Below are 288,358 nucleotides of genomic sequence, written 5' to 3' on the forward strand. Positions count from 1 at the left end.
TTTCCTCCGGGTGCTCCGGTTTCCTCCCACAATCCAAAAATGTGCAGGTCAGGTGAATTGGCTATGCTAAATTGCCTGTAGTGTTAGGTAAGGGGTAGATGTAGGGGTATGGGTGGGTTGCGCTTCGGCGGGGCGGTGTGGACTTGTTGGGCCGAAGGGCCTGTTTCCACACTGTAAGTAATCTAATCTAATCTAATCTAATCTAATAAATTAATTCATGGTAATTCCTTCTTTGCTTTAGGCCATTTCGGCTTATGAAAGGAACACTCTACTTTCAAATAGTGGGGGAAAGCTGTATCAATACAATACAGCACAATCACAGGCCCTTCTTATTTAGTTTAGGCACCACCTCCAAGCATGTGCTAATTCTTAATCCTTACTTAGATCTGCTATTTATTGCCCATGTGTGGTTTCTGTTGCTCTGTTCACCTCCCGTTCATGCGTCTATCAAGATACATCTTAAACGTTGTTAAGGTGCCTGCTTCCACTACCTGCACTGGCAGTGCGTTCCAGAAACCCACCATCCCTCTGTGTAAATTCCCCACCCCCACCACTTCTCCCCCAAACAGTCCCCCTCTCACCTTGAACCTCTTTTAGTTGACTTTTCCACTTTGGAGGGAAAAAAAACACCTCTGACTATCACAGAATCCCTCCAGCGTGGAAGCAGACCATTCAGCCCAACAAGTCAACACTGGCCCTCTAAAGATTAACACGTGGAGCCCCGTTTTCTTACCCCCATTATCGACATTTACTCCTGACTAATGCACCGAACGTTCACATCCCTGAACATTGGGGCAATTTCCACACAGACGATCCAACTTAACCTGCCTTTCCCTGGACGCTATGGGTAATTTAGCTTCGCTAATCCTAACCTATACAAGTTTGGATTGTAGGAGGAAGCCGGAGCACCCGGAGGAAGCCCACACAGACACGGGAGGTGGGGTGCAGGGACAATCTGCCAACTCCACACAGATAGTTGCCTGACACTAAAATCGAACGCAGGTGTGCAGAATAAACAGCTGTAATGTAGCTCTTACACTGAAGGAAGCGTGCTGTGTACCTTCTTGACCACCATGCCTACCTGCATTACCACTTCCATGGATCTATATGCCCAGATCCCTCTGTATGCCAGTACTCCTATGTGTTCTGCCATTTATCGTACAATTCTTATATTTCCTTCGTCTCTATCGAGCTTCACCTTAACTGCCTTTCTCTCTTCATCTCTTTTTTCCCCCTCCTCACCCCTCCACACATCAGCATATCATAAGACCATAGGAGCAGAAATTAGGCCATTCAGCCCATTGAGTCTGCTTTGCCATTCAATCACGGCTGATACGTTTCTCAACCCCATTCTCCTCGTAACCCTTGAACCCTTTGATACTTAAGAACCGATTTATCTCAGTCTTAAATATACTCAGTAACTCGGCCTCTGCAGCCTTCTGTGGCGGTGAATTCCATAGATTCACCACACTCTGGCTTAAGAAGTTTCTCTTGCCTCTGTTCTAAAGGGCCTTCCCTTGACACGAAGGCTGAGCCCTCAGGTTCTAGTCTCTCCTCCGAATGAAAACATCTTCCCAACATCCATGCCGTTCATTATTCTGTAGGTTTCCATTAGATCACCTCTCATCCTTCTGAACTCCATGAAGTATAAACCTAGAGTCCTCTAATGTTCTTCATATGTTGAAGTCTTCATTCCTGGACCATTCTTGTGAACCACGTCTGAACATGTTCCAGGGCCAGTACATCCTACCTGAGATATGGGGCCCAAATCGACATACAGTACTCCAATTTTGGCCTGACCGGAGCCTCTCAGAGCCTCAGAAGTACATCCCTGCTTTTATATTCAAGTCTGATCAAAATATTTACCTTCCTCACCACTGACTCAACCTGCAAGTTTACCTTGAGAGAATCCTGGAGTAGAACTCCATAGTCTCTTTGCACATCAGATTTCTGAATTTTCTCCCCATAATCCTTCTGTTCCAGAGTAGCAGCAGAGATTTCCAGACACCTCGATTGTTTTCAGGGATACCAAAGGATCTTGGGAATTGCCAGTATCTCAGGCGAAGGCAGATGGGAATGTGTCCTTTAAACTGCAGAACTTTCCAAATTCCCTGAGTCAGCAGGAACTCTTTCTGGACCAAGAAACAAAACGGCCACTGAGAAACTGCTACATCAGAAGACCTCAGAGGCAGAAATTAGGCCATTCAGCCCATTGAATGGTGGAGTAGATTCAATCATTCTAAAGTATCAAGGGTTACGGGGAGAATTGGGTTGAGAAACATATCAGCCATGATTGAATAGTGGAGCAGACTCAATGGGCTGAATGGCCTAATTTCTGCTAGTTAACCATCCCTGGGAAGAAGGACGCAAAACAACAAGCTGTTTCCTGGGACAGATGAGCTAAGTGTTTAATAAGCTCATGACAAAAGGACAATTAAGTTTGTCTGTGGAAGGAAGGCCCTGACGTAAAGGGGTATTTTTGCAGGAAAGGCTGTACCAAGAAAACCACTAAACCTCGAGGATAAGAAGGTAAGCGACAGACCGGAGATCTCCAGAAATGTGGGGAGGTGGTGTTAGAATCTAAAGAAGCATCACATCACAGATTTGAAAGCGAGGAATCTCCACCAGAATTCAACCTCAGAATGATGTGGCAGTAGTACTTGGAAGAAGAATGCTGCATTGAATCCCTGGACACTTCCAGAGACAGATACTTTTGGTGGAAACTCAGTTAAATTCTGCCATCAATTGGGTGATAGCCAAAGTGTGAGGTTGAACTTGGTTACTTGAGGAGTTTTATTTTTGGTTGCTACATACAATAAAGTGTAAATCATTGTTTCAGCAGTTAATTGTGTGCAGTTTCTGAGTTAAGAGCCAAATTAAGGCGATTCACCCACAACCACAGAGAGAGGCTGGGATTCATGTTGACTCCATTGCATTCAGCAGTACATCACGTCAATACTCTTATAAAGCGAAGGCTGACAGCACCACCTTTCTCAAACAGAAACACCCAGAGGACCGTGTCACCTAATAATCTGTAAAATTAGCATTAAAAGTGGTGTAAACGTCTCTAGTGATAAGAATAAATCCCCAACAGTTTAAAATCAACAATCAGCTATTTATTTGTCCAACTCTCACGTTGAACAAAACTATTAACAAACTGGATACAGGCCAGGAGCAGATGGGTGGCACTAGTTTAGTTCGGGATCATGGACTGGTTGGTCTGATTCCAGGCTGCATGACTCCATAGCACGGAATGAATGGGGATCATCCCAAAGATGATAAAGGTTTCAAGCACCACCTTCGGCAAATGTGTGGACTCCCTCCAGATAACTGAGGGCAGTGGGGTACTGTGAGGGTCAGTAGATCAGTCAGCCAGCCAGTTCTTTCCAGGAGACTTGTCTCTCAAGAAAGGAAGTGGTTTCCTGTCCCATCAGCCAGATTATCCAGTTTGGATTAGGTCCTATATTTCCAACAAAATATGTAGACAGGGCAGTGTCTATAACAAATATGTTATTAAACTTGGAAGAGTGCTGAAGACATACACAAGGATGTTACCAGGATTCAAGGGTCTGTGTAAAAGGGAGAGGTTGGACAAGCTAAGATATTTTTATTTAGAGCATTAGAGACTGAGAGAGGCCCTGAGAGAAGTGAAGAGATCGTGAGAGGGTGAATGCACTCAGACTTTTACTCCAGGGTTGGGGAAGTGAGGGCTAGAGGGCATCAGTTTAAGGTTAGAGGAAAAAGAATAAAAGGGAATGTGAGGGGCAATGTTTCTTTTTACGCAGAGGGTGGTACACATATGGAATGAAATGCCAGCGGAAGTGGTTGAGGTGGGTCGATTAACAACATTTAAAACGACATTTGGACAAATACGTGGATAGGAAAGGTATGGAAGGAAATGGGCCAAGTGCAGGGAAATGGGCTTAGTGTTGATGGACAGTTTGTTCGGCGTGGACCATGTTGGGCCGAAGGGCCTGTCTCCTGCTGTGGGACTCTATGATTCGCATCTCTTTGTCGGTCCAACAGTTTTGAGTTTCCAAATGAACATCTCACTAAATCAGGCCGAATAAAATCCAATCTAATTCGTCAACTCTGATGCAGAGGTGCTGGTGTTGAATTGGGGTGGACAAGGTCAGAAGTCACACGGCGCCAGATGAAGTGATGAAGGAGCAGCACTCGTGAAAAAGCAATGCTCCTAAAGCTTGTGATTTCAAATAAACTTGTTGCACTGTAACATGGTGTCATGTGACTTCTTCAACTCTGGGTTTGTCTCAAACTTGATGGGATACTTTGTCCAACTCGGCATATTTTATCAATATTGCTTGGAGGAATTTTTTTGAAAGAATAGATTCCCTACAGTATGGAAACAGGACCTTTGGTCCAACAAGTTCACACTGGCCCTCCGCAGAGTAACCCAGCCAGACCCATTCCCCTATCCCTATTCCTCTACATTTACCCCTGTAATGCACCACACCTACACATCCCTGAAGACTATGGGACAATTTAGATGGGCCAATCCATCCTAACCTGCACACCTTTAGACTATGGGAAGGAAACCAGAGCACTCAGAGGAAACCCATACAGACGTGCTGGGGCGGGGTGGGGGCATCGTGAAAGCTACACACAGACTGTCACCCCGAGTGTGGAATTGAACCCAGGTCAGCATTGTGAGGCAGTGGTACTAACCACGGAGTCACCATGCCACCCCTGAGCCATGTAGGTGGGCTTGTTGGGGGGGGGGCGGAAGAGAGGGTGGTGCGAGTCCAGCACAAAACAAAAAAAAGCTCACTGCACCCACTGTCAGATTGGGCAGGAGGTACAGCCTTGGGGGTGACCCACAGCAGTGTCACTGGTGGAATCTGATTGTTGGATGCACTGGTGCCCCTGCTGGTGCCTCCGCAAGTTGCAGAACAACGTGAACCTCCGCCCACAGTCAGGGCAGGCAAACGGCTTCTCCCCGGTGTGAACCCATTGGTGGGCCAGCAGGTTGGAGGAGCGGGTGAACCCCTTCCCACACTCGGGGCAGCTGAATAGCCTTTCCCTGGTGTGGACCCGCCGGTGGGACAACAGGTCAGAGGAATTGCTGAAGGCCTTACAACACTCAGAGCAGGCAAAAGGCCTCTCCCCCGTGTGGACCCGCTGGTGTCTCAGTAGGGTGGAGGTACTGCTGAAGACCTTCCCACACTCTGGGCAGCTGAAGGGCCTCTCCCCCGTATGGACCCGCTGATGGGAGAGCAGGTGGGACGATTTCCTGAAGGCCTTCCCACACTCTGGGCAGCTGAAGGGGCTCTCCCCAGTGTGGATTCGCCGGTGGGTCAGCAGGGAGGAGGAATAGCTGAAGGCCTTCCCGCACTCTGGGCAGCTGAAGGGCCTCTCCCCCGTGTGGACTCGCCAGTGCGTCAGCAGGTTGGAGGAGTCGCTGAAGGCTTTCCCGCACTCATGGCAACTGAAGAGCCTCTCCCCTGCGTGACATCGCTGGTGGGTCTGGAGGTTGTCCACCCAAGTGAACCCTTTCCCGCATACGGAGCAGTAAAACGTCCTCTCACCAGTGTGTATATGCTGGTGGGCTAGCAGGACACAGGAGCAAGTAAAGCCCTTTGCCCGCTCGGGGCAGGAGAATGGCCTCTTCCCAGTGTGATTGCACTGATGAGCCGCCAGGACACATGGGACACGGAAGCCCTTCCCAGAGTCGCCACACTTCCATGGTTTCTCAACAGGTTGTGTTTCCTCGGGTTTCTCCATGGCCGAAGCTTCAGCTGCACACACACGTGTACAACCCCGCCATGAATTCTTCTTTCCAGGCAGTAGAGTTGTTTCAGGCTCCACACTCAGTGCGCTGCAACAGTAGGGTCTTTCAACCAGTGCCCCCGTACTCAAACAGGAACCAAAAAGAAAGCTTTGCTCCTTCTCACAGAATCATAGTTGAAAATTGTTGCGGTCCTGATGGACTGAGTAACTGTCAGACACTGACGTGAAAGTGAGGACTGGAGACGCTGGAGAGTCAGTCAAAAACTGCGTCGCTGGAAAAGCGCAGCACGGCAAGCAGCATCAGAAAAGCAGGAGAATCAACATTTTGGACATAAGCCCTTTATCTGGTGACTTTGAAACTTCTGTCTTCAGATAGTCTGTAAGAAAAGATTACAAAAGTCATCACTGCCAGTCCGGTTAAGAATGAGATATCAAGGCATTGACACTGACACCAGAGAGAAACTGTACATCTAGATGTGGCACATGTTAATGGCAAGCCAGAGTGATAGAGATATTAGGCACAGAAACAGACCCTTCGGTCTAATTCATCCGTGCCAACTAGATAACCTAACCTAATCTCGGCCGATTTGCCAGCATTTGGCCCATATCGTCTCAACCCTTCCTAATCGTATACCCATCCAGATGCCTTTTAATGTCATAATTGTACCAGCACCCACCACTTCCTCTGACAGCTCTTTCCTTAAACACGCCACTTTCTGCATGAAAGACTTATCCCTTAGGTTCCTTTGATAAGTTGTTTTGCTTGAACTTCTTACACTGCAATACGCCAACTTCTGTGAACAACCAAACTTTATTAAGTACAGTACAAGCTGTGGAGAAACTCTTAACACTCTTCGCAATGCTGGTACACAACAGTACCAAAAAAAAACAAATCCCTTAAACAAAGTAAAACTGAAACAGAGGCTTACAGTTGAAGTTAGAAGGGCAGAAGGAGACAATGTTAGCAGCCTTTCTCCACATAGACCACTGCTTAACTCACCCAAACGAGACTTCAGCTTTCAGGACTGACCACTCCCCTTTCATTGTACAGGTCACTTCTAAAACATAAAAGCTTTGGCCTCAAGTCTCATCTGTTCACATATAACCAAAAATGCCTCCCAATACCGTTTTTCATCTCTGTACTAAACCAGTCGCTTCAGAGCCCGGGTCTTTTTACCACCCCTCTGAAAAAAAACCAAGGACACAGCATCCTTGAGAAGAAGGACCAGCTTTTAGTAAAACGACCAGCTTTGTGACAGAGGGATATAGGCCAAACACTGGCAGGTGGGATTAGATTAATTTGAGAACATAGCATGGAGTAGTTGGACTGAAGGGACTGTTTCTGTGCTGTTTGACTCAGTAACTGTTCTGCAATGGTCTGAAAACCATTTTCTTGCCTTCCCCCATAAACATCCAATTCTTTGTTGTTCCAAAATCAGATGAACTCAGCCTTGAATATATTCAATGATCCCATAACTGCAGGAAGACATCCCCACTTCTGGACTCAATTCCTCTTGCTTATATAACACCTGCTTTGCTCATTACTTGCTGCACCTGTGACAACTGGCATTGACTGGTGTGGAAGGACGCTGAGGCCCCTTTATACACATTCCTGATGAAGGGCTCGTACCTGTAACGCGGACTCTCCGGCTCCTCGGATGCTGCCTCATCTGCTGTGCTTTTCGAGCACCACACTTTTTGACTCTGATCTCCAACATTTGCAGTCCTTTCTCCACATCCCAATATATCACCATTTAAACAATGCATCTCCTTTCTTCTGTTTACCCCCCAACAGGGAATGCTATCACTTCACATCGTGGTACTGCATTTTCCATGAGTTTGCCAATTGAGACACAGACCTGGCCCAACTTTTCCAGGACCTGTCCCCTCCATAAATTGAGATTGTGAGAGAGAGAGACAGAGACAATAGAGATGCCTCTGATTACACGCTCCTTCCGGTCCTCCAGGGCTTCCTATTGGTCCAACAAATGAAGATCACGCGCAGTTTTCACCGACAACCAGGAGCACGCACAGGTTTTGCTGACACCGGCGAACATGCGCAGTGTGTGTTGTCACCGAGGAGCATGCGCAAGACGCTCTGTGAAGTTGCTGGTGTGACTGACAGGTTTTGTGCCCAAATGACAATCGGAGACAAGAAAGGCTGGAGCCACATCGTATATTTATCCTGCGGCTCCACATTTTATTCCTTTTGCATTTTATTTGACTATTCATCTTTTCCTCAGGGTAGGGGACTCCCAAACTGGAGGGCATAGGTTGAAGGTGAGAGGGGAAGGATTTAAAAGGGACCTAAGGAGTAGAAAAAAAGTGTGAAAGTTAATTCCCCTCAAGAAGTGCCCTGTCCAAACCTGCACATCTTTGGATTGTGGGAAGAAACCGGAGCACCCAAAGGAATCCCACGCAGAGAAGGTGCAAACTCCACTCAGACAGTTGCCAGAGACTGGGATCAAACCCGGGTCCCTAGCGCTATAAGGCAGCAGTGCCAGCCACTGAGCCTGTTCAGAAAAAGCAGCAAATTATTTATATTAGGGTGAGAGGGGAAAGGATTAAAAGGGACCTAAAGGGCAACTATTTCACGCAGCGGGTGGTGCGTGGATTGAATGAGCTCCCAAAGGAAGTGGTGGAGGCTGGTACAATTACAATTTTCAAAAGGCATCTGGATGGGTATATGAACAGGAAGGTTTGGAGGGATATTGGCCAAGAGCTGGCAAATGGGCCTAGATTAATTTAGGATATCCGACTGGCACGGAACAAACAGTTTGTTTCCATGCTCCACTACTCTATGACTCTATTTCTACATAGTCAGAAATGTTATGACATGGACTGCACCCCCCCACTAATTTGAACACATAAAAGATTTACCCCATGTGGGAATGTGAAAATTCAAGAGGTAAGGAACTGTTTCTAAAAGTCACTATTTAATGTTTTATTTAATGATCTAGCACACTAACTTGCAAGTGTTTAAATCTGCTGGGATTTTTAATACCCCCAAATCTATTCAAATCTGTCTAAACCAGTTCAAATCTCAGATGAAAGCCCCCAAATTTTACAACACTGGGTGCAACCTCCCCCACCTAATTTAAACCAGTAACATAGAGAAGGCTTAACCCATGCAGTAATCTGTGAAAATTCAAGAACCAAGAAACTATTCCCAAAGGTCAGTATTTAAAGTAAAAATTAACAACTTTATTTATTAAAGCCTAACGGAGAATAATTAATTAACAACTATTTACAACTCCTTTCTCTAACCTATCTTCTAACTTCCCCTGTATGATACCAGTCCAATAAAAACCCCTGATTAAGATTTACCGAAAGATTCAAACTTCACAACCAGCCAGCTGTTAAATCTTCTCTTTGTATCTTCCTCTGTAGATTTGCTCTCCAGGTCGGTGTCGATGTTTTTTCTCTGCAGACTCCTTCTCTGGACAGGTAACTCTCAGAGTTCTCACTAGCAGCCTACATTTGTTGGTCTTTTGGCAGTTCTCCTGTCACTGTTCAACTGTATTTTTTGATTTTGTACTCCAAAGCATCAAATCATTTCACTGGTGTTAATATTAGATTAGATTAAATTCCCTACAGTGTGGCACAAGGCCCTTCGGCCCAACCAGTCCACACCGACCCTCCGAAGAGTAACCCACCCAGACCCATTTCCCTCTGACGAATGCACCGAACACTACGTGTAATATAGCATAGCCACTTCACCTGACCTGTACATCTTTGGACTGTGGGAGGAAATTGGAGCACCCGAAGGAAACCCATGCAGACACGGGGAGAATGTGCAAACTCCACACAGGCAGTCACCCAAGGCTGGAATCGACCCTGGTGGTGTGAGGCAACAGTGCTAACCAATATTCTCAAAATGCTAAATTCAAACTTGATTGGAATTCAGTATTTTAGGGCAAGATCTAAATCGATTGGCCAAAATTGAGTATGTTTTTGTCTCCAGGCAACCCAGCTACCTAGCTGTTCCACCAAATGTTAAATTATTACCTTGTTCAGAACGCTTGGTGCTATGTCGGGTGGTTCTGCTCACTTTTCAACTCTCTTGAAGGTAGAATACATCTCTACACCTTTAACAGAACCAATTTGTCAAGACTAGGAATCGGCCATTCGCCCCTAACAGGCGAAAGTAAGTACTGCAGATGCTGTTTCTGAATATGTTATTTTAGCTATTCTCAATTTGAAAGATCAGCCATTTCTCGTGCACCCCTATCTCCCAGGCAGTGTCATCACCAACCATTCTCTCTCTCTCTTCTCAGAAGAGCTTTATACAGCGATCAAAGAGAGCTCGAGGCATGAGAAAGTTTAATGGGAGTTGGAAGAGATACAGAATGGACAGGGTGACAGAGTGTGGGGCCATTGAGAGACTGGGGGGAACAGACGGTGGTGGGGGCGGAAAGGAAAGACTCGGGGGTCAAAGGGTGGAGGAAGACAATGAGGGCGAGAGAGAGAAAATGGGGGGCAGAGAGTTGTGGGGCGAGAGAGAATGGATGGGGGCAGTGGGTGGGGAGAGAGACAGCACAATTCCCACCTTCCCCAGGACTGGGGCAGTGTGCCATGAATTGGAACCTACTCCTCCCAGAGCAGACATTTTTCAATCCACATATGGCTAAAGCAGAAGACATATATAATCCCTGCAGGCCATTTCACCTATCAAATTCACACCGACCTTCCACACAGCATCCCACCCAGACTCATCAACTTACTCTACAGCCCTGCAGTTCCCCATGGCTAACCCACTCTAACCTGCACATCCTTGGACACTTTAGCACAGCCGATCCATCTGAAACTGCAGATCCTTTGACTGTGGGAGGAAACCGGAGCACCCAGAGGTAACCCACGCAGACAGAAGAGGGAGAACATACCAAAGTTCACACAGTCACGAGAAGGTGGAATCAAATCGCTTCTAACAATTCTCCCACACCTGCAAAACCCTGAGCACTATGGGTAATTTAGCAGGGCCAATCCACCCTAACCTGGGCAAAGAAAAAAATCACATGACGCCAGTCCACCAGGTTTATTTGGAAGCACTAGCTTTCGGAGCACTGCTCCTTCATCAGGTGGTTGTGGAGTATAAGATCATAAGACACTGAGTTTTCAGCAAAACATTAGAGTCATGCCACTGAAATGATACATTGAAGAAACCTGGAGTATAAAGTCTTTCATCTTTTAGAATGAGTTGCTGGTGTCATTAATATGTAAGTCCCAGAACTTCTTATAAGACACCTACTCGAGATAACTTAAGGCTTTATAAGAAAAGATGACAACTCAGCTCAGACAATGCATGAAAGGAGTGAGGCCAGAGTCTGTCTGTATCCCAGTTTTTGAGTAGGACTGGTTCTATTTCCAAAGTGGAATTTATAAAATATTTCATGTCTTGTCTGCCTGCAGATTGTGCATTTTTTGAGCAAAATGGAATGTATCTGCAAATACAAATTCACCTCATAGACGTGTGTGTGTGTGTGTGTGTGTGTGTGTGCGTGCGTGCGCGCGCGCACATGAGAAAAAGAGTCTAGTTCCATACTGTATATCTCTATGCCTATTGCATAACAGATGCTTTATTTCTGTTGATGTAAATATTGTTATAAATCATAGCTGGGTACTAATACTTAGATCTAAGGGAGAGACAATTCTTCAATTCGGGCTCTATAAGAATCCTGGCAGACCCCTATTTCTAGTTTACTTGCCAATGAACAGACACAAGCACCTATTTAATTCTAACTTTTCATCTTTTTTGTTATATTTTCTGGTATGATACTCTGTGTCTGGATGGTTGACAGGCTGGGAGACTGTGGGTTGGACTTTGATTGACTGAATGATTTATTGTTCGGGAAGGTGTCAAAGGAGGTTAAAGTTTCAGCAGAAATGAAGCAGAGCTGAGAACGGACAACAACTGTGTGGGAACAGGGAGATCAATAGAGGACAAAAAAACCAGGACCTGAAATCTGAGCTGACACCAGACTACCCTGTGATCAGTGCTTTGATTAGCAGGGTCAACCCTCTACCTTTACCTAGCTTCCCATTCGACTTGAATGCCACATCTCCCCTCAATATTTAGTGTCCAATCCTTGTCATCCTGAAGCCATGTCTCTGTAAGGAGTCCCAGATCAAAATCATTCTCTTCAATGTGTGCAGTCAATTCATTCACTTTTGTTATGTTGCAGCACTGTTACGACACGGGGTAACCCCCTCTGCTAAATTAAACCATCAACACAGAAATGATTCACCCCATGCAGTAATATGTAAAAGTTTGAGAGGCAAAGAACTATCCCAGAGGTAAATATTTAAAGTAAAAATTAACAACTTTACTCTTTATGTCCAACACAGAGTATTAAAACTCACAAAAATGCCTGGTTTTAGAGTTCAAAACATCGGATCATTTTATTGGTGCTAACATTATCAAAATACTTAATTCAAACTTAATTGGACGTTGGTATTTTGGGGCAAAATTTAAACTGATTGGCCGAATTTGAATTTGTTTGTGCCTTATGGCAACCATTTATTGAGATCGTGGTGATCTATCCATCATCTCAGCTCTTCTTACTTGCATTATCCTGAACCCTTGATTCCCTAAGGGGTGGGGGGCGGGAGGGGTGTATGAGCAGGATGCTCTTCGGAGGGGTCAGAATGGACTTGATGGGCTGAATAGCCTGCTTCCACACTGTAGGGCTTCTATGATCTACCGCAGTTGTGTTTGCCTCAGATCACAGCTCCCAGAATCTCCTACCTTCTGCAAATCGAAAGACAAATCACACCCTGCCCTCTCGTATGTATGTTATCTAAATGCTTAATCGTTTCTAGTGAACACAGCCCACACCTCCCTCTGCTGCCAGAAACCTTTACAATGCTGATGAAACAATACCATTCCTGCAGTACTGAAAACCCCAAGGCTTCTAACGATACCAGTTACACACAGCTCCTTCTGATGGACAGCATTGGAAATACAATGTTGGAGGCTGGCCGAAATGAGCAGTTTAAAACAAAAATCCATCTCACCCTTCACTGGGCACCCCAGTCAGCACACTGTCCTTACTGCTGGGAAGCCTTAAAGCACTTCACCCCCACAGTGCAATGAATTCCCACTTTCCACCAAACTCCTAGACGTATTTAGGTACTCAGTTGCTGTCTCACCAATGAAATATTTCATTGTCACTTCTTCTGCTTCCAGTAAAGGCAAAACATCTTTGAAAGCTGCTCTGAAAGTCCAATCTTCACAACACTTCTGCTTTCATGCAAGATGATTAATGTCATACAGCACAGAAACACAGCCTTCGGTCCAACTCATCCATGCCGACCAGATATCCTAAACTCATCTAATCCCATTTGCCAGCATTTGGCCTGTATCTCTCTAAATCCTTCTTATTCACATACCCATCCTGATGCCTTTTAAATGTTGTAATTGTAGTAGCCTCCACCACTTCCTCTGGCAGCTCATTCCAAACATGCACTATCCTCTGTGTGAAAAAGTTGCCCCTCAGGTCCGTTTTAAATCTTTCTCCTTTCACGTGAAACCTATGCACTCTAGGTTTGGAGTCGCCTATCATGGGGAAAAGATTTTGGCTATAAAACCTATCTATACCCCTTATCAAGTTCTGTAAGGTCACCCATCAGCCTCCAATGCTCCAGGGAAATTGTCCCTGGTGTATTCAGCATCTTCCTGTCGCTCAAACCCTCCAACTCTGCCTACATCTTTGTTAATCTTTTCTGAACCCTTTTAAGTTTCACAACGTTCTTCCAGAGGAGGGCAACTGGAATTGCACAGTTTTCCAAAAGTGGCCTAACATGACCTCCCAACCCCTGTACTCAATGCTCTGACCAATAAAGGAAAGCGTATCAAATGCCTTCTTCACAATCCTGTCTCCCTGCGATTCCACTTTCAAGGAATTATGAACCTGCAAGGACATTTTGTTTAGCATCACTTCCCGTTAACTATTTAAGTCGTGCCCTGATTTGCCTTACAAAATGTAACACCTCACATTTATCTAAACTAAACTAATTTTGCCACTCCTTGGCCCATCAACCCATCCAATCAATTCTAATTTATATTGAACTTCGTTTCCTCTCTCATCTCCTAAAAGCTGAGAATCTCCATCCCACACACACTTCCTCCATTCTGACTTTGCTGAACCTCATTCCTGCTGTAACATGTCCTGAAGGGTGTGGTTCATGCTGATTAACAGGCCCACACTCGGGGGAGGTGGAGATCTAATTCAAACAGATAGAACTCCGAATGGCCTGGACAGAGTGCACATGGGGAAGATGTTCCTATTGGTAGAAGAGTCTAGGACCTGAGGGCACAGCATCAGAGTAAAAGGAATATCTTTTAGAACAAAGATAAGATGAAACATTTTCAGCCGGTGAGTGGTGAATATGTGGAATTCATTGCTACGGAAGGCTGTGGAGGCCAGGTCACTGAGTAGATTTAAGATGGAGATAAATAGGTTCTTAAGTATCAAGGGGATCGAGGGTTACAGGGAGAAAGTGGGAGAATGGGATTGAGAAACTTATCAGCCAGAACTTAATAGTGCAGCAGCCCTGATGGGTTGAGAGGCCTAATTTCTGCTCCTGTGTTTCATGGTCTCTTGCTGTCCTGGACTAGGAGTGGGCAAATTGGGAGCAGGAATAGGCCATTGAGCCTGTCGAGCTGGCACCAGCATTGAACAGATCATAAGTAGATCTGAGTATACCGACGTAAAAGGTAAAAACAAGGACTGCAGATGCTGGAAACCAGAGTCTAGATTAGAGTGGTGCTGGAAAAGCACAGCAGGTCAGGGTGGATGCAGATACAGTTAGAACATTTAAAATACATTTGGATTAGTACATGAATGATGAAGTTTAATTTAAATAAGTGTGAAGTGCTGGATTTTGGAAAAGCAAATCAAAGCAGGACGTATACACTTTATGGTAAGGTCCTGGGGAGTGTTGCAGAACAAAGAGACCTTGGAGTGCAGGTTCATAGTTCCTTGAAGGTAGAGTCCCAGGTAGATAGGATAGTGAAGGCACCATTTGGTATGCTTTTCTTTATCGGTTGCAGTACTGAGTAAAGGAGTTGGGAGGTAGGTGATGTTGCAGCTTTACAGGACATTGGTGAGGCCACATTTGGAATATTGCGTGCAACTCTGGTCTCCTGCGCATCAGAAGGATGGTGTGAAACTTGAAAGGGTTCAGAAAAGATTTACCAGCATGTTGCCAGATTTGAAAAAAATTAGCTCTTGGGGGAGGCTGAATAGGGTGGGGCTGTTTTCCCTGGAGCGTCGGAGGCGGAGGGATGACCTTAGAGGTTTATAAAATCATGAGGCATGGATAGGGTAAATAGACAAAGTCTTCTCCCTGGGGTGGGGAGTGCAGAACTAAGGGTTTTGGGCAAACGGGGAAAGACATAAAAGAGCTCTAAGGGGACTCTTTTCACACAGAGTCGTGCATATATGAAATGACCAGCCAGAGGAAGTGGTTGAGACTGGTATAATTACAGAATTTAAAAGGCATTTGGATTGGTCTATAATAGAAGGGGTTCGAGGGATATGGGCCCAGGCCTGGCAAATAGACTAGATTAGGATAACTGGTAGGCATGGACAAATTGGACTGAAGGGTCTGTTTCTGTGCTGTACATCTTTATGACTCCAACATAAAAGGTTCAGAGGGATATAGGTTAAACACAGGCAGGTGGGTCCAGTTTAGTTTGAGAACATAGTCAGCATGGACTAATTGGACTGAAGGGTCTGTTTCTATAACTGATCTGTATTGGTCTTGCCTTCCCCCATAACCATCACATCTTTGTTGTTCAAAAATCAGATGAACTCAACCTTGGATATCTTCAATTAGGCCCAAACTGCAGGAAGGCGTCCCCACTTCTGAACTCAATTCCTTTTGCTAATATTCCACTTGCCTTACTCACTACTTGCTTCACCTGTCTGACAACTTGCACTGACTGGATTAGAAGGACGCAGAGGCCCCTTTGTTCATCCACACATCATTGCTGATGAAAGGCTCGAGCCTGAAATGTCAATTCTCCTGTATTTGACATTGAAAAAAGACCTGGACTAACTTTCCCAGAGTCTGTCCCCTCCCTAGATTCACTCCGTTTCCCTTCAGCTCCTGCACGTCAACAGCTCAAACCCAGAATGGAAAAGGGGTTGAGAAAAGAGTGTGTTGTACTCACAGATGTTGGACAGAGGAAGGAAGTTGCAGTCTGGGGTGAAGCTCAATCCTCTTTCAGAGAGAGAGGAACAGCAGCAGCAACTTCAGAAATTCGTGGTCCTACTTCCGCATCCAGACGATGGGTTTGCAGTGATTGGCAGGAGGACCAGTCTCCATCCGGTCCTCCAGAGCTTCACATTGGTCCATCAAAGCAAGGTCATAGAGTGTTTCCGCTTGTTGTGTGAGCAAGCGTAATGTTTTGCTGACACCGTGGAACATGCGCAGTATGTTGCTGACACCGACTAGCATGCGCAGTATGGAGATGTTGGCATTGATGACATTTTCAAAGTTAAAAATCACACAATGCCACGTTATCGCCCGACAGGTTTATTTGGAATCACTAGTTTTCAAAGCGCTGCTCCTTCGTCGGTTGGTTGTGGAGCAGAATCATAACACACAGACTTTATAGCAACAGGATTGCAGTGTCATGGAATGGAATATTAAACAACTTTAGCTGACCTCTACCATCTTTTAGAACGACCATGTTAGTTTTGATTCCTTCAATCCCAGAACTTTTCAAAAGTTCCGTTCTCAACATAGCTTTTAACAATAGGTGTCATCTCAATCAGATAATGCATTGAAGGTGTTAAGTCAAAGTCTGTCTGTGTCCCAATGTTAGGTCAAACAGATTCTATTTCTATCGTGGTATTACAGAATCTTACGTGTTTGAGTTTTTGAGCAAAATAAAATGCGATTCTGCAAGTACAAATTCAACCCACAAACTTTTATGTGTGTGAGTGTGTGCAGGAGAAACCGAGTGATCGTGTGTGTGTGACAGAATGTAATGGGGTATAAGTCTGTGAGAGGGTGTGTATGTGTGTGTGAGTGAGTGAGTGAGTGAGAGAGAGAGAGAGAGTGTGAGTGTGTAATGGGGTATAAGTCTGTGAGAGGGTGTGTGTGAGAGAAAGAGCCTTTGAGAGAGGGCATGTGTATAAGAGAGAGTCTGTGTGAGTGTGTTGGTTTGGAGGAGCATGTATTTGTGTGAATGCATGAGTGTGTGAGAGTGTGTGTGAGAGAGAGAGTGTGTGTGTGAGTGAGTGTGTGTGAGTGAGTGTGAATGTATATTATAGTGGGGTCACTTGTCGTGTGACAGTAACACAAGGTCCTGGTTGAGGCCATCTCCATGTGTATTGAACTTGGCTATCAGCCTCTGCCCAGCCACTTTCCATTGTTGCCTATCCTGAAATCTACCTTGAAGGATGGTCACCCAAAGGTTCAAGGCTGAATGTCCCGGACCACTGTAGTGTTCCCCGACTGGGAGAGAACACTCCTGGCTGGAGATTGTTGTGCAGTGTCCATTCATCTGTTGCTGTAGCCTCTGCTCGGTCTCGCCAATATACCAAGACTCAGGGCATCATTGCCTGCAGCGTATGAGATAAACAATGTTGGCTGAGTCACATGAGTACCTGCTGCACTCATGGTGGGTGGTGTCCCCACGTTTAATGGTGGTAATCGTGTCAACACTCTGATACGTCTTTCATCATCTGTCGTAACAGAGTTGTATCGTCTTGTCCTGAAGGCCAGGCAGTTTTCTGAGAACAATTATCTGTTTAAAGTTTGGCGGTTGTTTGAAGGCGAGAGGTGGAGGCGTGGGGAAGGTCTTGGTGAGGTGCTCATCCTCATCAATAATGTGTTGCAGGCTGTGAAGAACATGGCGTAGTGTTTCGGCTCCTGAGAAGTACTGGACAACAAATGGTACCATTTTGGTTGCAGCTCGTGTCTGTCTCCTAAAGGAAGTCATTCCAATTTCTTGCTGTGACACATTGGAAGTGGCAGTTGATGAGTTGAACATTGTATCCCGTTATAATGGGATCATGCTTGTGTACTTCCAAGTGTCTGCCATGTTCCTCCTCACCTGAACAGATCCTACGTATGCGAAGGGCTTGTCCAGAGGGGGTGGCTGTTTTAATATGTTTCACTAGAGAAGTGTAGCACTGTCAGGTTATCCGTGGGTTTGCGGTACAGAGAAGTGCTGAGATACCCATCCTTGATAGAGCTGCATGTGTTCAAAAATGAGACAGATACTAAAGAGTGTGGCGAGTGTGATGGTGGGATGAAACTTGTTAATATCACAGTATCGTTGTTTCAGTGACTCCTCACCATGGGTCCAGAGGAAGAAATGTCATCAATATATCTGGTGTATAGTGTTGCTTGGAGGTCCTGTGCAGAAAAGAAGCCTTGTTCGAACCCCTGCGTGAAAATGTTGGCATACAGGGGTGAAAATTTGGTCCCCATGGCTGTTCTATGTGTCTGGATGAAGAACTGGTTGCCAAAGGTGAAAATGTTGTGGTTGAAAATGAAGCGGATGAGTTGTAGGACAGTGCTCAGAGATTGGCAGTTGTTGGTATTGAGTACTGAGGCTGTTACCGTGATGCCATCGTCATGAGGAATGCTGGTGTAGAGTACTGACACATCCATGTATTCAACTAGTCCGTGGATGCTGAGCTTCTGGAAGGATTGGATCAGAAGTCTTGATGAATGCTGTCAGTTCACGGTTGTGCTCTTTGGTCAGATCAGCTGGCAGTTGCCTGTCGTGTTCCTGGTCAGTTGTTTGTACACTTCCTTGCAGAAGTCCATTTATTCCGGATTACTCAAAAACTGCATAAATTCATGTGAGATTCTAAGCTCCCACTTTAGAAATAGAATCAGTCTGACCTAACATTGGGACACAGACAGACTTTAATGTCTCACCTTCAGTACATTATCTGAGCTGAGATGACACCTATTGTTAAAAGCTATCTTGAGAATGTAAGTTTTAAAAAGTTCTGGGATTTACAAATGAAGGAACCGAAACTAACATGGTCATCCAAGATGCAAGCTCACCTGCACTCTTTAGCACAGCTGATCCACCCTAAAGTGCAGATCTTTGGACTGTGGGAGGAAGCCAGAACACCCAGAGGTAACCAACACAGACACAAGGGGGAGAAAATGCCAAACTTCACACAGACAGTCACCCAAGGGTGGAGTCAAACCCAGGCTCCCGGCGTTATTAAGCAGCATTGCTAACCACTGAGCCACCATCCCACCCAGTGCTTTGAGGTTCTGCTTTATCTTTGCAGCTTTTAACTTCTCATGCAGCCTCAGCAGAGGCTGTGTCCCGCTGACATTGTTGGACCACACCCATTGCACCTCCCTTTCCCACTTCTCCAGCCTAGAGCACAGCGGTTCTTGAATCCTGGCATCAGATTCTGATGCCATCTGTGCTTCTGCTGCCAACTGCAGAGAACGGAGGCAATCCCCGTCACTATTCTGTCCCTTATCTCCCCCTCCCTAACGTTGTTCTTACTCCCACCACCCTACAGTTAGCTCCTCTCCCCTGCAGCCTTCTCTCAGATCCCCTTTACCTGCCTGACCCTGGGCTCACACCCTCCTGACCCTGTCCACTGATCCCATCAGAAGGCTCTGTCCGGAGGGAAAGACCATCTCCCGGAATAAAAAGCATCTGATTAACTTTCCGCCTTGCCCTCCCAGCGTGTCAGCAACCTGGCTTCCAGCTCCACCTCTCTGAGCCGAAGGTCCTCCAAGTTGTGTTTGCCCTCGATCACATCATCCAGAGCCTTCCACCTTTTGCAAATTGAAAGACAAGTCTCACCCTGCCCTCTCCCGTGTCTATTGTGTAACTGCTTAATCATTTCTAATGGCTGAGCAGAGGCTGATAGCAAAGTTTGGAACCCATGAGGATGGCCTCCACCAGGACCTTGGGTTCATGTTTCATTACAGGTGACCCCACTACACTGTACACATTCTGTCTCTCTGTCTCTCACACACAGCCATACATTCTCACATACTCACGCAGGCACTCTCTCAGATATACGCGCTCTCTCAGATGCACACACACGTACCCACTCACACTCTCATCCACACACACATCCTCTCAAAGACTTATATTCCTGCACACTCTCACTTTCCCAAGCATGCACACACGCAAACACACACTCTCTCAGCCAGACCCACGTGTATGCACACACACACTCACTCTCATGCATGCACACATAGATAAGACCATGGGGTGAATTTGCATTTGCAGAATTATATTTGTAGATACATTCTATTTTGCTCAAAAAGTGCACAATCTGCAGGCAACCACTCCATGTAATATTTTATAAATTCCTACTTTGGGAACAGAACCAGTATGACTCAAGACAGACTCGAACCTCACATCTTTCATGCATTGTCTGGGCTGAGATGGCACCTCTTTGTAAAACCTGAAGTTATCTCGAGACTGTGACTTAAAAGAAGTTTTGGGATTTACATACTAATGAACTGAAACCTGCAACCCATTCTAAAGATGAAACACTTATAAGCAGTCGAGATTTGTTCAATATATCATTTTGCTTCAAATTCTGTGTCTAATTATCCTGCTATACAGCTACCTGACGAAGGAGCAACACTCCTAAAGCTAGTGCTTCCAAATAAACCTGTTGGACTATAACTGGATTTTTTACTTTGTTTCCAGTGAAGACAGCTCACCCCTTCCACTGCTGCCAGTAAACTTTACAATGCTGAGGAAACAATGAACCATCAGTCCTGAAAAATGTACGATTCTAATACTACGAGCTACACATTGACTGCTCCTTCTGATATAAGACATTGGAAACCTCGCGCGGAGATTGAAAGAAATTAGCAGCTTTAAAAAAAACCTGTTGGATCTCATAGCCTTCAATGTCTGAGTCCGATGGGAAGTTCAGGTAACTTTTTTGGGAACTAACTTCGTTGCAGCTTCAGATCATCCCAGCAAAAAGGTGCACAAAAAGTAGCTTTTTTTTTCAACACACACACACACACACACTCCCCTGCATCCCACTTTCTTCACTATTGGTCAGCTGAGTTGTCCCTTTGTAATTCGATCCTTGGTGCAGCCTTAGCCTGGAGGAAGTATTGCTTCACTCAGCAATTGCAACCCATAGCCTGTATGCAAGTAAGATTCGCCCCGCGCATTTGCAGAGGGGCAGTCAAGAATCAACCACACTGTTGTGGTCTGGAGTCACATATAGGCCAGACCAGGGAAAGGATGCAGCTGGGACGACTGAGTGAATCCTTTCCCACAACGGCAGTTTCCTCCCCTAAAGCATGAGTGAATCAGATTGGGGAGTTTGTTCCCCGAAAATGGTTTCATAATGAGATTCTGGACTCCAGATTTCTGACTGAACTCCAAATCTGCCATCAGCTTTGGTGAGATTCAAACCCGGGAGTCCAATGCAGTCGATAATGGCACTCGGCCGAAGCTCCTTCAATCCCCCTGCGATGGTCGGTGAACTCACTGATGTCTCTGCAGGTGGGAGGAGCAGGTGAAGCCCTTCCCGCACAGAGAGCAAGTGAACCGTCTCTTTGATCCTCCAAGCTGAGTAAGTGGTGTGAAGTACTGTCCTTTTCACAGTCACCGCACTGAATCTCCCTCATTCGGGTGTATCAGTATTCTTCCTGCCACACCAGTGTCCAAGCAGACAAAAGCAAATATTTCTTCTCGACTGGAATGGCTGCTGATATTCAAGTCCCACTGAATCAAGTGGCTCTGTCAGAAGTTGATGTATCTTTTGGTTTCAGATTTCTTTCCCCATGTCTTCCTGCAAAAGAAATCACGAAATAAGTCACGGTCAGTACAGTCAAATGAATATAACATCGGTGACAATTCCTTAGATTGCCAGATACCTGCTGATTATATATTATCCATGACACAGAAACCTGAAAACCCTCATTCAGCAAGGTAGCGTTAGGTATATAAAGAGGAAAACTTCATTTAGGTGACAATGACCTGAACAACCTTCCTACAAAGGTGCTGGAAATGGAGCTGAATCAAGGATATAAAAATGAAATGTCAAGGCTGCTTTAGGAAAGAAAGCCAGTAAAGTTGCCGAAAGACTTCCTGCTGACCTGTTAAATAAAAATGAATGCAAGAAATACAGGATGTAATTCCATTACTATATTAGAAGGTAAAAAATCATAGCCATGCAGCATGTACAACAGCGAATATCAGATATACACCATATGAAGCAATCATAAAATCCCTGCAGTGCAGAAAGAGGCCATTTGGCCCATCGAGCCTACTTCACCATTCTTTAAAGTCATGGCTGATCTATCCATCATCTCAGCTCTCTTACCTGCATTATCCTGACTACCCTAAATTCACCTACCATCCAAAATCCCATCGAACTGTGTCTTGAATATGCCTGCTTCTATTGCTTCCTTGGGCAAAGAATTCCATAGATTCACCACTCTCCAGGAAACGTAGTCCCTCCTCCTCTGCCTTAAACCTACCCCTAATCTTGTTACCTATTCTAACCCACCAGCAGAAAGGACGAGATAGGGTGAGTCTGGGTGGCATGCTGTTCGATGGGTCAGTGTGGACTTGATGGGTTGAATGGCCTCCTTCCACACTGTAGGGCTTCTATGATTTACTGCAGTTGTGTTTGCCCAGAACCACAGATCCCACAACCTCCCAACTTCTGCAAATTGAAAGACAAGTCCAACTCTGCCCTCTCACATGCGTGTTATCTAACTGCTTCATCGCTTCCAGTGAATAGAACCCATACCTCCCGCTGCTGCCAGTGACCTTTACAATGCTGATACAACAATGCAATACCTGCAGTACAGAAAATCGTAAGACTTCTGATGATACCAGTTACTGATTCACCGCTCCTTCGAACAGCATTGGAAGTACATTGTTGGGGGCTGAAAGAAATGAGCAGTTTAAAACAAAAACCCACCTAACCCTTCACTAGGCTTCCCGCTCAGGACACTTTACTTGAAACAATTCAACCCCACATGGCAACAAATTCCCACATTCCATCAAAATCCTGGATGTCCTCACTTACTCAGTTGCTGTCTCTCAAATGAAAGATTTCATTGTAGCTTCTGCTCCCAGTAAGGACAAAATATCTTTGAAAGCTGCTCTGAAATTCCAGTCTTCACAACAATACTTCTGCTTTCCTTCAGTCCAAATTGTCTGTGCTGGCCAGATATCCCAAATTATCATAGTCCCATTTGTCAGCACTTAGCCTATATCCCTCTCAATTCACCCTGTTACCAGATGCCATTTAAAATGCTGTAATTATACCAGACTCCCCCACTTCCTCTGGCAGCTCATTCCATGCTTGTATCACTCTCTGTGTGAGAACGTTGTCCATAAGATTCCTTTGAAATCTGTCCCCTCTCACCTCAAATCTATGCCCTCTAGTTTTGGACTTCCCTACTATGTGGAAATGTTTTTGGCTATTCACCCTATCCATGCTCCTTATGAACTTCTATAAAGTCACCCCTCAGCCTCCAATGCTCCAGGGAAAACAACACCAGCCTATTCAGCCTCTCTCTATAGCTCAAAACCTGCAACTCCTGCAATAGCCTTGTAAATCTTTGCCAAACCCTTTCAAAGGTTCACAACACTTTTCCTGTTGCAGGGTAACCAGAACTGAACACAGTATTCCAAAAGTGGTCTAATCAATGTCCAGTACAGGGGCAACATGACCTCCCAACATCTGTATTGAAATGCACTGACCTATAAAGGCAAGCACATCAAACACCTCCTTCGCAATCCTGTCTCCTTGCGACTCCACTTTCAAGAAACTATGAACCAGCACTCCAAGGTATCTTTGGTCAACAACACTCCCCATTAACTTTGCAGATCCTGCCCTGATCTGCCTTTCCAAAATCAACATTTCAAAATGGGGTTGAGAAACGTATCAGTTGTGATTGAATGGTGGAGTAGATCTGATGGGCTGAATGGCCTAATTTCTGCACCTATGTCATATGATTTGCTGTCCTGGACACAGATGTGAGAATTGGGAGCAGGAATAGGTCATTTGTTCTTTCCAGTCAGCACCAGCATTCAACAGTTCATAACTGGATATAAATATACCGGCATCTAGGTGGACAGGGTGGGATTTTTCTCACAGTAGCATCGGAGGTAGCGAGATGACCTTAGAGAGGATTCAAAAATCTTCAGGGGTATCGATGAGGTGAACAGCAGGTATTCTTTCCCTGGGATGGATGTTTCAAGGTTAGGGAGCAAACTTTGAAGATGAGAGGAGAAATATTTTAAAAAGACGTGAGGGGCACCTTTTTATTTTAAGACAGAGAATGGTTCTCATGTCGTATCAATGTCCAGAGGAGGTGGTGGATGCAGGTACAGTTACAGTGTTTAAAAGACATTTGGATAAGTACATAGAGTCATAGAGATGTACAGCATGGAAACAGACCCTTCGATCCAACCCACCCATGCTGACCAGATATCCCAACCCAATCTAGTCCCACCTGCCAGCACCCGGCCCATATCCCTCCAAACCCTTCCTATTCATATACCCATCCAAATGTCTCTTAAATGTTGCAATTGTAATAGGAAAGGTTCAGACAGTCTGGGCCAAACACTGGCAGGTGGGACTAGTTTAGTTTCAGAACACAGTCAGCATGGACTAGTTGGACTTAATGGTCTGTTTCTGTGCTGTATGACTGTAACTGTTCTACACTGGTCTTAAAACCATTTTCTTACCTTACCCCAAAACCCATCCACTTCTTTGTTCTTCAAAGTCAAATGAACCCAGCCTTGAATACATTCAATGACAGACCTAACTGCAGGAAGACATCCCCACTTCTGAACTCAACTTCCCTTTCTAATATACCACTTGTCTTGCTGATTGCTTGCTGCTCCTGTCTGACAACTGGCAGTGACTGGTGTAGAAGGACCTGAGGTCCCTTTGTCCATCCACACATCATTCTTGATGAAGGGCTCGTGCCCAAAACATTGACTCTCCTCCTCAGTTGCTGCCGAACCTGCTGTGCTTTTCCAGCGCCACAATTTTCAACTCTGACCTCCATCATCTCACTTTCACCACATCTCAACATATCACCATTTAAACAATGCGCCTCCTCTCTGTGTTTTTTAAAAACTCATCAAAGGCGATAGATTGTGTCACTGCATTTACCATGTGTTTGCAAATTGAGACACAGACCTGGATCAACTTTTCCAGAGTCTGTCCCTTCCCTCGATTCACTCTTTCCTTTCAGAAGTTGCAAGTTAACAATTGAACCCCAAAATGAAACAAAACATGGAAAAAATGGTGAGAAACAGACTGTTGTACTCACAAAAGAGGAAGGAAGTTACAGTCTGGGGTGAAGTTCACCGAGAAAGGAGCAGCAGCAGCTTCAGAGCTCACGGTCCAACCTCCACATTTCGACAATGGCCGGCTCTGATTGGCAGGAGGACCAGTCTCCTTCCGGTCCTCCAAGGTTCTTCATTGGTCCATGGAAAGGAGCTGACGCGCAGTTTCTGCGGGAACCAAGGAATATGTGCAGTGCTTTGTTGACACTGGCGGCCATGCACATTGATTGCTGACACTGCGGAGCATGCTCAGTGTGCAGGGATTTGTTACAAATTTTAAAGTGAAAAAATCACAAAACACCTGGTTATGGTCCAACAGACTTATTTGGAAGCACTAGCTTTCAGAGCGATGCTCCTTCATCAGGTGGTTGTGGAGCAGGATCGTAAGACACAGAATTTATAGCAAAAGATCAGTGTCATGCAACTGAAATGATATATTGAACAAACCAAGATTGCTGTTAAGTCATTCATCTTTTAGAATGGGTTGCAGGTTTCAGTTCATTAATGTGCAAATCCTAGATCGTAAGACACAGAATTTATGATCTTATCCTCCACAACCACCTGATGAAGGGGCATCGCGACGAAAGCTAGTGCTTCCAAACAAGCCGATTGGACTGTATCCTGGTGTTGTGTGATTTTTAACTTCGTACACCCCAGTCCAACATGGGCACCTCCAGATCATGACAAATTTCAAGTGTCCAAATGAGAATACGAGAGAAAAATACCAAAGCAATTTTTTGACGAAATGTTTTTTTCCCTGTGCCTTGACATGTTATTCCTTTTGCATTTTGTCTGGCTGCTCAACGTTTCTGTCTTTTCCCCAGGGTAGAGGTATTCCAAAACTACAGGGTATAGGTTTAGGGTGAGGGGAAAAGATTTTAAAAGATTTAAAAGACTAGGAATATAACATTCACCCCCTACAGGGCGAAAGTGAGGACTGCAGATGCTGGAGATTAGGGTCGAGAGTGTGGTGCTGGAAAAGCACAGCAGGTCAGGCAGCATCAGAGGAGCAGGAGAATCGACGTTTCGGGCAAAACCCTTCATCAGGAAATAGCCATGGGGAACTGCAGGGCTGTAGCATAATCGAGTGAGTCTGAGTGGGATGCTGTTGGGAAGGTCGGTGTGAATGGCCTGCAGGGATGATATGCCTTCGCCATGCTTATATTGAGTAATGGTTGCCCCAAATCTGCTGTGGAAAGAGTGGGTTCCAGTTCGTGGGACACTGACACCAGTCCTGGGGAAGGTGGGATTTGTGCTGTCTCTCGCTTCCCATTCTGCCCCTTGTCCATTTTCTCCCTTCCCACTGCCCCCGCACTTTCTCCCCTTTTCACACCGGACCCCAATTCTCTCCCCAACCCTCTGAACCCCAGTCATTCTCTACTCCCCAACCTCTGTCCCCTCTCCATTTCTCTCCCTTCTCCACCAGCACCATTGCCCCCGCCCGTCCTTTCTCGTGCCTCAGCCCTCTTTGATCTCGTGGCCGAGCAGAGGCTGATAGTCAAGTTTAGAACACATGAGGATGGCCTCAGCCGAGACCCTGGGTTCACGTCACACGACAGGAGACCCAGCTACACAATACACTCTCACACACACAAACCCATTCTCTTACATACTCACACGCTCGTACAGACCCTCTCTGATCGACATGCTGTCTCTCAGACACACAGTAATACATCCCCACACTCACACTTACGCATACACCATCTCACATGCTTATACTCCATCACACACACACTGTACCCAGCATGCACACGCACACACACGCTCTCTCTCATGCATGCACTCACATATAGAAGTCTTTGGGGTGAATCTGCGTTTGCAGGATTATATATTTGGAAATAGAACCAGTCTCACTCAAGATTAGGATACAGATAGACCCTACCCTCACAGCTTTCATGCATTGTCTGACCTGAGGTGTCACCTCCGTTTATAGAACCTTACGTTACCTGGAGAATGTGACTTTTAAAAAGTTCTGGGATTTACAGATTAATGAACCGAAACGTACAACCCGTTTTAAAAGATGAAAGACTCAACAGTAATCTAGGTTTCTTCAATATATCATTTATGTTACATGACACTATAATCTTTTATTATATATTCGGTGTCTTATGATCGTCCGCCACAGAAACTACAGGTCCAAGGAGATCTGTCCCAACTTTCCAATCTACCTTCAGAACTGACACTCCTCAGGCACGGCACCATTCCCGTCAACCTGTTCATACCCTGAGACCAACGAGCCACATGCCATGGGCACAGCCAGCTCCAGAGCAGCTGAGACTTGCTCAGTACGAAATACATTGTACATTGCTCCCAGAATTTCAAGCAGCAACGAGTTTCAAGAACATCTGCTTCTCAGTCTGTTTCCTACTCCCAGGACACTGCTGTTTGTCCCGTCCCCAGGGACCGGGCTCTCTCCACTAGCGGATCATTGAACCATTTTGTTTCTCCTTCCAAGCTGTGCTGGTGGAAGGCAGAGCCCATTCGCTCTTCTGCTCTCTCTCCCTATCACTTGGGGGAGGAGACGTCATTGACACGAATCCATCAAATGGCAACTTTAAACTTGTTCCAAAGGTCTGTTCTCGGAGAAATGACAAGGTGATGTGGTATCGGGACAGACAGAAATGGACACCGGAGACTCTTCCCTCAGGTAAATTGATATGAGTGCCTTCTTGTGCAGCCTGTTTGGTTTTCAGAATTTGCCTTGACACAGCAATCTTGCAGAAAGTATTTTATTACAAGGGTGTCTGGTTCTTTACTGCAGGAAATGGACAAAAACAGCAAGTCATGTGTTTCTACTTCACCAGTTCATTCCCATCTGAGGGAAGAGGTTTCACACTTGAGATCAGAACACAGCGACAGAAGAGGACAAGACAACTCAGTGCTCTACAAGGGTGCCAGTGCAACTGTGTAAATCTGACCCTAACCACTCTCTGCACGAAAACGTTCTTCATAATGTCATTTTTACTTCCTTTCCTCAAGACTCTGCCTAATTGGGAACGATCCTTTCAGGCGTGGTACCATTTTCATGGTAATATTTTCTCTGTCTAGATCCCTCATGCCTTGGAAAACGTCAACTGGGCCAGATTTGAAACTTCTGTTCTCCAAGGGGAACTGTCCCAACTTTCCAATCTGCATTCATTATTGACATTCCTCATACACGGCACAATTCACGACAACCTGTTCAGCGCTGTCTCCAATCACTTCAATTCCCCGCTTCCTGAAATTTCACTCGCAGATTTGAGCAATAACGCAGCTGGAGAATTCATTCAGACTCGGATTGTGTGGGCGAACAATCTGCAAAACATGTTCTAACTTTGAACAAATGTTTCCCTTCGCAGTGTTCGCTGCAATGGTAGCTCAGCCCCATCCCCTACTTCTGGCAATCCGATCTCGTTTAACAAAGATGCTTTTGTGGAACAGTGATCTAGCACTTTTGCGGTTCAGCTGTCTCCCTCTTTCTGAATCCTTTGGGTGAGAGGTGTCAGTTTCACTAAAAAAGGCCCTGACCTTGCGGTTGCCTACCACTTTAACAGGTCCCCCTATTCCCTGGCCAACATCTCCGTCTCAGGCTTGCAGCAGTGTTCTAGCTCCAGATGAAAGAACAACACCTCATTTTCCACGTGGAGACCTTACAGCCCTCCGGTCCCAGAGATAGGCAGTGGGACGGCATAAACACGGAGCATCATTCTCGCGGAGACAGAAGCCATTCAGCCCATCGAGCCCACGGCGACTGTCTTGTCACTTGTCTCTCTCTCTCTCTCTGAGATTATTCACAATCGGTGGTATCCGTCCTAATAGTGGGGGACGATGTCTGAGTCGTGATGCGGTTTCTGACATGCTTGTCATTGACGTCTGAACCAGGGTGGCGAATTACTGCAGGGAATGGCCGAAACCGCAAGGCATGGGTTTCAACTTTACCAGCCCATGAGCATCGTAGAGAACCGGTTTTGCGATTCAGTTCAGAGGAAACCGACCAAGAACAGAATATCACCGAGACCTCTAAAATCAAGTCGCTTGAATGGATCGATATGAACATTGGCAAGTAGATGCAAAGGCAGTTTGCCGAAGAAAGCAGATCAAGGTGACAGTAAACGATAGCAGAGGATGGTTTCGATCCATTGACCTCTGGGTTATGGGCCCAGCACGCTCCCGCTGCGCCACTCTGCTGCCGCTTGGGGAGCGGGTTGCACAGAACACTTCAGGTTTTTGTCTGGCACGCGGCAGGCACCTTCGAGCCTGATGTCAAAGACCTCCACTGCTGTCGTGTGATATGCTGTTTCGCAGACGGATGGAGGCTGTGTCAATTTAAACTTTTTTCTAAATTCCCACATTCTGTCGGTCGAACTGTGATTTCACACTGAATCACAACATGTGTCACAGCGCAGACGGAGGCTATGCGGCCCACCTTCGCTCTGCTGGTTCTACACTTAAGTAAACGTGTGACTCTCGTCGTTTCATTCTCTCGCCTTCTCAGCGGAAATCTGCACATCTGAACGTGACCACCGAATTCCCTTTTGGGTCCATTGAATCTTCCTCTTTGTCAATGTCAGACAGGGACTTACTGACCCTCACCACTCCCTGTACGAAAACGTTCTTCCTAATGTCACTTTTACTTCTTTTCCTCGTGACTTTAAAATTCTGCTGAATCGTTATGGATCCTTTAAGGCGTGGGAGCATTTTCACAACATTATTTCCTGTTTCTAGGTCCCTCATGACTTGGAAAAGTTCGGTTCTCCGAGGAGAGCTGTCCCAATTTTCCAATCTACCTTGATTGCTGACATTCCTCAAACACCGCACCACTCACGTCAACCTGTTGAGCACTATGGTAAAAACAATGACTGCAGATGCTGGAAACCAGATTGTGGATTAGTGGTGCTGGAAGAGCACAGCAGTTCAGGCAGCATCCAAGTAGCTTGTTGAACACGATCTCCAACCATTTCATTTCTCTGTTTTCTGCCTCATTCGTACTCCAGGCAGCCCACGCTCGTTTCACGAAGGTGCTTTTTGAGAAAGTTAATCAGGCAATTTTGCACAAGTCAAGTTAAAAAACAGGGGCTCGTCCGGGATTTGAACCCGGGACCTCTCGCAAATCAGCGCAGTAACAGACCCTAAGCGAGAATCATACGCCTAGACCAACGAGCCAGAAAGCACGCACGCAGGTAATGCCCCAGACCTCTTGAGCGACCTGAGACATGCTCAGTATGAAATACATTTGAGATTGCTCTCAGAATTGCAAGCGGCAAAGACTCTCCCGAACAGCTGCTTCTCATCCAGTCTCCCTGCTGCTATTTCATTCCACCGCATTCGCTGCTCACAGTGTCGTTTCCCCAACGTAGCATGAAGGATAAACTGGGTGACTGCTTCGCAGAACATCCCGCTTCTGCCCGCAGAAACTAAAGGCCCTGACCTTGCGGTTGCCTGCCACTTTAACACATCACCCTGTTCCCTGGCCAGCATCCCTGTCTCAGGCTTGCAGCAGTGTTCTAGCTCCAGATGAAAGAACAACATCTCATTTTCCACTTGGAGACCTTACAGCCCTCCGGTCTTCAATATCGAGTTCTATAACTATCGGGACTAGAACCAGTGGTCACAACCTTAGAGTAGATTAGATTAGATTCCCGACAGGGAGAATGTGCAATCAGGTCCACACCCCCCCTACGACCCACCCTCCCATTCTGGCACTTTCCCCTGCCACCGCAGGAACTGTAAAACCTGTGCCCACACCTCCTCCCTCACCTCTATCCAAGGCCCAAAGGAGCCTTCCACATCCATCAAAGTTTCACCTGCACATCCACCAATATCATTTATTGTATCCGTTGCTCCCGATGTGGTCTCCTCTACATTGGGGAGACTGGGCGCCTCCTAGCAGAGCGCTTTAGGGAACATCTCCGAGACACCCGCACCAATCAACCAAACCGCCCCGTGGCCCAACATTTCAACTCCCCCTCCCACTCTGCCGAGGACATGGAGGTCTGGGGCCTCCTTCACCGCCGCTCCCTCACCACCCGACGCCTGAAGGAAGAACGCCTCATCTTCCACCTCGGAACACTTCAACCCCAGGGCATCAATGTGGACTTCAACAGCTTCCTCATTTCCCCTTCCCCCACCTCATCCTAGTTTCAAACTTCCAGCTCAGTTACTGTTTCCTTGACTTGTCCGACCTGCCTATCTTCTTTTCCACCTATCCACTCCACCCTCTCCTCCTTGACCTATCACCTTCATCTCCTCCCCCACTCACCCATTGTACTCTATGCGACTCTCTCCCCAGCCCCACCCTCCTCTAGCTTATCTCTCCATGCTTCAGGCTCACTGCCTTTATTCCTGATGAAGGGCTTTTGCCCGAAACGTTGATTTCGCTGCTCGTTGGATGCTGCCTGAACTGCTGTGCTCTTCCAGCACCACTAATCCAGTATTTGATTTTCAGCATCTGCAGTCATTGTTTTTACCTAGTAAAAACCCTAGGCCTGCATGCTCTAAATAAATTGGACATTGTACCTGCACTGAATAAAAGAATAAAGGATATTAAACTGCTTACTGCAGCTGGGTCATGAAATTTCTTTAGTATTTGCCAGCGTGAGTTTCATTTATTCCTGCAATTTCTGCGAGTTGAGGAAACTGTTTGATGCTCTGTATCTGTGCAGGTCCCGAGAGGTGGTTGGTAAGGACTGATTAATATCATAATTTTTCATGGAGACAAGATGGCATGGGATGGTATTGTTCTGAATACATAACTGCGTTCAAAGTTAGCTTTTGATGTAGAAATAACTGCTTGTAACAAGAGCTGTTAAGGGTTGAAGGTGTGAAAAAGCAGGAATGACTTGAAAGGTGTTTTAATTTAGTCTATTTTATAAATAGACTACAAAACCGCGGTTTTATGAATGAATGAAGCCGCATTATAGGAAGGAGTTATGAATGAATCAAACGGGAATGCAGTATTATTAGATATAGGGCACTTGTGAACAGGTTAGAAAAGACTTATGAATGAGTAAATAGAAAGCGTTGTGAGTGGGTTAGTAAAGAGACCACTTTATAATACAACATTGGACAGCCTTGCAGGTGTAAGCTGCAGTGAAGGGATCTGTGGCGTGAGGTCTGGCTCTGAGACTCAGAAGGGAAAGGGGGAGAGGAGGAGAGCGCTAGTTATAGGAGACTCTCTAGTTAGAGGGACGGACAGGCGGTTCTGTGGACATGGGCGAGACTCTCGGATGTTTTGTTGCCTCCCGGGTGCCAGGGTCCGAGACGTCTTGGACCGTGTCTTCAGAATCCTTAAGGGGGAGGGTGTGCAGCCAGAAGTCGTGGTACACAATGGCACCAACGACATGGGAAGGAAGAGGGGTGGGGAGGTCATTCAAGAGCTCAGTGAGTTAGGCTGGAAGCTAAAAGCTAGGACAGACAGAGTCGTCATCTCTGGGTTGTTGCCGGTGCCACGTGACAGTGAGGCAAGAAATAGGGAGAGAGTGCAGTTGAACACGTGGCTGCAAGGATGGTGTAGGAGGGAGGGCTTCAGGTATTTGGACAATTGGACTGCATTTTGGGGAAGGTGGGACCTGTACAAACAGGATGGGTTACACCTGAACCAGAAGGGCATCACTATCCTGGGAGGTAGGTTTGCTAGCACTCTTCGGGGGGATTTAAACTAATTTGGCAGGGGGATGGGATCAGACTTGTAGTCCAGCAAGTAAGCTAGCTGTGTGTCAGGATGTCCAAGACTGTAGGGAGGCTGTGGAGAAGGTAGCACTGACAGGGAATACTTGCGGACACAGAGATGGGCTCAAGTGCGTATACTTCAACGCAAGGAATATCAGAAATAAGGTGGGTGAACTTAAGGCGTGGATCGGTACCTGGGACTACGATGTTGTGGCCATCACGGAAACGTGGATAGAAGAGAGACAGGAATGGCTGTTGGAGGTTCCTGGTTACAGATGTTTCAGTAAGATTAGGGGGGGTGGCGTTGCTAATTAGAAATGGTATAACCGCTGCAGAAAGGCAGTTTGAGGGGGATCTGCCTTTGGAGGTAGTATGGGCTGAAGTCAGAAATAGGAAAGGTGCAGTCACCTTGTTGGGTGTTTACTATAGGCCCCCCAATAGCAGCAGAGATGTGGAGAAACAGATTGGGAAGCAGATTTTGGAAAGGTGCAGAAGCCACAGGGTTGTAGTCATGGGCGACTTCAACTTCCCAAATATTGATTGGAAACTCTTTAGATCAAGTAGATTGGATGGGGCGGTGTTTGTGCAGTGTGTCCAGGAAGCTTTTCTAACTCAGTATGTAGATGGTCCAACCAGAGGGGAGGCCATATTGGATTTGGTACTCGGTAATGAACCGGGACAAGTGGTGGGCTTGTTAGTGGGTGAACATTTTGGTGATGGTGACCACAATTCTGTGACTTTCACCTTGGTTATGGAGAGAGATAGGTACGCACAACAAGGTAGATTTTACAATTGGGGGAAGGGAAATTACGATCCTGTAAGACAGGTTTTGAGGAGCATAAGTTGGGAGCATAGGCTGTCAGGGAAGGATGTGGTGGAAATGTGGAACTTTTTCAAGGAGCAGATACGACGTGTCCTTGATATGTATGTACCTATCAGGCAGGAAAGAAATGGTCGTGTGAGGGAGCCTTGGTTGACGAGAGAGGTTGAATGTCTAGTAAAGAGGAAGAAGGAGGCTTACATAAGGTTGAGGAAACAAGGTTCAGACAGAGCAGTGGAGGGATACAGGATAGCCAGAAGGGACCTGAAGAAAGGGATTAGGAGAGCTAAGAGAGGGCGTGAAAAATCCTTGGCGGATAGGATCAAGGATAACCCCAAGGCATTTTATGCGTATGTGAGAAACCTGAGAATGACGAGAACGAGGGTAGGTCCGATCAAGGACAGTAGTGGGAGATTGTGTATTGAGTCGGAAGAGATAGGAGAGGTCTTGAACAAGTACTTCTCTTCAGTATTTACGAACGAGAGGGACTGTATTGTTGAAGAGGAGAGTGTGAAACGGACTGGTAAGCTAGAAGAGATACTTGTTAGGAAGGAAGATGTGTTGGACATTTTGAACAACTTGAGGATAGACAAGTCCCCCGGGCATGACGGGATATATCCTAGGATTATGTGGGAAGCAAGAGAGGAAATTGCAGTACCGTTGGCAATGATCTTCTCGTCTTCACTGTCAACGGGGGTAGTACCAGGGGACTGGAGAGTAGCGAATGTTGTGCCCCTGTTCAAAAAAGGGAATAGGGATAACACCGGGAATTACAGGCCAGTTAGTTTTACTTCTGTGGTAGGCAAAGTAATGGAAAGGGTACTGAGGGATAGGATTTATGAGTATCTGGAAAGACACTGCTTGATTAGGGACAGCCAGCACAGATTTGTGAAGGGTAGGTCTTGCCTTACAAGTCTTATTAAATTCTTCGAGGAAGTGACCAAGCATGTGGATGAGGGGAGATCAGTGGATGTAGTGTACATGGATTTTAGTAAGGCATTTGATAAGGTTCCCCATGGTAGGCTTATGCGGAAAGTCAGGAGGCATGAGATAGAGGGAAATTTGGCCAACTGGATAGAAAACTGGCTAACCGGTCGAAGTCAGAGAGTGGTGGTAGATGGTAAATATTCAGCCTGGAGCCCAGTTACAAGTGGAGTTCCGCAGGGATCAGTTCTGGGTCCTCTGCTGTTTGTAATTTTTATTAATGACTTGGATGAGGGAGTCGAAGGGTGGGTCAGTAAATTTGCAGATGATACGAAGATTGGTGGAGTTGTGGACAGTGAAGAGGGCATTTGTCGTTTGCAAAGGGACTTAGATATGATGCAGAGCTGGGCTGAGGAGTGGCAGATGGAGTTCAACCCTGCCAAGTGTGAGGTTGTCCATTTTGGAAGAACAAGTAAGAATGCGGAATACAGGGTTAATGGTAGGGTTCTTAGTCAGTTGGAGGAACAGAGGGATCTTGGGGTCTATGTAAATAGATCTTTGAAAGTTGCCACTCAGGTGGATAGAGTTTGTAAGAAGGCCTATGGTGTATTATCGTTCATTAGCAGAGGGATTGAATTCAAGAGTTGTGAAGTGATGTTGCAGCTGTACAGGACTTTGGTTAGGCCACATTTGGAGTACTGTGTGCAGTTCTGGTCGCCTCACTTTAGGAAAGATGTGGAAGCTTTGGAGAGGGTGCAGAGAAGATTTACCAGGATGTTGCCTGGAATGGAGAATAGGTCGTACGAGGATAGGTTGAGAGTTCTCGGCCTTTTCTCGTTGGAACAGTGAAGGATGAGGGGTGACTTGATAGAGGTTTATAAGATGATCAGGGGAATAGATAGAGTAGACAGTCAGAAACTTTTTCCCCGGGTACAAGAGAGTGTTACAAGGGGACATAAATTTAAGGTGAAGGGTGGAAGGTATAGGGGAGATGTCAGGGGTGGCTTCTTTACCCAGAGAGTGGTGGGGGCATGGAATGCGCTGCCCGTGGGAGTGGTAGAGTCAGAATCATTGGCGACCTTTAAGCGGCAATTGGATAGGTACATGGATGGGTGCTTAATCTAGGATAGAAGTTCGGCACAACATCGTGGGACGAAGGGCCTGTTCTGTGCTGTATTGTTCTATGTTCTATGTTCTAACATCTCACACCATGTTATCGTCCTCACAGCCTCATGGAAAGGGAGAAAGCGAAGCCAATCTTTACACAGAGTAAACTTCTTCACAGAGGTAAACATGACGCGTTTACACCTCCCAACCCTACTGCATGTTCCAAATCAGTAAGTGTGTCTTAAATAGGTGTTCAATTCACCAAGGAATGTATGTCCTCTTGAATATTAATAGAAGTCACACCCACAAAGCTTCCAAACGTTCTCTACTCGGTGTGACTGGATTGGTGTCTGAACAGATGGGATGACTGACTGAATCCCTTCCCGCACTCGGGGCAGGTGAACAGTCTCTTCCCCAGTGTGGACAGGCTGGTGTCTCCGCCGGGAAGACCAATCAATGAATCCCTTCCCGCACACGGAGCAGGTGAACGGCCTCTTCCTGGTGTGGACCTGCTCCGTCACATGAAAGAAAACTAGATTTGCAATTTAAGGCCAAACATGCTATTCTGCTAAGTTATTCCAATTAATTGGTAATTTTTTTTGTTTAAAAATGTGAAAACTTAGTGTACAGTTCTTCCAGTTAATCACTGGTATTCAAATTTCTCTTCAGAATCAATCATAACAAAACTGGGTGTCACTGTGGGATTTTAAATCTGTAGGGTGTGCTTGGTAAAGTTTGAATGAACAATATTTCAAAGTGAATTTTATCGTGTTCAGTACCAAGACTTTCTGGAGAGGAAAGATTTGCCCACAAAATAAGTGTTGGTTCTGTTGAAAATGAGTCTGGGGACTCAATAACAGGATAAAGAGACGACAGATGAATTGAAAAGAGCTTGAATGTCTTTACTAGAGAGGATACAAGAAACACCCTGGTACTAGTTGTAAATCAGGAATTGAAAGGGAGGGAGGAACTGAAGAAAATTACAATTACCAGGGAAGTAGAACTGAGTAAACTGTTGGAACTACGGGTTGACAAGTCCCAGGTATCCGAAGGATTTCATCCGACACTCAAAGAAAAACTAGCTAGTGAAATAGTTAATGCATTGGTTTTAATTTTCCAAACCACATTAGTTTCAGGGAAGGTTTCTTTAGATTGGAAAACTCCTTTCTTCAATAAGGGAGACCGAGAACAGGAAACTGTGTCATAGGGAAAATGTTCAAAGCTATTATTAAAGATTTTATGACAGGGCACTCGTATAAGTTCAAGGTTATCAGGCAGCGTGAATATGTTTTTGTCAATGGGAAATAATGTTGTAATAATGTTTTGAAGAACGGCCTCTCCCCACTGCGACTGAGCTGATGAATCTAAAGTACCGACAGGGAATGGAATCCCTAGTCTCCACTTTTCCACAACTTCTCCGCAGTTCTGGTGTCCTTTTGTCTCTCGGTTTCCGATTAACAATTGAAACTGTGATCACACTCAGGAAGTACATACAGTTACCTCCTGCTGCGAATAGTGTAAGGGCTCTTCAGTCTGTGTAACTGGTTACAGCTCCTTCCCACAGTCAACTCACAAGGACACTCTCTCTCAACAAGGGGAAAAGACATACAAACGTTGAGCAACGAGACAAAATGAAAAAGCAATAACATGTCGAACCACAGGGCAAAAAATTGTGGCTCTATCCTTTTTATTTTCTTTCGGCATTTGGACTCTTAAAATTTGCCAGTAACACCATCCACGTAGAGCATACTGCGCATGTTTGCCGGTGTCAGCAAAGCTGTGCGCATGCCCACCAGTGTCAGCAAAATACTGGGCATGCTCATCGCTGTCCGCAAAAAAAGGCGCGCGACCTTTTCTTGATTGACCAATAGAGATACCTGGAGGACCGGAAGGAGTCTGGTCCTCCTGCCAATCAGAGCCACCCCATTGTCTGAATGTGGACGTTGATCCATGAGCTTTTGAAGCTTCTACTCCTGTTCCTCTCTCTGAGTAAAGATTGAGCTTCATCCAGACGGCAAATTCCTTCCTCTGTCCAAGATCTGTGAGTACAGCACTCTCTTTTCCATTTGTTTTTCATTCTGGGATTCAATTATTGACTTGCAGCAATTGATAGGAAAGGGAATGAATCCGGGAGGGGACAGACTCTGGAAACGTTGGTGCAGGTCTGTGTTTCAATTAGCAAAATGGACTGGCAGGAGACTTGAAGAACACACCAGCCAGGCAGCATCAGGAGGTGGAGAAATCGACATTTCGGGTGTAACCCTTCTTCAGGACTGGGGGCAGGTGTAGGGGGAGATGCAGACAAAGGGAGTGCTGGGGGCAGGGTGGTGAAGTGGGGATATGTGAAGACAGGCTGAGGGTATGACTTAGTTGGTGGCATGGACCAGTGGAAATGAGCGGTCCAGGCTAAGAAGAGAGTCGGGAATGGGAAGGGAGGTTATTTGAAAGTGGAGATATCAATGTTGAGTCCTCCGAGCTGTAAACTGCGCAGGTGGAGGATGAGGTGTTGTTCCTCCAATTTGCGGTTTGGTTCGTTGTGACAATGGAAGAGGCCAAAGATGGTCATGTCAGAAAGAGAGTGGGAGGGGGAATTAAAATGGGTGGTGACTGGGAGGTCTGTTCGGCCTCTGCCGATCTAGCTGCCACACTCAGCGAATCCAAAATTGTTTGAAGATGTAACTCTGAAGATGGGCAAGGGAGATCCAGTGGATGTAGTGTACTTGGACTTTCAGAAAGCCTTTGATAAAGTCCCACATAGGAGGTTAGTGAGCAAAATTAGGGCACATGGTATTGGGGGCAAAGTACTGACTTGGATTGAAAATTGGTTGGCTGATAGGAAACAAAGAGTAGTGATAAACAGCTCCCTTTCGGAATGGCAGGCGGTGACCAGTGGGGTACCGCAGGGATTAGTGCTGGGACCGCAGCTTTTTACAATATATATTAATGATATAGAAGATAGCATTAATAGTAACATTAGCAAATTTGCTGATGATACAAAGCTTGTTGGCAGGGTGAAATGTGATGAGGACGCTAGGAGATTACAGGGTGACCTGGACAGGTTAGGTGAGTGGACAGATGTATGGCAGATGCAGGTTAATGTGGATAAATGTATGGTTATCCCCTTTGGTGGCAAGAACAGGAAGGCAGATTACTACCTAAATGGAGTGCAGTTAGGTAAAGGGGCAGTACAAAGAGATCTGGGTGTTCTTGTACACCAGTCAATGAAGGCAAGCATGCAGGTACAGCAGGTAGTGAAGAAAGCTAATAGCATGCTGGCCTTCATAACAGGAGGGGTTGAGTATTGAAGCAAAAAGGTTCTTCTGCAGCTGTACAGGGCCCTGGTGAGACCGCACGTGGAATATTGTGTGCAGTTCTGGTCTCCAAATTTGAGGAAAGACATTCTGGCTATTGAGGGAGTGCAGCGTAGGTTCACGAGGTCAATTCCTTGAATGGCGGGACTATCTTATGTTGAAAGATTGGAGCGATTGGGCTTGTGTACCCTTGAGTTTAGAAGACTGAGAGGGGATCTGATTGAGGCATATAAGATTAATAAAGGATTGGACACTCTGGAGGAAGGAAACATGTTTCCACTGATGGGTGAGTCCCAAAACAGAGGACACAGCTTAAAAATAAGGGGTAGGCCATTTAGGACAGAGAGGAGGAGAAACTTCTTCACCCAGAGAGTGGTGGGTGTGTGGAATGCTCTGCCCCAGAAGGCAGTGGAGGCCCAGTCTCTGGATTTGTTTAAGAAAGAGTTGGATAGCGCTCTCAAGGATAGTGGAATCAAGGGTTATGGAGATAAGGCAGGAACAGGATACTGATTGAGGATGATCAGCCATGATCATAATGAATGGCGGTGCAGGCTCGAAGGGCAGAACCTATTGTCTATTGTCTATTATCATTATCCAAGTTTACACTTGGTCTCCCCAATGGACTGAAGACCACAATTTGCAAACACGTGGCAAATGCAGTAGCACCATGTGAAGATTTAGCCTTTGTTGTGAAAAAAAAGCAGAAAGGAGGTGTATTACTTAAATGATGATGTATTGGGATGTGGAGAAAGTGAGAATTGCAGATACTGGAGATCAGATTCAAAAAGTGTGGTACTGGAAAGCATAGTAGCTTAGGCAGCATCCAAGGAGCAGAAGAGTCAACATTTTGGGCACGGGTTCTTCTTCAGGAATGATGTGTGGATGTATAGAGGGACCTCAGCGTCCTTTCTACACCAGTCAATGCCAGTTGTCAGACAGGTGCAGCAAGCAATCAGCAAAACAAGTGGTATATTAGCAAGAGGAATTGAGTTCAGAGGTGGGGATGCCTTCCTGCAGTTAGGGGGTGGTTGAATATTTTCAAGGCTGAGTTCATCTGGGTTTTGAACAGCAAAGAAGTAGATGGTTACGGGGGAAGGCAAGAAAATGATTTTAAGACCAGGAAAGAACATTTATAGTATCAGACAGCACAGACCCTTCAGTCCAACTAATCCATGCTGACTATATTCACAAACTAAACTAGCCCCACCTACCTGTGTGTGGCCCATATCCCTCTGAACCTTTCCTATTCATGTACTTATCCAAATGTCTTTTAAATGTTGTTACTGGACCTGCATCCATCACCTTCCCCTGGATATTCATTCCACACATCAACTATTCTCTGTGTAAAAAATAAAGGTGTCCCTCATACCTTTTTAAAATCTTTCTCCCCTCTAATTCAAATTTGCTGCATAATCTTGTTACCCCCCTCTAGGGAAAGGATACCCGGTGGTCACCTCATCGATGTCCCTCATGATTTTATACACCTCTGTAAGGTCACCTCTCAACCTCCTGTGCTCCAGTGAAAAAAGTCCCAGCCTATCCACTGAGGTGTTGGTAGATTAATATCCCATTATGATCTGTTCAATGCTGGTGCAAGCTCAAAAGACCAATGACCTTCTCCTGTTCCCACTCTCACTGAGTCCAGGACAGCAAGAGATAGGACATAGGAGCAGAAATTAGGCCATTCATCCCATTGACTGTCATCGAGTCATAGAGATGTACAGCATGGAAACAGACCCTTCAGTCCAACTCTTCCATGCCGAACAGATATCCTCACCCAATCTAGTCCCACCTGCCAGCACCCGGCCCATATCCCTCCAAACCCTTCCTGTTTATATACCCATCTAAATGCCTCTTAAATGTTGCAATTGTACCAGCCTTTACCACTTCCTCTGGCAGCTCATTCCATACACGTACCACCCTCTGGGTGAAAAAGTTGCCCCTTAGGTCTCTTTTATATCTTTCCCCTCTCATCCTAAATCTGTGCCCTCTAGTTCTGGACTCCCCGACCCCAGGGAAAAGACTTTGTCTATTTAGCCTATCCATGCCCCTCATAATTTTGTAAACCTCTATAAGGTCACCCCTCAGCCTCCGACACTTCAGGGAAAGTAGCCCCAGCCTGTTCAGCCTCTCCCTATAGCTCTAATCCTCCAACCCTGGCAACATCCTTTGGAATCTTTTCTGAACCCTTTCAAGTTTCACAACATCCTTCCAATAGGAAGGAGACCAGAACTGCACGCAATACTCCAACAGTGGCCTAACCAATGTCCTGTACAGCTGCAATATGACCTCCCAACTCCTGTACTCAATACTCTGGCCAATAAAGGAAAGCATACCAAACACCTTCTTCACTATCCTATCTACCTGCGACTCTACTGTCAAGGAGCTATGAACCTGCACTCCAAGGTCTCTTAGTTCAGCAACACTCCCTAGCACCTTACCATTCAGTGTATAAGTCCTGCTAAGATTTGCTTTTCCAAAATGCAGTACCTTGCATTTATCTGAATTAAACTCCATCTGCCACTTCTCAGCCCATTGGCCCATCCGGTCACGATCCTGTTGTAATCTGAGGTAACCTTCTTCGCTGTCCACTACACCTCCTCCAATTTTGGTGTCAACTGCAAACTTACTAACTGTACCTCTTATGCTCGCATCCAAATCATTTATGTAAATGACAAAAAGTAGAGGACCCAGCACCGATCCTTGTGGCACTCCACTGGTCACAGGCCTCCAGTCTGAAAAACAACCCTCCACCACCACCCTCTGTCTTCTACCTTTGAGCCAGTTTTGTATCCAAATGGCTAGTTCCCTCTGTATTTCATGAGATCTAACCTTGTGAATCAGTCTCCCATGGGGAACCTTGTCGAACGCCTTACTGAAGTCCATATTAGTCACATCTACTGCTCTGCCCTCATCAATTCTCTTTGTTACTTCTTCAAAAAACTCAATCAAGTTTGTGAGACATGATTTCCCACGCACAAAGCCATGTTGACTATCCCAAATCAGTCCTTTCCTTTCCAAATACATGTACATCCTGTCCCTCATGATTCCCTCCAACAACTTGCCCACCACCGAGGTCAGGCTCACAGCTCTATAGTTCCCTGGCTTGTCCTTACCTCCCTTCTTAAACAGTGGCACCATATTACCCACCCTCCAGTCTTCTGGCACCTCACCTGTGACTATCAGTGATTCAAATATCTCAGCAAGGGGCCCAGCAATCACTTCTCTCGCTTCCCACAGAGTTCTAGGGTACACTTGATCAGGTCCTGGGAATTTATCCACCTCTATGCGTTTCAAGACATCCAGCACTTCCTCCTCTGTAATCTGGACATATTTTGCAAGGGTGTCATCATCTATTTCCCTACACTGTATATCTTCCATATCCTTTTCCACAGTAAATACTGATGCAAAATACTTATTTAGCATCTCCCCCATTTTCTGCAGCTCCTCACAAAGGCGGTCTTGCTAATCTTTGAGGGGCCCTATTATTTCCCTAGTTACCCTTTTGTCCTTAATATATTTGTGAAAACCCTTGGGATTCTCCATAATTCTATTTGCCAAAACTATTTCATGTCCCTTTTTTGCCCTCTTGATTTCCCTCTTAATGTATACTCCTACTGCCTTTATACTCCTCTAAGGATTCACTGAATCTATCCTGTCTATACCTTACATATGCTTCCTTCTTTTTCTTAACCATACCCTCAATTTCTTTAACCCTCAATTTCTTCATTCCTGAAGAAGGGCTCATGCCTGAAACGTCGATTCTCCTGCTCTTTGGATGCTGCCTGACCTGCTGCGCTTTTCCAGCAACACATTTTCACCTCAATTTCTGTAGTCATCCAGCATTCCCTATTCCTACCAGCCTTTCCTTTCACCCAAACAGGAATATACTTTCTCTGGATTCTTGTTATCTCATTTCTGAAGGCTTCCCATTTTCCAGCCGTCCCTTTACCTGTGAACATCTGCCCCAATTAGCTTTTGAAAGTTCTTGTCTAATACCGTCAAAATTGGCCTTTCTCCAATTTAGATCTGGTCTATCCTTTCCAATCACTATTTTAAAACTAATAGAATTATGGTCACTCCCCCAAAATGCTCCCCCCACTGACACCTCAGTCAGCTGCCCTGCCTTATTTCCCAAGAGTAGGTCAAGTTTTGCACCTTCTCTAGTAGGTACATCCACAGACTGAATCAGAAAATTGTCTTGTACACACTTAACAAATTCCTCTCCATCTAAACCCTTAACACTATGACAGTCCCAGTCTATGTTTCGAAAGTTAAAATCCCCGACCATAACCACCCTATTATTCTTACAGATAGCTGAGATTGTATTATAGACCTCCTAATAGTCGGAGGGAAATTGAGAAACAAACTTGTAAGGTGATCTCCGCTATCTGTAAGAATAATAGGGTGGTTATGGCCGGGGATTTGAACTTTCCAAACATAGACTGGGACTGCCATAGTGTTATGGGTTTAGATGGAGAGGAATTTGATCCGCCATTCAGTCATGGCTGCTAGGTTTCTCAACCCCATTCTCCCACTTGCTCCCTGTAACTCTTGATCCCCCTTTCTACTCTAACCTATCTATCTCAGTCTTAAATATCCTCAGTGACCTGACCTGCACTGCCTTCTGTGGGTTTCTCATTATCTCCATTCTGAAAGGGGGTCCCTTCACTTTAAGGCTGGGCCTTGGGTCTTCGTCTCTCCTCTCAATGGAAACATCTTCCCAACATCCACTCTGTACAGGCCATTCAGTATTCTGTATGTTTCAATTAGATCCTCCCTGAGTGTGGGCCTGTTAATCAGCATGAACCAGACCCTTCAGGATGAGGTACAGCAGGGATTAGGTTCAGCAAAGTGAGAATGTGGGATGGAGATTGTCAGCTTCTAGAGAATAAGAGAGGAAAGAGATTTGCTTTAAATTAGGATTGATCAGATGGGCCAGTGGTCTGAAGAGTGGCAGATGGAGTTGAATTTAGAGAAATTGAGGTGCATTTTTGTCAAGTAATGCTGGCGGGACTGACACAGTTAAGTGGAGTATTGCAGAACAAAGAGCCCTTGGAGTGCAGGTTCATAGTTCCTTGAAAGTGGAGTCTCAGGTAGGCAGGATAGAGAAGGCGGCATTCGGTATGAAGGTGGAGAGGAGCTCCTTTTCCCGGTGAGTCGTGAATCCATGGAAATCTTTGCCCAAGGAAGCAGTAGAGGCAGCTTCATGAAGTATATTCAGGACACTGTTGAATGGGTTTTTGCATGGTAGGGGAATGAAGGATAGTTGGTACAATGCAGGGAGGTGCAGCTGAGATGATGGATAGATCAACCATGATCTTAATGAATGGCAGAGCAGGCAGGATGGGTCCAAAAAAAAATGGCCTACTCCTGCTTCTATTACTATAACCCTGCATTTCCCATGGCTAACCCACCTAACCTGCACATCCTTGGACACTCTGGGCAACTTAGCATGGCCAATCCAAATCAAGATCAGTGAGCAATGTGAAAAATGAACATCAGAGTATGATAGAAAGGAACAGGGAGATTAAATGTACCAGCACTCAAGATTGGATTCTAAAGATACAAAAGTTGAAATTAAAAAGGGTGTGTCTGAATGTATTGTAACAAATGTGAATGAATTATCTGTCCGCATTGAAGAAAATAATTATGATCTGAGAGTCCTTACAGAGACACGGCTTCAGGATGACAAAGATTGGATCCTGAATATCGAGGGGTAGTCAAATCTGAAGCGAGGTAAAGGTAGAGGGTTGGCCCTGCTAATCAAAGCACTGATCACAGGATACTCTGGTGTCAGCTCAGATTTCAGGTCCGGATTTCTCTGTCCTCTGTGATCTCCCTGTTCCCACAGAGTAAGATGTTCGTCCGTTCTCAGCTCTGCTGGATTTCTGCTGAAGCTTTGACCTCTGCCTTTTATACCTTCCAGAACAATAAAACATTCTCAATTGAGACCCAACCCACGATCTCCCAGCCTGTCAACCATCCAGACACAGAGTTTAGTCATAGCAGGGAATCAAACGAGAAACATGAAACAAAATTAGAAACAAATGTGCAATTGGTGTTCATGCTTCATGTTTGTTCATAAGGAAGTAAACCAGAAATAGTGGTCGCCTGGGATTCTGATGTCCCCGATATGAGGAATTCTGTCTCCCTTAGATGTAACTGTTAGTGCTGTTGGGGCAAAGTAACTCGTGTGGCAAATCATTTAAAACAAAGTAGTCAGGAGAGGAGACCTTGAGCAATTAACTAGCTTTATTCATTCCCATGGGGAAGCCTTTTTTGTTTAAAACAAAGTCCAACGTATTCCAATGAAATACAGAATGTTACAAGTTTTATGGTAAAACACAAGCCCACTCTCCATTAATTATGCAACTGAGGGGCAGTCGTAAGGTTCACATACCTTGTCCAGATCTACATTTCTTAATGTCTACAAAACTGAATGTTATCTTTTACTGCAGGTTCAGCTGGGCTCGAATTACCGATAAGGGACAAAGAGAACCAATCCATCATTCTATGAAGCAGCACAGTCTAATGGCCTGAGGAGCAGAGACAGCCCGCAGCTGCAAGGTCAGCCTGTCAAAACAGAATTCCTTAGCCAGGGCATTACGTTAGCAGGCTACATTTTACTGCAAACATAGCTTTCTGACAAAATAACTTCCACAGAGTTTTGTGTCAACTTTGGTCAAATTCTCCCATTTTCCCTCCTGCTTTTATTAAAAAGAGGAGATTGAGGATGTCAGCAAAAGGGGATTATACCCAGAGCCAGCGGGATTGCCAAGGGGTGATGGTTGGAGATCGGACAAATAGTCCTCTGGTTCAGTAAGGACAGGGGCAGAAGGCTCCAGGGATTGGGAATCATCATCGGGGTTTCATCAGGAAGGGGAAATCTCAGCATCTGGGAGATCACTGGAGAGGAGGGCCACAACAGTGAACGGAGCCAAGCACAGGATTGTCTGTGGGGTGACTTTGATTTTCAGTCGAGCAGTTCCAAAGGCTGGGGGAAAAGAAAGCTGCAAGTCGGTCAATTTCCGTAAGGGCTCACTTGGTGCGAGTTCAGGACAGATGGGGATATGGGCACATATCCAGCAGCCAGAGTGGTTGACCTTCTGTGTATAAAGAAGAGTATTCAATTGTAATTCCCATTTACTCAACGTTATCAGGCCCAATCAAACATAGTTCATGAAAGAAAGATAAGAAAGAGTGCAGTGAAAGGCTGAATGATCAAATTAAACACACTTCAGCTCATTTCCAAGCTGTTTTCTGAAAATCTGGGTGCCAACTGATTTGTAACAGAGTATTAATCATTCCCTTCTTGCTCAACTGTGTACAATAATGTACATAATCAACTGAAATAGGCAGCAGCAAAGAATGAACGTAAACCAGTCCATCAGGGGTCACCCACATTTTGGTTTGGGTGCGGAGGGAGTACCCTATTTGAGGCCATAGTTTGTGCTTTTCAGCGGCTTCCCCTGTGATTTCAGCACCATACCCAGGCAAATATGCATTCAAACCAGATTACAAAGTGTTAATCTTTCTGCAAACTGCAGGGTGTCGGCGCTGAGTCAGTCTCTCCCTGTCTGTCTGTCTCTCTCTGCCTGCCTGCACCTCTCTCTCTCTCTCTCTGTGCCTGCCTGCGCCCCTCCGACTCACTGTCTGCTTGCCTCTCTGACCCCCCCGTCTGCCTGCCTGCGTGCGTGCGTCTCTGTAACATTTTCCAACTTTCTTCATATCTCAGTTTGTCAGTTTTTGTTTATTCCTTCCTTCCAAGGGTAATGAGGCACTCACATTCCAGAACAGTCCAAGTTAGGGAGTTGAGCCTCATAAATCCTGGTTGTGACACTTAGCTGCTTAACCAAGTGTGCAACCTCTAAATACCTCGAAATGCAGCCATTCCATTTTCAAATCAAACACTGTTTTCAAGGCAAGTTGTTCATGTCTCTGCATTAGTCCACAACCCATGGGAATTACAATGGAGTCTTTAATAGTTTCCCAAAGTATCGTGTATGTCAAATTCATTCAAGTCTAGACATCCTGAAGCGAGCAATTACACTTACTGCAGATTTCTACTCCCCAATTAAAACGAATGTTGGGAACTCAAACGGATCAGGGGCCTTTTGACGCAGCCTCGCACCTCCGTGTGGGTCCAGGACTTATCAAGTAGGGTTTCCCTTGTCATAACCCTGGGCCAAGCAAATTCTTTATTACTAACTTTGTAAAGTGTAAGTGCTCTCAGCAGCATTACGTCAGGACACTAGGAGCCTGTTGAGTACTCACACTTGTATCTTGTGGCTGAGTAGCGAGAATTGTATCAGCATTTTTAACAGCATTTTCATCTCTGGTCAGCTTTCCTTTTTATTTTGGACACACCAAAAGCAGCAACCACCCTCTATATTTCATCTCTCCAACGATATCGGCCGGTGACCTGGCAGGATCATGGTATCTCCTGCCTGACTTGCCATATGTGGAGGATGGAAATAAAAGTCCCATGCAAGGAAAGAATTTGTTTATCAGGGAGCAGTACAGCTGCAAGACCAACCATCTCCGCTGAGCCTGGGAAACACAATCTTAACCTGGGAAACATTCAGCCCGAAGCAAGCAGGCACTAAGAAGGTCACAAAATGGTTGCAGGCACAAAATAGTTTCCAGGTTTTCAATATGTAACAAAATGTCTGACCCAAATCTAACAATTCTCCTACATCATCGCAGGGAAGAAAACAAGAAAAATGAAACAAAATTAGAAATAAATAGGTGCTTGTGGTTAATGTTTGTTAATTAGGAAATAAACGAGAAATAGGGGTCTCCCAGGATTCTTCTGGTGCCCTACCTGAGGAATTCTCTCTCCCTTATATCTGTTAGTACCCAGCGAAGATTTACTACAATATTTACATCAACAGAAATAAAGCATCTGTTATCAAATAGACTTAGAGACATACAGCACTGATGTAGACTTTTCCTCTCTCTCAGGGACATATGCACACACAAATCCATGGGAGTGAATGTGTATTTGCAGAATTAAAAATCTCACAACACCAGTTATAGTCCAACAGGTTTAATTGAAAGCCCTTGCTTTCAAAGTGCAGCTCCTTCATCAGGTGCTTGTGGAGAATAAGATTGTAAGACACAGAATTTATAGCAACAGTTTACAGTGTGATGTAACTGAAATTATATATTGAAAAAGACCTGGATTGTTTAAGTGTTTCATCTGTTAGAATGGCCATGTTGATTTCAGTTCTTTCATATGTAAATCACAAAACTTTTTTAAAAAAAAGTTACGTTCCCAAGTGAACTTTACCAATTGCTGTTGTGTTAGCCTACATAATGTATTGATGGTGTGAGCCCCCCTGTGTGAGACTGTCTGTGCCACAATGGCTAGACTGATTTTAATCTAAAAAATTGATTTATGGAATCTTACATTGATTCATGCAGTTTCTGAGCAAAGAAAGATGTAATTTTGCAAGTACAAATTCACCCAACAAACTGTGTGTGTGTGTGTGTGTATTTGCAGATACAGTCAATTTTGCTTAAAAAATGCACAATCTGCAGGCAGTCAATCAATGTAATATTTTGTGAATTTCACTTTGGAAATAGAACCAGTCTGACTCAAGATTGAGTTACAGGCAAACTCTGACCTCACACCTATAATGCATTGTCTGAGCTGAGATGTCACCTTTTGCTATAAAACCTTGTTATCTCGAAGGTGGCATACAAGAAGTTCTGGGGTTTACATTGTAATGATACCTGCAAACCATTCAAAACTGTGAAAGACTTAACAATCCAGGTTTGTTCAATATACCATTTCAGTGGCAGGATGCTGAAATGTTTTGCTATAAATTCTGTGCCTTATGATCTTATACACCACAACCACCAGATGAAGAAGTAGCACTCCAGAAGTCAGCGCTTCCAAAAAAGCCTGTGGGACTACAATCTGGTGATGTGTGATTTTTGACTTTTGTGCAGGGTTGGAGTGGATTGGCTGTGCTGGCCATGTGAAATCATGCATGATGTATAGGTAAGGTGCATTACTAAGGGTTAAGTGTAGAGCAGTGGTGGTAGGGGAATGGATGTGGGTGGGTTACCTGTGAGAGGCGATTTCGGTTCAAACAATTAAGATGTGCATGACCCTGAAGACTAAGGGGAATAGAGCCATAGGGGTGGGGTAAAACATGCTTCTCTATAATAAAGGACAAGACATGCTTCTTTTGTAAGAACATTTTGTACACTCAAAAGTGGGATAATTTAAATTGTGCAAATGCTGACATTTTGTGAGCAGAGTAAAAAAAAAAGTCCTTGATTGATGAGACCACTAACTCTGACAGAGAAGAATAAGTCCTTGACTGATAAGAATACAGGGTAGAAAAACAACTCGGGAGACATCTGCTGCAGACTTTGTGACATGGGTGCAGAATGGAAAAATACTGACGGTTTAGAATGTGAACCTCGTGACTCTTTAGAGCCAAAGAGGGGAGGGACTTGTGCTGTATATAATGAGAAACTTTGTAAGCCTCGGGGCGCCTTTTTCTCAGAAGGGTGCCCAACTCTGCAGACTTGCTAATAAAACTTTGTTTTCCTGAATATGTCTAGAGCGATTATTAAGAAGCGATTTTCGTTTCTAACAAACTTGGGGGCTCGTCCGATCAACACTCCGGCCGCGAGGGGAGCTGAGGAAGGACATCGGAGAAGGAGCACCCTGCCGAGTTCGGCAGTCCCTGATTCCTTGCTTGTCGCTCCGCGCGGCTTGAGCGAGTGATATCGGGAAGGCTCAGGAAAACAAAGGAGGGGTGTGGCCGAGGCAGTGGGGACGGTTAATGATCGAGTAATTTCGGTGCACCGAACCCAGGTAAGAAAAAACTTGCGGGGACCGTGTTTCCGGAGGACTGGGGACCTGCGGAGTGCCTGTAGATTTTTCTACAGAGGCGTGGGACTCAGGAATCTAGAGACCAGGGCTCGCCTGTGAGAGATTTTGCAGAGACCGTGTTTGCAGAGGAACGTGGACCTACAGGGTGCCTGTGATCTGTTTCACAGAGACGTAGGACACAGGAATCCAAAGACCGGGGGTGCCTGCAAAGGGACCTGGGCGATCACGGGACTGAAGGTCCGGGAATTGGCTAACTGGTGATAGATTATCACGGGATAATACAAGATTCTCCGATTTTACAAAGTCCTCGGCAATGGGAAATAACGGATCCAAGGCGAATAAGGGAAAGGTAGGCTTGAACGTAGACAATGAAAAATACCCCGGGGTACCTGACGATAGTCCGTTAGGAAGAATGTTAAGTAATTGGGATCAGGGTAGGAGAAAAGGAAAATCTAGAAAAAAGATGGTGAAATACTGTCAAACGTGGTCCCAGAACCCTATTCAGGGAGACTCAGTGTGGTGGCCTAGATTCGGCACTGACGAAGACTGGGTCCGGCAAGCTCTGATTTTATATGTCAATTCAAAACCTAATGTTATTCAGGAAGAAAGTGATTACGCCCTTTGTTGGCTACCGGTCACAATATCTTGCAAAATGAAGGCCACTACTGAAGACTCGGAAGAGCAGAAAGAATGGGAACCATTAGATCACTTACCGCCGCCCTACGTGACCCCGTCTGCCCCACAGAATGATCCTTCGGGTGGCGACGATTCGGGGGAAGGGGAAGAAAACGGGGAGGAACCACCAGGAGCCTCAGGAGTACAGACTAGATCTCAAGCTGAAAAGAGTCGCAGACAAAACTCTGCCCCGATTGCAAGAATGATTCCACTCTGGGGAGTGCCCATGGGGGGCGAGGAAGGAGGGACGGGATATGTGAACGTTCCCTTAACGAGTACTGAAGTACGGAATTACAAGAGGGAGATGAAGGGTCTACTGGAGGACCCCATGGGCCTGGCTGAACAATTAGATCAGTTCCTGGGGCCGAATACTTACACGTGGGATGAGATGTATTCCATCATGGGAATATTGTTCTCTAGCCAGGAGCGACAGATGATACGACAAGCTGCGCTGTTGGTCTGGGAGAGAGAGGGAGGAGCAGGAGGGGAGCAGAAGTTTCCCCTCACCGACCCCAAGTGGGATAAGAAAACGGAGGAAGGACGGCGCAACATGAGAGACATGCGGGAATATTGGATAAAAGGAATAAGGCAGGCAGCCCCGAAGGGGCACAATTTTACCAAGGCCTTTGGGAATCATCAAAACCCGGAGGAAACCCCTACGGACTTCCTAGACAGGATTAGGAAGAACTTGCAGCAGTTCGCTGGGGTGGACCCTGAGACGGACGTGGGGCAACAACTCATACGGGTCGAGTTTGTATCAAAAGCCTGGCCGGACATACGAAAGAAGTTAGAGAAAATGGATGATTGGGATAGTAAACCTCTAAGTGAAGTACTACGGGAGGCGCAAAAGGTGTTTGTGAGAAGGGACGATGAGAAGCAAAAGAAGGCGACAAAGATAATGATGCAGATGGTGCAACAAGTGACAGCTGGAAGGAGGGAAAAGGGAGAGCCGTGGCAGAAACAGGAAAGGGGAGAGTCGTGGCAAGAGCAGAGGAAAAGAGGACCGTGGCCGGAACAAAGGAAGGGTGGTAGAACTCGAGGCCGCGACAGAGAAACGAGGAGGATACTCAGATGTTACTACTGTAATGAAGAGGGACATTTTAAGCGAGAGTGCCCCCGCTACAAGCGGGAGGTGCGGTCGTACGCCCTGATGGAGGAAGATTAGGGAGGGTCGGGGGTTCCTACCCTTGGGGCAAAAGGACTATCGACAGGAACCCCTGGTAAACTTGAAAGTAGGGCCCCAAGGGTCGGAGATCACATTTATGGTGGACTCGGGAGCCGAAAGATCAAGTATAATCCAAATACCCCCCGGCGCCCGAGCAGGAGGAACAGTTATGGGGGTATCTGGCATTGGAGGAAAGACATTGCAAGTCCCAGTAGTGGAGGACGTGGAAATTGGGTATGAAAACAGAACTACTAAACGAGACCTCCTTCTACTGCCATCGGCGGGGTTTAATTTGTTAGGAAGAGACTTGCAGGTCAAACTAGGGATCGGAACGGTACCAAGTAACGGGGAAATGGTGGTAAGGTTGTTTGCCCTCACCGAAGAAGATGATCAACAAATAGACCCGGAAGTATGGTACCGAGAGGGGAACAGAGGGGGTCTAAACATCAAACCTCTCCAAATCACCATGTTACCAGGAAGAGGCCCGGTAAGAAGGAAACAGTACCCGATTGCTATGGAAGGACGGGAGGGGTTACAACCTGTGATAGAAAGATTAATCACAGATGGACGACTGGAGGAATATATGTCCCCTTTCAATACTCCAATACTCCCTGTGAGGAAGCCGGATGGGACGTATAGGCTGGTGCAAGACTTGCGGGGGTTGAATGAAGTAGTCCAGGCTAGATACCCGGTGGTACCCAATCCCTACACGTTAATGAGTAAAAGTCCCCCTGAACATGAATGGTTCAGCGTAATAGATCTGAAGGATGCCTTCTGGAGTTTCCCCCTTGACGAAGAAAGTCGGAACCTTTTTGCATTTGAATGGGAGAATCCCTTCACAGGACGAAAGCGACAGTTAAGATGGACGGTCTTGCCGCAGGGATTCACGGAGTCACCCAACTTGTTTGGACAAATACTGGAGCAGATCTTAGGAGGATTTCGGTGTAACGCGGAGAATCAATTGCTCCAATATGTCGATGATCTCTTACTCTCAGGACTAAGAGAAGAGGAGGTACGAGCAGACACCGTTGCCCTGCTGAACTTCCTGGGGAAACAGGGCCTACGCGTCTCCAGGACAAAACTCCAGTTTGTGGAGCAAGAAGTAAGATATCTGGGCCATCAAGGCAGTAAGGGGCATCGCCGTATCACGCCAGAACGAATATCAGGGATTACGGGTATGCCAATACCCAGGACGAAGAAGGAAATCAGACAATTCCTGGGGCTAGTAGGGTATTGCCGGATATGGATTGAAAGTTACACCACTCTAGTAAAATTTTTGTATGACAAACTGGGACAAGAAGGACAAAAGGTGGACTGGTCAGATGAGGAGGAGCAGCGATTTAATATTATTAAAAGTAAACTGATCCGAGCTCCGGTATTGGCTTGACCCACCCTGAAGGAACCGTTCCAGTTTTATGTCAATAGCGCCAGCGGAATTGCCCAGGGTGTGCTTACCCAGCTGCGGGCAGGGAAACGTCAGCCGGTTGCATTTTTGTCAAAAATGTTAGACCCTGTGTCATGTGGATGGCCGACCTGTATACAGGCAGTGGCAGCTACGGTAATGTTAGTAGAAGAGGCCCGAAAACTTACCTTTGGAGGAAGAATCATAGTATACTCCCCACATTCGGTTAGTACCATACTGGCTCAAAAGGCTCACCGCTGGTTAACAGACTCTCGCATCCTGAAGTATGAGACGATTTTGATGACCGGGGACGATCTCAATTTTGCAAAAGATCTCAGTTGCAACCCTGTCCAGTTTCTATACGGACGTCCTGCAGATGGGGAACAGGAGCATGATTGTGTGGAATTTGTAGACTTGCAGACCAAAAGCCGAGAGGAACTGCAAGAGGCCCCGCTGGGTGAAGGACAGGAACTGTACATCGACGGGTCCTCCCGGTGCATCAGTGGGGTCCAGGACAGTGGCTATGCTGTCATAGATGGTGCAACGAAACGGACGATCGAGTCCGGACGACTGCCCGGGAAGTGGTCAGCCCAATCCTGTGAGTTGTACGCCCTCCAGAGGGCCCTGAAGTTGTTGGAGGGGAAAGTTGGGACCATATATACTGACTCAAAGTATGCATACGGAATCGTTCATACTTTCGGGAAAATCTGGAAAGAGCGAGGATTGATAACTTCCCGGGGAAAAGAATTAGCTCACGGAAGCCCTGGCGTTATCTACAGAACTCGCAGTAGTCCATGTACCCGGTCACCAGAAGGGGTCGACACCGGAAGCGGTATGAAACCGGCTGGCAGATGAGGAAGCCAAGCGGGCAGCGGTCGAAAAACCCGTCCAATTATTAACATTAATACCATTGAGGGAAGGGCTCGCTAAACAACCCGTCTTCACCCAGGGGGAGATTGATAAAATGGATCAATTGGGTGCCCGGCTAGATACTAACGGGAAGTGGACGGTTCCTGATGGGAGACAAGTACTGAACAAACAGATCACCCGGGGTATTCTGCACCGATTACACCATCAGACCCACTGGAGGGTGCAAGCCATGTGTGACACGATCCTGAGAGACTATGTATGCAGGGGGATATACACGTTAGCCCAACAAGAAATAGTCGGATGCCCCACTTGCCAGCGTATTAACAAGAAAGCCATGCGTTCTATACCAGCTGGTGGTCAGCCCCTCGCAATTAGGCCATTTCAGAGGATCTAAGTCGACTTTACAGAATTACCCCCAGTACAGAGATGGAAATATCTGCTAGTAATAGTAGACCATTTCACTCACTGGGTAGAGGCTTTCCCAACTGCCAAAGCCGATGCACCAACCGTGGCCCGACTGTTGTTAGAGAACATAATCCCGAGATATGGCATAATGGAATCTATCGACTCCGACTGCGGGACACATTTTATTTCTAAGCTACACCATTTGATCTGTACTGCCCTGGGTATCCAATGGAAATTCCATGCACCCTGGCATCCTCAGAGTTCGGGTCGGGTTGAGAGAATGAATGGCACACTCAAGACCCAATTGACTAAGCTGGTGTTAGAAACTAAGTTACCTTGGCCGAAGTGCCTTCCCATTGCCCTATTGAGGATACGTACGGCACCTCGCCGGGATGTCGGGGTTTCCCCCTATGAAATGCTGTTCGGATTACCATATTGGAGTAAGGTTGATGGGTGTCCCACTCTACAAGGGGGAGATGTATTTGTCAGAAACTATTTACTGGCCTTATCCCGTTCTTTTGCAGAACTCCGGAGGAAGGGTCTCCTGGCTCAGACTCCGCCGCTCGACTTCCTCTTGCATAAGGTGGAGCCCGGAGATTGGGTACTTGTTAAAACCTGGAAGGCCGAAAAGCTCCAGCCGCGGTGGGAAGGACCGTTCCTGGTTCTGTTAACAACTGAAGCAGCTGTTCGGACAAAAGAAAAAGGGTGGGTCCACGCATCAAGGATAAAGGCGCCTGTTCCGCCTGAAGGAGAAAGCACTTGGACATGCGAGCAAGGGGACAAGCCGTTGGTGGTAAAACTGAAAAGACAGCAATAATGAACTCTACTTGGACTGTATTGGTGGGGATATTGATCAGTTTACTCCTGTATGTGGGGGAGGGTGAGGGAAGATGTGACAAATGTCGAACTATAGTAAGACTCGGGATTCGAATCTACACGGGATCATTTGTGTCCCATTCCTATGTGGACGATTGGTGTTATGATGTGAGTGCACGCCATGAATGTCGGGAGGGTGGAAGACCCTATTATCAGGTGTATAATAAAGGATACGGTGGCAAAATCCGTGGATGCCCTATAAATGACCGCTGGGTGTGTATTAGCAAAACTGGGAGGTGGGACCCATCCTCCGTGTTGCTCAGGGAGCAGGTTGACAGAGTCAAGGAGACCAAGATACAGAACACTGATCGGGGGTTGGGGAAAGAGCAAGACCGTCAAGGAACGGTCGTGCTCTCTAAAGTGCCATCTGTATACGAAGAGGTAGAAGAAAAGATTGAACTCCCTGATGTTACACAAAACCTGTTTATTGATCTCACCTCTAGAATAGCCACTGTTTTAAATGTTAGCAATTGCTGGGTTTGTGGGGGGCCGCATATGTCGGAACAATGGCCGTGGACTGGTCAAAGCTTAGACATATGGGAATTGCTGCAAACCACTTGGACTCATGTCAACGAAAGGAAAAGCCAGGGGTGGAGACTGACGAACAGCCCTGAGGGCCAGTTCTGTATTGAAGGCAAGGGGACCGTGGAGGTAGGGATTAGTCCCTGTCAGAATGTATTGGACGCGACCACGCGAGTATGGTGGCCTGAGGATATTACTTGGTACATTGCAAACCGAGATCATGGAAATTGCGTTCCATTACGTACTGATTCCTCCTCTGACGAGCTGGGGACTGATTACTGGAATTGCAGTGGTCCTGGTCCTTATGAGGGCGTCCCCGGGGTGAAGGAGCTGTGGGATAACGTTGTGAGGCAGGGAGGGCCTGCTCCAGATGGCCTATTTTGGATATGCGGTAATCAGGCATACTCCAAACTGCCCATGGGATGGGCTGGGGTATGCTTCCTGGGTCTAATACGACCTGTGTTCTTCCTATTACCTAGGAAGGAAGGCGACGATTTGGGAATTAAACTCTTTGACTCCCTCCGTAGGTCGCCAAGGGATATCCAAGTCGGTGATTGGGGGGATGAGTGGCCACCGGCCCGGATTATTGCATACTACGGGCCAGCTACATGGTCACAGGACGGATCATGGGGATACCGTACTCCTATCTATATGTTAAATCGAATTATCAGGCTCCAAGCAGTCGTAGAGGTTATTACTTACCGGACTGCCCTGGCCCTGGAATTGCTGGCTAAGCAGCAGAATCAGATGAGGGCTGCTATATATCAAAACCGACTTGCCTTGGATTATCTGTTGGCCTCGGAGGGGGGCGTGTGCGGGAAGTTTAACCTGACTAACTGCTGTCTAGAAATTGACGATAATGGTAAAGCGGTTTTGGAAATTTCCGATGAAATTCGGAAATTGGCCCATGTGCCAGTACAATCTTGGCGTCCCCTTAGTGGCATCGGATGGTGGGATGGTCTCCTAGGTGGTAGTTGGTGGCGCACGGCGTTGCTGGTGGTTGGGGGGGGGGGCGTGATGCTTCTCCTCATATTACCCTGCCTAACCCCCTGGATTCAGTTTTTAATTCAGAAAAATATTTCCCAACTCCAGGCAGTGGCGGTTCCACAACATGGGACGCAGGAACTTGAGACCATAAGACATAGGAGTGGAAGTAAGGCCATTCGGCCCATCGAGTCCACTCCGCCATTCAATCATGGCTGATGCGCATTTCAGCTCCACTTGCCAGCATTCTCCCCGTAGCCCTTAATTCCTCTAGACAACAAGAACCTATCAATCTCGGCCTTGAAGACATTTAGCGTCCCGGCTTCCACTGCACTCCGTGGCAATGAATTCCACAGGCCCACCACTCTCTGGCTGAAGAAATGTCTCCGCATTTCTGTTCTGAAATGACCCCCTCTAATTCTAATGCTGTGTCCACGGGTCCTAGTCTCCTCGCCTAACAGAAACAATTTCCTAGCATCCACCTTTCCAAAGCCATTTTGTACGTCTCTATTAGATCTCCCCTTAATCTTCTAAACTCCAACGAATACAATCCCAGTATCCTCTGCCGTTCCTCATATGCTAGACCTGTCATTCCAGGGATCATCCGTGTGAATCTCCGCTGGACACGTTCCAGTGCCAGTATGTCCTTCCTGAGGTGTGGGGACCAAAACTGGACACAGTACTCCAAATGGGGCCTAACCAGAGCTTTATAAAGTCTTAGTAGTACATCTCTGCTTTTATATTCCAACCCTCTTGAGATAAGAGACAACATTGCATTCGCTTTCTTAATCACGGACTCAACCTGCATGTTTACCTTTAGAGAATCCTCGACTAGCACTCCCAGATCCCTTTGTGCTTTGGCTTTATTAATTTTCTCACCATTTAGAAAGTAGTCCATGCTTTTATTCTTTTTGCCAAAGTGCAAGACCTCGCACTTGCTCACGTTAAATTCCATCAGCCATTTCCTGGACCACTCTCCCAACCTGTCTAGATCCTTCTGTAGCCTCCCCACTTCCTCAGTACTACCTGCCTGTCCACCTAACTTCGTATCATCGGCAAACTTTGCTAGAATGCCCCCGGTTCCCTCATCCAAATCATTAATATATAATGCGAACAGCTGTGGCCCCAGCACCGAACCCTGCGGGACACCGCTCGTCACCGGCTGCCATTCTGAAAAAGAACCTTTTATCCCAACTCTCTGCCTTCTGTTAGACAGCCAATCCTCAATCCATCCCAGCAGCTCACCTCGAACACCATGGGCCCTCACCTTGCTCAGCAGCCTCCCGTGTGGCACCTTATCAAAGGCCTTTTGAAAGTCTAGATAGACCACATCCACTGGGTTTCCCTCGTCTAACCTACTTGTTACCTCTTCAAAAAATTCCAACAGGTTTGTCAGGCATGACCTCCCTTTAGAACAAGTCAACATGGATTTAGTAATCAGACTCTGCTCTTCCAAGAATTTAGAAACCTCATCCTTAATGATGGATTCTAGAATTTTACCAACAACCGAGGTTAAGCTGATTGGCCTATAATTTTCCATCTTTTGCCTTGATCCTTTCTTGAACAAGGGGGTTACTACAGCCATCTTCCAATCATCCGGGACCTTTCCTGACTCCAGTGACTCTTGAAAGATCTCAACCAATGCCTTCGCTATTTCCTCAGCAACCTCTCTCAGAACTCTAGGGTGTATCCCATCAGGGCCAGGAGATTTATCAATTTTAAGACTTTTTAACTTTTCTAGCACTCTCTCTTTCGTAATGGCAACCATACTCAACTCAGCCCCGTGACACCCTTTAATTTTTGGGATATTACTCATGTTTTCCTCTGTGAAAACTGATGCAAAGTACTTGTTAAGTTCTCCTGCTATTTCCTTATCTCCCATCACTAGGCTCCCTGCATCAGTTTGAAGTGGTCTAATGTCTACTTTTGCCTGTCGTTTGTTTCTTATGTACTGAAAGAAACTTTTACTATTATTTCTAATATTACTGGCTAGCCTACCTTCATATTTGATCCTCTCATTTCTTATTACACTCTTTGTTATCCTCTGTTTGCTTTTGTATCCTTCCCAATCTTCTGATTTCCCACTGTTCTTAGCCACTTTATAGGATCTCTCTTTTTCTTTAATACATTTCCTGACTTCCTTTGTCAGCCAAGGTTGTCTAATCCCTCCCCGGTTAATCTTTCTTTTCTTGGGAATGAACCTCTGTACAGTGTCCTCAATTATACCTACAAACTCCTGCCATTTTTGCTCTAGTGTCTTCCCGGTTAGCCTCTGCTTCCAGTCTATTTTAGTCAGTTCCTCTCTCATGCCTTCATAATTACCTTTATTCAACTGTAACACCATGACATCAGATTTTGCCTTCTCCCTTTCAAACTCCAGACTGAACTCTACCATATTATGGTCGCTACTTCCTAAGGGTTCCCTTACTTTAAGATCTTTTATAGAGTCTGGTTCATTGCAAAGCACTAGGTCCAGAATAGTCTGCTCTCTTGTGGGCTCCATGACAAGCTGTTCCAAAAAACCATCCTGTAAGCATTCCATGAATTCCCTTTCTTTAGATCCACTAGCAACATTATTTACCCAGTCCACCTGCATATTGAAGTCACCCATGATCAATGTAACCTTGCCTTTCTGACATGCCTTCTCTATTTCCCGGTACATGTTGCGTCCCTGGTCCTGACCACTGTTAGGAGGTCTGTACACAACTCCAATTATGGTTTTTTTGCCTTTGTGGTTCCTCAACTCCACCCACACAGACTCCACATCATCCGACGCTATGTCATTCAATAACATAGATTTAATTTTGTTCTTAACTAACAAGGCAACCCCACCCCCTCTGCCCACCTCTCTGTCTTTTCGATAAGTTGAAAAACCATGGAGGTTTAACTGCCAGTCCTGACCCCCCTGTAACCAAGTCTCTGTGATGCCTACTACATCATAATCATTCACTATTATCTGTGCCATTAGTTCATCGGCTTTGTTATGAATGCTACGAGCATTCAGGTAAAGTGCCTTAATGCTAACTTCCTTATCATTAGAGATGTTGGAAGTCATATGTCCTAAGTTATCCTTGCTTTTTTCTGCATTCTCAGTCTGCCTCAATTTTAAATCCGCCTGGAAACAGGCTATCCTGCTGCTTATCTTTCCATTTACCTCCATACTCCCTGTCGCTTTCACTTTCCCTTCCCCCCAACTCAGAAGTTTAAAGTCCTACTGACCACCCTATTTATCCTCTTCGCTAGAACATTGGTACCTGATCGGTTCAGGTGGAGACCGTCCCAATGGTACAGATCCCCCCTGTTCCAAAACTGATGCCAATGCCCCATGAAGTGGAATCCCTCTTTCCCACACCAATCCCACAGCTGTTGCTGTGAAAGACCAAGGATTTCCCGGGCCCTTGAGGAGGGGAGGCTTATCTTGGTCAGGCACATCTTAAAAAGAGAAAGGGTGGAATTGTGAGAGGCAATTTCGGTTCAAACAATTAAGATGTGCCTGGACAACATTTTGTATACTCAAAAGTAGGATAGTTTAAATTGTGCAAATGCTGACACTTTGTGAGCAGAGTAACTTCTTTTCTAAAACATTTTGTATACTCAAAAGTAGGATAGTTTAAATTGTGCAAAATGCTGACATTTTGTGAGCAGAGTAAAAACAAACAGGTCCTTGATTGATGAAACCATAAACACAGGCAGGGAAGAATGAGTCCTTGACTGATAAGACTGCAGGATAGAAAAACGACTCGAGAGACATCTGCTACAGATTGATACAGAGACATCTGCTACAGATTGATAAGACCGCTAGCACAGACAGAGAAGAATAAGTCTTTGACTGATACGACTACAGGGTAAAAAAAACAACAACTCTGGAGACATTTGTTGCAGACTTTGTGATAAGGGTGCAAATTGGAGAATAATGACGGTTTAAGAATGTGAACCTCATGGCTCGTTAGAGCCAAGGAGGGGAGGGACTTGTGCTGTATATAATGAGAAACTTTGTAAGCCTCGGGGCGCCTTTTTCTCAGAAGGGTGCCCAACTCTGCAGACTTGCTAATAAAACTTTGTTTTCCTGAATTTGGCTAGAGCGATTATTACGAAGCGATTTTCGTTTCTAACAAACTATATTAAACAAAATAGCTTTCCTGGGTATCAATATTTACAACAGTAAAGCAGCTATTATTTGGCAATCGACCAACTAATTGAAATAATTTCAGAATAAATTAGCTGTTTCATTATTATACATTGAGATATTTTAATTAAAATGTCACAAAGGAAATCTTTAACACAAAGCAAAGTTAGATAAAATACAAAAGTATCTTGCAGAATTCACTTCAAATCATATCTGTTGAATCACAAAAAGATGATGCTCAATGTACTAAATGATGGACAAACATTGTAAAGAATGTATATCTCTCAATTATATCTTAAATGAATATTTACTCTGCCTTGGACAACAACAACTGAAAGTTTTTTAACAAATTGACAACTACAATAGCAAAGCTTTAGAAAATCCACCACTGAGCCAAATCTTGCATAAAAGTTTTTTCAGGAAATCCTTTAAAGATTTCAGGCTTCTCCAGCTTCAATTAGCTGAAGAAGAAAAAAATGTATCTGGTTGGAAACATGAATAGAAAAGAATCAGAGGGATATGGACCAAATGTTGGCAAATGGGTCCCTAGATTAATTTAGGATATTTGGTTGTCTGGACTGAAGGGTTTGCTTCTGTGCTCCTCAACTCTATGACTCTATTTCTACATAGTCAGAATCAATTTCACAAAACTAGGATTAGGCCATTCATCCTTTACAGCCTGTCTTGGGCTGTGGCCTAACTGTGCACGTTTAAATGCAAGTTTCAGAAAGATTTCAGCAGTTCTTTTCAAAAAGTGAACATATTCAGAAACATTGTTAAAGTCTGAAAGTATCAATGTAACTATTCTCAATGTTAAAGATCAGCCATTTCAGAAAGTCATTTAAATGTAGAGCTTTTCTAACAATAGGTGTGAATTCTGTCTGTGTCCCAATACTGACATTGTTGTTTGAAAAGCTCTGCATTTAAATGACATTCTTGAAGGTAATTTAAAACAAGTTCTGGGATTAACGTACCAAAGAACAGAAGCCCATTCTAACATATGAAAGATTTAATCTAAAATTGTTTAGTGAAGGACATCTCCATGACCGTGGACTCCTTTGGCTATAAATTCTGTGATCATGATCTTATTGTCCATGACCACCTGATGAAAGAGCAGCATTCTGAAATGGAGTGATCAGTAAAAATGTCTCATTTGGATCCCCCAAGGTTAGAAATGGAAGCATATCTCTTCAAGGTTACAGTTTGATTTGCCCTTTCAACGCTCTTGAAATTTAAGATGTTCCATTGTAGTGTTCAATTCTGATCCATTAAAATCAGAATCCAGTCTCATCTGAGTGCAGAACCAACTCAACTGATGGAACAAACAAAAACGTTTTGGTTTGCTTTTTAGATGTGACATCTTCTCTCCCTCCCTCTCTGGTGACCCAACAGGACTACCAGAGCTGGAAGTACCACACTTGAAATACGATTGCTGACCTAGTTTTCTTGTGCTGCTGAACATAAGGATTTAAAAGCTGGTAGCCTGATCTCTCACAAAGCACAAAAACAGACTGCTAACCCCTGTCCGCATAGAGGAGAAATTTCAGGTGGAACAGATCACAAAATAACTGTTACCAGTCCCACAACACGTGTTTCCCATGGACAAAGTTAAAAATCTCACAACACCAGGTTATAAACCAACAGATTTATTTGGAAACACTAACGTTTGGAGCACCGCTCTCTTATCAGGTTGGTTGTGGAGAATGAGATCATGTTCGTGGAATTTATAGCCAAAGGAGTCCAGTGTCATGGAGATGTCATATATTAAAAAATTTTAGATGAAATCTTTCATCTTTTAGAATGGGTTTCTGCTCTTTGGCATGTTAATTCTAGAACTTGTTTTTAATTTCCTTCTCAAGAAAGTCATTCAAATGCAGAGCTTTTCTAACAATAGGTGTGAATTCTGTCTGGGTCCCAGTGTTGAGTCAGACAGACATTTTTCTTAGAAATGTTGTGCATTTAAATTACATTCTTGAGAAGGTAGTTTTTAGATTAGGGTGTAGGTTAGGCTGGATTGGCCATGCTAAATTACCCTTATTGTTCAGGATATGCAAGGTAGGGGGGATTAGCTATGAGAAATATGAAGTAAGGGAGTGGGTCTGGGTGGCAATGGTGCTAAATGCCTTCTTAACCATCCAGTCTACCAGTTCTTTGCAGGTTGCATCACTGTGTATCTGAACCCTCTTACATCTCTGTTTTAACTATACAAGCCCTGTCCTTCCTCGTTTTAGCAAAATGCAACCCCTTGCTTTTTCATACCTCTCTCATATACGCACACCCTAACACTCTCACACACTCACAGACTTACACTCCATCACACTCAACCGAGCATGCACACACTCTTACATGCACTCTCACATACAAACTCACATGCGCACACATACACAACTCTTATGGAGTGAATTTTTATCGGCAGGATTATATTTGCAGATACTTTCAATTTTGCTCACAAAGCACACAATCTACAGGCAGTCAATGCATGTAATATTTTATATATTCCTACTTTAAAAACAGAACTAGTCTGATTCAAGATTGGGATACTGACAGACTCAAACCTCACAACTTTAATGTATTGTGTGAGTTGAGATGTCACTTTTTTTTAAAATATAAAACCATAAGTCATCTCAAGAACATGACTTAGATGTTGTTCTTGGAGTAACATATTAATGAACCGAAACCTGCAACCCATTCTAAAAGATATCAGTTGTATGACACTGTGAATTTTGCTCTAAGATCTATGTCTTATGATCCTGCTCCACAGCTACCTGTGGAAGGAGCAGCGCTCCGAAAGCTAGTGCTTCCGAATAAACCTGTTGGACTATAACCTGGTCTTGTGTGATTTTTAACTTTATCCACCCCAGTGGTTTCTAGTGAACACAGCCCATACCTCCCAGTAAACTTTACAACGCCAATGAAACAACACAGTACCGGCACTCCTGAAAAATTTACAAATTTCTAATGATACTAGCTTCCCATTCACTGCTCCATCTGATACACAACATTGCAAACTTAGTGCAGGAGGCTGAAAGAAACGAACAGCTTCAAAACAAAAAACCTCTTGGAGCTCAAAGCTTTGAATGAGAGTCTGAGCCCGCTGTAAGTTCAGGTAATCTTTATTGTGACCCAACTTTGTTAAAGCTTCAGATCCTCCAGCAAAAAGGTGTAGAAAAAAGTAGCTGCTTTTTAAACAGCTTAGGGTCAAAGCACACATACTCCTCACCCCCCATCCCACCTCACTTTCTTTACTATTGGTCATCACCGAGTTGTCCCTTTGTAATTGGATCCTTGGTACAGCCGTAACCTGGAGGAAGTATTGCCTCACTCAGCAATTTCAACCCATATCCTGTCTTCTCGTAAGTTTCTCCCTGCTCATCTGCCAGGGGCTGAGTTGGGGGGGGGGGGGGTGCAGGCGGGGGGCAAGAGGGGAGGTGCTGGGCAGTGTAGTGTTAACCACACAGCTGTGGATCTGGAGTCACGTGTAGGATAGACCAGGTAAAGGATGCAGCTGGGTGACTGAATGAATCCTTTCCCACAATGGCAGTTTCCTTCCCTAAAAAAAAGAGTATGCGTGAATCAGATGGGCCCCCCACCCTAAAAACGGTTTCATCATCAGATTCTGAACTCCAGATTTCTGACAGAATTCCAATTCCATGATCTGCCATGGCTGGATTCAAACTCAGGAGTCCCCAGAACTGGGTTGATAGTCCAGTCCCTAATGGCACTTAGTTGTTGCTCCTCCAATCACCCTGTGATGGCACGTGAACTCGTTGGTGCCTCCGCAGGTGGGAGGAGCGGGTGAAGGCCTTTCCACACTCTGTGCAGCCGAAGGGCTTCTCCCCAGTGTGGATCCGTTGGTGGGTCTGGAGATTGGAGGAATCGCTGAACCCCTTCCTGCACTCAGGGCAGCTGAAGGGCCACTCCCCTGTGTGAACCCTCTGGTGTCTCAGCAGGATGGAGGAATTGCTGAAGGCCTTCCCGCACTCAGTGCAGGGGAATGGCCTCTCCCCCATATGGATCTGCCGGTGGGTCAGCAGAGTGGTGGAATTGCTGAAGGCCTTCCTGCACTCGGGGCAGCTGAAGGGCTTCTCCTCAGTGTGGAGACGCTGGTGCTTCCACAAGTTGCTCACCTGACTAAATCCCTTCCCGCACTTGGGGCAGATGAACGGCCTCTCCCCTGTGTGGACCCGCTGGTGAGTCAGCAGGTGGGAGGAATTGCTGAAGGTCTTCCCACACATGGGGCAGCTGTAGGGCCTCTCCCCCGTGTGGACCCGGCAGGTCAGAGGAATGTCTGAACGTCTTCTTGCACTCGGAGCAAGAAAACGGCCTCTCACCAGTGTGGAGTCGCTTGTGGGTCTGCAGGTTGAAGGAATTGCTGAAGGCCTTCCCGCACTTGGGACACGGGAACGGCCTCTCCCCTGTATGGACCCGCTGGTGAGTCCGCAGGGCAGAGGCCTGGGTAAAGCTCTTCCCACACTCAGGGCAGCTGAAGGGCCTCTCTCTGGTGTGACTGCGCCGATGAGTCTCCAGGGCAGATGGGACACAGAAGCCTTTCCCACAGTCACCACACTTCCATGGTTTCTCCACAGGGCGGGATTCCTCAGATTTCTCCATGACCGAAGCTTCAGCCACACACAAATGCGTGTAGAGCCCCTTCGCACCGTGATTTCCTCTTAACAGGCAGTATAGCTGTTAGACGCTCCACACTCAGTGCACTGCAACAGTAAGTCTCTCATCCAGTCCCACTGATACTGGAAATGTACTCAAACAGAAACCAAAAAGCTTTGCTCCTTCTCACAGAATCACAGTCAAAAATCGTTGTGGTCCTGATGGATTGAGTGACCGTCAGACATCGACACCAAAGTGAGAACTGCTGACTCTGGAGAGTCACTGTCAAAAAGTACGGCACTGGAAAAGCTCAGCAGATCAGGCAGCATCCGAGGAGCAGAAGAGTTGACGTTACAGTTAATTTTGAAACTTCTGTCTTCAGATCTTCAAACGCTGTAAAAAGAGAATATAAAGTCATCACTTTCAGTTCTGCTTTCTGGTGAACATTCTTTTCTTTTATTATTCCACAAAACTGAAAGCGTCATCCCATTCTCTCTCTCTCTCCCCATCTGTTCTCAGTCCACTTTAACTAATTCTCCTGAAGGTGCTGATTCAGGATTTTACAGGTGCAGAAAAGCAAAAAGGTCAAGGCTTATCTGTCTGAAACTCCACCTGAAAGTTAATATCTTTCACATCATTGGCATAATGCTGAGAGTGAGCAGGTCTGATTTGGAAAGCAAAATAAAGTGTGCCACTTCAGGATGAGCCTGCAATGCAGCTTCTTGAGGAACAACGTCAAGAAATGGTTAATGTCCCCAGGAAGGGGAGCATAATGAGACTTCAAGGTATTAACACAGACACCAGAGAGAGAAACTGAACATACAGACGTGACAAACATTGATGGAAAGCCAGAATCATAGAGATATACACACAGAAACAGACACAGGCATTTCAGTCAAACTATTCTGTGCTGACCAGATATCCTAAATTAATCTAGTCACATTTGCCAGCACGTGTTCCCTGGCCCTCTGAACCCTTCGTTTTGATACACCCGTCCAGATCCCTTTTAAATGATGTAATTGTACCAGCCTCCACTACTTTCTCTGGCAGGTCATTCCATACACACATTCACACCCGCCCAAACCTTGTGAAAACGTTGCCTTCTTAGGTCTCTTTTAAATCTCCACGCCCCCTCCCCCGCCGCCCTCACCCGAAACCAATCACCCTCTAGTTCTGGACTCCCCCACCCAAAGGAAAAGACCATGTCTATTTACCCTATCCATGCTCCTGATGACTTTATAAAAGTCGATAAGGTTACCCCTAAGATACAGCCCCACCTTATCCTTCCGTCCCTCCTCACCCGGACAATTAAGGCACATACCTGAGTTTGCAGAGTCTGCTCCCTCCCTGGATTCACTCAAGTTGCTACCAGTGAACAGATTTTCTCCCTCTTAGATTGAAGAGTTGCCCAGCGAAAGGGTTTTACTCTGAAACGAGCAGAGCCACTTCCGCGTATTGACGTCATCGATGGGTCGATGCGGCAGAGGGAGAAACAGGAAGGGGAGGAGCGAACAGCGGGGAGGGGGCGGAGCGATAGGGCGGAGAGACGATCGGGGTCAGAGGCGGGGCGACTGGGTGGAGCCAGAGGCAATTTAACATGGCCAATCCACCCTCACCCTTCACAGATTAACTACTCTCCGGGAAAAACAGCTCCTCCTCATCTCTACCTTAAATCTACTCCCCCTAATTTTATGGCCGAGTCTCATCCACCAGCAGAAACTACTAGACAAGGCAGGGAGCTGGTGGGCGTGCGTCTGGATGGCATGCTCTTCAGAGGGGTTGAATGGCCTACTTCCACACTGTGGAGATTGAATGATTTATTGCAGTCGTGTTTGCCCCGGATCTCAGCGCGCAGAACCTCCCACCTTCCACCAAATCAAAAGACAAGTCCCACCCTGCCCTCTCGTATGTGTGTTATCTGTCTGCTTAATCGTTTCCAGTGAATACGGCCCAAACCCCGCTGCTGTCAGTAAACTTTAAAATGCTCAGGAAACAATGTAATATCTGCGTTACTGAAAACCGTAAGGTTTCTAATGATAACAGTGACTGATTCACTCCTTCTGATGTACAGCAGTGGAAATATAATGTTGGAGGCTGAAAGAAATGAGCAGTTTAAAACAAAAACCCACCTAACCCTTCACTCAGCTCCCCACTCAGCACACTGTACTTACTGCCAGTAAACCTTAAAGCACTTCATCCCCACAGTGCAATGAATCCCCACTTTCCACTAAAATTCTGGATGTCTAGATTAGATTACTTTACAGTGTAGAAACAGGCCCTTCGGCCCAACGAGTCCACACCGCACCCGCCGAAGCGCAACCCACCCATACCCCTACATCTACCCCTTACCTAACACTAGGGGCAATTTAGCTTGGCCAATTCACCTGACCTGCACATCTTTGGAGTGTGGGAGGAAACTGGAGCACCCGGAGGAAATCCATGCAGACACGGGGAGAACGTGCAAACTCCACACAGAGAGTCGCCTGAGGTGGGAATTGAACCCAGATCTCTGGCGCTGTGAGGCAGCAGTGCTAACCACTGTGCCACCGTGCCGCCCACTACATCCCAGGGTACTGAAGGAGGTGGCTCCAGAAATCGTGGATGCGTTGGTGTTAATATTCCAGAGTTCGATAGATTCGGGATCAGTTCCTTCGGATTGGAGGGTGGCTAATGTTGTACCACTTTTTAAGAAAGGCGGGAGAGAGAAAACAGGAAATTATACAGCAGTTAGTCTGACCTCAGTGGTGGGAAAGATGCTGGAGTCTATTATAGGGGATGAAATTACGACACATCTGGATCGTAGTAACAGAATAGGTCAGAGTCAGCATGGATTTATGAAGGGGAAGTCATGCTTGACTAATCTTCTAGAATTTTTTGAGGATGTAACACTGAAGATGGATGAGGGAGATCCAGTAGATGTAGTGTACCTGGACTTTCAGAAAGCTTTTGATAAAGTTCCACATAGGAGGTTAGTGAGCAGAATTAGGGCACATGCTATTGGGGGAAAAGTACTAACTTGGATTGAAAGTTAGTTGGTTGGCTGACAGAAAACAAAGAGTAGTGATAAATGGCTCCATTTCCGAATGGCAGGCAGTGACCAGTGGGGTACCACAGGGACCAGTGCTGGGACCACAGCTTTTTACAATATATAATTAATGATATAGAAGATGGTATTAGTAATAACATTAGCAAATTTGCTGATGATACAAAGCTGGGTGGCAGGGGAATTGTGAGGAGGATGTTAGGCGATTACAGGGTGACCTGGACAGGTTAGGTGAGTAGTCAGATGCATGGCAGATGCAGTTTAATGTGTATAAATGTATGGTTATCCACTTTGGTGGCAAGAACAGGAAGCAGATTACTACCTAAATGGAATCAACTTAGGTAAAGGGGCAGTACAAAGAGATCTGGGTGTTCTTGTACACCAGTCAATGAAGGTAAGCATGCAGGTACAGCAGGTAGTGAAGAAGGCTAATAGCATGCTGGCCTTCATAACAAGAGGGATTGAGTATAGAAGCAAAGAGGTGCTTCTGCAGCTGTACAGGGCCCTGGTGAGACCACACCTGGAGTATTGTGTGCAGTTCTGGTCTCTAAATTTGAGGAAAAACATTCTGGCTATTGAGTGAGTGCAGCGTAGGTTCACGAGGTCAATTCCTTGGATGGCGGGACTACCTTACGCTGAAAGATTGGAGCGACTGGGCTTGTATACCCTTGAGTTTAGAAGGGATCTGATTGAGACATATAAGATTATGAAAGGATTGGACACTCTGGCAGCAGGAAACATGTTTCCGCTGATGGGTGAGTGCCGAACCAGAGGACACAGCTTAAAAATACAGGGTAGACCATTTAGGACAGAGATGAGGAGAAACGTCTTCACCCAGAGAGTGGTGGCTGTGTGGAATGCTCTGCCCCAGAGGGCAGTGGAAGCCCAGTCTCTGGATTCATTTAAGAAAGAGTTGGATAGAGCTCTCAAGGATAGTGGAATCAAGGTTTATGGAGCGAAGGCAGGATCAGTATACTGATTAAAGATGATCAATCATGATCATATTGAAAGGTGGTGCAGGCTCGAAGGGCAGAATGGCCTACTCCTGCACCTATTGTCTATTGCTCCCAGTAAGAGCAAAACCTCTTTGAAAGATGCTCTGAAAGTGCTCTGACTCTACTGCTTTCAGCAAAGCTGATTAGAGTTATAAAGCATGAAAACAGACCCTTCAGCCCAGCTTGTCATGCCAACCAAATATTTTAAATTAACCTAGTCGCATTTGGCCCATATCCCTCTAAATCCTTCCTATTCATGTACCTATCCAGATGCCTTTTAAATGTTGTCATTATCTGGTAGTTTGTTACACACGTGCCCCATCCTCTGCACGAAAACCTTGCCGGTCACGTCCCTTTTAAAACATTCCCCTCTCACCTCAAAAATATGCCCTCTAGATTTGGACTCCCCTACCCTGGGGAAAAGTGCTTGGGTGTTTACCCTATCCATGCCCCTCATAAACATCTATAAGATCACCCCATAGCCTCCAATTCTCCAGGGAAAATATCCCTGGCCACTTCAGCCTCTCACTATAGGTCACAAGCATGGCAACAGCCTTGCATATCTTCTCCAATCAATTCCAAAGTTTCACAACCTCTTTGCTACAGCAGGGAGACCAGAACTGAACACAGTATTCCAAAAGTGGCCTAAACAATGTCTTATACAGCTGCAAAATGCAGCACCTCTCATTTCTCGAAATTAAACTCCATCTGCCACTCCTCGGCCCATTGGCCCACCTGAACAAATCTAATTTATAATGAACTCTCTTTCCTCTCTTATTCCCTAGAAGCTGAAAATCTCCATCCCACATACTCTCTTTCCATTTGCTGAACCTAATCCCTGCTGTAACTCATCCTGAAGGGTCTGCTTCATGCTGACTAACAGGCCCACACTCAGGAGAGATCTAATTGAAACACAGAATACTGAATGGCCTGGATACAGTGGACGTTGGGAAGATGTTTCCGTTGGTAGGAGAGACTTGGACCCGAGGGCACAGCCTCAGAGTAAAGGGAAGGCCTTTTAGAACATAGATAAACATAAAACTCTTCAGCCAGATAGTGGTGAATCTATGGAATTCATTGCCATAGAAGGTTGCAGAGGCTAGGTCACTGAGTATATTTAAGACTAAGACATATGATCTTGAGTACCAAGGGGATCGAGGGTTATGGAGAGAAAGCAAGAGAATGGGATTGAGAAACCTATGAGGCCACAATTGAATGGTATGAGCAGGCTTGATGGGCTGAATGGCCTACTCTCTGCTCCTATGTCTTATAGTCTCTTGCTGTCCTGGACACAGAGTGAGAACTGGGAACAGAAGTCGGCCATTTGGTTTTTAGAGCCTGCATAAGCATTGAACAGATCATAACTGGATATGAATCGAACTACATCGAAGTGGATAGGCTGGGACTTTTTCACTGGAGCACAGCAGGCTGCGAGGTGACCTTATAGAGGTTTATAAAAGCATGAAGGATATAGACGAGGTGAACGGCGGGTCTTCTTTCTCGAGGGTGGTTTCAAGATTAGGGAGCAAAGTTTGACAGTGAGTGAAGAAAGATTTTAAAAAGACATGAGGGGCACCAGTTTGTTTTAAAAAAAACACAGAGCGTGGTTTGTGTGTGGAATAAATGTCCAGAGGAAGGATGCAGGTACCGTAACAACGTTTTAAAGAAATTTGGACAAATACATGAATAGGAAATGTTTGGAGGGATATGGGCCAAACACAGGCAGCTGGGACTAATTTAGTTTGAAAACATAGTCAGCATGGACTAGTTGGACTGAAACTGTTCTAAAACCATTTCCTTGCCTTCCCCCATAAACATCCACTTATTTGTTGTTCAAAAATCAGACAAACTCAGCCTTGAATACATTCAATGACCCCCTAACTGCAGGAAGACATCCCACTTCTGAACTCAATTCCTCTTGTAAAAATACCACTTGCCTTGCTGATTGCTTGCTGCACCTTTCTGACAACTGGTATTGACTGGTTTCAATTACATTCACACATCATTCCTGATGAAGGGCTCATGCCCAAAACGTCAACTCTCCTACTCCTTGAATGCTGCCTGACCTGCTGTGCTTTTCCAGTGCCACACTTTTCAAATCTGATTTCCAGCATCTGCAGTCCTCACTTTCTCCTCATCCCAATACATCTCCATTTAAACAATACACCTCCTCTCTGCTTTTTTTTTCACAGCAGAGGCTATAATTTTACATTGTGGTACTGCATTTGCCATGTGTTAGCCAATTGTGGACTTCTCTACATCGGGGAGACTTGGAGAACCCATCGTGCCTGGGCCCGCAGAGGCCGACCGGACCTCCCAGTCACCAGCCATTTTAATTCCCCTTCCCACTCCCTTTCTGACATAACCATCTTTGGCCTCCTCCCTTACCACAATGAATCAAACTGCAAATTGGAGGAACAACATCTCATCTTCCGCCCGGACTGTGTAGAGTTGGGAGGACTCAACATTGGGGAACTCAATTTCAAATAAGCTCCCTATCTTTCTCGCTTCTCCTCCTCCCTGCCATCAACCAGATTCTTTCCTCTCATTGATGGGGGCTAGAGGGTGGGGCTGGGGAGAACAGAAAGAGAATGGACGGGGGCTGGGAGAATAGAGAGAATGGACAGGAGGAGCTGTGGATGGACAGGGGGTGCTGGGGGGGGGGGCGGTGACGGAAAGGAGGTGCTGTGGGTAGCAAGAAGGGAATAAGTGACCTCAAGGACGATCTTTTTATGCAGAGGGTGGTGTGTGTGTGTGTGTGTGTGTGTGTATGTGTGTGTGAGTGAGAGACAAGCTGCCAGGGAAGTGGTGGAGATGGGTACAATTACAATATTTAAAAGGCATCTGGCAGGGATATGGGCCAAAGGCTGGAACTTGGGATTGGGTCAGCTTGGACATCTGGTCAGCATGGATGATTTCAACCAAAGGGTCTGTTTCCGTGCAGTGTGTCTCTAGATGTCTATAACTCTATGATTGAAACCAGATCGTTTTACTGATAATCTTCCTGCTGGACTTTTGTAGTGCACCCAGTTTCAGGAGATTTGTGGTGGGTATAAGTGGCACATGTCTCCTATCATGGGAATTCTGGAAAATATAAAGGGGCTGTTAAAAGTACTTCAACTTTGGGAACACTGGGTCTTGTGGAAGCAGGGCATTTGACAAACCTTTTCAGAGAAATTCTCTCCAACTGGTGGACTATAGACAGTTTTCCCAAGGAACATTACACAGATATTAAGAATGTTACTTTCTGTAAAACATTTTCCTGAAAATTGCAGAAGAATTCAACTTGCTAATGTGAAACAAATGTTGGAGAGAAAGGAACCTGCCAAGATCAAAAGGCTGATGAATGTCAACTCTTATCAGATTGTTTCGAGAACAGAAAAACCTGCACTGGAGACACCTGAAGAGGGTTGTCTCATACCTATTCCTTCAATTAGTTTTGTATGTCTTAATTATTAAGTCATACCTAGTACATGGAAAGATGGCTATGGTTTGTGGAGGTCAGTCATCTCGGCTTCAGGACATCTCTGCAGGAGTTCATATGCCAAACCATCTTCATCAATGACCTTCCTCCATCATAAGTTCAGAAGTGGAGATGTTGCAATAATTGCAGATGTTCAGCACTATAAACAACTCCTCATAAACTGAAGCAGTTCAGTTTGAAATGCTACAAGATCTTAACCATATCCAATGGGCTGATGAGTGGCAAGTAACATGAATGCCATGCAAATGTCACACAATGACTCATCCCCAAAAGAAATAATCTGACCACTGACCTGTGATATCAACAATGTTACTGTCACTAAATACCTCACGATCAACATCCTTGGGGTTTACCATTGAACAGAAACTCAACGTGATGAACCATATATACACAGTGGCTACAAGAGCAGGTCAGAGGCCAGAAATACTGCAGTGAGTAACTCACCTCCTGACTCTCCAAAACGTGTTCCAATTTCTACAAGCCACAAGTCAGCAGTGTAATGGAATACTCCCCACTAGCTTGGATGGGTTGCAGCTTCAACTGTATTTGAAACGCTTCAAACCATCCAGGTCAATGTTGCCTGCTTGATTGGTACCTTATCCACTGTTCAGAAGCAGTAGTGTGTAGTATCTGCAAGACGTACCGCAAAAATTTACCAAAGCACCTTACAAATTGCCTTTCAAACGAACAACCACTTCCATCTAGAAGGACCAGGAAAACAAATACATGGGAACATAACCTCTTGCAAGTACCCCTCCAAGCCACTCACCATCTTGACTTGGAAATGTATTACTGTTCCTTCAGTGTCACTGGTCCAAATCCTGGAATTCCTTCCCTCAAGACATTGTGGGTCACCGTACAGGATGTGGACTGCAAAGGTTCAAGAAGGCAGCTCACCATCACATTCTCAAGGAGATCCAAATGCTGGCCAGCCAGCGACGCCCATGTACCAGAAATAGATTTTAATAAATTATTAAAACAGCGGGTTGGAATCTGCAAACTAAAGAAAATCGACGTTAAGAAGGGTCAGATGGAGAGCATTGATTCGGTGCTTATTTGAGAACAGATAAAGAGTGATTATACTGACACTGATTTGGAACTAGAGTTTAGAGTTAAACACCTGTAGTGTTGCACTCAATGCATAAATCTAAAATCGCTGAAAGATTTGCCCCTGACGTGTACTTCATTAACACATGAATAGGACAATTAAGAAGGCATATGGGATACTGGATTTCATGACATTAATGGCGACTTCATTTCCCACGATCCCATGCGATCGAGAAACCTCTCTATGGGGCCCCTGCAGTGCGCATGCGTGCCGTGAGTGTGAGCGAAATGGCGCCGGCGGCTGAAGGAACAAGAACAGAAATCGCTGGAAAAGCTGAGCAGGTCCGGCAGCGCCTGTCGAGAGAAATCGAGGAGGTGTTTCGGGTCCAGTGATCCTTCTTCAGATCAGGAACAGGTTTCATAAACATCCCGGGGAGAGGAGACAGTGAGACAGGGTAGGATTGGGAACCGCGGGAGGAGGGAGACTGGGGAGTTTATAAACTCCTAGGGGGAGGCCTGAGGCCGTGAATAAAACCTCCCCAGGCCCACTTCACCGCCGGAGGAGCTCTCGTGTTGCCCGGGCAACAGGGCGCCATCATTGTAAGGATAAGGCTCATGTTGACTTGGGGCAGGGAGCGCGGGCGGCCATCTTGGTGAGGGCACCATCTGCCGTCATTTCCGGGAGAGAAATGACAGTTGGTGTCATTCAACTAGAATTTCCTCATTTCACTCTGAGAGACCTGTCCCTGAGCTTGGTCTGTGTGTCCTTCAGACAGGAATAGGGAGTGGGAGAGAGGGAGAGAGAGATCTAGAATGACACGAAGGTGGACTGTGAATTTGAGGTGAATAAATCTGATCATTTGTGGCGCTGGGTACTTCCAAGATCGCAGTGACCAGGAGAGCATTGATGTGTTGATGTTATTTTCAGTTTGTAGACTGGGAAAAGAGAACGCCAGGAGTGGAGGAAAGACATGATGAAGATAGATTTGAAATTCAATACAGGAGGAGGGTTAACTTGAGCCAGCACCGGCCCATATCCCTCCGAACCCTTCCTATTCATATACCCATCCAGATGCCTTTTAAATGTTGGAAGTACACTAGCTTCCTCCACTTCCTCCAGCAGCTCATTCCATACACCTACCACTCTCTGCATGAAAAAGTTGCCCCTTAGGTCTCTTTTAAATCTTTTCCCTCTCATCCTAAACCTATGTTCTGTAGTTATCGACTCCCCCACCCCAGAGAGAAGACTTTGTCTATTTATTCTATCCGTGCACCTCATCATTTTATAAACCTTTATAAAGTCACCCCTTACTGTTCGACTCTCCACGGAAAACCGCCAGACTGTTAACTTCTCCCTATAGCTCAAATCCCTCAACCCTGGCATCATCCTTGTAAATCTTTTCTGAACCCTTTCAAGGTTCACACATCCTTCTGATAGGAAGGAGACCAGAATTGCATGCAATATTCCAAAAGTGACCGAACCAATGTCACGTACAGCTGCAACATGACCTCCCAACTCCTGTATCAATATTCTGACTGATAAAGGAAAGCATACCAAACACATTCTTCACTATCCTATCTATCTGCAACTCTACTTTCAAGGAGCTATGAACCTGCACTCCAAGGTCACTTTGTTCAGCAACACTCCGTAGGACCTTACCATTAAATAGTTCTGCTAAGATCAGCCCAAGATTTGCCAATTGCATGACCTCGGACCATAGTTTGGGGTGTGGGTTACCAGCACCGGGATTTGTAAACTTTTAATCCCATCAATTGCCCCAACACCATTTCCCCACAACTACTCATTTCCTTCAGTTCTGCTCTCAGTGGACCATGTGTTCCCCAACATTTTGGGGATGTTACCTGTGTCCTCCTTTGTGATGATAGAAGCAACATATGTGGGTAATTGGTCTGCCATCTCTTTGTTCCACATGAGAACTTTGCCTGTTCTAGTTGTTATTGTTTTCTCTAATTTTTTTTTATCTTCACATACCCATTTTCCCCTTTTGATCAATCCTTTTGTTGAAACCTGAACTGCTCCCAGTCTTCAGATCTGGTACTTTATTTTTAGCCAATTTGTACACCATTCCTTTGGATCTCATCCTATCCATCATGTCCCTTGTTAGCCCGTGGCTGTGCCACCTTCTGTGTTTTATTTTTTCAGAAAGGAATGGACAACTGTTGCAGATCCTCCAGGTGCTCTTTAAATGTTTGTCATTTCTTTCAATCATGTTCCCTCATTTGTTGTGGCCTGTTTGTGCCTCTGCCATTGTAATTTCCTTGCTTTAGATATAAGTCCCCAGTCTCAGAATCACCTCCGTTCCTCTCCATTTTAATGGAAAGTTCTCTCACTTGGTTCTTCACTCTTCTGCAAGAGACCTCTTACAGCTACAATGCCAATTATTCCCTTCTCATGAAGAAATTAATATTTTGGAATTAAATTGCCATTGTTCAGCAGAACCAAAGCCACTTTTGGAATGTTGTGTGCTGTTCTGGTCTCAGTCCTATCAGAAGGATGTTGTGAAACTTGAAAGGGTTCAGAAAGAATTTACAAGGATGTTGCCAGGGTTGGAGGGTTTGAGTGATAGGGAGAGGCCAAGCAGACTGGGGATGTTTCCCCCTTGTGCGCTGGAGGCTGAAGTTGATAAAATCATGAGAGGCATGGATAGGGTAAATAGTCAAGGTCTTTTCCTTGAGATGGGATACTCCAGAATGTAAGGGTAATAGGTTAAGGGTGGGGTGGGGAAGGGAAGATTTAAAAGGGACATAAGGGGCAACTTTTTCATTCAGAGGGCAGTGTGTGTAAGGAACAAGCTGCTAGAGGAAGTGGTGGGGGCTGGTACAATCACAACATTTAAAAGGCATCTGGATGGGTATATGAATACGAAGGGGTTATAGGAGTATAGGCCAAGTGCTGGCAAATAGGCCTAGATTGATTCTGGATATCTGGTCGGCATGTTCACTTTCTCTCTGGTGTCGGTGTCAATACCTTGATGTCTCGTTTTCTCCCCCTTCCTGGGGACGTTAACCATTTCATGTCTCATTGTTCGTCAAGAAGCTGCATTGCAGGTTCACCCTGAATTGACGGTTTTTGCTTCCCAAAATCAGATCTGCTCACTCTCAGCAGTATTCCAGTGTTGGGAAAGAAACTAACTTTCAGGTGGAGCTATCCAAAATTCAGAGAGATGTCAGTCTTGACATTTTTGCTTTTCTGCCCCTGTAAGATCCTGAATCAGCACCTTCAGGAGAATTAGAGTGGAGTGAGAACAGAGGGGGAGTGAGAGGGAGAGTGAGAGTGGGATGATGCTCTCAATTTTGTGGAATAACAAAAGAAAAGAATGTTCTGCAGAAAGTAGAGTTGCTTGTTCTGAATTTCTACCCTGGACTGACAGTGATGACTTTTGTAATTTTCTTTACAGAGTATTTGAAGATCTGAAGACAGAAGTTTCAAAATCAACAGATGAAGGCCTTATGCTTGAAACATCGACTCTCCTGCTCTTCGGATGCTGCCTGACCTGCTGTGCTTTTCCTGCACCGCACTTTTCAACACTGAATGTCCAGTGTCTGCAGTCCTCACTTTGATGTCAATGCCTGACAGTCACTCAATCCATTGGGAACACAACAATTTTCGACTGTGATTCTGTGAAAAGGAGCAAAGCTTTTTGGTTCCTGCTTCTATATGTTTTCAGAATCAGTGGGACTGGATGAGAGACCGTATGGTTGCAGTGCACTGAGTGTGGAGCCAGAAATAGTTGTATGACCTGGAAAGAGGAATTCAGACCGGGGAGGGGCTCTACACATGTTTGTGCGCAGCTGAAGTTTTGGCCATGGAGAAACCTGAGGGATCCTGCCCCGTAGAGAAACCATGCAAGTGTCGTGACTGTGGGAAAAGTTTCCATTTCCCGTCTGCCCTGGAGACTCATCGGCGCACTCACACCGGGGAGAGGTCGTTCCCCTGCACAGAGTGCGGTAAGGCCTTCAGCAATTCCTCTGACCTGCTGAAGCACCGACGAGTCCACACAGGGGAGAGACCCTTCAGCTGTCCCAAATGCGGGAAGGGCTTTACCCAGGCCTCCAGTCTGCTCACCCACCAGCAGGTCCACACCGGGGAAAGGCCGTTCCTTTGCACCAAGTGCGGGAAGGCCTTCAGCAATTCCTCAGCCCTGCTGAGACATCAGCGGGTACACACTGGGGAGAGGCCCTTCAGCTGCCCTGAGTGTGGGAAGGAATTTAGCAATTCCTCCGCCCGGCTGAGGCACCAGCGGGTCCACACGGGGGAGAGGCCCTTCAGCTGCCCCGAGTGTGGGAAAGCCTTCAGCAATTCGTCCGACAGACTGAAGCACCAGCGGGTCCACACTGGGGAGAGACCCTTCAGCTGCCCCGAGTGTGGGAAGGGCTTTACCCACTCCTCCACCTTGCTGACCCACCGGCGGGTCCACACCAGGGAGAGGCCCTTCACCTGCCCCGAGTGCGGGAAAGCCTTCAGCAATTCGTCCGACAGACTGAAGCACCAGCGGGTCCACACTGGGGAGAGACCCTTCAGCTGCCCTGAGTGTGGGAAGGGTTTTGCACAGGCCTCCACCCTGCTGGCCCACCAGCGGGTCCACACTGGGGAGTGGCCATTCACCTGCTCTCAGTGTGGGAAGGGATTCACCCGCTCTTCCCACCTGCAGAGGCACCAGCGAGTTCACATGCCATGGCAGGGGGATTGAAGGAGCAATGGCAGAGTCCCATTATTGACTGGACCCCTGGGTTTGAATCCCATCGTGGCAGATGGTGGAATTGGATTTCAGTCAGAAGTCTGGAGTTCGGAATCTAACGATGAAACCATTTTTGGGGGCGGGGGCATGAGAACCCCCATCTGATTCACTCATGTCCTTTTTAGGAAAGGAAACTGCCGTGTGGGAAAGGGTTCATTCAGTCGTCCCATCCTTTACCCGGGCTGGCCTACATGTGACTCCAGACCCACAGCAGTGTGGTCGACTCCCCCACCTGCGGAAATGAACAGGGAGAAACTTACTTGGATACAGGGTCTGGGTTGAAATTGCTGAGTGAGGCAATACTTCCTACGGGTTAAGGCTGTACCAAGGATCCAATTCCAAAGGGATAACTTGGTGCTGATTAATAGTAAAGAAAGTTGGGGGTGGGGGGACTGTGTACTCTTTGACCTTGAGCTGTTTTTTTTTAAAAAAACTACTTTTTCTACGCCTTTTTGCTGGGGGGGATCTGAAGCTGTAATAAAGTTGGGTCTTGATAAAGGTTATCTGAACTTACCGCTGGGCTCAGACTTTCATTGAAAGCTTTGAGCTCCAAGAGGTTTTTGTTTGAAAGCTGCTCATTTCTTTCAGCTTCCTGCACTAAGTTTCCAATGTCATGTATCAGATGGAGCTAGTATCGTTAGAAATTGTAAATTTTCCATGAGTGCAGGTCCTGCATCATTCCCTCAGCATTGTAAAGTTTCCTGGCAGCACCGGGAGGTGGGGGCTGCCTTCACTCGAAATGATATGGAGGAGCCAGAGATGGACTGGGTTGGATCAAGTTCAAAAATCACACATCAGGTTATCGTGGTTTATTTGGAACCACTAGCTTTCGGAGCGCTGCTCCTTCATCAGGAAGCTGTGGAGCAGGATCATAAGACAGAATTTATAGCAAAAGATCACAGTATAGTGCAACTGATCGGATATATTGAACAAACCTAGATTGTTGTGAAGTCTTTTGTCTTTTAGAATAGGTTGCAAGTTTTAGTTCATTAATGTGTAAATCCCAGAAAGTCTTTGAAGTCAGATTCTCGAGATGACTTAAGGTTTTATAGAAATAGGTTTCATCTCAGTTCAGACAACAATGAAATGTGTGAGGTTTGAGTCTGTCTGTATCCCAATCTTGAATCAGACTGGTTCTATTTCCAAAGGAGGAATTTACAAATATTACATGTATCAACTGCCTGCAGGTTGTGTGCTTTTTGATCAAAATTGAATGTATCTGCAAATGCAAATTCACCCCATAGACCTGTGTGTGCATGCATGAGAGAGTGTGTGTGCATGAGAGCGCGTGTGTCTGTTTGCGTAGGTGCTAATGTCTCCTCTGAAACGGTGAGGTGCTTCCATTGTACTGTCCTGGGAGCAATGCTCTTGCTGGTGCCTCTCTGTCTGACCTGTCCTTTTGTGTGGCTTTGGTACTGCTGGGTTGTGAAACTGCCCTCAGGGCTTTGGGATAGCTGTGGTATTCTGTCATTGTTCGTGGGTACTTGAGGTGTACAGGTATTCCCTTGTCTGCAAGTGCTGTCTAGTTTCACTTGTTAGCCTGCTTGGTCCCTGCTAAGGCATTCTGCGTGTTTTGGTACAGTTTGGCCAATTTTGCTTTTGTGGGCCTATTGTGGGTTGCCAGGGTGGCAGATCTTTTCCCACATACAATTACCAGGAATACTTGGAATCCTGAGAAGGATTTAAGTGAATCCTCGAGAGATGTTGTATCCCTTGGACTATTCCCAGCAAGTGAATGAACTATCAAGACTCTTGTAAAGATTCGTGGGAACTCTTGCAGGGATGTAAAGAAAACTAGATTTACAATTTAAGGCCATACATCCCATTCTGCTGAGTTACACCAGTTAATGGGTAATTTTTATTTGTTTTAAAATGTGAAATCTTAATGAAGAGTTCTTCCAGTTAATCACTGGGTATTCAAATTTATCTTCAGAATTAAAGATCATAACAAAACTGGGTGTCTTTGTGGGATGTTGAATCTGTAGTATGTGCTTGGTAAAATTTGGATGCGCAATATTTCAAAGTGAATTTTATCGTGTTAAGTACTAAGACTTTCTGGAGAGGAAAGATTTGCCCTTGTGTGTTTTGCAACACTTAATCAAGGTCAGTTCAATAGAATACGTAGACAAGTTGATGCTAGAGTTAAGAGCTATGGCAAAATATCAGAAATAATGCAGGCAGTAGCACGACAATTAGGGTTAGAAAGTTAGCTAAAAAAATTATAAAAACAGGGTGGAAAGTTTTGTCAGCTTTTCTTAAAAATAGTTAACAAAATAAGTGTTGGTTCTGCTGAAAATGAGTCTGGGGATTCAGTAATGGAGGATAAAGAGATGGCAGATGAATTGAAAAGAGTTTGAATCTGACTTCGCTTGAGAGGATACAAGTAACACCCTAGAACTAGCTGTAAATCAGGAATTGAAAGGGAGGGAGGAACTGAAGAAAATTACAATCACCAGGAAACTAGTACTGAGTAAACTGTTGGAACTCCGAGCTGATAAGTCCCGGGTATTTGAAGGAATTCATCCTAGACTCTTAAAGAGAAATTAGGGCGTGAAATAAGACCATAAAACATAGGAGTGGAAGTAAAGCCATTCGGCCTATCGAGTCCACTCCGCCATTCAATCATGGCTAATAGGCATTTCAACTCCACTTCCCCGCATTCTCCCCGTAATAGTTAATGTATTGGTTTTAATTTCCAAACTTCATTAGTTTCAGGGGTGGGTTTTTTTTTAGATTGGACAAATCCTTTCTTCAAAAAGGGAGACCATTTAACTTAACATATGTAATGGGGAAAATGTTCAAAGCTATTATCAAAGATATTATGACAGAGCACTTGTATAAGTTCAAGGTAATCAGGCAGCGTGAATGTGTTTTTGTCAATGGGAAATAATGTTGAAATAATGTTGTAATAATTTTTTGAAGAACGGCCTGTCCGCACTGCGACTGAGCTGATGAACCTCCAGTGCCCCCAGGGAATGGAATCCCTTCCCTCAGTCCCCACATTTCCCTAAATTCTCCGCAGTTCTGGTATCCTTTTGGTTCTGTGTTTCCGATGAACAATTGAAACTGGGATCACACTCAGGAAACGTGTACAGTCACTCCCTCCTGCGAATAGTGCAATGTTTCTTCAGTCTGTGTAACTGGTTAAAGCGCTACCCAAAGTCAGCTCACGGGGAGACTCTCTCAACAAGGGGAGAAGACATATAAAAGTTGAGCAGCGAGACAAAATGCAAAACCAATCAAATGTCGAACCACGGAGAAAAAATATTGTGGCTCTACCCCTTTTTTTTTCCTATTGGCATTTGGACACTTAAAATCTGTCAGTAACACCAGCATCTCGATAGAGCATACAGCGCATGTTTGACGGTGTCAGCAATGCCGTGCGCATGCTCGCTGGGTGTCAGCAAAATACTGGGCATGCTCATCGCAGTCCGCACAAAAAGGCGCGCGATCTTCTTTTGATTGACCAATAGGGAGTACTGGAGGACCGGAAGGAGTCTAGTCCTCCTGCTAATCAGAGACACCCCATTGTCTGAATGCGGAAGTTGGACCATGAGTTTCTGAAGATGCGGCTGCTCCTGTTTCTCTGAATGAAGATTGAGCTTCACCCCAGACTGCAATCTCCTTCCTCTGTCCAACATCTGTGAGTACGGCACTCTTTTCTCACCACCTTTTCCATTTTTTTTCATTCTGGGGTTCTGTTGTTGACTTGCAGCAACTGAAAGGAAAGGGAGTGAATCGGGGTGGGGACAGACTCTGGAAACGTTGCTCCACGTCTGTGTCGCAATTGGCAAAATAGACAGGCAGGAGGCTGGAAGGACAGAAGAAGCCAGGTAGCATCAGGAGGTGGAGAAGTCGACGTTTCAGGTGTAACCCTTCTTCAGGATTGGGGATGAGTGCAGATAAATGGTGTTCTGGGGGCAGGGTGGTGAAGTGGGGATAGGTGAAAGGTCTGACCTGGTTGGTGAATGGGAGAAATAAATCTGGTTAGTGACAAGGAGGAGTGGAAATGAGGGGGAGGGGCTGAGAAGGGAGTCGTTGGGGGGGGGAGGAATGGTGGGAAAGAGATGGGAAGTGAGGTTATTTGAGACTGGAGAACTTAACGTTGAGTCCGCTGGGCTCTACGCTGCCCAGGCGGAAGATGAGGTGTTGTTCCTCCAATTTGCTGTTTGGTTCATTGTGGCAATGGAGAAGGCCTAAGATAGTCTTTTCAGAAAGGGAGTGGGAAAGGGAATTAAAGTGGGTAGTGACTGTGGACCTGCCTGCGACGCTCAGCAAACCGTTCCCAAGTGTATGCTCAGTCTCCCCAATGTAGAGAAGACCACAGTTGGAAACATGAGAAAAAGAGTACAACAATGTGAAGTTGTGAAAAAGAGCAGAAAGGAAGTGTATTATTTAAATGGTGATATACTGAGAGGTGGAGAAAGTGAGATCTGCAGATAATGGTGATTAGAGTCAGTAGGTGTGGTGCTGGAAAAGCATAGCAGGTCAGACAGCATCTGAGGGGCAGGACAGTCGATGTTTCGGGCAAAAGGGAATAGGGAATATGTGGATGTAGAAAGGGAGCTCAGTGTCTTTCTGCACCAGTCACTGCCAGTGTCAGACAGGTGCAGCAAGCAATCAGCAAAGCAAGTGGTATATTAACAAAAGGAATTGTGTTCAGAATTGTGGATGTCTTCCTGCAGTTAGGGGTCATTGAATATATTCAAGGCTGAGTTCATCTGAGTTTTGAGCAACAATAAAGTGGATGTTTATGTGGAAAAGCAAGAAAATGTTTTGAAGACAAGTACAGAACAGTTACAGTGTCATACAGCAAAGAAACAGACCATTCAGTCCAACTAGTCCACGTTGAATATATTCACAAACTAATCTAGTCCGACCTGCCAGTGTTTGGCCCATATCCCTCTGAACCTTTCCTATTCATGTAATTAACCAAATGTCTTTTGAAAGTAACATCACTTCCTCTGGACATTCATTCCACACATGAACTACTGTATTTTTTTTAAAAAAGCTGCCTCAAATCTTTTCAAAACCTTTCTCCTCTCTCCTTTCAAAATTTGCTGCCTAATCCTGAAACCCCCAACTGAGGGAAATGACACCTGCCATTCACCTCGTATATACTTCTCATGATTTTACAAACCTCTATAAGGTCAGTTCTCAATCTCCTGTGCTCCAGTGAAGAAAGTCTCAGCCTATCCACCGAGATGTAGGAAGATTCATATCCAGTTATGGTCTGTTCAATGCTGGTTCAGGTTCCAAAGATCAAATGGCCAACTCCTGCTCCCAATTCTCACGGTCTGTGCCCAAAGTTAAAAATCAAAAACACAGGGTTATGATCCAACAGGTTTATTTGGAAGCACTAGCTTTCAGACTGCTGCTCCTTCATCAGGTGGTTGTGAAGAATAAGATTGTATGACACTGAATCTATAGCAAAAGTTTACAGTGGGATGTAACTGAAATTATATATTGAAAAAGACCTGGGTTATTATTAAGTCTCTCCTCTTTGAGAATAACCATGTTGGTTTCAGTTCTTTCATATGTAAATAGCAAAACCTTTTCTAAAAGTTACATTCCCAATTGGTGTCATATTGTCCCAGATAACCTATTGAAGGTGTGAGTTTCCCTGTGTGAGGCTGTCTGTACCACAATGGTTGGACTGATTCTAACCTTAAAAAATGGATTAACTGAATCTTACTTGGATTCATGCAGTTTGTGTCCAGGACAGCGAGACCATCAGATCTAGGAGCAGCAATTAGGCCATTCAGCCCATTGGGTTTGCTCATACCATTCAATCGTGGCTATTAAGTTTCTTATCTGCGTTCTCCTGCTTCCTCCCCATAACCCTCGATCCACTTGATACTCAAGAACCTATCTATGTCAGTCTTAAATATCTTCAGTGACCTGGCCTCCACAGCCTTCTGTGGCAGTTAATTCCATAGATTCATTACTCTCTGGCTGAACATGTTTCTCCTTATCTCCAATGTAAAGGGTCTTCCCTTTACTCTAAGACTGTGCCTCGAGCCCTAGTCTCTCCTCCCAATGGAAACATCTTCCCAACATCCACTCTGTCCAGGCCGTTCAGTATTCTGTATGTTTCAATTAGATCTCCCCTGAGTGTGGGCCTGTTAAACAGCATGAACCAGACCCTTCAGGATGAGGACAGCAGGGATTAGGTTCTACAAAGTGAGAAGGGAGAGAGAGTGTGTGGGATGGAGATTTTCAGCTTCTAGAGAATAAGAGAGGAAGCAGAATTCACTATAAATTAGAATTGATCGGATGGACCAATGGGCCAAGGAGTGGCAGATGGGGTTTAATTTAGAGAAATGTGAGGTTTTGCATTTTGGTCAAGCAATGCAGGCAGGACTGGTACATTGAAGGGGAGTGTTGCAGAACAAAGAGACCTTTGAGTTCAGGTTCATGCCTCCTTGAAAGTGGAGTCGCAGATAGACAGGATAGTGAAGAATGTGTTTGGTATGATTTCCTTTATTGGTCAGAGCATTGTGTATAGGCATTGGGAGATCATGTTGTGGCTGTAACTTGGTAAGGCAACTTTTGGAATAGTGCATCCAGTTCTGGTCTCCCTGCTTTCGGAAATAACTTGTGAAACTTTGAGAGGGGTCGGAAAAGATTTGCGAGGATGTTGCTAGACTTGGAGGGTTTGAACTACAGGGAAAGGCTGAGTAGATCCAGGATATTTTCCCTGGAGCATCGGAGGCTGAGGGGCAGCCTTATCGAGGTTTATAACGGGCATGGATAGGGTGAATATCCAAGGTCTTTTCCCCAAGGTAGGAGAGTCCAAAACTAGAGGGCATATGTATGAGGTGAGAGGGGAATGATTTAAAAGGGCCCTGAGGGGCAACTTTTTCACGCAGAGGGTTGTGGATGTATGGAATGAGTTGCCAGAGGAAGTGGTGGGGCTGGTACAATTATATTTAAAATGCATCTGGCTGGGTACATGAATAGGAATGGTTTAGAACCATAAGATCCACATGCTGGCAAATGGGACTAGATTAATTTCGGATATCTGTTTGGCACAGACGAGTTTGACCAAAGGGTCTGTTTCCATGCTGTATGACTAATTATCCTCGGTGAAAGCAGAAGTGTGGTTGTGAAGACTGGAGGCTGGGAGCAGAAGAAGTTACAATGAAATATTTGATTTATGAGAGAGCAACTGAGTGAGTGTGGACATTTGGGATTTTGGTGGAAAGTGGGAATTCATTGCACTGTGGGGATCAAGCCCTCCCTATCCAGTCATTTCAGCTGGTGGATGAGACTCGGCAGTTCATGCAGGCAGTCAATCCAGATAATATTTTATAAATTCCTGCTTTGGAAATAGAAACAGTCTGAGTCAAGAGTGAGATACAGGCAAACTCTGACCTCATACCTTTAATGCATTGTCTGAGCTGAGATGCCACCTTTTGTTGTAAAGCCTTATGTTATCTTGAGAGGGGGCCTTACAGGAAGTTCTGGGATTTACATATTAATGATACCTGCAATCCATTCTAAAAGATGAAAGACTTAACAATCCCGATTTGTTCAATATATCATTTCAGTGGCAGGCCACAAATGTCTTTCCATAAATTCTGTGCCTTATGGTCTTATTCTCCACAACCACCTGATGAAGGAGCAGTGCTCCGAATGATTGTTCTTCCAAATAAACCTGTTCGACTATAACCCGCGTTTGTGTGATTTTTAACTGTGCCCAGGTTAGGGTGGATTGATCATGCTAAATGATGCATAGTGCCCAGGGATGTGCAGGTGAGGGTGGATTGGCCATGTTATAGTACCCATCGTGCCCAAGTAGGTGCAGGTTTGTGTGGGTTAGCCGTGCTAACTTACACATAGTGTCCAGGGATGTGCAAGGTAGGGTGGATTGGCCAAGGGATATGGGCCAAGTGCTGGCAAATAGGACTAAATTGATTTACAATATCTGGTCAGCGTAGACACATTGGACCAAAAGGTCTGTTACTGTGCGGTATATCCTAATGACTCTGGCTTTCTACTAACGTTTGCCACGTCTCTTCTGTTCAGTTTCTCTCTAGTGTCTGTGTTAATACCTTGATGTGTCTGGTTATTCCTCAAGACGCATTCCCGATTCATCCTGAATTGACACATTTTAATTTTGCTTCCCAAAATCAGACCTGCTCACTCTCAGCAGTATCCCAATGTTGTGAAAGATGTTAACTTTCAGGTGGAGTTATCCAATATATAAGTCTTGACGTTTTTGCTGTTCTGATCTTGAATCAGCACTGCAGGAGAATTACTTAGAGCGGAGTGAGAACGGGGAGGGGAGAGAGAGAGAGAGAAAGAAAGAGAGAAGGATGTTGCTTTCAATTTTGTGGAATAACAAAAGAAAAGAATGCTCCACAGAAAGTAGAATAGCTTGTTCTGAATTTCTACCCTGCACTGACAGTGTTGACTTTTGTAATCTCTTTTTCCAGAGTATTTGAAGATCCGAAGACAGAAGTTTCAAAATGAACAGATGAAAGCCTTATGCCCGAAATGTTGACTCTCCTGCTCCTTGGATGCTGCCTGACCTGCTGTGCTTTTCCAGCGCCGCACTTTTCAACACTGACTCTCCCGCGTCTGCGGTCCTCACTTTCACGTCAATATCTGACAGTCACTCAATCGATTGGGACAGCCACGATTTTTGATTACAATTCTGTGAGAAGGAGCAAAGCTTTTTGGTTCCTATTTCAGTACATTTTCATTATTAGTGGGACTGGATGAGAGACCCTACTGTTGCTGCGCACTGAGTGTGGAGCCTGAAACTGTTATACGGCCTGGAAAGAGGAATTCACAGCAGTGAGGGGCAGGACATTCATTTGCTTGTGGCTGAAGCTTCGGACATGGAGAAACCGTGGAAGTGTGGTAACTGTGGGAAAAGCTTCCGTACTCCGTCTGACCTGGAGATTCATCGGCGCATCCACATCGGGGAGAGGCCGTTCTCCTGTTGGGCTCAGACTCTCATTGAAAGCTTTGAGCTCCAGATGGTTTTTTGTTTTAAAGCTGCTCATTTCTTCCAGCCCCTGACCTAAGTTTCTAATGTCGTGTATCAGATGGAGCAGTGAATGAGTAGCTAGTATTGTTAGAAATTGTAAATTTTTAAGGAGTACAGGTACTGCATCGTTTCATCAACATTGTAAAGGTGACTGGCAGCACTGGGAGGTGTGGGCTGTCTTCACTCGAAACTCTTATCTTTAAAATTGAGAATAGCTAAAATGATGTATTCAGAAACATCATTGAAGTCTAAACGCATTTCAATTTTTTTAAAAGAGCTGCTGAAATCTTTCTGAAAATTGCACTGGAATATGTGCAGTTAGGCCACAGCTCAGGACAGGCTGTACCGCCGCTCCCTCACCACCAGATGCCTGGAGGAAGAATGCCTCATCTTCCGCCTCGGAACACTTCAACTCCAGGGCATCAATGTGGACTTCAACAGTTTCCTCATTTCCCCTTCCCCCACCTCACCCTAGTTCTAAACTTCCAGCTCAGTAACTGTCCCCATGACTGGTCCGGACTTGTCCGACCTGCCTATCTCCTTTTCCACCTATCCACTCCACCCTCTCCTCCTTGACCTATCACCTTCATCCCCTCCCCCACTCACCCATTGTACTCTATGCTACTTTCTCCCCACCCTCACCCTCCTCTAGCTTATCTCTCCACGCTTCAGGCTCACTGCCTTTATTCCTGATGAAGGGCTTTTTCCCGAAACGTCGATTTCAAAGCTACTTGGATGCTGCCTGAACTGCTATGCTCTTCCAGCACCACTAATCCAGAAGATGGTTTTCCATGGATCTATGGTTTTCCAGTAGCCCACACTCAGCATTGTTTTAAGGTAATTGGAGGAAGGTTTCAGGGGAGATGTCAGAGTAGGTTCTCTACTCAGATAGTGGTGGCTGTGTGAAATACACTGTCAACAGTGGTTGTAGAGTCAGATACATTAGGGACATGTAATGGACTCTTGGATAGGTACACGAAAGTTAGTACAATAAATGGTATGTAGGTCAGTCTGATCTTAGAGTAGGATAAAGGGCCGGTACTGCATCGAGTGCCAAAGGGCCTGTACTGTGCTATATACCTAAGTAGAATCAAAAGTTTTGTTTTATCAGCAGTACAGTCAGATCCGAGCAAACAAGGACATGCAGGTCATACTGCGCTTAGACAGAGTGAAGCATACAGAGTTACAGCTGCACAGGAGGTGCGCAGAAGCAACATTAGATTTCACATTGGAGAGCTCCATTCAGCAGTCTAATAATAGCAGGGAAGAAGCTATTCTTGAACCTGTTGGTACATGTGTTCAAGCTTCTGTATCTTCTGCCTGGCAGAAGATGGTGCAGGAGATCATTCCCGGGGTGGGAGGGGTCCTTGAGGTTGGTAGCCTTTCCATGACAATGAGAAGTGTAGATGGATTTCATGGGTGGGAGGTTGGCTTCTGTGATGGACTGTGCTGTGCACACAACTTTCTGTAGTTTCTTCCGGTCCTGGGCAGAGCGGTTGCCGTAGCAGGGCGTAATGCACCCAGATTCAATGCTTTCTGTGGTGCATCTCTAAATGTTGGTGAGTGTCATTATGGACATGCCGAATTTGTTGAGCATCTTGAGGAAGAAAAGGTGTTGTTGTGCCTTCTTGACCGTTGCATGGGTAGGTTTAGATATTTCGCCACTCCTTTCTCATTCTTACTAACTCCTTTACTTGATGCAGTCACAGTCAGTTTCATACCTTGTGCCAATCTCTTTTGAAAGTCTTCTTCAGAAGGATAAAATATTATGAGGGGCAAAGGTAGTGTACATACATAATATGAAATCTTTAAACTTGAATTCATTTTAAAGAGCAGAACAACGTATTTATGGTAAAAATGGGTAAACTTAACAGGTTTTATGAAGGCTGAGAGTGGGAAGTATGTGGAGGTGCATGTTAAAACAGGACCGAGTCTGCATGGCTTTGACAACAGGAGGTCATGTCTGACAAATCTATTAGGATTCTTTGAGCAGGTAATGAGTAAGTTAGACAAAGGGAGAGCTCGGGGACGTGAGCGATTTGGATTTCCAGAAGGCCTTTGACAAGGTGCCGTGCAGGAGGCTGCTAAGAAAGATAAGAGTCCCTGGTGTAGGAGCAAGGTACTGGCACGGATAGAGGATTGGCTGACTGGCAGAAGGCAGAGTGTTGGCATAAAGGGGTCTTTGGAGTTCCAAAGGGGTCCATGCTGAGAATGCTTGGACATGCCAGGAGAATGGTCAGAGAAGGGGCAGATGGAATACAATGTGGTAAAGTCTGAGGTTATGCACTTTGGTGGGAAGACCAGAAACAGAGACTGTTTTCAAAATGGAAAAGGCTTCGGAAATGTGAAACAGAAAGGGATTGGGGAATCCCAGCTCAGGATTCTCAGGGGGGAGGATTGGACCATTCATTTGGGGTGGTGTGGAAAGGATCGTACCATTGAGACTTGGGAGGTTGTACCCTTAACCGTTGTGGGGGAGTAAAGGATTATACCATACAGAGGGGGACGATTGCATCATTTGAAGGTGGAGGGTGTGGAGGAGGTAAAGGAAAGGGGAGGATTGTACCATTCACATCAGGGGGTGTGGATTGTACCATTCACAGGAAGAATTATTTCTTTTTATTTTTCAGAATTTCCAGGATACCGGACATATGCCAATTTTACCCACCAGAAATCGACAAACTGGGTGCACTAAAAAAGTCCAGCAGGAAGATTCAGTAAAAAGTTCTAGTTTCGGTCATAGCAATTATAGACTTATAGAGTCACACTGCACAGAAACAGACACTTCAGTTCAACTCATCCATGCCGACCAGATGTTCCAATCTGGCCCAGTCCCAAGTTACAGCATTTGCTCCATATTCCTCTAAATCCGAACTATTCATCTAGACACCTTTTAAATGTTGTAATTGTACCCCCCTCCACCACTACCTCTGGCTGCACATTCCATACACGCTCTACCTTCTGCGAGAAAACATTGCCCCCTTAGTTCCTGTTTAAATCTTCCCCCTTCTCATCTTAAACTTATACCTTCTAGTTTTGGATTCCTCCATCTTGGGGGGAAAAGACCTTGGCTATTCGCCCTATCCATGATTTAATAAACCTCTCAGGTCACTCCTCAGCCACCTCCACTCCAGGGAGAACAGCCTCAGCCTCGTCAACTTCTCCCTATCGCTCAAATCCTCCAACCCTGGCAACATCCTTGTAAATCTTTTCTTAACCCTTTCAAGTTTCACAACATCCTTCCAAGTGGAAGGATGCTGGAATTGTACACTTATTCCAAAAGTGGCCTAAACATACTCTTGTACAGCCACAACATGACCTCTCAAATCCTATACTCCATACTCTGACCAATAAAGGAAAGTATACCAAACACCACCTTCACTATCCTATCTACCTGCAACTCCACTTTCAAGGAATTGTGAAACTGCACTCCACGGTTTCTTTGTTCAACAACACTCCATAGAACCTTACCATTAAGTGTGGATGTGCTGCTCTGATTTGTTTTTCCAAAATGAAGCACCTCGCATTCATCTAAATTAAACTCCATCTGCCACTATTCAGCCCATTGGTACATCTGATCAAGATCCCATTGTAATCTGTCGTAACCTTCCTCGTTGTTCACTACACCTCCAATTTTGGTGTCATCAGCAAACCTAACTATACATCCTATGTTCACATCCAAGTCATTTGCATAAAAAATACAGAAAGTCGTGGACCTAGCACCGATTCTTGTGGCACTCCACTGGTCATAAGCCTCCAGTCTGAAAAACAACCCTCCACCACCACCTTCTACCTTTGAGCCAGTTCTGTATCCAAATGGCAAGTTCTCTCTGTATTCCATAAAATCTAACCTTGCTCACCAGTCTCCCATGAGGGACCTTGTCGAACATCTTACTGAAGTCCACACAGATCATGTCCATTGCTCTGCCCTCATCCATCTTCTTTGTTACTTCTTCAAATCACTCAATCAAGTTTGTGAGACATGATTTCTCACACACAAAGCTATGGTGACTCTCCCTAATCAGTCCTTGCCTTTCCAAATATGTGTAAATCCTGTGTCTCAGGTTTCACTCCAACAACCTGCCCACCACCGATATCAGGTTCCCTGGCTTTTCATTATCACTTTCTTAAATAGTGGTACCACGTTGACCAACCTCCAGTTTTCCGGCACCTCTCTTGTGACTATCAATGATACAAATATCTCAGCAAGGGGCCCAATAATCACTTCCCGTAGCCTCCCACACAGTTCTCTGGTACACCTGATCAGGTCCTGGAGATTTATCCACCTTCGTGTTTCAAGACATCCAGCACCACCACCTCTGTAATATGGACATTTTTAAAGATGTTATAATCTATTTCCCTACATTCTATATTTTTCATGTCCTTCTCCAGAGTAAACATTGATGCAAAATACTCGTTTAGTATCTCCCCCATCTCCTGTAATTCCACACATTGGTTGCCTTGCTCATCTTTGAGCCCTATTCTCTCCCTAGTGACCCTTTTGTCCTTAATGTATTTGTAAAAACCCTTAGGATTCTCTTTAACCCTATTTGCCAAAGTTGTCTCATGTCCAGTTTTTTCCCCTCCTGATTTTCCTTTTAAGTATACTCCTACTACATTTATACTCTAAGGATTCACTCAATCTATCCTGTCTATACTTGACACATGCTTCCTTCTTTTTCTTTACCAAACACTCAATTTCTCCAGTCATCCAACATTCCCTACACCTACCAGACATTCCTTTCACCCTAACAGGAATATACTGCCTCTGGACTCTCGTTATCTCATTTCTGAAGGCTTCCCATTTTCCAGCCGTCTCTTTACCTGCAAATATCTGCCCCCAAACAGCTTTTGAAAGTTCTTGCCTATTACTGTCAAAATGAGACATTCTCCAATTTGGAATTTCAACTTTTAGATCTGGTCTATCCTTTTCCATCACTATTTTAAAATTCATAGAATTATGGTCGCTGGCCCCAAAGTGCACCCCCACTGACACCTCAGTCAGCTGTCCTGCCTTATTTCCCAAGAGTAGGTCAAGTTTTGCACCTTCTCCATAGGTATATCCACATACTAAATCAGAAATCTTTCTTGAACACGCTCAACAAATTCCTCTCCATCTAAGCCCTTAAACCTATGGCAGTACTGGTCTATGGTTGGAAAGTTAAATCTCCTACCATAATCATATAAGGGGAACTGAGTTTAAAACTGGTCCCAATCCTCCAGGTGCAGTTTCAGCAATGCTATGTTTGGTTGCAGCAACACTTCCTTCCCTTTATGTTCTATTCCTTTAGCGATAAAAGCGAATGCTGCATTCACTTTCTTTATTATCTACTGTACCTGCATGCTAGTTTTCTGTGACTCACTAATGAGGATATCCAGATCTCTCTGCACCAGATCATCCCAAACCCTCTATTAGATAATAGGTTGCTTTGCTGTTTATTTTGACCAAAATGCATGACCTCACACTTATCCACATTAAACTCCGTCTGCCACATTTTGTCCCACTCTCCTAACCTATCTAGATCCATTTGAAAGGTTCATATATCCTCATTGCAATTTACCATCACGCCTATTTATGTGTCATCCACAAATTTGGCAAATGAGCCTTTTATATGTGTATCCAAGTCACTAATCTAGATTGTAAATAGCTGGGGTCCAAGGACCCAACCCTGTGGCACCTGACTTGCCACGTCTTGCCATCCAGAAAAAAGAGCCATCAATTTGGACTGTCTGTCTTCTGCCCATCAGCCAGTCACCTATCCAAGCTGATAAATCAGCCCATATTGCATATGATCTAACCTTGTGAATTAACGCTTTGAGTGGCACTTTAGCAAATGCCTTCTGAAACGCCAGATATATTACATCTACAGGATCACCATTATCCACTTGTTACATTGATGAAGAACTTAGTCAAATCTGATTTGCCCATCATAAAACCATGCTGACTTCTCAAACGTCCTGATATTGCTTCCTTGATAATTGACTCTAACACCTTCCCAACAACAGATGTTAAACTAACTGGTCTGCAATTTCCCACATATTACCTGCCTCCCTTTCTGAATACAGGCATTACATTAGCATTTTTCCAATCCACTGGAACCATAGGATCCTAAGATATAGGAGCAGAAACTAAGCCATTCAATCATGGCTGAAACGTTTCTCAACTCCATTCTCCTGCTTTCTCCCCATAACCTTTGATCACCTTGTCAATCAAGAACCTACCTATCTCTGTATTAAATAAACTCAATGAATCTTTCTCATGTCCAGGGAATTTTAGAACATTGTAACTAATGAATCCACAATCTCCACTGCCACTTCCTTGAGTACGCTCGGATGTAGGCCATCAGGCCCAGGGGAGTTGTTTGCCCTCAATCCTAATAGTGTACCAATCGACATTGATTTGACTTTGACTTGCTCGTTCCAATCCGAATGGTACTGCTGTCCTCCAACGTGAAAACTGAGGAAAAGTATTGATTTAGCAGCTCTGTCATTTCAGTGTTCCCCTTATTAACTCACCTGTTTCATCTTCCAAGGAACCAACATTTACTTTAGCGACTCTGTTCCCTTTGGCACAACAATAGAAGCTTTTGATATTTTATACTCGGCTTCTTTTGTAATTTACCTTCCCTATTTCTATTCATTTTTTAAAACCCCTTTGTTTGTGTCTGGAAGTTTCCCGATGTTTCAGCCTTCCAAAGGTCTGGAGTAACATTCCTGAACAGGCTGAAAATTAAAAAGAAAACCACATTCACATTTAAATGAAACCCACCTTTCAGGGGCTGGGGGCGGGGAAAACCAACCCCCATTGTCCCCTATTGGTTGGAGGCCTCCCCAACCACGCCCCTCAGATGGTGACGACATTGTATGGACCCCGCCCCCCGTGTGTTGGCGCATGTGCAGTGTAGGTCCCGCGGCCGGACAAAGACCGTGTTACTGAGTGTGGGAGAGGAATGGCGCCGGCGGCTGAAGGAACAAGAACAGGAGCCGCTGGAAAAGCTGAGCAGGTCCGGCAGCTCGTGTCGGGAGAAATGTGAGGACGGGTTTCGGGTCCCGGTGATCCTCCTTCAGGACAGGACCAGGTTTCAGAAACATCCCGGGGAGGTCGCCAGGCCCGAGCGCCAAGACCTGGCTCCTGCCCCCGGGGAGAGGAGACAGTGAGACAGGGTAGGATTGGGAACCGCGGGAGGAGGGAGACTGGGGAGTTTATAAACTCCTAGGGGGAGGACTGAGGCCTCCAATAGAAGCCCCACAGGCCCCAGTGTTTACTTCACCGGCGAAGGAGCTCTCGGGTTGCCCGGGCAACCGGCCGCCATCTTTGTGAGGGTCAGGCGCATGTTGTCCTGGGACGGGGTTGTTGGATTGTTGTATAATATTGATCTCCTTTGTACTTTTAATCTTGAATATTTTAAAAAATGTACACTGGCTTCAATTTATGAATTCTAAGTACAGAAGCAAACTATAACCATCTCCTTACATGGATTCCAACATGTGCATAGGAGCCAAGACTATCTCAAGATTTCCTGAGGTGCTGAATCAATAGCTCTTTCCCTTTTGATTAATGAAGGTGGTGCCCAGCAGACTCCTGCTCACAGCCTGTTCTGTCAGCCTTTATGGGAAAGATAGGATAGCAAAACATCTCTATGATTCTATAATTGCTGAGATTAGCTTTACAGCCTTTCTTAAACCAGGCTGCAATGTTTGCAGTTCTCTAGTCTTCTGGCACCTCCTCCAAGTCCATGGAAGACTGATAAATTATGGCTTCCACAATTTCTGTCGTCCCTTCCTTCAAGATTGTTGGATGCATTTCATCAGTGCCTTGTCAAACTTTAAGTACCAAATGCTTATCGAAGTCTCCTTTCATGTTAATTTTGAACTCTTGGGAGGTCATGTTGAGGCTGTACAGAACATTGGTTAGGCCACTGTTGGAATATTGCGTCCAATTCTGGTCTCCTTCCAACGAAAAGATGTTGTGAAACTTGAAAGGGTTCAGAAACGATTTACAAGGATGTCCTAGGGTTGGAGGATTTGAGCTATAGGGAGAGGTTGAACAGACTGGAGCTGTTTTCCCTGGAGCATTGGAGCCTGAGGGGTAACCTTATAGAGGTTTGCAAATTTATGAGGGGCATGTATAGGATAAATAGACAAAGTCTTTTCCCTGGGTTCGGGTCTGTTTCCATTCTGTACATCTCTATGACTCTGGTTACATCTGTAAGATTCTGAATCAGCACCTTGAGGAGAATTAGAGTGGAGTGAAAACAGAAGGGGAGAGAGAGTGGGATGGTGCTTTCAATTTTGTGGAATAACAAAAGAAAAGTATATTCCGCAGAAAGTAGAATTGCTTGTTCAGAGTTGTTATCCTGCACTGAGTGTAATGACTTTTGTAATCTCTTTTTACAGAGTATTTGAAGATCTGAAGACGGAAATTTCAAAATCGACAGATGAAGGCCTTATGCCCGAAGCATTGACTCTTCTGCTTCTCGGATGCTGCCTGACCTACAGTGCTTTTCCAGCGTCACACTTTTGAAGTCTTGACTCTCCAGCATCTGCAGTCCTCACTTTCACATCAATGTCAGACAGTGACACTGGGACATCGGGACTGCAACGATTTTTGACTGTGATTCTGTGAGAAGGAGCAAAGCGTTTGCTTCCTGCTCGAGTACATTTTCATAATCAGTGGGACTGGATGAGAGACCCTACGTTGCAGCGCAGTGATTGTGGAGCCTGAAACAGTTATATGGCCTGGAAAGAGGAATTCACGGCAGGGTGGGGCTGTACCCACGTTTGTGTGCGGCTGATGCTTCGGCCATGGAGAAACCTGAGGAATCCCGCCCCATGAAGAAACCGTGGAAGTGTGGCGACTGTGGGAAAGGCTTCTGTGCCCCGTCTGCTCTGGAGACTCATCGGCGCAGTCACACCGGTGAGAGGCCCTTCAGCTGCCCCAAGTGCAGGAAGGGCTTTACCCAGGCATCCGCCCTGCTGACCCACCGGCGGGTCCACACGGGGGAGAGGCCTTTCAGCTGCCCCGAGTGTGGGAAGGTCTTCAGCAATTCCTTTGCCCTGCTGAGGCACCAGCGAATCCACAAGGGGGAGAGGCCACTCTCCTGCCCCGAGTGCGGGAAAGCCTTCAGTGATTCCTCTCACCTGCTGACCCATCGGCGGGTACACACAGGGGAGAGGCCTTTCAGCTGCTCCGAATGCAGGAAGACCTTTACCCAGGCCTCTGCCCTGCTGATCCACCAGCGGCTCCATACAGGGGAGCGGCCCTTCAGCTGCCCAGAGTGTGGTAAAGGCTTCAGCGATTCCTCCACCCTGCAGACCCACCAGCGGGTCCACACGGGGGAGAGGCCCTTCAGGTGCTGTGAATGCGGAAAGTGCTTTACCCAGGCCTCTGCCCGGCTGACACACCAGCGGTCCCACACCGGGGAGAGGCCCTTCAGGTGCCCCGAGTGTGGGAAGGGCTTTGCCCGGGCCTCCAACCTCCAGACCCACCTGCGGATCCACACGGGGGAGAGGCCCTTTAGTTGTCCCGAGTGTGGGAAGTGCTTTACCCAGGCCATCACACTTCAGAAACACCAGCAGGTCCACATAGGGGAGAGGCCCTTCAGTTGCCCCGGGTGCAGTAAGGTGTTCACCTGCTCCTCCCACCTGCGGAGGCACCAGCACGTTCACGTACCATAGCAGGGGCATTGAAGGAGTGACGGCTGAGTGCCGTTATTGACTGGAGTATTAACCCAGTTCTGGGGCCTCCCGGGTTCGAATCCTGCCGTGGCAGATGGTGAAATTGGAATTCAGTCAGTAATCTGGAGTTCCAATTCTAACGATGAAGCCAATTTTTGGGGGGTGGGGGTGTGGGGTGGTGTTGGGGTGAGAAAACCCCATCTGATTCACTCACACCATTTTTCGGGAAGAAACTACCGTTGTGGGAAAGGATTCACTCAGTCGTCCCAGGTGCATCCTTTACCCTGTCTGGCCTATGGTTGACTCCACACTGCACCCATGCCCCCCCTCCGCGCCCCCCGCCCCCTTTCTCTCCCATTGGGCCCCTCCCATTCCCTTTTTGCTGGGGGGGAGTCTGAAGCTGTAACAAAGTTGGGTCACAATAAAGGGTTACCTGAACTTACCGCCAGGCTCAGACTCTCATTGAAGGCCTTGAGCTTCAAATGGTTTTTGTTTTAAACCTGTTGATTTCTTTCAGCCTCCTGCACTAAGTTTCCAATGTCGTGTATCAGATGGAGCAGTGAATGAGTAGCTCGTATCGTTGGAAATTGCAGATATTTCAGGAGTGCAGGTACTGTGTTGTTTTATGGACATTGTAAAGTTTCCTGGCAGCACCAGGAGGTGGGGGCTGTGTTCATTCGAAATGATGGGCAGTTGCTGGTGTTGGACTGAGGTGGAGAAAGTTAAAATCGACACAACTCCAGGTTAGAGTCCCAACAGATTTATTTGGCAGCGCTAGCTTTCGGAGCGCTGCTCCTCCATCGGGTAGGTGTTGGGCAGGATCATAAGACATAGAATTTATCGCAAAACATCGCAGTGTCATGCAGTTGATCAGATTTCCTGAACAAGTCCAGTTGCGATTCAGTCTTTCATCTTTTCGAATGGGTTGCAGGTTTTGGTTCATTAACATGTATATCCCAGAACTACCTTTAAGTCACATTCTCCCGATGACTTAAGATTTTGTAAAAATAGGTGACATCTCAGCTCAGACAAAGCAAGAAAGGTGTGAGGTTCAAGTCCGTCTGTATCCCAGTCCTGAGACACACATATTCTATTTCCAAAGTAGGAATTTATAAAATATTACATAGATTGACTGCCTGCAGATTGTGCTTTTTGAGCAAAATACAATGTATCTGCAAATGCAAATTCACTGCATAGGTTTGTGTGTGTGTGTGTGCGCGTGCGCATGAGAGAGTGAGTGTTTGCATGTGCATGCTTGCTAAAGTGTGTCGATGCAGTGGAGTATAAGCCTGTGAGAGGGTGTGGGAGGTGTGTGTGAGAGAGGGTCTGTGTGACTGGGTGTGTATGTGTGGGAGTGAGAGACAGTGTTAAGTGTAGTGTGGTCACCCAAGGTCCCAGTTGAGACCGTCCTCATGGGTTCCAAACTTGGCTATCGGCCTTACAGCACCAAGGATCCGGGTTCGATTCCCACCTCGGACAACTGTCTATGTGGAGTTGGCACATTCTCCTCATGGGTTTCCTCCAGGTGCTCTAGTTTCCTCCCACAATCCAAAAGATGAGCAGGTCAGTTGAATTGGCCATGCTAAATTCCACATAGTGTTGGGTCCATTAGTCAGAGGTAAATATAAGGTAGGGGAACAGGTCTGGGTGGGTTACTCTTTGGAGGGTCAATGTGAACATTTTGGGCCAAAGGGCCTGTTTCCATACTGTAGAGAATCGAATCTAATCTACACATACATGTTGGAGAGGGCAGGGTGAGACTTGTCTTTCACTTTGCAGAAGGTGGGAGGTTCTGGATGCTGTGATTCAGCGTAAACACATGCTGGAAGACCTTTGGCTCAGAGGAAGCCAGGCTGCAGACACGTCACGGGGAAAGTTAACCGGACACTTTATTCCAGGAGATGGTCATTCCCCTCTGGACAGAGCCTTCTGATTAGGTCAGTGGATAGGGTCAGAAGGGTGTGAGTGTGAATCACACAGGTAAAGGGGATCTGAGATTGGGAGGCAGGGGGAGGAGCTAACTGGCTGAGTGGTGGGAGGGGGAGCGCTGGGGGTAAGGGCAGAATATTGACAGGTGATTGTCGTCTTTCTCTGAAGTTAGCAGCAGGAGGCCAGATGGCGTCGGTGTCTGTCTGGCACCAGGTTCAGGAACCGACGTGCTCAGGACAAGAGAAGTGGGAAAGGGAGGCTGCAGTGGGTGTGATCCACAAATCTCAGGAGGGCAGAGCCTTTGCTGAGGGCGCATGAGAAGTCAGAAGCTAAAAAGATAAAGCAGAACATCAAAGCTCTGGGTGGCATGGTGGCTCAGTGGTCAGTACTGCTGCCTCACAGTGCTGGGTTTGATTCCAGCCTCAGGCGACTTTGGCACATTGTCCCCCTTGTGTCTGCGTGGATTCCTCCCACAGTCCAAAGATCTGCAGTTTAGGGTGGATCAGCTGTGCTGAAGTGTCCAAGGATATGCATTTTCAGGTGCGTAAGCCATGGGGAACTGCAGGGTTGTATGGTAAGTGGGTTGGTCTGGTGGGATGCTATTTGGAAGGTCAGTGTGAGGTAAATGGACTGAATGGCCTGCTGGGATAAGGATTATGTGATTCTACTGCTTTAGCCATTTGTATATTGAGAAATTATTACTGTGGTCCTGGGGAAGGTTGGATTTGTAGTGTCACTGCCCTCTGTCCATTCTCTTTCTGTCCCCTGTCCATTTTCTCTCTCTTGACACCCACCCTCAGCTCCTCCCCCCTCAACCATTCTCTTTCCCCACCACCTGTTATTTCTCGTGCCTCCATCCCTCTTTGATTGCTGTATCAAGCCCTTCTAAGAAGAGAGAGACAGATGGTGATGACTCTACCTGGGAGATGGGGGTGCACGAGAAATGACTGATCTTTAACATTGAGAATAGCTACTCAAACAACATTAAAGCATGTTAAATTCTATTTTTCAGAAAGATGCCTGCAGCTTTTTTAAACTTGTGTTGAAATATATGCAGTTTGACCACAGTTGAGGACAGACTGTAAGGGGCGAGTTGCCTATTCTAATATTGTGAAATTGTTTCTATGTAGAATAGAGCCATGGAGCACATAATGAAACAGTTTGGTCTGTGCCGACCAGACATCCTAAATTAATCTATTCCTATTTGCCAACACTTGGCCCAACCCCTTTAAACCTTCCTCTTCGTACACCCATTCAGATGCCTTTTAAAAGTTGGAATTGTACCAGCCTCCACTCCGGCAGCTCATTCAATACATTTACCATCCTCTGCATGAAACAAGTTACCCCTTAGGTCCGTTTTAAATCTTTCCCCACTCACCCTCTAGTCCTGGCATTTCCTGAGGCAAATTAAATGTCACACTTTTTTTCTAATCCTTTGGTCCCTCATCTTTCCCCACTCAACCGAAACCTATGCCCTCCAGTTTGTGGCTCCCCTAACCGAAGGAAAAGAAGTACAAAAGATTAGATTACTTAGTGTGGAAACAGGCCCTTCGGCCCAACAAGTCCACACCGCCCCACCAAAGCGCAACCCACCCATACCCCTAACCTAACACTACGGGCAATTTAGAATGGCCAGTTCACCCTAACCTGCACGAGGAAACCCACACAGACACCGGGAGAACGTGCAAACTCCACACAGACAGTTGCCTGAGGTGGGAATTGAACCTGGGTCTCTGGCGCTGTGAGGCAGCAGTGCTAACCACTGTGCCGCCCTTACGGGCAGTCAGCCAAAAGTTGAGCAGCCAGCCAAAATGCAAAAGGAATACAATGTCGAGCCACGGAGTGGGGGGAAGGAAATTGTGGTTCAACTTTTTTTCCTCCGATTGCCATTTGGAGACTTCAAATCTGTCAGTAACGTAAGTATTTCTGAAGAGCATAATGCGCATGGCCGTCGGTGTCATCAAGGACTGCGCATGTCCGCTGGTGTCAGCAAAGACTGCATGCTCCTGGTTGTACGCACAAACGACTCATGACCTACTTTTGATGGACCAATAGGAAACTTGGGAGGACCGGAAGGAATCTTGTCCTCCTGCCAATCAGAGCACCGCTAGTGTCTGAATGCGGAAGTTGGACAATGAGCTTCTGAAGCAGCACCTGCTGCTGCTCCTTTCTCTCTGAATAAAAATTGAGCTTTACCCCAAACTGCAACTTTCTTCCTCTGTCCAACAACTGTGAGTACAGCACTCTCTTTTCTCGCCATCTGTTCCACTTCTTTTTTCGTTTTGGCGTTCAATTGTTGACTTCCAACAACTGAAAGGAAAGGGAGTGAATTCAGGGTGGGGTCAGAGTGTAGAAATATTGGTCGACAGTGTGGTGCTGGAAAAGCATAGCAGGTCAGGCAGCATCCGAGGAGCAGGAAAATCGACGTTTCGGGCAAAGGTCCTTCATCAGGAATTTTCCTGCTCCTCGGATGCTGCCTGACCTGCGTGCTTTTCCAGCACCACACTCTCGACTTTAATCTCCGGCATCTGCAGTACTCACTTGTCTAGAAATGTTGGTCCAGATCTGTGTCTCAATTGGCAAATGCGTGACCACAATGTGATAATATAGCCTTTGCTGTGGGAAAACAAAAGCAGAAAGGAGGTGCATTGTTTTAATGGTGATATGTTGGGATATGGAGAAAGTGAGGAGTGCAGATGCTGGAGATCAGAGTTGACAAGTGTGGCCCTGGAAAAGAACAGCAGGTCAGACAGCATCCAAGGACCAGGAGAGTCGACGTTTTGGACATGAGCCGTTCATCGGGAATGTTGTGTGGATGTACAAAGAGGTTTCAGTGTCTTTCTACACCAGTCAATATCCGTTGTCAGACAGGTGCACTAAGCAGTCAGCAGGGCAAGTGGTGTATTAGCAAGTGGAATTGAGTTCAGAAGTGGGGTGGGGCCTTCCTGTGGTTAGGGGGTCATTGAATATATTCAAGGCTGAATTCATCTGATTTTTGAACAACAATGAAGTGGATGGTTGAGGGAACAGAAAAAATGGTTTTAAGAACAGTTACAGAATCGTACAGCACAGAAACAGATACTTGATTTCATGCTGACTATATTCATAAACTAAACTAGTCCTACCTTGTTTGGCCTATATATCTCTGAGCCTTTCCTATCCATAAGAGCAGAAATTAAGCCATTCAGCCCACTGGATCTGTCCATACCATTCAATCATGGCTGAGAAGTGTCTCAGCCCCATTCTCCTGTTTTCTCCCTGTAACCCTTGATCCCCTTGATACTCAAGAACTGTTTCTGTCTCAGTGTTAAATATCCTCAGTTACCTGGCCTCCACAGCCTTCTGTGGCAATGAATTCCATCAGTTCACCACTCTCTGGCTAAAGAAATTTCTCCTAATCTCCGTTTTGAAAGGTCTTCCCTTTACTCTAAGGCTATGCCCTCGGCTGCTAGTCTCTCCTTCCAATGGAAACATCGTCCCAACATCAACTCTGTCCAGGCCATTGAGTATTCTGTTTGTTTCAATTAGATTCCCCTGAGTGTGGCCCTGTTAATCAGCATGAACCCAGACCCTTCAGGATGAGGTACAGCAGGGATTAGGTTCAAAAAAGTGAGAATGGAGGGAGCGTGTGGGATGGAGATTTTGAGCTTCCAGGGAATAAGAATTAGAGAGTTCGCTATAAATTAGAATTGATTGGATGGGGCAATGGGCCAGGGAGTGGCAGATGGAGATTAATTTAGGGAAATGTGATGTTTGCATTTTGGTAAGGCAATCCAGGCAGGACAGTTAAGGGAGTATTTCAGAACAAAGAGACCTTGGAGTGCAGGTTCATTGTTCCTTGAAAGTGCAGTCTCAGGTAGCCAGAATAGTGAAGAAGGCATTTTGTATGCTTTCCTTTATTAGTCAGAGCATTGAGTATCGGAGTTGGGAGGTCATGTTGTGGCTGTACAGGACATTGGTGAGGCCATTTTTAAAATACTGCATTCAATTCTGGTCTTCCTGCTACAGGAAAGATGGTGTGAAACTTTGAAAGGGGTCAGAAAAGACTTGAAAGGCTGTTGCCAGAGTTGGAGGGTTTGATGTACAGAGAGAGGCTGAATCGGTCAGGGATATTTTCCTGGAGCATCGGACGCTCCGGGATGACCTTATAAATACTTATAAGGGGCATGGATAGGGTGAATGCAAAACTAGAGAGCATATGTTTGAGGTGAGAGGGGAATGATTTAAAAGGGACATGAAGGGCAACTTGTTTCATGCAGAAGGTAGTGCATGTATTGAATGAGCTGTCATAGGAAGGGGTGGAGCCTGATATAATTACAGCATTTAAAAGGCATCTGGATGGGTACAAGAATAGGAAGGGTTTAGAGGGATATGGGCCAAATACTGGTAAATGGGACTAGATTAAGTTAGGATATCTGGGCGGCACATACGAGTTCGACTGAAGGGTCTGTTTCTGTGCTGTATGACTCTCTGGGTCTTTGGTGAAACCAGAAGTGTCACTGTGCAGACTGGACTTTCAGAGCAGCCTTCAAAGATGTTTTGTCCTTACTGGGAGCAGAAGATGTTACAATGAAATCTTTCATTTATGAGACAGCACCTGAGTGAGTGAGTACATTTGAGATTTTGGTGGAAAGTGGGATTTCATTGCACTGTGGGGATGAAACCCTGCCCTATCCAGTCATTTCTGCTGGTGGGTGAGACCACTCCTCAAGATTAGTTGGAGTAGATTTAGGATAGAGAGAAGGAAGAACTGCTTTTCCCAGAGAATAGTGAATCTACGTAATTCTCTGCCCAGGGAAGCAGTAGAGGCAGCTTAATTAAGTGTATTCAGGACGCAGTTAGATGGGTTTTTGCATGGTAAAGGTATTAAGGGTAGTTGGGACAATGCAGGGAGGAGACGCTGAGACAATGGAGAGATCAGTCATGATCTAAATGAATGGCAAAGCAGACTCGATGGGCCAAATGACCTACTCCTGCTTCTATTACTATGAAACTCTAACCCTGCATTTCCCATGGCTAACCCACCTAACCTGCACATCTCTGGACACTATGGGCAATTTAGCATGGCCAATCCGAATCAAGGCCAGTGAGCAATACAGTGATGTGAAAAATGAACATCCAAGAACGACAAAGACATGGAGAGTAAATGTACCAGCAATCAAAACTGGATTCGAAAGATCATAAAAATTGAAACTAAAAATGGTATGTCTGAATGTGTGCTGCATTGGAGCAAAAGCGAATGAATTGACTGCACACATTGAAGTGAATAATTAAAATATGGGACTCCTTACAGAGATATGGCTCCAGGATGATAAGGATTGGATCCTCAATATTGAGGAGGTGATCAAATAGAAAGCAAGATAAAGGTAGAGGGTTAGCACAGGTAATCAAAGCACCGATCACAGGGGAATCTGGTGTCAGCTCCGATTTCGGGTCCTGATTTCTCACCCCTTCTGGATTTCTGCTGATGCTTTGACCCCCTTATTTTTTTACACCTTCCGGAACAATAAGTCAATCCAGACCCACAATCTCCCAACCTGTTAACCGTCCAGACACCGAGTGTAGTCATAGCAGGGAATAAAACAAGAAATGTGAACCAAAATTAGGTGCTTGTGCTTAATATTGTTCAATAGGAAGTAAACCAGAAATAGTATTCTCCCAGGATTTCTACAGTGCCTTATTTGAGGAATTCTCTCACCGTTACATCGAGCTATTAATACCCACTATGATTTACAACAATATTTATACCAACAGAAAAAAAAAGTATCTGTTGTCAAATTGACATAGAGATATACAGCATGGAAACAGACTTTTTCTCTCTCTCATGCACACACATGCACAAGTCCATGGGGGTGAATTTGTGTTTGCCGAATGATATTTATTCTATTTTCCTCAGAAAATGCACAATCTGCAGGCAGTTAATACATGTAATATTTTGTAAATTCCACATTGGAAATAGAACCAGTCTGACTCTAGACTGGGATACAGACAGATTCTGACCTCACACCTTTAATGCATTGTTTGAGCTGACGTGTCTCCTTTTGTTATAAAGCCTTAGTTATCCTGAGAAGGTGCCTTACAGGAAGTTCTGGGATTTACATATTAATGATATCTGCAATCCATTGTAAAAGATGAAAGACTTAACAATCCAGGTTTGTTCAGTATATCATTTCAATGGCAGGACACTGTAATGCTTTTCCAAAATTCTGTGTCTTGTGATCTTACACTCCACAACCACCTGATGAAGGAGCAACTCTCCAAATGCTAGTGCTTCCAGATAAACCCATTGGACGAGAACCTGGTGTTGTGATTTTTAACTTTGTCCAGGTAAGGTGTGATTGGACAGGTCAAATTACCCATCGTGCCCAGGGATGTGCAGGTTAGGGTGGATTGGCGGTGCTAAATTACCCACAGTGCCCAGGGATGTGCAGGTTAGATGTATTAGTCAAGGGGTAAATGTAGACCAATAGGAGTAGGGGAATGGGTGTGGTGAGGTTGCCATTCGGAGGTTGGTGTGGACTTGTTAGAACAGTGAGGGTTCTGTGAAGAGAAGGGATTTTTGTTAACTGTTCAGGAAGTGGGGGGGGGGAAGCGTTGGGTGGAGTGTGGGGGAGGAAATTTGTTCACTTGTAGCAACTGGAGTGAACCCAGGGAGGGAGCAGACTCTGCAAACTCAGAAATGTGTCTTAATTACCCGGGTAAGGAAGGTTGGAAGGATAGGGTGTTGCTGTTTTCCCTAGTGCGTTAGAATGTGAGGGGTAACCTGATAGACTTATTTAAAATCATGAGGGGCATGGATTGGGTAAATAGACGAGGTATTTTCCTTGGGATGGTGAGTCCAGAACTTGAGGGTAATAGATTTAAGGTGAGGGCGGGGGGGAGACTGCAAAGAGACCGAAGGGGCAACATTTTTACGCAGAAAATGGTGGATGTATGGAATGAGCTGCCAAAGGAAGTGGTGAAGGCTGGTACAATGACAACATTTAAAAGTCATCAGCATGAGTGTATGAAAAGGAAGGGTTCAAAGGGATATGGGCAAAACGCTGGCAAATGGGACGAGATTAATTTTGAATATCTGGTTGGGCACAGAAGAATTTGACTGAAGTGTCTGTTTCTGTGCTGTACATCTCGATGACTCTGGCTTTCCACAAATGTTTGTCATGTCTGTATGTTCAGTTTCTCTCTGGTGGTGGTGTCAATGTCTTGATGGCTCATTTTGCTTTCCCCCCAACTTCCTGGGAATGTTAACCATTTTGTCTGGTTGTTCTTCAAGAACCTGCATTGCAGGTTCACCCTGAATTGATGTTTGTTTGCTTCCCAAAATCAGACCTGCTCAGTCTCAGCAATATCCCAGTGTTGTGAAAGATATTAAATTTCAGGTGGAGTTATCCAAAATTCAGTCTTGACGTTTTTGCTTTTCTGCCCCTATAAGATCCTGAATCAACACATTCAGGAGAATGAGTTAGAGAGAGAGATATAGTGCTTTCAGTTTTGTGGAATAACAACACAAACAAATTGCTTGTTCTGAATTTTTATTCTGGACTGACAGTAATGAATTTTGTAATCGTTTTTTCCAGAGTATTTGAAGATCTGAAGACGGAAGTTTCAAAATCAACAGATGAAGGCCTTATGCCCAAAATGTTGACTCTCCTGCTCCTCAGATGCTGCCTGACCTGCTGTGCTTTTCCAGCATCGCACTTTTCAATACTGACTCTCCAGCATCTGCAGTCCTCACTTTGACATCAATGTCTGACAGTCACTCAATCCATCGGGATCACAACAATTTTCAACTATGATTCTGTGAGAAAGAGCAAAGCTTTTTGGTTCCTGTTTCAGTCCATTTTCAGCATCAGTGGAACTGGATGAGAGACCCCACTGTTGGAGTGCACTGAGTGTGGAGCCTGAAACAGTTATAAGGCCTGGGAAGAGGAGTTCACGGAGCGGAGGAGCTCTACACGTATTGTGTGCGGCTGAAGCTTCGGCCATGGAGAAACCCAAGGAATCCTGCCCCATGGAGAAACCGTGGAAGTGTGGTGACTGTGGGAAAGACTTCCGTTTCCCATCTGCTCTGGAGATTCATCGTCGCAGTCACACCGGAGAGAGGCCGTTCCCCTGCACAGAGTGTGGGAAGGCCTTCAGCAATTCCTCCGACCTGGTGAGGCACCGGCGGGTCCACACCAGGGAGAGGCCCTTCAGCTGCCCCAAGTGTGGGAAGGCCTTCAGCAATTGCTCTGACCTGTTGAGGCACCGGCGGGTCCACACAGGGGAGCGGCCCTTCAGGTGCTCTGCATGTGGGAAGGGCTTTACCCAGGCCTCCACCCTGTTGGCCCACCGGCAGGTCCACACTGGGGAGAGGCTGTTCCTCTGCACCGAGTGCGGGAAAGGCTTCAGCAATTCCTTCGACCTGCTGACCCACCAGCGGGTCCACGCGGGGGAGAGGCCATTCCCCTGCACAGAGTGCAGGAAGGCCTTCAACAGTTCCTCCGACAGGCTGAAGCACCAGCGGGTCCACACTGGGGAGAGGCCCTTCAGCTGCCCAGAGTGTGAGAAGGGCTTTACCCAGGCCTCTGACCTGCTGAGACACCAGCGGGTCCACACAGGGGAGAGGGCGTTCACCTGCTATCAGTGCGGGAAGAGTTTTAACCGCTCATCCCACCTGCAGAGACACCAGAGAGTTCACATGCCATCGCAGGGGATTTAAAGCAGCGACAGCTGAGTGCCTTTATCGACTGGACTATCAACCCAGTTCCGGGGAGCTGCCAAGGCAGATGGTGGAATTGGAATTCGATTAGAAATCTGGAGTTCAGAATCTAACAACGAAACAATTGTCAGGGAGGAGAGGGGAAACCCTCATCTGATTCACTCTCAACCTTTTTAGGGAAGGAAACTGCTGTTGTGTGAACGGATTCACTCACTCGTCCCAGTGCATCCTTTACCCGGGCTGGCCTACACGTGATTCCAGACCCACAGCAGTCTGGTTGACTATTCTGCACTCCTTCTCTTCCTCCCCCCCACCACCCCCCCATCCCAACTCCAGTCGATGAGGGGGGAGAAACCTACTTGGAGACAAGGTATGGGTTTGAATTGGTGCATGAGGCAATACTTCTTCTAGTTTATGGCTACACCAAGGATCCAATTCCAAAAGGACAACTCTGTGCTGACAAATAGTAAAGAACGTGGGGGGGGAGAAGTGTGTGTGCTTTGACCTTGAGCTGTTTTTTTTTTAAAAAAAAGATACTTTTTCTACACCTTTTTGCTGGGGTGGATCTGAAGCTGTAACAAAGTTGGGTCGCAATAAAGGTTACCTGAACCTCCTGCCGGGCTCAGATTCTCATTGAAAGCTTTGAGCTCCAACAGGTTTTTGTTTAAAAGCTGCCCATTTCTTTCAACCTCCTGTGCTAAGTTTCCAATGTCATGTATCAAATGGAGCAGTGAATGAGTAGCTAGTATCATTAGAAATTATAAATTTTTTTAGGAATGCAGGCACTGCATTGTTTAATCAGCATTGTAAAGTTTCGTGGCGGAAGTGTGGGCTGTGTTCACCAGAAACGTTGCGGAGGTGTCAGTGTTGGACTGGTGTGCACAAAGTTAAAATCTCACAACACCAGGTTATAGTCCAACAGGTTTATTTGGAAGCACTAGCTTTCAGAGCTCTGCTCCTTCATCAGGTAGCTGTGGAGCAGGATCGGAAGACACAGGTTGTATAGCAAAAGATCACAGTGTCATGCAACTGATAGGATATATTGAACAAACCTAGATTGCTGTTAAGTCTTCCATCTTTTAGAATGGTTTGCAGCTTTCTGTTCATTAATATGTAAATCCCAGAACTACTTTTAATTCATGTTCTCAAGGTGACTTAAGGTTTTATAAAAATAGTGACATCTCAGCTCAGACAATGCATGAAAGGTGAGAGGTTCGGTTTGTCTGTATCCCAATCTTGAATCAGACTGGTTCTATTTCCAAAGTATGAGTTGATAAAATATTACATGGATTGATTGCCTTCATTAACTGCCTGCTGATTTTTCCACAAAAAGCACACATTGAATCTATCTGCAAATATAATACTGCAAATGCAAATTCATCCCATGGACTTGTATATATGTGCATGCATGAGAGAGTAGTGTGAGTGCATGTGTGTATGATGGAGTATGAGCCACTGAACAGCATCTTCATAGAGAATACTGTGCACGTCAGGTGAGGTGCCAGAAGACAGGAGGTTGGCTAACGTGGTGCCACTGTTTAAGAAGGGTGGTAAGGACAAGCCAGGGAACTATAGACCAGTGAGCCTGACGTCAGTGGTGGCACATTGTTGGAGGGAATCCTGAGGGAGAGGATGTACATGTATTTGGAAAGGCAAGGACTGATTACGGATAGTCAACATGGCTGTGTGTGTGGGAAATCATGTCTCACAAACTTGACTGAGTTTTTTGAGGAAGTAACAAAGAGGATTCAGGAAGGCAGAGCAGTAATGTGATCTATATGGACATCAGTAAGGCGTTTGACAAGGTACCCCATGGGAGACTGATGAGCAAGGTTAGATCTCGAGGAATACAGAGAGAACTAGCCATTTGGATACAGAACTGGCTCAAAGATAGAAGACAGAGGGTAGTGGTGGAGGGTTGTTTTTCAGACTGGAGGCCTGTGACCAGTGGAGTGCCACAAGGATCGGTGCTGGGTCCACTACTTTTTGTCATTTACATAAATGATTTAGATGCGAGCATAAGAGGTACAATTAGAGGGAGAGGCTGAATAGGCTGGGGCTGTTTTCTCTAGAGTGTCAGAGACTGAGGGGTGACCTTATAAAGGTTTACAAAATTATGAGTGGCATGGACAAGATAAATAGACAAAGTTTTTTCCCTTGGGTTGGAGAGTCCAGAACTAGAGGGCATAGGTTTAGGGTGAGAGGAGAAGGATATAAAAGAGACCTAAGGGGCAATGTTTTCACACAGAGCGTGGTACGTGTATGCAATGAGCTGCCAGAAGAAGTGGTAGAGGCTGGTACGAATGCAACATTTAAGAGGCATTTGAATGGGTATATGAATAGGAAAGGTTTGGAGCGATGTGGGCCAGGTGTTGAGGGGCGGGACTAGATTCGGTTGGGATATCTGGTCGGACCGAAGGGTCTGTTTCCATGCTGTACACTTCTGACTCTCTGCTTGTTCAGCAAAAGCCGCGCATGCTCTGTCTGCAGAAACAGTGCAAACCCTTCTTCAAATGGACCAATGAGAAGCCAGACAAGGAGCCTAGTCCTCCTGCCAATCACAGCTCCCCAATTGTCTGAATGCAGAAGATGGACCATCAGGTTTTGATGCTGCTGCTGCTCCTCTCCAAATGAAGATCGAGCTTCACCTCAGACTGCAACTTCCTTCCTCTATCCGTCATCTGTGAGTACGGCACTGTCTTTACCATTTCATTTATTCATTCTGGGGTTAAATTGTTGACTTGCAGCAACTGAAAAGAAAACGACTGAATCCAGGGAGGGGACAGAGTTGGGAAACGTTGGTCCAGGTCTGTGTCTCAATTGACAAACGCACAGCAAATGCAGTCCCACAGTGTAAAGTGATAACCTCTTATGAAAAAAATAACTGCCGAAAGGAGGTGCGTTGTTTAAATGGTGATATATTGGGATGTGGAGAAAGTGAGGACTGCAGATCCTGGAGATCAGAGTCGAAAAGTGTGGCACTGGAAAAGCACAGGAGGTCAGACAGCATCCGAGAAGCAGGAGAATCAACGTTTCAGGCATGAGCCCTTTATCAGGAATGATGTGTGGATGTAAAAAGTGGCGTCAGCATCCTTCCACACCAGTCACTGCCAGTTGTCAGACGGATGCAGCAAGCAATCAGCAAGGCAAGAGGTATATTAGCAAGAGGAATTGATTTCAGAAGTAGGGATGTCTTCTTGCAATTAGGGGGTCATTGAATATATTCAAGGCTGAGTTCAGCTGATTTTAGAACAACCATGAAGTGGATGTTTATGGGGGAAGGCAAGTAAAATGATTTTAAGACCAGTACAGAACAGTTAGAGTCATACAGCACAGAACAGACCCTTCAACCCAACTCGTCCATGCTGACTATATTCAAATCTAAACCACTCCCACCTGCCTGTGTTCAGCCCATATCCCCCTGAACCTTTCCTATTCATGTACTTATCCAAATGTCTTTTAAATGATGCTGCTCAACCTGCATCCACCATTTCCTCTGGACATTCATTCCACACAAACCACTGTTTAAAAAAAAAGGTGCTCCTCATGTGTTTTTTAAATCTTTCTCCTCTCACCTTAATTTGCAGCCTAATCTTGAAACGACTCATGCCGTTCACCTTATATATGCCCCTTATGGTTTTGTAAACCTCTATAAAGAGAACAAAGAACCTTACAGCACAGGAACAGGCCCTTCAGCCCTCCAAGGCTATGCTGATCGAGATATTCTATCTAAACCTGCCGCCTATTTTCTAAGGATCTGTATCCCTCTGCTCCTTGCCCATTCATGTATCTGTCTAGATACATCTTAAAGGACGCTATCGATCCCACCCCTACTGCCTCCGCTAGCGATGCATTCGAGGCGCCCACCACCCTCTGTGTAACTTTCCATGTATATCTCCCTCAAACCTTTACCCCCTCACTTTGAACTCGTAACCCTGAGTAATTAAGTCTTCCCCTCTGTGAAAATAATTCTTCCTATCCACCCGTTTACATCCCTCATGGTTTTTCGGCCTCAATCAGGACCCTCCCCAACCTCCTTATTTCCAAAGATAATAATCCTAATCTACTCAACCTCTCCTCATAGCTAGCGCTCTCCATAAAAGGCAACATCCTGGTGAACCTCCTCTGCACTCTCTCCAAAAGTATCCACTTCCAGTCGCCAGATTTCCAAAAGGATTTGTACGCAGTATTCCAAATGCCGCCAAACCAAAATCTTATATAACTTTAACATGACCTGCCAACTCTTTTATTCAATCCGTCTGATGATGGAACGCGTGTTGTATGCTGCCTTGACCACTCTACTGACATGCGTTGCCACCTTCAGAGAACAATAGACCTGAACACCCAGACCTCTCTGTACATCAATTTCCCCCAGGACCTTTCCATTTACTGTATAGTTCGCTCTTGAATTGCATCTTCCAAAATACATCACCTCGCATTTGTCTGGATTGAACTCCATCTGCCATTTCTCTTCCCAACTCTCCAATCTATATTCTGCTGTATCGTCTGACTATTTGATATTCCATCAATCTGAATGTCATCTGCAAACTTGCTAATGAAGCACCCAATACCTTCACCTTTCAACCTCCTGTGCTCCAGTGAAAAAGGTCCCAGCCTACCCTTCAATAGGTGTGAAGTCTGTCTGGGTCCCAATGTCGAGGTAAAAACCGAGTCAGCCTGACATTTTAGATAGAAAAGCTCTGCATTTAAATTACGTTCTTGAGAAAGTTACTGAAAACAGGTTCTGGGATTAACATACCAAAGAACAGAACTCCAGTCTAAAAGATGGAAGATTTAATCTAAATTGTTTAATGTATCACATCTCCATGAACTGGACTCTGTTGGCTATAAATAGTCTAATCATGATCTTATTCTCCACAACCACCTGAAGCAGCAGCAGCACTTCAGAGCGCCAGAGATCCGGGTTCAATTCCCACCTCGGGCAACTGTCAGTGTGGAGTTTGCACATTCTCCCCATGTCTGCGTGGGTTTCCTCCCACAGTCCAAAGATGTGCAGGTTAGGTGAAGTGGCCACGCTAATTTGCCTGTAGTGTTAGGTGAAGGGGTAAATGTTGGGGAATGGGTCTGGGTGAGTTGCTCTTCAAAGGGTCGGTTTGGGCTGAATGGTCTGTTTCCACACTGCAAGTAATAAAATCTAGAATAAATCTAATCACTCCGAAAGCTAAGGCTTCCAAACAAACCACGTTATGGCAGCAGCGGGAGATGTGGACTATATTCACTAAAAACAGTTAAGCAGTTAGATAACACGTTCGAATGGGAAGTGTGTATAACATGATCTCCCAACTCCTATACTCAATGCTATGAGCAATGAAGGAAAGCAAACCAAACACCGCCTTCACTAAACTGTCCACCTGAGACTCCAGCACTCCAAGGTCTCTTTATTCTGCAATACTCCCCTTAACTATGTCAGTCCTGCCTGGATTGCTTGACCAAAATGCAAACCTCTGATTTCTCTAAATTAAACTCCAACTGACACTCCTCGGCTCTTCAGCTGATCCCATAAATTCTAATTTATAGTGAACTCTTTCCTCTCTTATTCCCTGGAAGCTGAAAATCTCCATCCCACACTCACTCCCTCCATTTTCACTTTGCTTATAGCGGAAGAATGTAACTGAGAAACTTATCAGCCATGATTGAATGGAATGAGCAGACCTGGTGGCCTAATTTCTGCTCCTATGTCTTGTGGTCTCTTGCTGTCCTGGACACCGAGAGAGAGAATTGGGACCAGCATTGAACAGATCATGACTGGATATGGATCTACCTGCATCTAGGTGGATGGGCTGAGACTTTTTCACTGGCGCATAGGAGGTGGAGAGGTGACCTTATCAGGGTTTACAAAATCATGAGGGGAGAGATGAGGTGAACGACAGGTGTCCTTCCCCTAGGGTTGGGGTTTCAAGATTAGGGAGCAAATTTTGATGGTGACAGGAGAAAGAGATTTTAAAAAGACTTGAAGGCCACAATTTTTTTTATACAGAGTGGTTCACATGCAGACTAAATGTCTAGAGGAAGTGGTGGATGCAGGTACAGTAACAACGTTTAAAAGACATTTGGATAAGTTCATGAATAGGAAAGGTTTGGAGGGATATGGGCCAAAATACTAGCAGGTGGGACTGGTTTAGTTTGAGAACATAGTCAGCATGGACTAGTTGGACTGAAGGGTCTGTTTCTGTGCCGTATGGCTCTGTAACTCTGTTCTATACTGGTCTTAAAACCATTTTCTTGCCTTCCCCATAAACATTCACATAAAAATCAGATGAACTCAGTCTTGAATATATTCAATGACCCCCTAACTGTAGGAAGACATTCCCACTTCCGATCAGAATTCCTCTTGCTAATACACCACTTGCCTTGCTCAGTGCCTGCTGCACCTGTCTGACAACTGGCACAGAAGGACACTGATGCCTCTCTGAACATCCACGCATCATTCCTGATGAAGGGCTCATGCCCAAAACTTCGACTGTCCTACTGCTGCTTGACCTGCTGTGCTTTGCCAATTGTGGTCTTCTCCACATCGGGAAAACAGAGTGTAAACTCGGGGAACGGTTTGCTGAGCATCGCAGAGGCTGAGCGGACTTCCCAGTCTCCACCCATTTTAATGCCCCTTCCCACTCCCCTTCTGACATGACTACCTTTGGCTTCCTCCATTACCACAACAAACCAAACCACAAATTGGAGGAACAAAACCTCATCTTCTGTCTGAGCAGTCAACAGCCTGGAGGACTCAACACTGAGTTCTCCAATTTCAAATAATCTCCCATCCCATCCCCCAACTCACTTCCCAGCCCCTTCCACTCTTCCCTGCCAACTAGATTCCTTCCTCCCATTCACCAACCAGGTCGTACCAGGTTATGGGGATAAGGCAGGAACAGGATACTGATTGAGGATGATCAGCCATTATCACAATGAATGGTGGTGCTGGCTCGAAGGGCAGAATAGCCTACTCCTGCACCTATTGTCTATTGTACCCTCTACCTGTCTCCACCTATCCCCACTTCAATACCCTGCCCCCAGCACACCCTTGTTCCACAGCTCTCCCTATACCCACCCCCCAGGCCTGAACAAGAGTTACACCAGATACCTCGACTTCTCCACCTCCTAATACTGCCTGGCTTGCTACATTCTTTCAGTCTCCTGCCTGTCTATTTTGCCAATTGAGAACAAAGGCCTGGACTAACTTTTCCAGAGTCTGTCCCCTCGCTGGATTCACTCCCATTCCTTTCAGTTGCTCCAAGTCAACAACTGAACTTCAGAATGAAGTGTAAATGGAAATGGGGGTGAGAAAAGAGAGTGCCGTACTCTCAGATGTTGGACAGAGGAAAGGAGTTGCAGTCTGAGGTCAAGCTCAATCTTCATTCAGAGAGAGGAGAAGCAGGAGCTTCAGAACCTCATGGTCCAGCTTCCACATTCACCAACAGGGGAGCTCCGAATGGCAGGAGGACAATTCTCCCTCCGGTCCTCCAGTGCTCCTTATTTGTCCATCAAACGTAGGTCTCACCCCTTCTCTGCCGACAGCGAGGAACACGCCCAATGTTTTGGTGACACCGGCAAACATGTGCCTGCTTGTTGACACTGAGGAGTGTACACAATATGCACTGTAGCAATGCTGGTGTTATTGACAGACCTTAAATGTCCAAATTCCTATGGGAGAACAAAAAGGGGAGAGCCATATTTTTTTTCCATGTGGCTCAATATTTGATTGCTTTTGCATTTGTCTGGCTGCTCAATGTTTTTATGTCTTTTCCTCAATATGCTCTGTAGCAATGCTGGTGTTATTGACAGATTTTAAGTTTCCAAATGCCTATCGGCTAACAAAAACAGTACAGCCATAATTTTTTTCTCCCCCATGTGGCTCGATATTTGATTGCTTTTGCATTTGTGTGGCTGCTCAATGTTTAAGTCTTTTCCTCAGTGTTGGGGTGAGATTCACAATTAGAAGGCATAGGTTTAGGGTGAGACCACAAAGATACCTGAGGGGCAACATTTCCATGCAGAGGGTGGTGCGTATATGGAATGAGCTGCCAGAGGAAGAAGTGGAAGCTGATATAATTACAGCATTTAAAAGGTATCTGGCTGGGTATATGAATAGGAAGGGTTTAGAGGGATATGAGTCAAGTGCTGGCAAAGGGGACTAGATTAAGTTAGGATATCTGGTTGACATGGACAGGTTGGACCGAATGAGTCTGTTTCCGTGCTGTACATCTTTATGACTCTAAATAATAAAAAGTCTACTTTTCCAAATAACAAACTATATCCATGTTAACAAGGCTTAGTGCACCACATACTTTATTAACCATTCTCAACAGGCCCTGCGCCTTCAATGACTGAGAAACATAGACATGCTGGTGCAAAATCTCCTTCAATAGTATTTACACACTACCCTAGGGAATTGCACAAGTAACAGCAAAGAGCAAACAGCACAAGGATTAAACAAACAGTGAGGGGGTAAACAGCACAAGGATGAAACAAACAGTGAGGGGTAAACAGCACAAGGATTAAATAAACAGTGAGGGGGTAAACAGCACAAGCCCCAGTAAAATCAGATGGAAAGTGAGTGTAAAATGTCACTATGACAGGACAGGCCCCACATTCCTTCCCCTCCGTCCCCCCCCCAACCTGCCTCACCTTTCACCTCCCGGGCCCAGTACCTTCCAGGTGGCCCCAGAGTTGACACAGGGGCCGCCCCACGACCAGTAGAACTCCACCACCCAGGCGGCCGACGGGTTCCCAAACAGGCCCTTAACCCCATCCGCCTCCAGAATGGTCACCGGCTCCTGCCTGCTGTACAGCCGGGCGGTGTGGCCGTGACACAGCAGCTGCACCAGGAAGGCGGCGGTGCCCAGTGACGGGTGTCTGCCCCGGGCCGCACGGCGCCATTTTCCTAACGGCCGCCCCTTCCCCGCTCGAGGGACTTCTCCTCCCAACCGCCTTCACCCCCGTGTGACGTCAGCTCAGGGGGATGGGCGGGGCCGGGGGAGCCTCACCGTCACCAAGTAACAGCCACCTCGCGCTACAACTGCTCATTCACAAAAACAAACTCTCCTGTCTCGCTCTGCAGCTGCAGGGGGGACACTGCGACATTTCGAGGAGCCCTGTCTACATTGGGAAAGCTCACGGCTCAGTTTAAACAGATATTCCGACATATAACGGAACGGCATCATACCTAAAAGGGGGGCAATCTGCATTTTAAAGTGACGTGGACATTTTAACGGCCTATTTTTGCAAATAAACAGATTTAAATGGACAAGATTATATTTCAAAGGAATATGGGCACATTCAAAGGGATATCTTAATATGTAAAGTGACGCAGTTATATCTAAGTGAATCTACATTTCGAAGAAACGTTGCCCTATTTTTAAGCAGAAGTACCTCTTTAAGAGACATACTGATATCTAAAGGGGTAAATATACATTATCGAGGAGTGAGATTGCGTTGTGAGGAACATAACACATTTAAAGGGTGAGTTACATGTAAAGGGGCATTTTTATATTTAAAAAGATACATTGAAATCTGAAGAGATTTGTTCATAAGTAGAAGTACATGGTAACATTAAGGAAGCATGACCGTATTGGAAATAGTGTAGCCATTTTTAAAAAGGGGGTTGTAGTGGCCGTGAGATGGTTTAATTTTTAAGAAAATAAGCAAGGTATTACGATTTGGAATGGTCTTGAAGGGGTGATGGAACCAGCAACCATGGAGAAAGTTAAAATTCACACAACACCAGGTTATAATCCAACAGGTTTATTTGGAAGCACTAGCTTTCGAAGCGCCGCTCCTTCATCTGGTGGTTGTGGAGAATGAGATCACGATCACGGAGTTTATAGCCAATGGAGTCCAGTGGCATGGAGATGTGATACATCAAACAATTTTAGATTAAATCTTTCACCTTTTGAATGGGTTTCGAAAGGTATGTTAATCCTAGAATTTGATTTTAATTACCTTCTCACGAATATCATTCAAATGCAGAGCTTTTCTAACAATAGGTGTGAATCCTGTCTGCGTCCGAATGTTGAGTCAGACTGAGATTTTTCTTAGAGAAAAATTTTTGCATTTAGACTTCATTTTTGAGGAAGTAATTTACAGATTAGGGTGTAGAGGTTAGGGTGGATTGGCTGTGCTGAATTACCCATAGCGACCAGGGATGTGCAATTTAGGATAGATTGTCCATGGGAAATACGGAGAAAGGGGATGGATATGGATGAGATACTCTTCGGAGGGCCAGATTAAAATAGATGGGCTGAATGGCCTGCTTCCATGTTATTGGGATTCTATGACTCCCCCCGACAAAGCAGCATTTTATATGCATCTATCCTGTCAAGCCCCTTTCAGAATTCTACTGGTTTCAATAAGATCACTTCTGGTTCAGAGAGGTATACAGCACAGAAACAGACCCTTCGGTCCAATTCATCCATGCCGATCAGGATTCCCAAACTAAACTAGTCCCACTTGCCTGTGTTTGGCCCATATCCCTCTAAACTTTTCTATGCATGTACTCATCCAAATTCCACATGCAAACCACCCTCTGTCAAAAAGTTGCCCCACAGGTTCCTTTTAAATCTCTCTCCTCTCACTTTAAAGAAATATGCTCCCTAGTCTTGAGCTCCCCTACGCTAAGGAAGAGCCCTTTGGTGTTCACCTTACCTCCACGCCTCATGATTTTATCAATCTCAATAACGTCACCCCTCAACCTCCTGTGCTCCAGTGAATGAAGTCCCAAAATCTTCTTATAACTCAAACCCTCCAGTCCTGGCAACATCCTGGTAAATCTTTACCAAACCCTCTCTAATAGAATTCTTCCTCTTACAGGATCACCAGAACCATACTCGGTACTCTACAAGTGGCTTCACCAACATCCTGTACAACCTCAACATGATTAGATTTTATTAGATTACTTACAGTGTGGAAACAGGCCCTTCGGCCCAACAAGTCCACACCGACCCGCCGGATGTCCCAATCCCTCTACTCAATGGTGTGAACAATGAAGACAAGTATGCTAAATGCCTTCTTGACCACCCTGTCTAGCAGCGATGCAACTTTCAAAGAACTATGTACCTGAACCCCATCATGTCTCTCTTTTACAGCACGACACAGGGCCCTACCATTAACCGTACACGTCCTGCCCTTCCTTGTTTTAGCACAATGCAAGCCCTCACTTTTAATAGCTCACTCATACACACGCTTTCTCTCAGACACCCACATATACACATCCCCAACACTCTCACAGGCTTATACTCCATCACACTCTCACTTTACCAAGCATGCACACACACACTTACATGCATGCATTCACACATCACTTTTTGGGCAAACTTATATTGGCAGAATTATGTTTGCAGATACATTCTACTTTGCTCAAAAAGTGCACAACCTGCAGGCAGTCAATCCATGTAATATTTTATAAATTCCTACTTTGGAACTAGAACCAGTCTGATTCAAGATTGGGATACTGTCAGACTTGAACCTCACACTTTTAATGCATTGTCTGGGCTGAGATGTCACTTTTTAAAATAAAAAACCTTAAGTCATCTCGAGAACGTGAATTAATAGTAGTTCTGGGATTTACAGATTAATGAACTGAAACCTGCAACTCAGTCTAAAAGGTGAAAGACTTAACAGCAATCTTGGTTTGTTCAATATATCCTATCAGTTGCATGACACTGTGATCTTTTGCTATAAAATCTGTGTCTTATGATTCTGCTCCACAGTTACCTGCTGAAGGAGCAGTGCTCCGAAAGCTAGTGCTTTCCAAATAAACCTGTTGGACTAAAAACTGGTGTTGTGTGATTTTTAACTTTATCCAGCCCAGTCCAACATTGGCTCCTCCACATAATTTCTTGCGAACACAGCCCACACCTCCTGATGCTGCCAAGAAATCTTACAATGCCGATGAAATGACACTCTCTGCACTCCTGAAAAATTGACAATTTCTCACGATACTGGCTGCTCATTCACGACTCCATCTGATATGCGACATTGGAAGCTTAGTGCAGGAGACTGAAAGAAATGAGCAGCTTTAAAACAAAAACCCCTTGGCGCTCAAAGCTTTCAATGAGAGTCTGAGCGCGGCAGTAAGTTCAGGTAACCTTTATTGCGACCCAACTTTGTTACAACTTCAGATCTCCTCAGCAAAAAGGCAGAGATAAAGTTGCTTGTTGAACAGCTCAAAATCAAAGCGCACACATTTCGCCCCACCACTTTCTTTACTATTGATCAGCACTGAGATGTCCCTTTCTAATTGGGTCCTTGGTACAGCCTTAACCCGGAGGAAGTGTTGCCTCACTCAGCAATTTCAACCTGTACCCTGTATAGCGCCATCTGCTGCAGTGGGATTCAAACCCGGGAGCACCTGGAACTGGGTCAATAGTCCAGTCGATAATGACACTCAGCCGTTGCTCCTTCAAACACCCTGCGATGGTAGGTGAATGCGCTGGTGCCTCTGGAGGTGGGAGGAGCGGGTGAAGTCCTTCCCGCATTCGGGGCAGCTGAACGGCCTCTCCCCCGTGTGGACCCGCCAGTGGGTCAGCAGGGCGGAGGAATTACTGAAGGCCTTCCTGCACTCGGGGCAGCTGAAGGGCCTCTCCCCCGTGTGAATCCGCTGGTGCTTCAGTAGGTTTGAGGAATTGCTGAAGGCCTTCCTGCACTCGGGACAGCTGAAAGGCCTCTCCCCTGTGTGGACCCGCCGGTGCCTCAGCAGGTTGGGGGAATTGCTAAAGGCCTTCCCACATTCGGGGCAGCTGAAGTGCCTCTCCCCAGTGTGGATCCGCTGGTGGGTCAGCAGAGAAGAGGAATTGTTGAAGGCCTTCCCGCACTCGGGGCAGCTGAAGGGCCTCTCCCCACTGTGGGTCCGCTGGTGGGTCAGTAGGGAAGAGGAATCGCTGAAAGCCTTCCCACAATCTGGGCAGCTGAAGGGCCTCTCCCCCGTGTGGACCTGCTGGTGCCTCAGCAGGTTGGGGGAATTACTGAAGGCCTTCCCACACTCGGGGCAGCTGAAGGGTCTCTCCCCTGTGTGGGACCGCCGGTGGGTCAGCAGGTTGGAGGCCTGGGTAAATCTCTTCCCACACTCAGGGCAGGAGAACGGCCTCTCCCCTGCGTGGGCCCGCAGGTGCCTCAGCAGGTGGGAGGCCTGGGTAAATCTCTTTCCGCAGTTGGGGCAGCTGAAGGGCCTTTCCCCCGAGTGGGACCGCTGGTGCCTCAGCAGGTCGGAACAATTACTGAAGGCCTTCCCGCACTCTGGGCAGGGGAATGGCCTCTCCCCGGTGTGGGTCCGCTGGTGCCTCAGCAGGGCGGAGGTCTGGGCAAAGCCCTTCCCGCACTCAGGGCAGGAGAATGGCCTGTCCCCTGTGTGGATGTGCTGATGAATCTGCAGGGCAGACGGGAAATGGAAGCCATTCCCGCCATCACTGCACTTGCACCGTTTCTCCACGGGGCGGGATTCCTCAGGTTTCTCCATGGCCGAAGCTTCAGCTGCACACAAATACGTTTCCAGCCCCTCCCTGCTGTCAATTCCTGCTGCTACATGCCCCACACTCAATGCGCTACAATGGTAGGGTCTCTCATCCAGTCCCACTGATGCTGAAAACGTACTCAAACAGGAACCAAAACGCTTTGCTCCTTCTCACAGACTCATAGTTGAAAATTCTTTCTGGTCCCGATGGATTGAGTCATTGACGTCAATGTGAGGACTGCAGACGCTGGAGGATCAGTGTTGAAATGTGTGGTACTGGAAATGGCCAACAGGTCAGGCAGCATCCGAATAGCAGGAGAGTCAACGTTTCGGGCATAAGAACTTCATGCGTTGATTTTGAAACTTCTATCTTCAAATCTTCAAATACACTGTTTAAAAAGAGATTGCAAAAGTCATCACTGTCAGTGCAGGGTAGAATTCAGAACAAGCAATTCTACCTTCTGTGGAATATTCTTGTTTCTCCACAAAATTGAAAGCACCATCCCACTCTCTCTCCCCCTCTGTTCTCACTCCAATCTAAATAATTCTCCTGAAGGTGCTGATTCAGGATCTTACAGGGGCAGATGAGCAAAAAACATCAAGACTGACATCGCTCTGAATTTTGGATAATTCCACCTGAAAGTTAATATCTTTCACAACACTGGGATATTGCTAAGAGTGAGCAGGTCTGCTTTTGGGAAGCAAAAAAAAGTGTCAATTTAGGGTGAACCTGCAATGCAGCTTCTTGAGGAAGAACCAGACACAAAATGGTTAACGACCCAAGAAAGTTGGAAGCAAAATGAAACGTCAAGGCATTAATACCGATACACTTCAAACTCTTCTGCTCCCAGTCAGGGCAAAACATCCTCTGAAAGTCCAGTTATCACAGCCACACTTCTGCTTTCACTGAAGACGATTAGAGTCACACAGCACAGACACAGACCCTTGGGCCCAACCTGTCCGAGCTGACCAGATTTCCTAAATTAATCTAGTCACATTTGTTATCACTTAGCCCCTATATGGGCTGGGTGCTGGGACTAAATTGGGTTGGCTATCTGGTCGGCAAGGACGAGTTAGATCGAAGGGTCTGTTTCCGTGCTGTACATCTCTATGATTTGCCACCACTTGGCCCCTCTCCAGCTGAACCCTTTGTATTCATCCGCCCATCCAGATGCCTTTTAACTGTAGGAATTGTACCAGCCCCCACCACTTCCTCTGGCAGCTCATTCCATATACGCATCACCCTCTTCATGAAAAAGTTGCCCCTGAGGTCTCTTTTACATCTCCCCACTGCCGTCACCCTGAACCTATGACCTTACAGTTCGGGACTCCCCATCCCAAGGGAAAGATCTTGTCTATTTACCCTATCCATGCTCCTCATGATTTTATAAAAGTCTATAATGTCACCTCTCAGGCTCTGGTGTGATGGGGAAAACAGCCCCACGCTATCCTTCCGTCCCTCCTCACCCGGGTAATTAAGACACATACCTGAGGTTGCCAAGCCTGCTCCCTCCCTGGATTCACTCCAACTGCCACAAGTGAATAGATTTCCCCCCTCCCCTCCCAGGACAAAGAGTTGCCCAAAGAGAGGGAGTTTCACTCAAACTGACAGGACCACTTCCGCGTTGTGACGCCATCAATGCGTCGAGGGTGGGGGAGGGGGAGGGAGAAGGGGCGAAACAAAAGGGGCGGGGCGAGGTGAGGTGCACAGTTGCAGGAATCCCTTTCCTTCACAGAATCCCCACAGCGTGGAAGCAGGCCACTCAGCCCAACGAGTCCAAACCAACCCTCGAAGGGTAACCCACCCACACCCATTCCCCTACACCTCTTGCTCTACTCACTGACTATCACACCTAACCTGCACATGTGGGCGGCACGGTGGCAAAGTGGTTAGCACTGCTGCCTCACAGCGCCGGAGACCCGGGTTCATATCCCGCCTCAGGCGACTGACTGTGTGGAGTTTGCACGTTCTCCCCGTTTCTGCGTGGGTTTCCTCCGGGTGCTCCGGTTTCCTCCCACAGTCCAAAGATGTGCAAGTCAGGTGAATTGGCCATGCTAAATTGCCCGTAGTGTTAGGTAAGGGGTAGATATAGATGTAGGGGTATGGGTGGGTTACGCTTCGGCGGGGCGGTGTGGACTTGTTGGGCCGAAGGGCCTGTTTCCACACTGTAAGTAATCTAATCCCTGGGCACTATGGATAATTGAGCATAGGCAATCCCCCCTAACCTGGACAAAGTTAAAAATCATAACACCAAATTATAGTCCAACAGGTTTATTTAGAAGCACTAGCTTTTGGAGCGCTGTTCCTTCATCAGGTGATTGTGGAGAATAAGATCATAATACATAGAATTTATAGAAAAAGATGACAGTGTCCTGCCACTGAAATGATACATTGAACAAACCTGGATTGTTAAGCCTTTCATCTTTACAAATGGGTTGCAGGTTTCATTAATATGCAAATCCCAGAAATCCCTGGAAGGCACCTTCTCCATATAACTTAAATTTTGATAACAAAAAGTGACATTTCAGCTCAGCTCTGCAAATATACATTCACTCCCGTGGACTTGTGTGTGTGCGCGCATGAGAGAGAAAATGTCTATTTCCATCCTGTACATCTTTGTCTATTTCTGTTGGTGTAAATATTGTTGTAAATCATAGCTGGGTTCTCATAGATAGATGAAAGAGAGAGAGAATTCCTCAAGTATGACAGTCTCAGAATCCTAGGAGACCCCCATTTCTGGTTTACTTCCGAATGAACAAACATTAAACAAGAGCACCTATTTGTTTCAAATTTGGATTCATTTTTCTTGTGTGATTCCCTGCTATGATTACACTGTGTGTCTGGATGGTTGACAGGCTGGGATATGTGGGTTGGGGCTTGATTGGCTGAATGCTTTATTGTTCCAGAATGTGACAAAAAAAAAGTTGGGGGGGGGGGGCAAAGCTTCAGCAGAAATCCAGCAGAGCTGACAACAGACCGACATGTTACTCTGTAGGAACAGGGAGATCAACAGAGGACAGAGAAATCAGGACCTGAAATCCGAGCTGACACCAGACTACCCTGTGATCAGTGCTTTGATTAGCAGCACCAACCTTATACCTTTACCTCACTTCCCATTTGACCAAACCCTCGATATTCAGGATCCAATCCTTGTCATCCTGAAGCCATGTCTCTGTAAGGAGTCTCAGATCATAATTATTCTCTTCAATGTGTGCAGTCAACTCATTTACTTTTGTCACAATGCAGCACACATTCAGATACCATTTCTGGTTTCAATTTTTGATTGCTGGCATATTTACTCTCCTTGTCCCTTTCTATCATTCTCTGAAGTTCATTTCCCACATCACTACGTTGCTCACTGGCCTTGGTTTGGATTGTTCATGCTAAATTGCCCAGAAAGTCGAAGTTAGGTGGGTTAGCCATGGGAGATGCAGGTTTGTAGTTTCATAGTAATAGAAGCAGGAGTAGGCCATTTGGCCCATCTAGCCTGCTCCACCATTCATTAAGATCATGGCTGATCTATCCATTGTCTCAGCTCCTCCTCCCTGCATTGTCCCAACTACCCTTAATTCCCCTACCATGCAAAAACCACCTCCAACTGTGTCTTGAATATACTTAATGAAGCTGCCTCTACTGATTCCTTGGGCAGAGAACTCCACAGATTCACTATTCTCCAGGAAAAACAGTTCTTCTTCATCTCTGTCCTGAATCTACTCCTCCTAATCTTGAGGCCTGGTTTCATTCACCAGCAGAAATGACTCAATAGGTAGAGCTTCATCTCCACAGTGCAATGAATTCCCACTTTCCACCAAAATCCCGGATGTACTCACTCACTCAGTTGCTGTCTCACAAATGCAGGATTTCATTGTTACTTCTTCTGCTCCCATTAAGGGCAAAACATCTTTGAAAGCTGCTCTGAAACTCCAGCCTTCATAATCACACTTCTGCTTTCACCGAAGGAGATTAGAGTCATACAGCACGGAAACAGACCCTTTGGTCCAACTCGTCTGGCCAAACAGATATCCTAAATTAATCTAGTCCAATTTGCCTGCATGTGGCCCACATCTCTCTAAACCCTTCCTATTCATGTACCCATTCAGATGCCTTTAAAAATTCCGACTCATCTCAAACGTATGCCTTCTAGTTTTGGACTCTCCTACCTTGGGGAAAAGACCTTGGATATTCACCCTATCCATGCCCCTTATGAACGTCTATAAGGTCACCCCTCAGCCTCCAATGCTCTTGGGAAAATATCCCCAGCCATTTGAGCCTTTCCCTGTCACTCAAACAGCAGACTTGTAAATCTTTTCCGACCCCTTTCAAAGTTTCACAATGTCTTTCCTATAAAAAGGGAGACCAGAAATGAATACAGCTTTCCAAACGTAGACTAACCAATGTCCTACACAGCCACAACATGACCTCCCAACTCCTATATTCAATGCACTGACCAATAAAGGAAAGCATACCAAATGCCTTCTTCACTATCCTGTCTACCGGTGACTCCGCTTTCAAGGAACTATGAACCTGCACTCTAAGGTCTCTTTGTTCTGCAATATCCCCCTTTACCATGTCAGTCCTGCCTGGATTGCTTAACCAAAATGCAAACCACACACTTCTCGGATTTAAACTCCATCTACCACACTTTGGCCAATCAGCCCACCTGATCAGTTCTAATTTATAGTGAACTCTCTTTCCTTGCTTATTCCTTAGAAGTTGAAAATCTCTATCCCACACACTCTCCCTCCATTCTCAGTTTGCTGAACCTAATCCCTGCTGTAACTCATCCTGAAGGATGCAGTTGACGCTGGTTAATAGGCCCACAAGCAGGAGTGTCCTAACTGAAACGTAATGAATACTGAATGGCCTGGAAAGAGTGGAAGTTGGGAAGGTGTCTCCATTGACTGGAGAGACTAGGACTAGTGTGCACAGCCTCAGAGTAAAGGGAAGACCTTTTAGAATTGAGGTAAGGAGAAACTTCTTCAGCCAGAAAGCGGTGAATCTATGGAATTCACTGCCACAGAAGGCTGTGGAGGCCAGGTCACTGAGGATATTTAAGACTGAGATAGAGACATTCTTGAGCATCAAGATGATGGAGGGTTGTGGAGACAAAGTGGGAGAATGTGGTTGAGAAACCTATCAGCCATGATCGAATGGCAGAGCTGACCTTGAATGGCCAATTTCTGCTCCGATGAATTATGTTCTCCTGCCATCCTGGACAGAGGGGGCAAGAATTGGAAGCAGGAGTAGGCCATCTGTTTGTTCAAGCCTGCACCAGCATTCAACGAATTATAACTGGATATGAATCTACCGACATCTAGGTCCAACCTAGAGGGCATCGGTTTTGGGTGATCGGGAAAAGATATATTTCAGACTGAAGAGACAACCCATTCACACAGAGGGTGGTGTGTATATGGAATGGGCTGCTGGAGGAAGTGGTGGAGGCTGGTACAATTACAACATTTAAAAGGCATCTGGATGGGGACATGATTAAGGAGGATTTTGAAGGATGTGGATCAAATACTGGCGAATGGGTCATTAGATTAAGTTCGGATATCTGAACAGCCTGGACTGAAGGGTTTGGTTCTGTGCTCTGCAACTCCGTGACTCTATTACTACGTAGTCGGAACCAATTTCACAACACCCGAAATAATCTATTCACCCCTTATAGCCTGTCCTGTAACTGTACCTGCATCCACGACTTCCTCTAGACATTCATTCCACACGCAAACCACTCTGTGTAAAAGAAAAATAGAGTCCCTCATGTCTCTTTTGAATCTTTCTCCTCTCACCTTCAAAGTTCGCACCCTAATCTTGAAACCGCCACCGAGGGAAATGACACCCACCATTAACGTCATCCATATCCTTTATCAACCTCAATAAGGTCACCCTCTCAACCTCCCATGGTCAAGTGAAAAAGTCCCAGTCTCTCCACCTAAATGTAGGCAGATTCATATCCTGTTATGATGTGTTCAATGCTGGTGCAGGCTCAAAAGACCAAATAGCCTACCCCTGCTCCCAATTTTCTCACTCTGTGTCCAGGACAGCAAGTGACTGAAGACAGAGGAGCAGAAATTATGCCATTCAGCCCATCAGGTCTATTCATACCATTCAATAGTGTCTGATAAGTTTCTCAACCCCATTCTCCCACTTTCTTCCCGTAGCCCTCGATCCCCTTGATACTCAAGGACCTATCTGTCTCAGTCTTAAATATCCTCAGTGACCTGGCCTCTGCAGCCTTCTGCGGCATTAAATTCCATAGATTCACCGCTCTCTGGCTGAAGTACTTTCTCCTTATCTCTGTTCTAAAAGGCTTTCCATTTACCCTTAGGCTGTGTCCTCAGGTCCTATTCCCTCCTACCAATGGAAACATCTTTCCAATGTCCACTGTGTCCAATTGGATGTCACTTGAGTGTGAGCCTGTTAATCAGCATGAACCAGACCATTCAGGATGAGGTACAGCAAAGTGAAAATAGTGAAAATGGCAGCAGAGTGTTTGGAACTGGGGTGAGGTGGAGGAAAGGGAAATGAGGAGACTGTTGAAGTCCACATTGATGCCCTGGGGTTGAAGTGTTCTGAGGCAGAAGATGAGCCGTTCTTCCTCCAAGCATCCAGGGGTGGGAGGTGTCGGGGGTGGGAGGGGGGAGTTGAAATATTGGGCCACAGGGCGGTGTAGTTGATGGGTGCAGGTGTCCCAGAGATGTCCCCAAAAGCACTCTGCTAGGAGGCATCCAGTCTCCCCAATGTAGAGGAGACTGCATCGGGACCAACGGATACAATAAATGATATTGGTGGATATGCAGGTAAAACTTTGATGGATGTGGAAGGCTCCTTTAGGGACTTGGATGAAGGTGAGGGTGCAGGTTTTTCAATTCCTGCAGTGGCAGGGGAAGGTGCCAGGATGGGAGGGTGGGTTGTAGGGAGGTGTGGACCTGACCAGGTAGTCACGGAGGGAACGGTCTTTGCGGAAGGTGGAAAAGGGATGGGGAGGAAAATATATCCCTGGTGGTGGGGTCTTTTTGGCGGAAATGTCGGCAGATGATTTGGTTTATGCGAAGGTTGGTAGGGTGGAAGGTGAGCACCAGGGGCGTTCTGTCCTTATTACGGTTAGAGGTGTGGGGTCTGAGGGCAGATGTGCGGGATGTGGACGAGATACGTTGGAGGGCATCTTTAACCATGTGGGAAGGGAAATTGTGGTCTCTAAGAACGAGGCCATCTGGTGTGTTCTGTGGTGGAAATAGTCCTTCTGGGAGCAGATACGGCAGAGGAATTGGGAATACGGGATGGCATTTTTGCAGGAGGTAGAGTGGGAAGAGGTGTAATCCAGGTAGCTGTGGGAGTCGGTGGGTTTGTAAAAAAATGTCGGTGTCAAGTCAGTCGTCATTAATGGAGATGGAGAGGTCCAGGAAGGGGAGGAAGGTGTCAGAGATGATCCAGGTAAATTTAAGGTCAGGGTGGAATGTGTTCGTGAAGTTGATGAATTGCTCAACTTACTCGTGGGAGCACGAGGTGGCGCCAATGCAGTCAATGTCATCCTGATGCCTTTTAAATGTTGTAATTGTACCAGCCATCACCACTTTCTCTGGCAGCTCATTCTTTGCACGCACCCTCACACTAAAACTATGACCCATCCAGGGAAAAGACCTTGTCTATTTACCTTATCATGCCCCTCCTGATTTTATAAAAGTTTGTAGGGTCACCCCTCAGCCTCTGGCGCTCGAGAGAAAACAGCCCCAGCCTATTCAGCTCAAACCCTGACAACATCCTTGTCAATCTTTTCTGAACCCTTTCACGTTTCACAACATCCTTCCTCCAGCAGAGAGACCAGAACTGCACACAACATTCCAAAAGTGGCCTAACCAATGTCTGGTGCAGCTACAACATAACTTCCCAACTCTTATAATTAGAGGATTGGGAAAGTTTTCAAAACCCACAAAAAAGAATGGAGAGACAAACAGATCTTTTGAGGGTCAGCTTGGAACATCAGGGCGGGGAGATGGGAATGAGGGAAGGAAGCTGACTGTGCTGGAGCAAAGGCGTAGGAAGAACAGGACGCAAAACCGGCTTGAAGCTGCAATGAGGAAAATTGCATGTGCTGTACTTACACCTGTTGCAGTTAGTGGTGGGAATCGGGTTCATTTTAAAGATCAAAACAGAAAACTATCTACCCCTCGCCTTCCCAACATCGATTCTTCAGTTCCTCCTCACCCGGATAATTAAGACACATACCGGAGTTTGCGGAGTCTGCTCCCTCCCTGGATTCACTCCAGTTGCTACAAGTGAACAATTTCGCCTCCTTCCATCTCTGCCTCCCTCCCAGGATGAAGAGTTGTCCAGATGGAGGGAGATTCACTTTGACAGGTCGACTTCCGCGTTGTGACGTCAATAAAGGAACCAGGGGCGGGGCAAGGAAAAGTGACGGCAAGGGGGGAGGGGAAGACCGACAGCAAGCCCACGCGCTGCGCATGCGCTGCGGCTGAAGGGGCGGAGAACACACTTTCCAAAGCCCCCTCTCTTCAGAGAATCTCCAGTGTGGAAGCAGGCCACTCGGACTCACCGACCCTCTCACGGGTCACCCACCCACACCCATTGCTATACATTTAACCCTGAGTAATACACCTGATGCCGAATTTAGCATGGCCAATCCACCCTAACCTGCACATCATTGGGCACTATGGGTAATTTAGCATGACCAATCCACCCTAACCTGCACATCCTTGGGCACTATGGGTAATTTAGCATGACCAATCCACCCTAACCTGCACATCCTTGGGCACTATGGGTAATTTAGCATGACCAATCCACCCTAACCTGCACATCCTTGGGCACTATGGGTAATTTAGCATGACCAATCCACCCTAACCTGCACATCCTTGGGCACTATGGGTAATTTAGCATGACCGTTCCACCCTAACCTGCACATCCCTGGGCACTATGGGTAATTTAGCATAGCCAATCCACTTTAACCTGGATTTAAAATCACACAACTCTAGGTTGTAGAACAACAGGCTTCTTTGGAAAATGTAACTGAGTGATTTGCGTTCAATTCCCGCTTCGAGCAATTGTCTGTGTGGTGTTTGCACATTCTCCCCGTGTCTGAACGGGTTTCCTCCGACAGTTCAAAGATGTGCAGGTTAGGTGAATTGGCCATGCTAAATTGCCCCGTAGTAGGTGCATTAGTCAGGGGTGAATGTAGGGGAATGGGTCTGGGTGGGTTGCTCTTCGGAGCGTTGGTGTGGACTTTTTGGGCTGAAGGGCCCGTTCCCACACTGTCGGGAATAATTATATAAAATGCCACCAATCCATTCGAGTGCCCGACATTAGTCTTAATTGGGTAGTAGAAATCTGCAATAAGTATAATTGCTCGCTTTAGGACATCCAGACTTGAATTAATTTAGCATACAGGACACATTGGGCAACTATTAAAGACTCCGTTGGATTTCCCCTGGGTTGTGGACTCATGCAGAGACACAAACAACTTGCTTTGAAAACAGTGTTCGATTTGCAAATGAAACGGCTGACAGATATTGAGAGTTTGCACAGTTGGTTAAGCAGCTATGTGTCATAGCCAGGATTTGTGAGGCTCAACTCCCTAATTTGGACTGTTCTGGAAAGTGTGTGCTTCGCTAGCCTTGGAAGGAAGGAAGGAATAAACAAAAGCTGACAAACTGAGATATGAAGCAAGTTGGAAAATGTTACAGAGAGACACACACACACAGGTAGAAGTTTGCAGAAAAGTTAACACTTCAATCTGGTTTCAATGCACATTAGCCTGGGTATGGTACAGATATCACAGGGGCCTCAAAAAGGGTAATCCCTCAATACTCAAACCAAAATGTGGGTGACCCCTACTGGACTGGTTTGTGTTCATTCTTTGCTGCTGCCTATTTCAGTTGATTATGTACATTATTGTTAACACTCACAAACCTGGTGGCACCCAGATTTTTGGAAAGCAGCTAGGAAAAGATCTGAAGTGTGTTTAATTTATAAACAAACAAGATGCATACTCTAAGAGGGATGCCCTGGGTTTGTTAACCACCTCCTTGCCTGGTCAGCCTTTTTAAATTGTCTACAACTTGCTTATATAGAATTACCTCGTGTACATTGTCATGAATATTGTCTAATAAGAGTAGATGAATCAAAACCATCCCAATGACTGAAACAGCTGTCACTGTATTGTTGGACGAGTGGGAAATATTTACATCAGTTAACCAAAGCACTTCAAAGTTTACAGTCACGGGTACATCAAGTCGAAGAGTTAGAACCGGTGCATTTTGGAGCCTGCTTCCTTGGGCAGAGAATTCCGCAGATAAACTACTCTCTGGGAAAAGCAGCAGCCCTCACTTCCTCCTCCTCATCTCTGTCCTAAACCTACTCCCCCAAAGCTCAAGGCCTAGTCTCAGCCACCAGCAGAAATGACTGGAGAAGGTAGGGCTTCATCCTTAAAGTGAAACGAATTCCCACTTTCCCCCAAAATCCCAGATGTACTCACTTAGTTGCTTGCTGTCTCACAAACAAAAGATTTCATTGTAACTTGTTCCGGTCCCAGTAAGGGCAAAACATCTTTGAAAGCTGCTCTGAAAGTCCAGTCTTCACAACCACACTTCTGCATTCACCGAATACAGTAAGAGTCACACACCACACAAACAGATCCTTCCACCCACCTCGTCGATGCCAACCATATATCCAAAATCAATCTATTCCATTTGCCAGCATGTGGCCCATATTCCTCAAAACCCTTCCTATTCATGTACCCATCCAGATGCCTCTTAAATGTTGTCATTGTATCAGCCTCCACCACTTCCTGTCAGCTTGTTCCATACATGCAGCACCCTCTGAGAAAATGTGGTCCCTCAGGTCCCTTTTAAATCTTTGCCCTCTCAGCTCAAACCTCTGCCTTCTAGTTTTGGACTCCCCTACCTGGAGGAAAAGACCTTGGCTATTCAACCTATCCATGCCCCTTATAAACTTCTATAATGCCACCCCTCAGCCCCGACACTACAGGGAAAACAGGCCCAGCCTATTCAGCCTTTCCCTCTCGCTCAAACCCTCCAACTCTGACACCAGCCTTATAAACCTTTTCCAAACCCTTTCAAGTTTCACAACATCCTTCCATAGGATGGAGACCAGAATTACACACAATATTCCAAAAGTGGCCTAACCAATGTCCTGTTCAGCCACAATATGACCTCCCAACTCTTTCACTCAATGCTCTGACCAATAGACAAAAGCATACCAAACATCATCTTCACTATCCTGTCTACCTGCGACTCCACTTACAAGGAACTATGAACCTGCACTCCAAGGTCTCTTTCTTCTGCAGTGTAAGTCCTGTGTAAGTCCTGCCTGCATTGCTTGACCAAAATGCAACACCTCACATTTCTCCAAGTTCAACTCTTTCTGCCCCTCCTTGGCCCATCAGCCCATCCAATCAATTCTAAGTTATAGTGAACTTTCTTTCCTCTCTTATTCCTTAGAGGCTGAAGATCTCCATCCCACACACTCTCCCTCCATTTTCAATTTGCTGAACCTAATCCCTGCTGTACCTCATCCTGAAGGGTCTGGTTCATGCTGATTAACAGGCCCATACTCAGGGGAGATCTAACTGAAACATACAGAAGACTGAACAGCCTGGACAGAGTGGATGTTGGGTAGATGTTGGGTAGATGTTTCCATTAGTAGGAGAAACTAAGACCCGAGGGCACAGCTTTAGAGTAAAGGGAAGACTTTTTAGAATGGAGATAAGGAGAAGCCTATTCAGCCAGAGAGTGGTGAATCTATGGAATTCATTGGCACAGAAGACTGCGGAGGCCAGGTCACTGAGGATATTTAGACTGAGATAGCTAGGTTCTTGAGTATCGAGGGGGACAGGGAGAAAGCAGCAGAATGGTACTCAGAAATTGATCAACTACGATTGAATGGTAAGAGCAGACCTGATGGGCTGAATAGCCCACTTTCTGCTCTTATGTCTGTGGTCTCTTGCTGTCCAGGACAAAGCATGAGAATTGGGAGCAGGAGTAGGCCATTTGGTCTTTCAAGCCTGCACCAGCATTGAACAGATCACAAATGGATACGGATCTCCCTACATCTAGGTGCAGAGGCTGGGACTTTTCTCACTGGAGCATTGGAGGTTGAGAGGTGTCCTTCGAGAGGTTTAAAAAATCATGAGGAGTATAGGTGAGGTAAACGGCAGGTGTCATTTCAAGATGAGGGTGCAAACGTTTAAAGTGAGAGTAGAATGATTCTAAAGACATGAGGAGCACTTTTATTCTTAAAATAAAAAGAGAGTGGTTTGTGTGTGGAATGAATGTCTAGGGGAAGTGGAGGATGCAGGTACAGTTACAACGTTTAAAATACATTTTGATAAGTACATGAATAAGGTTCAGATGGATATGGGCCAAACACAGGCAGGTGGGATGAGTTTAGTCAGTCTGTTACTGTTCTGTACTAAAAACTATTTTCTTGCCTTCCCCAATAACCATTCACTTCTTTGTTGTTCAAAAATCATGTGAACTCAGCCTTGAATATATTCAATGATCCCCCCTAACTGCAGGGAGACATCCCCACTTCTAAACTCAATTCCTCTTGCTAATATAACACTTGCCTTGCTGATTGCTTGCTGCACCTGTCTGACTGGCGGAGGAGGACACTGAGGCCCCTTTGTACGTCCACACATCATTCCTAATGAAGGGCTCGTCCTCGAAACGTCAACTGTCCTGCTGCTTGGCTGCTGCCTGACCTGCTGAGCTTTTCTGGTGCCACACATTGCAACTCTGATCTCCAGCATTTGCACTCCTCACTTTCTCCACTTCCCAATATACCACCATTTAAACAATACACCGAATTTCTGCTATTTTCTCCCCACAGTAAAGACTATAACTTCACCCTGTGGTACTGCATTTGCCATATGTTTGAGGCACAGACCGGGACCAGCTTTTCCAGAGTCTGTCCTCTTTCTGGATTCACTCCCTTTTTCAGTTGCTGCAAGTCAACAATTGGATCCCAGCATGAAAATAAAAGAAATAGAAAAGGGAGTGAGAGAAGAGTGTGCTGTTGGACAGAGGAAGGAAATTAGAGTCTTGGATGAATCTCAGTCTTCATTCAGAGAAAGAGGAGCAGCAGCAGCTTCAGAGGTTCATGGGTCAAGATTAGAAAAGCACAGCAGGTCAGGCAGCATCCGAGGAGCAGGAAAATCGACGTCTCAAATTCAGACAATAGGGCTGTTCTGAATGGTAGGAGGACCAGGCTCCTCCTTCTGGTGTTCCAGTGCTCCTCATTGGGCTGGCAAATGAAATTCATGCACCATTTTTACAGACATAGAAGGATGTGCAGGTTTTTTTGCAGACACCGGCGAACATGCGTAGCGCTTGCTGACACTGAGGGGCACGTGCAGTAGGCTTTGTAGATATGCTGGTGTAACTGACAGATTCAACTGGCCAAATGCCAATAGGAGGAAAAAAAGGTAGAGCCACAATTTTGTTTCACCTCCCCACCCCGACTCTACATAACCGCACATGCTCCTCGCTATTCTCCTTACCCTCACCCCTCATGATTTTTCAAATCTCAATAAGGTCATTCCTCAACCTCCTCCACTCCAGTGATAAAGTCCCAGCCACTCCCTATAACTCAAACCCTCCAGTCCTGGCAATGTCCAAGTAAATCATTACCGAACCATCTCTAATAGTATTCCTCCTATTACAGGGCAACCAGAACTGTACCCAGTACTCCAAAAAAAAGATTCACCAACATCCTGTACAGCCTCAACATAGAACAAAGAAAATTTACAACTCAGGAACAGGCCCTTCAGCCCTTCAAGCCTAAGCCGATCCAAATCCCCTGTCTAAACCTATCGCGCAATTCCTGAATCTATATCCCTCTGCTCTCCACCTACTCATGCATCTGTCCAGATGCACTTTTTTTTTAAAAAGATATTTTTATTGAAAATTTAACATGTTTTTACAAGTTTACAAATAAAAAAAACACAAGTACAAACATTAATATACAATTAAATCTTAAATAATAGCCAAAACCTGACAAAGAAAAAGACAAAACTCAACTAACTACTAATCTAACCCATAACTAACCAGAGTGTATGATCAAATAAATTACATTATTCAAGAGAAAAAAAGGATAATATAGTAATTAAGTCGTGAAGTACATGCTTGGAATGAGTGAACATCAAGTCATAATAAAACCCGTATTCATGCGGGATTCCTCTCCCAAGGGGCCCCGGACCAGCCTGAACCGTTACCTCAACTAGATGAAAGTCCTTGATAGAATGGCCAAAATATCTGTATCTATGAAATTCAAAAAGGGCTGCTATATGTTATAGAATAATTCAGTTTTTTGTTGCACCATATTTGTAAGGAAGTCAAGGAGAATATATTCCATGATTAATCTATGCCAATTTGGAAGTCCTGGAAGGCCCTCAGCCACCCAGTTTACTAAGATATTTTTCCTTGCACAGAAGGAGAAAATGGAAAATAATTTGCTCCCGTGCACATCCACAGAAGGTAAGCTCGAGAAGCCCAGAAGAGGAGATACTGGATCTACTGTAATTTACGTTGCCAAGATGTCTGTCAGGGCGTTTACTACTTTGGTCCAGTATTTGAGGATCTTATGGCACGTCCACAAGCGGTGTGTAAGAATGCCCACCTCTGTTTTACATTTGGGACACATTGCAGATTCTCCTGCCCTAAAGTTTGCCAATCGTTCTGGTACTATATGGGCCCTATGAAGTATCTTTACCTGAATGGCCTGGGTTCTGTTACAAATGGAGATTTTTTTTGGCATTTTCCCAGATGTCATTCCACTGTTCTGTAGAAATTTCCAGCCCCAAATTCTGATCCCATGTTCTAAGCAGACGGTCCATATATTCCGACATTTCATCATGTAATAAATGATAAAGAGTGCTGACCAAGGGTACACCCATTGGCCACAACACTCTACGTTCTCTATCTGATTTATAGAGACTATCTAATAGCATAGCCTTCTTCTGTATGACGTCTCAAATTTGGAAGTATCGAAAGAGGTCTCCATTAGGTAATCCAAATTTCTGCTGCAGCTATTCAAAAGACATCAGGACCCCTCCTCAAACAGATCCCCGAAACAGGAGATACCCCTGGATCTCCAGGATTTGAATATGGCATCTGTAAGCTCTGGTTGAAAACCCCATGCCCCCACTATAGGAGTATAGGGGGATGTTTTATGTGAATTACCCTCGTTTTGCCACATTATATTCCAAGCTTTAATTGTGTTTCGTACTGTAGGGTTTCTACAGTGGTTCGTGATGATTTTCATCTTACCTAAAAATAAGAGGTTAATAAGAGGGCACTGTACTTGAGAAGCCTCGACGTCCATCTAGATTGATTGCAGATCAGACAAGACCCAATTGGCTATGTAGCTGAACAAGGAACTTAACTGAGACTTCCTAAAGTCTGGAAAATCCAGCCCTCTCCCCTTGCCTGTGGAAGCTGTAGCTTCCTTAACTTAATGAGGGGCCGTCTAGGATTCCAGTTGAAAAAACCCAGCCAATGATACAGTTTGCGCAGTGCCATACTCAGCAGCATCACCGGAAGCATTCTCATAGGGTATAAGAGGGAGCAAGACATTCATTTTAATTAGGGCTATTCTACCTAGCCAGGAAATTGGAAGGCCTCCCCAGCGTTGAAGGTCCTGCCTTACCCTTTCCAATAGACGTACAAATTGGCTTTATACAGTTGGCCAAACACTGGGGTGATAAAAATGCCTAAGTGTTAGAAACCCCCCAGAGACCACCGAAAGGGGAAGTGGGATCCGTCCAATAAGTGGGACATATTAGTGAGGCCACCCATCGGCATGGCCTCCGATTTTGAAAACTTAATTTTGTAGCCTGAAAATGAACTAAATGTATTAATAACTTGGATGAAGAGAGGCATGGACATCAGAGGATTATTAAGAAAAAGGAGATCATAATCTGTGTATTGGGTAATTTTATGTTTACCTGCACCAACCCTCGGGGCCGTTATATTAGAGTAAGCCCATATCGCTTCCCGCCAGTGGCTCAATTGTTAGCGTGATTAGCAATGGTGAGAGAGGACATCCCTGACGGCAGCCCCTATCCACACTGAAGCTATCCAAACCTAATCCATTGGTGATCACAACTACTTTGGGATCATTATACAGTGTTGAGAGCCATTTGGCAAATACGTTTCCAACGCTAAACCTTTCCTATGTAGAGAACAGGTATGACCATTCAACCCTGTCGAATGCCTTCTCTGCGTCCAATGAGACTACTATTCCCGGTATTCTTTCCTGATGACAGACTTTATTCACATTCAAGACCCTTCTAATATTATTAGATGATCCACGGCCCTTAATAAATCCAGTCTGGTCCTCTTATGATATATGGCAGTACCCTCTCCAGCCTCAATGCCAATGTTTTAGAGAGAATTTAAAAATCTACAGTTAGCAAGGATATTGGTCTGTATCGTGCACAATCATCTGGATCCTTTCCTTTTTTGAGAATAAGGGAGATATTCACCTCTTTCAGTAAAGGCAGGAGGCAGCCCTGACTATTTGTGTAGTTGTATATGTCCATAAGTGGGCCAGCTAATACTCCTGTGAACTCTTTGTAAAATTCAACCTGAAAGCCCTCTGGGCCAGGTGCCTTACCGCTCTGAAGTTACCTGATTGCACCAAGTATTTCCTGGGTTGTTAGGGGAGCATTCAGGACCGATACCTATTCCGGGATTAAGTCCGGAAAGGCCAGGCTTTTAAAAAAGGACTGCATCCTCCTGGCTCTATCTTCACAATCCTGTGATCAGAATAAAACTTTCTGAAGATTGTGTTGATCCCTTTGTGATGTGAATCAGAATACCAGCACTTTCCCTGATAGCTGTGATAGTTTGAGGGGCCCTTTTGTTTTCCTTACAAGAAATGCTAAGCATCTACCAGATTTATCGCTAAATTCATATAATCTTTGTTTTGCAAATAATATTTCCCTCTTTGCCGTTTGAGTGAAGGCGGTATTCAGAGCTGTCCTAAGGGTCATAATCCTTTGTAATTTGGCAATAGAAGGTCTGTCAGCGTATGCTGTTTCAGCTGCTTTTAAGCGAGCCTCAAGTAGACGCTGTTGTTTTCCTTTTAATTTTTTCCGGGTCACCGAGTATGAAATGATCACAACTCTCGCATAAGCTTCATTAGTCTCCCACATCATTGACGGGTTACTAGCTGTACCTGAATTAATTTCCAAGAAAGCTTTAAATTCTTGAGAAAAATATTTTGCAAATTTACTATCCTTCATTAAGAAGGAATCCATACGCCAATGTCAGGGGGATGCCTCATTGTTCCTAGCCTTGATTTCCATGTACACAGCAGCGTGATCAGAAATGATCATATCACCTATTTTACAGGACGATATGGAATTTTAAAAAGTCGAGAGGATAAAAAGCATGTCAATTCTCGTGTGACATTTATGTGGATTAGAGTAAAAAGAGAAATCTCTGCCTTGCGGGTGGAGGAACCTCCACACATCTATTAATTCTAATTCTTGATTCAAATTCGCCAATTGTCTAAATCTGGGGGATACACCTGCAGTATTCTTGGGTATCCTGTCTATTTCCGGCTCCATAATGCAATTAAAGTCTCCCCCTATAATTGTATGACGAGCTCAGTTTGGAGAAGGCTTCAGTTATAAATTTGAAAGGATGCGCCGGGGGACAATACTGGTTTAAAATCCCATATTCCTCTCCATTTATAAGGGCTTTAATTAGTATATATCGTCCAGATTCATCTTTTATCTGACTTAGGATTTTGAAAGGGAGATTCTTCCAAATAAGAATGACTACTCCCCTACATTTTGAGCTGAAGGAAGAAAAGAAGGCCTGATCAAATCCACCCTGTTGTAATTTCAAATCTCCTTTATCCAATAAATGGGTCTCCTGTAGAAGAGGTATATGAACCCTTTCCTTTTTGAGGTTTGATAATATTTTCTTCCTTTTGATTGGGGAATTACTCCCCTTGGCATTCCAGGTGCACTATTTAAGCGAATGACTCACCATAATCATCCAGGCAAGTCCAAGACCCCCTGGGAGGAGAAACACCATCCAAAATGCACCTGGGCAGTACGGTGGCACAGTGGTTAGCACTGTTGCCTCACAGCGCTAGAGACCCAGGTCAATTCCCGCCTCAGGCGACTGACTGTGTGGAGTTTGCACGTTCTCCGTGTCTGCGTGGGTTTCCTGCGGGTGCTCCGGTTTCCTCCCACAGTCCAAAGATGTGCAGGTCAGGTGAATTGGCCATGCTAAATTGCCAGTGTTAGGCAAGGGGTAAATGTAGGGGTATGGGTGGGTTGCGCTTCGGTGGGTCAGTGTGGACTTGTTGGGCCGAAGGGCCTGTTTCCACACTGTAATGTAATCTAATCTAAAAGATTAGACCATAGAAAATTCACAAAAATTGAGATTCTTTATTACACTCACCAATAAAATAAAAAAAACTATTTCTAAATAAAACAACATAACATATTTAAATCGAGATTTTTTCCGTTTCCGGGGCAATCACTTCCTTTCCGAAAACCAATCATATCCTCTCCCGACCAGTGCCCCACCCTCGACCAAGGCACCCCATAATAAAGTGAAGAAAATTCAAGTGTACGACCAAGCTAAAGTTAACAATGAGTCCCCTACCCTCCTCCCCCTCCCCACCCACACATCAACACCTAGATATATTTGGTGATGTTAATACAACATATAAACATATAAAACTATAAAATTACAATCTCAGCAGATAATAATTAATTATGGTAATACAAAATAACAGGGGGAAATAACCCCGTTTTAAGAGAAAAAATAAGACAAAACAGAGACCCCTCCTCACCTAAATCTACTAGACCACCCGGCCTATATATATTTACAAAAAAAAGGAGAAAATCGCAGAGTGGAGAACAAATAAGCCCCCCCTCCCTACTTCCCGGAGATAATATTAAGCAATAAAGTAATAAAAGAGAAAAAAAAGGGTGAACCAGAGAAGGGGGAGGGCAGAACAACATCATTCACCACACGGGTTAACTCTTACAATTTATCTAAGAGACTCCAAAAATTCTTTGGCCTTCTCCGGTGATCCGAAGTTATACATGGACCCTTCATGGCTAAAACGAAGCGTCGCTGGGTAGCACAGGGAGTACTGAATGTTTAAATCCCTTAAACGCCCTCCTCTTTTGGACCAGAGCCAGGGAAAAGTCTTGAAACAGCATAATCTTGGATCCTTTGTAAATCATGGCTTGGGGATCTTTCCCAAGATTTCTGGAAGCTTCCAGGAGCATCTGCTTCTCCTAAAAGCACTGCAGCCGGAACAGGACCGGGTGGGGGCGCTGGTCCAAGCCGGTGGGCCCATTCTACCCTGACCTGGCCTGATCCACCCTCCAGATTTAATAACTGCGGAAACCACTGATCCAGAAACGTTGTAAGCTGGCCTTCCTCTTCCCATTTGGGAAGGCCCAGCAAACGAATATTTTCTCGACCACCTCGATTTGAGGTATTTGATGTGATCTTCCAAGGCCCAGACTCACTGTTCGAGAGTCCAGACCCGACCCACGGCTGATTCTGCAGCAGCCTGGGAGGTCGCGGCCATTAGCTCCGCCCCTCCGACTCGATGTTCGATTCTTTCAATATCTTGGTCGTGCTTCTGCAGCGCAACCGAGAGCGACTCCCACCTGCTCTTCTATGAAGGTGTCGATCTTCTCTTCAAGCTTAGAAATCACTGCAACAAGGCTCGCCACCATAGTGGGGCAGCTGCGGACACCTCTACTGCAGCTGGGGAAGGGTTCCTATGTGGTGCGAGCTGCGGGCATTCTTTCCTTTAGTCATTTTAACAGGGCACTAAACTGCTCAAGTTTGGTGCAAAATAACTAGTGTATTTAAATAAAAGCTATTTTAAATGATTTGGCAGGTGTGGTGGAGGCAGGCAGCCCACTTTGCCTGAGTCTTGGACAGAGCACTACAGACTCAGACTTGCTGGGTCGCCACCATCTCCTCCGCCCAGATGCACTTTAAATGAATCTACCATCCCTGCCTCTACTTTTCCTGACAATGCATTCCAGATATCTATCACCGTCTGAGTAAAGTACTTTCTGTGTGCATCTCCAACATGATGTCCCAACTCCTGTACTCAGCATGTGAACAATGAAGGCAAGTGTGCGAAACACCTTCTTCACCCCTGTCTACCAGTGATGTAACTTTCAAGATCAATGAACCTGAACACCTCCGGGTCTCTGTTCTACAACACGACCCAGGGCCCTACCATTACCTGTTCAAGTCTTGCCCGTCTTTATTTTAGCAAAATGTAACCCCTCACTTCTATCCATACCTCTGTCATACATGTGGTCTCTCAGACATACACATACACCACGCCCTCAACACTCTCACCCTCTCACAGGTTCATACTCCATCACAATCACAATTTATCAAGCATGCACACATGCAAATACACTCACCAACGCGCAGTCTTTTTCACAAACTCACATGCACACACACACACTTTCCTGATGAAGGGCTTTTCCCTGAAACGTCGATTTTCCTGCTCCTCGGATGCTGCCTGACTTGCTGTGCTTTTCCAGAACCACTCTAATCTAGACTATTCCATAGATTCACGACCCTCTGGGAAAAGCAGTTGCTCCTCATCTCTGTCTGAAAGCTACTCCCTCTAACCTTGAGGCCTAGTCTCACCCAGCAGCAGAAATGACCAGATAGGGTAGGACTTCATCCCCACAGTGCAATGACATTGGGAAGATGTTTCCATTGGTAGGAGAGACTAGGACCAGAGGGCACAACTTTAAGAATAAAGGGAAGACCTTTAGGAACAGAGATAAGCGACGTCGCCTTTTCTGCCGACAGCGAGGAGCATGGACCATGTGTTGGTGACACCAGCGAGCAGGCGTGCTGTTGTTCACACCATGGAACAGACATTATGTCGTGATGCTGGTGTTATTGACAGATTTTAAGTGTTCAAATGCCAATAGGAAAAATAAAGGGTAGAGACACAGTTCTTTTTCCCCATGTGGCTCAACATTTTATAGCTTTTGCATTTTGTCTGGCTGCTCAACTTTTTTAATGTCCTTTCCTCAGTGTCGGGGTGAGGTTCACAACAAGAGGGCATAGGTTTAGGGTGAGAGCAGAAAGATATTAAAGGTACCTAAGGGGCAACTTTTCCTTGCAGAGGGTGGTGCATGTATGGAATGAACTGCCAGAGGAAGTAGTGGAGGTCAGTATAATTACAGCATTGAAAACACATCTGAATGGATAGATGAATAGGAAGGGATTAGTGGGATATGACCAAAGTGCTGGCAAATTGGACGAGATTAATGTAGGGTATCTGGTTGGCATGGACAGGTTGGACCGAATGGGTCTGTTTCCGTGCTGTACATCTCTATGACTCTAAATAATAAAAAGTATATTTTGACAAATAACAAACTATATCCATGTTAACAAGGCTTAGTACACCACATACTTTACTAAGCATTCTCAACAGGTCCTGCCCCTTCAATCACTGAGGAGCATCGACATGCTGGTGCATAATCTCCTTCAACAGTATTTACACACTACCCTCAGCAATTGCACAAGTAACAGCAAAGAGCAAACAGCACAAGGATTAAACAAACAGTGAGGGGTAAACAGCACAAGGATTAAACAAACAGTGAGGGGGTAAACAGCACAAGCCCCAGTAAAAGCAGATGGAAAGTGAGTGTAAAATGTCACTATGACAGGACAGGCCCCACATTCCTTCCCCTCCGTCCCCCCCCCCCCAACCTGCCTCACCTTTCACCTCCCGGGCCCAGTACCTTCCAGGTGGCCCCAGAGTTAACACAGGGGCCGCCCCACGACCAGTAGAACTCCACCACCCAGGCGGCCGACGGGTTCCCAAACAGGCCCTTAACCCCATCCGCCTCCAGAATGGTCACCGGCTCCTACCTGCTGTACAGCCGGGCGGTGTGGCCGTGACACAGCAGCTGCACCAGGAAGGCGGCGGTGCCCAGTGACGGGTGTCTGCCCCGGGCCGCACGGCGCCATTTTCCTAACGGCCGCCCCTTCCCCGCTCGAGCGACTTCTCCTCCCAACCGCCTTCACCCCCGCGTGACGTCAGCTCAGGGGGATGGGCGGGGCCGGGGAGCCTCACCGTCACCAAGTAACAGCCACCTCGCGCTACAACTGCTCATTCACAAAAACAAACTCTCCTGTCTCGCTCTGCAGCTGCAGGGGGGACACTGCCACGTTCCGAGGAGCCCTGTCTACATTGGGAAAGTTCACGGCTCAATTTAAACAGATATCCCGACATCTAACGGAACGGCGTCATATCTAAAGGGGGCAATCTGCATTTTAAATGGACGTGGACATTTTAATGGGTATTTCTGCAAATAAAGAGGTTTAAATGGACGAGATTACATTTCAAAGGGATGTGGGCACATTCAAAGGGATATCTTAATATGTAAAGTCACGCAGTTATATCTAAGTGAATCTACCATTAGTGGGTCCACATGGGGGAGATGTCGTTCAGTTGCCCGAAGTGCTGGAAGGCCTTCAGCAATTCCTCAGCCATGCTGAGGTACCAGTCCGTTCACACCGGGGAGAAGACGTTCTCCTGCCCGAGTGTGGGAAGTGCTTTACCCGCTCCTCCACACTGCTGAAGCACCAGCTGGTCCACACGGGTGGGGGAGGGGGAGGCCATTCTGCTGCCCTGAGTGCGGGAAGGCCTTCAGCAATTCCTCCACCCTGCTGAAGCACCAGTGTGTCCACACTGGGGAGAGACCCTTCAGCTGGCCCGAGTGTGGCAAGAGGTTCATGTTTTCCTGCAACTTGCGGAAGCACCAGCGGGGGCACCAGCTCTCCCAGCAATCAGATCCAACCAGTGACGCTGCCTTCGGTCACCCCCCAGGACTGAATCTGCTGCCAGTTCTGACAGTGGGTGCAGTGGGAGAATAGTTGGGCTGTTATTGTTTTCTGCTGGAATGCAATTGCCCCCCCCTACACCCCACAAAACCAACCCCATGGTTGCTCAGGGTTAGCACTGCTGCCTCATGGCACCAGGAACTAAGGAATAATTCCACCCTTGGGGGTCTGTGTGCAATTTATGAAGGGTAGGAAAATGGATCTGAGTTGGTTAGTCTTCGGAAGATCAGTGCAGATATGTTCGGCTGAAGGACCTGTTTTTCCACATTGTAGGAGTTCTACGATCCTATGAGCTTTGCTTTCAGGGGACACTGCTGCTCATTGAGCCAGGGACTGCACATTGCCAATGAAATGATCTAGAGAAACCTAAGACCGCAAGACCATCAGAGCAGATGTTAGACCAATGGGCCGGACGAGTATACTCTGCCATTAATTAGAGACAAAAGTAGTGCAGATGAGATTAGCTACAGTGTGGAAACAGGCCATTCATCCCAACAAGTCCACATCGACCCTCCGAAGAGTAACCCATCCAGACCCATTTCCCTCTGACTAATGTACCTAACTCTATGGGCAATTAAGCATGGCCCATCCACATGACCTGCACATCTTTGGTTTATGGAAGAAAACAGGATCATCCAGAGAAAACCCACGCAGACACTGGGAGAATGTGCAAACTCCTCACAGACAACCACCCAAGGCTGGAATCAAACCTGGTTCCCTGGCGCTGTGAGGCTGCAGGTGTAACCACTGAGTCACTACATATTGCAACCCGAGGTAGGCAAGCAGGAGGTTGGGAGCCAGCAAGCCAGGCAGCACCAGGGTGTGGAGTAGTCAGCGTTTTGGGTATTAACCCTTCTTCAGGACTGAAACGTTGACTTCTCTGTGAGAAACGATTTACGGAAATGTTGTTGGGGGTTGGAGGATTTGAGCTACAGGGAGAGGCTGAATAGGCTGGGGCTGTTTTCACTGGAGCATTGGAGGCAGCGGAGTGATCTAATTGAGGTTACAAAATCATGAGGGGCATGTACAGGGTAATAGACAAGGTCTTTTCCCTGGGCTGGGGGAGTCCAGAACTAGAGGGCATAGGTTTAGGGTAAGAGGCGAAATGTATAAAAAGGGACAACTTCTTTATGCAGAGGGTGGTACTTATATGAAATGAGCTGCCAGAGTATATGGGTCAAGTGTTGTCAAATGGGACGAGATTAATTTAGGATATCAGGTCAGCATGGACAAGTTGGACCGAAGGGTCTGTTTCCATGCTGTACGTGTCTCTGACTACTGGTCCTGATGTAAGTTTAAAATCGAGTCCAAGTAACTTTGAATAGTTCAATCTTGTTGAGCTCACCTCCTGAAAAGTTTCAGATGAATCCCTCTGAGAGATACTGTTTAAACATGCTGAGTTGGTCAAAGTATCCCATCAAGTTCAACACAAACCCAGAGTTGAAGAAGTCAGAAGTCAGAACACCAAGGGGACCAAAACTGATCACAATATTCCAGGTGCAGCCTCATCAACGTCCTGTATAACGACAACATAACTTGCCAACATCTGTACTCAATTCCCTAACCAATGAAGGTCAGTGTGCTGAAACCTCTATTCACTGCCTTGTGTACCGATGTTGTCAGAGATATAGGACCTACATTAAACTGATGGGCAATCCAGCTGCTGAGAGCCCAGAAGCAGAGTAGTGCTGCGTGAGTGTGCTAGGCTTTAGATTTTGACACCACCTCCCCACACTTCTGGAGACCTCAGGTCTGTAGCTTGCCTTCTTATCCTTGACGGTTTTCCACCTGTTTGAAACAGCCTGTCCTGCAATTAACCCCTTTACGCCAAGGCATTCCTTCTACAGGCTGAATTAATTGTCCTTCTGTCACACAGTTATTAAACACCATTATCTCATCTGTCCAAAGGAACAGCTCATTGTTTTGCCTCCTCCTGCCCAGCGATAGTTAATGTATGTTATTTGTTAACTCCCTTGTAGCAGTTTCTCATTGGCCCTTTCGTTTCTTGGTCCAGAAGGAGTTATTGCTGACTCATGGAGTTATCAAAGTTCTGGAGTTTACAGGATCACACCACATTCCTCTCTGCCTCCCCCAGGAATAACGATTGCTCCTGAGATACTCACAGTTCCTGACGTTCCTTGATATCCCCAAATACAATCCATATGTCAGGAAATCACTGGTGCTGCCCTGACATAGATAGTCATTGTTTGAACAGAAGATTATGGGGAGAAAATGCAGAAATCCGAAATGCAAAGAGACTTAGGAGTTCAAGTCCAGGATTTTCTCAAAGTAAACTTGCAGGTTGAATTGCACTTTCCCCTGCAAGTGCCGAATGTGTGACGCCAGCCCATTTACCTATTCCCTCCTCGCTATCCAAGGGGCCAAACTTACCTTCCAGGTGAAGCAGCACTTTACCTGCACTACCCACAATCCAGTCTACTGCATTTGCTGCTCACAATATGGCCTCATCTACATTGGGGAAAACGAACCGTAAACTGGATGACTGCTGCACAGAACATCTACGTTCTGCCTGCAAAAAAGACCCTGAGCTTCCAGTTGCCTGCCAATTCCACACCCCACCCTGTTCCCTGTCCAACATCTCTGTCTCAGGTTTGCTGTTGTGTTCCAGCGAAGCTCAGCACCAGCAGAACGAAGAGCACCGAATATTACACTTGGGGACCATACATCCCTCCGGTCCCAATATCGAATTCAACAATTCTAGGGCCTGAACTCCATGGTATCCTCGTCCCTGCCGCACACGCCAAGCCCTGTTATCACACAGTCTGTCATTCCACACTACTTAACCACGAACAGTCTCCATTAACAGTTATTCACCCTCTCACGCAGATCGTTATCAACTCCTTTTTCTGTCCAACAGTTCTTCCTTCGCTTTGGGCTCTGTCCTGATCTCCGCCTTCCTCCCACAATATCTCCTGCATATAAACCGACATTTTCCCAATCACCATCTGTTCTGTGGAAGGGTCACCGGCAACTCCTGTTTTTTGTTCCTGATATACAGCATCCGCAGTTCTTTCAGATTTTTATTGAGAGAGAGTTGGACATTGTTTCGAGAGACAGAAGGAGAAGGGGGAGAAACAGAACAGACATGAACGTAAAATCATTGTAGTGCGATCACTTCCCTTAAGCATGAATAGAGGGGATGGGTCATCTGTGAGCTTGTGGCGCAACGGTAGCGCGTCTGACTCCAGATCAGAAGGTTGCGTGTTCAAATCACGTCAGGCTCACTACAGTCAACCTCTAACATTTCAAATGAAGAAAGGAGTACGTCGGTTATATCGAATCTTCTTTGCAGAAGCTTTCGATCACATGTGAATCTTTGCTGTCAGTTTGATTTGTGAACACTGTGTCGGGGAGGTGGTGTGCCCATTGTTTGGGTAAATGCTCAGCTCCCCGCAATGTGAGAAGTCGAACACAAACTGTTCATTACGGTATTTAAACACACAGCCGCTTCGTTCAGTTGGTGACAGCGCAGTGTGAATAACATTATACCGATATTTTTACAACATAATCTAGAGATTTCCATCCAGGTTTTAGTCACATCAAACTGCCACGCAATGCTGTTATGGCCCCAGTAAACTATAATAACGTGAAGATCGCTGGGATGATTTTCTACATCCGACTGCAATATAAACACAGATCATTGTTTCCAGTTTTGGTGGAACAAAATACATCATATTGATGGAAAATTACAGTTAGTGCAAACACAGCTAGCCATCGATAAATATTAATCCTGTTCACTTCAATGGCCAAATTTCAATTCAGAAACCAAGTGCACTCGGCTGTTTGTAACAGAGACAACATGACAAAATGGCTCATAGGAGGAGAAATGGGACATTGAGGAGAAGTGAAATGTTTGCTTTTGGTCACCTCCACAATTGTTAGGAAAACAGGTTGAAAGGATTCTTAAAAGGTGTCTGAAGTAGTGGTGAGGGATAACACTTCAGACAGCGCAAAGTGGAAGACCACTTTCTAGTGGAAGAAAAAGACATTCCTTATTTCTGAAAGAACTGGGAAACAGAAGAGGGAATGAAATCTGACTTGGGAGCTATTTCCTATTTGTTGAGGATGTTGCTTCATCACAGTCTTGGGTTAGAGCATAAGCTCTTCATCAGGAATAAAGGGTGGCCCAAGGGGGCTGAGAGATAAATGGGAAGGAAGTGGGGCTGGAGGGAAGGCAGCTGGGAGTGCAATAGGTAGATGGAGGTAGGGATTGATGGTGATAGGTCAGAGATGAGGGTGAAGTAAATAGGTGAGAAGCAAGGTGGACAGGTATGACAGGTCAAGAGGTTGGTGTCGAATTGGAAGGTTGGATTTGGGACAAGGTGGGGGAGAGGAAATAAGGAAACTGATGAAAACTGCATTGATACCATGTGGTTGGAGGGTCCTAAAGCAGAAGTTGAGGTGTTTTTCCTACAAGTGTCGGGTAGCAAGAGGTTGGCAGTGGAGGAGGCCCAGGACTTGCATGTCCTTGGTGGGATGGGAGGGGGACTTAAAGTGGTAAAAACAATGACTGCAGATGCTGAAAACCAAATACTGGAAGAGTGGTGCTGGAAGAGCACAGCAGTTCAGGCAGCATCCAACGAGCAGTGAAATCGACGTTTTGGGCAAAAGCCCTTCATCAGGAATAAGGCAGTGAGCCTGAAGCGTGGAGAGATAAGCTAGAGGAGGGTGGGATAAAGTGTTTAGCCACAGGGCGGTGTGTCGGTTAGAATTAGAGTCCAAGAGTTGTTCCCTGAAATATTCGGTTAGTTGGCATCCAGTTTCCCCAATGTGGTTGAGACCATATTGCGAGCAATGGACATAATCTTATTAATACATTGCATAAGTCTTAGCCTGCCAGAATTATTTTCTTTTATTAAATTAAAGAAAATTTTTATTCAATTGGATGACTGCATGAAACGGTTTCTTGGTCAGATTTGAATCATCACTCCCAAATGAGACGATGCCATGAATATCAGTGAACTGCTCTTTTTGTTAAAAACCACAAGTTCTTGATTTATTTTCACAACTTACTGGTATTCACACCTGCACATTCAATGTCAAACTCTGACATCTGAAATTAAATTACAGCATTAATTTTGACTTGAACTATTCGAACAAACAAATTAATAGCACACAGTGAATCGCAAGTCTGATTAATCTGAAATTAAATTTGACCAAAAAAATATAAAATCAAGATGGGAGATAAGAAATGGGGGAAGGGCAGAAGGCAAGAAATGCAGCATCATAGAAAGTGCTCCCCCAGAGTGTGCATTTTACCAACCACCACTGCTAAATATAAACACTCTGATATGATCCTTCGGTTTTAATGTAAACCATAGCCCCTTACAGGAGGTACCATTTAAATGAGTTAAAAATACAAGCATTGAGCAAATCCAGCTTCCAGCCGTACCCCGCGCTTCTTGGAGCTTGGACCTTCCTCCAGCGCTGGGGGGTTGTTGAACTCCTGGGCTCCAGCGGCCACGCCTCCACTGAAGAAGCTTTGGGAAGCAGATGCAAAGGCAAGATGCAGAACAGAGAACCTTTGTATATGAAAGTAGCTTACAGAGACATTGAGCAATAGAATCACATGGTTTTTACCCATCGACCTCTGGGTTATCTACCCAGCACACTCACGCAGCAATTCTCTACTTCTGTGCTCCCAGCAGCTGGACCATGGATCAGTTTAAAGTAGGTCCTATATCTCTGTTTACATCGGTACATAAGGCAGTGAAGAAAGGTTTCAGCACACTGGCCTTCATCAGTTAGGGAACTGAGTACAGATGTTGGCAAGTTATGTTGTAGTTATACAGGACGTTGATGAGGCTGCACCTGGAATATTGTGATCAGTTTTGGTCCCCTTGGTGTTCTGACTTCTGACTTCTTCAACTTTGGGTTTGTGTTGAACTTGATGGGATACTTTGTCCAACTCAGCATGTTTAAACAGTATCTCTCAGAGGGATTCATCTGAAACTTTTGAGGAGGTGAGCTCAACAAGATTGAACTATTCAAAGTTACTTGGACTCTGTTTTAAACTTACATCAGGACCAGTAGTCAGAGACACGTACAGCATGGAAACAGACCCTTCGGTCCAACTTGTCCATGCTGACCTGATATCCTATATTAATCTACTCCCATTTGACAGCACCTGACCCATATACTCTGGCCGCTCATTTCATATAAGTACCACCCTCTGCATGAAGAAGTTGTCCCTTTAATTTGTTTCGCCTCTTACCCTAAACTTGTGCCCTCTAGTTCTGGACTCCCCTACCCAAGGAAAGGACATTGTCTATTACACTGTCAATGCCCCTCATGATTGTATAACCGGTATTAGGTCCCTTCTCTGCCTCCGATGCTCCAGTGAAAACAACCCCACGCTATTCAGCCGCTCCCTGCAGCTGAAACCCTCCAACCCCCAGCAACATTCATGTAAATCTTTTCTCATAGATAAGTCACTCTTTCAGTCATGAAGAAGGGTTAATACCCAAAACGCTGACTACTCCACATCCTGGTGCTACCTGGCTTGCTGTATTCTCCCAACCCCCGGCTTGCCAACTTCGGGTTGCAATATGTCGTGGCTCAGTGATTACCACTGCAGCCTCACAGCGCCAGGGACCCAGATTTGATTCCAGCCTTGGGTGGCTGTCTGTGAGGAATTTGCACTATCCCCCAATGTCTGAGTGAGTTTTCTCTGGGTGATCCTGTTTTCTTCCGTAAACCAAAGATGTGCAGGTCATGTGGATGGGCCATGCTTAATTGCCCATAGAGGTAGGTACATTAGTCAGAGGGAAATGGGTCTGGATGGGTTACACTTCGGAGGGTCGGTGTGGACTTGTTGGGACAAATGGCCTGTTTCCACACTGTAGCTAATCTCATCCAATACATTTGTTACTAACGAATGGCAGAGTAGGCCAAACTTCTTCTCCGATGGTCTTGCGGTCTTAGGTTTCTCTGGATCATTTCATTGGCAATGTGCAGTCCCGGGCTCAATGAGCAACAGTGTCCACTGAAGGCAAAGCTCATAGAATCATAGAACCCCCACAATTTGGAAACAGGTCCTTCAGCCAAACAGATCTGCACTGATCTTCGGAAAACTAACCCACTCAGATCCATTATCCTATCCTCCATAACTTGCACACAGACTCCCAAGGGTGGAATTATTCCTGAGTTCCTGGTGCCATGAGGCAGCAGTGCTAAACCTGAGCCACCATGGAGTTGTGATGTTGGGGTGTCGGGAAGGCAATTGCAGTCCAGCAGAAGACTAAAACAGCCCACCGACTCTCCCACTGCACCCACTGTCAGAAATGGCAGGAGGTTCAGACCTGGGAGGTGACTGAAGGCATCATCACTGGTCGGATCTGATTGCTGGGAGCGCTGGTGCCCCCGCTAGTGCTTCCGCAAGTTGTAGGAAAACATGAACCTCTTCCCACACTCGGTCCAGCTGGAGGGCATCTCCCAGGTGTGGGCACATTGGTGCTTCAGTAGGGCAAAGGAATTGCTGAAGGCTTTCCCACACTTAGGGCAGCAGAATGGCCTCCCCTCCTCCGCCACTGTTCCCCCCCCCCCCCCCCCAACACGCCCGTGTGGTCCAGCTGGTGATTCAGCAGTGTGGATGAGCAGGTAAAGACCTTCCCACATTCGGGGCAGGAGAATGGCTTCTCCCCGGTGTGGATAGACTGGTGCCTCAGCAGGGCCGAGGAATTGCTGAAGGCCTTCCTGCACATAGGGCAACTGAGCGACCTCTCGACCATTTGGACACACCAATGGGCCAGTACATCGGAGGAAAGAGCAATGCCCCTCCTGCAGTTGGGGCAGAAGAACGGCCTCTCAGTGTGGACCCACTGGTGTCTCAACAGATGGGAAGAACTGCTGAAGGCCATCTCGCACTTGGGGCCGGAGAACAGCCTTCCACGGTGTGGGCCAACTGGTCCGTCAGCAGGGCAGAGGAGTCACTGAAGGCCTTCCCACATTCAGGGCAGCAGAAGGGCCTCTTCCCCTCTGTGGACCCATTGGTGCTTCAGAACCCTTTCAAATTTCACAATATCCTTCTGATTGGAGGGACACCAGAATTGCACACAATATTCTAAAAGTGGTCTCACAAATGTCCTGTACAGCCACAACATAACTTCGCAACTCCAATTCAGGTAGCATCCAAGCAGCTTCGAAATCGACGTTTCGGGCAAAAGCCCTTCGTCAGGAATAAAGGCAGTGAGCCTGAAGCATGGAGAGATAAGCTTATCTACGTTTTTCTCTTGTGGTGTTCGTAGTTTCTCTGTGCTGCAGTGTGTCGTGGCTCGTTGAAATAATGTCCTGATGCAGCTTCGTTTGTGGGTGTTGGGATGATTGCTTCTGTGGTTAAGTATTTGGTTTGTGTGTGTTGTTTTTCTGTAGATGCTAGTTTGAAGTTCCCCGTTGACTGTTCGCTCTACTGTGACATCGAAGAATGCTGTTTATTGTTGTTCTCCTCTTTTTCAAACTAGGAGCCCCCCTCAGGCCATAGTCTCACTACCTGGAACACCAATATACAGACTAGTCAAAGGCCTCCACTGAGGACTAAAACACCAAGTCGAAGATTCATGCCACTCCATTTACTCCATCCAAGAATTCCTGAACACCAAAGACACGAAGATAGAAGAGGATGGAATAATGTTGTCCTTTGACATAACAGCCCTGTTCACATCCATTAACATCAACGTGGCCAAAGAAAACTGAAGATACTACTCGAAGAACTAAAGACAAAAACACAGAACCAACTTCAGCAGCAAAGATAACACTGTCAACCTCGTGGAACTGTGCCTTATCACCCACTTTATATTCAGTAACAAGCCCTACAAACAAATCAACGAAACGCCCATGAAACACTTCTGTCATCAAAAAATGAAACAAATTAGAGGAAACCTACAACACCATCAACAATCTCCTTCCTGGCATAAAATTAACAAAAGAGGAGAACAACAACAAAGTGCCATTTCTAGATGTCACAGTAGACCGAACAGTCAATGATAAATTCAAAACAGCCTCTGCAGGAAAGCCACACACGCGAGCCAAGTACTTAGCTACAGAAGTAATCATCCCTGCACATACAAACAAATCTGAACGAGGACACTGTTTCAACGAACCACAAAACAGTGCAGCAGCCAGTGACTCCGAAGACCAACAAGTAACTCTACAACTTTAAGGAGAACGAGCAGCCAAAAAAGCACACTGCAAATTGCTTCCCTGACCGGGAATCGAACCCGGGTCACGGTATTTAGAAGGCTTCCACCAAAGTTGTTTCTTGTATCCATTGCTCCCGATGCGGTCTCCCCTACATTGGGGAGACTGGAGCCCCGTCGCAGAGTCAAGTCACAGCGTTTGAGGGAACGTCTCCAGGACACCCGTCGCCCTGTGGCCCAACATTTCAACCTCCCCTCCCACTCTGCCAGGGACATGCAGGACCTGGGCCTCCTCCATCGCCCCTCCCTCCCCACCCGATGGCTGGGGTAAGAACGCCCCAACTTCTGCCTCGGATACATTCAACCCCAGGACATCGATGTGGACTGCACCAGTTTCCTCATTTCCACTCCCCCCACCTTACCTGAGTTCCAACCTTCCAACTGAGCGCTGTCCTCAGGACCTGTCAATCTCCCTTCCCACCTATCCACTCCACCCTCCTCTCTGACCTGTCACCTACGTCCTCAACCCCATTCACCTATTGTACTCTTTGCTACCTTTGGCCCAGCACCCCCCAATTTATCTCTCCACCCTGGAAGCGTCCTGCCTCTGTTCCTGATGAAGGGCTTTTGCCCGAAACGTCGATTTTCCTGCTCCTCGGAAGCTGTCTGACCTGCTGTGCTTTTCCAGCACCACTCTGATCTAAACTCTGGTTTCCAGCATCTACAGTCCTCACTTTTGCCTAACCAATAAACGCAGTGTGCCGATTTCACATCAACAAACTGACACAAGCGGACACAACGTCTACAGAAACCCTAGCACATTACTTTACATTAAAGACATCTGGGAAATGATGTCCAGACAACTCAACCCTCTCAGCATCATGGTAGCCCACAAACCTCCCAACACACTCAAACAGCGGCTAATGAACCTGAAATACCCGATACAAACAACCAGCAAACGAATGTTATTTATAAAATACCATACAAGGAAATATATACATGAACTCTGCCACACAGGTCTCTGTGGCAAGAAATGCTGGGATGAGATAAGGAAGATTTTTTTCAGCCAAAACGAATCGGCACTGACTGGACAGCCATTTAAAATCAAGGCTGTCAGCCCAGGATGGAAGATCCGAAGGGATGGACAGTTTTCTTATTTCCTGAAGATTTACAAAGGTGAGACTGGGTTTTGGTGCTTGTTCCCTTTCCACTCCCAAGAGCCGCAGTGGTTGGGGCGGTGTGTTGGGGAAAGTGAAATGTGCCCGTGAGCAGCGTGTGGGGCTATTTCAGCTTCCCCTCCTCTGACAGCGCTGTGAGTTGACTCTGATGTTCTCAGGGACATTTACTGACGCGAGACAGTGAAAGGATTCTCATTCCCGCAGATCAGGAATTCAAACCATATGCCGGCTTCAGGACAATGAGAAAGATTAATTGGGGTGTGTGAAGAAGCTGTGAGCTGTATTTCAAACAGGTAGGTGGAGTCAGATGCATCATCCATTGCGCCCCGGCCCTGTGCGTATCTAACGCCACCATGCTGCAGAGTTCTGACGTTAACACGGACATGCGCAGCAATGGGAACATTCACAATGTGAACAACCAAAGATAATCTAAATCACAGATTCCCTTCCACAGGCCCAACTTTGTGAAGCAGTATCTTTCATTGGCAAATCAAACACCTTTGTCCTCAGGTGCCTGCTTAACTTCGATCACGACTTCACGCCCCTCACTGTTCTCGTCTCATTTCAAAACACTTGGCTCATCGCCTCAAAAGCAGCTCTGTGGGTATCTGCTTGTTCCACCCTGACATGCAGTGGGCTACAAATTCCCGACCAGTCCCAATGTGATTGAAATATTTCAACCCGTCCACTGACTGCATTTAAAAAAAACCGTGGAGCAATCTCCTTTTCTTTCTGACGACAGTTCTCAACTGTAGTCGGCAGGGTTCATACCTGCGTGGGGGAACAGGAATGGATTTCATGTCCATCGCATTCACCACTCGGCCCACCAATACAGAACCACACTGACAGCTTCATTTCCCAGGTCTGTCTGCCTGTGGAGCTGCGAAAGAGTAAATCATTGCTGAGTTTGTTTGAATCCAATCACTTCACAGGTTTCAAAAGGGTTAAATATCTGCAAATGGCGAGTCTGAGTGTTTCATCCCGAAAGATGAAATGGACGTTCAGTCAAAAACAGAAATTGCAGGAGCAACTCAGGAGGTCAGGCAGCATCTGTGGAAAGAGAATCAGAGACAATATTTCAGAACTCGTTTTTTTCCTCATCCAGGTACAGCCAAACCTGCTGAGTTTTTCCAGCAGTTTCGCTTTCTGTCTCGGATTCTCAGCATCCGCAGTCCTTTACGTTAGAAATTCAATCAATTCAGAAACCCCTTTGTGCTGCCTCAGTGGAAAAGATTTCCGTTTGGGAAACATTTTCCTGAAACCATTAAGAACGTACACGTTCGCAGCCAAGAAAGCGGTAGGAGCGAGAACAAGAAACACACCGTCCCTGGGTGGTCTCGAACCACCAACCTTTCGGTTAACAGCCGAACGCGCTGACCAATTGCGCCACAGAGACAGACCCGAGCGCCAGGCCCACAGTGTCTTTGAGGAACCTACTATTCAATTCATAATTCAACCCGCCCCGCCCAAAATTACCATTGTCTTCTATCAGTTTTACTTTTCCATAATAAAGCCTTGGACATTCATTATGGAGACATGGGGACAGCCTGATCCCACCATCTGCAGGCACATCCATGTCACGACGAACGAACTCTCCTTCACCGGGGCCATCGCCCTCCGAGCCTTTCAGTGTTTTGCTTTTTCCCGAATTTTCTCATTGGCCCCGAGCCGAGAATGGGTTTGAATTCCTGATGTGCAGAGAATTCTTTCAATGTCTCGGGTCAGTTCATGTCCCGAGAATATCAGAGTCAATCAGCCTCTTAAACAAGGGGACGGTGTCTGGACTGTCTCTGCTCAGTCCGTCAGTTCATCCTTCATTCTCCTCTAATTCCACTTCCCAAAGAGTTTCTAAAGATTCACAAAGCTGGAGACTGGGATTTGTGTTTTACTTCCTGAACATTTTTCCACCTGCTAACTGACAATATTTTGCCAAAACCTCTTCCCCATTGTAACACATGCATCATGTCCAGGGATGAGGAATTTCCATTTTGTGGAGACATTCCCAAGTTTGGGAATGTTCTCTTTGGAGCAAAGAAGGTTAACTGGAGATTTCCAGGGGTTTTTGTCAATGATGGGAGAAGACGTGGTGTTTTCGCTGCTCGTTGGATGCTGCCTGAACTGCTGTGCTCTTCCAGCACCACTAATCCAGTATTTGGTTTTCAGCATCTGCAGTCATTGTTTTTACCTTGTTGATTTTAACCCTACTGCGAATCCTCTTGCAAGGATGCCTGCCTTGAAGAAGTTTTCCTCCTCTCTCTACAAGAATCTCAGTGAGTCCCTCTCCCACTGCAACTCCCAGGTCATTTCCTCTGCTCTGAAGCTCTTCAACCATGTTATGAAACAAACTCGGTACCACAGCCACATTTGCCTAGTTTCAAACTTCCAGCTCAGTTACTGTCTCCTTGACTTGTCCGACCTGCCTATCTTCTTTTCCACCTATCCACTCCACCCTCTCCTCCTTGACCTATCACCTTCATCTCCTCCCCCACTCACCCATTGTACTCTATGCTACTCTCTCCCCACCCCCACCCTCCACTAGCTGATCTCTCCATGCTTCAGGCTCACTGCCTTTATTCCTGATGAAGGGCTTTTGCCCGAAATGTCGATATCGCTGCTCGTTGGATGCTGCCTGAACTGCTGTGCTCTTCCAGCACCACTAATCCAGTATTTGGTTTTCAGCATCTGCAGTCATTGTTTTTACCTTAATGATCAGAAGAACCTATTGCCACTAACTAGGGTCAGTTACCAGAGGACAGGGATTGCAGTTCTTTAATGGAAAGCAGCATTTGTGTCAAACAAACACAGCGAATACTGCAGAAAGCCAACGGGTCGAGTAGCATCAGTGGAAAGGTAAACAGAGCCGACGTTTTGAGTGTGCTACGGTTTTTGTTCAGAACTCAGTCATTTGCCTCTTCCCGAAGTTGGTCCAGGCCTGTGTCTCAATTGGCAAACACATGGCAAGTGCAGTGCCGCAATGTGAAGTTATAGCCTTTGCTGTTTAAAAATAAAAGCAGTGCATTGTTGAAATGGTGACATATTGGAATGTGGAGAAAGTGAGGACTGGAGGTGAAAGTCGAAAAATGTGGCACTGGAAAAGCACAACAAGTCAGGCAGCATCTGAGGAGCAGGTCAGGGAACGTTTCGGGAACACGCCCTTCATCAGGAATGATGTATGGATGTACTAAGGGGTCTCAGAGTCCCTCCATACCAGTCAATGCCAGTTGTCGGGCAGATGCAGCAGGCAATGAGCAAGGCAAGTGGTATATTACGAAGAGGAATTGAGTTCAGAAGTGGGGTCATTGAACTTATTCAAGGCGAAGTTCATCTGATTTTTGAACAACAAAGAAGTGGATGCTTATGGGGGGAGGTAAGAAAATGGTTTTAAGACCAGCACAGATCAGTCACAGAGTCAGACAGCACTGAACAGACCCTTCATCCAACTAGTCCGTGCTGAGTATGTTCTCAAACTAAACTCGGCCCACCTACCAGTGTTTGGCCCATAAACCTTCGAAACTTTCGTATTCATGTACTTATCCAAATGTCTTTTAAACGTTGTAACTGTACATGTATAAAATCATGAGGGGCATGGATAGGATAAATAGACAAAGTCTTTTCCTGGGGTGGGTGAGTCCAGACCGAGAGGGCATGGGTTTCGTGTTAGAGGGGAAAGATACAAAAGAGTTCTAAGGGGCAACTTTTTCACGCAGAGGATGGTACGTTTATTGAATGATCTGCCAGAGGAAGTGGTGAAGGCTAGTACGATTGCAACATTTAAAAGGCATTTGGGTAGGTGTATGAATAGGAAGGGTTTGGAGGGATATGGGGCCGTGTGCTGTCAGGTGGGACTAGATTGGGTTGGGATAGTTGGTCGGCATGGACAAGTTGGACCAAACAGTCTGTTTCTGTGCTGTACATCTCTATCTCAATGTCCAACATACTCAGTGACCTGGCCTCCACAGTTTTCTGTGACAATGAATTCCATAGATTCACCACTCTCTGGCTAAAGAAATTTCTCCTAATCTCCATTCTCCCTTTATGCTTATGCTATGCCCATGGGTATTAGTCTCTCCTCCCAATGAAAACATCTTCCCAATGTCCACTCTGTCCAGGCCGTTCACTGTTCTATACGGTTCAGTTAGATCCCCCTTGAATGTGGGCCTGTTAATCAGCATGAACCAAACCCTTCAGGATGAGGACATCCGTGATTAGATTCAACAAAGTGAGAATGGAGGGTGAGAGTGTGGGATGGAGATTTTCAGCTTTGAGGGAATAAAGTAGGAAAGAAAGTTTAATATAAATTATAATTGATCAGATGAGCCGATGAGCCAAGGAGTAGTGGATGGAGTTTAATTTAGACAAATATGAGCTTTTGCATTTTGATGAGGCAACTCAGGACAGGACCAATGTGGTTAATGGTAAATTAATGGAATTCTGTGCTCAAGGAAGCAGTAGAGGCAGCTTCATTAAGACACTGTTGGATGTTTTTTTTTGCGTGGTAAGGGAATTAAGGGAAGTTGGGATAATGCAATTAGGAGGAGCTGAGATGATTGATCGATCCGCCATGATTTTAATGAATGGCGGAGCAGGGTCGATGGGCCAAATGGCCTACTCCTTCTATTACTTTGAAACGATAACCCTGCGTTTCCCATGGCCAACCCACCTAACCTGCACATCCCTGGACACTGGGCAATTTAGCATGGCCAATCCAAATCAAGGCCAGTGAGCAATGTAGTGATGTGGAAACCAAACACCAGAGAATGATAGAAAGGGACAAGGAGAATAAATGTACGAGCAATCAAAACTGGATTCTAACCATCACAAAAAAATAAGACTAAAAGCTCAGTATGTGAATGTGTGCTGCATTGTAACAAAAGCGAATTAATTGACTGCACACATTGTAGAGAATAATTATGATCGGAGACTCCTTACAGAGATATGGCTTCAGAATGACAAGGATTGGATCCGGAATATCGAGGGGATACGTGGCATTCAAGTCGAGTGAGAGGCTCAGTAAAGGTAGAGGGTGGGCACTGCTAATCAAAGCACTGATAGCATGGTAGTCTGGTGTCAGCTCGGATTTCAGGTCCTGAATTCTCTGTCCTCTAATCTCCCTGTTCCCACAGAGTTAAATGTTGTCTGTTCTCAGCTCTGCTCGATTTCTGTTGAAGCTTTGACCCCCTTTTACACCTTCTGGAGCAATAAAATATTCTGAGCCTCCTGGGAATGACACCTTATCTATACCCCTTCTGATTTTAAAATCTCTATAAGGTTAACTGTCAACTTCCTCGGCTCCATTGGAAAAATGTCCCAGCTTCTTCTTAACTCAAACCCTCCATTCCCTGCAACACGCTGGTAAAGTCGGGAATAGGGAATTGTATCAAATTACATAAATGTACTGTCTGAAACAATCTAGCTGTGTTCTGGCCTGAGATATTGTGAGTCCCTGGTGTAAGTAATTACGAATGCAATAATTTTGGTCACAGAATTGAACAATCATTTTGCAACAAAGGGATCTACTTTGATAAGGAGGTTTGGTCATTTCTAGGGTAAGTGAACATTTTGTAGATCAGGGAGATGAAGTTCCAGACACTTGGGAAGGGCAAGAAATGAATTTGATGAAGAAGACAAAGAACTGTGGATGCTGGAAATCTGAAACATAAACTGAGAACACTGGAAAAACTCAGCAGGACTGGAATGCATCTGTGGAGAGAAAGCAGAGTTAAAGTTTCGAGTCCAACAACCCCTCTTCAGGATTCTGAAATAGTTTGTGAGAACACCTTAAGTCATCTGCCCAGCTTTAAGACCACAATACACAGGAGCAGGATGAGGCCATTTGGCCCATCGAGTCTGCTCCACCAGTCGATCATGGCTGATATGTTTCTCTATCCCATTCTGCTGCCCTCTCCTCATAACCCTTGACCCCTTATTGATCAAGAACCTATCTCTGTCTTAAATGCCCTCAATGACTTGGCATCCTCAACCCTTCTCCTAGTGGAAACATCATCTCCACGTCCACACTGTCCAGTCATAGAGTAGCACAACGCTGCCTGACCCACTGTGACCTCCAGCATTTGTTGTTTTCAGGATGGATTCCAGCATCTCCAACAACGCGCTTCTAAATTTTGTGCCCAGTTGGTTAGCTCTCCCTGGATCCCGTGAGATTTAACCTTACTCAACAATCTACTGTGTGGTACAATTAACCAAGTTCCCAGCCCCCACCTCTTTCTGCACACATGGGCAGCACGATGGATCAGTGGTTCGCACTGCTGCCTTACAGCGCCAGGGATCCGTTTTCGATTCCAGCCTTGGGGCAACTGTCTGTGTGGAGTTTGCACATTCTCCCTGCCGTGTGTGCTGGGTTTCCTCCAGGTGCTCTGGTTTCCTCCCAACATCTAAAGGTGTGCAGTTTCGGGAGAAGTGTCCATACTAAATGGGCCCATCGTGTGCTGTAATTATAGTGGAATGGGATAGGGGAATGTGTCCACATGGGTTACGCTTTGGATGGTCAGTGTGGACTTATTGGGCTGAATGGCGTGTTTCCACATTGCAGGAATTCTACGTGGCATTCCCCCAACTCCAGAGTCTCAGCACTCTTCGTTTTTCCCATGGACAGTGTCGGGAGGGAAACAATGTTTTACACGGGAGTAAGGTTCTGTGAGTGTGAAGCTAAAAGTAAACGCAGTGCATTGCTTGAGCCATTTTCCCCGGTACACCAGAGACTGAGAGGTGATCTTACAGGCGTTTCTAGAGTCATGCGAGGCATGGACAGGGTAAAGAGACAAGGTCATTTCCGTGGGATGGGAGAAGTCCAGAACAGGAGTATAATATGTTTGAGGTGAGGCAAGCAAGTGTAAGGAATGATCTGCCGGAGGAAGTGATGGATGGAGGTCTATTTATAACATTTAAAAGGCATCTGGATGGGTATATGAATAGGACGAGTTCAGTGGGATATGGCCAAGTGCTGGTAAATGAGACGAGATTAATGTAGGCTATCTGGTCGGAGAGGATGAGTTGGACTGAAGGACCTGTCTCTGTGCTGTGTATCTCTGTGACTCTGGCTTGCCTGTAATGTTTGCCCTGCCTGTGTTCAGTTTCTATCTGGTGTCGGTGCCAATGCCTTGATATCTCATTTCCTCCATCTGCCCACTTCCACCTCGCCAGATGTTAACCATTTCGTGTCTGGTTGTTTCTCAAGAAGCTGCATTGAAGGTTCATCCTGAATTGACACTTTTTTTTGCTTCCCAAAATCAGACTTACTCACTCCTAGATGCCGTGAAAGATACTATCTTTCTGGTGGAGGTATCCAAAATTCAGAGGTGTCTATCTTGATGTTTTCACTTTTCGGTCTCTGTAAGATCCTGTATCAGTACCATCGGGAGGATTAGTTTGAGCGGAGTGAGAATAGAGGGGTGAGAGGGGGTGGGATGGTGCTTTCAATTTTGTAGAAAAAGAAAAGAATGTTCTGCAGAAAGTAGAATTGCTTGTTTGGAATTTCTAACCTGGACTGACAGTAATGACTTTTGTAATCTCTTTTTACAGATTATTTGAAGATCTGAAGACAGACGTTTCAATATCAATACATGAAGAGCTTTGCCTGAAACATTGACTCTGCTGCTCCTCAGATGCTGCCTGATCTGCTGTGCTTTGACTCTGACTCTCCAGCATTTGCAGTCCTCAATTTCACGTCAATGTCTGGCAGTCACTGAATCCATCGGGACTTTAACAATTTTCGACTATGATTCTGTGAGAAGGAACCAAGCTTTTTGGTTCCTCTTTCAGTACGTTTTCAGCATCAGTGAGACTGGAAGAGAGACCCGACTGTTGCAGCACTCTGATTGTGGAGCCAGTAAACGTTATACAGACTGGGAAAAGGAATTCACGGCAGGGAGGTGCTGTACACGCGTTTGTGTGCAGCTGAAGCTTCGGTCATGGAGAAACCCAAGGAATCCCGTCCCGTGGAGAAACCATGACAATGTGGCGACTGTGGGAAAGGCTTCCGTTTCCCAGTAACACCAGGGTGAGACTGTTCTCCTGCTCTGAGTGCGGGAAGACCTTCAGCAGTTCCTACTTTCTGCAGAGGCACCAGGGGGTCCACACAGGCGAGAGGCCATTCTCCTGCCCCGAATGCGGGAAGGCCTTCAGCTATTTCCTCCGTCCGACTGATCCACCGCCGGGTCCACATATTGGAGAAGCCCTTCAGTTGCTCCAAGTACGGGAAGGCCTTCAATGATACCTCTGCCCTGCTGAGGCACCAGCGGGTCCACACCGGGGAGAGCCCGTTCTCCTGCCTCAAGTGTGGGAAGGGCTTTACCCAGGCATCCCACCTTCGGGTCCATGCGGGGGAGAGGCTCTTCTCCTGCCCAGAGTGTGGGAAGGCCTTCAGCAATTCCTCCCACCTGCTGAGGCACAGGTGGGCCCATACCGGGGAGAGGCCGTTCACCTGCCCCGAGTGGAAGCAGAGGATCTCATCATTCTGCACCTTGCAGAAGCGCCAGCGGGCGCACCAGTGCTCCCAACAATCTGATTCTGCTGGTGTAACTGTTGTGGGTCACTGAGAGGACTGAACCCCTGCACATTCTGACAGTGCTTATCCTGGGAGAGTCGGTCGGATTTTTTTGTTTTATGCTGTCGTGCTCCTCACCCCTGCAACTTTGATTCCAGTGGGCGCTGCTGCTCGGTGATACCAATAGCTGTTCTCTTTAGTTTTTTCTTGTCCAGTTAAAAAATTATTGACTCTGTCTGGGTACGAGCTCCAGTCTGTAAGAAATAGCTGAATACTTCAGGGTGTCCATTCGCATTCAGCCGTGACCTAGAAATTAAATTTACGGTTATGTGCCTGTGAACAACTCATCATCAAAGGATTGCCCAACGGCTTGGCAATCGATTGTTGGAAACTGTTTGCTTGAATTGATAATTTTAAAAATTCTCTTCCTTTATTTACCCCTTAAGTTTCTGTCTATGGGATGGTGGAGGACTTGAACAAAGGGATTAAATCCTTGCTATTTACTGGATTATCTTGTTTAACTTTGCCCTCGTAAATTTGCAGTATTCGTAATTGTTTGTTTTAGTTTAAATTCTCATTCTGGTGTGCAAGATCTGTTCATCAAGTGTGGTTTACTTCAGGAAACTGCTGTGGGGCATTCCCAGGACTGAGCCCCTGTGTATTCTGACAGTGTGTGTGCACTGGGAGAGTCAGTGGGTTTTTTTGTTTTAATCCCTTGCCCCACCTTGCCCCGCCACCAACTGCTTCCATTGTGCGTTGCTGCTTGTTGAGCCCAGGAGCTGTTCTCTCTAGATTCTATTGTCCAGGTAAAGAATTGTTGACTCTTTCTGGGAATGAGTCCCAGCCTGTAAAAAATGGCTGAATACTTTGGGTGTCTATTCACATTCAGCAGTGACTTTTAAATCAGATTTACAGTTACGTGTCTGTGAAACAGTCATAGTCCAAGGATTGCACAAAGGCTTGGCAATCCATTTTTGGAAACTGTTTGCTTGAATTGGTAAGTTTAAAAAAAATTCTTTCTTAATTTGCCGCTTAGGTTTCAGTCTCTGAGATGGTGGGGGATTTGTTCAAAGGGTTTAAATAATTGCTATTAATTAGATTATCTTCTTTAACTTTGCTCTGGAAAATTTGCCATATTTATAATTGTTGGTTTTTGTTTAAATTATAATGTTGATGTGCAAGATCTGTTCCTCATCAAGTCTGGTTCGGAACAGTTGAGAAATTGTGGGACATTGCATGTTTTAATTTCACTGTGTTGTGAATCTAGTGACAGTGACATTCATTTGTATTGGCTTGCTTACCCTTAGTTGTCGTGTCTTCCACCCCAACTATTCACTATGGTAGTGAGTTCCGCAGTCTCACCACACTCTGAGGTTTTTCATGAAATCCTTAGTAGAGAATTGTAAGGGGAAATGTTGACAAGGGCAGAATATAGGGTCTTAACTGCAAAAGGCAGGAAGACATTCGACAAAGTAAAACCATGACAATGTCGGGATAAATAAGGAACTTTGACAGCAATGAAGAGGTCACACGTCAGAGTTCAAGATAATGGTCGTGACAAAAAGAAAAAAGTACTCTGCAGATATTGGATATAGTAATTAACCAAGTTTCTAGATGCTGTAGTTGGTTGCACACGATAATAAGAGATGAAATAACCAAAACCACTCATGTAATTTGATGACGGTAACCATAAAGCAAGTGCATACTATTGATTGATATAGGCCAATTGCGTGCAAGTAGGTCATTCAGCCCATCGAGTCAACATTGACTGACCGTCCTACCCAGACCCAGTTCGTTACCCCATCCCTGTAATCCTGCATCTCCTATGGTCAATGCACCCTCACCTGCACATCCTTTGGAATGTTGGAGGAGGCCAGAGCACCACAGGAAGCCCACGCAGACACAAGGGGAGAATGTGCAAACTCTACACAGACAGTCGGCCCAAAGGTGGGATCAAATCCAGGTCACTGATGCCGTGAGGCAGCAGTGCTAACCACCGTGACACCACCACATGCTGCTATCTTAAAAAGTGAATTTCAAAGACTCGAGAACACTTGAGAGAAAAACAAAACTCTCCTCTCTTAAATGAGAGACTAGTCTCTGGCTAGAATTGAGTTGACATTACATTTACATTAAGTCCTCTCCAGATGTTATACAGCTCCATCGGATCATCTGTTTCTTCTAAACTCAAACTGATACAAGCCCAGCCTGACATCCCCTTGTCCCCGATTATAAGTTGAGTAAATGAGCGACCCTCGACCTCACTGGCATGACAAAGGATGCCCTCAATCCAAGTTGACCTGAACAGTCTAACCTCTTGATCCCCACGCCACAATGTGGTCAGCCGCAACTCAGCCCTGAACGAGAGCAGAGGAACGGAATAGGCAGCAGTGAGGTGGACATTGCATTCCCAGAGAATATTATTCACATGAGAATGTTGTTCAGCTCACATTCGGATCACTGCAGGGACTATGTCTCCTGTCATTTAAATGTCTTTGATTCCAAGAACAGTCTAGTTTTGTTGTACATTGTGTGTGTTTTATCTGTGTTTCACTACATGATTTTCTGTTGCTGTCATTCCCATTGGGATGTGTGAATTCAGTACCAAATAATAGTCTCAGTTCTGAATTTTCCTTGAGGATTGGTGTAGAACAGACTAAGTGTCAGTCAGAATGGAAGAATCTCTACTGTTTGTTTAACCCTCTGCTGTCATTGACCTGGGACTGTACGAATGGGGAAGTGTAGAGGATGTTTTACTCTGTATCTAACCCAATGCTGTTTCTGTCTTGGCAGTGTTTGTTGGGGACAGTGTTGAGGTAGCTTCACTTGAAATTTAAGAGTAGAGGAAGCTTTATTCTGATTGTCATCCCATGCTGTTCTTGTCCTGGGAGGTTTAGATGGCATCTATAATTGAAGTGAATGCAGACTTGGCTGTGGGAGTGGAGGGTACTTCTACCTGAGCACACCCATCTTTGAGATTGCTGTGCTGATCAAGACAATCTCAGACACCTTCATGCACTTTTCCAACCAACCACAGGGTGGTTAAGGGTGGGTATAAATGCTGGCATTGCCAGCGATGCCCACACCCCATGCATGAATAAATACTTTCTGTTTAAAAGTTTACATTCACGTTCCAAACCCTCTAATGTATGATGACTTACATGGAAAATTCCTGTCTGCTGGAATTTCATATTAAAACATAGGAATGTGTCAACCATGTAGAAATATAACAAAAATAACAAATGGAGAATTTAACAGGTAATGAGCAGGACCAGAATGCTGAGTCAGCCTGAGCCCCATGGCTGAGAGTGTTCTCCCAGATGTTGAAGTTACACCAGTGCCTTTTACTCTTGCAGCTTCCACAAAAGTTTGTCCCTGATGTAAGATCATTCATTGACCCGAAGTATGAACTGTTTCTATCTCCATAGCTGGTGCCAGACTTGCTGAGTAATTCCAGCCCTTCTGCTATCCCGTTTTATGGGATTTGAGCTTCCCTAAGTCAGTGTAATGAAGAACTGCAGATGCTGGAGATCTGAAACACAAAAATGCATCAAATGCTGGAGAAACTCAACAGGACTGGCAGCACATGTGGAGAGAGAAGCAGAGTTAGCATTTCAAGTGCTGTGACCCTTCTTCACAACTGTTCTGGACTCAGGCCAGGACATTGACTCTGTTTCTTTCTTTCTCTCTGCACCGGTGTTGCCAGACTGGCTGAGTTTCTCCAGCAATTTCTGTTATGACACTTCCATAAGGTTGATGTTTGTTATCCATCCCTAAGTGCAAGGTGTCTTGCTTGTGCCAATTCAGAGGGCAGTTTAAGACTCAGCCACATTGCTGTTGGTCTGGAGTCACATGTAAGACTGACCATGCAAGGATGGCAGTTTCCCTCCTGAAAGGACATTGGTGAACATGGGTTTTTATGACAATTGACGTCAGTGCCATCGGTATCATACTGAGACTAACTTTGTGTTCCCCATTTATGATTTGAATTATTCACATCTTACCTCTTGCTGTGGTGGGATTTGAACTCATATTCCCTGGATTATTCATCCTGTGACATTATGACTACACTGTTGTTTCCCACTCTTTGCTATTTTGTGTTTGCTGTTCACGTCTTTGTCGGAGGAGACTAGGATCCAGGGACACAGCCTGATAATTAGAGGGGGTCAATTTAGAACAGAAATTAGGAGACATTTCTTCAGCCAGAGAGTGTGGGCCTGTGGAATTCATTGCTATGGAGCGCAGTGGAGGCCAGGACATCAAATGTCTTCAAGGCAGAGATTGATAAATTCTTGATTATGGAATTAAGGGCTACGGGGAGAGTGTGGGTAAGTGGAGCTGAAATGTCCATCAGCCATGATTAAATGACAGAATGGACTCAATGGGCTGAATGGCCTTACTTCCACTTCTGTGTCTTATGGTCGTAATTCATTGATGTTGACGAGATATTCTAAATTAATCTAGTCCCAAATGTCACCACATGGCCCATACCCCTCTGAACCCTTCCTATTCAGAAACCATCCAGATGCCATTCACATACTGTAATTGTACCAGCCTCCACCATTTCCTCTGGCAGCTCATTCTTTACGCTCACTAACCTCTGAGTTAAAAAGTTGCCCTTAGGTTTCTTTTAAGTCTTTGCTCATCCACCTCACCCTAAAGCTATTACACTTTAGTTCTGGACACCCCCGAACCCAGGGGACAATATTTTGTCTATTTACCCAATCCATGCCTTTCATGATTTTATAAATGTATACAAACGCCTTTTGCCACACTCGGGAAAACAGCCCAAAAGAATTCAGCTCAAACCCTCCAACACTGGCAGCATCCTTGTAAATCTTTTCTGTACGCTTTCGAGTTTCACAACGTCCTTTTGATCGGAGCGAGAGCAAAAGTGACCGAACCAATGTCCTGTACAGCCACAACATAACCTCCCAACTCTGATAATCAGAGGATTGGGAAAGTTGTATTTTGTGGGTTTTGAAAACTGGGAAAGAATGGAAGTATAGCCTGAACTTTTGAGTGTCAGTTTGGAAGCATCAACACTTCGGTGGGGGGGCGGGGGGGGGGGTGCAGAAAGAAGAGATGAGGGAAGGAAACCAAATGTGCTGCAGCCAACACGGAGCAAGAACAGAGGATGTAAAACTGTTGCAGCCAGCTTGAAGCTGCAATGTGGATCATTGCACGTGCTGTACTTGAACCTGATGCATTTATTTGTGGGAATCAGATGCATTTTAAAAATAAAAATAACGTATCTCACCCTCCCCAACTGCTGTCATCCGTCCCTCCTCACCCAGGTAATTAAGACACATACCTGAGTTGGCAGAGTAGATTCCCTCCTTGGATTCACTCCAGTTGCTACAAGTGATCAGATTACCCCCTCCCTCACTCCCTCCCAGGATGAGGAGTTGCCCAGAGGAGGGTGTTTCACATTGAAACTGATACGGCCACTTCCACGTTGTGATGTCAAAAATGGGGCAGGGAGCGGGGACAGGCCGAAAGCAGAACTCTGCAGCAGATGGAAGGAGAGCAGTTTGCAAAAATCCCTTCCCTTCAAAGAATCCTCACAGTGTGGAAGCAGGCCACTCGGCCCAACAAGTCCAAACTAACGTTCTGAATGGAAATTCACCCATATCCCTCCCCTTATTGCCCTACATTTATCCCAGAGTAATACACCGAACTTACACATCCCTGGACTCTATGGAGGGAATTTAGTATGGCCAATCCACCCTTGAAGATCTGGATCCCAGGCAGGACACCTCCGTCTCGAGATCGGTCAAAGAACGAATGGAATGCGGACTGTACAAAGCAAAGTTATCAGTTTAATAAAGCAAGGCAGTTTAATAAAGCAAGGCCACGAACACAGAAGCTTTTAACCTGTGTTGCTGGACAAATCTGTGCTAGGCTGCCTTATGTCATTAAGCTGATAACCTTGCTTTAAACAGACCGTACTCCTGGTGATTCTTTTGACCGATCTCGGATCGAGAGAGCCGATTGAGGGGGTCCAGACCTTCACCCTAACCTGCAGAACCCCGAACACTCTGGATAAACTTACCTCGGGCAATCCACTCTAACCTGCACATCTCAGGACACTGGGGGTAAATGAGCATGGTCAGCATACACTAACAAGAACATCCTTGGGCATTATCAGTAATTTAGCATGGCTGAACCCCCCCTAACCTGCACATCGCTGGACAGTCTGGGGAATTAAACTCGGCAAAGGCCGAGGTTACCACGAGGTTGGAATTCTCTCCCAGAAATGACAGTTGATGGTGCCCTCACCAAGATGGCCGCCCGCGCTCCCCGCCCCAAGACAACATGCGCCTGACCCTGACAAAGATGGCGGCCGGTTGCCCGGGCAACCCGAGAGCTCCTTCGCCGGTGAAGTAAACACTGGGGCCTGTGGTGATTTTATTGGAGGCCTCAGGCCTCCCCCTAGGAGTTTATAAACTCCCCAGTCTCCCTCCTCCCGCGGTTCCCAATCCTACCCTGTCTCACTGTCTCCTCTCCCCGGGGGCAGGAGCCAGGTCTTGGCGCTCGGGCCTGGCGACCTCCCCGGGATGTTTCTGAAACCTGGTCGTGTTCTGAAGGAGGATCACCGGGACCCGAAATGATTTATCTCGGCACGAGCTGCCGGACCTGCTCAGCTTTTCCAGCGGTTCTTATTACTTCAGCCACCGGCACCATTCTGCTCCCACACTCAGTAACACCGCCTCAGTCCCGCTACAGGACCTGCACTGCACATGCGCCAGCTCACAAGGGGCGGGGCCCAGGTATGTGACGTCTCCAGGGTTGAGGGGGCGTGGTTGGGGAGGCCACCAAACAATCGGTGACAATGGGGGCGGGGCGATCGTTTGGCCGGCCCCCAGCCTCCAGAAAGGGGCGATTTCAAAAAGTTTCAACGTAGTGTTTTTTTAACTTTTCAGCCTGTTGTGAAATGTTATTCTGGACCTCTGGAAGGGTCAAACATTAGGAAAGTTTCAAACATAAATAAAGGGATATTAAAAAATATAAATAAAAATAGGTATGTTAACTTACAAAAGAGACCTCACACTAAATATCAAAAAGGACAGCAAAAGCTTCTGTTAATATGCTAATGGGAACAGAGTCGCTGAGCTAAGTGTGGTAACTTGGAAAATGAAAACTGTGAGTTAATGGGGGAACATTGAAGTGGCAGAGATGATCTCAGTTTTTATGTTGGCAGACAACAGAACTATTCCTATTAGAATTGGCAAGTCAGAGGCTATAGAAAGGGTAGAACTTAAACAATCAACTTTGAGAGGGTAAAGGTACACAGGAAACTATTTGGATTGAGGACAGACAAGTCCACTGGTGCTGATGGCCTACACCCTGGGTCCCGAAGGAAGTGGCAGCGGAGATAGTGAACTCTTTAGTTATAATATTCCAAAAATCTGTGAACATGGGAAAGATTCATTGTGTTTATTTAAGACTGAGATATATATATGTTCCTGATTGTCAATGGGATTAAAGGTTATGGGAAGAAAGCTGGAGAATGGAGTTGAGAAACATCTCACCCATGATTGAATGGTGGAGCAGACTCGATGGACTGAGTGGCCTAATTTCTGCTCCTGTGTCGTATGGTCTTATGGTTCCATTGGATTGGAAAAATGCTGATGTAACACCTGTATTCAGAATGGGAGGGAGGCCAGATGTGGGAAATTGCAGACCAGTTCGTTGAACATTTGTTATAGAGTCATAGAGATGTGCAGCACGGAAACAGACTCTTCAGTCCAATTTGACCATGTCAAAAGATATCCAAACCTAATCTAGTCCCATTGGCCAGCATTTGACTCATATCCCTCTAAACCCTTCCTATTTTTCAACACATCCAGATGCCTGTTAAATGCTGTAATTGTACCAGCCTCCACCACTTCCTCTGGCAGCTCATTCTATACAAGCACACCCTCTACATGAAAAACTTGCCCCTTAGGTCCTTTTTACATCTTTTCCCTCTCACCGTAAATCTCTGCCGACTAGTTCTGGACTCCCCCACCCCATCGAAAAGACCTTGTCTGTTTATCCTATCCATGCCTCTCATTGTTTTTCTAAACCTCCATAAGGTCACCCCTCACCCTCCGAACCTCCAGGGAAAACAGCCCCTGCCTATTAAGCCTCTCCCAAATGCTCCAACTCTGGAAACACCAGTGTAAGTCTTTTCTGAACCTTTCAAGGGATCCGGCAGGAAAATGGGGGTGATGAGCAGTCTTGATCGAATGGCGCAGCAGACTTGATGGGCTGAATGGCCTAATTCTACTCCTATATTTGTGAACTTTTGAACTCTGGAGCAGGCAGGACTTGAACCCGATCCAGGGTTAGGGTCACTACCTCTGTGTGACAAGACATCCAGAAAAATATCAAATCCTCCCCATTGGGGAATTGCACCCCCAGTCTCCTGAGTCACAGATGGGGATACTAACCACTACACTACCGAGGATGCTGGACAGTTGCAAGATGATGGAGATAGGGGTGGAGAATAGGTGGGTCCTTCAGGAACTATTATAGACATGAAAGTGTGAATGGCATCTTTATGTACTGTGTAAAAACAAGGACTGCAGACGCTGGAAACCAGTGTATAGATTAGAGTGGTGTTGGAAAAGCACAGCAGGCCAGCAGCATCCGAGGAGCAGGACTAAGCCAGCCAATGATCTGACCTGTGCCACACAAGCACAGTCCCCCTGGAGTGTTACCAGAGGTATGTTCAGGCTGTAGGAAGAGATCCAATTCCCGGTTTGACCTGGAATGTAATCCACACAGGCACACAGGGAGCGGTGATCCACTTGCTCCACATGTGGGAAGGGATTCACTGAGTCATTCAAACTCAAACACATCATTGACTTCCTACTGGACAGAAAGGATTAAACTTCTCAGCAAAAACCGTTTTACAAAAGTTTCATTTTTATACTCCTTGCGAGAATCACAGTTTCTCAAACTGTGGGACAATACGAGTGATGTTGAGAGAGCAGGTTTGGAATGCATGGCCGCCCAGGTAATAATGGTTGCTGTGGGGCTCACAGTGATGACTGAGGGGCCGTCCCTTGAGATGCTCGGTTGTTTCTGTGTTGTTGATGAGGCTTGGCCTCATGGACTGATCTCTGAAGTCAGATTCAAAAGAAGGTTTGAAAATTATGAGAAAAATCATACCCAGAAAAGACAGTGAAAAACTGTTCACCATGGTAAAAGCATTGAGAATAAGAATGCAGATTTCAAATCCATTACAAGGAACAAAATGTGATGTGAGAAAGAAATTTCACACAGTGAGTAAATAGATCTGGAAGACATCGCATGGAACAGTGGTTGAAGCAGATTCAGGTAAGAGCATTGGAAAATTATTTGATGACAAGCAATGTACCAGTTTCCAAGGAAACGTCAGGAAAATGGCACAACATCAGAAAGCTCATTTAGAGAGCTGCATGGACACGATGGGCTGAATGGCCTGCTTCTGTGATTTAGTAATTCAGTGGTTCATAATTGTTTATCAGGTCTTCGTCAGTTGTGAACGTCAAGCTAACATCTGCTATTTTGTATGGTCAGTCAGATCGATGTTTTATAACTGCAGGGATTGGGACTAGGACCCCAGGTATTCACAGTATGTGCCAATGATTTAGATGAGGGAACTAATTGGAATATGTCACAAATTGCACATGACACGAAGCTGGGTGGAAGGGTGAGCTGTGAGGAGGATACAATGTTATTTGGACAATCTGCGTGAGTGGGCGAATGTATGTCAGATGCAGTTAGTCTGGATAAACGTGAGGTTATCCACTTTTCTAGCAAAAATAGAAAAGCAAATTATTTGAATAACTGTAACCTAGGAGATGGGAAGGTTCACCAAGAATTAATCCAAGATGGAGGACTGGAAAATTTGTGGCTGTAAGAGCTGCTCCTTTTTTGAGGTATTTTCAGTGTTGGAGGCGATTTCCTTGAATTCCAGGAGCAGCAATTAATGTTTTATATGCTGATGCATTGTTTTGGAACTTTAGAGTAAAAAAATCAAGACAACAGCAATTTCAAAATGGAGAAAGACAGCCAAAGGCAGCAAGCACGTGGTCTGTAAGGGAGAGAGAGAGAGAGAAAGAAACGTATACTACTAACGGATACAGCAGTGAATCTGCATAGTTACTGCCTTTGCTGTTTGAAATCATGTATCCCTGGACATCTTGGAAAAATTAACAAACAGCAAAATTCACAGCTGATCTTGGAGGAACATGTGTAGGAGAGATCACAGCACAGGAACAGATTACTGCATAGTTTTTAACGTGTAACCTTGCCGTAAGTCTGCAGTAGTGAATAGAGTGGGTTCTTTCTTGATTATATGTTTTGAGATTTTAGAAGTTCACCAGCGACTCCACAACAGGGAATGGCTAATCACCTGCTCCAGGCACAGGAAGGGATTCATCAATTCTTCCAGCCTGCAGACGCACCAGCGGGTCCACACCAAGCACAGCATGCTCACCTGCTCTCAGTGCAGGAAGGGCATCACCCCCTCCTCCCACCTGCGGAGGCACCAGTGAGTTCATGTGCCATCACAGGGTGATTGAAGGAACAAGGGCCGAGTGCCATTATCGACTGGACTATCAACCCAGTTCTGGGGACTCCTCGGGACTCCTGGGTTTCAATCCCACCACAGCAGATGGCGGAATTGGAATTCAGTCAGAAATCTGGAGTTCAGAATCTAATGATGAAATCATTTTCTGGGGAAAGAAAACCCTCTGATTCACTCATGTTAGAGTCTGTCTGCAACCCAACCTTGAGTCAGATTAGTTCTGTTTCCAAAGTAAGGATTTATAACATGTCACATGGATTGACTGCCTGAAGATTGTGCGCTTTTTGGGCAAAATATAATATATCTGCAAATAAAATTCTGCAATTGCAATTTCACCCCATAAACTGATGTGTGTGCATGCATGAGAGCGTGTGTGTTTGTGCATAAGAGCATGTGTTTGCATTCGACCATGCTTGGTAACATGTGTGAGTAATGGGGTACAAGTCTGTGAGTGGGGTCACTTGTAGTGTGACATGAAACCAAGGTCCCTGTTGAGGCCATCCTCATGGGTTCCGTACTTGGCTATCAGTTATACAACACACATTGGAGACGGCAGGGTAGGGCTTGTCTTTCAATTTGCAGAAGGTGGGAGGTTCTGGATGCTGTGATCCAGGGCAAACACATCCTGGAGGACATTCGGCTCAGAGAGATGGAGCTGGAAGCCAGGCTGCAGACATGTTGAGGGTAAAGTGGGAAAGTTAACCAGGCACTTTATTCTGGGAGATGGTCATTCCCTTCTGGAGAGAGCCTTTTGTTTGCATCAGTGGACAGGGTCAGGAGGGTGTAAGTGCAGGTCTGGCAGGTAAAGGGGATCTGAGAGACGGCTGCAGGTGGTAGGAGCTAACTGGTTGGGCAGTGGGAGTAAAACATTGGGGAGGGGGAGGTGGTGGTAAGGGACAGAACAGTGACAGGGATGGTCTCCATTCTCTGCAGTTGTCAGCAGGAGCACAGATGGCATTGGTGTCTGTTTGGTGCCAGGATTTAGGAACCGATGTGCTCAGGGCTGGAGACATGGGAAAGGGAGGTTGCAGTGGGTGTGATCCAACAATGTCAGGAGGAGAAGCCTCTGCTGAGGGCACATGAGAAGTTAGAAACTACTCGGACAAAGCAGAACATCAAAGCTCTGGGTGGCACGGTGGCTCAGTGGTTCGTACCACTGACTCACAATGTTAGGGACCTGGGTTCGGTTCCACTCTTGAGCAGCTGTCTGTGTGGACTTTAACACGTTCTCACCCTTCTGTCTGCATGAGTTAACTCTGGGTGCAGTTCAGGGTGGATCGGCTGTGCTAAAGTGTCCATATATGTGCAACTGAGGATCGGTTAACCGTGAGGAACTGCAGGAAAAACGGGTGGGTCTTGATGGGATACTGTTTGGAAGGTCAGTCTGAATTTTATGGGCCAAATGGCCTGTCAGGATTATATGATTCTACTGCATGAGCCAAGCATCTATTGAGAAACAATTGCCTCAGGTCTGCTGTGGGTGGAGTGGGTTCCAATTCATGAGACACTGACACCAGTCCTGAGGAAGGTGGGATTTGTGCTGTCAGTCCCCCAACTTTTGGTCCCCATCCACTCTCTCTCCTCACACTCTGCACTTACCAATTCTCTGTGCTCAGCCGCCTTCTCTCTCTTCCCCTCATTTTCTGCACCCCACCCTCTGTCCGCTGTCATTTTCTCACTCTCTCTACCCCCACTCCCCTGTCCATTCTCCCTCCCTTCTACCATTCCATGCTTTCTCGTGCCCTCTTTGATTGCTGTATCTCTTTCTCAGGAAAGAGAGAGAATCGATAGTGATGACTCTACCTGGAAGACAGGGGTGCGCAAGAAATGGCTGATCTTTAAAATTAAGAACAGCTAAAATGATATATTCAGAAACATTGTTAACGTCTAAAAGCATATTAATTTATTTTTTAAAAAGCTGCACTCATGTTTCTGAAACTTGCATTGAAATAGACGCATAGAGTCATACAACACAGAAACAGATCCTTCAGTCCAACTCGCCCATCCCCTCCAGATCTCCTAAATTGATCTAGTGACCCATTTGACAGCATTTCGCCCATATCTCTCTCACACCTTCCTCTTCAGATACCCATCCTGACCCTGATGCCTTTCAAATGTTGTAATTGTAGCAGCCTCCACCACTTCCTCTGGGCAGCTCATTCCATACACACACCACACTCTACATGAAAGTTACCCCTTAGGACCGTTTTAAATCTTTCCCCTCTCACCCTTAACGTGTGCCGTCTAGTTTTGGACTTCCTCTACCCTGGGGAAAAGACATACAAAGCCGGACGAAATTCAAAAGGAATAAAATGTCGAGCCACAGGGAAAAATAAAATTGTGGCTGCAGCTTTTTTTCTCCTATTGACATTTGGACGCTTAAAATCAGTCAGTTCCGCCAGCACCTCCACAGAGCATACTGCGCATGCTTCTCGGTGTCCGCGACAACTGCGCATGCTTCTTGGTGTCAGCAACAACTGCGCATGCTTCTCGGTGTCCGCGACAACTGCGCATGCTTCTTGGTGTCAGCAACAACTGCGCATGCTTCTCGGTGTCAGCGACAACTGCGCATGTACTGCGGTGTCAGCAAAAGCACTGAGCATGCTCGTCGCTGTCCGCGGAAACAGCGCTTGAAGGGCTTTTGCCCGAAACGTCGATTTCGCTGCTCGTTGGATGCTGCCTGAACTGCTGTGCTCTTGAAGCACCACTAATCCAGAATCTGGTTTCCAGCATCTGCAGTCATTGTTTTTACCTCCTTCGTTCTGAAGGACCAATGGTGAGACCCGGAGGACCGGAAGGAGCCTGGTCCTCCTGCCATTCAGAACAGCCTCTTTGTCTGAATGCGGAGTTTGGGCCGTGAGTTTCTCAAGATGCGGTTGTCTCTCTGTTTGAATGAAGATTGAGCTTCACCCCAGACTGCAACTCTGTCCAACATCTGTGGGTACGGCACTCTTTTTCTTTTCTCACCCACTTTTTCATTTCTTTTTTGTTCTGGGATTCAGTTGCTAACTGAAGGGAAAGGGAGTAAATCGAGGGAGGGGACAGACTTTGGAAAAGTTGGTCCACGTCTGTGTCTCACTTGGCAAACGCACAGCAAATGCAGTACCACAATGTAAAGTTAAAGCCTAGTGCTTTAAAAAAAGGCAGAAAGGAGGTGCATGGTTTAAATGATAATATATTAGTATGTGGAGAAAGTGAGGACTGCAGATGCTGGAAATCAGAATCAAGTGTGGTGCTTGAAAAACACAGCAGGTCAGGCAGCATCCAAGGAGCAGAGAGTCGATGTTTTGGGCACGAGCCCTTCATCAGGAATGATGTGTGGATGTACAAAGGGACCTCAGCGTCCTTCTACACCAGTTGTCAGACAGGTGCAGCAAGCAGTCAGCAAGGCAAGAGGAATTGAGTTCAAAAATGGCGTTGACTTCCTGCAATTGGTGGGGGGAGTGGTCATTGAATATATTCAAGGCGGAGGTCATCTGACTTTTGAACAACAAAGAAGTGGATGTTTATAGGGGAAGGCAAGAAAATGGTTTTGAGACCATTACAGAATCATACAGCACAGAAATAGACCCTTCAGTCCAACTAGTCCATGCTATGTTCGCAAACTAAACTAATCCCATCTGCCAGTGTTTGGCCCATATCCCTCTGTCACAAAGCTGGTCCTTTTTCTAAAAGCTGGTCCTTCTTCTCAAGGATACTGTGTCCTTGTTTTTTTTCCAGAGTGGTGGTAAAATGGCCCCGGACTCCCAAATGGATGGTTGAGTACAGAAATGAAAAGGGTATTGGTCGCCTTTTTTGTTTACACGTCAACAGATGAGACCTCAGGCCCAAACTTTTATGTTTTAGAAGTGACCTGCATAATGAAAGACAAGTGATCTGTTGTGAAAGCTGAGGCCTTGTTTGAGTGAGTTCAGCAGTGGACTGTGTCGAGAAAGGAACATCACAATTAAGTCTAGTTTAGATAGAATGAGTTCTGTGAGTATTCTATATTCTGTTCTTTGTGTTTCATTCTTCATTCTTGTGAATACATTTATCTGTTTTAAATCCTGGTAGTCAACCTAGCTAACTTTGGGTAATTTTCACTGTGCACTTAGTGAAACAAATAGCAAAGTTATGGTCTGTGCTGCCTGCTTAAGAATGTTTTGAGTGGTCTGGCCTAGTCCATAACACCTCCAAACCTTTCCCATTCATGTCCTTATCCAAATGTCTTTTAAACGTTGTAACTACCTGCATCCCCGCTTCCTCTGGATATTCATTCCACATACGGACCATTCTCTATGGGAAAACAAAAGTGTCCCTCCTGTCTTTTTAAAATCTTTCTCCACTCACCTTCAAAATTTGCTCCCTAACCTTGAAGCCCCCACTCTAAGGAAAGGAGACCCATCATTCACCTCATCTATACCCCTCATGACTTTATAAAGCTTGATAAGATCACCTCTCAACCTCCTATGCTCCAGTGAAAAAGGTCCCAGCCTATCCACCAAGATGTAGGTATATTCATATCCAGTTCAATGTTGGTGCAGATCTGTTCAATGTTGGTGCAGGCTTGAAAGACCAAATGGCCTACTCCTGCTTCCAGTTCTCTCTCACTATGTCCAGGACAACAAGAGACCATAAGACCTAGGAGCAGAAATTAGGCCATTCAGCCAATCAGGTCCACCATTCAATCATGGCTGACAAGTTTCTCAACCGCATTCTCTTGCTTTCTCCCCGCAACCCTCAATATCCTTGAGACACAAGAACCTATTTATCTCGGTCTTGAATATACTCAGTGACTTGCCCAACACAGTCTCTGTGGCAATGAATTCCATAGGTTTCACACTCTCTGGCTACAAAGGTTTCCCCTTTATCTGCGTTCTAAAAGGTCTTCCCTTTACTCTAAGGCTGTGCCCTTGAGACCTAATCTCTCCGACCAATGGAGACATCTCCCCAACATCCACCCTGTCCAGGCCAATCAGTATTCTGTATGTTTCAATTAGATCCCCCAAGCGTGCGCTGTAAATCAGCGTAAACCAGACCCTTCAGGATGAGGTACAGCATGGATTAGGTTCAGCAAAGTGAGAATGGAGGGAGAATGTGTGGGATGGAGATTTTCAGCGTTTAGGAAATAAGAGAGGAAAGAAAGTTCAATCTAAATTAGAATTGAATGGATAGGCTGATGGGCCGAGGAGTGGCAGATAAAGTTTCATTTAGATAAATGTGAGGTATTGCATTTTGGAAAGGCACATCAAGGCAGGATTTATACACTTAATGGTAAGGCCGTGGAGAGTGTTCCTGCATCAAGAGACCATGGAGTGCAGATTTGTAGTTCTGTGAACTTGGAGTCACAGGTTGGCACGGTAGTGAAGAAAGCGTTTGGTGGCGCTTGCATTTATTGAGCAGAGCATTGAGTACGGGAGTTGGGAGTCATGTTATGGCTGTACATGACATTAGTTAGCGCACTTTTGGAATACTGCATTCAGTTCTGGTCTCTTATGTTAGAAAGATGTTGTGAAACTTTAAAAGAGTTTGGAAATGATTTACAAGGCTGTTGCCAGAGTTGGAGGGTTTGAGTTATAGGGAGAGGCTGAAAAGACTGCGGCTGTTTTCCCTGGAGCATAGGAGGGTGAGAGATGACCTTATAGAGGTTTATAAGGGGCAGGGATAGGAGTCCAAAATGAGTGAGAGAGAAAAAGAAATTTACATTGCAGGGAATCAGCACAGTTACTGGACATTGCAGTGCATCTGGGAAAGGTTAATGAACAGCAAAATGTACAGCTGACCATGGAGGAACCTGTGTGGGGGAGCTCACAGAACAGGAACAGAGAAGTGTATAGTCTTTAACGTGTAACCCAGCTGTAAGTCTGCAGTCGTGAATGGAGTGGATTCTTTCTTGATTATGTTTTACTGACATCCGTCTCTTGATTAAATTTTAAAAATATAAACCACAAGTACTGTGTTAGCCCAGAGCACATTTTTAGAGCAAAAAGACGGTGCTATTTTCTGGGTCTGTAGATTGTGAAGGAGCAAAGGTGGCCTTTATGAGAGTGATATGCTCTTCCTGTCAGATGTGGGAGATTAGGGAGAGTATCCATGTTACTGGTGATTATGTCTGCAGTAAGTGTGTTTGCTTGCAAATCCTATTGGATTGTGTGGATAAGTTGCAGCGACAGTTCGAGGTAATGAGGAATTTACAAGACCTGGAGCTATGATGGTTTGGCAATGATAGGAAGGGAGAAAAGCCGCAGCTACAGTCAGGGAGATGGGTTAACTCCAGGAAAGGTAGGAGGGGTAGGCAGGTAGTGCAGGAGTCTTCTGTGGCTGTCCCCATTTCAAACAGGTCTGCTGTTTTGGAAAATGTAGGGGGTGATGGTCTCTCAGGGAATGTAGCACGAACAGCCAAGTTTCTGGTCTCGAGACATGCTCTCATGCAATGAGGGGTACGTTGGGTTCCAAGTGATCAATTGTGATAAGGCGCTCTCTAGTCAGAGGTACAAACTGACGCTTCTGTGGTTAGCAGCGAAAAATCAGAATGGTGTGTCGCCTCCCTGGTGCCAGGATCAAGGATGTCTCCGAGAGGGTGCAGAATGTTCTCAAAAGAGAGAGGGACCGGTTGGAGGTCATTGTACACATTGGAACCAATGACATAGGAAGGGAAAAGGATGCGATTCTGAAGGGAAAGTGTAGAAAGTCAGGCACAAATGTTAAAAAAAGAGGTCCTAGAGTCAAGAAAAATCTGGATTACTGCCAGTGCTATGAGCTAGTGAGGGTTGGAATAGAGAGGATAGAACAGATGAATGCATGGCTGAGGAGCTGGTGCATGGGAGAAGGGTTCACATTTTTGGATCATTGGAATCTCTTCTGGATTAGATGTGACCTGTTTAAGAAGGATAGATTGCACCTGAATATTGGAAGAGAGCTAATATACTGGCTGGGAAATTTGCAAGAGCTGCTCGGGAGGAATTAAACGAGCAAGGTGGGTGCGTGGGGAGGTACCCAGGGAAATAGTGAGGAAAGAGATCAATCTGAGACTGGTACAGTTGGGAAAGGGAGTGAGTCAAACAGTCAGGTCAGGAAGAGACAAAGCAGAGAGCAAGGTAGGACTAACAAATTAAACTGCATTGACTTCATTGCAAGAGGCCTAACAGGGAAGGCAGTTGAACTCAGGGCAAAATTAGGAAGATGGGATATGATATCATAGCAATTACAGAAACGTGGCTCAGGGATGGGCAGGACTGGCAGCTTAATGTTTCAGGATACAAATGCTACAGGAAGGATAGAAAGGGAGGCAAGAGATGAGAGGGAGTGGTGTTTTTGATAAGGGATAGTATTCCTGTTGGACTTAAGGAGGATATTCCTAGGAATACATCCAGGAAGATTATTTGGTTGGAACTGAGAAATAAGAAAGGGATGATCACCTTATTGGGATTGTGTTGTAGACACCGTCATGGTCAGTGGGAAATTGAGAAACAAATTTGTATGGAGATTTGAATTACCTCTAAGAGTAATAGGATGGTTATTGTTAGGATTTTAACTTTTCAAACATAGACTGGGATTGCCATAGTGCTACAGGTTTAGATGGAGAGCAATTTGTTAGAAACGGACCTAAGGGGCAAGTTTTCATGCAGAAGGTGGTGTGTGTACAAAGCTGCTGAGGAAGTGGTGGGTGCTGGTACAATTATGACATTTAAAAGGCACCTGGATAGGTATATGAATAGGAGGGGTTTAGAGGGTTATTGGCCAAATGTTGGCAAATGGAGCTAGTTTAATTTTGGATATCTGGTTGACATGGATGAGTTGGACCAAAGGGTATGTTTCTGTGCTGTGTCTCTCTCTGACTCTGGCTTGCCACTAACGTTTGCCACGTCTCTATGTTCAGTTTCTTTCTGGTGTCGGTGTCAATACCTTGTTGTGTCATTCCGACCCCACCTCCCCTGGATTGACAATGCTGACTTTTATAATCTCTTTTTACAGACTATCTGAAGATCGAAGTTTCAAAATCAACAGCTTATGCTTGACTCTCCTGCTCCTCAGATGCTGCCTGACCTGCTGTGTTTTTCCAACACTACACTTTTCGACTCTGAACTCCAGCATCTGCAGTCATAATTTTCACATCAATGTCTGACAGTCACTCAATCCATTGGGACAGCAAAGATTTTCAACTATGATTCTGTGAGATGGAGCAATGCTTTTTGGTTCCTGTTTCATAACGTTTTCAGCATCAGTGGGACTGGATGAGAGACCCTACTGTTGCAGTGCACTGAGTGTGGAGCCAGAAACAGTTTAAGGCCTGGAAAGAGGAATTCACACCGGGGAGGGGCTGTACACACGATTGTGTGCGGCTGAAGCTTCAGCCATGGAGAAACCCGAGGAATCCTGCCCCATGGAGAAACCGTGGAAGTGTGGCGACTGTGGGAAATGCTTCAGTTTCCCATCTGCCCTGGAGACTCATCGACGCAGTCACACCGGGGAGAGGCCATTCCCCTGCCCCGAGTGTGGGAAGGGTTTTACCAGCTCCTCCAACCTGATGGCCCACTTGTGGGTCCACATAGCGGAGAGACCATTCTCCTGCCCCGAGTGTGAGAAGAGCTTTGCCCAGGCCTCTACCCTTGTGGCCCACCAGCAGGTCCACACTGGGGTGAGATCCTTCCCCTGCCCTGAGTGCGGGAAGGCCTTCAGCAAATCCGCCAACCTGTTGACCCACCGGTGGGTTCACACTGGGGAGAGGCCCTTCAGCTGTTCTGAGTGTGGGAAGGCCTTCGGTAATTCCCCTGCCCTGCTGAGTCACCAGTACATCCACACCGGGGAGAGGCCATTCGCCTGCCCGGAGTGTGGGAAGGGCTTTAAACGCTCCTCTGACCTGCTGGACCACCACCGGGTCCACTCCGGGGAGAGGCCGTTTGCCTGCCCCAAGTGCAGTCGGAGGTTCACGTCGTCCAGTAACTTGCAGAGACACCGGGGGGGCACCAGCAGATTCCGCCGGCGACGCTGATGAGGGTCACCCCCAGGACTGAACCTCCTGCCTGTTCTGACAGTGGGTGCAGGGGGAGTGTCAGTCTTTGTTTTCTGCTAGACAGCACCCCCACACCCCTCCCATCTTCCACCAACCCCAGGTTGGCTCACGGGCGGCACAGTAGCTCAGTGATTAGTGCCACTGTGTCACATCGCCAGGGACCGGGGTTCGATTCCACCCTCAGGGTGACTGTCTTTGTGGAGTTTGTACATTCTCCCCCCATGTCTGCAAGGGTTTCCTCTGGGTGCTCCCACAATCCAAACATGAGCAAGTGAATTAGCCAAGCTAAATTGTCCCAGAGTATTCAGGGATGTGGAGGTGCAGTGTATTGTTTAGGGGGTAATGTAGACTAATGGGGTAGGGGAATGGGTCTGGGTGGGTTACTCTTCAGAGGGTCGGTGTGGACTTGTTGGGTTGAAGGGCCTGTTTCCCTGTAGGATTCTGTGAGCTTTGCTTGCAGTACTGCTCATGAGCCCGTGACTGCATGTTCCCACTGAAGTGATCCGCACAAACCTCAGATGGCATCCAAACCAATGTCCCAAACTAAAGGGGTAGCCATGGGCACCCGCATGGGACCCAGCTATGCCTGCCTCTTTGTCGGGTACGTGGAATAGTCCATTTTCCTCAGCTACACCTGTTCCTCCGGTACATCGATGACCATATTGGTGCCACTTCATGCTCTCACAAGGAGTTTGAACAGTTCGTCATCTTTATCAACACCTTTCACCCTGACCTCAAATTCACCTGGACCATCTCCCTTTCCAGGACCTCTTTATCTTTGGCTACTGACTAACTGTGGACATCTACTACAAGCCCACCGACCCCCACAGCTGGCTAGGTTCCCCCTCCTCCCACCCCACCTCCTGTAAGAAGGCAATCGCTTATTACCAATTCCTCTGCCGCATCTGTTCCCAGGATGACCAATTCCACCGTAGAAAATCCCAGAGGGCCTCCTCCTTCCAAGTTCGCAATTTCTCTTCCCACGTGGTTGACAATGCCCTCCAGCACATCTCCTCCACATCCTGCAACACCGCCCTTGAACCCCACCCCCCCCAATGGAACAAGGACAGAACCCACCCCCACCGTCCTCACCTTCCACCCCACCAACCTCCGGATACATCACATCAGCCTCTGCTCCCTACAAACGGACCCCACCACCAGGTATATTTTTCTCTCCCCACCCCTACCAGCATTCCAGAGAGGCCATTTCCTCTGCGACTCCCTCGTCAGGTCCATGCGCCCACAACCAGCCCACACCCCACTCCCGGCCCCTTCCCCGCCACCACAGGAAGTGTAAAACATGTGTCCATACCACTCCTCTCACCTCCATCCAAGGCCCCAAAGGATCCTTCCACATCTGACAGAAATTTACCTCGACCTCCACCAGTGTCATCCACTGTATCCATTCCATCCAATGTAGTCTTCGCTACGTCGGAGAGACAGGACGCCAACTTGTGGATTGTTTCAGAGAACCACTCTGGGACACCCATAAACCCCACCGCCCTGTGGCTGAACACTTCAACTTCCCCTCCCATTCCATCAAGATCATGGAGGTCCTGGGCTGTCTCCATCGCCAAACCCTTACCACCTGACGCCTGGAGGAAGAACACCTCTTATTCCACCTTGGGACCCTGTAACCACATGGGATCAATGTGGAATTCAAAAGTTTCCTCATGTATCCTCCTCCTCCTCCTCTTCCCCCCTCCCACCTTCTCACAGCCCCAAGCCTCCACTCGGCCTCTTGACCTGTCCATCACCTTTCCCATCTATCCGCCCCACACTCCTCTCCGACCAATCATCTTCATCTGCTTATCGCATTCTCAGCTACCTTCTCCCCAACACCACCCCCCACCCCTTCCATTTATCTCTCAGCGCTCCCGGCCCACAAGCCTCATTGCTGATGAAGGGTTTATGCCCTAAACGTCAATTCTCCTGCTCCTTGGATGCTGCCTGACCTGCTGTGCTTTTCCAGCACCACACTCCCGACTCTGTCCCCCTGTGTTGTCAGAGATATAGGACCTGCTCCAAACTGATCCACAATCCAGTTGATGGGACAGGAAACCGCTTCCTTTCTCGAGACAAGTCTCCCGAAGAGAACTTGCTGGCTAACTGATGTACTGAACTTCACAGTGCCCCACTGCTCTCAGTTATCTGGAAGGTGTCCACACGTGCCTAAGGTGGTGCTCGAGACCTTTAATATCTCTTTGGGATTGATCCCCATTCATTTAAGGCTGTGCAGTCATACAGCCTGGAAACAGACCGTTCAGTACATGATCCCCAACTAAACTAGTCCCACCTGCCTGCTCCTGGCCCTTATTCGATAGTCATAGTCATAGAGAGGCACAGGATGGAAACAAACCATTTAATCCAACTCATCCATGCTGACCAGATATCCTCATATAATCCTACTGAAGGATGCAGGATTAAGGGTTCTCTTTGTCAAGAGACCTTAACAAGCTGTAGTAATGGACTCAAAGTATGCGATTATATTTCATCTCATATTTTAGAGACATGGTAACTAGATTTAGCCTGTCTACAATAATATATATAAAGAGGGGATCATAACACAGGTAATGGAAAAATGAATAAGTAATGGAAGGGGTGGGGGGCGGACTAGCAGCTAAAATAGTGAAATGGGGGGATTTCATTCAAACCTAATTTAGAGGTATGTATGAAAATATAAAGACTGCAGTACTGAACATGACAGTAAAATATCCCTTTCAGAAAGTAGCATGTGCAAGAAATCAGACAGAGATACATAAAATCCCGACAGTACAGAAAGAGGCCATTTGTCCCATTGAGCCTGCACTGACACACCAAAGATCATCCCACCCCAGGATCATCCCATTCTCCTGCATTTAGTATGACTAATCCACAGAACCGACACATCACAGAGCAATTTCGCATGGTCAATCCACCTAACCTGCACATCTTTGGACTGTGGAAGGAAACCCATGCAGACAGGGAGAACATGCAAACTCCATACAGACACTCACCTGAGGCTGGAATTGAACCTGCGTCCCTAGTGCTGTGAGGTAGCAATGCCAAGCACTGTGCCACCCCAATATGATATAAAATTTAAACAAATGCTCTAAGCTGCAAATTTGTCCATGTGAAGAACTTACTGCAAATGATTTGAAGCAAGATCCATATGAATTGGTGTTTTGGGAGACATCCAGAACATATTTCATTAATGATTGAAAATCTTCGACCTTTGGAATGGTCTGCGAGAGAGAATGTTGGAGTCAGATTCAATTATGGCATTCAAAAGATAGTTGGATCATTAAACTGAAAAGGAAAGTAATCAGTGTTCGGTGAAGAGGAGCACTGGATACTGTGGTGATTATAATTAGGTCAGTCAGGTGAGTTCCCTTATTGGGGGTGTTCACCTGCTCTTCTTAACATTTCACTTCAATAACCTTAAGATTCCCAAAATCTGTCGGGCGCTTTCTCTGTTCAAGTGTCTACTCGAGTGACTCAGTGTCAAATTTTGTTTATCAATTGTTCCTCTGATATCTCATGAGAGGGGCAATGATATTAACAGTGGGATCGAAATAGTTGTGGGTCATAATGTGCTCAAGTGAGAAAAAGTAAACTGACCATTCTTAAATATTCATTTTTAAACCATGGAAATAAAATTAATGTTTGGAAAATATACAACCTGTCATGTATTAAGAAGATCAGAAATAGGAATGGGAATAGGTAATTGACTGTTGAGATGCTCTGTCTTTCATCACCATCCATGGCTGATCATTTATCTGAATTCTCTTTCCTGCCCGTTTTGTTTTCCATGTCTTCACCTGATGAAGAGGCTACGCTCCAAGCGCGTGCGATTTCAAATAGACGGGTTGGACTATAGTTGTGTGACTTATGACTGAAAAACATTGAGTATGTTATTACACAGACTGGAGCAGTGGGATTTAAACCTGAGCCTCAGGGCTCTATGGGAGACTACAGCTGCATCACAAAACAAACCTCTGTAGTAAATCGGTCCTCTTCTGTTGAATGAGAGGAAACACCTTCCCCCTCAACATGAGACATGACCACTGTACCCCCACAGCCCATTACAGTAAATTGAGTCCATCTCCTGTTGAATGAATGAGTGAGAACACCTTCCTCCTGAACCCCATTGTAGTAAAGGGGCGGGGACAGTGAAGGGCCTGTGAACCTCTCCACCAATCCCAAAGGCTGCGGTCGGTGCGGACGAATCGGAGAGCGACATTCCAGGTTGTGGCTTCCTTTTTGACTGCAAAGCCGGCCGCCATTGGTCAGGTGGAGTAAGGTGCGCTCTGATTGGAGGGAGCGCGGATGACGCACTTCACTGAAGGAGGAGACGGAAAGAAGAAGCAAAACAAAGATGGCGGCGCGAGGCTGCGGTTTTCTCATCGACTCAGCGGGCGGTTTCTGACGGAGGGAGGGGGGCAGACAGGCATCGTTTACCTCAGAAAATACCTTTAAAATACATTTCAAATTAAAGCCGGAACTTTTCAAACAAAAGTTGTGAAGAAAAGGAGACAGTCCCCGGTGGGGTTTATTGTTTATTTTTGTATAATTTCCGGGGCCCGGGAAGGGGGAGGTGACGGTTACCGGGTGAACGAGAAAACAAATTAAAAATGTCGGCGGTGGAGGAGAGAGAGCCGGCGCCCGCGGCTTCTTCGGCGGCGGCCGGAGCCCAGGAGCTCAACAACCCCCCGGAGCTGGAGGAAGGTCCGAGCTCCAAGAAGCGGGGGGTCCGGCTGGAGGCTGGATTTGCTCAAGGCTTGTATCTATTAACTTATTTAAATGGTACCTACTGTATGGGGCTATGGTTTACATTAAAACCGGAGGATCATGTCAGAGTGTTTGTTTATATTTAGCAGTTGTAGTTGGTAAAATACACTCCCTGGAGGAGCACCTTCTATGATGCTGCATTTCTTACCTTCTGCCCTTCCCCCATTTGTTATCTCACATCTTGATTTTACATTATTTCGGTCAAATTTAATTTCACATTAATCAGCCTTGGTATTCACTGTGTATTATTAATTAATCTGTTGGATTGTTGTAAAACAAAATTAATGGTGTAATTTCATTTATGATGTCTGAGTTTGACATTGAATGTGCAGGTGTGAATACCAGTAAGTTGTAAAAATAAATCAAGAGCTTGTCCTTTTTTAACAAAAAGAGGAGTTTAATGATATTATTGACATTGTCTCCTTTGAGCATGATGATTCAAGTCTGACCAACAAACCATTTCATGCAGTCAATTAAAGTCTAACTAAAGTTTAATTAAAGTCTAAGAAAATAATTCTGGCAGGCTAAGATTTATACAACCCAAAATACGATTGATTATCTTGTGTATTCTTACCTTTAAGCCGTATCGGAAGGCATTGCGTGACAGTTTGAGACTGAAACATGGCTGGAAAGAATGTAGATTGATGAGGAAAATCAAATGGCAGAGTCTGGGGCCACAATCTATCAGTCTGGCTTGGTTGCATGAGTGGTGGTTCTTCAAAACCACCTTCCAAGCCATGACCTCAACCACCAAGGACAAACAAGTGTGAACACAGGATTCTGACTGCGGAATATATCACATTACTTCTGTTATTGACCAAAATGCTAGAACTCACTCCTAAACATTGTGGTAGTCCACGTCATATTTGTGAAGCAATTTAAGAGGCAGCTCAACACCACATTTTCAAGGACAATTTGGGAAGAGTTGTTGGCACAGTCAATGATATTCACATCTCATGAAATTATCAAAGAGCCCAGGGTGTTGGAGGCTGTATGTTAGCATGGAAAGAGGATTGGCTAACTACCACAGTTGTGGTAAGGGGCATGATCAGGATGGCAACTTGTTACTAGCGGTGTACCACCGGGATCAGCGCTGGGGCCAACATTATTTGCAATATATATGTATGAATTACTCGGATAAGTAAAGCGAACGTACTATTGCTCAGTTTGCAGAAAAGATAGTTGATGTGAAAGCAGGTGGCGAGGATGACATTAGATATCTGGAGAGGGATAAAGACAGGTTAAGCAAATGAGTGAAAGCTTGGCAGATGGGAAAATGAGGTAATGCAGTTTGTCAGGAGGTGAAGAACTGAATATTAAATGGAGAAAAGTTTAGAATAGAGGAATTTGGAATCACGTCCACGAATGTCTTCATCCAATTTCAGTGAGTAATAGGGAGGCCAATGGGAGGTTGGCCTTTTCAATAGAGTATAAATGTAGGAAGGTTATAGTGAACCTATTTAAGGCCTTAGTCAGGCCACAACTGAATACTGTGAACAGTTTAGGGCCCTTTACCTGAGGAAGGATATATTGGCATTGGAGGCACTCCAGAGAAAGTTGACCATGATGATATCAGGGATGGAAAGAATGTCTTATGAGGAGAACTGAATAGGTCGGGCCTGTACTTATTAGAAGTTAGAAGAATTAGAGGTAACCTTATTGTCACGTACAAGATTCTGAGGAGACTAGACAGGCGAGATGTGGAAAAGTGGGTGAGTCTGGGACCAGAGGAAGTAACCTCCAAATAAGAGATTGCATGTTTAGGACAGATAGGATTTCTCCTGAGGGCAGTAAATCTGTGGAACTTGATACCACAGAGGGCTGTTGAGCCTGGGTTGTTATTTGCATTCAAGGCTGGGATAGTTGTTTTTTAATCAGTAAGTGAATTGAGGATTATGGGACAATGGCAGGAAAGTGGAGTAAATGTTTACCAGAATAATCGTGATCTGAATAAATGGCAGAGTCAACTCAATGGGCTGAATTGATTAGTAAATAGTAAGGAGGAAAAGGATACAACTGGCAATTAGAGACCAGTCAGTGTTGGGAAGCCTCGAGATTGTAGGGAGTTGGTGGCATTTGGGTATTGTTACTGGATTTAACATCTGGAGTTTCAAATTGATGCTGCTATGGCCCCAATGCAATTTGAAATCAATTTACGTATCTGGAATACAAAGCTTATCGCTGCTTTGGTGATCTTATCAATTGTCATAAGTACCTATCTTGTTCACTAATAACCTTTTTTTTAAAGGAAGGAAATCTTCAGTCCTTTCCCAGTTTGGTGAATGTGTCACTCTTGATCCAAAGTCATGTGGTTGACTCTTAACTGCCCTCTGAATTGGCACTTGGTTTTTTTGGGAGACAAAGTGTCACATTCCATGAATGAATAAAGAAAAATATTCAGGACAAGATTGTCAATATCACTGTCAGTGAAGGGACGATTGTGATCTAATGATACTGGTTAAGTAGCCCAGAGATCTGTCTTCTGAGAACAAAAATGAAAATCCCATCATGGATGCGAGTGGACTTTATTTTCAATGAATAAAAAGATCTGGAAGTGAGAGTTTGTCTCAGTACTGGCAACCAGAAACCATTATTGGCTAAGACAATCAATTACAGATGTTGGAGATCAGCAACAAAAGGCACAATTGCTGGGGAAACACAGCAGGTCTGGCAGCATCTGTGGAAAGAAAACAGTTAATGTTTTGAATCCAGCCTAATTTTGAAAGGCCACCGGACTCAAAACAGTAACACTGTCGTCTCCTCATAGATGCTGCCAGAACTGTTGCTTTTGTCCAATCATTACTGATTGTCGTGAAAATGTTCTTTAAGGGAGGGAAATCTACCATTCACAACCCTACACACGCGTGTGCATGCTCACATCATGTGACTCCAGATCTACTACAATGTGGTTGACACTCAACTGCCTTCTAGCATGTAGCCAATTGCTCGGTCCAAAGGCCATGATGGATGGTGAGCAAATGTTGGACATTCTAGCAGCAATCCCATCCCTCAAAATATTTTCATATATATTATAAAGCATAGGTTAATGAAGGACAACCAAAATAAACTGCTATGGGAAAGTCATGTCCAACTAACTTGATTTGCTTGTAGTTATAAATATTGTTTTAAAATCCTCTTCAGAGAGGACATTGGTTCCATCATTGTTGCAATACTGCATGCAATTCTGTGCTTTCTGCTACAGGAAGGGTATTGTGAAACTTGAAAGGGTTCAGAAAACATTTACAAGGATGCTGCCAGGGTTGGAGGGTTTGAGCGACAGGAAGGGGCTGAATAAACTGGGGCTATTTTTCCTGAAGCTTTGGAGGCTGAGGGGTGACTTTAAAGACATTTATAAAATCATGAGGGGCATGGGTAGGGTAAATAGGCAAAGTCTTTTCCCTTGGGGTAGGGGAGTCCAAAATTAGAGGGCATAGGTTTAAGGTTAATGGCAAATGGAGTTTAATATAGATAAGTGTGAGGTCTTACATTTTGTATAGTCAAATCAAGGTAGGAATTTCATGGTGAATGGCAGGACCTTAAGGAGTGTAGTGGAACAGAGGGATCTTGGAGTACAGGTTCACAGTTCTCTGAAAATGGAGTCACAGGTAGAAATTGTTGGGCACACTGGCCTTCATCAGTCATGGAATTCAGTATAAAATACCGAATTAGAGTCGAGATAAGCACCAAATAATAACACATACCAACAAGCACCAAATCTGTTTCATATGCAGTATTTCAAACCAAGAGATGTAGGTGTGCAGGTTCATAGCTCCTAGAAAGTGGAGTCATTGGTAGACAGGGCGGTGAAGAAGACTTTTGGCATGGTTGCTTTCATCAGTCAGAGCACTGAGTACAGGAGTTGGGATGAATTGTTGCAGTTGTCACAGAGTCCACACAACAACAACAAGACGTGACCCTGCCCTCCCCTGACTGACTGTCCCTTTGCATATCAGGGGGAAGACACCCCTTTAACTGTGATGATCAGGAAACATGCCATCCTTCAAAAAAAGGGCTGTGTTCACAAATATTTGGACAGAGGAAGGAAGTTGCAGTCTGGGTGAAGATCAATCTTCAATCAGAGAGAGAGGAAGAGCAGCAGCAGCTTCAGAAGTTCATGGTCCAACTTCTGAAAAGACCTTGTCTGATTTGCAGTTGTTTCTGGGCTTGTAATATCGTACTGCAGCATATTGTAGATCTTCAGTAAGAGTGTCAATACTGCACTACAGAGGTCCATTCAGCAACTTGAGTCCATGTGAACTCTTCGTGGAGGTATGCAGTCTGCCCCATAACCGTGTTGGTTTACAGTTACATATAGATCTACACAAAGATCTTTGGGATTGAGAGGAAAGAATGTTCCACAGTAACTAGAATTACGTTCAGATTTTCTATCATGGACTGACTGTGATGACCTTTGCAATCACTTCACAGGAATATTCCAAGAGAAGAATTTGGTGGCAGAAATCTCAGACCAAACATCACATTAAAGTCTGACAGGTCACTTGATTCACGAGGACTTGGATATTGATGGCCTTGAAAACAAAGGGGAGAAGGTCTGTCTGCTTAGTTAGGTTTTAAACGTCAGTGTGACTGGAAACTCAGAGTCTCACATACCCACACACCAGAGTAGTGAGTGGAACAAGCTTTACAGACTGAATGAGAGTGTTCCAATTATCGGAGGGTTCACCAGTAACACCACACATATGCTGTAAGCGTGAGTGAGTTTTCAACTGATTGTTAAGGTCTGAGACAGATGAGGGCACCTGCACCATGGAGAAACCGTGGAAATGTGGGGAGTGTGGGAATGGTTTCCCTTCGCCATCTGAGCTGGAGATTCATCGGCGTTTGCACACGGGGCAGCGGCTGTTCACCCGCACTCAGTGCAGGAAAGGCTTCACTCAGTTACACTCCCTCCTGGCCCACCAGTGTGTCCACACCAGCAAGAACCCGTTCATCTGCCCCGTGTGTGGGCAGGACTTCATTCAGTCACACCACCTGCTGCCGCACCAGCGGATCCACACCGGGAAGAAACCGTTTTCCTGCTCCGTGTGCGGGAAGGGCTACACCCAGTCGGATCACCTGCTGCTCAGCTTCCGTGTCCACACTGGGGAGAAGCCGTTCACCTGTCCCATGTGGAGCAATGACTTGTGCGATTCCTCCACCCTGCACAAACACCAGCGCATCCACACCAAGGAGCGGCCGTTCACCTGTCCAGTGTGTGGGAAGGGCTTCACCCAGTCGTGCAACTTGTGGAGACACCAGCAACTTCACAAGTGAGATGGCGCACGGTTTCGGGTTGGATTCTGCTGTTACAGCTGCTGAGAGTCACATCTTGAACCTTGTTTAGTGGGTGAAGTGGGAGGGGTAAGGGGTTCCTTTATGCAGACTTATCGCGCTCTCACCCACTTTACTTCTAGTGGGGGCTGACGCTCTCTCAGCCTGGGATTGCACCTTCCCTACGGAAACAGTCCACAAAAGCAGCTGAAGTGCAGGTCGATCTGAAATAGATACATTTGTCTCTGTCCCATTGAGTCTCCAGCACAGTCGATCCAATTGGCCTCTGTCAGTGTTTATGCTCCATCTGAGCCTCCACCCACCCCTTCATCAGCATACAGGTATCCCCTGCTTTTTGAAAGTTCACTTTACCCCCTATCCCCTCCCCGCCCGAGCCTGTGCCAATTCTTAATCCTAACTTAGACCTTCTATTTCTTGCCGATGTGTGGTTTCTGTCCCTGTATTCAACTCCCATTCATGTGTCTATCCAGATATACCTTAAGTGTTGCTAAGGTGCCTCTTTCCACTACATCCACTGGCAGTGTATTCCAGGCATCCACCATCCAACTGTGTGAAAAGTGTTCCCTTTCAATTCTCCCCCAGACTGTCCCCCTCTCACCTTGAACCTGTGCCCTGTTGTAGTTGACTTTTCCACCCTGGGGGGGAAAGCCTCCAAGTATCTAACAGACTATCTGGCCCAACACCAAACACCCAAAGAATAATCCACACAGACCCATTTCCCTACCCCTATTACTCGACATTTACCCCCTGACTAATGTACCTAACTTTCACATTCCTAAACACTGTGGGGCAACTTAAGCACGGACAATCCAACTTAACCTGCCAATCCCTGGGCAGTGGGTAACTTAGCATAGCCATTGCACCCTAACCTACACATTTGGATTGTGAGAGGAAACCGGAGGAAAGCCATATCGACACAGGGAGAATGTGCAAACTCCACACAGACAGTCACCTGAGACTGAAATCGAACCAGTTTCCCTGGTGCTGTGAGGCATCAGTGCTAATGATTAAGCCACCATGCCGCCCCCGTCCAGCCAATCTGTGTGTCTCAACATTTTGTTGAGGTCATCCCTCCGCCTCCATCTTTACAGTGAAAATAATCCAGGTTTATCCCATCTCTTCTCATAATGACACCTCCAGACGAGGCAATGTCCTAGTGAACCTTCTCTATACCCTCTTCCCAGAGCATCCATGTCCTTCCGGTAGTGTGGCGACCAGAACTGCACGCAATATTCTGAATATGACCGGAATAAATAGCTGTAACATAACTCGCCAACTCTTACACTCAAGGCAAACGTGCTGTGTGCCTTCTTGATCACGTTACCCGCCTGTGTTGCCACTTTTGGAGATCTATATGGTCAAATTCCTCTGTATGCTAGTGTTTCTATGTGGTCTGAAATTTATCATACAATTCTTGTATTTCCTATGTATCTGTATCCAGCTTCACCTTAATTGTATTCCTCTCTTTATCTCTTTTCCCCCATCCTCACCCCTCCACACATCAGCATATCATAAGGCTATAGCAGCAGAAATCATGCCATTCAGCCCATTGAGTCTGCTCCACCATTCAATCATGGCTGATAAGTTTCTCAACCCCATTCTCCCCGTAACCTTTGATCCTCTTGATACTCAAGAACCTAGTTATCCCCATCTTAAATATATTCAATGATCTGGCCTCCTCAGCCTTCTGGGGCAGTGAATTCCATAGATACATCACTCTCTGAAGTTCTCCTTATCTCTGTTCTGAAAGGTCTTCCCTTTACTTGAAGGCTGAGGAGGAGGCAGAGAGGAGCGTGGTGTGCACCTGTAAACTCTAGAACTTCCCTAACTTCACGAGTCAACAATAACGCTTTCTGGAGTGAGAAACGAAAGGGCTGACGAGAAACTGACACCACAGGAAGTGAAATTAGGCCATTCAGCCCATTGAGTCTGCTCCACCATTCACTCATTCTTGAGTATCAAGGGGCTCAAAGGTTACAGGGAGAATGGGGTGAAGAAACATATCAGCCATGATTGAATGGCAGAGCAGATTCAATACGATAAATGGCTTATTAACCATCCCTGGGAAGAAGGAGGCAACACAATAAGTTGTTTCCTGGGACAGGTAAGATAATGTTATTTAATAATGGTGTGACAAAAGGACAATTAATTCTGCCTGTAGAAGGAAAGCCCTGACATAGAGGGGTTAATTGCAGGGCAGGCTGTTTCAAACAGACAGCTAACCTTCAAGGATAAGAAGGTAAACTACAGACCTGAGGTCTTTAGCAATGTGAGGTGATGTTAGAGTCTTAAAAAAAAGTCACACCACAGATTTGAAATTGAGGAACCGCCACCAAAATTCAACTCCAGAATGCAGCTGTACTTAGAAGAATAATACTGCATCAAACCCCTGGACACTTCCAGAGATGGGCACTGTCGGTGGAAACCCAGTTACATTCAGCCATCAACTGGGTGATAGCCAAGTTTGGGGGGGTGAAGCTGAATGAACTTGAACTTTTATTTGTGGTTGCTATGTGCAATAAAGTGCAGATCATTGTTTCAGCAGTTGATTCTCTGTGCGGTTTCTGAGTCAGGAGCCAAATTAAGGTGATTCACCCACAACCACACCATGAGGCTGGGATTAATATTGACTCCATTGCTTTCAAGAGAATGTCATCAATACTGTTATAAAGCGAAGGCTGAACCCACCCCCCCAACTTTCCAAGATCTCAAACTGAAAAGTCCAAAGAGTGGCACATTGCCCTTTAATCTGTAAAGTCAGTGTGATAAGTGGTGTAACCTGCTGTAGTGTTAAAAGTAAATCCCTGACACTTTAAAATCAACAATCAGCAATTTATTTAACCAACTCTCACGGTGAACAAATGAACGAAATTACTAACAAACTGAACAAATCCTTCTTAACTTCTGAGTATTCTGGAATAAATCAAGATTCTTCTGGTATGCTATTCCAATCAATACATGTCCCACTCAGATAACACAAAATAGCCTGGTTATAATCTGAGAGATTAAATTCTATGTGTCTTCTGGAATATTCTGTGCCATCTTCTGTCGGGGATGCCTCCTCCGATTCCTCTGTCAGGAATGTCCTTCTCTATTTTTCTAAATGATGCTTTCTCTAATACACAGATGACTGAGAGCACCAATTCTTTATGATAGGATTGGTCCTGTTGTCAAAACTTTAGGATTTAAATTTAATAAGTTTTTGGTAGCCAATGGGGCTGATTTAAATTGATTGGTGAAATTGAAAACCTGTTGTCTTGGCCTGCTAACTGTACAGCCCTTTGATACAAATGTTTCAGTTTAGGTGCTTTCTGTTGTGATGATGCTGCTCCTTTAAGAAGATTATGTTGTTCTTGGTTTATTTTCAGGAGGGGTTGTAAAAGGCAGAGTTTATCATTCGTCTAGGATTAAGGATTTCACTAATGGTTAACAGATACTGGCTAAGGCAACAATCAGGGAAAAGGGTTTGACATTTTATTTTCTAAAACACTTCTACAATGAAAGGGCAGTTGTCCCATTCTTTTCCTCTGGTTTGGGTTTTAGCAAGCAGTCTGTCTGAAGCTGCTGCAGGAAGAGATGTTTCCTGATTCAACAGATGTTTCTGGCTGACTCTGAAGCTTCAGGGAAAATAGTACCAGCGTATTCAGCCTCTCCCTGTAGCTCAAACCTTACAGCCCTGGCAACATCCTTCCAAACCTTTTCTGAACCCTTTCAAGTTTCACAATGTCTTAAAAGACGTCAACTTTGCTTGACTAATGTGGGAGAATTTTCTGCATGATGCGTTCTGTCTGAAAGAGCCCTCCCCTGTGCTGTGACAGAGCTGCAGTGACTTTCAAAAGCCTGACAAATGCTATTATCAGTCAAAGATTGATTGGGCGAAGCTTCTCAATCACATCTGGAAATGGAGAAAGTGTTTTTAATGATGAGACATGAATAAAGGCTGCATTAAGTTTTTGTTCTGAAGATTTACTCATACATTTCAAAACAGAGCATATGAACCCCGTCACAAGAAGTCTACGGGAATATAAGACACCAATGCCTATTTCCTGACCAGGACAGACTTTGCACAGAAAACATGGACATTTTAAATGAATGGGGTGCCATTCGTTTTAAGATCAGGTGAACTTAAGAGGCACAGCATTGGCTTAGAAATGAGAGATCCTTGACACTCACACACACACACAGCCAAAATCATCACTGCCATTATTATCAAATCAGAATTTAGGCTGGATAGGCTGGGATGTTTTTCCACTGGAGCAGAGGAAGTTGAGAGGCAATATTTTCAAACCATGAGGGGTAGAGTTGGCTTAATGGTAGCTGCCTCTTCCCTAGGGGGTGAATTTCAAGAGCAAGGATGCGTTTTTATGGTGAGAGGAGAAAGATGGAAGAAAAGATGTGGGGCAAAATATTTACAGAGTGTAACCTGGTGTTGTGTGACTTCTGACTTCTTCAACTGCGCATTCATGTTGAACTTGATGGGATACTTTATCCAACTCGGCGTAGTTAAGTCACATCGCTTGGAGGGGTTCATTTGAAACCTTTCAGGAGGTGAATTCGACAAGATTGAATAATTCAAAGTTACTCAATTCTAAACTTACATCAGGACCGGTAGTCATAGAGAGGTACAGCGCGGAAACAGATCCTTCAGTCCAACTCGTCCACGCTGACCAGATATTCTAAATTAATCTAGTCCCATTTGCCAGCACTTGGCCGAAATCCCTCTAACCCTTTCTCTTCATGTCCCCAACCAAATGTCTTTTAAATTCTGTAATTCTATCAGCCTCCTCCACTTCCTCTGGCAGCTTATTCCATACGCGCACCACACTCTGCATGAAAAGTTTTCCCTTTAGGTCCCTTTTAAATCTTTCCCCTCTCACTCTAAACCTATGCCCTCTCGTTCTAACAACATCCTGATAAATCATTTCTGATGGAGATGTCAACGTTTCGGGTAGAGCCCTTCTTCAGTCCTGAGGGATAATACCTGAAATGCTGACTTCTCCACCTCCTGGTGCTGCCTGCCTTGTTGTGCCCAGCCTCCTGTTTGTCTATTTTAGATCCCAGCATCTGCAGTTTTTTTTATTTTGTCTCTAACAAATGGTGGAGCAGATTCGATGGGTCAAAATATCCTAACTTCTGCTCTAATGGTCTTGTGAACTTAGGTTTGTGCGGGTCCTGGGCTCAATGAGCAGCAGCGCCCACTGGAAGCAATGTTCACAGAATCATAGAATCCCTGCAGTGTGGAAATGGGCCCTTCTGCCCAACAAGTTCAGAGCGACCCTTTGAAGAGTAACTCACCCAGACACATTCTCCTACCCTATCACTCTGTACTTACCCCTAACTAATGCACCACACCTACACATTCCTGAACACTATGGGACTATTCAGCTTGGCCAATTCGCCCAAACATGCGCACGTTTGGACTTTGGGAACACACTGCAACACGCAGAGGAAACCCACGCAGACAGGGGGGAATGACATGCAAACTCCACACAGACAGTCACCCTGAGGATGGAATCAAATCTGGGTCCCTGGCGCTATGAGGCAGCAGTGCTAACCACTGAGCCACCACCCCCCTTCCCCCTCCACTCCCCCAGTAGAAAACAAAAAAGCCTACCAACTCTCCCACTACACCCCACTGTCAGAAAGGGCAGGAGGTTCAGTCCTGGGGGTGACCCTCAGCAGCGTTACCGGCAGAATCTGATTGTTGGGAGCATTGGTGCTCCGCTGGTGCTTGTTCAAGCTGCAGGACATTGTGAACCTCTGCCCACACTCGGGGCAGGCAAACGGCCTCTCCCCAGTGTGGACCCGCTGGTGCGTCAGTGGAGTGGAGGAGACAGCAAAGCCCTTCCCGCACTCGAGGCAGGTGAATGGCCTCTCCCCAGTGTGGACCCACCGGTGTGTCAGCAGGTGGGAGGCCTGGGTAAAGCCCTTCCCGCACTCAGAGCAGCTGAAGGGCCTTTCCCCAGTGTGGACCCGCCGGTGCTTCAGCAGGTCGGAAGAGCGTGTAAAGCACTTCCTGCAGACAGAGCAGGTGAATGGCCTCTCACCAGTGTGGACCCGCCGGTGGGCCAGCAGGTCAGAGGAATCGCTGAAGGCCTTCCCACATTTGGGGCAGGGGAAGGGCTTCTCCCCAGTGTGGACCCGCCGGTGAATCACGAGGTGGGAGGAGCGAGTGAACACCTTCCCACAATCGGGGCAGCTGAAGGGTCTCTCCCCTGTGTGCACCCGTCGGTGCCTCATCAGGGCAGAGGAATCACTGAAGGCCTTCTCACACTTGAGGCAGCTGAAGGGCCTCTCCCCTGTGTGCACCCGTCGGTGCCTCAGCAGGGCAAAGGAATCACTGAAGGCCTTCCCGCATTCAGGACAGGAGAATGGCTCCTCCCTGGTGTGACTGCGCCGATGTGTCACCAGGGCAGACGGGACACGGAAGCCTTTCCCGCAGTCGCCACACTTCCATGGTTTCTCCATGGCCGAAGCTACAGTTCCAAACAAACGCGTGAATGTCCCCTCCCTGCCTTGAATTCCTCTTTCCAGGCCAGATAACTGATTCAGGCTCCACACTCAGTGCGTTGCTGTAACAGTAGTGTCTCTCTTCCAGTCCCACTGATGCTGAAAACGTACTGAAACAGGAACCAATTGGATCACAGTTGAAAAGTGTTGCAGTCCCGATGGACTGAGTGACTCACAAATGCTGGAGAATCAGAGTCGAAATCTGCGGGTCAGGCAGCATCTGAGGAGCAGGAGAGTCAATGGTTCAGGCATAAGCCTTTCATCTGTTGATTTTGATACTTCATCTTCAGATCAAATACTCTGAAAAGAGATTACAAAAGTCATCACTGTCAGTCCACAAAACTGAAAGCACCATCTCTCTCTCTCCCTCTGTTCTAACTCCATTCTAATTCTCCTCAAAGTGCTGATTCAGGATCTGACAGGGACAGAAGAGCAAAACAGTCACAACTGACACCTCTCTGAATTTTGGATACCTCCACCTGAAAATTAATATCTTCCACGACATTGGGATACTGTTGAGAGTGAGCAGGTCTGATTTTTGGAAGCAAAAATATAATGTGTAAATTCAGGATGAACCTGCAATGCAGCTTGACAACCAATCAGACACAAAATGGTTAATGTGCCCCCACGGGGGTGGGGGAGTTTTGGAATGAGACATCAAGGCAACGACACCAGAGAGAAATTGAACAGACTGGCGTGGCAAACCAGAGTCATCCAGATATACAGCACAGAAACAGGTCCTTTGGTCCAACTGGTCTATGCTGACCAGATATGCTCACCGAATCTGGTCTCATTTCCCAGCATTTGGCCCATATCCCTCTAAACCCTTCCTATTCATAAACCTATCCAGATGCCTTTTAAATGTGTCATAATTATACCAGCATCTACTATTTCCTCTGGCAGCTCTTTCCTTACACGCGCCATCTTCTGCATGAATTGCCCCTTAGGTTCCTTTTAAATCCCTCGCCCCCTCCCCAGGCCACCTCACCCTTAACCTATTACTCTATAGTTCTACACTCCCAGAGAAAAGACCTTGTCTATTTACCCCATCCATCCCTCTCTTGATTTTATAAACAATGAAAGCATCAACGGCTCAGGGCGGGGATGGGGGGGTGGGGGGTGGAAGAAGCCGAATGTGCTGCAGCCAATGCAGAAGGAGAGGACACAAAACCTTGAAGCTGCAATGAGGAATACTGCATGTGCTGTACTTGTACCTGTTGATTTTATTTGTGGGAATCAAGTGCATTTTAAAAATAAAAACAAACAAGATATCTATCCCTCCCCTTTCCCAATCTCCCAATGCTGTCCTGGATACAGAGTGAGAGAATTGGGAGCAGGACTTGGCCATTTGAGCCTGCACCAGCATTGAACAGATCATAAGTGGATATGAATATATCTACAGCCAGGTGGATAGATTAGGATTTCTTTCACTGGAGCAGAGGAGATTGAGAGGTGACCTTATAGAGGATTATAATATCATGAGGGTTACAGATGAGGTGAAAGGCAGGTGTCCTTCCCCTGGGGTCGGGCTTTCAAGGTTAGGGAGCAAAGTTTGAAGGGGAGAGGAGAAAGATTTTAAAAAGACATGAAGAGCTCCATGTTTTTCTCACAGAGAGTGGTTTGTGTGTGGCATGAGTGTCCAGAGGAAAGTGGATGCATGTACAGTGACAATGTTTAAAAGACATTTGGAAAAGTACATGAATAGGAAAGTTTCGGAGGTATATAGGCAAATCATTGGCAGATGGGACTGGTTGGGTTTGAGAAATTAGTCAGCATAGACTAGTTGGACCAAAGGGTCTGTTTCTGTGCTGTATGACCCTGTAGCTGTTCTGTACTGGTCTTAAAACCATTTTCTCGGAAATCCAAGATGGCGGTGGTTTAAGTGGTCTGCTGTGGAGGGCTCTGTTTCATACCACCGGCAATGTGGACTTTTACCCCTCCCCCCACCTCATTAACCATCTGTAGGAGAAAAGAATTGCTAACATGAACTTACTGAACGTCTGGAGCTGCTATAATTGTGGTTTGACAGCTTTAGGACCAGAATGAAAGCAAATGAAGGAAAGGAGCCGACAGGGGTGCAGCCTGCAGGGCACTCCCCTACTGCATTGGGGGAGCCTGGAGCCAATGCTCAAACTCCCAGGGCAGTCCCTTTGGATTTAATGGGGCAGCAGCAGTTACTCTCGGAGTTTGCCAAACTCTGAGAAAAGATTGAAGCAGCGGTGGAACCATTATCTGCCATGCTGAAAAAGCATGAACAGGAAATTCAAATGTTGGCCCGAAGAGAATAGGCAGCAGAGGAGAGGACCGTGGCATCGGAGACCGTGGAGGAGGTCTCAGGAGGAAGGATCTGAACGCTGGAAGACCAGGTTCGGGTCCTTCAGGAGCATGTGGACGACCTGGAAAACTAAAATAGAAGAAAAATCTTACAGTTCCTGGGTCTTCCGGAATGTGACGAAGGCAAAGACCTTATTGGATTCCTGGGTCTGGAGTTGGAGTCGGGCCTGTTGTGTGTGGAGCGGGCCCACCGGATCGAAATGCTCAGGTCCAGGTCGGACCAGCAGCCCCACATGGTCCTAGTGCGCCTCCTGCATTACAAAGTTAAAACAGTTAGTGATTGAAACAGCAAGAAGACTGGGAAGAGGTCCACAGACTTTAATGCACAAAGGGTCAAGAATAATATATTTTCAGGACTTCTCAGGAGCCTGGATTAAGAAAAGGGCATTTGATGAAGTGAAGAGAAAATTAAGGGATCTGAACATACAATATTCCTTGAGGTCCCTGACCTGATTGCGTTTCACTCATGGAGGGACGGTATATAATTTTGATTCAGCAGAAAAGGCGATGGACTTTGCGAATTCTCTGAATTAAAGAAATCGAGTCAGGGTGAAGGCGGGAGGGACATCATTACAGACAATGCTACCTTTTTGCCCCTTTTTGTGGTTCTCTGCTTTATACGTACTGCCCTGACAAAAAACTGGAATTATTTAGTATATCGGTCAGTTACGTATTGTCTGGGGCCTTTTTTTTACTGCTGTCCTTTTGTTTTTGGATTGTGGGTGGCTATACCTGTACTTAAGATGTATGGAGAAGGGGTGTGGGGAGATGGGTAGCCATGTTAACTCTCAGAATGTAAATAACATGTTTTTTTTCAATCTGTGAACTGCCTGGTGTTTGGGGCACAGCCTCAGTGGAAAGGAGCCAGGATGGTGGCAATGGTGGGGTTTGGGGAGGGGGGGGAAGAGATCTCTACATAATTGGGGGTTATTTGAGCGTTTGCTTCAGTTATATGTGGTAGTTAGATTTTTATTTATCGTAGTTTTTAATAGGAGCAGTTTTTAGACTTTATAGAGTTAATGTCTTTGTTGCTCACTGCACCTCGGATAAGCTTCCTCCTCATGGGAAACCATGGGCTGCCCTGGATGACCATGGCTACTGATTCGTTCAGGTGGTGCACTTGGAATGTAAAAGGGAGCCATTCCCCCATTAAAAAGAAAGGAGGTGCTGTCAAGCCTCAGGAGGGAAAGGGTGGACACATTTAACTGATAAGGAACATCTGAAACTGCAGCAAGGAGGTTATGATAGGGTATTCTTCTCCTCCTTTAGCTCCAAGTGTAGAGGAGTGGCTATACTGGTAAGAAGGAAGAACCTCCCTTTCCAGGTAATTGAGCAAATTAAGGACAAACATGGACTGTCCGTCATTCTTAAAGCTCTAATACATGGAGAAGAGTATGGCGTCCTGAATGTGTATTGTCCCCCCGGTGCACCCTCTTAAATTTATAATTGATGCAGTTGCAAAATTAATGAGTCTTGGGGTATGCCGCATGGTCATTGGAGGGGATTTTAATCGCCTAATAGATCCCGAGGTAGACAGGGTGCCAAGGGGCCAGGCAGGTACACCCGCGCAATCTCAGCAGTTGGTGGACATGTGTGAGGAGTTGGGATTAGTGGATGTGTGGAGACATCTCCACCCTAATGGAAGAGACTTTACTTTCTCTTCCAAACCACACAAGTACCACATGGGAACTGACACTTTTTAATGCCATTGGATTACTTGGACAGAACATTGGCTTGTGAAATTGGCAATATAGCTGTCGGAGCATGTGCCAGTGTATTTTGAAGGTAAAATCAAGAGTGGTGGAATGGATGCACAGCATTGGTGCATGGACCCATTCCTGTTAAGGGATAGCAAATTTGTTGAGTAAATCACAGGAGTTCAGAGCCTTCTGGGATATCAACTCGGGTACGGCCAGTAATTCGGAAATACTGTAGAAGGCCACTAAGCCATATTTATGAGGCGTGATTATTTTTTATTCAATGACTAGAAGGACGCAGAGGAAGGAGCAACAACAGTGTTGGAGACCCGTCTGCAGAAAGCTGAGGAAGTATATTATAATAGGACTTCACTGGTCAAGCTGCAGCTCTCCGGGCTGCTCCCAACTCATTGCACACACTAGGGAAAAAAAGGTCTGCTTTGCGCAACAAAGATTGTTTGAATTTGGAGATAAGCCACGTAGATATCTCACTAGAAAGAAAAATGCTTCTCAATCTATTATGTCTGTTAGAGAGAAGGCTGGCACAGTTACTCGTGAGTTAAAGAAGATTAATGTTAGATTGAGGGAATACTTTGCAGAGTTATATCAGTCAGAGGGAGATGAACACAGTACAGCGAGAATGCAGGCCTTTTTTGAGATCCTGCACCTCCCTAGTATAAACGCGGAACAGGTTTCCTGTTGAATGGGCCTATGACGATACAGGAGGTGCATGAAGCAATAAAACATCTCCAAGGTGGCAAAGCACTGGGGTCAGATGGATTCCCAAGTGAATTCTATAAGGAATTCATAAATGTGTTGGTGGAGCTACCTCTGGGGATGTATAGCTATTCATATGCACAGGATTATCTTCCGCCCTCTCTTAGGGAAGCTAATATCTCCCTCATTTTAAAGAAGGGGAAAGAGCACAAAGAATGTGCTTCATACAGACCCATTTCACTGTTGAATGTAGATTTTAAAATTCTACCCAAGACGCTGGCCCTGAGGTTGGAAAAGGTGTTGTTCTGTATTGTGAAAGAAGATCAGATGGGCTTTGTTATGGCCGTAGCTCCTCCAACAATATCAGGAGGGTACTGAACATGGTGCAGGTATGCCAGCAAAGGTTGATCCTGGGTTTAGTGGCCTGCCTAGATGCAGAAAAGGCATTTGACCAGATAGAATGGCTATACCTGTTTGGGGTCCTCAAGCGCTTTGGTCTGGGGACAACCTTTGCTAGTGTTGTATAATGATCCTAAGGCAGCAGTCATCACAAACGGCACTAAGTCAGATAACTTTAATCCTGGGAGAGGTAGTAAACAGGGGCGTCCTTTCACCGCTGCTATTTACCTTGGCAATTGAGCTGTTAGCTGAGGCTATCAGGAAGGACCCTGAAATAGTGGGGCCAGGAGTGGGAATGGGGGAACATAAGATTACCCTATATGTTGATGATGTCCTTTTGTTCTTGGCCAATTTGGAGGAGTCCGTTCTTCGATTGATTCAAACAATTAATTTATTTGGCAGTTTTTCGGGCTGCAGGATCAACTTTACAAAATCAGAAGCCATGCCGATGGGGTGGGGAGGTGCCTATTCTGAATTTGTGGAGGTGCCTGATCTGAAGGATGGAATGTAGTTCCTGTTTAGATGGTCGTCAAAAGGGTTTTTGTATTTGGGAATTTCTATTACCCCTGCCTTCCACCAGCTGTATAAAGCTAACTATGTACAATTACTGCAGAGGATAAAGCAATTTTTGCAGAGGTGGGACGGATTACCGTTATCATGGTTAAGCCGAATATCTCTGATTTAAATGAATGCTCTTCCTCGCCTGTTGTACGCCATGAGAATGCTCCCGTTGTTGTTACCCAGATGAGTATTACTGAGGCTCAATGGTTGGCTGGGTTCTTTTATTTGGTGTCACATGTGCCCCCTAATTAAGTTTACCAAATTGCAGCTCTCACAGGGTGAGGCGGAGTGGACCTTTTGGACTTGAAGAGATATCAAATAAGCGCTTTCTTAGCATATGTGGGTGACTGGGTACGGGGGGACTCGGGGTCGATTTTTCTTGACATTGAAACATTGCAGTCAAGATGTCCCCTCGTTAATCTAATATTCATTGATAAGATGAAATCCGAGACTGAGCAGTGTAAGAGTACAATCATTTTAAAAACAGTGAAAGCCCGAGGATAATGAGGCAAGACAAGGGTAATTGGCTGAAGACCTCGCTGATTACCCCACTGGTGGCAGCCCAAGGATTTAAACCTGGGGCAATGGACTCCGGCTTTAAGTCATGGGAGAATAAGGGAATTTTCTGTAGGGAAGATTTATTCGAGGGTTAGGTCTTGATGTCATTTAGCCAGCTAAGTCAGAACTATGCATTGTCTAATAGGGATGTTTTCCGGTACTTTCAGCTAAGGGATTAAATACAGAGGAAGATCACACTCCTGGCTCAGCATTACAGGTCACATGTGGAGTAAAGAGTACTCTGGTGTACAGGCGCTCTTTCAGTTAGTACGTTGTATCATTTACAGAAGGGGATGTGGAGGGACTGTCTCGGATGTGGAATCAGGAGCTAGGATAGGATATTTCATTAGAACTATGGCAAGATATATGGGAAAATATCAGGAAAATTTCAATATGTAACAGCACAGGGCATGCAATTGAAAATTTTACACAGGGCTTATGTGGAGCCAGAGAAGCTAGCTAAGTTCAAGAGAGGAGCATCACCAGGGTGTCCCAAATGTAAAATTAGTATAGGCACTCACACACTGCTATTGGTCATGTTGTAAGATCCAGAGATGCTGGAGTGCTATAGTAAGGGAGCTGAAGGACATCCTGGGGGATTGAAGTTAAAGTGAATCCGGTATTTCTTCTTCTGGCGTTGCCAAATTTGCCTTCTGTCAGAGAACACAGGAACAGACTGTGTAACATTCTTACGCACTGTGCAAGGAAGAACATTTTAATTAATTGGACGTCAGAAAAACCCCCAGGGCTTATGTGGTGGCATATGCTAGTGATGGAACATCACCCCCAAGATGACCTCACAAATATGGTGCACCACAAAACAGTAGTTTTACAAGACGTGGCAGCCCTTTCTAAATTATATTGATGCAGACTGATCAGCAGTATCAATTAGAGCTGTGGTATAGCTGTGGGAATCAGTGTGGGCGCTCATGGGGTCCTGGGAGGGCAAGGCTAGGTGAAAAGAATACGGGTACAATAACTGGTGCTCCAATGGATGGGAGCCTTAATAGAGGTGTGGTGAGCAAAATAGAATAAAGTAATGTGATAGAATTCAAATTAACTTAAATTATTTTTTATTTTATTTTTATTCAATTTGATTGTAGTTTAGTTTAAGCTAAGTTTGTTCTAGTAAAATAATAGGTAGCTCATTATTAATAGTATCACAATATGATATTCTCGTACTGCTATTTTTTTGTATTTTGGTATTGTTCTCTTTTGTATATAGAGGTGTTGTGAGAGATTTGAAACAGTTTTGAATGAATATATTTTTTTAAAAAAATTTCTTGCCTTCCCCCATAACTATTTTTGACACCCCCTGCAATGGCACGTGAACTCGCTGGTGCCTCCACAGGTGGCAGGAGTGGGTGAAACCCTTCCCACACTCTGAGCGACTGAAGGGCCTCTCCCCAGTGAGGACCCGCTGGTGGGTCAGCAGGGTGGAGGCCCGAGTAAAGACCTTCCCGCACTCGGGAAGGAGTGATGGCCGAGTGCCATTATTGACTGGACTATCAACCCAGTTCCGGGGACTCCCAGGTATGAATTCCGCTGTGGCAATTGGTGGAATTGGAATTCTGTCGGAAACCTTGAGTTCAGAATCTATAAATGAAACCATTTTCATGGTTTGGGGGGGGGGGGGGGTGAATCCCATCTCATTCACTCACATCCTTTTGAGGAAAGGATTCACTCAGTCACCCGAGCTGTATCCTTTACCTGGTCTCACTGACAGGTGACTCCAGACCCACAGCAGTCTTGTTGACTCTACACTGTCCCAAATCTCCAACCACCCTCCCCCAGCAGATGGGCTGGGAGAGTCTTATATGGAGATAGGGTCTGGGTTGAAATTGCTGAGTGAGGTAAGACTTCCTCTGGATTAAGGTTGTACCAAGGTTCCAATTACAAAGGGACAACTTGGTGGTAACCAGTAGTAAAGGAAGTAAGGTGGGGTGATGTATGCGCACTTTGACCCAGAGTTGTTTAAAAAGCAGCAACATTTTCCATGGCTTTTACTGGGGAATCGGAAGCTGTAACAAAGTTGTGTCATAATAAAGGTTACCTGAACTTACCGCCAGGCTCAAGCTCTCATTAAAAGCTTTGAGCTCCAGGAGGTTTTTGTTTTAAAGCTCCTCATTTCTTTCAGGCTCCTGCACTAAGTTTCCAATGTCGTGTATCAGATGGAGCAGTGAATGAGGAGCTAGTATCGTTAGAAATTGTAAACGTTTCAGGAGCGCAGGTACTGTGTTGTTACATCAGCGTTGTAAAGCTTACTGGCAGCACCGGGAGGGGTGGGCTGTATTCACTAGAAACGATATGGAGGAGCTGGTATTGGACTGGGGTGGACAAAGTTAAAATTCACACAACACCAGGTTATAATCCAACAGGTTTATTTGGAAGCACTTGCTTTCGGAACACTGCTGCTTCATCGGTTAGCTGTGAGAGGTATGAATAAAGGGGAGGGCTTGCATTTTCCTAAAACAAGGAAAGGCAGGACTTGTACAGTTAATGGTCGGGCCCTGGATCATGTTGTGAAACAGAGAAATGTCGGTGTGGAGGGGCATTCAGATACATCGTTCCTTGAAAGTTGCATCATTGGTGGACAGGGTGGTTAAGAAGGTATTTAGCACCATTGCCTTTATTGTTCACACCACTGCGTAAACGAGCATGTTGAGGTTGTACAGGATATTGGTGAGGCCACTTCTAGAGTACTGAGTACAGGTCTGGTCACTCTGTTATTGGAAGAATACTGTGCTGTATATCTCTATGACTCTATAAAAAGAGCCATTACAAATTTGATGGACCAAACAACTGCCTTTTGAGAGAGATAAATGGGAGCATCAATATTTTAAACTTCCAATTTTTGTTCTCCTCCCAAAGTCTCTGTTTTGTCAGGGGACAGTGTAAGCCAGTAGGCCTTGCAATTCAACCTCATCTTATCCTCACCCACTATTCAACGGAAATTAAGGGATGATGAAAAATACTGGTTTTTACCAGTGATCCTCTCATTCCATGAACAAATAAAACAGATTATGATGCTGCCATCACTGCATGTGTCAGAATTAAGTGATCAGAAAAATTCTGAACTCCCACTACTCACCGTTTGTGCACAATGCCATCATGTCTACTAATTCTGATCATTTCAATTGATATTCAGTCTTTCCACATTAAGAGCAGCCACGGTTTATGTTTCATTGGCGATTCTACATGTTGACTTTCTATTATAACAACGGCAAAGAGATGGTGATATGTATTTAATCTTTAGATTGGTTGTGTCATTTAATTGTGAAACAGATTGAAAATTCACAACTTCACCAAATGCCAAAACGTTTTTTTTTTAGGATGTTTGGGCACGAGCACTGACAAATAAAATATCAAAGAATTACAAAGTTATCAGGAGAGCTACATATCTTGTTTAACCAAATACATTGCACTTTGCTGAAATTCTCTGCACTGCCAATAAATATTCACTGTGTACCCCTTATTCAACTCATTCAAGAATTTCAAATTGAGCTTGAGGTAATTCAAGAGCAAATGGCAACATTTGTTTGTTAATACACTCACCGTAAACTCTGAAAGATTATTTTTATCAAAGTCACAATGTTTAATCCCAAACGGAGCAATTAAGTGCAAAGTTACTTTCAACCATTTAATAAAAGACTGCAAATTTTATTTCCTATGAAAAACAATTTTATAGTTTTGATAAGATATATTAAACAAAATAGCTTTCCTGGGTGTCAATATTTACAACAGTTATGCAGCTATTATTTGGCAATTGACCAACTAATTGAAATAATTTCAGAATAAATTAGCTGCTTCATTATAATACATTAAGATATTTTAATAAAGTCATGAAAAGGAAATCTTTAACACAAAGTTAAATAAAATACAAAACCATCTTACAGAATTCAATTCAAATCATATCTGTTGAATCACAAAAAGATGATGCTCAATGTACCAAATGACAGGCAATCACTGGTAATGAAGGAAAAACATTGTAAAGAACATATATATCTCAATTATATCTTAAATGAATATCTACTCTGTCTTGGACATTAATGACTGAAATTTTTTTTGTCAAATTGAAAACTACAATAGCAAAGCTTTAGAAAATCCATCACTGAGCTCAACCTCGAATCAATGTTTTTTTTTCAGGAAATCGTTTTCAGATTTCAGGCTTCTCCAGCTACAATTAGCACGAAGGGAAGGTTAGGCACAGTGCGGAAAGGATGAGCAATAGCAATATCTTGGCTCTCACCCAAGTATTCTCCGAAGAAGAAAGAAATGCATCTGGATGGGGATATGAATAAGGAAGGAATCAGAGGGATATGGGCCAAATGCTGGCAAATGGATCACTAGATTACTTTAGGATATCTGGTTGGCCTGGACCGAAGGGTTTGTTTCTATGTGCTCATTACAGATACTCCTCTTCTGTGATCCCTAGTCATCTCCCCATACCAGCTGTACTTTTCATGAAATAAATTGACAATTGTTGACTTCTATCAACCTCTTCAATCCTGAGAAATTTCCTCTCTCTGCAAAATGTGCTTCACGTTGGCAAGTTCAATCCTCCTCCGTTCCTCAAGAACGCACTTTATAATGTGCAATGTTCTCAATAGCTGTTTAACATTCAATGGGGAAACTGTTTTCAGTCCAACAGTTAGACAGAATTTCTCTGAAATGTTTATGCAAATGCACTGTCCCACGAGAGCTCGTGGGGCCACAGTTAAAATGCTTTTAACAGCCTTTTCTTTAAATTTCCCTGCCTTCCCAGGATAGAAATTTTCTGCCAGAAATTATTTGCCCTGAAAATAAATCCAGCAGTAAAATGATTATGGAGCTATCAGTAAAAATGTCTCAGTTGGGTTATCCAAGGTTCTCTTCAAGGTTACAGGACAATTTGCCCTTTCAGCATTCCTTGAAATTAAGGTATTCCATCATAGTGTTTAATTATGATCCATTAAAAGCAGTATCTACTCTCATCTGAGTGCAGAACCAACTCAACTGACTGAACAAGCAAAACAACTTTTCTGTATGCACTTTAGATGTGACATCCTCTCCCTCTCTCTCTCTGTTGACCCAACAGGATTACCAGGACTATTGAGTAACGATTGCTGATCTACAGTTTGCTTCTGCTGGTTAACAGAAGCATTTAATAACTGCTAGCCTGGTCATCCACAAAGTCAAAGAACACACTGTTCACCTGTGCCTGAGCAGAGGATAAATTTCACTTGGAACACATCACAAAATGACAACTGTTACAAGTCCCACAACTCCTGAGTTTCCATGGACAAAGTTAAAAATCACAACACCAGGTTATAATCCAACACGTTTATTTGGAAGCACTAGCTTTTGGAGCACCGCTCCTTCATCAGGTGGTTGTGGAGAATGAGATCATGATCACGGAATTTATAGTCAAAGGAGTCAAGTATTATGGAAATGTGATATATTAAACAATTTTAGATTAAATCTTTCATTTTTTTTAGAATGGGTTGCTGCTCTTTGGTTTGTTAATCCCAGAATTTGGTTTTAATTACCTTCTCAAAAATGCCATTGAAATGCAGAGCTTTTTGAACAGAGGTGTGAATTCTATTTGTGTCCCAATGTCCAGTCAGACTGACATTTTTCTTAGAAAAGCTTTGTACTTAAATTACATTCTTGAGAAGGTAAATTATAGATTAGGGTGCATTGGCAGTGCTAAATTACCCACAGTGCCCAGAGATGTGCAGGTTAGGGTGGATTAGCCATGGAAAATATGGAGTAAGGGGGTGTGTATGGATGGGTAGCAATATGGAGGGCCAATGTGGAATAGATGGGCCAAATGGCCTACTTTCACATTGTCAGGATTCTGTGACCCTCCCCAACAAAGGTACATTTTATCTGCATCTATCCTGTCAAGCCCCTTTCAGAATTCTACTGATTTCAATAAGATCACTTCTGGTTCAGAGAGATATATAGCACAGAAACAGACCCTTTGGTCCAAATCATCCACTGATTCACAAACTGAACTCGTCCCACTTGCCTGTATTTGGCCCATATCCCTCTAAACCTTTCGTTTCATGTACCCATCCAAATGTCATTTAAACGTTGTAACTGTCCCTGCATCTACCACTTCCTCAGCAAGTTCATTCCTCATGTAAACCACCCTCTGTCAAAACGTTGCTCCTCAGGTTCCTTTTACATCTCTCTTTACACCTTAAAAAAAATGTCTCCCAAGTTTGAGCTCCCCTACACTAAGACCCTTTCTATTCACCTTATCTCCACTCCATGATTTTATAAGTCTCAATGAGCGCACCCCTCAACCTCCTGTGTTCTAGTGAAAAAAGTCCCAGCCTCTCCTTGCAACTGAAACCCTCCAGTCCTGGTAAATCTTTACCAAACCCTCTCTAATAGTATTCTTCCTCTTACAGGGTCACCCAGAGCTGTACTCAGTACCCGGAAAGTGGTCTCACCAACATTCTGTACAACCTCAACAAGATGTCCCAACTCAATGGTGTGAACAGTGGAGGCAATGCTGCTGAGTGCCTTCTTAACCATCCTGTCTAGCAGTGATGCAACTTTCAAAGAACTATGTACCTTAACTCCCCCCATGTCTCTGTTTTACAACATGACCTGGGCCCTACCATTAACTGTACAAGTCCTGCCCTTGTTTTAGCAAAACGCAACCACTCGCTTTTATTCATACCTCTCTCATACACACGCTCTCTCTCTCAGACATATACATGTACACACACCCCCACACCCCCCGAACACACTTACTAACTTATACTCCATCACACTCACACTTTACCAAATGTTCACACAGTCTTATGCACACTCGCATGCACAAACTGACATGCACACAATCACACTCTCTCATGCACGCACAACTCTATGGGGTGAATTTGTATTGGCAGAATTATATTTGCAGATACATTCAATTTTGCTCAAAAAAACACAATCTGCAGCCAGTCAATCCATGTAATATTTTATAAATTCCTATTTTGGAAATAGAACCAGTCTGATTCAAGATTTGGATACTGATAGACTCGAAGTTCACACCTGTAATGCATTGTCTGAGCTAAGATATCACTTTTTAAAAAAATAAACCTTAAGTCATCTCAAGACTATGACTTAAAAGTAGTTCTGGGATTTACGTATTAACGAACTAAAACCTGCAACCCATTCTAAAAGATGAATGGCTTAACAGCACTCTAGTTTTGTTCAATATATCCTATTAGTTGCATGACACTATGATTTTTGCTATAAAATATGTGTCTTATGATCCTGCTCCACAGCTACCTGATGAAGGAGCAGCGGTCTGAAAGTTAGTGCTTCCAAAGAAACCAGTTGGACTATAACCTGGTGTTGTGTGATTTTTAACTTTATCCACCCCAGTCCAATGCTGGTATCTCCACATCATATCTCGTGAACACAGCCCACACCTCCCGGTGCTGCCAGTAAACTTTACAATGCCAATGAAACAACGCACTCTACACTCCTGAAAACTTTACAATTTCTAATGATACCAGCTACTCATTCACTGCTCCATCTGATACATGGCATTGGAAACTTAGTACAGGAGGCTGAAAGAAATGAGCAGCTTTAAAACAAAAACCTGTTGGAGCTCAAAGCTTTCAAAGTCTGAGCCTGGCAGTAAGTTCAGGTTACCTTTATTGCGACCCAACTTTGTTACAGCTCCAGATCACCTCAGCAAAAAGGTGTTGAAAACGTAGCTGATTTTTAACTGTTCAAGGTCAAAGCACCCCTCCGCCACCACCCCCCCAACACCACTTTCTTTCCTATTGGTCACCACTAACTTGTCCCTTTGTAACTGGATCCTTTGTACAGCCTTAACCCGGAAGAAGTATTGCCTCACTCAGCGATTTCAACCCATACCCTTTCTCCAAGTAAGTTTCTCCCTGCCCATCTGCCGGGAGGGAAAGAAGTGGGGGGAAACAGGTGGAGTCAACTACACTGCTGTAGGTCTCAGTCACGTGTAGGCCAGACCAGGGAAAGGATGCAGCTGGGACGACTGAGTGAATCCTTCGCCACAACAGCAGTTTCCTTCCCTAAAAAGGATGTGACTGAATCAGAATGGGGCTTCCCCCCCACCCCGCCCAATGGTTTCATTGTTAGATTCTGACCTCCAGATTTCTGACCGAATTCCAAATCCGCTATCTGCTGCGGTGGGATTCAAACCCGGGAGTTCCAGAACTGAGTTGATAGCCCAGTCCATAATGGCACTCGACAGTCGCTCCTTCAATCCCCCTGCGATGGCACGTGAACTCCTTGGTGCCTCCGCAGGGTGGCTGCCCGGGTGAAGCCCTTCCCACATTCGGGACAGCTGAAGGGCCTCTCCCCTGTGTGGACCCGCCGATGTTTCACCAGGGCGGAGGAATCGCTGAAGGCCTTCCCACACTTGGGACAGCTGAAGGGCCTCTCCCTCGTGTGGACACGCTGGTGCTTCAGCAGGTCAGAGGAATTGCTAAAGGCCTTCCCACACTCGGGGCAGGGGAATGGCCTCTTCCCAGTGTGGACCCGCTGGTGCTTCAGTAGGGTGGAGGAATCGCTGAAGGCATTCCCGCACTTGGGACAGAAGAAGGGCTTCTCCCCGGTGTGGACCCGCTGGTGCGTGCGCAAGTTGCCCATCTGAGTGAATCCCTTCCCACACTCAGGGCAGCAGAAAGGCTTCTCCCCCGTGTGGATCCGCTGGTGGATCAGCAGGACCGACGCCTGGGTAAAGCCCTTCCCACACTCGGGGCAGCTGAAGGGCCTCTCCCCTGTGTGGACCCGCTGGTGCTTCAGCAGGGTGGAGGAATTGCTGAAGATCTTGCCGCAATCTGTGCAGGGGAACGGCCTCTCCTGTGTGTGGACCCAGTTGTGGGTCTGAAGGGCAGAGGAATCGTTGAAGGCCTTCCCACACTCAGGGCAGCTGAAAGGCTTCTCCCCAGTGTGGACCCGCTGGTGCGTCCGCAACTTGCCCACCTGAGAGAATCCCTTCCTGCACTCGGAACAAGTGAATGGTCTCTCCCCAGTGTGGACCCGCCAGTGGGTCAGTAGGGTGGAGGAGGTGCTGAAGGCCTTCCCACACACAGTGCAGGAGAACGGCCTCACCCCCGTGTGGACCCGCCTGTGGGTCTTCAGGTCAGAAGAATAGCTGAAGTCCTTCCCGCAATCGGGGCAGCTGAAGGGCCTCTCCACCGTGTGAACCCATCGGTGCCTCAGTAGGGCGGAGGAATTGCTGAAGGCCTTCCCACACCTGGGGCAAATGAATGGCCTCTCTCCGGTGTGACTGCGCCGGTGAATCTCCAGGGCAGATGGAGCACGGAAGCCTTTCCGACAGTCGCCACACTTCCATGATTCCTCCACGGGGTGGGATTCCTCAGGTTTCTCCATGGCTGAAGCTTCAGATGTACACAAATGCGTTTAGAGCCCCTCTTACCATAATTCCTCTTTCCAGGCTGTACAACTGTTTCTGGCTCCACACTCAGTGCGCTGCAATAGTAGGGACTTTTATCCAGTCCCACTGATGCTGAAAACGTACTCAAACAAGAACCAAAAAGCTTTGCTCCTTCTCACAGAATCACAGTCAAAAATTGTTGCAGTCTCAATGGATTGAATGACTATCAGACATTGACAACAAAGAGAGGACTGTAGTTACTGGACAGTCAGTGCCGAAAAGTGCAGTGCTGGAAAAGCACATCTGGTCAGGCAGCATCCGAGGAGCAGGAAAGTCAACATTTCAGGCATAAGCCCTTCATCTGTTAATTTTGAAACTTCCGTCCTCAGATCGCCAAATACTCTGTAAAAAGAGATTACAAAAGTCATCAGTGTCAGTCCAGGGTGGAAGTTCAGAACAAGCATTTCTACTTTTGGGGGAACGTTCTTTTCTTTAGTTATTCCACAAAATTGAAAGCACCATCTCACTCTCCCCCATCTGTTCTCACATTAACGTCCCTGGGAAGTGGGGGGAAAGGAGACATCAAAGCATTAACACCAACACCAGACAGAAACTGTATATATGTTCGTACAAAGCCAGAGTCATAGAGATACACAGCACAGAAACAGACCCTTCGGTCAATCTCTTCCGTGCCAACCAGATACCCAAAATCAATCTAGTCCCATTTGTCAGTACTTGGCCCATATCCCTCTGAACCCTTCCTAATCAAACACCCATCCAGATGCCAGCATCCACCATTTCCTCTGGCAGCTCATTCCTTACACACATCACATTCTGCATGAAAAAGTTGCCCCTTAGGTCCCTTTTAAATCTTCCCCCCACCTTAAACCTATTACCTTCCGGTTCTGGACTCCCCCATCCTAAGGAAAAGACCTTGTATATTTACCCTATTCATGCCCCTCATGCTTTTCTAGAAGTCTATGAGGTCACCCCTAAGTCTCTGGCGCAGGAGGGAAAACAGCCCCATCCCATCCCTCCGTCCCTCCTCACCCGGGTATTTAAGACACATACCTGAGTTTGCAGAGTCTGCCCCCTCCCTGGGATCACTCCGGTTGCTTCAAGTGAACAGATTTTCCCCCCACTCCCTCCCAGGATGAAGAGTTGCCCAGAGGGAGGGAGTTTCACTCTGAAACGGACAGGGCCACTTCCGCGTTATGACGTCATGGATGAAGTGAGGGGGCGGGGAAAGGCCGACAACAGCTCCGCGCACTGCGCCTGCGCTGCCCTGTAATTTGCAACAGAGTAATCCCTTCCTTTCAGAGAATTCCCAGAGTGTGGAAGCAGGCCACTCGGCCCAAGGAGTCCATACCGACCCTCCGAAGGGTAACCCACCTACACCCATCCCCCTATTGCCCTGACTAATGCACATCCCTAAGCACTACCGGTAATTTAGCTTGGCCAATCCAACCTAACCTGGACAAAGTTAAAAATCAAACACCCAACACGTTTATTTGGAAGGACTGGTGTTAGCAGCGCTGCTCCTTCATCGGGTGATTGTGGAGAATAAGATCATAAGGCACAGAATTCATGGAAAAACATTACAGTGTCCTGCCACTGAAATGATATATTGAACAGACCTGGATTAAGTCTTTCATCGTTTAGAATGGGTTGCAGGTATCAATAATATGTAAATCCTAGAACTTCCTGTCAGTTACGTGTGTGCATGCATGCATGAGGGAGAGAAAAAGTCTCTTTCCATGCTGTATATCTCTATGTCTATTTGATAACAGATGCTTTATTTACATTGGTGTAAATATTGTTGTAAATCATAGCTGGGTACTAATAGATGTAAGGGAGAGAGTATTCCTCAAGTAGGGCACTATAAGAATACTGGGAAAGCTCTATTTCTGGTTTACTTCCTAATGAACAAACATTTGGGGCCAGCATGGTGGCTCAGTGGTTAGTACTGCTACCTCACAGTACTAGGGACCTGGGTTTGATTCTGTGTGGAGTTTGCACGTTCTCCCCGGGTCTGAGTGGGTTTCCACCGAGTGCTCCCGTTTCCTCCCACAGTCCAACGTTGCGCAGGTCATGTGAATTGGTCATGCTAAATTGCCCATGTTAGGTGCACGTTAGGTAAATGTAGGGGAATGGGTCTGGGTGGGTTACTCTTCGGAGGGTCAATGTGGACTTTTTGGGTGGAAGGGCCTGTTTCCATACTATAGGAATCTAATCTAATTAAGCACGAGCACCTATATACATTTAACTTTGTTTCATTCTTCTTGTTTGATTCCATGCTATGACTACACTCTTGTGTCTGATTGGTTTGAGAGACTGGGAGATTGTGGATTGGGTCTCAATTAACTGCATGTTTTATTGTTCCAGAAGGTGTAAAGGGGTGGGGGTGGGGGTCAAAGCTTCAGGAGAAATCCAGCAGAGCTGAGAGCAGACCCACATTTAACTCTGTTGGAACAGGAAAATCAACAGAGGACAGAGAAACCAGGACCTGAAATCCGAGCTGACACCAGATTACCCTGTGATCAGTGCTTTCATTAGCACCTCTCCCATTATCTTGCTTTCCATTTGACTACCCCCTCAATTTTCAGGATCCAATCCTTGTCATTCTGAAGTCATGTCTCCGTTAGGAGTCACAGATCATAACTTTTCTCTTCAAATGTGTAGTCAATTAATTCGCTTTTGTTACAATGCAGCACACATTCAGACACACCGTTTTAGTTTCAATTTTTGTGATCTTTAGTATCCAGTTTTGATTGCTGGTATATTTACTCTCCTTGTCCCTTTCTATCATTCTCTGATGTTAATTCTCCAGATCACGACATTGCTCACTGGCCTTGAATTGGATTGACCAGGCTAAATTGCCCAAAGTGTCCAGGGATGTGCAGGTTCAGTGAGTTAGCCATGGGAAATGCAGGGTTATAGTTCCATAGTAATAGAAGCAGGAGTAGGCCATTGGCTCATTGAGCCTGCTCTGCTATTCATTCAGCTCATGGCTGACCTATCCATCGTCTCAGCTACTCCTACCTCCATTGTCCCAACTACCCTTAATTCCCCCACCATTGCAAAAACCCATCCAACTGTGTCTTGAATATACTTAATGAAGCTGCCTCTCCTGATTCCTTGGCAGAAAATTCCATAGATTCACTACTCTCCAGGAAAAGGAGTTCCTCCTCATCTCTGTCCTAAATCTACTCCCCCTAATCTTGAGTCCGGGTCTCATCTACCAGCAGAAATGACTGGATAGGGTAGGGCTTCATCCCCACAGTTCAATGAATTCTCACTTTCCAAGATGTATTCACTCATTCAGTTGCTGTCTCACAAATAAAAGATTTAATTTCCAACTTCTTCTGTTCCCAGTCAAGGCAAAACATCTTTGAAAGCTGCTCTGAAAGTCCAGTCTTCAGAACCACACTTTTGCTTTCACCGAAGATGATTAGAGTCATACAGCACAGAAACAGACCCTTCAACCCAACTCATCTGTGCCAACAAGAAATCCTAAATTAACCTAAATCATTTGCCAGCATTTGGCCCATATCCCCCTAAACCCTTCCACTACATATTCCCATCCAGATGCCTTTTAAATTTTGTAGTAATTGTATCAGACTCCATCACCCTCTATGAAAATGTTGCACCTCAGGTCCCTTTTAAATCATTCCCTCTCACCGCAAACATATGCCGGCCAGTTTTGGGCTCCCCTAACCTGGGTACTCACCCTATCCTGCCCCTTATAAACATCTATAAGGTCACCCCTCAACCTCCAATGCTCCACGGAAACTTTTCACTGGCCTATTTAGCCTCTTCCTGTCTTAAACACTCCAACTCTGGCAACAGCCTTGAAAATCCTTTCTGAACCCTTTCAAAGTTTCACAACATCTTTCCTGTAGCAGGGACACCAGAACTGAACACAGTATTCTAAAAGTGGCCTAACCAATGTCCTGTACAGCCACTCCATGACCTCCTAAGACTCACTTTCAAGGACCCATGAACCTGCACTCCAAGATCTCTCGGTTCTGTAACACTCCCCTTAACTGTGCCAGTCCTGCCTGGATTGCTTGACCAAAATGCAACACCTCACATTTCTCTAAATTAAACTCCATCTGCCACTCCTCGGTTCATTGGCCTATCCGTTCAATTCTAATTTACAGCAAACTCTTTTTCCTCTCTTATTCTCTGGAAGCTGAAAATCTCCATCCCACACACTCCCTCCATTCTCACTTTGCTGAACCTAATCCCTGCTGTACCTCATCCTGAAGGGTCTGGTTCATGCTGATTAACAGGTGTCACAAAGCTAGTTCCTTTTTGACTAAAAGCTTTTCTCTGGCTCAAGGAGACTCTGTCCATGACTTTTTTCAGAGGTAATAAACCGGCTGGGTGCTGATCAGTCTGGTTTGAACAGAGATGAAAGGGAATTTGAAAGGCCTTTTGTTTATATGTAAACAGGTGTGACTTCAGGCCAAATTGGTCAAGTTTTAGAAGTGACCTGTATAAAGAAAGGGGAGTGAGCTGAGCAGTTTTAGTTCAGTATTGAACTGGTTGGAAATTCAACAGGGAGCTATGTGGAAACTCTCTCTCTTTTCCGCCTCTCAACTTCAACCTATAAGCATGTGTTCCATTTATACTGGTTTTCAAAGGGAGTTGGCTTATTGGGACTATTGTGTATATTCAGAACAGCATAACTGAGTCTAGTTGGCAAGGTTGAGTTCTGTAGGGGTTCTTTATTCTGATCTTTGTGTTTCATTGTGTAATTTTGTGAATAAATTTTTGTCTGTTTTAAAATCTAGTAGTCAACCAAGCTAACTTACTCCAGGTAATTTTCACTGTGCACTTACCAAATCAAATTGCAAAGTTATGGTCTGGGGCTGCCTGCTTCAGAATGTTTTCAGTGGTCTGGCTTAGTCCATAACACAGGCCTACACTTTCACTCAGGGGAGATATAATTGAAACATACAGAACATTGAAAGGCCTAAACAAAGTGGGCATTGGGAAGATGTTTCCATTGGTGGGCGAGACCAGACCTGAAAGAGACTAGAAAAGGGAAGACCTTTTAGAAGGGAGATAAGGAGAAACTTTTCAGCCAGACAGTGGTGAATCCGTGGAATGTATTGCAACATGAGGCTGTGGAGGCTAGGTCACTGAGGGTATTTAAGACTGCGATAGATACGTTCTTGAGTATCAAGGGGATCAAGGGTTACAGGGAGGAAGTGGGAGAATGAGGTTGAGAAACTTATCAACCAGAGTTGTGTGGTATGAGCAGACCTGATGGGCTGAATGGTCTAATTCCTGCTCCTATGTTTTATGGTCTCTTGCTGTCCTGGACACAGAGAGAGAGAATTGGGAGCAGGAGTAGGCCATTTGGTCTTTTGAGCATGCACCAGCACTGAACAGATCATAACTGGATATGAATATACCTACATCTAAGTGGATAGGCTGAGACTTTTTTCACAGGAGCACAGGAAGTTGAGAAGTTTATAAAACCAAGAGGGGTGTCAATGAGGTGAGTGGCTGGTGCTGTTTCCTTCAGATGGTGGTTTCAAGATTAGGGAGCAAATTTTTAAGGAGAGAGGAGAAAGATTTTAAAAAGACATGAGGAACACCTTTTCTTGAAAGAGAGTGGTTTGTGTGTGGAATCAATGTCCTAAGGAAGTGGTGGATATAGCTACAGTAATAACATTTAAAAGACGTTTGGATAAGTACATGAGTAGGAAAGGTTCAGAGGGATATGGGCCAAACTACATGGGACTAGTTTAGTTTGTGAATATATTCAGCATGGACTAGTTGGACTGAAGTGTCTGTTTCTGAGCTGTATGACTCTGTAACTGTTCTGTACTGGTCTTAAAACCATTATTTTTGCCTTCCCCCATCACCATCCACTTTTTTGTGGTTCAGAAATCAGATGAACTCAGGCTTGAATATATTCAATGGCTGCCTGATCGCAGAAAGCCATCCCAACTTCTGAACTCTTGCTAATATATCACTTGCCTTGCTGATTGCTTGCTACATCTGTCTGACAACTGGCAGTGACTGGTGTGGAAGGATGTTGAGGCCCCTTTGTACATCCACACATCATTCCTGACGAAGGGCTCGTGTCCAAATCACCAACAATCCTGGTCCTCGGATGCTGCCTGACCTGCTGTGCTTTTACAGTACCACACTTTTCGACTCTAATCTCCAGCATGTGCAGTCCTCACTTTGTCCACATCCCAATATATCACCACTTAAACAATGCGCCTTTTTTCTGCTTTTCCTTCCACAGCAAAGGCAAAATCATCACATTGTGGTAATGCGTTTGCCAATGGAGCCACAGACCTGAACCAACGTTTGCAGAGTCGTTCCCCCAAACCCCGATTCACCCCATTTCCTTTCAGTTGCTGCAAGTCAACAACTGAAGCTCAGAATTTAGAAAAGAAATTGAAAATAGGGTGAGAAAAGAGAGTGCCGTACTCACAGATGTTGGACAGAGGAAGGAGGTTGCAATCTAGGGTGAAGTTCAATCTTTATTGAGAGAGAGAGAGGAGCAACAACAGCAACTTCCGAAGCTCATGTTCCAACTTCCGCATTCAGACAATAGGGGCGCTCTGATTGGCAGGAGGATCAGTCTCCTTCCGGTCGTCCAGTGCTTCCTGTTGGTCCATCAAAAGAAGGGCGCGAGCCGTGTGCGCGGACACCGAGCAGCTGGTGTAGTTTTTGTGCTGTCTCCGAGGAGCATGCGCAGTGCTCGCTGCCACAGAGACGCTGGAGATCCTGGAAGGTGGTATTACTGACAGATTTGAAGTGTCCAAATGCCAATAGGAGAAAAAAAGGCTGGAGCCACTTTCTTTTCCCCTCTGTGGCTCGACTTATTAGCCCTTTTGCATTTGTTCGGCTGTTCACCTTTTGTATATCTTTTCCCCAGGGTTGGGGGTCCTAAACGAGAGGGCATAGGTTTAGGGTAAGTGGGGAAAGATTTGAGTGACCTCGGATTAGAAAGAAAAAGTGTGAAAGTTAATTGGTCTTAAGAAATGCCCTCTCTTACACCCCAACAAAAAAATAAATTGTTCACAGCCTATTGATCACTTAGTGGGAAGAATGTTGTGAAACTTGAAAGGATTCAGAAATGACTTACTTATAAGGATGTTGTTAGGTTTGGAGCTACAGAGAGAGAGACTGAAAAGGCTGGAGCTGTTTTCCCTGGAGTATTGGAGACTGAGGGGGTAACCTTATAGAGGTTTATAAAATCATGAAGGGCATAGATAATGTAAATAGACAAGGTATTTCTCCGGAGGTGGAGAGGTCCAGGAGTAGAACTAGAAGTCGTTTAGGGTGAGAGGGGAAAACTTAAAAGTGTCCTATGGGGCAACTTGTTTCACACAGAGAGTGGTACGTAAATTGAATGAGCTGCCAGAGGAAGTGGTACAATTACAACATATATAAGGTATCTGGATGGGGACATGAACAGGAAGGTTGACAGGGCAAAGTGCTGGCAAATGAGACTAGGTTAATTTAGGATATCTGGTCAGTTGGGACCGAAGGCTTTGTTTCTGTGCTCTACAATTCTATGATTCTTTTTTGACATAGTCTGAGCCAATTTCACAAGACTAGGAATAGGCCATTCACCCATTACAGCCTGTCCTCAGCTGTGGCCTAAATGCACATATTTCAATGCAAGTTTCAAAAGATGTCTGCAGCTTTCTTATAAAATTGAACATACTTTAATAATGTTTCTGAATATATCATTTTAGCTATTCTTAATTTTAAAAATAAGCCATTTCCCAGGTAGAGTCATCACCATCCGTTCTCTCTCCCTCTTCTTATCGGTTCCTGAATCCTGGCACCAGGCAGACACCAATGTCATCTGGCCTCCAGCTGGGAACTGCAGAGAACGGAGACAATCCCTGACCCAATCAGAAGGCTGTCCTGAGGGGAATGACCATCTCCCAGAATAAAGTGTCCGGTTAAGATTCCCCCCACCCACCACCACCGTGTCTGCAGCCTGGCCTCTAGCTGAATCTGAACCGAAGGTCCTCCAGCGTGTGTTTACCCTGGATGATAGCATCCAGAGCCTCCCACCTTCTGTAAGACAAGTGCCACTCTGTCCTCTCCGATGTGTGTTGTGTCACTGCTTAACTGTTTCCAGTGGCTGAGCAGAGGTTGATGGTCAAGTTCAGAACCCACGAGGAGAACCTTGGGTGACCCCACTACACCCTACACTCTCTCACACTCACGCAGACCCTCTCTCATACACATGGTCTCTCTCAGACACACACAAATCCACCACTGCAGATACCCTCATACTCCATCACACATGCAAAAACACACACTCACTACTCTCTCATGCATGCACATACATACAAGTCCATGGGATGAATTTGCATTTGCAGTATTATATTTGCAGATAGATTCAGTGTGTGCTTTTTGTGGAAAAATCGGCAGGCAGTTAATGGAGGCAATCAATCCATGTAATATTTTATCAACTCATACTTTGGAAATAGAACCAGTCTGATTCAAGATTGGGATACAGACAGACCGAACCTCTCACCTTTCATGCATTGTCTGAACTGAGATGTCACCTATTTTTATAAAACCTTAAGTCATCTTGAGAACATGAACTAAAAGTAGTTCTGGGATTTACATATTAATGAACATAAACCTGCAAACCATTCTAAAAGATGGAAGACTTAACAGCAATCTAGGTTTGTTCAATATATCCTATCAGTTGCATGACACTGTGATCTTTTGCTATAAAATCTGTGTCTTCTGATCCTGTTCCACAGCTACCTGTTGAAGGAGCAGCACTCTGAAAGCTAGTGCTTCCAAATAAACCTGTTGGACTCTAACCTGGTGTTGTGAGATTTTAACTTTGTGCACACCAGTCCAAACACTGACACCTCCAAAACGTTTCTGGTGAACACAGCCCACACTTCCGCCACGAAACTTTACAATGCTGATAAAACAACGCAGTGCCTGCATTCCTAAAAAATTTACAATTTCTAATGATACTAGCTACTCATTCACTGCTCCATCTGATACACGACATTGGAAATTTAGCGCAGGAGGCTGAAAGAAATGATCAGCTTTTAAACAAAAACCTCTTGGAGCTGAAAGCTTTCAATGAGAGTCTGAGTCCAGCAGTAAGTTCAGGTAACTTTTATTGCGACCCAACTTTGTTATAGCTTCAGATCCGCCCAGCAAAAAGGTGTAGAAAAAGTATCTTTTTTTTAAAAAAACAGCTCAAGGTCAAAGCACACACACTTCTCCCCGCGCCCCCCTCACCCCCACGTTCTTTACTATTTGTCAGCACCGAGTTGTCCTTTTGTAATTGGATCCTTGGTATAGCCATAAACTAGAAGTAGTATTGCCTCATGCACCAATTTGAACACATACCTTGTCTCCAAGTAGGTTTCTCCCCCCTCATCGGCTGGAGTTGGGGTGGGGGGGGGGGGGGTGGGAAAGAAGGAGTGCAGAATAGTCAACCAGACTGCTGTGGGTCTGGAGTCACGTGTAGGCCAGCCCGGGTAATTAGATTAGATTAGATTACTTACAGTGTGGAAAAAGGCTCCTCGGCCCAACAAGTCCACACCGCCCCGCAGAAGCGCAACCCACCCATACCCCTACATCTACCCCTTACCTAACACTACGGGCAATTTAGCATGGCCAATTCACCTGACCTGCACATCTTTGGAGTGTGGGAGGAAATCCACGCAGATACAGGGAGAATGTGCAAACTCCACACAGGGAGTCGCCTGAGGCGGGAATTGAACCCAGGTCTCTGGCGCTGTGAGGCAGCAGTGCTAACCACTGTGCCACCGTGTAAAGGATGCACTGTGACGAGTGAGTGAATCTGTTCCCACAACAGCAGTTTCCTTCCCTAAAAAGGTTGCGAGTGAATCAGATGGGGGTTCCCCCTCCCCTCCCTGACAATTGTTTCGTTGTTAGATTCTGAACTCCAGATTTCTAACCGAATTCCAATTCCACCATCTGCCTTGGCAGCTCCCGGAACTGGGTTGATAGTGCAGTCGATAAAGGCACTCAGCCGTCGCTGCTTTAAACCCCCTGCGATGGCATGTGAACTCTCTGGTGTCCCCGCAGGTGGGAGGAGCGGTTAAAACTCTTCCCGCACTGATAGCAGGTGAACGGCCTCTCCCCTGTGTGGACCCGCTGGTGCTTCAGCCTGTCGGAGGAACTGTTGAAGGCCTTCCTGCACTCTGTGCAGGGGAATGGCCTCTCCCCCGTGTGGACCCGCTGGTGGGTCAGCAGGGTGGAGGCCTGGGTAAAGCCCTTCCCACATGCAGAGCACCTGAAGGGCCTCTCCCTGGCGTGGACCCGCCCGTGCCTCAACAGGTCGGAGGAATTGCTGAAGGCCTTCCCACACTCTGTGCAGGGGAATGGCCTCTCCCCAGTGTGACTGCGACGATGAATCTCCAAATCAGATGGGAAAAGGAAGTCTTTCCCACAGTCACCACACTTCCACGGTTTCTCCATGGGGCAGGATTCCTCAGGTTTCACCATGGCCGAAGCTTCAGCCGCACACAACACGTGTAGAGCTCCTCCCCTCCATGAATTCCTCTTCCCAGGCCTTATAACTGTTTCAGGCTCCACACTCAGTGCACTCCAACAGTAGGGTCTCTCATCCAGTCCCACTGATGCTGAAAACGGACTGAAACAGGAACCAAAAAGCTTTGCTCCTTCTCACAGAATCAGTCAAAAATTGTTGCGGTGCCGATGGATTGAGTGACTGTCAGACATTGATGTCAAAGTGAGGACTGCAGATGCTGCAGAGTCAGTATCGAAAAGTGCGATGCTGGAAAAGCACAGCAAGTCAGGCAGCACCTGAGGAGCAGGAGAGTCGACATTTTGGGCATAAGTCCTTCATCTGTTGATTTTGAAACTTCCGTCTTCAGATCTTCAAATACTCTAAAAAGAGATGACAAAATTCATTACTGTCAGTCCAGAATAAAAATTCAGAACAAGCAATTTGTTTGTGCTGTTATTCCACAAAATTGAAAGCACTATCCCACACTCACTCTCTCTCTCCCGCCCTCCGCTCTAACTCATTCTCCTGAAGGTGTTGATTATAGGGGCAGAAAAGCAAAAACATCAAGACTGAGTTTTGGAGAACTCCACCTGAAATTTAATATCTTTCACAACACTGGGATATTGCTGAGACTGAGCAGGTCTGATTTTGGGAAGTCAAAAAATGTCAATTCAGGGTGAACCTGCAATGCAGGTTCTTGAAGAACCACCAGACAAAATAGTTAACATTCCCAGGAGGTGTGGGGGGGTAAAGCAAAATGAGCCATCAAGGCATTGACACCGCCACCAGAGAGAAACTGAACATACAGACATGACAAACATTTGTGGAAAGCCAGAGTCATCGAGATGTACAGCACAGAAACAGACACTTCAGTCAAATTCTTCTGTGCCCAACCAGATATTCAAAATTAATCTCGTCCCATTTTCCAGCGTTTTGTCCGTATCCCTTTGAACCCTTCCTTTTCATACACTCAGGCTGATGACTTTTAAATGGTCATTGTACCAGCCTTCACCACTTCCTTTGGCAGCTCATTCCATACATGCACTATCCTCTGTGTGAAAATGTTGCCCCTTAGGTCTCTTTGCAGTCTCCCTCCCCCTGCCCTCACCTTAAATTTATTACCCTCGAGTTCTGGACTCCCCATCCCAAGGAAAAGCCCTCGTCTATTTACCCAATCCATGCCCCTCCTGATTTTAAGAGAGTCACACTCTGACGCACTAGGGAAAACAGCAACACCCTATCCTTCCAACCTTCCTTACCCAGGTAATTAAGACACCTATCTGAGTTTGCAGCGTCTGCTCCCTCCCCGGGTTCACTCCAGTTGCTCCAAGTGAACAAGTTTTCCCCCACCCCGCACTCCACCCACCGCTTCCCCCCTCATCCCCCTTCCTGAACAGTTAACAAAAATCCCTTCTCTTCAGAGAACCCTCACTGTTCTAACAAGTCCACACCAACCTCTGAATGGCAACTACACCACACCCATTCTCCTAATCCAATTGCTCTACATTTACCCCTTGATTAATACATCTAACCTGCACATCCCTGGGCACTGTGGGTAATTTAGCACCGCCAATCCACCCTAACCTGCACATCCCTGGGAACTGTGGGTAATTTAGCACCGCCAATCCACCCTAACTTGCACATCCCTGAGCACTATGGGTAATTTGACCTGGCCAATCAAACCTTACCTGGACAAAAAGTTAAAAATCACAACACCAGGTTATCGTCCAATGGGTTTATCTGGAAGCACTAGCATTTGGAGCGCTGCTCCTTCATCAGGTGGTTGTGAAGTGTAGGATCACAAGACACAGAATTTCTGGAAAAGCATTACAGTGTCCTGGCATTAAAATGATATATTGAACAAACCTGAATCGTTAAATCTTTCATCTTTTACAATGGATTGCAGATATCATTAATATGTAAATCCCAGAACTTCCTGTAAGGCACCTTCTCAGGATAACTAAGGCTTTATAACAAAAGGAGACACCTCAGCTCAAACAATGCATTAAAGGTGTGAGGTCAGAATCTGTCTGTATCCCAGTCTAGAGTCAGACTGGTTCTATTTCCAAAGTGAAATTTACAAAATATTACATGTATTAACTGCATGCAGATTGTGCATTTTTTGAGGAAAATAGAATGCATATGTAAATATCATTTGGCAAACACAAATTCACCCCCATGGACTTGTGCATGTGTGTGCATGAGAGAGAGAAAAAGTCTGTTTCCATGCTGTATACCCCTATGTCAATTTGACAAGATACTTTTTTTCCTGTTGGTATAAATATTGTTGTAAATCATAGTGGGTACTAATAGCTCGATGTAACAGTGTGGGAATTCCTCAAATAAGGCACTGTAGAAATCCTGGGAGAATAGTATTTCTGGTTTCCTTCCTATTGAACAATATTAAGCACAAGCACCTACTTATTTCTAATTTTGGTTCACATTTCTTGTTTTATTCCCTGCTATGACTACACTCGGTGTCTGGATGGTTAACAGGCTGGGAGATTGTGGGTCTGGATTGACTTATTGTTCCAGAAGGTGTAAAAAAAAAAGGGGGGGTCAAAGCATCACAGCAGAAATCCAGGAGGGGTGAGAAATCAGGACCCGAAATCAGAGCTGACACCAGATTCCCCTGTGATCAGTTCTTTGATGACCTGTGCTAACCCTCTACCTTGATCTTACTTTCCATTTGATCACCTCCTCAATATTGAGGATCCAATCCTTGTCATCCTGGAGCCATATCTCTGTAAGGAGTCCCATATTTTAATTATTCACTTCAATGTGTGCAGTCAATTCATTCGCTTTTGCTCCAATGCAGCACACATTCAGACATACCATTTTTAGTTTCAATTTTTATGATCTTTCGAATCCAGTTTTGATTGCTGGTACATTTACTCTCCATGTCTTTCTGTCGTTCTCGGATGTTCATTTTTCACATCACTGTATTGCTCACTGGCCTTGATTCGGATTGTCCATGCTAAATTGCCCATAGTGTCCAGAGATGTGCAGGTTAGGTGGGTTAGCCATGGGAAATGAAGGGTTAGAGTTTCATAGTCATAGAAGCAGGAGTAGGTCATTTGGCCCATCGAGCCTGATTCGCCATTCATTTAGATCATGACTGATCTCTCCATTGTCTCAGCTTCTCCTCCCTGCATTGTCCCAACTACCCTTAATACCTTTACCATGCAAAAACCCATCTAACTGTGTCCTGAATAAACTTAATTAAGCTGCCTCTATTGCTTCCTTGGGCAGAGAAGCATAGATTCACTATTCTCTGGGAAAAGCAGTTCTTCCTTCTCTCTATCCTAAATCTACTCCAACTAATCTTGAGGAGTGGTCTCACCCACCAGCAGAAATGACTGGATAGGGTAGGGTTTCATCCCCACAGTGCATGAAATCCCACTTTCCACCAAAATCTCAGATGTACTCACTCACTCAGGTGCTGTCTCATAAATGAAAGATTTCATTGTAACATCTTCTGTTCCCAGTAAGGACAAAACATCTTTGAAGGCTGCTCTGAAAGTCCAGTCTTCACAATGACACTTCTGGTTTCACCAAAGACCCAGAGAGTCATACAGCACAGAAACAGACCCTTCAGTCCAACTCGTATGTGCTGCCCAGATATCCTAACTTAATCTAGTCCCATTTACCAGCATTTGGCCCATATCCCTCTAAACCTTTCCTATTCTTGTACCCATCCAGATGCCTTTTAAATGCTGTAATTATATCAGGCTCCACCCCTTCCTATGACAGCTCATTCAATACATGCACCACCTTCTGCATGAAACAATTTGCCCTTCATGTCCCTTTTAAATCATTCCCCTCTCACCTCAAACATATGCTCTCTACTTTTGCATTCACCCTATCCATGCCCCTTATAAGTATTTATAAGGTCATCCCGGAGCGTCCGATGCTCTAGGAAAATATCCCTGACCGATTCAGCCTCTCTCTGTAGATCAAACCCTCCAACTCTGACAACAGCCTTTCAAGTCTTTTCTGACCCCTTTCAAAGTTTCACACCATCTTTCCTGTAGCAGGAAGACCAGAATTGAATGCAGTATTTTAAAAATGGCCTCACCAATGTCCTGTACAGCCACAACATGACCTCCCAACTCCGATACTCAATGCTCTGACTAATAAAGGAAAGCATACAAAATGCCTTCTTCACTATTCTGGCTACCTGAGACTGCACTTTCAAGGAACAATGAACCTGCACTCCAAGGTCTCTTTGTTCTGAAATACTCCCTTAACTGTCCTGTCTGGATTGCCTTACCGAAATGCAAACATCACATTTCCCTAAATTAATCTCCATCTGCCACTCCCTGGCCCATTGCCCCATCCAATCAATTCTAATTTATAGCGAACTCTCTGTACTTCTTATTCCCTAGAAGCTCAAAATCTCCATCCCACACACTCTCCCTCCATTCTCACTTTGTTGAACCTAATCCCTGCTGTACCTCATCCTGAAGGGTCTGGTTCATGCTGATTAACAGGGCCCCACTCAGGGGAATCTAATTGAAACAAACAGAAGACTCAATGGCCTGGACAGAGTTGATGTTGGGAAGATGTTCCCATTGGAAGGAGAGACCAGCAGCTGAGGGCAGAGCCTTAGAGTAAAGGGAAGACCTTTCAGAACGGAGATTAGGAGAAATTTCTTTAGCCAGAGAGTGGTGAACTGATGGAATTCATTGCCACAGAAGGCTGTGGAGGCCAGGTAACTGAGGATATTTAACACTGAGACAGAAACAGTTCTTGAGTATCAAGGGGATCGAGGGTTACAGGGAGAAAACAGGAGAATGGGGCTGAGACACTTCTCAGCCGCGATTGAATGGTATGGGCAGACCCAGTGGGCTGAATGGCTTAATTTCTGCTCTTATGAATAGGAAGGGCTCAGAGATATATAGGCCAAATATGGTAGGACTGGTTTAGTTTATGAATACAGTCAGCATGAAATCAAGTATCTGTTTCTGTGCTGTGCGATTCTATAACCGTTCTTAAAACCATTTTTTCTGTTCCCTCATAACCATCCACTTCATTGTTGTTCAAAAATCAGATGAACTCAGCTTTGAATATATTAAATGACCCCCTAACCACAGGAAGGCCCCACCCCATTTCTGAACTCAATTCCTTTTGCTAATACACCACTTGCTCTGCTGACTGCTTAGTGCACCTGTCTGACAATGGGTATTGACTGGTGTAGAAAGACACTGAAACCTCTTTGTACATCCACATAACATTCCCGACGAACGGCTCGTGTCCAAAACGTCAACTCTCCTGGTCCTTGGATGCTGTCTGACCTGCTGTTCTTTTCCAGGGCCACACTTGTCAACTCTGATCTCCAGCATCTGCACTCCTCACTTTCTCCATATCCCAACATATCACCATTAAAACAATGCACCTCCTTTCTGCTTTTGTTTTCCCACAGCAAAGGCTATATTATCACATTGCAGTCATGCATTTGTCATGTGTTTGCCAATTGAGACACAGATCTGGACCAACATTTCTAGACAAGTGAGTACTGCAGATGCCGGAGATTAAAGTCGAGAGTGTGGTGCTGGAAAAGCACGCAGGTCAGGCAGCATCCGAGGAGCAGGAAAATTCCTGATGAAGGACTTTTGCCCGAAACGTCGATTTTCCTGCTCCTCGGATGCTGCCTGACCTGCTATGCTTTTCCAGCACCACACTGTCGACCAATATTTCTACACTCTGTCCCCACCCTGAATTCACTCCCTTTCCTTTCAGTTGTTGCAAGTCAACAATTGAACGACAGAATGAAAAAAAAGTGGAACAGATGGCGACAAAAGAGAGTGCCGTCCTCACAGTTGTTGGACAGAGGAAGAAAGTTGCAGTTTGGGTAAAGCTCAATCTTTATTCAGAGAGACAGGAACAGCAGCAGGTGCTGCTTCAGAAGCTCATTGTTCAACTTCCGCATTCAGACAATAGCGGTGCTCTGATTGGCAGGAGGACAAGATTCCTTCCGGTCCTCCCGAGTTCCCTATTGGTCCATCAAAAGTAGGTCATGAGTCGTTTGTGCGTACAACCAGGAGCATGCACAGTCTTTTGCTGACACCAGCGGACATGCGCTGTTCTTGCTGACACCGAGGGGCATGCGCATTATGCACTTCAGAAATGCTTACGTTCCTGACAGATTTGAAGTGTCCAAATAGCAATCGGAGGAAAAAAAAGTTGAACCACAATTTCCTTCCCCCCTCCACCCCCGTGGCTCGACATTGTATTCCTTTTGCATTTTGGCTGGCTGCTCAGCTTGTGTGTTTCTTTTCCCTCGGTTAGGGGAGCCACAAACTGGAGGGCATAGGTTTAGGTTGAGTGGGGAAAGATGAGGGACAAAATGCCAGAACGAGAGGACATTAGTTTAGGGTGAGTGGGGAAAGGTTTAAAACGGACCTAAGGGGTAACTTGTTTCACGCAGAGGATGGTAAATGTATTGAATGAACTGCCGGAGTGGAGGCTGGTACAATTACAACTTTTAAAAGGCATCTGGATGGGTGTACGAATAGGAAGGTTTAAAGGCGTTTGGGCCAAATGTTGGCAAATAGGAATAGATTAATTTAGGATATCTGGTCGGCACGGACCAAACTGTTCCATTCCATGCTCCATGACTATTTCTACATGGAACCAATTTCACAATATTAGAATAGGCAACTCACCCCTTACAGCCTGTCCTCAACTGTGGCCAAATTGCACATATTTCAACGCAAGTTTCAGAAAGATGCCTGCAGCTTTTTTAAAAATAGAATTGAACATGCTTTAATGTTGTTTCTGAGTAGCTATTCTCAACGTTAAAGATCAGCCATTTCTCGTGCACCCCCATCTCCCAGGTAGAGTCATCACCATCTGTCTCTCTCCTCTTAGAAGGACTTGATACAGCGATCAAAGAGGAATGGAGGCATGAGAAACAACAGGTGGTGGGGAAAGAGAATGGTGGGGGGGGGGGGGGGGGGGAGGAACTGAGGGTGGGTGTCAAGAGAGAGAAAATGGACAGGGGGACAGAAAGAGAATGGACAGAGGGCAGTGACACAACAAATCCCACCTTCCCCAGCACCACAGTAATCATTTCTCAATATACAAATGGCTAAAGCAGTAGAATCACATAATCCCTGCAGGCCATTCAGCCCATTTACCTCACACTGACCTTCCAAATAGCATCCCACCAGACCAACCCACTTACCATACAGCCCTGGAGTTCCCCATGGCTTACGCACCTGAAAATGCATATCCGTGGACACTTCAGCACAGCTGATCCACCCTAAACTGCAGATCTTTGGACTGTGGGAGGAATCCACGCAGACACAAGGGGGACAATGTGCCAAAGTCGCCTGAGGCTGGAATCAAACCCAGCACTATGAGGCAGCAGTACTGACCACTGAGCCACCATGCCACCCAGAGCTTTGATGTTCTGCTTTATCTTTTTAGCTTCTGACTTCTCATGCGCCCTCAGCAGAAGCTCTGCCCTCCTGAGATTTGTGGACCACACCCACTGCAGCCTCCCTTTCCCACTTCTCCTGTCCTGAGCACGTCGGTTCCTGAACCTGGTGCCAGACAGACACCAATGCCATCTGGCCTCCTGCTGCTAACTTCAGAGAAAGACGACAATCACCTGTCAATATTCTGCCCTTACCCCCAGTGCCCCGCCCCACCACTCAGCCAGTTAGCTCCTCCCCCTGCCTCCCAATCTCCGATCCCCTTTACCTGCGTGATTCACACTCACACCCTTCTGACCCTGTCCACTGACCTAATCAGAAGGCTCTGTCCAGAGGGGAATGACCATCTCCTGGAATAAAGTGTCCGGTTAACTTTCCCAGTGATGTGTCTGCAGCCTGGCTTCCAACTCCATCTCTCTGAGCCAAAGGTCTTCCAGCATGTGTTTACGCTGAATCACAGCATCCAGGACCTCCCACCTTCTGCAAAGTGAAAGACAAGTCTCACCCTGCCCTCTCCAATATGTGTGTGTAGATTAGATTCGATTCTCTACAGTATGGAAACAGGCCCTTTGGCCCAAAATGTTCACATTGACCCTCCAAAGAGTAACCCACCCAGACCTGTTCACCTACCTTAAATTTACCCCTGACTAATGCACCCAACACTATATGGAATTTAGCATGACCTGCACATCTTTTGGATTGTGGGAGGAAACTGGAGCACCCAGAGGAAACCCATGAGGAGAATGTGCCAACTCCACATAGACAGTTGCCCGAGGTGGGAATTGAACCCGGAGCCCTGGTGCTGCGAGGCAGCACTGCTAACCACTGAGCCACCATGTCACCCAGTAACTGCTGAATTGTTTCTACTGGCCAAGCAGAGGCCGATAGCCAAGTTTGGAACCCACGAGGACGGTCTCAACCGGGACCTTGGGTGACCACACTACACTTAACACTGTCTCTACCTCCCATACATACACACCCAGTCACACAGACCCTCTCTCACACACACCTCCCACACTCAGATCCATGCACACACCCTCTCACAGGCTTATACTCCACTGCATCGACACACTTTATCAAGCATGCACATGCAAACACTCCATCTCTCTCTCTCATGCCCACACACATACACACACAAACCTATGCAGTGAATTTGCATTTGCAGATACATTGTGCTTTTTGAGCAAAATACAATCTGCAGGTAGTCAATCTATGTAATATTTTATAAATTCCTACTTTGGAAATAGAACATGTGTGACTCAGGACTGGGATACAGACAGACTTGAACCTCACACCTTTCTTGCTTTGTCTGAGCTGAGATGTCACCTATTTTTACAAAATCTTAAGTCATCGGGAGAATGTGACTTAAAAGTAGTTCTGGGATATCCATGTTAATGAACCGAAACCTGCAACCCATTCGAAAAGATGAAAGACTGAATCGCAACTGGACTTGTTCAGGAAATCTGATCAACTGCATGACACTGGAATGTTTTGCGATAAATTCTATGTCTTATGATCCTGCTCAACACCTACCCGATGAAGGAGCAGCGCTCCGAAAGCTAGCGCTTCCAAATAAATCTGTTGGGACTCTAACCTGGAGTGGTGTCGATTTTAACTTTCTCCACCTCAGTCCAACACCAGCAACTGCCCATCATTTCGAATGAACACAGCCCCCACCTCCTGGTGCTGCCAGGAAACTTTACAATGTCCATAAAACAACACAGTACCTGCACTCCTGAAATATCTGCAATTTCCAACGATACGAGCTACTCATTCACTGCTCCATCTGATACACGACATTGGAAACTTCGTGCAGGAGGCTGAAAGAAATCGACAGGTTTAAAACAAAAACCATTTGAAGCTCAAAGCCATCAATGAGAGTCTGAGCCTGGCGGGAAGTTCAGGTAACCCTTTATTGTGACCCAACTTTGTTACAGCTTCAGATTCCACCCCCAGCAAAAAGGGAATGGGAGGGGCCCAGTGGGAGGGGGAGAGAAAGGGGGCGGGGGGCACAGAGGGGGGGCATGGGTGCAGTGTGGAGTCAACCATAGGCCAGACAGGGTAAAGGATGCAGCTGGGACGACTGAGTGAATCCTTTCCCACAACGGCAGTTTCCTTCCCGAAAAATGGCGTGAGTGAATCAGATGGGGTTTTCTCACCCCAACACCACCCCCCACCCCCACAACTCCGCCCCCAAAATTGGCTTCATCGTTAGACTTGGAACTCCAGATTACTGACTGAATTCCAATTTCACCATCTGCCACGGCAGGATTCGAACCCAGGAGGCCCCAGAACTGGGTTAATACGCCAGTCAATAATGGCACTCAGCCGTCACTCCTTCAATGCCCCTGCTATTGTACGTGAACTTGCTGGTGCCTCTGCAGGTGGGAGGAGCAGGTGAACACCTTACTGCACCCGGGACAACTGAAGGGCCTGTCCCCTATGTGGACCTGCTGGTGTTTCTGAAGTGTGATGGCCTGGGTAAAGCACTTCCCACACTCGGGACAACTAAAGGGCCTCTCCCCCGTGTGGATCCGCTGGTGGGTCTGGAGGTTGGAGGCCCGGGCAAAGCCCTTCCCACACTCGGGGCACCTGAAGGGCCTCTCCCCGGTGTGGGACCGCTGGTGTCTCAGCCGGGCAGAGGCCTGGGTAAAGCACTTCCCGCATTCACAGCAGCTGAAGGGCCTCTCCCCCGTGTGGACCCGCTGGTGGGTCTGCAGGGTGGAGGAATCGCTGAAGCCTTTACCGCACTCTGGGCAGCTGAAGGGCCGCTCCCCTGTGTGGAGCCGCTGATGGATCAGCAGGGCAGAGGCCTGGGTAAAGGCCTTCCTGCATTCGGAGCAGCTGAAGGGCCTCTCCCCTGTGTGGACCCGCCGATGGGTCAGCAGGTGAGAGGAATCACTGAAGGCCTTCCCGCACTCGGGGCAGGAGAGTGGCCTCTCCCCCTTGTGGATTCGCTGGTGCCTCAGCAGGGCAAAGGAATTGCTGAAGACCTTCCCACACTCGGGGCAGCTGAAAGGCCTCTCCCCCGTGTGGACCCGCCGGTGGGTCTGCAGGGCGGATGCCTGGGTAAAGCCCTTCCGGCACTCGGGGCAGCTGAAGGGCCTCTCCCCGGTGTGACTGCGCCGATGAGTCTCCAGAGCAGACGGGGCACAGAAGCCTTTCCCACAGTCGCCACACTTCCACGGTTTCTTCACAGGGCGGGATTCCTCAGGTTTCTCCATGGCCGAAGCTTCAGCCGCACACAAACGTGGGTACAGCCCCACCCTGCCGTGAATTCCTCTTTCCAGGCCGTATAACTGCTTCAGGCTCCATACTCACTGCGCTGCAACGTAGGGTCTCTCATCCAGTCCGACTGATTCTAAAAATGCACTCGAGCAGGAAGCAAACGCTTTGCTCCTTCTCACAGAATCACAGTCAAAAATCGTTGCAGTCCCGATGTCCCAGTGTCACTGTCAGACATTGATGTGAAAGTGAGGACTGCAGATGCTGGAGAGTCAAGACTTCAAAAGTGAGACGCTGGAAAAACACTGTAGGTCAGGCAGCATCCGAGGAGCAGAAGAGTCAATGCTTCGGGCATAAGGCCTTCATCTGTCGATTTTGAAATTTCTGTCTTCAGATCTTCAAATACTCTGTAAAAAGAGATTACAAAAGTCATTACACTCAGTGCAGGGTAACAACTCTGAACAAGCAATTCTACTTTCTGAGGAATATACTTTTCTTTTGTTATTCCACAAAATTGAAGGCACCATCCCACACTCTCTCCCTCCTCTGTTCTCACTCCACTCTAATTCTCCTCAAGGTGCTGATTCAGGATCTTACAGATGCAACCAACAGAGTCATAGAGATGTACAGCATGGAAACAGACCCGAACCCAGGGAAAAGACTTTGTCTATTTATGCTATACATACCCCTCATAAATTTGCAACCTCTATAAGGTTACCCCTCAGGCTCCAACGCTCCAGGGAAAACAGCTCCAGTCTGTTCAGCCTCTCCCTATAGCTCAAATCCTCCAACCCTGGTGACATCCTTGTAAATCGTTTCTGAACCATTTCAAGTTTCACAACATCTTTTCGTTGGAAGGAGACCAGAATTGCACGCAATATTCCAACAGTGGCCTAACCAATGTTCTGCACAGCCGCAACATGACCTGCCAAGAGTACAAAATTAACATGAAAGAAGTCTTCGCTAAGCATTTGGTACTTAAAGTTTGACAAGGCACTGATGAAATGCATCCAACAATCTTGAAGGAAGGGACAACAGAAATTGTGGAAGCCATAATTTATCAGTCTTCCACGGACTTGGAGGTGCCAGAAAACTAGAGAACTGCAAACATTGCAGCCTGGTTTAAGAAAGGTTGTAAAGCTAATCTCAGCAATTATAGAGTCATAGAGATGTTTTGCTATCCTATCTCTCCCATAAAGACTGACAGAACAGGCTGTGAGCAGGAGTCTGCTGGGCACCACCTTCATTAATCAAAAGAGAAAGAGCTATTGATTCAGCACCTCAGTAAATCTTGAGACAGTCTTGGCTCCTATGCACATGTTGGGATCCATGTAAGGAGATGTTTATAGTTTGCTTCTGTACTTAGAATTCATAAATTGAAGCCAGTGTACATTTTATAAATATTCAAGATTAAAAGTACAGAGAAGATCAATATTATACAACAATCCAACAACCCCGTCCCAGGACAACATGCGCCTGACCCTCACAAAGATGGCGGCCGGTTGCCCAGGCAACCCGAGAGCTCCTTCGCCGGTGAAGTAAACACTGGGGCCTGTGGGGCTTCTATTGGAGGCCTCAGTCCTCCCCCTAGGAGTTTATAAACTCCCCAGTCTCCCTCCTCCCGCGGTTCCCAATCCTACCCTGTCTCACTGTCTCCTCTCCCCGGGGGCAGGAGCCAGGTCTTGGCGCTCGGGCCTGGCCACCTCCCCGGGATGTTTCTGAAACCTGGTCCTGTCCTGAAGGAGGATCACCGGGACCCGAAACCCGTCCTCACATTTCTCCCGACACGAGCTGCCGGACCTGCTCAGCTTTTCCAGCGGCTCCTGTTCTTGTTCCTTCAGCCGCCGGCGCCATTCCTCTCCCACTCTCAGTAACACGGTCTCTGTCCGGCCGCGGGACCTACACTGCACATGCGCCAACACACAGGGGGCGTGGTCCAAACAATGGCGTCACCAGATGAGGGGGCGTGGTTGGGGCGCCCTCCAACCAATAGGGGACAATGGGGGTTGGTTTTCCCCGCCCCCCCAGCCCCTGAAAGGTGGGTTTCATTTAAATGTGAATGTGGTTTTCTTTTTAATGTTCAGCCTGTTCAGGAATGTTACTCCAGACCTTTGGAAGGCTGTAACATCGGGAAACTTCCAGACACAAACAAAGGGGTTTTAAAAAATGAATAGAAATAGGGAAGGTAAATTACAAAAGAAGCCGAGTATAAAATATCAAAAGCTTCTGTTGTTGTGCCAAAGGGAACAGAGTCGCTAAAGTAAATGTTGGTTCCTTGGAAGGTGAAACAGGTGAGTTAATAAGGGGAACACTGAAATGACAGAGCTGCTAAATCAATACTTTTCCTCAGTTTTCACGTTGGAGGACAGCAGTACCATTCGGATTGGAACGAGCAAGTCAAAGTCAAATCAACGTCGATAGGTACACTATTAGGATTGAGGGCAAACAACTCCCCTCGGCCTGATGGTCTACATCCGAGGGTACTAAAGGAAGTGGCAGTGGAGATTGTGGATTCATTAGTTACAATGTTCTAAAATTCCCTGGACATGAGAAAGATTCATTGAGTTTATATAATACAGAGATAGGTAGGTTCTTGATTGTCAAGATGATCAAAGGTTATGGGGAGAAAGCAGGAGAATGGATTTGAGAAACGTTTCAGCCATGATTGAATGGCTTAGTTTCTGCTCCTATATCTTAGGATCCTCTGGTTCCAGTGGATTGGAAAAATGCTAATGTAATGCCTGTATTCAGAAAGGGAGGCAGGTAATATGTGGGAAATTGCAGACCAGTAAGTTTAACATCTGTTGTTGGGAAGGTGTTAGAGTCAATTATCAAGGAAGCAATATCAGGACGTTTGAGAAGTCAGCATGGTTTTATGATGGGCAAATCAGATTTGACTAAGTTCTTCATCGATGTAACAAGTGGATAATGGTGATCCTGTAGATATAATATATCTGGCTTTTCAGAAGGCATTTGCTAAAGTGCCACTCAAAGCGTTAATTCACAAGGTTAGATCATATGCGATATGGGCTGATTTATCAGCTTGGATAGGTGATTGGCTGATGGGCAGAAGACAGACAGTCCGAATTGATGGCTCTTTTTTCTGAATGGCAAGATGTGGCAAGTCAGGTACCACAGGGTTGGGTCCTTGGACCCCAGCTATTTACAATCTACATTAGTGACTTGGATACACATATAAAAGGCTCATTTGCCAAATTTGTGGATGACACATAAATAGGCGTGATGGTAAATTGCAATGAGGAAACATGAACCTTTCAAATGGATCGAGATAGGTTAGGAGAGTGGGACAAAATGTGGCAGACGGAGTTTAATGTGGATAAGTGTGAGGTCATGCATTTTGGTCAAAGCAACCTATTATCGAATCGAGGGTTTGGGATGATCTGGTGCAGAGAGATCTGGATACCCTCATTAATGAGTCACAGAAAACTAGCATGCAGGTACAGTAGATAATAAAGAAAGTGAATGCAGCATTCACTTTTATCGCTAAAGGAATAGAACATAATGGGAGGAAAGTGTTGCTGCAACCAAACATAGCATTGCTGAAACTGCACCTGGAGGATTAGGACCAGTTTTAAACTCAGTTCCCCTTATATGGTTATGGTAGGGGATTTAACTTTCCAACCATAGACCAGTACTGCCATAGGTTTAAGGGCTTAGATGGAGAGGAATGTGTTGAGCGTGTTCAATAAAGATTTCTGTTTTAGTATGTGGATATACCTATGGAGAAGGTGCAAAACTTGACATACTCTTGGGAAATAAGGCAGGACAGCTGACTGAGGTGTCAGTGGGGGTGCACTTTGGGGCCAGTGACCATAATTCTATTAATTTTTAAATAGTGATGGAAAAGGATAGACCAGATCTAAAAGTTGAAATTCCAAATTGGAGAATGTCTCATTTTGACAGTAATAGGCAAGAACTTTCAAAAGCTGTTTGGGAGCAGATGTTTGCAGGTAAAGAGACGGCTGGAAAATGGGAAGCCTTCAGAAATGAGATAACGAGAGTCCAGAGACAGTATATTCCTGTTAGGGTGAAAGGAATGTCTGGTAGGTGTAGGGAATGTTGGATGACTGGAGAAATTGAGTGTTTGGTAAAGAAAAAGAAGGAAGCATATGTCAAGTATAGACAGGATAGATTGAGTGAATCCTTAGAAGAGTATAAAGGTATTAGGAGTAGACTTAAAGGAAATCAGGAGGGAAAAAACTGGACATGAGATAACTTTGGCAAATAGGGTTAAAGAGAATCCAAAAGGGTTTTTACAAATACATTAAGGACAAAAGGGTCACGAGGGAGAGAATAGGGCTCAAAGATGAGCAAGGAAACCAATGTGTGGAATTACAGGAGATGGGGGAGATACTAAACGAGTATTTTGCATCAATGTTTACTCTGGAGAAGGACATGAAAAATATAGAATGTAGGGAAATAGATTATAAAATCTTTAAAAATGTCCATATTACAGAGGAGGTGGTGCTGGATGTCTTGAAACACGAAGGTGGATAAATCTCCAGGACCTGATCAGGTGTACCAGAGAACTCTGTGGGAGGCTATGGGAAGTGATTGTTGGGCCCCTTGCTGAAATATTTGTATCATTGATAGTCACAGGAGAGGTGCCGGAAAACCGGAGGTTGGTTAACGTGGTACCACTATTTAAGAAAGCTGATAAGGAAAAGCCAGGGAACCTGACATCGGTGGTGGGCAGGTTGTTGGAGTGAAAGCTGAAAGACTGGATTTACACATATTTGGAAAGGAAAGGACTGATTAGGGATAGTCGCCATGGCTTTGTGTGTGGGAAATCATGTCTCACAAACTTGATTGAGTGATTTGAAGAAGTAACAAAGAAGAGTGATGAGAGCAGAGCAATGGACATGATCTATGTGGACTTCAGTAAGATATTTGACAAGGTTCCCCAAGGGAGACTGGCTACAAGGTTAGATCTTATGGAATACAGAGAGAACTAGCCATTTGGATACAGAACTGGCTCAAAGGTAGAAGGTGGTGGTGGAGAGTTGTTTTTCAGACTGGAGGCTTATGACCAGTGGAGTGCCACAAGAATCGGTGCTAGGTCCACGACTTTCTGTATTTTATATGCAAATGACTTGGATGTGAACATAGGATGTATAGTTAATAGGTTTGCTGATGACACCAAAATTGGAGGTGTGGTGAACAACGAGGAAGGTTACCTCAGATTACAATGGGATCTTGATCAGATGTGCCAATGGGCTGAATAGTGGCAGATGGAGTTTAATTTAGATGAATGCGAGGTGCTGCATTTTGGAAAAACAAATCAGAGCAGCACATCTACACTTAATGGTAAGGTTCTAGGGAGTGTTGTTGAAGAAACCGTGGAGTGCAGGTTCACAGTTCCTTGAAAGTGGAGTTGCAGGTAGATAGGATAGTGAAGAAGGTGTTTGGTATACTTTCCTTTATTGGTCAGAGTACTGAGTATAGGATTTGAGAGGTCATGTTGTGGCTGTACAAGAGTATGTTTAGGCCACTTTTGGAATAAGTGGACAATTCCTGCATCCTTCCTCTTGGAAGGATGTTGTGAAACTTGAAAGGGTTCAGAAAAGATTTACAAGGATGTTGCCAGGGTTGGAGGATTTGAGCTATAGGGAGAAGTTGACTTGGCTGAGGCTTTTCTCCCTGGAGTGGAGGCAGCTGAGGGGTGACCGGAGAGGTTTATAAAATCATGAAAATCACGGATAGGGCGAATAGCCAAGGTCTTTTCCCTCCAAGATGGAGGAATCCAAAACTAGAAGGTATAAGTCTAAGATGAGAAGGGGAAAGATTTAAAAAGGAACTAAGGGGCAACGTTTTCATGCAGAAGGTAGAGCGTGTATGGAATGAGCAGCCAGAGGTAGTGGTGGAGGTGGGTACAATTACAACATTTAAAAGGTGTCTAGATGAATAGTTCGGATTTAGAGGAATATGGAGCAAATGCTGGAACTTGGGACTGGGCCAGATTGGAACATCTGGTCGGCATGGATGAGTTGAACTGAAGTGTCTGTTTCTGTGCAGTGTGACTCTATAAGTCTATAACTGCTATGACCGAAACTAGAACTTTTTACTGAATCTTCCTGTTTGACTTTTTTTAGTGCACCCAGTTTGTCGATTTCTGGTGGGTAAAATTGGCATATGTCCTGTATCCTGGAAATTCTGAAAAATAAAAATAAATAATTCTTCCTGTGAATGGTACAATCCACACCCCGTGATGTGAATGGTACAATCCTCCGCTTTCCTTTACCTCCTCCACACCCTCCACCTTCGAATGATGCAATCGTCCCCCTCTGAATGGTATAATCCTTTACTCCCCCACAGCCATTAAGGGTACAACCTCCCAAATCTCAATGGTACGATCCTTTCCACACCACCCCAAATGAATGGTCCAATCCTCCCCCTGGGAATCCTGAGCTGGGATTCCCCAATCCCTTTCTGCTTCACATTTCCGAAGCCTTTCCCATTTTGAAAACAGTCTCTGTTTCTGGTCTTCCCACCAAAGTGTATAACCTCAGACTTTACCACTTTGTATTCCATCTGCCCCTTCTCTGACCATTCTCCTGGCATGTCCAAGCATTCTCAGCATGGACCCCTTTGGAACTCCAAAGGCCCCTTTATGCCAACACTCTGCCTTCTGCCAGTCAGCCAATCCTCTATCCGTGCCAGTACCTTGCTTCTTCACCAGGGACTCTTATCTTACTTTGCAGCCTCCTGCACGGCACCTTGTCAAAGGCCTTCTGGAAATCCAAATCGCTCACGTCTACTGGCTCTCCCTTTGTCTAACTTACTCATTACCTGCTCAGAGAATCCTAATAGATTTGTCAGACATGACCTCCTGTTGTCAAAGCCATGCAGACTCGGTCTTGTTTTAACATGCACCTCCACATACTTCCCACTCTCAGCCTTCATAAAACCTGTTAAGTTTACCCATTTTACCATAAATACGTTGTTCTGCTCTTTAAAATGAATTCAAGTTTAAAGATTTCATATTATGTATGTACACTACCTTTGTCCCTCATAATATTTTATCCTTCTGAAGACGACTTTCAAAAGAGATTAGCACAAGGTATGAAACTGACGGTGACTGCGTCAAGTAAAGGAGTTAGTAAGAATGAGAAAGGAGTGGCTAAATATCTAAACCGACCCATGCAACGGTCAAGAAGGCACAACAACACATTTTCTTCCTCAAGATGCTCAACAAATTCGGCATGTCCACAATGACACTCACCAACATTTACAGATGCACCACAGAAAGCATTGAATCTGGGTGCATTACGCCCTGCTACGGCAACTGCTCTGCCCAGGACCGGAAGAAACTACAGAAGGTTGTGTGCACAGCACAGTCCATCACGGAAGCAAACCTCCCACCCATGAAATCCATCTATACTTTTCATTGTCATGGAAAGGCTACCAACCTCAAGGACCCCTCCCACCCCGGGAATGATCTCCTGCACCATCTTCTGCCAGGCAGAAGATACAGAAGCTTGAACACATGTACCAACAGGTTCAAGAATAGCTTCTTCCCTGCTATTATTAGACTGCTGAATGGGGCTCTCCAATGTGAAATCTAATGTTGCTTCTGCGCACCTCCTGTGCAGCTGTAACTCTGTATGCCTCACTCGGTCTAAGCGCAGTATGACCTGCATGTCCTTATTTGCTCGGATCTAACTGTACTGCTGATAAAACAAAACTTTTGATTCTACTTAGGTATACAGCACAGTACAGGCCCTTCGGCACTCGATGCAGTACCGGCCCTTTATCCTACTCTAAGATCAGACTGACCTACATACCATTTATTGTACTAACTTTCGTGTACCTATCCAAGAGTCCATTACATGTCCCTAATGTATCTGACTCTACAACCACTGTTCACACAGCCACCACTATCTGAGTAGAGAACCTACTCTGACATCTCCCTGAAACCTTCCTCCAATTACCTTAAAACAATGCTGAGTGTGGGCTACTGGAAAACCATAGATCCATGGAAAACCATCTTCTGGATTAGTGGTGCTGGAAGAGCACAGCAGTTCAGGCAGCATCCAAGTAGCTTTGAAATCGACGTTTCGGGCAAAAGCCCTTCATCAGGAATAAAGGCAGTGATCCTGAAGCGTGGAGAGATAAGCTAGAGGAGGGTGAGGGTGGGGAGAAAGTAGCATAGGGTACAATGGGTGAGTGGGGGAGGGGATGAAGGTGATAGGTCAAGGAGGAGAGGGTGGAGTGGATAGGTGGAAAAGGAGATAGGCAGGTAGGACAAGTCCGGACCAGTCATGGGGACAGTTACTGAGCTGGAAGTTTAGAACTAGGGTGAGGTGGGGGAAGGGGAAATGAGGAAACTGTTGAAGTCCACATTGATGCCCTGGAGTTGAAGTGTTCCGAGGCGGAAGATGAGGCATTCTTCCTCCAGGCGTCTGGTGGTGAGGGAGCGGCGGTACAGCCTGTCCTGAGCTGTGGCCTAACTGCACATATTCCAGTGCAATTTTCAGAAAGATTTCAGCAGCTCTTTTAAAAAAATTGAAATGCGTTTAGACTTCAATGATGTTTCTGAATACATCATTTTAGCTATTCTCAATTTTAAAGATAAGAGTTTCGAGTGAACACAGCCCACACCTCCCAGTGCTGCCAGTAACCTTTACAATGTTGATGAAACGATGCAGTACCTGTACTCCTTAAAAATTTACAATTTCTAACGATACTAGCTACTCATTCACTGCTCCATCTGATACACGACATTAGAAACTTAGGACAGGGGCTGGAAGAAATGAGCAACTTTAAAACAAAAAACCATCTGGAGCTTAAAGCTTTCAATGAGAGTCTGAGCCCAGCAGTAAGTTCAGGTAATCTTTATTGTGACCCAACTTTGTTACAGCTTCAGATCCCCCCAGCAAAAAGATGTAGAGAAAGTAGCTGCTTTTTAAACAGCTCAAGGTCAAAGCGCACACACTCCCCCTCCCCCCACTTTCTTTCCTATCGGTCAGCAAAGAGTTGTCCCTTTGTAATTGGATCCTTGGTACAGCCTTAACGTGTGGGGCCGGGAACGGGGGGAGTGGGAAGTGAAACAGACTGCTGTGAGTCTGGAGTCACGTGTAGGCCAGACCGGGTAAAGGATGCAGCTGGGACTACTGAGTGAATCCTTTCCCACAACAGCAGTTTCCTTCCCGAAAACGGGCGTGAGTGAATCAGATTGGGGTTTTCTCTCCCCCACCCCCCCAAAAGAAAATGGTTTCATCTTTAGATTCTGACCGTATTCCAATTCCACCATCTGCCGCGGTGGTATTCAAACCCAACAGATCCCAGAACTGGATTGAGAGTCCATCGATAACGGCACTTGGCAGTCGCTTTGTCAGTCCCCCTGCGATGGCACGTGAAATTGCTGGTGGCACCGAAGGTGGGAGGAGCGGGTGAAAGCCTTCCCACACTCAGGGCAGCTGAAGGGCCTCTCCCCCGTATGGACTCGCCGGTGAGTCAGGAGGGAGGAGGAGTCGCTGAAGGCCTTCCCGCACTCGGGACAGCAGAAGGGCCTCTCCCCTGTATGGACTCGCCAGTGGGTCAGCAGGGAGGAGGAATAGCTGAAGGCCTTCCCACACTCGGGGCAGCTGAAGGGCTTCTCCCCCGTGTGGACCCGCTGGTGCCTCAGCAGGGAGTAGGAATAGCTGAAGGCCTTCCCGCAATCAGGACAGCTGAAGGGCCTCTCCCCTGTGTGGATCTGCTGGTGGGTCAGCAAATTGGAGGAACGGCTGAAGGCCTTCCCGCACTCGGGGCAACTGAAGGGCCTCTCTCCCGTGTGGACACGCCGGTGGGTCAGTAGGGAGGATGAATTGCTGAAGGCCTTCCCACACTCGGGGCAGGTGAAAGGCCTCTCCCCCGTGTGGATCCGCTGGTGCCTAAGCAGGGCAGAGACCTGGGTAAAGCCCTTCCCGCACTTGGGACAGGAGAACGGCCTCTCCCTGGTGTGGATGCGCCGATGAATCTCCAGGTCAGACGGAGTACGGAAGCCTTTCCCACAGTTACCACACTTCCACGGTTTCTCCATGTCCGAAGCTTCAGCCACAAGCAAATGAATGTACTGCCCCTCACTGCTGTGAATTCCTCTTTCCAGGCCGTATAACAGTTTCAGGCTCCACACTCAGTGCGCAGCAACAGTAGGGTCTCTCATCCAGTCCCACTGATAATGAAAATGTACTGAAATAGGAACCAAAAAGCTTTGCTCCTTCTCACAGAGTTGTAATCAAAAATCGTGGCTGTCCCAATCGATTGAGTGACTGTCAGATATTGACGTGAAAGTGAGGACCGCAGACGCGGGAGAGTCAGTGTTGAAAAGTGCGGCGCTGGAAAAGCACAGCAGGTCAGGCAGCATCCAAGGAGCAGGAGAGTCAACATTTCGGGCATAAGGCTTTCATCTGTTCATTTTGAAACTTCTGTCTTCGGATCTTCAAATACTCTGGAAAAAGAGATTACAAAAGTCAACACTGTCAGTGCAGGGTAGAAATTCAGAACAAGCTATTCTACTTTCTGTGGAGCATTCTTTTCTTTTGTTATTCCACAAAATTGAAAGCAACATCCTTCTCTCTTTCTTTCTCTCTCTCTCCCCTCCCCGTTCTCACTCCGCTTTAAGTAATTCTCCTGCAGTGCTGATTCAAGATCAGAACAGCAAAAACGTCAAGACTTATATATTGGATAACTCCACCTGAAAGTTAACATCTTTCACAACATTTGGATACTGCTAAGAGTGAGCAGGTCTGATTTTGGGAAGCAAAATTAAAATGTGTCAATTCAGGATGAATCGGGAATGCGTCTTGAGGAATAACCAGACACATCAAGGTATTAACACAGACACCAGAGAGAAACTGAACAGAAGAGACGTGGCAAACGTTAGTAGAAAGCCAGAGTCATGAGGATATACCGCACAGTAACAGACCTTTTGGTCCAATTCGTCTATGCTGACCAGATATTGTAAATCAATTTAGTCCCATTTGCCAGCACTTGGCCCATATCCCTTGGCCAATCCACCCTACCTTGCACATCCCTGGACATTACGTGTAAGTTAGCACGGCTAACCCACACAAACCTGCACCTACTTGGGCACGATGGGTACTATAACACAGCCAATCCACCCTCACCTGCACATCCCTGGGCACTATGCATAATTTAGCATGATCAATCCACCCTAACCTGGGCAGTTAAAAATCACACAAACGCGGGTTATAGTCCAACAGGTTTATTTGGAAGAACAATCGTTCGGAGCACTGCTCCTTCATCAGGTGGTTGTGGAGAATAAGACCATAAGGCACAGAATTTATGGAAAGACATTTGTGGCCTGCCACTGAAATGATATATTGAACAAATCGGGATTGTTCAGTCTTTCATCTTTTAGAATGGATTGCAGGTATCATTAATATGTAAATCCCAGAACTTCCTGTAAGGCCCCCTCTCAAGATAACATAAGGCTTTACAACAAAAGGTGGCATCTCAGCTCAGACAATGCATTAAAGGTATGAGGTCAGAGTTTGCCTGTATCTCAGTCTTGACTCAGACTGTTTCTATTTCCAAAGCAGGAATTTATAAAATATTATCTGGATTGACTGCCTGCATGAACTGCCAAGTCTCATCCACCAGCTGAAATGACTGGATAGGGAGGGCTTGACCCCCACAGTGCAATGAATTCCCACTTTCCACCAAAATCCCAAATGTCCACACTCATAAATCAAATATTTCATTGTAACTTCTTCTGCTCCCAGCCTCCAGTCTTCACAACCACACTTCTGCTTTCACCGAAGACAATTAGTCATACAGCACGGAAACAGACCCTTTGGTCAAACTCGTCTGTGCCAAACAGATATCCGAAATTAATCTAGTCCCATTTGCCAGCATGTGGCTCTTATGGTTCTAAACCGTTCCTATTCATGTACCCAACCAGATGCACTTTAAATATAATTGTACCAGCCCCACCACTTCCTCTGGCAGCTCATTCCATACATTCACAACTCTCTGCGTGAAAAAGTTGCCCCTCAGGGCCCTTTTGAATCATTCCCCTCTCACCTCAAATATATGCCCCATAGTTTTGGACTCTCCTACCTTGGGGAAAAGACCTTGGATATTCACCCTATCCATGCCCGTTATAAACCTCTATAAGGCTGCCCCTCAGCCTCCGATGCTCCAGGGAAAATATCCTGGATCTACTCAGCCTTTCCCTGTAGTTCAAACCCTCCAAGTCTAGCAACATCCTCGCAAATCTTTTCTGACCCCTCTCAAAGTTTCACAACTTCTTTCCGAAAGTAGGGAGACCAGAACTGGACGCACTATTCCAAAAGTCGCCTTACCAATGTACAGCCACAACATGATCTCCCAATGCCTATACACAATGCTCTGACCAATAAAGGGAAGCGTACCAAACACATTCTTCACTATCCTGTCTACCTGAGACTCCACTTTCAAGGAGCTATGACCCTGCACTCCAAGGTCTCTTTATTCTGCAACACTCCCCTTCACTGTACAAGTCCTGCCTGGATTGCTTGACCAAAATGCAAAACCTCACATTTCTCTAAATTAAACTCCATCTGCCACTCTTTGGCCCATTGGTCCATCTAATCAATTCTAATTTATAGTGAATTCTGCTTCATCTCATTCTCTAGAAGCTGAAAATCTCCATCCCACACACTCTCCCTCCCTTCTCACTTTGTAGAACCTAATGCCTGCTGTATCTCATCCTGAAGGGTCTGGTTCATGCTGATTAACAGGCCCACACTCAGGGGAGATCTAAATGAAACATACAGAATACTGAACGGCCTGGACAGAGTGGACGTTGGGAAGATCTATCCATTGGGAGGAGAGACTAGGGCTCGAGGCACAGTCTTAGAGTAAAGGGAAGACCCTTTACATTGGAGATAAGGAGAAACGTCTTCAGCCAGAGAGTAATGAATCTATGGAATTAACTGCCACAGAAGGCTGTGGAGGCCAGGTCACTGAGGATATTTAGGACTGAGATAGATAGGTTCTTGAGTATCAAGTGGATCGAGGGTTACGGAGAAAAAGCAGGAGAACGCGGATAAGAAACTTAATAGCCACGATTGAATGGTATGAGCAAACCCAATGGGCTGAATGGCCTAATTACTGTTCCTAGATCTGATAGTGTCTTGCTGTCCTGGACACAAACTGCATGAATCCAAGTAAGATTCAGTTAATCCATTTTTTAAGATTAGAATCAGTCTAACCATTGTGGTACAGACAGCCTCACACAGGGAAACTCACACCTTCAATACGTTATCTGGGACAATATGACACCAATTGGGAATGTAATTTTAAAAAAGGTTTTGCTATTTACATATGAAAGAACTGAAACCAACATGGTTATTCTAAAAGAGGAGCGACTTAACAATAACCCAGGTCTTTTTCAATATATAATTTCAGTTACATCCCACTGTAAACATTTGCTATAAATTCAGTGTCTGACAATCTTATTCTACACAACCACCTGATTAAGGAGCAGCAGCCTGAAAGCTAGTGCTTCCAAATAAACCTGTTGGACCATAACCCTGTGTTTTTGATTTTTAACTTTGGACACAGAGCATGAGAATTGGGAGCAGGAGTTGGCCATTTGGTCTTTGGAGCCTGAACCAGCATTGAACAGACCATAACTGGATATGAATCTTCCTACATCTCGGTGGATAGGCTGGGACTTTCTTCACTGGAGCACAGGAGGTTGAGAAGTGACCTTATAGAGGTTTATAAAATCATGAGAATTATACATGAGGTGAATGGCAGGTGTCATTTCCCTCAGGTGGGGGTTTCAGGATTAGGCAGCAACTTTTGAAAGGAGAGAGGAGAAAGGTTTTGAAAACACTTGAGGCAGCTTTTTTTAAAATCCAGTAGTTCATGTGTGGAATCAATACCCAGAGGAAGTGATGTTACTTTCAAAAGACATTTGGTTAATTCCATGAATAGGAAAGGTTTGGAGGGATATGGGCCAAACACTGGCAGGTGGGACTAGATTAGTTTGTGAATATATTCAACGTGGACTAATTGGATTGAATGGTCTGTTTCTTTGCTGTATGACTGTAACTGTTCTGTACTTATCTTAAAAACATTTTCTTGCTTTCCCCCATAAACATCCACTTTATTGTTGCTCAAAACTCAGATGAACTCAGCCTTGAATATATTCATTCAATGACCCCTAACTGCAGGAAGACATCCACAATTCTGAACACAATTCCTCTTGTTAATACACCACTTGTTTTGCTGATTGCTTGCTGCACCTGTCTGACAACTGGCAGTGACTGGTGTAGAAAGACACTGAACCCCCGTTCTACATCCACATATCATTCCCTATTCCCTTTGCCCGAAGCATCGACTGTCCTGCCCCTCAGATGCTGTCTGACCTGCTGTGCTTTTCCAGCACCACACTTACTGACTCTAATCACCGGTATCTGCAGATCTCACTTTCTCCACCTCAGTATATCACCATTTAAATAATACACTTCCTTTCTGCTCTTTTTCACAACTTCACATTGTTGTACTCTTTTTCTCATGTTTCCAATTGTGGTCTTCTCTACATTGGGGAGACTGAGCATATACTTGGGAACGGTTTGCTGAGCATCGCAGGCAGATCCACAGTCACTACCCACTTTAATTCCCCTTCCCACTCCCCTTCTGAAAAGACCATCTTAGGCCTTCTCCATTGCCACAATGAACCAAACAGCAAATTGGAGGAAGAATACCTCATCTTCCGCCTGGGCAGCCTGTAGCCCAGCGGACTCAACATTAAGTTCTCCAGTCTCAAATAACCTCACTTCCCACCTCTTCCTCCCGCCCACAACGACTCCCTTCTCAGCCCCTCCCCCTCATTTCCACTCCTCCTTGTCACTAACCAGATTTATTTCTCCCATTCACCAACCAGGTCAGACCTTTCACCAATCCCCACTTCACCACCCTGCCCCCAGGACACCCTTTATCTGCACCCATCCCCAATCCTGAAGAAGGGTTACACCTGAAACGTCGACTTCTCCACCTCCTGATGCTACCTGGCTTCTTCTGTTCTTCCAGCCTCCTGCCTGTCTATTTTGCCAATTGCGACACAGACGTGGAGCAACGTTTCCAGAGTCTGTCCCCACCCCGATTCACTCCCTTTCCTTTCAGTTGCTGCAAGTCAACAATTGAACCCCAGAATGAAAAAAAAATGGAAAAGGTGGTGAGAAAAGAGAGTGCCGTACTCACAGAGGAAGGAGATTGCAGTCTGGGGTGAAGCTCAATCTTCATTCAGAGAAACACGAGCAGCAGCATCTTCAGAAACTCATGGTCCAACTTCCGCATTCAGACAATGGGGTGTCTCTGATTAGCAGGAGGACTAGTCTCCTTCCGGTCCTCCAGTACTCCCTATTGGTCAATCAAAAGAAGATCGCGCGCCTTTTTGTGCGGACTGCGATGAGCATGCCCAGTATTTTGCTGACACCCGGCGAGCATGCGCACGACCTGTGCTGACACCGGCAAACATGCGCTGTATACTCTATCGGGATGCTGATTTTAAGTGTCCAAATGCCAATAGGAAAAAAAGGGGTAGAGCCACAATACTTTTTCTCCGTGGTTCGACATTTGATTGGTTTTGCATTTTGTCTCGCTGCTCAACTTTTGTATGTCTTTTCCCCTTGTTGATAGAGTCTCCCCGTGACCTGACTTTGGGCAGCGCTTTAACCAGTTACACAGACTGAAGAAACATTGCACTATTCGCAGGAGGGAGTGACTGTACACGTTTCCTGAGTGTGATCACAGTTTCAATTGTTCATCGGAAACACAGAACCAAAAGGACACCAGAACTGCGGAGAATTTGGGGAAATGTGGGGACTGAGGGAAGGGATTCCATTCCCTGGGGGCACTGGAGGTTCATCAGCTCAGTCGCAGTGCGGACAGGCCGTTCTTCAAAAAATTATTACAACATTATTTCCCATTGACAAAAACACATTCACGCTGCCTGATTACCTTGAACTCTGTCATAATATCTTTGAAAATAGCTTTGAACATTTTCCTCATTACATATGTTAAGTTAAATGGTCTCCCTTTTTGAAGAAAGGATTTGTCCAATCTAAAAAAAACACCCCTGAAACTAATGAGGTTTGGAAAATTAAAACCAATACATTAACTCTTACGGGGAGAATGCGGGGAAGTGGAGTTGAAATGCCTATTAGCCATGATTGAATGGCGGAGTGGACTCGATAGGCCGAATGGCCTTACTTCCACTCCTATGTCTTATGGTCTTATTTCACGCCCTAATTTCTCTTTAAGAGTCTAGGATGAATTCCTTCAAATACCCGGGACTTATCAGCTCGGAGTTCCAACAGTTTACTCAGTTCTAGTTCCCTGGGGATTGTAATTTTCTTCAGTTCCTCCCTCCCTTTCAATTCCTGATTTACAGCTAGTTCTAGGGTGTTACTTGTATCCTCTCAAGTGAAGTCAGGTTCAAACTCTTTTCAATTCATCTGCCATCTCTTTATCCTCCATTACTGAATCCCCAGACTCATTTTCTGCAGAACCAACACTTATTTTGTTAACTATTTTTAAGAAAAGCTGACAAAACTTTCCACCCTGTTTTTATAATTTTTTAAGCTAACTTTCTAACCCTAAATTGCCGTGCTACTGCCTGCATCATTTCTGATATTTTGCCATAGCTCTCAACTCTAGCATCAACTTAGCTGTGTATTCTATTGAACTGACCTTGATTAAATTTTGCAAAACACACAAGGGCAAATCTTTCCTCTCCAGAAAGTCTTCGTACTTAACATGATAAAATTCACTTTGAAATATTGTTCATCCAAATTTTACCAAGCACATACTACAGATTCAACATCCCACAAAGACACCCAGTTTTGTTATGATCTTTAATTCTGAAGAGAAATTTGAATACCCAGTGATTAACTGGAAGAACTCTTCATTCAGATTTCACATTTTTAAACAAATAAAAATGACCAATTAACTGGTGTAACTCAGCAGAATGGGATGTATGGCCTTAAATTGTAAATCTAGTTTTCTTTACATCCCTGCAAGAGTTCCCACGAATCTTTACAAGAGTCTTGATAGTTCATTCACTTGCTGGGAATAGTCCAAGGGATACAACATCTCTAGAGGATTCACTTAAATCCTTCTCAGGATTCCAAGTATTCCTGGTAATTGTATGTGGGAAAAGATCTGCCACCCTGGCAACCCACAATAGGCCCACAAAAGCAAAATTGGCCAAACTGTACCAAAACACCCAGAATGCCTTAGCAGGGACCAAGCAGGCTGACAAGCGAAACTAGACAGCACTTGCAGACAAGGGAATACCTGTACACCTCAAGTAGCCACTAACAATGACAGAATACCACAGCTATCCCAAAGCCCTGAGGGCAGTTTCACAACCCAGCAATACCAAAGCCACACAAAGGACAGGTCAGACAGAGAGGCACCAGCAAGAGCATTGCTCCCAGGACAGGACAATGGAAGCACCTCACCGTTTCAGAGGAGACATTAGCACCTACGCAAACAGACACACGCGCTCTCATGCACACACACTCTCTCATGCATGCACACACAGGTCTATGGGGGGAATTTGCATTTGCAGATACATTCAATTTTGATCAAAAAGCACACAACCTGCAGGCAGTTGATATATGTAATATTTGTAAATTCCTACTTTGGAAATAGAACCAGTCTGATTCAAGATTGGGATACAGACAGACTCAAACCTCACACATTTCATTGTTGTCTGAACTGAGATGAAACCTATTTATATAAAACCTTAAGTCATCTCAAGAATCTGACTTCAAAGACTTTCTGGGATTTACACATTAATGAACTAAAACTTGCAACCTATTCTAAAAGACAAAAGACTTCACAACAATCTAGGTTTGTTCAATATATCCGATCAGTTGCACTATACTGTGATCTTTTGCTATAAATTCTGTCTTATGATCCTGCTCCACAGCTTCCTGATGAAGGAGCAGCGCTCCGAAAGCTCGTGGTTCCAAATAAACCACTATAACCTGATGTGTGATATTTGAACTTGATCCAACCCAGTCCATCTCTGGCTCCTCCCCATCTTTTCTAGTGAAGGCAGCCCCCACCTCCCGGTGCTGCCAGGAAACTTTACAATGCTGAGGAAATGGTGCAGTACCTGCACTCATGAAAACTTTACAATTTCTAACGATACTAGCTACTCATTCACTGCTCCATCTGATACATGACATTGGAAACTTAGTGCAGGAGGTTGAAAGAAATGAGCAGCTTTAAAACAAAAACCTCTTGGAGCTCAAAGCCTTCAATGAAAGTCTGAGCCCAGCGGTAAGTTCAGGTAACCTTTATCAAGACCCAACTTTATTACGGCTTCAGATCCTCCCAGCAAAAAGGCGTAGAAAAAGTAGCTTTTTAAAAAAAAATACAGCTCAAGATCAAAGAGTACACAGTCCCCTCACCCCCAACTTTCTTTACTATTAGTCAGCACCAAGTTATCCCTTTGGAATTGGATCCTTGGTACAGCCTTAACCCGTAGGAAGTATTGCCTCACTCAGCAATTTCAACCCAGACCCTGTACCCAAGTAAGTTTCTCCCTGTTCATTTCCACAGGTGGGGGAGTCAACCACACAGCTGTGGGTCTGGAGTCACATGTAGGCCAGCCTGGGTAAAGGATGGGACGACTGAATGAACCCTTTCCCAAACGGCAGTTTCCTTTCCTAAAAAGGACATGAGTGAATCAGATGGGGGTTCTCATGCCCCCACCCCCAAAAATGGTTTCATCGTTAGATTCCGAACTCCAGACTTCTGACCGAATTCCAATTCCGCCATCTGCCACGATGGGATTCAAACCCAGGGGTCCAGTCAATAATGGGACTCTGCCATTGCTCCTTCAATCCCCCTGCCATGGCATGTGAACTCGCTGGTGCCTCTGCAGGTGGGAAGAGCGGGTGAATCCCTTCCCACACTGAGAGCAGGTGAAGGGCCTCTCCCCGGTGTGGACCCGCCCGTGGGTCAGCAAGGTGGTGGCGTGGTTAAAGCCCTTCCCGCACTCAGGGCAGCTGAAGGGCCTCTCCCCAGTGTGGCCTCGCTGATGCCTCACCAGGGCTGAGGAATTGCTGAAGGCCTTCCTGCACTCGGTGCAAAGGAACGGCCTTTCTCCGGTGTAGACCTGCTGGTGGGTCAGCAGACTGGAGGCCTGGGTAAAGCCCTTCCCACATTTGGGGCAGCTGAAGGGTCTCTCCCCGTGTGGACCCGTTGGTGCTTCAGCAGGTCAGAGGAATTGCTGAAGGCCTTACCACACTCTGTGCAGGGGAACGGCCTCTCCCCGGTGTGAGTGCGCCGATGAGTCTCCAGGGCAGACGGGAAACGGAAACTTTTCCCACAGTCACCACACTGACATGGTTTCTCTACGGGACAGGATCCCTCAGGTTTCTCCATGGCCAAAACTTCAGCTGCGCACAAACATGTGTAGAGCCCCTCCCTGCCTTGAATTCCTCTTTCCAGGTCATACAACTATTTCTGGCTCGACACTCAGTGCACTGCAACCATACGGTCTCTCATCCAGTTCCACTGATTCTGAAAACATATAGAAGCAGGAACCAAAAAGCTTTGCTCCTTCTCACAGAATCACAGCCAAAAATTGTTGTGTTCCCAATGGATTGAGTGACTGTCAGACATTGACATCAAAGTGAGGACTGCAGACACTGGACACTCAGTGTCGAAAAGTGCGGTGCTGGAAAAGCACAGCAGGTCAGGCAGCATCCAAAGAGCAGGAGAGTCGATGTTTCAAGCATGAGCCCTTCATCTGTTGATTTTGAAACTTCTGTCTTCAGATCTTCAAATACTCTGTAAAAAAAAATTACAAAAGTCATCACTGTCAGTCCAGGGTAGAAATTCAGAACAAGCAACTCTACTTTCTGCAGAACATTCTTTTCTTTTGTTATTCCACAAAATTGAAAGCATCATCCCACTCCCACTCTCACTCTCACTCCCCCTCTGTTCTCACTCCACTCTAATTCTCCTGAAGGTGCTGATTCAGGATCTTACAGGGGCAGAAAAGCAAAAATGTCAAGACTGACATCTCTCTGAATTTTGGATAGCTCCACCTGAAAATTAGTTTCTTTCCCAACACTGGAATACTGCTGAGAGTGAGCAGGTCTGATTTTGGGAAGCAAAAACTGTCAATTCAGGGTGAACCTGCAATGCAGCTTCTTGACAAACAATGAGACACGAAATGGTTAACGTCCCCAGGAAGGGGGAGAAAACAAGACATCAAGGTATTGACACCGACACCAGAGAGAAAGTGAACATGCTGACCAGATATCCAGAATCAATCTCGGCCTATTTGCCAGCACTTGGCCTATATTCCTTTAACCCCTTCCTATTCATATACCCATCCAGATGCCTTTTAAATGTTGTGATTGTACAAGCCCCCACCACTTCCTCTAGCAGCTTGTTCCTTACACACACTGCGCTCTGAATGAAAAAGTTGCCCCTTATGTCCCTTTTAAACCTTCCCTTCCCCACCCCACCCTTAACCTATTACCCTTACATTCTGGAGTATCCCATCTCAAGGAAAAGACCTTGACTATTTACCCTATCCATGCCCCTCATGATTTTATCAACTTCAACCTCCAGCGCACAGGGGGGAAACAGCCCCAGTCTGCTTGGCCTCTCCCTATCACTCAAACCCTCCAACCCTGGCAACACCCTTGTAAATCCTTTCTGAACCCTTTCTGATAGGTTCGGTCACTTTTGGAATATTGCATGCAATTCTGGTCTCGTTCCTATCAGAAGGATGTATGAACCTTGAAAGGGTTCAGAAAAGATTTACAAGGATGATGCCAGGGTTGAGGGATTTGAGCTATATGGAGAAGTTAAACAGTCTGGTGGTTTTCCGTGGAGACTCGAACACTGAGGGGTGACTTTACAAAGGTGTATAAAATGATGAGGTGCACGGATAGAATAAATAGACAAAGTCTTCTCTCTGGGGTGGGGGAGTCGATAACTACAGAACATAGGTTTAGGATGAGAGGGAAAAGATTTAAAGGAGAACGAAGGGGCAACTTTTTCATGCAGACAGTGGTAAGTGTATGGAATGAGCTGCTGGAGGAAGTGGAGCAGGCTAGTGTAATTCCAACATTTAAAAGGCATCTGGATGAGTATATGAATAGGAAGGGTTCGGAGGGATATGGGCTGGTGCTGGCTCAAGTTAACCCTCCTCCTGTATTGAATTTCAAATCTATCTTCATCATGTCTTTCCTCCACTCCTGGCGTTCTCTTTTCTCCTGTCTACAAACTGAAAATAACATCAACACATCAATGCTCTCCTGGTCACTGCGATCTTGGAAGTACCCAGCGCCACAAATGATCAGATTCATTCACCACAAATTCACAGTCCACCTTCGTGTCATTCTAGATCTCTCTCTCTCTCTCTCTCTCTCTCTCTCCCTCCCTCCCACTCCCTTTTCCTGTCTGAAGGACACACAGACCAAGCTCAGGGACAGGTCTCTGAGTGAAATGAGGAAATTCTAGTTGAATGACACCAACTGTCATTTCTCTCCCGGAAATGACGGCTGATGGTGCCCTCACCAAGATGGCCGCCCGCGCTCCCCGCCCCAAGTCAACATGCGCCTTATCCTTACAATGATGGCGCCCTGTTGCCCGGGCAACACGAGAGCTCCTCCGGTGGTGAAGTGGGTCTGGGGAGGTTTTATTCACGGCCTCAGGCCTCCCTCTAGGAGTTTATAAACTCCCCAGTCTCCCTCCTCCCGCGGTTTCCAATCCTACCCTGTCTCACCCTATTCTGAAGAAGGATCACTGGACCCGAAACACCTCCTCGATTTCTCTCGACAGGCGCTGCCGGACCTGCTCAGCGTTTCCAGCGATTTCTGTTCTTGTTCCTTCAGCCGCCGGCGCCATTTCGCTCACACTCACCGCACGCATGCGCACTGCCAGGGCCCCATAGAGAGGTTTCTCGATCGCATGGGATCGTGGGAATTGAAGGCGCCATTAATGTCATGAAATCCAGTATCCCATATGCCTTCTTAATTGTCCTATTCATGTGTTAATGAAGTACACGTCAGGGGCAAATCTTTCAGCGATTTTAGATTTATGCATTGAGTGCAACACTGCAGGTGTTTAACTCTAAACTCTAGTTCCAATTCAGTGTCAGTATAATCACTCTTTATCTGTTCTCAAATAAGCACCGAATCAATGCTCTCCATCTGACCCTTCTTAACGTTGATTTTCTTTAGTTTGCAGATTCCAACTCGCTGTTTCAATAATTTATTAAAATCTACTTCTGGTACATGGGCGTTGCTGGCTGGCCAGCATTTGGTACTCCTTGAGAATGTGATGGTGAGCTGCCTTCTTGAACCTTTGCAGTCCACATCCTGTACAGTGACCCACAATGTCTTGAGGGAAGGAATTCCAGGATTTGGACCAGTGACACTGAAGGAACAGTAATACATTTCCAAGTCAAAATGGTAAGTGGCTTGGAGGGGTACTTGCAAGAGGTTGTGTTCCCATGTATCTGTTTTCCTAGTCCTTCTAGATGGAAGTGGTTGTTCGTTTGAAAGGCAATTTGTAAGGTGCTTTGGTAAATTTTTGCAGTGTGTCTTGTAGATACTACACACTACTGCTTCTGAACAGTGGATATGGTACCAATCAAGCAGGCAACATTGACCTGGATGGTATGAAGCGTTTCAACTACAGTTGAAGCTGCAACCCCATCCAAGCTAGTGGGGAGTATTCCATTACACTGCTGACTTGTGGCTTGTAGAAATTGGAACACGTTTTGGAGAGTCAGGAGGTGAGTTACTCACTGCAGTATTTCTGGCCTCTGACCTGCTCTTGTAGCCACTATGTATATACGGTTCATCTAGTTGAGTTTCTGTTCAATGGTAAACTCCAAGGCTGTTGATCGTGGGGTACTTAGTGACAGTAACATTGTTGATATCACAGGTCAGTGGTCAGATTATCTCTTTTGGGGATGAGTCATTGTGTGACAATTGCGTGGCATTCATGTTACTTGCCACTCATCAGCCCATTGGATTTGGTTAAGATCTTGTAGCATTTCAAACTGAACTGCTTCAGTTTATGAGGAGTTGTTTTTCGTGCTGAACATCTGCAATTATTGCAACATCTCCACTTCTGAACTTATGATGGAGGAAGGTCATTGATGAAGATGGTTTGGCATATGAACTCCTGCAGAGATGTCCTGAAGCCAAGATGACTGACCTCCACAAACCATAGCCATCTTTCCATGTGCTAGGTATGACTTAACAATTAAGACATACAAAACTAATTGAAGGAATAGGTATGAGACAACCCTCTTCAGGGTGTCTCCAGTGCAGGTTTTTCTGTTCTCGAAACAATCTGATAAAAGTTGACATTCATCAGCCTTTTGATCTTGGAAGTTTCCTTTCTCACCAACATTTGTTTCACATTAGCAAGTTGAATTCTTCTGCAGTTTTCAGGAAAACGTTTTACAGAAGGTAACATTCTTAATATCTGTGTAATGTTCCTTGGGAAAACTGTCTATAGTCCACCAGTTGGAGACAATTTCTCTGAAAAGGTTTGTCAAATGTCCTGCTTCCACAAGACCCAGTGTTCCCAAAGTTGAAGTACTTTTAACAGCCCCTTTATATTTTCCAGAATTCCCATGATAGGAGACATGTGCCACTTATACCCACCACAAATCTCCTGAAACTGGGTGCACTACAAAAGTCCAGCAGGAAGATTATCAGTAAAACGATCTGGTTTCAATCATAGAGTTATAGACATCTAGAGACACACTGCACGGAAACAGACCCTTTGGTTGAAATCATCCATGCTGACCAGATGTCCAAGCTGACCCAATCCCAAGTTCCAGCCTTTGGCCCATATCCCTGCCAGATGCCTTTTAAATATTGTAATTGTACCTATCTCCACCACTTCCCTGGCAGCTTGTCTCTCTCTCACACACACACACACACACACCACCCTCTGCATAAAAAGATCGTCCTTGAGGTCACTTATTCCCTTCTTGCTACCCACAGTACCTCCTTTCCGTCACCCCCCCCCCCCCCCCCCCCAGCATCCCCTGTACATCCACAGCTCCTCCTGTCCATTTCCACTCTGCCCCAAAGTGCCCCATGTGCATTTCCCTCTCCCCGCCCTCTGACCCCATCTATCCTCCCTCTCTCCCCTCACCCTCCGCTCTCCATCTCTCTGTTCCCTGTCTATTCTCTCTCTCCACCAACTCTCTGCTGCTCATTCTTCCACCGCCCCCACCCATTCCTTGCCACTCATTCTCTCTCTCCATCCATCCTCGGCCCCCCGTCCATTCTCTGTCTCTCCTCACATTCTGCACCCCACACCATTCTCTCTCCTGCCCCCCCCCCCAACACTCTAGCCCCACATTCTCCCTCTCAGACCCTTCCCCCCCATTCTCTGGGTCCCCCACGCTCTGCCCTGCAGGCCTTTCTCTCCCCCCCAAGTCCTTCTCCTCTCCCTCACCCTCTGCTCCCCCGTCCATTCTCTCTCTCTGTTCTCCACAGCTCCACCCAGCCCCCATCCATTCTCTCTATTCTCCCAGCCCCCGTCCATTCTCTTTCTGTTCTCCCCAGCCCCACCCTCTAGCCCCCATCAATGAGAGGAAGGAATCTGGTTGATGGCAGGGAGGAGGAGAAGCTAGAAAGATAGGGAGCTTATTTGAAATTGAGTTCCCCAATGTTGAGTCCTCCCAACTCTACGCAGTCCGGGCGGAAGATGAGATGTTGTTCCTCCAATTTGCAGTTTGATTCATTGTGGTAAGGGAGGAGGCCAAAGATGGTTATGTCAGAAAGGGAGTGGGAAGGGGAATTAAAATGGCTGGTGACTGGGTGGTCTGGTCGGCGTCTGCGGGCCCAGGCACGATGCTGTTCTCCAAGTCTCCCCGATGTAGAGAAGTCCACAATTGGCTAACACATGGCAAATGCAGTACCACAATGTAAAATTATAGCCTCTGCTGTGAAAAAAAAAGCAGAAAGGAGGTGTATTGTTTAAATGGAGATGTATTGGGATGAGGAGAAAGTGAGGACTGCAGATGCTGGAAATCAGATTTGAAAAGTGTGGCACTGGAAAAGCACAGCAGGTCAGGCAGCTTTAAAGGAGTAGGAGAGTTGATGTTTTGGGCATGAGCCCTTCATCAGGAATGATGTGTGAATGTTATTGAAACCAGTCAATACCAGTTGTCAGAAAGGTGCAGCAAGCAATCAGCAAGGCAAGTGGTATTTTTACAAGAGGAATTGAGTTCAGAAGTGGGATGTCTTCCTGCAGTTAGGGGGTCATTGAATGTATTCAAGGCTGAGTTTGTCTGATTTTTGAACAACAAATAAGTGGATGTTTATGGGGGAAGGCAAGGAAATGGTTTTAGAACAGTTTCAGTCCAACTAGTCCATGCTGACTATGTTTTCAAACTAAATTAGTCCCAGCTGCCTGTGTTTGGCCCATATCCCTCCAAACAGTTCCTATTCATGTATTTGTCCAAATTTCTTTAAAACGTTGTTACGGTACCTGCATCCTTCCTCTGGACATTTATTCCACACACAAACCACGCTCTGTGTTTTTTTAAAACAAACTGGTGCCCCTCATGTCTTTTTAAAATCTTTCTTCACTCACTGTCAAACTTTGCTCCCTAATCTTGAAACCACCCGAGAGAAAGAAGACCCGCCGTTCACCTCATCTATATCCTTCATGCTTTTATAAACCTCTATAAGGTCACCTCGCAGCCTGCTGTGCTCCAGTGAAAAAGTCCCAGCCTATCCACTTCAATGTAGTTAGATTCATATCCAGTTATGATCTGTTCAATGCTTATGCAGGCTCTAAAAACCAAATGGCCGACTTCTGTTCCCAGTTCTCACTCTGTGTGCAGGACAGCAAGAGACTATAAGACATAGGAGCAGAGAGTAGGCCATTCAGCCCATCAAGTCTGCTCATACCATTCAATTGTTGCTCATAGGTTTCTCAATCCCATTCTCTTGCTTTCTCTCCATAACCCTCGATCCCCTTGGTACTCAAGAACATATGTCTCAGTCTTAAATATACTCAGTGACCTAGTCTCTGCAACCTTCTGTGGCAATGAATTCCATAGATTCACCACTATCTGGCTGAAGAGTTTTATGTTTATCTATGTTCTAAAAGGCCTTCTCTTTACTCTGAAGCTGTGCCCTCGGGCCCGAGTCTCTAATACCAACGGAAACATCTTCCCAACGTCCACTGTATCCAGGCCATTCAGTATTCTCTGTGTTTCAATTAGATCTCTCCTGAGTGTGGGCCTGTTAGTCAGCATGAAGCAGACCCTTCAGGATGAGGTACAGCAGGGATTAGGTTCAGCAAATGGAAAGAGAGTATGTGGGATGGAGATTTTCAGCTTCTAGGGAATAAGAGAGGAAAGAGAGTTCATTATAAATTAGATTTGTTCAGGTGGGCCAATGGGCCGAGGAGTGGCAGATGGAGTTTAATTTAGAGAAATGAGAGGTGCTGCATTTTGCAGCTGTATAAGACATTGTTGAGGCCACTTTTGGAATACTGTGTTCAGTTCTGGTCTCCCTGCTATAGCAAAGTGGTTGTGAAACTTTGGAATTGGTTGGAGAAGATATACAAGGCTGTTGCCATGCTTGTGACCTATAGTGAGAGGCTGAAGAGGCCAGGGATATTTTCCCTGGAGAATTGGAGGCTATGGGGTGATCTTATAGATGTTTATGAGGGGCATGGATAGGGTAAATACCCAAGCACTTTTCCCCAGGGTAGGGGAGTCCAAATCTAGAGGGCATATGTTTGAGGTGAGAGGGGAATGTTTTAAAAGGGACGTGACCGGCAAGGTGTTCATGCAGAGGATGGTGCATGTGTGGAATAAACTACCAGATAATGACAACATTTAAAAGGCATCTGGATAGGTACATGAATAGGAAGGATTTAGAGGGATATGGGCCAAATGCGACTAGGTTAATTTAGAATATTTGGTTGGCATGACAAGCTGGGCCGAAGGGTCTGTTTCCATGCTTTATAACTCTAATCAGCTTTGCTGAAAGCAGTAGAGTCAGAGCACTTTCAGAGCAGCTTTCAAAGATGTTTTGCCCTTACTGGGAGCAATAGACAATAGGTGCAGGAGTAGGCCATTCTGCCCTTCGAGCCTGCACCACCTTTCAATATGATCAAGGCTGATCATCCTTAATCAGTATCCTGTTCCTGCCTTAGCTCTATAAACCTTGATTCCACTATCCTTGAGAGCTCTATCCAACTCTTTCTTAAATGAACCCAGAGACTGGGCCTCCACTGCCCTCTGGGGCAGAGCATTCCACAAAGCCACCACTCTCTGGGTGAAGAAGTTTCTCCTCATCTCTGTCCTAAATGGTCTACCCCGTATTTTTAAGCTGTGTCCTCTGGTTCGGCACTCACCCATCAGCGGCAACATGTTTCCTGCCTCCAGAGTGTCCAATCCTTTAATAATCTTATATGTCTCAATCAGATCCCTTCTAAACTCAAGGGTATACAAGCCCAGTCGCTCCAACCTTTCAGCGTAAGGTAGTCCCGCCATTCAAGGAATTGACTTTGTGAACTTACGCTGCACTCCCTCAATAGCCAGAATGTCTTTCCTCAAATTTGGAGACCAGAACTGCACACAGTACTCCAGGTGTGGTCTCACCAGGGCCCTATACAGCTGCAGAAGCACCTCTTTGCTTCTATTTTTTTTCTCTTGCACGTACACACAGACAGAGTCACAGTCACACACTGATCCAATCTCCAAAAGGAAGGAAACACCTGAGTGGGCAGTGACAAGCAGTGGCCCTTCACATTAAAGGGCAATGCCGTGTGACCTCTTTGCTTCTATGCTCAATTCCTCTTGTTATGAAGGCCAGGATGCTATTAGCTTTCTTCACTACCTGCTGTACCCACATGCTTACCTTCATTGACTGGTGTGCAAGAACACCCAGATCTCTTTGTACTGCCCCTTGACATAAATTGATTCCATTTAGATAGTAATCTGCCTTTCTGTTCTTGCCACCAAAGTGGAAAACCATACATTTATCCACATTAAACTGCATCTGCCATGCATCTGACCACTCACCTAACCTGTCCAGGTCACCCTGTAATCTCCTAACATCCTCCTCACAATTCTCCCTGCCACCCAGCTTTGTATCATCAGCAAATTTGCTAATGTTATTGCTCATACCATCTTCTATATCATTAATATATATTGTAAAAAGCTGCAGTCCCAGCACTGATCCCTGCGGTACCCCACTAGTCACTGCCTGCCATTCCGAAATGGAGCCATTTATCACTACTCTTTGTTTCCTGTCAGCCAACCAACTAACTTTCAATCCAAGTTAGTACTTTTCCCTCAATAGCATGTGCCCTAATGTTGCTCACTAACCTCCTATGTGGGACTTTATCAAAAGCTTTCTGAAAGTCTAGATGCACTACATCTACTGGATCTCCCTCATCCAGCTTCAGAGTTACATCCTCAAATGATTCCAGAAGATTAGTCAAGCATGACTTCCCCTTCATAAATCCATGCTGACTCTAACCTATTCTGTTACTACTATCCAGATGTGTCATAATTTCATCCCCTATAATAGACTCCAGCATCTTTCCCACCACTGAGGTCAGACTAACTGCTCTATAATTTCCTGTTTTCTCTCTCCCACCTTTCTTAAAAAGTGGTTCAACATTAGCCACCCTCCAATCCGCAGGAACTGATTCCGAATCTATCGAAATCTGGAATATAATCACCAACCCATCCACGATTTCTGGAGCCACCTCCTTCAGTACCCTGGGATGTAGACCATTAGGCCCCGGGGACTTATCAACCTTCAGACCTAACAGTCTCTCCAACACCAATTCCTGGCAAATATAAATTCCCTGAAGTTCAGGTCCTTCAGCTACTGTTACTTCAGGGAGATTGCTTGTGTCTACCCCAGTGAACACAGATCTGAAGTACCAATTCATTTCTTCTGCCATTTCTTTGTTCCCCGTAATATATTCCCCTTTCTTCAAGGGCCCAATTTTAGTCTTAACCCTTTTTTTGCCTTTCAAATACCTAAAAAAGCTTTTACTATCCTCCTTTATATTTTTGGCCAGTTTACCTTTGTACCTCATTTTTTCTCTGTGTATTTCCTTCTTAGTAATCCTCTGTTGTTCTTTAAAAGCTTCCCAGTCCTCCGTTTTCCCACTTATTTTTGCTATGTTATACTTTTTCTCTTTTAACTTTATATGTTTCTTAACTTCCCTCATCAGCCACGGCCACCCATACCTCCTCCTAGGATCTTTCTTCCTTTTTGGAATGAACTGATCCAGAATCTTCTGCATTATACACAGAAATATCTGCCATTGTTCCTCCACCGTCATCCCTGCCAAGGTATTGCACTATTGAACTTTGGCCAGCTCCTCCCTCATAGCTCCACGGTTCCCTTTATTCAACAGAAATACTGTCACTTCCGATTGTACCCTCTCCCTCTCAAATTTTAGATTGAAGCGTATTGTATTATGGTCACTACTTCTCAATGGCTCCTTCACTTCGAGGTCCCTGATCAATTCTGGTTCATTGCACAGAACAAGTTACAGTGAAATCTTTAATTCGTGGGACAGCAACTGAGTGAATGAGTACATCCAGAATTTTAGTGGAAGGTGGGAATTCATTGCACTGTGGCGATGAAGTGCTTTACCGGCAGAAGTACAGTGTGCTGAGTGGGGTGCTAAGTGAAGAGTTAGGTGGGTTCTTGTTTTAAACTACTCATTTCTTTCAGCCTCCAACATTGTATTTCCACTGCTGTACATCAGAAGGAGTGAATCAGTCACTGTTATCATTAGAAACCTTACGGTTTTCAGTACCTCAGGTATTACATTGTTTTCAAAGTTTGGGAGAAGATTTGTAGCTCGGGTGCTCATTGTTGTGGTTCTGTTCGCCGAGCTGGGAATTTGTCTTGCAAACGTTTTGTCCCCTGTCTAGGTGACATCCTCAGTGCTTGGGAGCCTCCTGTGAAGTGCTTCTGTGTTTCCTCCGGCATTTATAGTGGCCTGTCTCTGCCGCTTCGGGTTGTCAGTTCCAGCTGTCCGCTGTAGTGGCCGGTATATTGGGTCCAGGTCGATGTGTTTGTTGATAGAGTCTGTGGATGAGTGCCATGCCTCTAGGAATTCCCTGGCTGTTCTCTATTTGGCTTGCCCTATAATGGTAGTGTTGTCCCAGTTGAAGTCATGTTGCTTGTCGTCTGTGTGTGTGGCTACTAAGGATAGCTGGTCGTGTCGTTTCGTGGCAAGTTGGTGTTCGTGAAAATGGATCGTTAACTGTCTTCCTGTTTGTCCTATGTAGTGTTTTGTGCAGTCCTTGCATGGGATTTTTGTAAACTACATTAGTTTTGCTCATGCCGGGTATCGGGTCCTTCGTTCTGGTGAGTTGTCTGAGAGTGGCTGTTGGTTTGTGTGCTGTTATGAGTCCTAGTGTTCGCAGTAGTCTGGCTGTCAGTTCAGAAATGGTCCTGATGTATGTAGTGTGGCTAGTCCTTTGGGTTGCGGCATGTCCTCGTTACATTGTTTCCGAAGCATTTTAAAGTTTACTGACAGCAGCGGGGTTTGGGCCGTATTCACTGGAAACGATTAAGCAGATAGATAACACACATACGAGAGGGCAGAGGGGACTTGTCTTTTGATTTGGTGGAAGGTGGGAGGTTCTGCGCGCTGAGATCCGGGGCAAACACGACTGCAATAAATCATTCAATCTCTACAGTGTGGAAGTAGGCCACTCAACCCCTCTGAAGAGCATGCCATCCAGACGCACGCCCACCAGCTCCCTGCCCTGTCTAGTAGTTTCTGCTGGTGGATGAGACTCGGCCATAAAATTAGGGGGAGGAGATTTAAGGAAGAGCTGTTATTCCCGGAGAGTAGTTAATCTGTGAAGGGTGAGGGTGGATTGGCCATGCTAAATTGCCCCACATGGTCCAGGGATGTACAGATTAGGGTGGATTCACCATGTTAAATGACCCATAGTGCCCAGGTACGTGTAGGTGAGGTATATTCGGGGGGTAAATATCGGGCAGGAGAGGAAAGGGAATGGATGTGGGTGGGTTATCCTTCGGAGGGTCGGTGTGGTCTCATTGGGCCGGGTGACCTGCTTCTACATTGTGCGGATTCTCTGAAGGGAAAAGATTTTTGCAAACTGTGCAGAGCAGTGCGGCCTGTCAATCCGGAGCAGGCGCAGTGCGGAGCCGCCGTTCGCCCCGCCCCTTTGTCTCGCCCCGCCCCTTTGGCTCGTCGGCCGTCGCTCGACACTTGCTCCTCCCACTGTCCGGCCACACTCCGCCTCTGGCTCCACCCAGTCACCCCTCCCCTGACCCCGATCGTCTCTGCGCCCTATCGCTCCTTCCCTTCCTGTCTCTCCCTCTGCCGCCCCAAGAAGTTTTTTGTTTTGAAGCTGTTCGTTTCTTTCAGCCTCCTGCACTAAGTTTCCAATGTTGTGTATCAGATGGAGCAGTGAATGGGTCGCTAGTATCATTAGAAATTGTAAATTTTTCAGGAGTGTACTGTATTGTTTCACTGGCATTGTAAAGTTTACTGGGAGGTATGGGCTGTGTTCACTAGAAACGATGTGGAGGTGCCAGTATCGGACTGGGGTGGATAAAGTTAAAAATTACACAAAACCAGGTTATATTCCAACAGGTTATTTGGAAGCACTAGCTTTCGGAGCGCTGCTCCTTCTACAGGTAGCTGTGGAGCAGGAGCATAAGACATAGATCTTATAGCAAAATTCACAGTGTCATGCAACTGATATCTTTTAGAATGGGTTGCAGGTTTCGGTTCATTAATATGTTACTCCAAGAACAACATCTAAGTCATGTTCTTGAGATGACTTATGGTTTTATATTTTAAAAAAATAGTGACATCTCAGCTCACACAATACATTAAAGTTGTGAGGTTCGAGTCTGTCAGTATCCCAATCTTGAATCAGACTCGTTCTGTTTTTAAAGAAGGAATATATAAAATATTACATGGATTGACTACTTGTAGATTGTGTGCTTTGTGAGCAAAAAGTATCTGCAAATATAATTCTGACAATAAAAATTCACTTCATAGAGTTGTGTGTGTGTGTGTGTGCGCGCATGTGAGTTTGTATGTGAGAGTGCATGTAAGAGTGTGTGCATGCTTGGTTGAGTGTGATGGAGTATAAATCTGTGAGTGTGTGAGAGTGTTAGGGTGTGCGTATATGAGAGAGGTATGAATAAAAGCAAGGGGTTGCATTTTGCTAAAACGAGGAAGGACAGGGCTTGTACAGTTAAAACAGAGACATAAGAGGGTTCAGATACATAGTGATGCAACCTGCAAAGAACTGGTAGACTCGATGGTTAAGAAGGCATTTAGCACCATTGCCACCCAGACCCACTCCCTTACTTCATATTTCTCATAGCTAATCCCCCTACCTTGCATATCCTGAACAATAAGGGGAATTTAGCACGGCCAATCCAGCCTAACCTACACCCTTATCTAAAAACTACCTTCTCAAGAATGTAATTTAAATGCACAACATTTCTAAGAAAAATGTCTGTCTGACTCAACACTGGGACCCAGACAGAATTCACACCTATTGTTAGAAAAGCTCTGCATTTGAATGACTTTCTTGAGAAGGAAATTAAAAACAAGTTCTGGAATTAACATGCCAAAGAGCAGAAACCCATTCTAAAAGATGAAAGATTTCATCTAAAATTTTTTAATATATGACATCTCCAGGACACTGGACTCCTTTGGCTATAAATTCCATGAACATGATCTCATTCTCCACAACCAACCTGATAAGAGAGCGGTGCTCCAAACGTTAGTGTTTCCAAATAAATCTGTTGGTTTATAACCTGGTGTTGTGAGATTTTTAACTTTGTCCATGGGAAACACGTGTTGTGGGACTGGTAACAGTTATTTTGTGATCTGTTCCACCTGAAATTTCTCCACTACGCAGACAGGGGTTAGCAGTCTGTTTTTGTGCTTTGTGAGAGATCAGGCTACCAGCTTTTAAATCCTTATGTTCAGCAGCACAAGAAAACTAGGTCAGCAATCGTATTTCAAGTGTGGTACTTCCAGCTCTGGTAGTCCTGTTGGGTCACCAGAGAGGGAGGGAGAGAAGATGTCACATCTAAAAAGCAAACCAAAAAGTTTTTGTTTGTTCCGTCAGTTGAGTTGGTTCTGCACTCAGATGAGACTGGAATCTGATTTTAATGGATCAGAATTGAACACTACAATGGAACCCCTTACATTTCAAGAACGTTGAACGGGCAAATCAAACTGTAACCTTGAAGAGATATGCTTCCATTTCTAACCTTGGGTGATCCAAATGAGACATTTTTACTGATCACTCCATTTCAGAATGCTGCTCTTTCATCAGGTGGTCGTGGACAATAAGATCATAATCACAGAATTTATAGCCAAAGGAGTCCACGGTCATGGAGATGTACTTCACTAAACAATTTTAAATTAAATCTTTCATATTTTAGAATGGACTTGTGTTCTTTGGTACATTAATCCCAGAACTTGTTTTAAATTACCTTCAAGAAGATCATTTAAATGCAGAGCTTTTCGAACAATGTCAGTCTGACTCAATATTGGGACATAGACAGAATTCACACCTATTGTTAGAAAAGCTCTACATTTAAATGACTTTCTGAAATGGCTGATCTTTAACATTGAGAATAGTTACATTGATACTTTCAGACTTTAACAATGTTTCTGAATATATGTTCACTTTTTGAAAAGAACTGCTGAAATCTTTCTGAAACTTGTATTGAAACGTGTGCAGTTAGGCCACAGCCCAAGACAGGCTGTAAAGGATGAATGGCCTAATCCTAGTTTTGTGAAATTGATTCTGACTATGTAGAAATAGAGTCATAGAGTTGTAGAGCACAGAAGCAAACCCTTCAGTCCAGACAACCAAATATCCTAAATTAATCTAGTGACCCATTTGCCAGCATTTGGTTCATATCCCTCTGATTCTTTTCTATTCGTGTCTCCAACCAGATGCATTTTATTCTTCTTCAGCTAATTGAAGCTGGAGAAGCCTGAAATCTTTAAAGGATTTCCTGAAAAAAACTTTTATGCAAGATTTGGCTCAGTGGTGGATTTTCTAAAGATTTGCTATTGTAGTTGTCAATTTATTAAAAAACTTTCAGTTGTTGTTGTCCAAGGCAGAGTAAATATTCATTTAAGATATAATTGAGATATATACATTCTTTACAATGTTTTTCCATCATTACCAGTGATTGTCCATCATTTAGTACATTGAGCATCATCTTTTTGTGGTTCAACAGATATGATTTGAAGTGAATTCTGCAAGATACTTTTGTATTTTATCTAACTTTGCTTTGAGTTAAATATTTCCTTTGTGACATTTTAATTAAAATATCTCAATGTATAATAATGAAACAGCTAACTTATTCTGAAATTATTTCAATTAGTTGGTCGATTGCCAAATAATAGCTGCTTAACTGTTGTAAATATTGACACCCAGGAAAGCTATTTTCTTTAATATATTTCCTTTGTAAAGATTTTATAAAATGATTGTATTTTCATATGAAATAAAATTTGCAGTGTTTTATTAAATGGTTGAAAGTAACTTTGCACTTAATTGCTCCATTTGTTATTAAACATAGATTATTTATCAAAATCATATTCACAATTTATGGTGAGTGTATTAACAAACAAATGTTGCCATTTGCCATTGAATTGCCTCAAAAACAATTTGAAATTCTTTAATGAGTTGAATAAGGGGTACACTGTGAATATTTATTGCGCATTTCTGAAATTCTCTGCACTGCCATTGTGCTTGGTTAAACAAGATATGTATCCCTCCTCATAACTTTGTATTTCTTTGATATTTCATTTGCTATTGCTATTGCCCAAATAACTTCATCAAATGCCAAAACATTTTTTAGGCTGTGAATTTTCAGTCTGGTAATGTCATTCCGTTGTGAACAATCTGAAGATTAATTTAAATACATATAAAAAAATTAAAGAGATTGTGATAATAGAAAGTCAACATGTAGAATTGCCAATGAAACGTAAACCAAGGCTGCTCTTAATTTGTTACAGACTAAATCGCAATCAAAATTAGTAGAAATAACGGCATTGTGCACAAACTGTTTGAGTTTGAGATCAGAATGTTTCTGATCATTTAATTCTGACACATGCAGTGATGGCAGCACCATGATCTATTTTATTTGTTCATGGAACGTGAGGATCACTGGCAAAACCAGTATTTTTCATCATCCCCTCTTTCCCTTGACTGATAAACACACAGCTATGAATATTGGGTGAGGACACAGTGAGGTTGAGTTGCAAGGCCTACTGTGGTATAACAAATTGTGCTGGCTTACACTGCACCCCGACAAGACAGATTATGGGAGAACAAAAATTGGAATTCCTATTTAAATATTGATGCGACCATTTATATCTCTCAAAAAGATATTGTTTGCTCCATAAATTTGTAATGGCTCTTTTGTTGAATTATTTCCCTACATCCGCATATATCTGGAATCATTTTCTTTTCAAGAATTTTGTATTAACTTTTGCCACTTACTGGTGCCATCACCCCTTCAAGATCATTCCAAATCGTAATAACTTGCTTATTTTCTTAAAAATTAAATCTTCCCCCGCGCCCCAGCCCAAATCCCTTTTCCTATAAAGTGGCTGCACTATTTCGAACATGGTCATGCTTTCTAAATATTACCATGTACTTTTAACTATGAGATTTCAATGTGTCTTTTTAAATATAAAAATGCCCCTTCAAATACAGTTATGCCCTTTAAATGTGTTGTGTTCCTCTAAGCGCAATCTTGCCTCTCGAGAATGTATATTTACCCCTTTAGATATGACTGTCTCTTAAAGGGTCATTTCTACTTATAAATAGGGCAGCGTCTCTTCGAAATATCGATTCATTTAGATATGACTGCGTCATTTTGCATATTAAGACATCCCTTTGAATGTGCCAACATCCCTTTGAAATGTAATCTTGTCCATTTCAATCTATTTGCAGAAATAGCCCGTTAAATGTCCATGTCCCTTTTAAAATGCAGATTCCCCGCTTCACGTAGCAGCAGTTGTAGCGCGAGGTTGCTGTTCCTTGGTGACGGTGAGGCTCCCCCGGCCCCGCCCACCCCCCTGAGCTGACGTCACACGGGGGTGAAGGCGGTTGGGAGGAGAAGTCGCTCGAGCGGGGAAGGGGCGGCCGTTAGGAAAATGGCGCCGTGCGGCCCGGGGCAGACACCTGTCACTGGGCACCGCCGCCTTCCTGGTGCAGCTGCTGTGTCACGGGCCACACCGCCCGGCTGTACAGCAGGTAGGAGCCGGTGACCATTCTGGAGGCGGATGTTCCTCAGTCATTGAAGGGGTAGGACCTGTTGAGAATGGTTAGTGAAGTGTGTGGTGTACTAAGCCTTATTAACATGGATATAGTTTGTAATTTATCAAAGTATACATTTTATTATTTAGAATGGTAGAGATGTACAGCACGGAAACAGACCCTTCGGGCCAACCCGTCCATGCCAACCAGATATCCTAAATTAATCCAGTCCCACTTGCCAGCACTTGGCTCATCTGCCTCTAAACCCTCCCTGTACGTAGACCCATCCAGAGACCTTTTAAGTGCTTTAACTGTAGCAGCCTCCACCACTTCCTCGGGCAGCTCATCCCATTCACGAACCACCCTCTGCATGGAAACGTTGCCCCTGAGGTACCTTTTATATCTTTCTGCTCTCACCCTGAACCGAGGCTCTCTAGTGCAGACCTTCACCCCCTACACTAGGGAAAAGACATAAGAAATTTCTACTTTTTTTTTCTCCTCTTGGCATTTGGACACTTCAAAATCTGTCAATCATGCCAGCATCGCCACTGAGCATATTGCATACGTTCCTCTGTGTCAACAAGCATTGCGCATGTTCCTTGCTTTGGGTGTCACCCTTGTTCAGGACTGGGGGTGGGTGTTGGGAGAACTGCAGAACAAGGGTGTGCTGGGAGCAGGGTGGTGAATTGGGGATAGGTGGAAACAGGTAGAGAGTACAAACTGGTTGGTCACTGGGAGGAAGGAATCTGGTTGGTGGCAGGGAGGGGTGGGGATGAGCCTGGGAAGGGATTTGAGGAGTGGGGAAGGAGGTTATTTGAAATTGGAGAACTCAGTGTTGAATCCTCCAGGCTGTAGGCTGCCCAGGTGGAAGATGTGGTGGTGTTCCTCCAATTTGTAGTTTGGTTTGTTGTGGCAATGGAGGCGGCTTAAGATGGTCATGGGTGAAAGGGAGTGGGAAGGGGAATTAAAATGGATGGTGATTGGGAGGTCAGGGCGGCCTCTGCAGACCCAGCTGTGACGCTCGGCGAACCGTTCCCCGCGTTTACCCTCTGTCTCCCGAAGACCACAATTGGCAAACACATGGCAAATACAATACCCAATGTGAAGTTAGAGCCTTTGTGGTGTTAAAAAAAATGCAGAAAAGAGGTGCATTGTTTAAATGGTGACATATTGGGATATGGAGAAAGTGAGGACAGCAGATGCTGGAGATCAGAGTCGAAAAGTGTGGTGCTGGAAACGCTCAGTCAACATTCGACGAGCAGGAGAGTTGACGTTTCGGGCACGGGCCCTTCATCAGGAATGACGTTTGGATGTACAAAGGGGCCTCCGCATCTTTCAACAACAGTCAATGCCAGTTGTCAGGTGCAGCGAGCAATGCAAGTGGTATATTCGCAAGTGGAATTGTGTTCAGAAGTGGGGATGCCTGCCTACAGTTAGGGAAGTATTGAATATATTCAAGGTGGAGTTCATCTGATTTTTGAACTACAAAGAGGAGGATGTTTATGGGGGAAGGTGAGAAAATGGCTTTTAAGACCAGTACAGAACAGTTATAGAGTCATATAGCATAGAAACAGATCCTTCAGTCCAACTAATCCATGCTGACTATGTTCTCAAACTGAACTAGTCACACCTGCCTGTGTTTGGCCCATATCCCTCTGAACCTTTCCTATTCATGTACTTATCCAAATGTCTTTTAAATGTTGTTACTTTACCTGCATCCACTACTGTGTCGGGATGTTCATTCCACACACAAACCACTCTCTTTTTTAAAAAAAAATGCTGCCCCTCAAGTCTTTTTAAAATCTTTCTCCTCTCACCTTCAAAGTTTGCTCTCTAATCTTAAAATCCCCACATGTGGGGAATGACACCCACCATTCACCTCATCTACCCCCCCCTCATGATTTTATAAATCTCTAAGGTTACCTCTCAACCTCCTGTGCTGCAGTGAGAAAAGTCCCAGTCTATCCACTGAGATGTAGGTAGATTTAATATCCAGTTATGTAGGGGACTTTGGTGGAAACTGGGAATTCATTGCACTGTAGGGATGAAACCCTACCCTATCCAGACATTTCTGCTGGTGGATGAGACTAGGCCACATAATTTGGAGGACTGGATTTTGGACAGAGATGAGGAGGAACTATTTTTCCTGGATAGTAGTCAATCTATGGAATTCTCTGCCCAAGGAAGCAGTAGAGACAGCCTCATTAAGTATATTGAAGACACAGTTGGTTAGGGTTTTACATGGAAGGTTAATTAAGGATAGTTGGATAATGCAGGGAGGGGGAGCTGAGACGATAGATAGTTTTACCATTATCTTAATGAATGGCCGATCAGGCTGGATAGGCCAAATGGCTTACTCCTGCTTCTATTACTATGAAACTATAACCCTGCCTTTCCCATGACTAACCCAGCTAACCTGCACATCCCTGGACATGATGGGCAATTTACCTGGTCAATCCATTATCAAGACTGGTGAGCAATGTAGTGATGTGGGAAATTAACATCAGAGAATGATAGAAAGGGACAAGTAGAGTAAATATATCAGCAATCAAAACTGGATTCTGAATGATCACAAAAATGGAAACAAAAAGTAGTGTTTCTGCATGTGTGCTGCACTGCAACAAAAGTAAATGAATTGTCTGCACACATTGAAGAGAATAATTATGATCTGAGGCTCCTCACGGAAACATGGCTTCAGGATGACAAGGATTGGATCCTGAATATCGAGGGGGTAGTCAAATGGGAAGCTAGGTAAAGGTAGAGGGTTGCCACTGCTAATCAAAGCACTGACCACAGGGTAGTCTGGTGTCCGCTCCGATTTCAGGTCCTCATTTCTCTGTCCTCTGATCTCCCTGTTCCCACAGAATAAGATGTCAATCTGTTCTCAGCTCTACTGGATTTCTGCTGAAGCTTTTACCCCCACCCCCTCTTTTTTACACCTTCTGGAACAATAAAATATTCAGTCAGTCAATCAAAGTCCAATGCACAATCTCCCAGTCTCTCAACCAACCAGACACAAAAGTGTAGTCATAGCAGGGAATCAAACAAGAAAAATGAAACAACAACAACATGAGAAATAAATAGGTGCTCGTGCTTAATGTCTGTTCATTAGGAAGCAAACCAGAAATTGGGCTCTCCCAGGATTCTGATTGTGCCCAACTTGAGGATCCTCTCTCCCTTACATCTAACTGTTAGTACCCAGCTATGATTTACAATACTTACACCAGAAATGAAGCATCTTATCAAATAGAGATAGACATGTACTGCACGGAAGCAGACTTTCTCTCTCTCATGCGCGCATACACACAGAAGTCCATGGGGGTGAATTTTTATTTGCAGATACATCCTATTTTGCTTAAAAATGCACAATCTGCTGGCAGTCAATACATATAATATTTTGTAAATTTGACTTTGGAAATAGAACCAGTTTAATTCAAGGTTTGGACTCTGACCTCACACATTTAATGCATTGTCTGAGCTGAGATGTCATCTTTTGTAACAAAACCTTAAGTTATGTTGAGAAGTGCCTTACAGAAAGTTGGAGATTTACATATTAATGATGCCTGCAACCCATTTGAAAACATGAAAGACTTAACAATCCAGGTTGGTTCAATATATCATTGCAGTGTCCTGCCACTGAAATGTTTTTCCATAAATTCTGACCCTTATGATCTTATTCTTCACAACCACTTGATGAAAGAGTTTCGTGCCGAAAGCCAGTGCTTCCAAATAGCTTGGTGTTATGTGATTTTTAACTTTGTCCAGGTTAGGGTGGATTGGCCAAGCTCAAGTTACCCATAGTGCCCAGGGATGTCCAGGTAAGGTGCATTAGTCAGGGATGAATGTAGAGAAATGGGGGTAGGGAAGTTACTTTCTGGAGGGTCGGGTGGACTTGTTGGGTCGAGTAACCTGCTTCCACACTGTGGGGATTCTCTGAAGAGAAGAGAGATTTCTGCAAACTATGCAGGGCAGCACAGGTGTCTCCATGTGAGTTTGTGCATGAGTGTGTTTTTGCATGTGTGCTTGCTTGGTGAAGTGAGTGTTATGGAGTATCAGCCTGTGCGAGGGGGAGTATTGGGGATGTGTGTGTGTCAGAGAGTATGTGCATAAGAGAGGTGTGGATAAAAGCCAGGGGTTGCATTTTGCGAAAACAAGGAAGGGCAAGAGGGTCTGCAGAGGCTGACCAGATGTCCCAGTCACCACCCATTTTAATTCCTCTTCCCTCTCCCTTTCTGACATGACCAGCTTTGGCCTCCTTCATTGCCACAACGATCCAATCCACAACACCTCATCTTCCACATGGAGTTCTCCATCCCCCAACTCCCTTCACGGCTTCTGCCCCTCCCATTCACTCTTCCCTGCCACCAACCAGATTCCTTCCTCCCATCGACCATCAGGTTGTACCCTCTGTCTTCACCAATTCCCACTTCAACACCTTGCTCCCGGCACCCCTTTATCTGCATCTTGTCCTACACCCATCCCCCTTCCTGAAGAAACACTTGAAACGTAGACTTCTCCACCTCCTGATGCTGCCTGGCTTGCTGTGTTCTTCCAGCCTTCTGACTGTCTACATTGTCAATCGAGACACAGTCTGTCCCCTCCCTGGATTCACTCCCTTTCCATTCAGTTGCTGCAAGTCAACAATTGAACCCCAGAATGAAAAAAAAATTGAAAACGTGGGTGATAAAAGAGAGTATTGTACTCAGATGTTGGACAGAGGAAGAAAGTTACAGTCTGGAGTGACGCTCAATCTTCATTCAGAGAGAGGAGCAGCATCTGTAATCAAATAGAGTCATAGATGTATAACTTAGAAAAAGACCCTTCACTCGAACCTGTCCATGCGGAGCAGATATCCTAATCCAATCTAGTCCCACTTGCCAGCACCTGACCCATATCCCTCCAAACCCTTCCTATTCATAAACCCATCCAGATGCCTTTTAAATGTTGCGATTGTATGAGTGTCCACGACTTCCTCTGGCAGCTTACTCCTTAAATGCGCCACACTCTGCGTGGAACAGTTGCCCCTCAGAACTCTTATATCTTTCCCCTCTCACTGAAAACCTATGTCTCTAGTCTCCAGTCTCTTCCCCCGCACCCCCCCCCCCCCCCCACTGACTCCAGGGAAACAACCTTGTCTATTTATCCTATCCATGACCTTCATAATTTTATAAACCTCTATAAGGTCACCCCTCAACCTCTGACCCTCCAGAGAAAAAATATCCCTGGCTTACTCAGCCTCTCCTTGGAGCTGAAAGGGGCAGTACAGAGAGATCTGGGTGTTGTTGTACACCAGTCAATGAAGGCAAGCATGCAGGTACAGCAGGTAGTGAAGAAGGCTAATAGTATGCTGGCCTTCATAATAAGAGGGATTGAGTGTAGAAGCAAAGAGGTGCTTCTGCAACTGTACAGGGTCATGGTGAAACCACACCTGGAGTAGTGTGTGCAGTTCTGGTCTCCAAATTTGAGGAAAGACATTCTGGCTATTGAGGGAGTGCAGCGTAGGTTCACGAGGTCAATTCCTGGAATGGCGGGATTACCTCACACTGAAAGATTGGAGCAACTGGGCTTGTTTACCCTTGAGTTTAGAAGACTGAGAGGGGATCTGATTGAGACATATAAGATTATGAAAGGATTGGACACTGGCAGCAGGAAACATGTTTCCGTTGATGGGTGAGTGCCGAACCAGAGGACACAGCTTAAAAATACGGGGTAGACCATTTAGGACAGAGATGAGGAGTGGAGGCCCAGTCTCTGGATTCATTTAAGGAAGGGTTGGATAGAGCTCTCAGAGATAGTGGAATCAAGGGTTATGGAGATAAGGCAGGAAGAGGATACTGATTAGGAATGATCAGCCATGATCATATTGAATGGCGGTGCAGGCTCGAAGGGCTAAATGGCCTACTCCTGCGTCTATTGTCTATTGAAACCCTCCAACTCTGGCAACAGCCTTGTAAATCTTTTCTGATCCTTTTCAAAGTTTCACAACATCTTTCCGATAGAAAGGAGACAAGAAGTGGATGCAGCATTTCAAATGTGGCTTAACCAATGTCCTGCACAGCCAACTCCCAAACTCCCAACTCCCATACTCAATGCTGTGACCAATAATGGAAAGCATACCAAACACTGCCTTCACTATTCTGTCTACCTGAGGCTCCATTTTCAATGAAGTATGAACCTGCACTCCAAGGTCTCTTTATTCTGCAACACTCCCCAGTCAGTCCTGCCTGGACTGCTTGACCAAAATGTATTTCTCTAAATTAAACTCCATCTCCCATTGGCCTATCTGATCAATGCTAATTTATAATGAACTCTTTCTCTCATTCCACAGAAGCTGAAAGTCTCTGTTCCTTCATACCCTCGTTTGATGCTGCCTGACCCGTTGTGCTTTTCCAACACCAGACTCTCGACTCTGATCTTCAGCATCTGCAGTAGTAATTTCTCCAACATTTCCAGAGTCTGCCCCGCCCCCCGGATTCACTCTCTTCCGTTTCAGTTGCTGCAAGTCAACAACTGAAGCCCCGAATGAAAAATAAATGGAAAAAGAGGGTGAGAAAAGAGTGCCATACTCACAAAGGAAGGACAAAGGAAGGAAGTTACAGTTTGGGGTGAAGCTCAATCTTCATTTACAGAGAGAGGAACAGCAGCAGCTTCAGAATGACATGGTCCACCTTCCACATTCAGACAGTAAGGGGGCTCTGATTGGCAGGAGGATAAGTTTCCTTCCAGTCCGACAATGCTCTCCATTGGTCTATGAAGGTCGCGAGTCGTTTCCGGGGACAGCGCCGAGCATGCAGTTTTTGCTGACACCGGCTAACGAGCACAGACCTTGCTGACACCGAGGAGCATGTGCAGTATGCTCTGGAGATGCTGCTGTTACTGACAGATTTTAAGTGGTCAAATGCCAGTAGGGAAAAAAGAGTAGAGCCACAATTTTGTTCTCCTGTAGCTTGACATAACCGTACATGCTCGTCACTATTTCTAAGCCGAAGGTCCTCCAGCCTGTGTTTGCCCTGGATCACAGCATCCAGAGCATCTCAACTTCTGCAAATCGAAAGACAATCCCAACCCTTGGAAGAGAAGGGGGAGAAACAGAACAGACTTGAACGTAAAATTATTGTAGTGCGATCACTTCCCTTAAGCATGAATAGAGGTCATCAACTGTCCGTGAGCTTGTGGCGCAACGGTAGCGCGTCTGACTCCAGATCAGAAGGTTCCTTGTTCAAATCATGTCTGGCTCACTACACTCAACTTCTTACATTTCAAATCAAGAAAGGAGTACGTTCTTTCCGTATATCGGTCGTGTCAAATCTTCTTTGCGGAAACTTTTGATCACACGTGAATCTTTGCTGTCAGTTTGAGTTGTGAACACTGTGTCGGGGCGGTGGTGTGCCCATTGTTTGGGTAAATGCTCAGCTCCCCGCAATGTGAGAAGTCGAACACAAACTGTTCATTACGGTATTTAAACACACAGCTGCTTCGTTTAGTTGGTGACAGCGCAGTGTGAATAACATTATACCGATATTTTAACAACATAATCTAGAGATTCCCATCCAGGTTTTAGTCACATCAAACTGCCACGTAATGATGTTATGGCCTCAGTAAACTATAATAACGTGAAGATCGCTGGGATGATTTTCTATATCCGACTGCAATATAAGCACAGATCATTGTTTCCAGTTTTGGTGGAACAAAAGACATCGTATTGGTGGATAATTACAGTTAGTGCAAACACAGCTAGCTATCGATAAATATTAATCCTGTTCACTTCAATGGCAAAATTTCAATTCAGAAACCAAGTGCACTCGGCTGCTTGTAACAGAGACAACATGACAAAATGGCTCATAGGAGGAGAAATGGGACATTGAGGAGGAGTGAAATGTTTGCTTTTGGTCACCTCCACAATTGTTAGAAAAACAGGTTGAAAGGATTCTTAAAAGGTGTCTGAAGGAGTGGTGAGGGATAACACTTCAGACAGCGCAAAGGGGAAGACCACTTTCTAGTGGAAGAAAAAGACATTCCTTATTTCTGAAAGAACTGGGAAACACAAGAGGGAATGAAATCTGACTTGGGAGATATTTCATATTTGTTGAGGATGTTGCTTCATCACAGTCTTGGTTTAGAGCATAAGCTCTTCATCAGGAATAAAGGGTGGCCCAAGGGGGCTGAGAGATAAATGGGAAGGAAGTGGGGCTGGAGGGAAGGCAGCTGGGAGTACAATAGGTAGATGGAGGTGGGGATTGATGGTGATAGGTCAGAGATGAGGATGGAGCAAATAGGTGAGAAGCATGGTGGACAGGTATGACAGGTCAAGAGGTTGGTGTCGAATTGGAAGGTTGGATCTGGGACAAGGTGGGGGAGAGGAAATAAGGAAACTGCATTGATACCATGTGGTTGGAGGGTCCAAAAGCATAAGTTGAGGTGTTTTCCTACAAGTGTCAGGTAGCAAGAGTTTGACAGTGGAGGAGGCCCAGGACTTGCATGTCCTTGGTGGAATGGAAGGGGGAGTTAAAGTGTTTCGCCACAGGGTGGTCGGTCGTTTAGATTTAGAGTCCCAGAGTTGTTCCCTGAAATGTTCCGCTAGTTGGCGTCCAGTTTCCTCAATGTGGATGGGACCATATTGCGAGCAATGGACATAATCTTATAAATAGATTGCATAAATCTTAGCTTGCCAGAGTTATTTTCTTTAATTAAATTAAAGAATTTTTTTATTCAATTGGATGACTGCATGAAACGGTTTGTTGGTCAGATTTGAATCATCACACCCAAATGAGACGATGCCATGAATATCAGTGAACTGCTCTTTTTGTTAAAAACCACAAGTTCTTGATTTATTTTCACAACTTACTGGTATTCACACCTGCACATTCAATGTCAAACTCTGACATCAGAAATGACATGACACCATTAATTTTGACTTACAATATTCAAACAAACAAATTAATAGCACACAGTGAATCGCAAGTCTGATTAATCTGAAATTAAATTTGACCAAAAAAATATAAAATCAAGATGGGAGATAAGAAATGGGGGAAGGGCAGAAGGCAAGAAATGCAGCATCATAGAAAGTGCTCCCCCAGAGTGTGCATTTTACCAACTACCACTGCTAAATATAAACACTCTGATATGATCCTTCGGTTTTAATGTAAACCATAGCCCCATACAGGAGGTACCATTTAAATAAGTTAAAAATACAAGCATTGAGCAAATCCAGCTTCCAGCCTTACCCCCCCCACCCCCTCGCTTCTTGGAGCTTGGACCTTCCTGCAGCGCCGGGGGGTTGTTGAACTCCTGGGCTCCAGCGGCCACGCCTCCACTGAAGAAGCTTTGGGAAGCAGATGCAAAGGCAAGATGCAGAACAGAGAGCCTTTGTATATGAAAGTAGCTTACAGAGACATTGAGCAATAGAATCACATGGTTTTTACCCATCGACCTCTGGGTTATCTACCCAGCACACTCACGCAGCAATTCTCTACTTCTGTGCTCCCAGCAGCTGGATCGTGGATCAGTTTAAAGTAGGTCCTATATCTCTGATTACATCGGTACACAAGGCAGTGAAGAAAGGTTTCAGCACACTGGCCTTCATCAGTTAGGGAACTGAGTACAGATGTTGGCAAGTTATGTTGTCGTTATACAGGACGTTGATGAGGCCGTACCTGGAATATTGTGATCAGTTTTGGTCCCCTTGGTGTTCTGACTTCTGACTTCTTCAACTCTGGGTTTGTGTTGAACTTGATGGGATACTTTGTCCAACTCAGCATGTTTAAACAGTATCTCTCAGAGGGATTCATCTGAAACTTTTCAGGAGGTGAGCTCAACAAGATTGAACTATTCAAAGTTACTTGGACTCTATTTTAAACTTACATCAGGACCAGTAGTCAGAGACACATACATCATGGAAACAGACCCTTCGGTTCAACTTGTCCATGCTGACCTGATATCCTATATTAATCTAGTCCCATTTGACAACACCTGACCCAAATCCTGTGGCAGCTCATTTCATATATGTACCACTCTCTGCATGAAGAAGTTGTCCCTTTAATTTGTTTCGCCTCTTACCCTAAACTTATGCCCTCTAGTTCTGGACTCCCCTACCCAAGGAAAGGACATTGTCTATTACACTGTCCATGCCCCTCATGATTTTATAACCGGTATTAGGTCCCTTCTCTGCCTCCGATGCTCCAGTGAAAACAACCCCACGCTATTCAGCCGCTCCCTGCAGCTGAAACCCTCCAACCCCCAGCAACATTCATGTAAATCTTTTCTCATAGATAAGTCACTCTTTCAGTCATGAAGAAGGGTTAATACCCAAAACGCTGACTACTCCACATCCTGGTGCTACCTGGCTTGCTGTATTCTCCCAACCCCCGGCTTGCCAACTTCGGGTTGCAATATGTAGTGGCTCAGTGATTACCACTGCAACCTCACAGCGCCAGGGACCCAGATTTGATTCCAGCCTTGGGTGGCTGTCTGTGAGGAATTTGCACTTTCCCCCAATGTCTGAGTGAGTTTTCTCTGGGTGGTCCTGTTTTCTTCCATAAACCAAAGATGTGCAGGTCATGTGGATGGGCCATGCTGAATTGCCCATAGAGGTAGGTACATTAGTCAGAGGGAAATGGGTCTGGATGGGTTACACTTCGGAGGGTCGGTGTGGACTTGTTGGGACAAATGGCCTGTTTCCACACTGTAGCTAATCTCATCCAATACTTTTGTTACTAACGAATGGCAGAGAAGGCTAAACTTCTTCTCCGATGTTCTTGCGGTCTTAGGTTTCTCTGGATCATTTCATTGGCAATGTGCAGTCCCGGGCTCAATGAGCAACAGTGTCCACTGAAGGCAAAGCTCATAGAATCATAGAACCCCCACAATGTGGAAACAGGTCCTTCAGCCAAACAGATCTGCACTGATCTTCGGAAAACTAACCCACTCAGATCCATTATCCTATCCTCCATAACTTGCACACAGACTCCCAAGGGTGGAATTATTCCTGAGTTCCTGGTGCCATGAGGCAGCAGTGCTAACCCTGAGCCACCATGGAGGTGTGATTGTGGGGTGTCGGGAAGGCAATTGCAGTCCAGCAGAAGACTAAAACAGCCCACCGACTCTCCCACTGCACCCACTGTCAGAAATGGGAGGAGGTTCAGACCTGGGAGGTGACTGAAGGCATCATCACTGGTCGGATCTGATTGCTGGGAGCGCTGGTGCCCCCGCTGGTGCTTCCGCAAGTTGTCGGAAAACATGAACCTCTTCCCACACTCGGTCCAGCTGGAGGGCATCTCCCAGGTGTGGGCACATTGGTGCTTCAGTAGGGCAGAGGAATTGCTGAAGGCCTTCCCACACTTAGGGCAGCAGAATGACCTCCCCTCCTCCGCCACTGTCCGCCCCCCCCAACACGCCCGTGTGGTCCAGCTGGTGATTCAGCAGTGTGGATGAGCAGGTAAAGACCTTCCCACATTCGGGGCAGGAGAATGGCTTCTCCCCGGTGTGGATAGACTGGTGCCTCAGCAGGGCCGAGGAATTGCTGAAGGCCTTCCTGCACATAGGGCAACTGAACGACCTCTCTACCGTTTGGACACACCAATGGGCCAGTACATCGGAGGAAAGAGCAATGCCCCTCCTGCAGTTGGGGCAGAAGAACGGCCTCTCAGTGTGGACCCACTGGTGTCTCAACAGATGGGAAGAACTGCTGAAGGCCATCTCGCACTTGGGGCCGGAGAACAGCCTTCCACGGTGTGGGCCAACTGGTCCGTCAGCAGGGCAGAGGAGTCACTGAAGGCCTTCCCACATTCAGGGCAGTAGAAGGGCCTCTTCCCCTCTGTGGACCCATTGGTGCTTCAGAACCCTTTCAAATTTCACAATATCCTTCTGATTGGAGGGACACCAGAATTGCACACAATATTCTAAAAGTGGTCTCACAAATGTCCTGTACAGCCACAACATAACTTCGCAACTCCAATTCAGGCAGCATCCAAGCAGCTTCGAAATCGACGTTTCGGGCAAAAGCCCTTCGTCAGGAATAAAGGCAGTGGGCCTGAAGCATGGAGAGATAAGCTTATCTACGTTTTTCTCTTGTGGTGTTCGTTTTTTCTCTGTGCTGCAGTGTGTCGTGGCTCGTTGAAATAATGTCCTGATGCAGCTTCGTTTGTGGGTGTTGGGATGATTGCTTCTGTGGTTAAGTATTTGGTTTGTGTGTGTTGTTTTTCTGTAGATGCTAGTTTGAAGTTCCCCATTGACTGTTCGCTCTACTGTGACATCGAAGAATGCTGTTTATTGTTGTTCTCCTCTTTTTCAAACTAGGAGCCCCCCTCAGGCCATAGTCTCACTACTTGGAGCACCAGTATACAGACTAGTCAAAGGCCTCCACTGAGGACTAAAACACCAAGTCGAAGATTCATGCCACTCCATTTACTCCATCCAAGAATTCCCGAACACCAAAGACACGGAGATAGAAGAGGATGGAATAATGTTGTCCTTTGACATAACAGCCCTGTTCACATCCATTAACATCAACGTGGCCAAAGAAAACTGAAGACACTACTCGAAGAACTAAAGACAAAAACACAAAACCAACTTCAGCAGCAAAGATAACACTGTCAACCTCGTGGAACTGTGCCTTACCACCCACTTCATATTCAGTAACAAGCCCTACAAACAAAACAACGAAACGCCCATGAAACACTTCTGTCATCAAAAAATGAAACAAATTAGAGTATACCTACAACACCATCAACAATCTCCTTCCTGGCATAAAATTAACAAAAGAGGAGAACAACAACAAAGTGCCATTTTTAGATGTCACAGTAGAGCGAACAGTCAATGATAAATTCAAAACAGCCTCTGCAGGAAAGCCACACACGCGAACCAAGTACTTAGCTAGAGAAGTAATCATCCCTGCACATACAAACAAATCTGAACGAGGGTACTATTCCAACGAACCACAACACAGTGCAGCACCCAGTGACTCCGAAGACCAATAAGTAACTCTACAGCGCATTTAAGGAGAATGAGCAGCCAAAAAAGCACACTGCAAATTGCTTCCCTGACCGGGAATCGAACCCGGGCCGCAGCGCTGAAAGCGCCGAATCCTAACCACTAGACCACCAGGGAGACGACAGCAAAGTTTGACAGCCCTACTGAAAACTGCTTCCCTGCCCGGAAATCGAACCCGGGTCACGGTCTTGAGAAGGCTTCCACCAACGTTGTTTCTTGTATCCATTGCTCCCGATGCGGTCTCCCCTACATTGGGGAGACTGGAGCCCCGTCGCAGAGTCAAGTCACAGCATTTGAGGGAACATCTCCAGGACACCCGTCGCCCTGTGGCCCAACATTTCAACCTCCCCTCCCACTCTGCCAGGGACATGCAGGACCTGGGCCTCCTCCATCGCCCCTCCCTCCCCACCCGATGTCTGGGGTAAGAACGCCCCAACTTCTGCCTCGGATACATTCAACCCCAGGACATCGATGTGGACTGCACCAGTTTCCTCATTTCCCCTCCCCCCCACCTTAGCGGAGTTCCAACCTTCCATCTGAGCGCTGTCCTCAGGACCTGTCAATCTCCCTTCCCACCTATCCACTCCACCCTCCTCTCTGACCTGTCACCTACGTCCCCAACCCCATTCACCTATTGTCTGACCTGCTGTGCTTTTCCAGCACCACTCTGATCTAAACTCTGGTTTCCAGCATCTACAGTCCTCACTTTTGCCGAACCAATAAACCCAGTGTGCCGATTTCACATCAACAAACTGACACAAGCGGACACAACGTCTACAGAAACCCTAGCACATTACTTTACATTAAAGACATCTGGGAAATGATGTCCAGACAACTCAACCCTCTCAGCATCATGGTAGCCCACAAACCTCCCAACACACTCAAACAGCGGCTAATGAACCTGAAATACCCGATACAAACAACCAGCAAACGAATGTTATTTATAAAATACCATACAAGGAAATATATACATGAACTCTGCCACACAGGTCTCTGTGGCAAGAAATGCTGGGATGAGATAAGGAAGATTTTTTTCAGCCAAAACGAATCGGCACTGACTGGACAGCCATTTAAAATCAAGGCTGTCAGCCCAGGATGGAAGATCCGAAGGGATGGACAGTTTTCTTATTTCCTGAAGATTTACAAAGGTGAGACTGGGTTTTGGTGCTTGTTCCCTTTCCACTCCCAAGAGCCGCAGTGGTTGGGGCGGTGTGTTGGGGAAAGTGAAATGTGCCCGTGAGCAGCGTGTGGGGCTATTTCAGCTTCCTCTCCTCTGACAGCGCTGTGAGTTGACTCTGATGTTCTCAGGGACATTTACTGACGCGAGACAGTGAAAGGATTCTCATTCCCGCAGATCAGGAATTCAAACCGTATGCCGGCTTCAGGACAATGAGAAAGATTAATTGGGGTGTGTGAAGAAGCTGTGAGCTGCATTTCAAACAGGTAGGTGGAGTCAGATGCGTCATCCATTGCGCCCCTGGCACTGAGCGTACCAGAAACCGCCATGCTGCAGAGTTCTGACGTTGACACGGACATGCGCAGCAATGGGAACATTCACAATGTGAACAACCAAAGATAATCTAAATCACAGATTCCCTTCCACAGGCCCAACTTTGTGAAGCAGTATCTTTCATTGGCAAAGCAAACACCTTTGTCCTCAGGTGCCTGCTTAACTTCGATCACGACTGCACGCCCCTCACTGTTCTGGTCTCATTTCAAAACACTTGGCTCATCGCCTCAATAGCAGCTCTGTGGGTATCTGCTTGTTCCACCCTGACAGGCAGTGGGCTACAGATTCCCGACCAGTCCCAATGTGATTGAAATATTTCAACCCGTCCACTGACTGCATTTAAAAAAAAAACCGTGGAGCAATCTCCATTTTCTTTTGACGTCGTTTCTCAACTGTAGTCGGCAGGGTTCATACCTGCGTGGGGGAACCAGAATGGATTTCATGTCCATCGCATTCACCACTGGGCCCACCAATACAGAACCACACTGACAGCTTCATTTCCCAGGTCTGTCTGCCTGTGGAGCTGCGAAAGAGTAAATCATTGCTGAGTTTGTTTGAATCCAATCACTTCACAGGTTTCAAAAGGGTGAAATATCTGCAAATGGCGAGTCTGAGTGTTTCATCCCGAAAGATGAAATGGACGTTCAGTCAAAAACAGAAATTGCAGGAGCAACTCAGGAGGTCAGGCAGCATCTGTGGAAAGAGAATCAGAGACAATATTTCAGAACTCGTTTTTTTCCTCATCCAGGTACAGCCAAACTTGCTGAGTTTTTCCAGCAGTTTCGCTTTCTGTCTCGGATTCTCAGCATCCGCAGTCCTTTACGTTAGAAATTCAATCAATTCAGGAACCCCTTTGTGCTGCCTCAGTGGAAAAGATTTCCGTTTGGGAAACATTTTCCTGAAACCATTAAGAACGTGCACGTTCGCAGCCAAGAAAGCGGTAGGAGCGAGAACAAGAAACACACCGCCCCTGGGTGGTCTCGAACCACCAAACCTTTCGGTTAATAGCCGAACGCGCTGACCAATTGCGCCACAGAGACAGACCCGAGCGCCAGGCCCACAGTGTCTTTGAGGAACCTACTATTCAATTCATAATTCAACCCGCCCCGCCCAAAATTACCATTGTCTTCTATCAGTTTTACTTTTCCATAATAAAGCCTTGGACATTCATTATGGAGACATGGGGACAGCCTGATCCCACCATCTGCAGGCACATCCATGTCACGACGAACGAGCTCTCCTACACCGGGGCCATCGCCCTCCGAGCCTTTCAGTGTTTTGCCTTTTCCCGAATTTTCTCATTGGCCCCGAGCCGAGAAGGGGTTTGAATTCCTGATGTGCAGAGAATTCTTTCAATGTCTCGGGTC

At 45.7% G+C, this 288,358-nt stretch overlaps 8 protein-coding genes, 1 long non-coding RNA gene and 4 other non-coding genes across 35 annotated transcripts; 4 read left to right on the forward strand and 9 right to left on the reverse strand.

Moving 5' to 3' along the window:
• Positions 1-3,094: 3,094 nt before the first annotated feature.
• Positions 3,095-16,190, reverse strand: LOC140460940 (uncharacterized). Of its 2 annotated transcripts, none has more exons than XM_072555687.1 (2): positions 15,926-16,190; positions 3,095-6,125 (listed from the first exon to the last, which is right to left on the reverse strand). In XM_072555687.1, exon 2 carries the CDS (start codon positions 5,740-5,742, stop codon positions 4,801-4,803), a length of 942 nt encoding a protein of 313 aa, XP_072411788.1. In that variant the 5' UTR covers positions 5,743-6,125; positions 15,926-16,190; the 3' UTR covers positions 3,095-4,800. The 2 variants fall into 2 exon arrangements, with proteins under 2 accessions (XP_072411788.1, XP_072411786.1); XM_072555685.1 differs by lacking the exon at positions 15,926-16,190 and adding an exon at positions 7,379-7,662.
• Positions 16,191-19,977: 3,787 nt separating this feature from the next.
• Positions 19,978-25,129, reverse strand: LOC140460962 (uncharacterized). The gene is made up of 2 exons (XR_011954424.1): positions 25,039-25,129; positions 19,978-21,527 (listed from the first exon to the last, which is right to left on the reverse strand). It is a non-coding gene; the product is annotated as an uncharacterized lncRNA (long non-coding RNA).
• Positions 25,130-37,479: 12,350 nt separating this feature from the next.
• On the forward strand, positions 37,480-60,691 carry LOC140460932 (endogenous retrovirus group 3 member 1 Env polyprotein-like). Of its 8 annotated transcripts, none has more exons than XM_072555655.1 (4): positions 37,480-37,593; positions 45,325-45,433; positions 49,448-49,703; positions 49,889-60,691. In XM_072555655.1, the coding sequence occupies exon 4, from the start codon at positions 55,004-55,006 to the stop codon at positions 56,837-56,839; it is 1,836 nt and encodes a 611-aa protein (XP_072411756.1). In that variant the 5' UTR covers positions 37,480-37,593; positions 45,325-45,433; positions 49,448-49,703; positions 49,889-55,003; the 3' UTR covers positions 56,840-60,691. The 8 variants fall into 8 exon arrangements, with proteins under 8 accessions (XP_072411756.1, XP_072411758.1, XP_072411755.1 ...); XM_072555657.1 differs by having other exon boundaries at positions 54,763-60,691; XM_072555654.1 differs by having other exon boundaries at positions 49,448-60,691.
• Positions 60,692-81,983: 21,292 nt separating this feature from the next.
• On the forward strand, positions 81,984-210,094 carry LOC140460942 (uncharacterized). 6 transcript variants are annotated; one of them, XR_011954405.1, is made up of 6 exons: positions 82,053-82,323; positions 87,122-88,518; positions 90,312-94,845; positions 96,079-96,598; positions 97,877-97,969; positions 99,139-99,272. XR_011954405.1 is itself a non-coding variant. In XM_072555691.1 (4 exons), the coding sequence occupies exon 4, from the start codon at positions 96,487-96,489 to the stop codon at positions 97,357-97,359; it is 873 nt and encodes a 290-aa protein (XP_072411792.1). In that variant the 5' UTR covers positions 82,098-82,323; positions 87,122-88,518; positions 90,312-94,845; positions 96,079-96,486; the 3' UTR covers positions 97,360-97,802. The 6 variants fall into 6 exon arrangements, 4 of the variants coding, with proteins under 4 accessions (XP_072411792.1, XP_072411794.1, XP_072411795.1 ...); XR_011954406.1 differs by lacking the exons at positions 96,079-96,598; positions 97,877-97,969; positions 99,139-99,272 and adding exons at positions 186,921-187,521; positions 209,748-210,094 and having other exon boundaries at positions 81,984-82,323; XM_072555691.1 differs by lacking the exons at positions 97,877-97,969; positions 99,139-99,272 and having other exon boundaries at positions 82,098-82,323; positions 96,079-97,802.
• LOC140460946 (uncharacterized) lies at positions 101,315-108,729 on the forward strand. The gene is made up of 2 exons (XM_072555702.1): positions 101,315-101,519; positions 106,866-108,729. The coding sequence occupies exon 2, from the start codon at positions 107,273-107,275 to the stop codon at positions 107,987-107,989; it is 717 nt and encodes a 238-aa protein (XP_072411803.1). The 5' UTR covers positions 101,315-101,519; positions 106,866-107,272; the 3' UTR covers positions 107,990-108,729.
• Positions 120,080-143,571, reverse strand: LOC140460937 (uncharacterized). Of its 6 annotated transcripts, none has more exons than XM_072555676.1 (2): positions 143,397-143,571; positions 120,080-121,843 (listed from the first exon to the last, which is right to left on the reverse strand). In XM_072555676.1, the coding sequence occupies exon 2, from the start codon at positions 121,458-121,460 to the stop codon at positions 120,408-120,410; it is 1,053 nt and encodes a 350-aa protein (XP_072411777.1). In that variant the 5' UTR covers positions 121,461-121,843; positions 143,397-143,571; the 3' UTR covers positions 120,080-120,407. The 6 variants fall into 6 exon arrangements, with proteins under 6 accessions (XP_072411777.1, XP_072411775.1, XP_072411776.1 ...); XM_072555674.1 differs by having other exon boundaries at positions 143,244-143,571; XM_072555675.1 differs by lacking the exon at positions 143,397-143,571 and adding an exon at positions 143,267-143,288.
• trnaw-cca (transfer RNA tryptophan (anticodon CCA)) lies at positions 147,545-147,616 on the forward strand. The gene has a single exon. It is a non-coding gene; the product is annotated as a tRNA-Trp (tRNA).
• On the reverse strand, positions 156,027-156,100 carry trnan-guu (transfer RNA asparagine (anticodon GUU)). The gene has a single exon. It is a non-coding gene; the product is annotated as a tRNA-Asn (tRNA).
• LOC140460950 (uncharacterized) lies at positions 196,278-237,944 on the reverse strand. The gene is made up of 4 exons (XM_072555706.1): positions 237,810-237,944; positions 225,034-225,882; positions 213,899-214,862; positions 196,278-199,256 (listed from the first exon to the last, which is right to left on the reverse strand). Exons 2-4 carry the CDS (start codon positions 225,475-225,477, stop codon positions 198,451-198,453), a joined length of 2,214 nt encoding a protein of 737 aa, XP_072411807.1. The 5' UTR covers positions 225,478-225,882; positions 237,810-237,944; the 3' UTR covers positions 196,278-198,450.
• Positions 234,834-238,075, reverse strand: LOC140460944 (uncharacterized). Of its 4 annotated transcripts, none has more exons than XM_072555700.1 (3): positions 237,970-238,056; positions 236,856-237,094; positions 234,834-236,576 (listed from the first exon to the last, which is right to left on the reverse strand). In XM_072555700.1, the coding sequence occupies exon 3, from the start codon at positions 236,166-236,168 to the stop codon at positions 235,296-235,298; it is 873 nt and encodes a 290-aa protein (XP_072411801.1). In that variant the 5' UTR covers positions 236,169-236,576; positions 236,856-237,094; positions 237,970-238,056; the 3' UTR covers positions 234,834-235,295. The 4 variants fall into 4 exon arrangements, with proteins under 4 accessions (XP_072411801.1, XP_072411799.1, XP_072411802.1 ...); XM_072555698.1 differs by having other exon boundaries at positions 237,944-238,024; XM_072555701.1 differs by lacking the exon at positions 236,856-237,094 and having other exon boundaries at positions 237,970-238,075.
• A 6,934-nt stretch (positions 238,076-245,009) lies between these two features.
• LOC140460947 (uncharacterized) lies at positions 245,010-255,742 on the reverse strand. 2 transcript variants are annotated; one of them, XM_072555704.1, is made up of 2 exons: positions 255,453-255,742; positions 245,010-246,622 (listed from the first exon to the last, which is right to left on the reverse strand). In XM_072555704.1, the coding sequence occupies exon 2, from the start codon at positions 246,212-246,214 to the stop codon at positions 245,525-245,527; it is 690 nt and encodes a 229-aa protein (XP_072411805.1). In that variant the 5' UTR covers positions 246,215-246,622; positions 255,453-255,742; the 3' UTR covers positions 245,010-245,524. The 2 variants fall into 2 exon arrangements, with proteins under 2 accessions (XP_072411805.1, XP_072411804.1); XM_072555703.1 differs by lacking the exon at positions 255,453-255,742 and adding an exon at positions 251,392-252,764.
• Positions 255,743-285,526: 29,784 nt separating this feature from the next.
• Positions 285,527-285,598, reverse strand: trnae-uuc (transfer RNA glutamic acid (anticodon UUC)). The gene has a single exon. It is a non-coding gene; the product is annotated as a tRNA-Glu (tRNA).
• A 2,358-nt stretch (positions 285,599-287,956) lies between these two features.
• trnan-auu (transfer RNA asparagine (anticodon AUU)) lies at positions 287,957-288,031 on the reverse strand. Its single transcript has one exon. It is a non-coding gene; the product is annotated as a tRNA-Asn (tRNA).
• Between the last annotated feature and the right edge of the window lie 327 nt (positions 288,032-288,358).

This window comes from Chiloscyllium punctatum, chromosome 36 (genome assembly GCF_047496795.1).
Source record: "Chiloscyllium punctatum isolate Juve2018m chromosome 36, sChiPun1.3, whole genome shotgun sequence".
Classification (NCBI taxonomy): Eukaryota; Metazoa; Chordata; class Chondrichthyes; order Orectolobiformes; family Hemiscylliidae; genus Chiloscyllium; species Chiloscyllium punctatum.

Bases quoted from the DNA above. Each gene is read 5' to 3' on its own strand.
- LOC140460950 (XM_072555706.1), bottom strand. From the start codon at position 225,477: ATGGTGAAACCTGAGGAATCCTGCCCCATGGAGAAACCGTGGAAGTGT. The intron at 214,863-225,033 runs ATGCCATCGCAG...CGGCGCAGTCAC, and splicing joins GGGGACACCAGAGAGTTCAC to ACCGGAGAGAGGCCATTCAT. The intron at 199,257-213,898 runs GCTTCACCCGGG...ACTGCGGGAAAG, and splicing joins CTGTCCCGAATGTGGGAAGG to GCTTCCGTGTCCCGTCTGCC.
- LOC140460932 (XM_072555654.1), top strand. From the start codon at position 55,004: ATGCGAGCAAGGGGACAAGCCGTTGGTGGTAAAACTGAAAAGACAGCA.
- LOC140460937 (XM_072555676.1), bottom strand. From the start codon at position 121,460: ATGGAGAAACCTGAGGAATCCCGCCCCGTGGAGAAACGGTGCAAGTGC.
- LOC140460944 (XM_072555701.1), bottom strand. From the start codon at position 236,168: ATGGAGAAACCTGAGGAATCCCGCCCTGTGAAGAAACCGTGGAAGTGT.
- LOC140460947 (XM_072555704.1), bottom strand. From the start codon at position 246,214: ATGGAGAAACCGTGGAAGTGTGGTAACTGTGGGAAAGGCTTCCGTACT.
- LOC140460942 (XM_072555691.1), top strand. From the start codon at position 96,487: ATGGAGAAACCTGAGGAATCCCGCCCCATGAAGAAACCGTGGAAGTGT.
- LOC140460946 (XM_072555702.1), top strand. From the start codon at position 107,273: ATGGAGAAACCCAAGGAATCCTGCCCCATGGAGAAACCGTGGAAGTGT.
- LOC140460940 (XM_072555687.1), bottom strand. From the start codon at position 5,742: ATGGAGAAACCCGAGGAAACACAACCTGTTGAGAAACCATGGAAGTGT.